This window comes from Barbus barbus (genome assembly GCF_936440315.1).
Source record: "Barbus barbus genome assembly, chromosome: 28".
Lineage (NCBI taxonomy): Eukaryota > Metazoa > Chordata > Actinopteri > Cypriniformes > Cyprinidae > Barbus > Barbus barbus.
Window position 1 is genome coordinate 12474883 of NC_136756.1, and position 250968 is coordinate 12725850.

Below are 250968 nucleotides of genomic sequence, written 5' to 3' on the forward strand. Positions count from 1 at the left end.
TAGTTTAGCTAAAAATGGTTCATCAACCCTAAACCTTCTGACTGTGTCGTGAAGTAAAAAGTTTGCAGTGGTTTACAATGTTGGCTTGTGAACTGATAAAGTAATCCGCAATATATGAGATCTGTTTTCTTTGGATTATGTCTATGGAGAGAAAGCAAATCAGCCATCAAGTGAGGAATGCAAATCGTGGCAGTGAAAAGTCAGCTATTTTTAAATGCCTCTAAATTTAGACCCACAGCTCTCCCTAAAAACAAATGACATCATTGTAGCACCTGTGCGTCATTGGATTGAATATATTATAATGGTAGTTTGGCTGGATTACATTACTTACTTCATCATGATAATGACGAACATCATTGGATTGATCATATTACAGAAATAGGAGAGCTGTTCTTCTGATTGGTGATTTAATTTTTCTTGACAACACAATGTTGCACTGAATACTCATGGATGTAACCATCTCAACACTTGATGTAACACTGGATTGATGAGCAGTGGGATCTTTCACCATCATGAATATTGTCCCCATCTTGACATGGACATACCAAAGCTCCTATGATAATGAGAAAGAGAGAGAGGCATCAGCCACAAAAATGTCCAGTGCAATGTACTCATTGTCCTAAATCTGCTGTAGATTAATGGAAAGCAACTAGCAAATTAAGAGAATAAAGTTATAATGAATTCTTGGCTTTCAAATTTGGTCTTTATTAAGAAATTCAAACAATAAATACCATTTTTGTGGATATTTTATGTGTCGTAACAGATTACATTACTGTATTGCCTCAGTTCAAGTGACACGTGAACCACTCATATTTTAAACATGAATGAACATCAGAATGCATTTTATTTAAACCGCGGAAAGATGTCAATACACATCACAGTTATGGACTTTTGCATTTCCATCTGTTTCTGTTCTCCTGCCTTAGTTTGATTGACCTAGCTTCGTGTCTTTCCTCTTCATTGCCTTATTCAGTTCACCTGTGTTCATTTAAGTAAGTCATTAGTTCCTCTCTTGCGTTTGTATAAATTCTCCTAGTTTCGTTCTCTCATTTGCTGGTTATTAACGTGGATATGCTTTTGCTTTGCTGTTTTGGATCTTCTCTGTTGTTTCCCTGTGGATTTTTTTTAAAGGTTGGGTATTTAACTATTCTTCTTCGTCGTGTGCTTCACTTGGCTTAAGCAACCCATGACAACACACAGTTTTTCAAGTTTAAGTCCACTGAAGTTAATCTACTCTCCTGTCTGATTTGTTTTTTGGACAAAATGGCAGATTCGGAATTATGATTGGTCAGATCGCCTGTTAGTCAAACTCTTTGTGAAGGGTCAATCGACAGAGTATTTATAACGAACAGAACTACAATTCTTTAAACAAGATCAGTTTAAATGATTAGCAAAATTGTATAGGTTATGAAGATTTTAGAGAATACCGTTCAAAAGCCGTTAAGACATATTTTTACTCTGTTTTTCTAGTCAACAAAAAGTTCTGAAAACTGTAACTGATTTTAACATTGATAATAACAAGAAATGTTTCTTAAGCAGCAAATCATCATATTAGAATGATTTCTGAAGAATCAAGTGACATTGATGACTGGAGTAATGATAATGATAATGGTAATGATGCTTAAAATACAGCCTTGCTTCACAGGAATAAATGACATTTAAAATATATTAAAAGGAAAACTAAGCTATTTTAAATTGTAAACTCAGCCTTTGTGAGCATAAAACACCCCTACATTTTGAATGGTAGTGTATATTGAGCCCATTTGCTAGTATGTTTTTAAAATGGACCACTTTTTTAATATATTTAAACAGTACAGTAATTCTCACAATGAAAATGAAATGCATTTTGGAGTTTAATAGCCTCTTAACAGTACATGATCAGGATATTCTCAGAAAATTTTGGTTTTGTGTTTCTAGGTTTTGAGGAAATAAAGTAATAGAACAATGGTGAATAAATTAACAGAGTTTTCGATTTTGTGTGAACTGTCCCTTTAAATACAGTTTTTCTTCCACAAGATTAGCAATATAATCATAATTATGACAGGATATTTTTAGAAATTATGACTTCAACTTGTTACCATGAGGATCACCATGAGAATTGTGCTCAGCTCCTGAGGTAGTGAGGCTGCCCAGAGAAAAAGTTTAATTGGCAATGTTCATTCAGACAGTAGAAAGAGTGCATGAGTGCGAGAGAAGAGAGATGGAGAAAACTAATGCTCATTCAGTCGGTCCAGCGGACTCATTAAACATAGAGTAAAGGGCAGTGAGACAGCATGGTGTAGGACAGATACATCTGCACAGACTAGCACTCTGTTAACACCATACAGTACCTTCTGGCTAAATGGATTATTGCATGTTGCGAGAAGTTGCATTTCTGGTAGAAGAATGATGCTGGATTTGCTGAACATTTGAGTTTAATGATGATTGTATGTGAACAAGACTCTATGCTATTCGAATATGATCTTTTTAAATATTACACTGTATTTATCTCTAAATATTCACACTATTGTCTATCTGTATTTCCACCATGTTAGAGATTTGTATTGAATCAAAGCAAGTGATGTTACACTCTTATAAAATATCTAATTAGTGTTGGAGGCACTATTTCTGTTAAAGAAGTGTATAAACTATCCAATCGGTTGCATACTAAGCATTCTAACACAGAAAATAACAGATCGGCAAGTTTAACTTTGGTGTTGCCTGACAAAGTCCTGATTTTTTTTCTTTAAAATAGTTTTTAAAGCCTTTAAGGTCTAGGAGTTTCACTCTGAATATTTTAAGATCAATAAAACATTAAGAGTTGGATAAGGCAGTTGGATGTAGCTTGAGGAATTACAGACTGAAATCATCAGTAGAAGTCTATATGATGTTTTGATCATCCACTATGGGAAAACTGTAAGTCTGATCTGCTGGAAAAGATCAAGTAACCTGAGTGAGAACAGACTGAAGCTCCGTGCTGAGTTTGGTGGATGTAGCTCGAAAGTTTTAGACAAAGCTGATGTAATAACTGAACACTAATCCAATGTGAATGTCTGGAACAAGGCAGGTTTTTTATATTTTTGAGATTTCTTGCCGTTTTTGGATAGGGTCGTCAAATAGAGACAGGACATGCATGAAGAGAAGGAGACATGTTTAAGAAAAAAACTCAAGTTAGGACTCTGTTGCTTAAAGAACTGCACAGTATGTCGGAGCTCTACCCACAAGGTCATGACTCTGACAGGAAGCAGTGTTTGCCTGTTTTTACTCACTAGTCATTTTATCAAAACCAGCATATATGGCAAGAATAGTCTTATCATAATGGCAAGAATAGTCTTCCTTTAACCCGAGGTTAATTGGCCCGCTCAAGATCACAATGGGGACAGGGGTTCTCTTGGCTTCACAGGTCAGCAGTTTCTGACATTCTGCATGAATGTTATCGCTTGAATTCTCATGACGTTGCCAGCATCTCTGCTGCCACTGCAATTTCCTTTATCTATAACAACACCATAATCCATCTGGACTGACCAAAACCACAATACTGTATCTTCTTTTTGAGCACAGTGCAAAGTGTGTGTGTGTGTATGTGTGTGTGTCTGTGCGTGTCTGTGCGTGCGTTTTTGTGACAAATGAGGACATAAATGTGTATAATGACACAGGTATGACATAGGTATTACAAGGTGAAGGTGACTTTTCAGGACATTGCCCCATGTCCCCACTTTTCAAAACGCTTATAAATCATACAGAGTGAGGTTTTTTGGGGGAAAGTAGAAATGCACAGTATCCTGTGAGGGCTAAGTTTAGGTGTAGGGCGATAGCACATACAGTTTGTACAGTATAAAAACCATTACGCCTATGGGCTGTCCCCACTTTTCACAAAAACAAGTGTGTGTGTGTGTGTGTGCATGCGTTTTTACACTATAAACAGTAACAAGTTGAATGTAAGGTAAAGCAGGAGTAAAAACTGACCTCAAGGAAAATGTCATTAATATGTTAATGGTAATGTACATTGTGACAAAAATGTTCTTTTTAAACTTATTTAGTTATAATAACTAAATCAACTTTTTATTTAATTAAAAAATAAAAAATATATATGTTTATTAAACATCATGTAAATATAAAGACACTAGTGCAGATATAGGAATGGTAATTTTAAGGTAAAATGTGTTATTAATATGTAAATACTATTGATATCACACAATATTTTGTGAGTACTATTTATGTTGTGTTCATTTTGACCCAGAAAAAAAAAAAATATTTTTCCAAAAAATCTTAGTTAATGTTATTGCATTGTACTTAAATATATAAATTTATTGATTTCGCTTACAAAGGGTATACATTTTTTATTTTTATTTTGTTTTGATACTTGTTACATTTGTGGCATACTCGTTCTACAAAATAAATAAATAAATAAATAAATTCTTCTAAATTTCTTGTTATGCTACTGTCACGAATCCGGTTCATGGTCTTCCGTCCGACTGCCACAAGAGGTCGCCTCTCCATCATATTGACTCTCACACCACACATCACACTGGACTGCATTTCCCATCATCCATTGCACTGATGACGCACACACACACACAGCTGATTGCACTGATTGCAGGGACACAGCTGAATGCATTGATCACACAGTCATTTCACGATCACACGCTCACACCTGAGAATTATCACACACCCTACTTAAACCATGGACTTCTTTTCACAGATCGCCGAGTATTGTCTAGCGTTTAGCACTCTCCTAGTGTTAGCGACGTACCAAGCCTTTCCGTGTTTGTTTTGTGTTCAGTCTCCTGTATTGTTCTGCGTTTATCACTCTCCGAGTGTTAGCTGCTGTACGGAGCCATTCCTGGTTTCTGTTACTTATTTTAGTTTAAGTCTAGTCTTTTCGTGTTGCCTTGTTGTCTGGTTCCTGATCTTCTGCCCTGTATCTTGGATTAACCCTTTGCCTTCCATTTGGACTCTGTTTGCCCCTGCCTGGACCATTGCTCGTGTACCTGGATTACCTCTCTTGTCAAGCCCTCTGGATATTGTTCACCGATCGAAGACCACGCTTGTTTACTTGAGTACTCATCTGTCTTGCCCTCAATATACCTGTTTGCCATTTGTTCGACCCTGTCTGTGTTTTTGACCATGTCTATTGATAAAAGCTTGCACATGGATCCGCACGCTTCACGTCTCGTTCGCCATGTTACAGCTACCAAATATATTATCAAATATGGATTCAATCTGTTTTATCAACTTGCTTTCTTTCAATTAAAACGGACTGTAAGCCTCATTGCTCTGAGGTTTTGCATCTCAGTTTAAGAGTGAACATTGCCAAAATTATCCACAAATGTTTTTTTGTTACTTAATTATTCAAAATTACATTTATGTATTTAGCAGACGCTTTTATCCAAAGCGACTGAACATTGCATTCAAGTTACATTTTATCAGCTCTTGCTTTCCCTGGGAAGCGAACCCATGACCTTGGTGTTGCTAGCGCCATGCTCTACTATTTGAGCTACAGGAAAGTTACCACTTCAACAATTGGAAGAAACTTTTTACACCGTGGAGGCCTTTCCTCAAATTCAGATACTGAAAAATCAGATACTGAAAAACTATTATTGATTCAGTCAATAAGCAATGAACACAAATCAGAGATTTCTGGGATGCCTATAAATATTAAACATTTTAAAAATGTTAGATCAAATGATCATAGAATCAACATTTGGACTTTACACATACTGACCTCAGAACATGACAATTTTGCTTTTCAAGTTTTTCTGTTTTGTAGAACAGAACATGTAGTGTTTTAAGGGAAAAATTGGTCAGATTCAAGCAGAATATATTCTCTACTTGCATATCATATTTTCAAGTATACACTACTTCTGGACAAAAAATAGTGAGAAGTAATCATTATAGCAGTGTTCATAGGGATTAACTCAACTTCAGGCATTAATGGCATATCAAGCTCAACAGTAACATTCCATCTGCATATAAATGTGTCACTTTAGTGCCGAAATGCATGTTTAACAAAAAATGGGTGCGTACTTAGGGCATTATGTACTTACTTTCTTGATAGTTGCACATTTTAATATTGTTTTTTTTTACCCTGAAGTGCACTGTCTGCAGGAAAAGCCTCCCTGGAGCTTAAGTGCCTTGTGTAACTCCCAATTGTGTTCAGCAACAGTTTTGTTGGCAGGCCAAATTCTTTACAGTCTAATAACACCTGCACTGTGACTCCTACTTTCTTACACTCACACTTTCATTTGTCTTATTTGTCTGTTTACTTTGCCGTGTGTGTGTGTGTGTGTGTGTGTGTGTGTGTGTGTGTGTGTGTGTGTGTGTGTGTGTGTGAGAGGGAGGGAGGGAGAGATAGTGAGAGAGAGATTAATTGGTGTAGAAGCCCCACAGTCTCTGCTGCACTTTGGCAAATTGTAATTACAAAGTTCTGGTTTTCGCAGTCTATAAAGCTGTTTCCAGTTGTCCTAGACTTGGAAAATGCTGAAGGTGTTATATAGCTGCCATCTTATGTAACATCAGAATATGACACTGGCATGTTAGACTATGACCGAGATTACTGGGTTGTGACATTTTGGCATTAGTCATGCATTTCAGCTCAAAACATTGCTGAAAATATGCTGCTGGTGATTGGATAGATAACTGGATGTATGACAGAAAAACATTTATTTTTTCTCTAGCCAGAATTTATTTCAAATATATGCTAGAAGTTGAAAATGGCACAGCTTAAGGAAATGTTTTTTTTTTTTCAAACTGAAAATATATTACATAATATATATTATAAAATGTACTTTATGGGGAAAGAAAATGCATTTTGTTCAAATGAGTTTTGGGTAAATGGAATATATACACGTACAAGACAATATAAATGTATTAAGATCTATATTATTGGACAAAAGTATTGGGACACCCGACCATTACACCAACAGGAACTTTAATGAAATCGCTTTCTAAATATATAGACATTAATATGTAGTTGGTTCCCCCAGCTATAACAGAGCTTCTGGGAAGGTTTTCCACCAGATTTTGTAATGTTTGTGAGGTCAAGCACTGATGTTGGAAAAGAATGCCTGGCTTACGATCTTTGTTCCAGTTCATCCTAAATGTGTTCAGTGGGGTTGAGATTAGGGCTCTGTGCAGTCCAGGCAAGTTCTTCCACACCAAACTCATCTAAGCATGTCTTTAGCCTCCTGAGACATTATATTTTAGTTAATTTCTCTGAGACTCTACATGCCACAGTTTTAAGTCTGGATTTCATATACAGAGCACATTCAGGGCTTTTTGGAGATACCAAATGTTTGTAAGTTTCCCAATGACCACTCTCTGTCCTTGGCCTACAAAAATGGCTGACATTAATTTAGTGATCAAATGTAACACTCTTGGGAATATGATAATATTTTGTAATTATCATTTAAATCTAATTCTTAAACTGTTTGTCATAAATAAACCTCTCAGGAAAATGTTATGGGGTTTCAAATCAAAATATGACTTTCTGTTATGAAACAGGACATTGATTTCATACATGTCCACTGTAGAGGACACCAGGACTAAAAGCATATTTACTATGCATTTTGGGTCACAAAACAAATGAAATAAATTATATGTCAATATTCCTATGAAAATTAGATATTATGAAAATCTTGACAATTATTACTCCCATTATTACAATTCTTTTTTCATTACGTTGCCCCAAGAACACATTAATATGCAAATTAGATAGTGTATAGATACATTTTATATAACGGGAAACCCTTCACTCTTAAAAATAAAGGTGCTTCACGATGCCATAGAAGAACCTTTTTGTCTAAATGGTTCCATAAAGAACCTTTAACATCTGAAGAACCTTTCTGTTTCACAAAAGGTTCTTTGTGGCGAAAGAAGGTTCTTTTTGAGATTATAAAAAGGTAAGATAGAGATGGTTCTCTAAAGAACCTTTGACTGAATACTACTTTGTGGAACCAAAAATCGTGTTCTTATGGTTGTTTTACGCATAAACTGCGTAAAGCAAAATGGTATATCAAATCATTCTATTACATCTTCAAAATTGTTATTTATTAATTTTTTTTTTCTTATGCTCTAAAAAATACTAAATTCACAACTTTTCTTTTCCGGGTCTCAGGGGGATAGGGACCTTGCTTTGTGTACTGTGGCACAGTCATTCTGGAACAGAAATGGGCCTTCGCCAAACTGTTCTTACAAAGTTGGAAGCACAGCGTTGTCCAAAATGTCTTGGTATGCTGAAAGACTTCTCTTCACTGAAAGAAAGGGGCCTAGCTCAACCCCTGAAAAACAGCTCCTCCACCAAACTTTACGATTGCCACAATTCAGTTAGGCAAGTAACGTTCTCCTGGCATCTGCCAAACCCAGACTGCCAAACAGAGGTGTGATTTATCACTCCACAGAAGAGGTTTCCACTGCTCCAGAGTCCACTGTTTATTTTGTCACCATACTTACTCGTGTAACTACTCATATAACCGTATTTAAATAGGGAAAACATGGAAGTGTTTGGTAGCTTCTAAATTCATTCCTGTTTGGATCCTAAGGAATGAATGGTTCTAAGCTAAACGCTAGCATAGTGGCGCAGCGAGCTACAGCGATTGAGAGCATGCACTGAGACAGGAGAGGTACGTATCAACTCGTCTAATTTGAGGGAAGAACATAGTGGAATATGGAAAAACGGTGGCGTTTTCCTTTAAATCGCTGGGGTATATTTGTAGCAATAGTCAAAAATATTGTATGGGTCAAAATTATCGATTTTTCTTTTATGCCAAAAATCAGTAGGATATTAAATAAATATCATGTTCCATGAAGACATTTAGTAAATTTCTTACCATAAATATATCAACTTAATTTTTGATTAGTAATATGCATTGCTAAGAACTTCATTTGGACAACTTTAAAGACGATTTTCTCAATATTTAGATTTTTTTTTTTGCGCCCTCAGCTTCCAGATTTTCAAATAGTTAATATAGTAAAATATTGTCCAATCCTAACAAACCATACATCAATGGAAAGTAACAGTTTGAAAAACTGACACTTAAGACTGGTTTTGTGGTCCAGGGTCACATATTTTACAGTGTAGGCTAATTCTCTCACAGATGCTTTTTTTCATTGCTCTTTTTGTCTTTGCTATAGCTCACAGTAAAAGTCAAAGGAGGGAACAGCAAAATGTTTTACAAAATAGATGGCTCTTTAGCTATTTTGGCTGTTTCTGCTTAATGCTATGTCTTGTGTCACTCTGAGCAGTGTCATCATGCAAGATGGATAGCGTGTCTATGCGTCTAACCCACTGAGACTGCTGTTCCACCTGCAAACAAGAACTGACTGTAATGTTCTTCTGGTTCCTTGGCAGAGAGTTCAAGTGACGTCACGGGGGGCTGACAGTGCATGTGATGTCCCAGAGGACAGAGAGTGCATGTAACATCATAGAGTGTGTATGAGGCTGACTGCATATCCTCAGCCACATGTCTTAGCGCCCAGACATGCTATTAGTGGAAGCAGTGCAAATTGATTCACTGACTCGTTACTGCACACAGAATTCTCCTGAAGACACCTCTGTTCTTTTTAGTCTTTGGTCAATATACAGCAGCACCTAACAAATATTTACTTTATAGGCTGTGTTTGCAACTGCACCATACTGCTTGTAGTATTGCTGCAAGATATATGTATACTATGTGAAAGCTTTTTTTTTTTTTTTTTTTTTGAGAAGCTTAGAATTACTGTATGTCACATGCTCACCAATGGATCCTCTGCAGTGAATGGGTGCCGTCAGAATGAGAATCCACATGCTGTGTGGGGTTGGCATAATTTTGCTTTAAATCATCACTTCTGGACAAAATACTGAAATTCATTTGTCTAAATCAGGAAAGAAATATGTACAGATCAAGCACCATTTACAAGGGAAAACGCAACAGTCAACTGTTCTGAACAAACATGTCAGTGGATTTTGATGTGAGTGGACAACATGGGATGGGCATTACTGGAGGAAACGTTATTATGGATTATGAACTCGCATTTTGTCCTGAAGTGATGGTTTAAAGTTAAAGCGGCTTAATCATGGATTTGTTTTCAGCTGTGATGTTTTGTTTTTTTTCAGCCGTTTGGACTCCCATTCTGACGGTACCCATTCACTACAGAGCGACCATTGGTGAGCAATTGATGTAATGCTAAATTTCTCCACATCTGTTCAATGAAGACACAAATTCATCTACATCTTAGATGGCCTAAGGGTGAGTAATAAATGATCAGCAAATTTTCATTCGAGTGGAAACCGCTTGCTGAATTAAGTTACGAAATTAAGACGTGACAAACATGGTAAAAATAAGTTTGAAATGTTTATTGTGGCATTAATTATGTCATAATGCTACTCTTATAGTACACTCTGTGCAGTATTCCAAAATATTAATTTCGAAAATAGAACAAAATACACATCCAGCAGACACTTTTAACCAAAGTGACTTACATTGAAGATAATCATCTTTTCAGTTGGCATTTCCTGGGACTCGAACCCATGACCTTAGCGTTGCTACCATGTGCTACTATTCAATCTACAGGATCACTAAGGGTGTTTTTACCATAATGCAGAAGGCGAGAAAACCACCTCTTTAACATTAAAGGTCGTTTTATTGCCACTTTATGGTCTGAACGTGGAGCTGCTCTATTTGCATCCTAATCTGCCAGCGGAGGTTTATATGCTTCTTTCTTAATCTGCCAAGATAATAAATGACTTCAAATGGATAAAGCCACAGACATTTCATCCAATCTGTCTGGGTGCTCATATCACACACTGACACACACACACACACGAGCGCACGCACGCGCGCGCGCGAACACTGAGAGGAGAGGAGAGAGATTTGGGCATTCCCTCACATTCCACTTGACAGATCTGCGCGGTGAAGCTGCTGCTCCTGTAGTGAGTGGAAGAAAGACATTTCTCCTCAGTGCTTGAGGAGGATTCATCACAAGAACACAATGCAGGTGAGGAATCGATCATATCACCTTTATTCCTGCTGTCTTTTATTTATTTTTATTGAAAAATAAGCGATGTGGCATCAAGCGCAATATCATACACGATAGAATTAATTAACACTAATAAATTAGAAAAATATATTCTAAATCTTCTCGCATTTATAATGTTTTTTTTTTCACTTTTATGGTTTATGGTACGATCATTCGTTGTATACGAGACTGAGCTGGTAGTTATATAATTCATTCGAACTGTAGCTCGCGCGTCCTCCTCAGAGCGCGTGAGGTCGCGGTGTCAATCATCGCGTCCGTTTAAGTTGTGTCGTGTATAATGTGTATTATTATGTAGGCTACAGTATGTCATTATTATATCGGGCTGTGAGGATGAATGACTCTCCACCGCACTTGTAGACCTCTACAGAATAGAGATGCTTCTCGCGTGCCCGCTTCAAAGCCGCTGAGTGCCCCTGCAGTTTAGTCCAATACTCACGGGTGAAAAATCTCTTCAAATGGAACGACATGCTCTTTTAGTGAAGATGGGAAAACACGGGGAGTTGGAGGAATGAAAAGTTGTGCAGAAACAGACAACCAGGTCGATTGAGGTCGCGTAAATTTAGAGAGCATTGCGCGCGAGCCTCTGTAGATAAGAGGCTTATTCCCAGATTTTTTTTATTTTCCTTTTTTTATTTTATTCTTGAATTCATGTCCTCTTGGTTTAGGGAATCTAAGCAGGCCTAATGTTTTGAACGTTCTACGAAATTGAAATCCAGTTTGTTTATCTAATGATTTGGGTCTGCAGATTTTGCTTTGGACCTCAAGGATTATCTAATATGATGAACGTGTGGCTTCATGCTGTTGACTCATGTTTGTGATTGTGAGCCAGAGGGTTTCAAGCTGATGAGTTTTGAACCTTGTGGTGATGGCTTCTAGCTGTGAGAATGCTTCTCACTCTCCGCATTAAAGGTTTGACATTTAAAAGGTACAATTATTTGTTTGTCAGCTTTGAAATAATTGTGTGGATTAAATTCTGTTGTACCCTGGGGAGCAGTCCGGTGTGCTTCCTGAGAGCTTTGATCTAACATGTAAAAACTAGATATGTCATTGTTCTCTGATGATAATGAGTTTCCTTGATGTTTTGAGACAACTGATTTGTTTCTGAAGGGTGCAGAAATGACAAAATATGAATGCATTAATTGTGAGTCATGTAATTTTCAATCATTTTTTAAATAATGGCATTACTCGTATATTATTTGTCTGTTTTGTCAGATTTCTTCAATGCTTCACTGTCTTGAGAGTTCACCCAAAAATGAAAATTATGTGAGCATTTAACCTCAGATCGTTCCAAACCAGTATAAGTTTTTCTTCTTTGCAGTGCCCTTTCTAGACATTTAGGTGGTGAAGTTCTTCAAAATCTAGGTTGTAAATTTCTCCTTGGTAGAAATCGTGGTCCGACATTGACTTGTCCCAATGTTGGTACACACTCAGATGATGCCACTCTAGGCAACCACCTACCTAGAAACAACCCTCACTGCAAAAAAAAAAAAAAAAAAAAGTATCGTTTTGTTTCTAGTCAAAATGTCAAAAAATTCTTAAGGGGGTGGTTGACTGTTTTTTTTTTTCTAGTCTTGATTGTGTTGTGTTCTCTGTCCCTTCTGATAAACGCCCGGATTATTTCTTGGTTTTAATTAGCCCCTCCCTCAGAATTATGCGATGGACTGTGATTGGTTAGCTGGTCCAGTGTGTTGTGATTCGCTAAACCGCCTCTAGTGCATGTCTGAACGTCCCACCCCTCAGCTCAGCGGCATGTGCTCCGGTTGTATTGTAAACAAGGATGTCATCTATATTGCTTATCATTGTGAGCCCGTTTAAGACAGAGGATATTAGTGAAGAGTATCGCGCAAAACCTGTGCAAACACAGCTCTTAATGGTATGTTTGTTTGTTGTTGGTTCATACTTTTAGATACGCTGTTATTTATAAGTGCTACTGCTTCTGTTAGCTTTTAATATACACTTTTATCCTGATTAAAGCTTTAATACTGCACAGCAACCGAGATGGTCCTCACTGCAGAACACAAGATCCAGGGGGCGAGGTTGGATCTAGATCCAACTCCTCCCACCTTACATGTACCTAAACCCACCCATCCCCACCCCTGAAACCTACCATCTCCACCCCCTGATCCATAAACCCACCCCTAAACCTACCATCTCCACCCCCTAGATGTGGATCCAACCCCGCCCCTTTTGTTCTGCAGTGAGGGGCTACTGTAGCAACCGCACACGCGTCTATGTATAATGCTTCTCATTGCTATGTGAAAATAAGTGTATAACTGAAAAGTTTGTTGGAGCTGATCAGAGAGAGAGAGAGAGAGAGAGATGCAGAGCAGGGGATGCAAGGAACATGATTAAGAACCGCTGCTTTAGAACACTGATTTTGAAACTTGTGAAACCATTAAAATCGTTAGAAGACAGAATCGCGATTCATATATGGATAGATTTTTACATGCACCCCTAGTTTTCTGTTCCTCTGCAGCATGGCCTCGTCCCCTTTGTTGCATGTTCCCGGGGGTGGGGTTTATCTGGGTTCGTGACGTAACAAACCTGGGAAGTAACTCGTTGGAGTCCCTACGAGCCGTTTTTGTAGGCATTAAACTACCAGAATTTTAAAAGAGGATATCTCCGTTTGCATTGAACTTTCAGCACTGCAACTTTGCAGATATTGTTTATGCTCAAACAGCAACATTACACACTAACTAACGTTAAAAAAGTGTAATTGCAATCAACCACCCCTTTAAATTAAGATTCATTTACTAGATAAGCAAAATTACATAATATATTTAATCTTGTTTCTAGGAAAAAACCTAAATTAAGTGCTTTTTGCTTAAAATGAGTAAAATTATCTGCCAGTGGGGTAAGCAAAATACTCGTTTTAAGAATATTTTACTTATTTTAAGCAAAATGCATAGAGGAGGAGGGGGGGGGGGGGGTCTTGTTTTGAAGAATGTTCATGATGCTGTTTTACAACATAATCATATAATGCGCAAAAAGATTGAAATTGCCAAATGCACTACCACCCCTGGAACAGAGAAAATGGCTTCAGTTTTTATAAAATTTTGATTGATTTTATATAAACAATTGTTTTCTCTGAATTAGAACAGTTGTCAAAAACCCATCCATCGCAGGAATTTTTAAACTGGGGTGACTGGAATGATTGAAAACCCCTGGTCTAAGAGACCTAATTTTGGTCATAACTCTCTTTGCCTCAACAGTGTAGCTCTCTAATCTTATTTGCGGTTGCATACGTTCAGACCTGCTGGCTTAACGACAGTTTGACATAATGACAAAAACTACTGTGACACCAATTATGAAAATTAGCATTTTTATGTGAACTGTCATTTGCTTAAAAATGACATTGGGCTTTTGTAAGGGAGGGATTCTTCAGATTGTTTTTTGTCTCTTATCATGGCTGTTTCCATATTAATATTAATAATCAAAACCTCTTAAATTTGTGTCCATAGAATTCATCAAAGTGTATGTCAGAGCCATGTTGCCCTCAGTTACTGGCACATAGAAACCAAACACCATTCTTCAGCCATTCACACCAAATCAATTGGTATAGATTAGGTTCTTTCATTAAGGGTAATTCAATGTCCCCTCATACACACAACCACACAGTGGCCTGGTCTCAATAGGGTCCAGGTGAGTGAGAAGCTGAATAATAAATAAATAATTTGGGGTGTAATCCATACTACTGCTAAAGTGAAAGGGGAAGGAAATGCCTGGAAAGGGGGAACAGAATAACAGTGCTGCTGTGAACCGGAGCTGGCGCTACCGGCACTGGCAGGGTTCATTTATCCTCTGAGCATGATTGAAAGTGTTCGGTGTGAGGTCAGTGCTTTTCCCTCTGTTTACAAGTGAGCACATGTGGTCATAAGGTAGCAACAGCGAAAAAGATTGCTTCAGTGCTGTTGGAAGATCATGAAGCTGTAGAGCCACGTTGTAGTCCTTTGATTAAACTGAAAGAACTTTCTTTTGGCCTGCTTCACCCGTAACTGAATTGGCTGGCTGCAGTGTGATGTTTGGCCTCGCTTCTCTGAGTTTTAATCAGTCTGTGGTTCTGAATTTTAAGTCAGTGTAAGCCTAGAACCTGGAACCGTGATACATGCTGCCCTGAATTAAACAAGAAACATAAATTGGAAGAATGTAGACGGAATACTAAACGCAGTATCAGCGAGTGCAGTATAGGCTGGAGGGCCTCATGAATTAATGCTGATGTGTTCAGTGTATGAGCAAGTGAGATACAGTAAAGATGCAACACACAGTTAATTGATATTAATGATTATATAATATGCTAATTTCACAGCCAGAACATGAATATGGCAAATAAACGCAATAGATGCTCAATAATTGAACCAATTAATATTACAACTACATTATAAAATGCTTTCCTAGCCCAGATGGTGGCACAGACATGGCACAAGGCCTGGAGATGTATGACTGAAGCTTCATTAGCCATGTGTCGCTAATTATGATAAATATGCTACTGTACTTTGATCAAACAAACAAAATCTCCTTCGTCTGTAGTCTTTTAATGCAGAAAGACCGACCTGCCGGCTGTTAGAAGTAGATGAGAAATGGTTCGTGTTCTCCATTGACTCTAACCTGTCCCTGTAGACCCATTATCAGCAGACCTGCGCATACAGCTGGGCTGAAACGGCATGCCAAAATGATTATTGAAACAGGTATTTTTAGTGTGCCATTCAATAAACTGTGTTCCTCAGAGGGGCACCGTTTGCTTTGCATCAAACATGCATAGAGTTCAAAGCGATATACACATTTTGTATCATGCATGTGTATGTAGATTCTTCATGCATGTATGTGTGCTCTGGCATATTTGTGATCAAAAATGAATGATGTTAGGAGTACACTAATATAAAAATTCAGTGTTATCTATCGATCTAACGATCTATCTATATATCTATGTATATGTATGCATGTATGTACGTGTGTGTGTGTATATATATATATATAAGGGCTGTGCAATTAATCGAAATTAAGTTTCGATTTCGGCCTCCAACGATTATGAAAATACAGTAATTGAGATTTATTATTGCGCCCCGTTCCGCCCCTATTCAGCTGTGCACTTTGCAAAATGGGACGTGCTTGATTCATTTATTTATATGTAGTTGATTTATTTATGTTTTTAAAACATTTTATGTTTTTAAAAGCGTGAAAGAGAGCTTGCGAAGATGTGTATGTGCTCAGAGACGGAACACAACACGGACATATAAAGGCATTTTTAGTGCCTAAACAGTCAAATACACACAAATGTGTCAAAGCGGCGCTTAGTGATTATTCACGTAAACCCTCGTCGGTTGTTTAATAAATGAACGTAAAGGTTTGAGAATGAAAATACGTGTGCAACGTAAATTGGATCCGTGCGGCTCTTAAAGTGACAGCGGGCTATATTCCTGCAGCCGACACTGTGCTTTATATTAATTAAACAACAAAAGACAAATTCAAAATCACTCAATGATCTTGAAAGGACTTATGTAGCTTTAATAAGAAACAAAGGAAGTTTAATTATTACAGTGAAGACTATGCTGTTTTATTTTACATTAGGTTATTAAATTTCTCTAGTAGGCTGTTAACAGAATAGCTACTTTAGACTTGCATTTAAAAAAAACTTAAAGCACAGTTTGTTTCATTTGTATCTTTTTTATTTTATTCTATTGTATTCTTTTGCTTTTTATTACTGGCAGTTTAATTATTTTCAATAATTTTGAGGACCTTTTTTAACTAATATAGCTTACCTACTCTTGTATTCTGCTGTGGTATTGAGAATTGTCACATTTCGCTGGTCTCTAAAATGTAGATGTCATAGTAACCTTATTTACAGAACATATATAAGCCTATTTCATATATCAAAGTGGTGTGTGTGTGTGTGTGTGTGTGTGTGTGTGTGTGTATATCTTTAAATATTTATATATTAGGGCTGCCAATCGATTAAAATATTTAATCGTGATTAATCGCATGATTGTCATGTTAACTCGTGATTAATCGTAACTTAATCACACATTTTCAAAGTTTTTAATACTCTAATTAAATGGGCAAGGACAAATGTGGATGCTTTATGCAAATGTATGGTTATTATTGAAATCATAGTCAACATGGGGCATGCAGACTAGACATGTTTCAAAAGTCATAGATCTTTTTCAAAATACTTGTTCATGTCTATTAGACACATGAAAAAAGAATACCAGGTTCCCATTACTTCTCTTTCTTTGCAGTGAGCAATTTACTTTCACAAACCTGTTTACATTTTTGCAAAATGTACATATTATTTATTATTACATTTGTTTGCCTCTCTGTGCCCACATACTGATTCAGCTAAATTCTCAATAAAACTGTTTTCATTGATATATTTTACTGTTTCTGTTGTCAGACAACGTAATGAATATGAAATAGTGATTGAAACGCGACCCATTAAGACTACATTAAAGCTTTCCCTTCCAAGATGTTAATCTGCACAAAAATCCTGATAATTGTGCCGTCGTCTGATGAAATCAAATACACATAAGATAAAGACAATAGCTGTGCTGTGATTTCAGCTATACTTGCATGTAAAATTAGAGAAGCAACATAATATCTGTGTTTAACTGAAAGCGGTGTTCCTCTCCGCCGCTCGCTGAACAGAGCAGACACACAGAGAGATAGAGCTGTGTGCGTGCGCTGGGAAAGTAAGACCTCGCGCGGCAGTACCAGAGAGTCTCAGAAACGAAATAAGGTTTCGGCGCTTTTTTGAAGGGAAAAAGGTCCAAATATTAACATTAAAACACTAAAAATAAAAGTTAAGAATCCTGAGGCAAAAGGCTTCCTGCAGTTTTCCATCAAAAATAAAAGTTTGAACATCTGAAAATGAAGATATTAAAGGGATAGTTCACCCAAAAATGAAATATTTATGTTTATCTGCTTACCCCCAGGGCATCCAAGATGTAGGTGATTTTTTTTTTTTTTTTTTTTTTTTTGTTTGTTTCTTCAGTAGAACACAAAAATATTTAACTCAAACCGTTGCAGTCTGTCAATCATATAATGGCAGTCAATGGGGCAGTAAAATTTTAACCATGTCCTTACTACCTTCCTGGAACATGTCAGTTGCATTGGTGTCTATGCAGTGTCAGAAAGCTCTCAGATTTCATCAAAAATATCTTAATTTGTGTTCTGATGATGAACGAAGGTCTTACAGGTTTGGAACGAAATGAGGGTGAGTAATTAAAGGGTTAGTTCACCCAAAAAATGAAAATTAATCCATGTTTTAGACCGCAAAACATAACGTCTGTCACAAATTAGAAGCACAAAACGAGGATTTTTAAAGAAAAATGTTGGAGGATTTTGATATAAGCCAAGAAAAGACTGGTTTTCCTTTGGTAAAGTAAAGAAACTTTGGTTCCATTTGCTCCTTTAAACATTGGTTTTCGCGAGATTCACACGCGCATGCGCTATGCCTACGTCTGGCTGCATCTGCCTGGAAAGGCAGTCTCTTGTGAACACGCATATGAAAGTTAGCGGATGTTACACAAAGCTGTTTATATTATTGTAAATATGGATTTTTTTTCACAAAGATGCATGGATTCACTACAGGAGGCCTTTATTCACCCCCCGGAGCTGTGAGGCATGTTTTTTTTTTTTTTTTATGGATGGATGCGCTTTATTTGACTACTTTTGGACTGTTAAACAAAAACAACCGCCCATGCAATTATAAAGCTTGGAAAAGCAAGGAAAATTAAAATTATTAATTCCAACTGGATTCGTCTGAAAGAAGAAAGCCATATACACCTAGGATGCCTTGAGGGTGAGTAAAACATGGACTAATTTTCATTTTTGGACGAACTAACCGTTTAAGTGAGTCTTATGATGGCAAATGTAAAGTAAATGTAATGTAAAACTACAAAAAAAAAGTATAAAGAATATAATATCCAACAATAGCCAATGTAATAAATAAATAATCTACTACCAGCCCTTAAATCCATTTAGTACTGATATGTCGTGGCTCTCTAAAGACATTGAAGTGAAAATGCTGGAGGACTGTATGCATGCACAAATCGCTTGGAGCCATTTGTGCATACAAACAAGGTACACTGCCCAGAACAATTGCTTTCACTGCCCCCCACTGTTCCCTGCAGAGACACACACTCATTCTCACACACACACACACACACTGTAATAAATAGATGTGCTCCCCTAGAAGACCTGCCACCCTACCCAGACATGCATATGGAGCTGCCATCCACCCACTCACAGATGCACCAGCGCCATAAAGCACAGAGAAGCATGCGCTCTCTTTTCCTCACTTCACCACCACAGAGACACGCAGCCACAAATAGCATCTCAGCACCTTAACGCACCGAAGCCACACAACGCCCCTCCTGCTGACTATCAAGGGTTACTGTAGACACGATAGTCCACTACAAGAGCAGAGGAACGCCAAGACGGATCCTCTCTGAAAAGGTCATTACTCCCTTTGTGTGAATCACAGACGAGGCATTTCTCCGGAGGCAGGGGCACGCCGAGGCATCCGAATGTTTGAATTTCATGAAAGGGGAGAGGAAGCTTTGAAATCAATCCCTTTTCTTGTCCCTTTGACCCCATCTGTGCGCCTCTAAATCTTCACCTTGGGAACAGCACAGCCTGTTTTCTCTGTTTTCCGTCCAACTTTTCAATCAGCCTCTCATTTAGGCCGACAAAACAATGCCAGACATCTCACAATCCAATCAATCAGCGATCAGTTAGGATCAGGTCTTCTGAGATTCCAAGTCCACCATCAGGATTTAGAGGCTTTCTGTGTCGATTAATTTAGTCTAATCCTGAAGGACGGCGACGGAGTGAAATAGACTTGTGCTATATAACAGAGTGAATGTTTCATAAGGGGATTTTACAGGTTGCTAAAGCCATTTGGAATCCAAAACGCCACCATTGTTTTTCCTAGGAAACTGATTCTACCTATAAGTGCTTTTCCCTTGAACATTTTGCTATTAAATGTTTAATCTCAGAAAGGAGATTTTTTTTGCTTTATTTTTTATATACATTATAGGGGTTGGGCGGTCCTGAGCTGGGATGATTGATGGAGCAGCATGCTTGTGGTAGATCAGAGGGATTAAATAAGAGACTGGATGTAACAAGGCAACACTCACATTCTGCGTTTGATATTTAGACAAACACCGTGTCGCTCTCATGTGATAACAGATCCTGGGTACAGAGAGAACAGAGAGAGGAACCGGGGAAATTAAGTACAGAAAAGAGACAGGGAGGTTGTTTTTAGGAAAATAAATACAGAAACTAGTGGAGAGGAGCGAGGAGGGGAAGATGGAGAGATATGGTATCTGACATCAGACGTGGGAGGACAGGAAGCGAGTATGGGAAACGAGAGATTGACAGCAAAAGATATTGAGTGGGAAAGGCAGATGGAGTTGGAGCAGGTATCAGGAGGAATAAAGGAGAGGGAAATAGATCGCGGAAGATGGAGAGATTATGCATTACTTTCTGATTTATTTTGTAAGTGCGAGTTCGTCTTTGCGGAAAGATGAGCGTAGTGTATCATTTACAGTACAGAGACTGACGGCAGGGATTGAGGAGCAGCAGGTGTGTGAGCTGATTGCAGGATCTTTCTCTCTGTCTCAGGGGAGAATGTGCACAGGGTGGTCTCAGCTAAAAATAAACTCCTACATGTCTGTGGGACTCCTTCTGGAGCTCGAGGGCCCATCATTGAAAGCTGCAACAAGTCAGGACTAGATGCCAATCAGAGCGAATAGTGATTTAGCTAATTTGAGGAAAAACTTGGCTGATACTCATACCAGCTCATGCCGATTAACACCAATCCTCAATATCTGGAAATTAATTTCTTAGACAACCAATAAACAACTTTTAGGAACTGAAGAAATATTATAGGGTTGCAAATAGATTCACTAAATATCAATAATTTGCGATTTGATGTTCGAATACATAATTTTTGGGCTTCAATAATATTAAAATTCTTAAATTATAGTCAATATTGCTGATATTTAGTCCAACAGCACTGAGACTTTTATTTATTTATTTTTTAATAGTTGAGATTTTTTAGTGAATCTTTTGTTACAATGTTATGCCAATAGGTGGCAACATGTGACAATTTTAGGGTGGGTTGCACCAACAAGGATTAAATTAAGCAAAATTTAGAGCTAATCAAGGATTTGTTGATCTGGGTTTTATTTTAAATCGAGTTGTAGCACCACTTAATTTTAAACTGAGATTAACAAATCGGGGATTAAAATTCTAACCTGTGATTTAAAACCTCCATCTACGATTAATTTTCTCCATGATGGATTCGTCATGTAATTAATAAGCAACAATGTTAGTATAATTTATCCTCCATCTCTGACATAAATTGCTTTTGTTGAGAAAGGAACTATAAACTTGTAAACGGTCCGCCGTTTCTATAAAACGCTGTAGAGAGACCGTTGATTAAACGTCTGATCAAGCAAGCAATAAAACTTTGAGGCAGTGCATACGGATTTCATAATCTTGGAAATATATATTTATTGTATCAATTAATGGAGTACAGTTCATGGCAAAACAACCGAGATAAGAGAAAATAACTGGCATGATTCATGGAATAACTACCTCCGGTCATGACAGCGGTGCCTCGTCCGTTTGATCGCCGTCCAGCACGTGTGGAGCGGCCGTGAGAAACGAGAGGCATGGTCGCGATCCTGTCTTCTTTTCTTTGTCATATGCCGAGATGCACCGAGATAAGTGACTGATTCACATCATGGACTCAGCAGACGCAAGTGTACTACAGACTGCCACGACCCTCACAATCTTCGGGCTCATTGCGCTTTCATTTTAATTTTTATTTATAATAAACGCCTCTATGAGACCTGACGACACACCCACTGTTTCTGTCTTTGTTTAATCAGCCACATACTTTAACTATAAGTGCACTTTATTGTATTTAAACCTCCTCATCTGTAAATTTAAAGTTAATCCTTAATTGAGATTTAAATCTGAGTTTAAAGTTATGGAGCAACAGGAATAAAATTAATCTATTTTAAATATAAAATAAATCCAGGATCAAACTGATGGTTTAAATGTAAACCATTTTTTTTTAAACAAGGTTTAAAGTTTGGTGCAACAGAATGATTAGATAAACCTTGATTTAATCTTAATCTTTGTTGGTGCAACCCACCCTTAATGTGTAAATCAGTAAATTGATTCAAAAATACTGAATCATTCAAAAAATGAAACAAATGTATTATGAGTGAGTAATTTAATCATTCACTCAACCAATTCAATGCTGAATCTTTCAGAAACAAAACCAGAATTGGTTTCACTTTATTTTGATGGTCCCTTTAACACATTCTGTTGATGTTACTAAGTAAAATTGCACCTATTTCTAGTAGAGCATTAGTAGACCAAGTGCATGTCAGTTTATTCTAACCCTAATCCTACCAAAGTTACTTAGTCAGTAGAGTGTGTTGGGAGACCATCACAATAAAGAGTTAGATATAAAGCAGACAGTCTACTACTCTAATGAGAGTTTATTGACATGTACTTGCAACATTAATTAGCATAAACAGAATGTTCAAAACGGACCATCAAAATAAAATGTAACCCAAGAGTTTTATGAATGAGTAATTGAATCATTCACTCAAGTGATTTGTTCAAAAACTTGGAATCATTTGGATAGCAATACCCATTCTGATTGCTTGGATACATGCTGTGAATGTTTGAAACTATTTCTGTTTTTGGGATATTAACAAGCAATATTATGTCTAAAATGTAAGCTACACAATATTAACTTCTATCTTAATATTTTACTTAAAATAAAACCACACTGGCATGTTGGTCAGAATATAAGCTTGTTATCTTGCTAGTGTAATATTGTGTACGTATAGGCAGCGGCCATTTAAAACCTCATATTGATGATTAAGAACCAGTCCGTATGTGGTTTTATCCCTTAATCATTTATATCCTTAAAAGCTTTTATATAACAGTTGGAGTTAGGGCTGCACGATTAAATCGAATGCGATTTCCATGCTCATTTTGTCAGTAAAGCCGGTTCTGTAATCAGCAGTAAATCTCCATGTTCTTTCAGACGGAGCAGCATTTACTACACAGAGCCGTAGTTCACTGACAGCTTACGCAAAAACAAAAGGCAAAAAATTATATTATTGCGCAATTATGAAATCGAAGAAATCGTTCATGATAATGATAACTGTTTGCATAGCTTCTCAGTGAAATACGGTTCTGTGTAGTAAATGCTGCTCTATCTGAAAGCATGTTATTATGTGGTATTTTCACATGTTTTTACTCCAAACTCACTTCATAACGTCAGTTGAGTGTTTGAAATAAATCCTTCTGTGAGATGATGTGGCTGCTTAAACAATAAGGCACGCAACATATTTCATAGTATTCTAAGCAGTGATAAAGGCATTGCAATATAAATATACTTTATTATAATGAAAATTATAATAATAAGAACTCAGATAAACCATATATTGCCGTAGCCGTGTGTTTATTAGTCACGTTCAATCAGTGAAAACAGTTAAATCTTCTGTTTATTCAGCAATGGCATTTCCTGGGTTTCTTCTGCGGGGCGTATTTGAAGTTTTGGGCTTATTTGAGATTGCCCTCTGGCCTTCGGATGGAGATTTACCGCTGATCACAGAAAGATACGCATTGATGCGTACTTCACTGAAAGATACGCATGACAATCACAGCTTCTGTCTAATCGCAATTGCGATTTCATTTCGCTTTATCGTGCAGCCCTAGTTGGAGTAATCATTTGTTGTTGTTTATTTAGTTGTGCGTGTTTTTGTGGTGGGTGGTGAATATCTCATGCGTGATCTGAAGAAGCACTTACTGTATATCACAGAGCCCTTGACTTGTACTGAATAATTGATTCATCTAGCAGCATCCCTACCTCACTTTCTCTCTCTCTCTCTCTCTCTCTCTCTCTCTCTCTCTCTCTCTCTCTCTCTCTCTCTCTCTTTCTCAGTGTTTAAGGTGGAAGTCATAACAGCTCTTTGAAGACCGAAGCCTTTAGGCTTGTCTTGAGTCAAAGGGGCTGTGGTGCGTTAAGGCAGAACATAAAAGCCGACCTTATATTACGAGATACAGCACTATGACTGGTAAAGCCTGGCGGAGTAGAGCTATCTCTTTATCATCTCCCTACTTCGCTATTCTTTGCCCTCTGTCCATCTTTACCTTTTTGTATTACAAATACCAAAAAAAATGTCATGTGGATACATAAGGGCTGGTGTTTCCTCCCAAGGACATGTTTGATGGAAGGAGATGATCATGACCTTTAATTCCACATGCTAAAGCGTCAGGTTCGTCACGCATGATTACATTTGATGTTACATTTTACAGTAATGGCATCTGAAGGCCTACAGTGACCACCCAATTATTCATCCAGCCATAATATAGTATTGCTAAGGTAAGGGTCTATTCACATGAAACATGTTTTTGCATCCCACTGTGCTGCTATTCCATTTTTTCCCATGTGTATAGTACATAGACTAGAAAGATGTGTTTGACCGTTAAGCTCTCATCTTTTGCAGTGTCTTGCGCATGACACCGCGTCCTAAAAATACAGTGGTTCAGTAAAAAGTTCACCTTTTAAAAAGACCTTTGTTCCCTTTAAAAAATATCTCTAGACTTTGAGTTTCTTTTTTTCAGTGCCCTATGTCTCATATATTTGTGTTCCACTGCCCTGCTTTTATTGGTTTTCTATGTAAACTTGTGTTTGACTGTTGAACTTGCATCTTGTGTATTTTGCAGTGCTCTCAGCTTTCTAAAAATGCAGCCCTCCAGTTAAAAGAAGTTCAAAGCACTAAATTATGGTTTTGTTTGTGTATGAAACTTACTCCCAATATCGTGATAACCATAGCAATGTTCTCATTCATTTACTGACTATTTTTGGCCAAAGTAGTGTTATAACAACCAAAGATTTATGTTTGTCTGTTTTTACCAACTCACCATTTACAGAAACAGAGTGCTCTACTGAAGTGTTGCCATGTCTTATAAGCATCTTTGGGCTTGGCTCATTAAATAATCCAGTTTCTGAAGTTAATATGCAGCAGGTGCGAGTCACACGTATTTCAAATATAAAGCATTTTGGTTTATTATGGGCTTGTTCTTGTGCATTGTTTTTTTTCTAGAAAGATCTGGCAACAGAAATAAGTCATGGCTCATACCTCTTTCCCTATGATTTTCTTGCACCGTGCATACAAAAGAAAGAGGACATCATAAACTAGTTGTCCAGTTTGAATCTGTACACACTGCACATAATTTTCAAACCGAATTCCGGAAATGTTGGGACGTTTTTTTTTTATTTTGAATAAAATGAAAACTAAAAGAATTTCAAATCACATGAGCCATTATATACACAATAGAACATAGATAACATAACAAATGTTTAAACTGAGAAATTTTAAAATTGCATGCACAAAATTATCTCTTTTCAAATTTGATACCTGCTACAGGTCTCAAAATAGTTGGAATGGGGGCATGTTTACCATGTGTAGCATCTCCTCTTCTTTTCAAAACAGTTTGAAGACATCTGGGCATCGAGGTTATGAGTTTTTGGTGTTGGAATTTGGTCCCATTCTTGCCTGATATAGGTTTCCAGCTGCTGAACAGTTCGTGGTCATGTTTGACGTATTTTTTGTTTAATGATGCACCAAATGTTCTCTATAGGTGAAATATCTGGACTGCAGGCAGGCCAATTCAGCACCCGGACTCTTCTACTACAAAGTCATAGCTGTTGTAATAGCTGCAGTATGTGGTTTTGCATTGTCCTGCTGAAATACACGTCGTCTGGAGGGGAGCATATGTTGCTCTAAAACCTTTTATATACCTTTCAGCATTCATAGTGCCTTCCAAAACATGCAAGCTGCCCATACCGTATGCACTTATGCACCCCCATACCATCAGAAATGCTGGATTTTGAACTGAACGCTGATAACACGCTGGAAGGTCTCCCTCCTCTTTTGCCCAGAGGAAACGGCATCCGTGATTTCCAACAAGACTGTCAAATTTGGACTCGTCTGAAAATAGAACACTTTTCCACTTTGAAACAGTCCATTTTAAATGAGCCTTGGCCCACAGGACACAACGGCGCTTCTGGACCATGTTCACAGATGGCTTCCTTTTTGTATGAAAGCTTTAGTTGGCATCTGCAGATGGCTCGGCGGATTATGTTTACCGACAGTGGTTTCTGGAAGTAATCCTGGGCCCATTTAGTAATGTCAATGACAGAATCATGCCGATGAGTGATGCAGTGTTGTCTGAGGGCCCGAAGACCACAGGCATCCAACAAAGGTCTTCAGCCTTGTCCCTTAAGCACAGAGATTTCTCCAGTTTTCTGAATCTTTTGATGTTATGCACTGTAGATGATGAGATTTGCAAAGAGATTTGACATTGAGGAACATTGTTTTTAAAGTATTCTCTTTTTACACACTCTTTCACAGATTGGATAGCCTCTGCCCATCTTTACTTCTGAGAGACTCTGCCTCTCTAAAGCCCAATTCAGATGGTAATTGTTTCTCATATGGACATCTGTAAAAATAAATTTACATATCACCTCAGTGATAAAAATGGATGGCGATTTTATTCACAGTGGAGGAGCGAGTTCTGTGAACCTGCGAACCCGGGAACGCGCTGCTCACATGGCCAGTCGCATGATTGTCGCATGAAATTCATTTTATTTACAAATGTATTATTGTGTAAAATGTATTTTAAAATGCTTATTATATAAAGGTATTCTTATTATTCCAAGCATAATCTGATTTATTATTTGATAATTGAAATCTCCTGTTTAAAAATAGGAAAATAGACCCGCTATAGTTGTATATAATTATATGTGATGTATATCTGTTTATAATAGGCCTACACATTTTAAAATTGTATTGCATAGGCTACCTGCTGCTGCCATAATAAAGACCCATTTCGAATTTGTAGGTGCTTTTCTTCTCTTTCTGCTCTCACTCTCTGTGGTGGAGAAGTCTTAAAGTATTGTTCTTTTAAATACTTTCCAGCATTTCAGAAATAAATATTTATGCACCGACGTACAGTGTTCGGGAGTTCTCAAAAAGGGTTTAAACACTGAATTTTGAATCGATTTCTTCTCGTAAACTCAGAGATGTGGATTCGGACGGCAATTAAATTACCACACAACTTTGGTGTTTGTCAAAAAACAGTAGGTAATTCAGCCGGGGATTTTTACGGGGGTGGTGAGAGAAAAACACAGACGTCTTGGATTCGGACGGCCATTCGGACATTAAAATCACCAACTACCCCCTGTATATGGTGAAAGTTACTTGCGTCCACATGAGAAACAATTACTGTCCGAATAGGGCTTAAGACATCCCTTTTATATCTAATCATGTTACAGACCTGATGCCAATTAACTTAATTAGTTGCTAGATGTTCTCCCAGCTGAATCTTTTCAAAAGTTCTTGCTTTTTCAGCCCTTTGTTTCCCCGTGCCAACTTTTTTTGAGACCTGTAGCAGGCATCAAATTTGAAATGAGCTCATTTAGTGGATAAGTGTAAAATTTCTCAGTTTAAACATTTGTTCTCCATGTTCTATTACGACTAAAATATTGGCTCATGTGATTTGAAAGTCTTTTAGTTTTCATTTTATTCAAATTGAAAAAACGTCCCATCATTTCCGGAATTTGGGTTGTAAATGTGGTTCCGTGGTAACAACGACCTGTCTGATTGAAGGAGATCTTTTCAGAATTATGGGTAATGTAGTTTTTCCACTAGTTCATTGGATATTAAATGTGATGAAAAAAAGAACTCATGGTAGCTCAGTCAATTTCTCAGTTTGTATCGTAGGTCAATCAGTTTCTCTTTGTAGAAAATGAATGAATGTAGATATTAATTTTTGCTTTTGTAACATTACTATTTCCTTCTATACAACAACATTGGACCAAGGAACACTGGTGATGAAGATGTTATAATTGATTATATCATCAGAGAAAGGAAAAGGAAACCTCTCACATGCTCTTAGACTTAACTGTCGTTCTGCTCATGGAAGCAGACTCAAAGGCAGAGAGCGTTATGCATGTTTGATGGTGTTTTAATGGAGCACATGGTCTTATCCAGCGGGTCCTCCTTCCCAGCACATGTGTGGCTCCACTCTCATTAATTATGTAGATTTACCCAGCATTTAATCTATATGTGGTCAATACTAAGCACTGGTTACAACAGGAGGTTAAAGAGCAGTGTCTTAGGTTTTTGTTCAGAATAGCATACTACTGTACTACTTTTACTATTTTTGCAGTGTGCACAGTATGCTAATGTTTTGTGTGCTTACAATACCCTAAAGAGCTTATACATAAGCAAAAATGTGCAGTGAACAACCGTATTTGTCATTCGCTCGACTGCACCTTCCATTTTCAATGTAACAGAATCAGAATTATCAACCATGCATTCATAATCCACTCACATGCAATGTTTTTAAAAATAGTAGGCTATACTGTATATACTGCACAATATTCAGTACCCTATTCTAAACTTAGTTTGTGGTGGATTGCATCTTTTACATTTACTAAAATAATTTGCCTCCAAGGTATTCCCTGGGAATCAAACCCTGACCTTGGTGTTGCTAGAGCCATGCTTTACTGTTTGAGTTACAGAAACACTGTTTTTAAATGTGTCTGTGTATTTGTGTGTGGGATTCTGAAGTTGTTCAGTTCATGTTTTTTAATGGTGACCCTGTACCTGATCTAATGCAGGAATCTTCCCTTTCCTCTGAATAAAAGCGTCTCCCTCGGGCTTTAATTATACAGTCCTGCCTCTGTCTGCTTCCCTGGCATTAAATGCTAAACAAGGACATGCTTTGTGTATTTGTAAATATGTTGAATGAAGGGGTGACTGGAATGTGTGTGAAGTTGAGTAAAAGTGTAAAGGATGAATATATATTTTTTTTGTTTTCTAAAGAAAATGAAATGAGGTGTGCAACTTGCAGCCATGTTGGTAGGTTGTTGTGGGTGGTTCCCAGCACATTGCTATTATTGTTTCTGAACAAATTAGAGCTCTTGAATTAATTTTTTAAGAGAATGTTTTTGTTCACACCCATGCACTGACTCGTGTTTTTGGTTCATTGTAGTGAGAGCAAATAGCATTCTAGTGCAAAAGAGCATTTCATTGAACAAATATGCTGCCAAATATGCAAAATGACTAAATATGCCACCATAACTCAAGTTGCTGTTGACATCTTGTTCAAGAACGGATTATGTTGATATGTAGCTGAATTGAGTTCCCAAATAACCTTTTTAATAATTAGTGTGAAGAATGTTTTATAATCTAAAGAATATTTTTGACTATAAAGAACCTTTTGTCCAATGGAAAGTTTTCCATGGATGTTAAAGGTTCTTTACTGAACCATATAGATGCCAATAAAAGTGGTGCTTATGGTGCTTAAAAGATTAGTTCACTTCCAGATTAAAAAATTCCTGATAATTTACTCAGACACCTATCATCCAAGAAGTTCATGTCTAAAAGTAATTAAGGTTTTTGAGGAAAACATTCCAGGATTTTTCTCCATGTAGTGGACTGAATAACACCTAACAGGTCCAAATTGTAGTTTCAGTGCAGCTTCAAAGGGCTCTTCATGATCCCATCTGAGGAACAAGGGTCTTATCTTGTGAAACGATTGGTTATTTAAAAAAAAAATAAAAATTCTATACTTTTTAACCACAAATTCTCATCTTGCACTAGCTCTGCAATGCGCATTCAGAACTTCACGCATTACGTAATGACGTTGGAAAAGTAATGCGTGATTAGTTCATTTTCTGTGTTCTTCAGTTCAAAAAGTTAAGGTAGGGCAAAAAACTCCATCTCATTTTCTCCTCCAACTTCAAAATCGTCTGACATTGTTGTTTTACTTTTTAAAAAAGGCGCTTGACTTTCTTTGCACCTTTCCAATGTGATTACGTAACGCGTGAAGTCGGGCTAGTGCAAGACGCAACCTAGTCTCATGGCATTTACGTACCTGGGTGCACTTTTTAGAGAGACCCGAAATACGTACCAATAACTACATATTACTGCAGTTTCAGTTTCCTAAAGAAACAAACACTAGAGGCAGTAAAACCCCGACACCTTTTACTCCTTTTCACACAAATTTACAGAGTTTTGATTAATAAAGCGTATTTTTCACACAATTACTTTAAGAATATCATATTACGACTTCAAAACCATATTAATATGATGGGAGAATTGAAAACTGATGCTTTTGAATGTTAGCATCACACATATCCAGCCTCGTATCTATGGGTTTTCATAGACGAAATGCTTGTTTTTGTAGAGGAGAGGAGATCCGGTTCGAATCCTGTGTAACTACGGTTCAACAAAACAGTTCAAATCGGCATAAAAGGAAGTTGAAATGGCACGGTTGCATCAACAAATACGTTTTTATACCAGTTTTGCATTTGTTAACACTATCGGGTAGGTTTAGGGTTGGGTTTGGTGTAGGGCATATTTCCAACACGATAGAGCATTAACTTTTAGGGACAGACCCCGGATATTTGAATTCTGAACCACCGCAGTACGTACCTGTAGCAACATAATAAAAACACAGCAATAGGTACCTATATCAACATAATAAAAACGTGCCAGGGTTCACGTATTTAACCTGTGTTTGAGCGCCACTCAATGGACATTTCTCTTTGAAACTGAGGCGAAACGTGCAGTAAGGTACGTAAAACGGTGTCGCACAGAAAGTGCACAGAGGTACGTATTTTTATGAGACCAGGTTGGCAAAAGTATATAGAATTTCTTTTCAACTGAAGAAAGACATGAACATCTTAGATGACTGGGGGTGAGTAGATCATCAGGAAATCTTTATTCTGCAGTAAACTAATCCTTTAAAAACTGCTTTATCTGGAGCTGGTTAGCCTTAATTTTACCCCATTAATCAAAACAATAAATGATGATATTCAACGCTGGATGAATTTATCATTGTCCATTATGGGCAGAATATCAATAATCAAAATGACTATACTCCCTAAACGAAACTATTTATTCTCAATGATCCCAACACAACCCTCCCTCACCTGGTTTAAATCTTTAGACTCAATTATTATCAAATCTTACTGGAAAAATAAGACTCCAAGAATTAAACTAGCTACTTTACAGAAACCAAAAACACAAGGAGGATTGGAAGCACCACATTTCTACCACTACTCTCTGGCTAATCAGCTTCAATATACAAATGGATTCACCCAAACTCATCAGAAAACATATGGCTAGATATTGAACAAACAATTTGTAAGGATATTCTAATTTCAGATTTACCATTCTATAGTCAGACAATCAAAAAACGCTCCTGTTTTAAAGCACCAACTATAGCAGCAGCTCTGACAGCCTGGTGGAAATTTCAACAAATCACAAACACTCCTCTTGTACCATCTAAATACACCTCCATTTGGAATAATCCAGATTATACAGTTAATATAAAAACACTTAATTTACACACATGGTCAGAAAAGAGCATAACACAACTCCAACACATCTTTCATAGAAATAATCTGGCCTCATTTTCATATTTGGTCCAGGAATACGGCATCGAGAGTAATAGTTTTTTTAAATATGTACAAATCAAATCATCTATCCAATCAAAAATCAACATTCGAACCATTAATCTAGAACTTTCACCTTTAATCTCAGAGTTAATTAATATATCGTCCTCAAAAAAACTACTCTTCAAAATATACAGAATGATATTAAAATCAGACAACACATTAAGTTTACCACATGCTAAATGGGAATCAGACCTATCTATTGCTCCGGATGCCGTTTTCTGGACAAAAAATGCCAACTTGCAATTTATACACTATAAGGTACTTCATATAATTCACTTAACCGGACAGAAATTGTTTAAAATGGGATTCACTTCAGAAACATGTACACATTGCACACAAAATGATACTTATGTTCACGCCCTTTGGTATTGTACCCCAATTATACATTTTTGGTAAAAAGTCACTGAATCACTATCCGTCACTATGGGATGTCACATCCCAAATTCTCCATCAGTTTGTTTACTAGGCGATATATACATAATCAATTTAGACAATACAAACTTATATCTGTTATCAATCTACTGTATTATGATGCTATTTCTGTTGTATGCTTTCTTCCCCAACCCTAGACACAATTACAGACACATGCGTGCACACACACACACACACACGTATACTCACAGACATATGAATGCAAATATGGGGGGGGGGGGGGGGGGGGGGGGGGGGGGGTTGATCAGAACGGACTTGTCATGTTGGTCATCAGTATATATGTTTATTTGTCTGTTTCTCTGCATTTTGGCACATGTAAATATTGTCACCTTCTTTACTTAGTGTTCTGTTTTTTGTTTTTTTCTTCTCTTATATGTTTGATCTATGGGGTTCTCTATTTGGTACATGTAAACATTGTCACATTCTTTAATTGCATAATAAAAATAATTAAAAAATAAAAATAAAAACTGCTTCATCTCAGTCTTTCAAATGTACTATGAGATTGTGCTCTGAGTAATGCTATGTGTGTTGCTATGTGGTCACTTGGTTACCAGGATGTTGTTAGGTTGCCGCTTATTTGGCAAGTCAAAAATGCCTGTATATTCTGATCCCTACACTGTAAAAAGATTGCTGTAAATTTTACAGTAACTTACTGGCAGCTGGATGCCAGTAAGTTACTGTAGAAATGGTTACAGTATTATTACTGTAATTGCATTTACAGTATAATAATGGCTTTACTGTATTTTCAATTACAGTATTAAGCGTATTTTCATTTTCAGTATAATTACTGTATTTTCATTTACAGTATCAGTGCTGTAGTGTTTATTTTCATGTAATTAAAAAAAAATTACCTGTAAAAAATAATCAAATTGTGGTACAGCACTGTAATCCATGATTTTTACCACCCCAACCCCATAAAAATCACAATAACTCATGAGCATTAGTTCTAATAATATTATTTTTAATTGTTGAAAATTTATTTTTAAAAGTGCAAATTACAAGTGTTGATCTTTACGATGAACTAGCTGAAAAAAAAGTCCCCTGGGCACTTTGTATCATGGCAAAACACACATACTGAAAAGCAAAAACAAGAAAGTACACTAACAGTCAAAAGTTTTTGAACAGTTCGATTTTTAATGTTTTTAAAGAATTCTCTTCTGCTCACCAAGCCTGCATCTATTTGATCCAAAATACAGCAAAAGCAGTAATACTGTGAAATATTTTTACAATTGAAAATAACTGCTATTTGAATATATTTTAAAATTTTATTTATTCCTGTGATCAAAACGAAATTTTCAACATCATTACTCCAGTCTTCAGTGTCACATGATCCTTCAGAAATCATTCTAATATACTGATAAACATTTATTATTATTATTATTATTATAAAAATATTATTATTATTATTATTATTATTATAAATATTTAAAACACCTGAGTACAGGTTTTTTCAGGATTCTTTGATGCATAGAAAGATCCAAAGATCAACATTTATCTGAAAAAAAAGAAAAGATTTTATAACATTATACACAATAACATTATTTAACAAGGATGGTTTAAATTGATCAAAAGTGAAGATAAAGACATTTATAATGACACAAAAGATTTCTATTTCAGATAAATACTGTTCTTCTGACCTTTCTATTTATCAAGGAAACCTGATAAAAATTAAAATTAGACTCAACTGTTTTCAGCGTAATAATAATAATAATAGGTTTTTTTTTTTTGAGCAGCAAATCAGAATATAACAATGATTTCTAAAGGATCAGGGGACACTGTGAAGACTGGAGTAATTTATAAATTCAGCTTTGATGACAGGAATAAATTACATTTTTAAAATATATTCGAATAGAAAAATAGGGTTGGGGTATTTTAAATAAAAAATATTTCAAAATTGTACTGTTTTTGCTGTACTTTGGATCAAATAAATGCAGGCTTGGTGAGCAGAAGTGGCTTCTTTAAAAACATTGAAAATCTTTTGACTGGTAGTGTTAATAAAATGAAATAATACAAACTTGGTGCTGTATGCACTTTAATGTTAATTAAAACATTATATACTACATCTGAACGCACCTACAAGGGAATGTACATAATTAGTTGATAATCCATCACATTCAAATTATTAAAGCACCATTTTAGAGGAAAGTGCTAGAATGCTGAATTAATGGGTTTGATTCCAGGGGCGGTTCTAGGGTGAGTGGATATCCGGGGCTTAGCCCAGAAACATTAATTTATGTATCAGAATACACGGGTTACAAGTCAAATAAAACAGGCTATGCTGAAAATTTACACTGGCTAAGTGGCTTCATTTTTTTAAAGCGACAAGTATAATTAATTATAATTTGCACTTACAAACTGCATAAATAATATTAGAAAATTAATGTTTTAAATATAAACAAAAAAATTGAACACAAAAATGTAATAATAGAAATAAAAATAGAATGATACTTTTAAAAATGAGACTGAAACCAGTACCAGTAGGTGGCAGCAAGCCACTGTCTTAATGACTGAGCCATTGAATCATTTATTCAATAAATTCATTAAAAACTTCTGATTCATTCAGGAATGAAGAAACTGTTTTTATGAATGGATCAGTGAATCACTGATTCAAGGCATTCAAAAAAGGTAAATTCATTCAGTAATGAAACACTGTTGTGTGCAGAGACGCACAACATGGCTTTGTTTAGAACATTTTTGCAAAATAGAGCAAAAAGACAATATTTTCTTCACAATTTAAATCACTTAATATTAACTTCTTGTTTATTGAATTTTGTTGCCCTGACACTCATAGACCATGCTAGTGTGTGTGTGTGTATCTCCCAACATGAAAAAGGACACAATGAATAATGTTAGTTTGCTGTTAACAAGTTAAAACATCTTAAAATATCTCAGTTTTGCATAAAACAGAAATAATATACTAACCTTTTTGTCCAGTTAACAGTACAACGTTTCTCTTTTGTCCTTTTACCGCTGCTTCCACCAAACAGTACAGGTGCATCTCAATAAATTAGAATGTCATGGAAAAGTTAACTTATTATAGTAATTCAACTCAAATTGTGAAACTCATGTATTAAATTCAATGCACACAGACTGAAGTAGTTTAAGTCTTTGGTTCTTTTAATTGTGATGATTTAGGCTCACATTTAACAAAACCCCACCAATTCAACAAATTAGAATACTTCATAAGGCCAATAAAAAAAACAATTTTTAGTGAATTGTTGGCCTTCTGGAAAGTATGTTCATTTACTGTTATGTACTCAATACTTGGTAGGGGCTCCTTTTGCTTTAATTACTGCCTCAATTAAGCGTGGCATGGAGGTGATCAGTTTGTGGCACTGCTGAGGTGGTATGGAAGCTCAGGTGTTACGGTCTCTGGTAGAATAAACTTCACGGAGAATAGGGAATCCAAAATAAAGTCTTTTAATATTATAATCCACACAAATAGAAGGGAATAACTCAGGGTAGTCGCAACACACATAGCATCAAACAATAACTGGCACAGAACTGGGGAGAACTCAGGACTTAAGAACACAGGGGCTAATGGGATAATTAATAAACAACATGCAGGTGATAATGATGAACTTAACGAGACAGGCAATAACTAGGTCAAAACAGAAACTCAACATACAGACATGTGACACTAGGTTGCTTTGATAGCGGCCTTCAGGTCATCTGCATTGTTGGGTCTGGTGTCTCTCATCTTCCTCTTGACAATACCCCATAGATTCTCTATGGGGTTCAGGTCAGGCGAGTTTGCTGGCCAATCAAGCACAGTAACACCATGGTCATTGAACCAGCTTTTGGTACCTTTGGCAGTGTGGGCAGGTGCCAAGTCCTACTGGAAAATTAAATCAGCATCTCCATAAAGCTTGTCAGCAGAAGGAAGCATGAAGTGCTCTAAAATTTCCTGGTAGATGGCTGCTTTGACTGTGGACTTCAGAAAAAACAGTGGACCAACACCAGCAGATGGCATGGCAGCCCAAATCATCACTGACTGTGGAAACTTCACACTGGACTTCAAGCAACATGGATTCTGTGCCTCTCCACTCTTCCTTCAGACTCTGGGACCTTGATTTCCAAATGAAATGCAAAATTTACTTTTATCTGAAAAGAGGACTTTGGACCACTGAGCAACAGTCCAGTTCTTTTTCTCTTTAGCCCAGGTAAGACACTTCTGACGTTGTCTCTGGTTCAGAAGTGGCTTGGTAGCCCTTTTCCTGAAGACGTCTGAGCGTGGTGACTCTTGATGCACTGACTCCAGCTTCAGTCCACTCCTTGTGAAGCTCTCACAAGTGTTTGAATCAGCTTTGCTTGACCGTATTCTCAAGCTTGCAGTCATCCCTGTTGCTTGTGCACCTTTTCCTACCCAAATTCTTCCTTCCAGTCAACTTTGCATTTAATATGCTTTGATACAGCACTCTGTAAACAGCCACACCTTTCAGTAATGACCCTCTGTGACTTACCCTCTTTGTGGAGGGCAATACTGTAAGGTCTAATCATCAATATTAAAACAAAAACTATTGAAATGTTTTACTTTACATGCAATAAATTTAAAATTTATGAAAGTTTCACTTTTTGAAATAACTTACAAGAAAAAATGAACTTTTTCACGACATTCTAATTTACTGAGATGCACCTGTAAATAAGAAATATCCCTTGCCATTGGTCAGTTTTTTCACAGGCAGGTTCACTACTGTAAATTTACAGTAGTTTATTGTAAAATATACATATTTTCCCACAATCCTTTTCAGTTTACAGTAAAATGCTGTATATACATTTTACAGTATCTTACTGTACATATTACAGTAAAATACTAAAAATCGGTTACAGTGTAAATGACTTCATGGGATTTTTCTCATTTTGGTTCCCCCTTTTAAGAAAGAACAAAGACAAGTATATTAAAATGCATTAAATGGCTGTTACATTTATCTTGAAGAGAGGATGAATGTTCTCAAATATAGGCACAATAGAGGAGTAAAGCACATTGTGAACTTCACACATTGCCTTTTGTTTACTTTAGTCTGCATTAAATTAGCTTTTGATGAATTTGTGAATTTATTTTTTCCTCCGCTTGTGTCATCGAGTCTTTTCACTCACTGTTGCTCTTTCTTTCTCATTCCTCTCTCTTTTTCTCCCCCTGCTCTTTCTCTCTTTCACTCTCTTACTTTCTCTCCCTCCCCGATGAAATGCACAGAAATAGCTATGCAAATTTTCCCCCTTCCAAAATGGTTTCATATCATCTCTATATCTTCCAATAACCCTCCATTCTCTCCATCATTTCCTCCTTCATCTGTTTTCTTCACTCCTCCGCTCTGTCTTCCCTTGTCTTTATTGTATTTCTGTGCTCATTATGCTAATTGGCATCAGTGTATCTAAGAACAAAATCCAGTGGTGGATTTTTTCCCCCTTATTTTACTCTATATCTGTTATGCTGCTCCTCTCTCTCTCTTTCTCTCACACTATCTCTCTTTTTCTATTTATATCTCAGCGTGGTGGGAGTGTTTGGTCAGAACGTTTACATTACTCTCTTTGCTTCCCTCTTTTCTCTGTATTTTTCATCCCTTGCTTCGGTCCCTTATGGAAAACAAATGTGGATCCTCCTACTGCTGCTTTCATCTTGTCCTCTCGTTTGCACTGGGGCGTATTCTGCATTGTCCGTTTCCAGTGGTCGACGGCACCCTCATATGCTGCTAGATCAATAATTGGTGTGGAATTAAAGCGTGTGTGTGTGTGTGTGTGCGTACCCATACGCATGCCTGTGCTTGACAGCATGTGTGAACTGAATAGTGTGTGTGTGTGTGTGTGTGTGTGGAGATGAAGAGCGAGGCAGACAGTGCTGGGTCAATTAGAGGGATCGAGAGAGATTATCATTGGCAAGTAGTATTACGATTATCCCATGACTGAGGCATCATGGGAAGGTTTGGGAAAAAATGAACTGAGTGGATGGAGCTACTAAAAGCTCTGAATGGCCCACACATTTTCTTTATGCGTTCGCCTCTCTTGATAATTTGTCTCCTGTCAAATTCAAATGAGCTTTATTGGCATGACTATGTGGTTGTAAAATGTTGCCAAACCGTAATAACAATCATTACTAGGCGCTGACCGGATGGCTTTTTGAATAATTCAGAAATACATTCACAGTGATTTTAATACACACTACAGTGGGTGTGGCATCAGGCCTCGGAGAGGCTTTTATTAAACAACATAAAATAAAGTGTCCAAAAGGGGTTAAAGTGTCCAAAAATAAATATGGGGTCTGGTGTCCTCGTCGTGCTGCGGGGTTTGTTAAGGAGGGCAGTGTTCTGAAAGGAAGGGTCCAGGTAAGGGGCGGAGTCCGGCAGTCGCACGTGCTCCCCATAGTGGGTCTGGGGCGCGAGGGGCGGCAGCTTCATTTAGCGGTTTCGTCCAAGTAGGGATAACTGCAGGCTTGAGCAATGGGCGTGGCGAAAGGTTAGGGCGTGCCAAAAGGTAGGGGCGTGGAGAAAGGTCTTAATGATTGGTCGACAAAGCTGTCTGTCAGGGTGTGGGGGTAGGGTTAGGGGTAGATTTTGTTGTACTGATTCACCTTTCGGAACGCCTCCTTTCAGCACGCGCATTGCTCCAGGCTGCAGCTACCCCTGTCTCGTTTCATCCTCCTTTGTCCCGCGGCCCTTCCGGGGGTTATACGGCCCGGCATCCTGGCCTGTCAGCCGTCTCGCGGGTGCAGAACTCGGTCTCTCCTCGACGCTCCCTTCCTGGACCCACGAGGACACCAGCGTGCATGCACGGGGAAGAGACCGGTCTCTCGAGGAGAGGCGCGCTAGGCATTTAAACAGCGGCAGTGATGAGGCTCTATTCTGATCAGGTGCGCCTCATCACACGCTGCCAGCCCTGGCTGTTTCAGCGCCCCTCCTCTCTCACACACCCACTCCCGTCAGGAGCCTGGTGAAGGGCGGCGAATAAGGGACGGGGTGGTGCTGATAATAAGGGGGAGGCAGCCAACTCGTCACAATATATATAAGGTTTGGTCAGTAAGATTTTTTTAAAGAAAGGAATAGTTTTATTCAGCAAGGATGCGTTAAATCAGAGGTCTTCAACCCTGCTCTTGGGGACCCACTCTCCTGGAAAGTTTATTTCCAACTGGCTTCAGCACACCTGCCTGCAATTTTCAAGCAGTCTAGAGGAGCTTGATAGGTGTGTTTGATTATGGTTGTAGCTAAACTCTTCAGGATAGTGGGTCCCCAGGAACAGGGTTGAAGACCTCTGCGTTAAATTAATCAAAAGTGATAAGCTTATAATGTAATAAAAGATTTTATTTCTAATTTTTCTATAATGTTATTTTAAAATAACTTTTTATTCATTTTTATTAAAGAAAATGTTAAACAGGGCAACTGTTTTAAACAATGATAAAATGAAATGTTTCTTGAGCAGCAAATCAGCGTATTGTAATAATTTCTGAATAATCATGTGACACTGAAGCCTGGAGTAATGATGCTGAAAATTCAGCTTGTATACCATCACAGGAATAAATAACATTTTAAAATATATTTATATATAATATAAGAGTTAAATTGTAATATTATTCTCCAAAATGACTGTTTTTACTGTTTTGATCAAATAAATGCATCCATGGTGTGCATGAGAACTTGTTTCAAACATTTAAAAATCTTACTGACCCCAAACTTATGAATGTATGTATGATCAAACACTGAAAATACTGATATTGAGGAATTTTGGTTAGTAATGTAAACGTATGGAATTTTGGTTAACTGCAGTTGTTAAGCCCTTTCTGAAAAAGCGCAATCTTGATAACACCATGTTGAGCAACTATAGACCCATATCAAATCTTCCTTTCATAGGTAAGATTATTGAAAATGTAGTTTTTAATCAGCTGAACAACTACTTAAACTCAAATGGATACCTGGACAATTTTCAATCTGGTTTCCGAGCACATCACCGCACAGAGACAGCACTCATTAAGATAATAAATGATATTCGCGTCAATTCTGATTCTGGCAAAATATCAGTGCTGGTACTACTAGATCTTAGTGCTGCGTTTGACACTGTCGATCATAACATACTTCTAGAGAGACTGGAAAACTGGGTCGGGCTTTCTGGGATGGCACTCAAATGGTTCAGGTCATACTTAGAAGGGAGAGGTTATTATGTAGGAGAGCATAAGTCTAAGTGGACGGCCATGACGTGGAGTCCCACAAGGCTCAATTCTTGCACCGCTCTTGTTTAGCCTGTGTATGCTCCCACTAAGTCAGATAATGAGGAAGAACCAAATTGCCTATCACAGCTATGCTGATGAAACCCAGATTTACCTAGCCTTATCTCCAAATGACTACGGCCCCATTGACACATTGACTAGAACCAGAAAATCTGAGCATATCACACCAGTCCTCAGGTCCTTACACTGGCTTCCAGTTACATTTAGGATTGATTTTAAAGTACTTTTACTTGTTTATAAGTCACTCAATGGCCCAGGACCTAAATATATTGCTGATATGCTCACTGAATATAAACCGAACAGACCACTCAGGTCATTAGGATCGAGTTAGTTAGAAATACCAAGGGTTCACACAAAACAAGGGGAGTCTGCTTTTAGCTATTATGCAGCCCGCAGTTGGAACCAGCTTCCAGAAGAGAACAGATGTGCTAAAACATTAGCCACATTTAAATCAAGACTCAAAACTCATCTGTTTAACTGTGCACTTGTTGAATGAGCACTGTGCTATATGTCCGAACTGACTGCAATGAATTTTAAGTATAATCATTTTCTTAAAATTTATTTTAAATCAATTTCTATATCATTTTAAAATTCCTTGTTTTTATTATTTTTATTTCCATGTTTTTATTGATTTTTAATGTCTATTTCACTTTCTTTTATGTAAAGCACTTTGAATTACCACTGTGTATGAAATGTGCTATATAAATAAACTTGCCTTGCCTATATCAACAAGCTCTTGTGCACAAAATTGCAAAAGAAAGAACATATTTAAGAAAATCGACACGTTTGCATGCTGTCTGTTAGATTGGCTTTCTTACCAGATGGGAAAGGTCTGAATCGTTTTATGTATTAATTCAGCAGAACAAATATGATGCAAATGTGTCTCTTTATTCTAATTCAAAGTCGTTCTAATATAATAATTTGCCATTCTTATCAGAAACCCAGCCATTAATCCTGACGACACTTTTAATTCAGCCTTCTTAGACTTTATGTGATGAGAGCAGTGGCTCTTCCGTTTTTAATTTAGCCGATTACGCTCACTGTCAGGATTGAACGCCCCCCCTTTTCCAGCGTCTCACCGCAGCGGCTGACTGATGTGTCATTTTCTTTGACAGTCTCTCTCTCACCTGGTATTTAGCTCCGCTTCTAGCGATTGTGTTTCGACCCGGCTCATGCTGCTCAGCATTTACAGCGTGGCCTAAACCAACCTCTCCCTCAGAGCCAAATCAATGTCTGTGTTTATCTCTATAAAAGCCCTCTCAGGATGATGACGGGCTTCTTTGTGAGTTTATGAAGAGCGAGGCGGCTCTCCAAACTCTACCTGCCATACTTTTGTGTATGCATGTAAAGGAGGCTTTTGTCCTATAGTTTCCTACTCTCTCGCTCTCTGCCGATCTTTTATTGATGGGGTTTTTATAGAGTTAGAGTCTGAATAATTGAGTGCCAAAAGACGAACGAGTGCTCTACAGTGCAGGAACGAGGTGAAGTACAGTACGTGTCGGGGGATTCCTTTAGTAAACTAGACCTGTCCTGGTTTTTAAAGCGTGATGGTGACAGCTGTTCACCATGAAGTAGTCACTGGAGGCAGAGGTTAAATTGTACTGGAATAATCTGGAACCGCTTCCACCACCAAATTACCACATACCATTCTGTATGTGTTTGCTCCAGTCCAGGTTTTGTTGGTTCCAATGCAGGTTATTCTGCAATGAGCTGAAATAACTCACAGGGGCTTTGAAATGCCACCTTTTCCCATTCAGTTGTTCAAATGGTCATATGACTCCTCACTTGCTCTTTCTTCACCTAGCAAAAGTCTTCTGGGAATAAAACAGTGTGTTCATTTTTATGTAGCCCAATTACAGGCTCTTCCAGTCACTATTCTGCCATAAGAAATATTCTTTAATGGTGACTGCAAGTGGTGCACATTGCTGTTTAATTCAGTTTACTTTGCTATTATGTGAAGTGTGAACATACTCAAAAGTTTGGGGTTTGTAAGACTATTTAATGATTTTGTAAGTCCCCTATGCTCCCAAAGGCTGCATTTATTTGATCAAACAATAAAAACAGTAATATTGTGAAACATTCTTGAAATTTAGAGTGATCGTTTTCTAGTGTAATATATATATATAATTTATTCCTGTGATGGCAAATCTGAATTTTCAGCATTATTACTCCAGTCTTCAGTTTCAGAAATCATATATGATGATTTGCTGCTAATTTATTAATTTTTAGTGTTATAGATTTCCAGTGTATTCACTTGCAGTTATTTTACCTATACAAAATACACTGACTGTTATTTCTTATGTATTTTAATGTATTTTTGCAATTATAAACAAGAGGTTTACAACATACTGCAGCTTCTAGTTATTTAGCGGCTAATAAATCGGATGCCTTGCACATTCACTGAAAATAGCTTACTGCTGCAGCACAATATGATAATGGTAATGTGATAATGTGTATGAATTGGTTCAGAGCCAGAGTCGTCGCTAGTGAGGGCCTGAAATCTTTTCTACCAAGGTAGCTTGAGAGAACATTACCTTTAAGTCTTGACTGATAAGGAGACGTCCCACAGGGCTACTTCCCCTTGCTGCCTGATCACAGTTACAGTACTCTAACATGGCCTGAGATGTAGATAAGATTCTCTGACATGAATCAGACTACAGACGGATGCTGGTTGATTTTACAGTATTTAAATACTTTTTTTTGTTTTACAGTAATTTGTTTTTGAAATGTCTTTTTGCAGTTCTCAAACAGCGTAATTTCTTTTAAAGGGATAGTGAAACTGAAAACTGCCCCAAGATTTACTCATCTTCAAGCCATCCTATAGGTGTATATGACTTTCTCCTTTCAGATGAATACAATCAAAGTTATATTGAAAAATGTCCCGGCTCTTCCAAGCTTTATAATGGCAGTGAATGGGGGATGAGATTTTGAAGCAAAATAAAGTGCATCCATCCATTATAAAAAGTACTCCACACAGCTCGGGGGATTAATAAAGGCCTTCTGAAATGAATCAATGCATTTGTGTAAGAATAATATACAGTGGTGTGAAAAAGTGTTGGCCCCCTTCCTGATTTTTTATTTTTTTGCATGTTTGTCACACTTTAATGTTTCAGATCATCAAACAAATTTAAATGTTAATCAAAGATAACACAAGTAAACACAACACTTTGTCATTAAATCAGGAAGGGGGCCAACACTTTTTCACATAACTGTATTTATAAACCATAATCCCTAGGCTCTGCTAACTGACGTATGCACATTCACGAGAGAGTGGCATTCCAGCGAATGACGTAGGCGTAGCAAAACACGAATTAGAAGTACAAAACGAGGATTTGTAAAGAAAGATGTTGGAGGATTTTGGTGGTTTTCTGGTTTTCCTTTCCTGTAAACAAAACTTTTTTTCTCGCGAGACTAACTTATTCTCACTGGAACGCCACTTTCCCGTGAATGTGCATATGTCAGTTAGCGGAAGCTAAGGATTACGGTTTATAAATATGGATATTATTCTTACACAAATGCATTGATTTACTTCAGAAGGTCTTTATTAACACCCTGGAGCCTGGAGTACTTTTTATGATGAATTTATGCACTTCAAAATCTTGACCACTCCTTAAAGCCATTATAAAGCTTGGAAGAGCTAGGACATTTTTTAATATAACTTCAGTTGCATTCATCTGAAAGAAGAAAGTCATATTCAACTATGGCTTCAGGGTGAGTAAATCATGGGGTAAGGTTTTCCCAATCATGAAGATTCTTTCCCTAAAATTATGCGCCATTCTTCCAAAACTGTACTGTAAAACCAATACTGCGTATTCAAGTATCTGGGTAGCCAAGTATGACAAAAAAAAATTCTGCAATGCATTTGTTCCTCTCAGCTTTGCACAAACCATCAATAAGAGTGAGCAGCGCCCAGAGTGTGCAAACTCAAAGCAATCGCTCTTAATAACAAAATAAAACATCTTCACACATCACACGCAGCGTGAGAGAAAACAACGCTAGTTTTTTCAAGACGTAAAGCAGTTCTTCAACAGTGGAAATGTCAGCAAGTGTTAAGATTACGCAATTAATAGTTAAGATCTCTTGCAACAGTAACATTCTCTCTGTATTGTTGTGTGCGATTCATTTTGGATTGTCCAAACCTAGATAAACAAGCAACAACAGATAATGGTCGGCTTGATGTGCATTTGTTAACCTTATCGTTCAGTAGAAACTATTTTGCTAGTGAGTATGTATTGGTGCTGTCACAAGATATTTCTTCTGTCAGTGGGAAATGTAATCATGGTGTCCACATGACCATGTGAACCAATAATATGCTTTATGAAATTGCTGTTCAAAGCAATGCTATGGCTTCAGAAACAATTGGTTTTCATTACTTGTTGAGATGCTGAAATGATTCTTGGTTGGAGTTGGTATTAATTGAAAAATGGAGCAATGGAGGAAGGCTGTCCAAGAAGGAAACATAAATTGAACTCCATACTTTCTGCCAAAGTTAGTGTATTTATTGTTACTAAAAAAAAATCATATGGAATTAACTGTCCAACTTTATGATGGTTGTGGCTAGTACCAAGTTACCATTTTTATTGTAATAATAATAACTGTTTTTGGCAGAGGTATTTAATGGTTGCTATGATACAGTTTTGTCATTGTTAGAGAAAATGTAGCTCAAAGCACCATTTTATTCCAGTTTGAAATGTTACAGACTCAACTCTCAGATGTTAAAAATGTTGGAAATTTGCCTCTATATCTCATTTTGAATTTATAATAAGAACCCCTAGTTCTTATGATGTGACGGGATTCTAAGAAAGAGTGATATAATCTCTAATGACGGATCATTTTATGACATAATTTCTGATTATGTCATAATCTGCCAGTGCTCTGTTATGATGTCATGTGGCTGGTGGCAGGGCACATTATATTTTTCATATAGTTTTTGTATTTTGGCAGCAGGCTAAGGTTAAGATTCAGAGGTTGATATGAAACCTTTCCATGTTTTCCATATGTGCAACATGCCGCATGATAATTTATCATTTTGTGTGACGTGATAATGATAATTTATCATTTTGTGTGACGTATGGTGCGTTTTTCCCGAAATAAATAACCTGAGGTCTACAAAAGCTAATTTTAGATTCATAGACTGATGTAAACATCATTTATTCACATCTCCTTTGCAACAACATGACAACCTCCCGAAGATAAATGTACAGAGCCGATCCTCCATATAAGCAGAATACGCAAGCTGCGTAGGGCCCCCCTACACTAGGGGGCCCCCTTGCGCTCAAATATGTTTTAATTTTAGTTTGTTTTTGAATTTGGCCAGCGGTTATGAAAACATGAATGATCATTTATTTTAATTTGGTGCGCGGTCATGCTCTCTACATAAAAATCAGCCAAATCATGTAACGTGAATGTCGTACAGTCTCTTGCTCTTACTAAAAAAAACAAGTTGAAAGCGTACCGAGACGCGGAAGAGATACTGTTTCTCGAGCACTTTCCGTGAGCGCGATTCGAGACACAAACAAATGCGTTTCATCCATTCTTTCATCCCAACATCCCCCAACCATAACCCTAACTAAAACAGTTTGGTTACCAGCATTCTTCAAAATATCAACTTTTATGTTAAGCAGAAGAAAGAACCTGTATGCAAGTAATGACAGAATTTTCATTTTGGGGTGAACTATACCTTTAATCATTCCAGTTGGTGATATCATCATAATATTTGCATTTTGAATACCGATTGGTTAGCTTTCTTCATCCGTTTGCACACTGAATATTTACATTTGCATTTTTTGCATCTGTTTAGCCATCTTTTCCACACAAAGTTGTTTATAATCTTGGCTATACTTCAATGCTATTATTTTGCTGCCTTGTAAGCAGTTTTTTTTTTCTTTAGAAGATGAAAATCTACAGGTAGTTCTGTCTATTTGTTTTGTTGGCAGTCGTAACCAGATAAAAGCGGGAACCCAAAAGAGAATAAGTCGGTTCATGTTTGAGTGATATTGTGTACAGAATTTGAACCAGTAATGCCTGTTTACATATGCAATATTCACACCCCTGAGGACAATTACGTGTCTTCTCTGAAGTACTTGCACTTAGTCAAAGATCACGTTGTAATATTAGAACGATACATTCTGCCATTTGCCATTCTCATGTTGAAGAGAATTTGATTTAACACAAGCACAAACCTAGCAAGATTGTATTAGCTGAGTGAGAAGAAATAACCTCTTTGCCATTGTCTGTTTCTCTCTCCCAGGAGGATGGCAAGGTGGTGGATGGCAGTCTGCTGGGTGAAGCTAATGGGGTGGAGCCTGGCAGAGGCCGACAGAAGGAGAGCGGCAAATGGCAGAGGCCTCGATTCACACAGAAAGCCCTCATGAGGTGCTGCCTGGTCAAATGGATCATCGCCAGCACCGGACCCAAAGAGGAAGGTGAGACGGAAAGGGCGGAAGGAAATGAGGTTTTAGGAAGGCCTGCTGATGAGGAATGTCTGCGTATTTGATGGCCCGGTTCCCTCAGAGCAGCCTGGGACTGAATGTCTTGCTCATAATGAAGATTGTCTGTAATGGACTCTCCTGCTCATTTGGGCTCTTAACGGTTGGAATTGTGATTATGGTGTCATTTTTATGCGACTGCTGTTTTATCTCGTGATTAGTTAATGTTTGGTTTATATTCAGGCTAATGCTGAAATGGCTTGAAAGTGTCTTTTATCACCTGTTGAGCTGTTTGAATGAGTCTTGGCTTGAGGAATATGACACACTGGACACATGCTGTCCAAAAAGGGAACATAAATTGCAATCAGATGTTTAGAATCAGAATCAGAATCAGAATGAGCTTTATTGGCCAAGTATGTTTACACATACAAGGAATTTGTTTTAGTGACAGAAGCTCCACAGTGCAACAGAAAGACAGCAACAGGACAGGACACAGATAATAAAAGAATAATATACAAATATCCAAATAGGAAATGTACAAAACAGCAAAAACACAATATATAATATAGACAACTAAGTATGTACAGGTCAAGTATGTGCAAATTAGAAATGAGAAAATAAAAATAAAATAAGTGAGTGTGGTGAATGGATAATGTATTATAGTTGTGTGTTCCACGTTTATTGTTGAGTGTTCATGAGATGGATTGCCTGAGGGAAGAAACTGTTCCTGTGTCTGGTCGTTCTGGTGCTCAGAACTCTGTAGCGTCGACCAGACAGTAACAGTTCGAAGAGGGAGTGTGCTGGATGTGAGGGGTCCAGAGTGATTTTACCAGCCCTTTTGCTCACTCTGGATAAGTACAGTTCTTGGAGAGTGGGGAGGGTTGTACCAATGATTCGCTCAGCAGTCCAGACTACCCTCTGTAGTCTTCTGAGGTCAGATTTGGCTGAGCTGAACCAGACAGTTATTGAAGTGCAGAGGATGGACTCAATGATGGCGGAGTAGAACTGTTTCAGCAGCTCCTGTGGCAGATTGAACTTCCTCAGCTGGCGAAGAAAGTACAACCTCTGCTGGGCCTTTCTGACAATGGAGTCTATGTGAATATCCCACTTCAGGTCCTGGGAGATGGTGGTGCCCAGGAATGACTCCACTGCAGTCACAGTGCTGTTCATGATGGTGAGTGGGGGAGAGCAGGGGGGTTTCTGCTGAACTCCATGATCATCTCCACAGTTTTGAGCGTATTAAGCTCCAGGTTGTTAAGACTGCACCAGACAGCCAGCTCCTTAACCTCCTGTCTGTAAGCAGACTCGTCACCGTCCTGGATGAGGCCGATCAGTGTGGTGCCATCTGCAAACTTCAGGAGCTTGACAGAGGGGTCTTTAAAGGTGCAGTCGTTGGTGTAGAGGGAGAAAAGCAGTGGGGAGAGTACGCAGCTCTGAGGAGCTCCAGTGCTGATGGTGCGGGTGCTGGATGTGAATTTACCAAGATTTACTAACTGCTGTCTGTCTGTCAGGAAGCTGTTGATCCACTGACAGACAGAGGTGGGGACGGAGAGCTAGGTTAGTTTATTCTGAAGGGTTTCTGTGATGATGGTGTTAAAAGTGGAGCTGAAGTCCACAAACAGGATCCTCACATAAGTCCGTGGTCTGTCCAGATGCTTCAGGATGAAGTGCAGTCCCATGTTGACTGCATAATCCACAGACCTGTCTTCTCTTGAAGGCTGGACCAGTACTGAAGGCCAAAACCAGTCTTTCAAATGATTTCATGGCTACAGACGTTAGAGCCACAGGTCTGTAGTCATTAAGTCCAGTAATTTTGTGTTTCTTTGGAACGGGGATGATGGTGGTGCGTTTGAAGCATGAGGGGACTTCACACAGCTCCAGTGATCTGTTGATGATCTGTGTGAAGATGGGGGCCAGCTGGTCAGCACAGGATTTCAGACAGGCTGGTAACACACCGTCTGGGCCTGGTGCTTTCCTTCTTTTGTTCTTTCTGAAGACCTGGCACACATCTTCTTTGCTGATTTGAATTGTAGGTGTGGGGGAGAGGAGGGTTGCTGGAGGTGTTAATGGTTGTGTGGAGAGGTGTTCAGGGCGGATGTGGGGTGTTTTTTCAAAACGACAATAAAAAGTCGTCTGCCAGGTGTTGATTCTCCACAGTGCTGGGGGATGGTGTCTTGTAACTGATTATGTCCTTCATGCCTTTCCACACTGATGCAGGATCACTGGATCACAATTTTTTCCTTAGCTTGTCAGAATAATTCCTCTTTGCCACTCTGATCTCCTTTTCCAGTGTGTATTTCTGTAAGCATCTTCTTTGGCCTGACGGAGCTGTCTGAGTTTTGCAGTGAACCATGGTTTGTCATTGTTGTAGATTAGATGAGTCCTCTTAGGAATGCACATATCCTCACAGAAACTGATATAAGATGTTATAGTCTCTGTGAGCTCGTCCAGATCGATCATAGCGGCTTCAAAAACAGACCAATCAGTGAGAGAGAAACAGGCTTGTAAGTCCCGCTCTGTTTCATTAGTCCATCTTTTAACAGATCTTAACACAGGCTTTGCAGATTTAAGTTTCTGCCTGTAGCTCGGAATAAGATGAACCAAACAGTGAACAGAGAGTCCTAAAGCTGCTCGTGGAACCGAGTGATATGCATCCTTTATTGTTGTGTAACAGTGATCCAATATATTACTGTCTCTAGTGGGACATGTGATGTGCTGTCTGTATTTTGGCAGTTCGCGGGAGAGATTTGCTTTATTAAAGTCCCCGAGAATGATTAAAACAGAGTCTGGGTGTTGTTCTGTGTCTGTGATCAGATCAGCGAGTTTCTGTAAAGCTGTGCTCACGTGTGCTTGCGGTGGAATGTAGACACTCACGAGAATGAACGAGCAGAACTCCCGCGGCGAATAGAACGGCTTGCAGTTAATGAAGAGCATTTCTAGATTTCTTCTTTAACACAGTTACATCTGTACACCACCTCTCATTGATGTAAAAGCACGCCCCACCGCCGCACGATTTCCCCGTTGATTCTGCGTCGTGATCTGCTCTGATCAGCGTGAAATTAGGCAGATGAATCGCGCTGTCTGGTATGTCGCCATTTAGCCAGGTTTCCGTGAAACACAGGGCAGCAGAGATAGAAAAATCCTTGTTTGTCCACGAGAGCAGAAGGAGTTTGTCCGTTTTGTTGGGTAGTGAGCGGAGATTCGCCAAATGGATGCTAGGCAACGCCGTTTGAAATCCACACTGTCTGAGCTTCACAAGCGCGCCGGCTCGCTTCCCCCGCCTACGCCTCCTGTAGCGTTTGACCAGAGCTACGGCTCCGCCAACTACAATGTGCAGCAAAACGTCCAAAAAATCAAAATCCAGTAAAGGATTTTGTGGTGTGTTCTGCCGAATGTTCAGCAGGTCATCCCTGGTAAAACTGATCTTATTTGAAAAACAAAAAACAGGAAAAGCAAACAAAAACAGTACAAACACTGGAGAGCAACGCACAATAGCTGCATTTAGTAGAGGAAATACAAGTGAAATGCTGGATTTTAACGGGTATTAAAGTGATGGCGTATTTTAACAAACATCTGCACTATGCACTTCCTTTTTCTTACTAGATGATGTGAAGCGTTATCACAGTTTTGAACTTTTGTACACACTTTTGAACTTTTGTGTTGCAGTGAAGGATGAGTGTTTGAAAATACTTGTTTGACTGTTAAAAAATCCCAGTGACCAACAAAATCGAACTGTCAGACACAATGTTAACACGAATATGGCATCAGACAAAGTACGTTTGCAATTGCTGTCCTCATGGCTTTGCAAAAAAAGTTTTTTCTTCTGTAACTTTTGTTCTGAGTGGTTCGCCATTATCCTTGATACTTATCCAGTTTGCATTGGTGTGCTTTTGTAGCTAAAACATTATAAGTAAAGTTAGCATGCAAAAGTGCAACAACGTTTATGCAAACAACTCATTTCGAAATCCTAACCGGCCAGTTGGTAAATGGCAGGAAGAAGCATCTGATGGCATTGCTTCACTCGCAAAGAACCAGAAATTTCATCCATTAAGACCCAAATTGAAAGAGAAATGTACATGGCTAAGATATAAGACCGTCAACTGAGAAAAGTGGGACGAAAGAAACTGAAAGTGGTTTTACAACTATTTCACTAAAAGTCAAATGATAGCTTTCAGTGATGAACAAACCAGAATTTCTCTATTATTCATTAGAAATTGCCCCCTCCAGTGAGCTAATAACTCGAGGACTGCTGCAACTGTGAACTCAAGATCCATATCAATCTGATCTGTGAACAAATAATTCATGGCTGCTTTCCCAAAAGCTTTGTGAGCCAAAAATGATCATAGAAACCAATGTCACCAGTGATCTCTGAGGTCTCTTGATGCTTACAATGCTTTTGGGAAATGCAGTCCAGACCGGTTGTGTTACCGAATCAAATGAAAGATTTTACTCAAAAGAAAGATTTGTTCACGAATCATTATTTGTCTCATGAACTCTTATGAATATGCTGAGGAGTGCTGGGTCTGATGTAAAGATTTTTTATTTGTAAAGTATGTTCCCCTCACAAAGCTTCAGAAGGCTTATGAGTTAAATTAACCACTTTAATGAAACTTCAATGGTGCTTTTTGATTTGGTCACAAACAGAGAATATATACAAAAACATGCAATATACATACTCTACCTTCTAAATCACAGCAGATCCATTAGTAAATGTGTCCCCGAGCAGCTTGTAACAACAGATGCTCGGTCTTGACCTCGAGAGGGTGACATTGATCAAACAGACCTCAGCAGAAGTTTCTGTTGATCGTGGCACAGGGAACAGATTCAGTTTAATTTGGTTTTGATTGATCTATGTTGCCACTCTCCACGTAAGCTAGCCCTCTGTGGGTCATTAATGAGATTGTATCAAAATAGAGGTTAAAGTCAAGCTTCTAGAAAGTACTGCTTGTCCAAACTTAGTTTTTATTAGCACTGTCAACATTGAATGAAGAACAGTTGTCTTTAGTTGCTACAGTAATGCTGCCAGTTCAGGTTAGGATGTGCTACATTTCATGATGGCTACAATAATCTAGAGCTGATTTTTATGAGTGACAGTAGGTTTTGTATGTATACAGTTTATATATATTGTATATTTAAATATAATGTATAACTGTGATCTGTTTAATGTGAGCATATCATGTCTAACATGTAATGACTTTAATGCACCTCTTTTATGTTGTGTGTTTTTAATTTCTGTATTAACATTTATTTTGATGTTTTTCAGACATCAACGTGTCCTGATATCTTAATGAAAAAAGAAAAAGGCTGGAAAAAAGTACCATAGTTTGGCGTAATAATTGATTATTTCTTAGACTTAATAAATATTTCTGCAAAAACAGTCATGTATAAGATATTGTAAATATAGTAAAAACCTCATGTGTTCCAGGTGTAAGGAAAATTAATTTCTTCCTGAGTCATTAAATATAAAACATGAAATGATATAAATGCAAGGGTGTCTTATTTATTTATTTATTTATTTATTTATTTATCTTTTATTTTATTATAATTCAGGGTGGCATCTGATAGAGTCAAAATGTTACTATGATCTTGAGAATGCTCAGCTGGTGCCGTCTAGTGGTTATATGGAGAAACAAATTGGTCTAATGCATTAGCTCATGTGAAACAAATACATTTAGTCATGTTGCATGCACGATATTAGAAGACACAATGCTTTTATGAATGTTTATACATTTTTAATGAATTTCTTTTCAACCAAGTAGCTTTGATGTGTACATAATAAGCATTTGTCATTATGCTATAATGATTTAATTGTTTGTTCACTCTGAAGATTGCTGAAAGAGCTCAGAGAATTACCTATAAGAGCGTTGAAAGAGACACTGACACAGTTTGTGGCACCATTAAAAGAAAGTGGCACTCTAGGCAGGATCAGGAAATCAGAGATTGGCTTGCAAATGGGGAAATCAGAGAGGGCTATAGGAAGAGTGAAAGAAGAGACGAAGGATAAGAAGTGTCTCAGATTTAGGCTAGTGGCCCTATATATTTACAGTGACCCTAAAAGCTATTTTGATGCTTAAACCACAACTTAAACCACAAAATATGTGAATGTCAATTCATCAGATCATTAAACAGAAAATATTAAAGCAAGATTGAAGTTTGTTAGGCTTTAAACCTATTTTAAATCTTTATATTGTCTATATTATGTAATGAATGATAAGCATTTATACCATTTTAAGTGTTCAAATCATAGCCAGGGTTTAAAATTTAGTGAGGTCTGAGGTGGGTTAAGAATTGTGCTTTAATAACCCCTACAAATACAACTCATTAAATATCTACACTAAACACTTTAAAAGAGACAGACTTGTAGATGTTTGTGAAAGATGTTTTCTCTGTTTCGGAGGGATGAAGAATATTAAATTATACCATATTTATTGCATCAAAATTTGATAATATTTTACTGTAGGTTGGGGTGGATAATTTTATCAGTTGTTTACTAATCATGCAACAATACATATTACTGTTATAGGCTACTGTTTTCATTAATAATCATTGCTATATAGATGATAACTTTGTGTTATAGCATAGAATTCTTCATGGCTAGTGTTTGTGTTGGCTATTTCATTTTATTCTGTAACCTACTTGTTCTAGATCTGTGTACTAGTGTTATACTGTTTCTGACAGTGTTGATACCGTTTCTGACAGATAATATCATGATATTTTTTTTGCGTTTACCGAATATGCTGTCCTGTCAGCAATAACCTGATTAGTGTCAGTTTAAGTGCCGACGATGCAGTGTTGCCAAATCTTTGCTAAAAATAAACCAAAATTATTTCAAATCTTTGCAAATAAGAAAAGGCAAATATATTACTGGCCTAAAACTGCAACTTTAAACTGCACCCATGCCCACATTCACAACTCTCTGAAGCCTCCTTTACTCCGCCAGCGTCTTGCAGTGATCATCTTCATACCACGGATGCTAAACATTCTTGCAAACTGTCTAAACTGAATTATACATGGAAACACTCATATGAGGAGTTTTAAACAGCAAATTTGTAATTCAGAGAACAAAATTTATTTTTGAACATGAAAAATAGGATCCGGACCACTGCGACCTCATAGCTGGCTACAGGCCTGGTTCAAATACATTTTAGGGCCACATAGATAGAGGCCTTATGGGATAAAAACGGTCCTTTCTGTATCGTCCTTATTAAAGGAATAGTTCCCCTAAAAATGAAAATTTGCTGAAAATTTACTCACTCGTAGGGCATCCGGGTAGAGTTTATTTCTTCATCGGAACTGATTTGGAGAAATTTAGCATTACATCACTTGCTCACCAATGGATCCTCTGCAGTTGAATGGGTGCCATATGACTCCATTCCATCAGTTAACATCCTGTGAAGTGAAAAGCTGCATGTTTGTAAGAAACAAATCCATAATTTAGACTCAAGGATTCATCTGAATCAGGAGAGAAATATGCACAGCTTAAGCATCGCTTGCAAGTGGAAACAGTCCAAAACAGTTCTGAACAACTATGTTGGTTGATTCTGATGTGAGAGGACAACAGGAGATGGATGTGTGTTGGGCAGAAGCGACAGTTTAAAATTAAAACGCCTTATTGATGGATTTGTTTCCTACAAACACGCAGCTTTTCACTTCACAAGATGGACTGGATTCGTGTGAATTACTTGTGGATTATTGTGATGTTTTTATCAGCTGTACTCTCATTCTGACGGCACCCATTCACTGCTGACTCCATTGGTGAGCAAGTGATGTAATTCTAAATTTCTACATTTTTGGGTGAACTATACCTTTAATGAAGTGATTATTTGATGTTTTGTGAGTGTACGGCATAATGTTTGTGCATCCTGTGAAATTTGAGCATTCTACTTGTCATTCTCTTTTCCTCTGTCTCTCTCTCTCTCTCTCACTTTCTCTCAGATCAGTGCTACTTCCTGTTCGTAGCTTTAATTCCTAGGCAGTCAGGATATGTTCAGATATATAGAGCAGAGCTCTGGCAGGACTTTGAGGACCTCACTAGCTGTTTGGTTTGGATTACTGTCCACGTCTGGATTGGGAGGTGTAATGTTATCCAGATAACAAATCAGCAGTGTGTTCTACATTGGGTCATGTTGAGACTTTTCTGCACTGAGCAGCAAAACCCTCCAGCGCTGGATCTGAGGAAGTCGGTATGGTTTTGTCGATTCTTTGAGAAAGAAATTGATAAAGTCTAATTTGACAATCACAGCAGCCTAAAACTCCTCATCTGAATATTCATATGAATATTATTTTTACTGACTAAGACTTGTGATCTGGAAACTCTTTCCTAACTGAGGAGGAAGTTTGAGGACAAAGCAAGAGTCAGAGTGTTTTGGAAGTAAAGTTGATGAATGCTGATGAATGTTTAATGGACTTTTTCACGGTAGTTTAATACTGACTGTTCAGTCAGCAGTTGAAACATTCAAGAGACATTACTGAAGACATGGATGCTGTGAAGGACTGTAAGAATGAGTGCCAGATGGAGTTGGCCAGTATGCTGAGCTGCTTTTTCGGCTTGCTCACCGGCTCTTTTGCCCAAGGTACTTTGCTCTTTTGCTCTGCCTCTTTCCATTCTTTTAAAATGATTGTACTCCTCATTCTCTTATACTGAACTGTATGAAGTTTCTGCACAAGGGAAGTTTTGCTGTTTGGGAGACATAACAACAAATTTCAAATAGTTCAGAACTGAGGCAGTGTTGAATCTGTATTTTTGAAAAAAAAATCAATAAAATTGTTGGTTCCACTTTATTTTAAGGTGTCCTTGTTACAGTGTAATTATACATTTAAGTACTGAGTAATATTAATTAACTACATGTACTTACTATATGATTAGGGTAAGGATCAGGGCTTGGCATAAGGTTACTTGCATGTAATTATACATAATTTATTATTATTATTATAGTAAGCACATGCAACGTGTAATAAGGTCACCTTAAAATAAAGTGTTACCAAGATGTCTAAACATTCTTAAAATAGATACATTTACTTGAGAAGCATAATTTGTTTTGTATCCTCTAAGCAATTTTTTTTTTTTTTTTTTTTTTTTTTTGTAGTTTTATAGTTGTAAAATAATTATAAATGCATAAAGATGCATAGTTTTATTGTTTTATTTTGGAGTTTTTGTACAGTTTAGGTTTTTTTTGCGTGTAGCTGCGTGAGATGAAATGAACACATTATTTATGGACAGGCAGGTCGATAATTGCCTTCTGTGATGTTTTATCTGCTGATGTTGCAATTGTGCTGATCCGTTCTTCTACAGGACACTGATTCAGTGTAAAACTGAATGACAGTTATGCTGTTGCAGTATTACACTGTCATTGTGACTATGTTTGTGTGTGTGTAACAGGAGCTCTTTAACTTTCACCTTGAACCAAAACGTTGTTCTGTGTCACTGCTGGTCAGAGGACAGATGCTCACTTTGTCATGTCTTTTGCTTTGGCACTACTGAAACTTATTCACCCTCAGCCTGTTCCTTTTCATTCTTCTGTAAAAAGATATATTTGGCAGCATATTGGATGGAGACCATGACTGTCAAGCTCCAAAACCCCATGTAATACCAGATACATGTAAAATGGTTAAATGTTAAAAAAAAGCCCTCTGAGCTTTATCCTTTTGTTTGTCTCTCTTATTAATTCTCCACCAAACTCAGATTTTTCTCTGTTGTGTCTCTCCTCTGAGATTCGCCCTCAGCTTTCCAAACTCCCAGGAGCAGCCAATTAACTCAAATCGGTGTGCACCTCTTGGTCTATTAGCTAAACATGATTGTCTTAAAATGTTCTTCACTGAGTGTGCTAATTTACACCACAGAGACAGAGAGGCCGAGTCTATTTCAATTCCATTTGCACGTTCATATCGAGATGTGAACTCTGGGGTCAGGAGGGAATCAATCACTTCCAGGCCCTGACAGAATCTAGCCATTTCTACTCTGAGTTTGGGTTGAAAATCTGCAGAACACTGTGGAATGGTTTCAGACAAGGTAAAATGTGTGAAAATGGAACTGAATGCTATTGGTTCTAATTATTATACTTATTCTTAACCTTCATAAAATATATTTTGCAAATCTTCCACATTGGTGTCCTTGAGCTCTGCATATGGTCTTGAGCATGAGCATGAAAGTCTCAGGATTATTTGATTGGAAATCAAGTAAAAAAACAATAATAATAATAAAATAAAATAGCTTTTGAAAGGATTTTGAAGGCTTTTAATGTTTACATAAAAATCAGTTCAGAATGTAATTCTCCAAAATGGAAAGATAATAGTTTTGGACAATCTCAGACAGAATCTGTTTGGTGTTAAACATTACACTATCAAATAGAGTTGCAATATATCTACAAATGTCTGTTTGAAATAGTCTCTTGACTGGTTGCAGGTCAGCACTTTTTTATTTTTTATTTTTTATTCTGTGTGACAGGAAAAGGAGTTGCGGCGTCAGAAGGGGCAGTTCAGTTTAAGCAACAGTATATGGTCATAAGTCTTGCTAATCAAGCATTTATATGTCCCTTAAATAGTCAGATCGACTCAATCTGTTGTCTCATGTTTCAGTGGCCTTCAGCCAGGTCAACCAACCAGGACACAATATTATGTGACTGTCCTGCAAGTATCACAGGAGTCATTGATGCACTAGTGCCTCACAGTGGACAGAGCAGTTCATTACACTAAACTCTACTGACGCCAAGGCTTTGAAAGTTTGGGGTCAGTAAGATTAGAGAAGAGATTTCTTTAAGAAATAAGACCTTTAGAATAGTAATGTAAAGACATTTAGAATGTTGAAATTATTCCTATTTCATGCTGTTCTTTTGAACTTTCTAGTCATCAACAATCCTAAAAAAAATGCATCACAGTTTCCACAACAAAATGTCAATTCCATTGAAATTAAAAACTGAAAAATTAATTTTCATGAAGAGCAAATCAGCATATTAGAATGAATTCTGAAGGATCATGTGACACTAAAGACTGAAGTAGGGTTATTGTTGTTAACTAGAAGTAAAAGTACTTAAATTTCATTTTTGTTTGAAATATCTGAAATAAAATAAATATTAAATGAAATTTTTAAACAAAAAAAATGAAAAATGTTGCCTTAGTAGATTAAGTTGACCCACTAAACTTACTGGGAATAAATAAAAACTGGAAAAAACTACTGAACTGAACAAGCTGAAATGAAAATACACTCACCTAAAGGATTATTAGGAACACCTGTTCAATTTCTCATTAATGCAATTATCTAATCAACCAATCACATGGCAGTTGCTTCAATGCATTTAGGGGTGTGGTCCTGGTCAAGACAATCTCCTGAACTCCAAACTGAATGTCAGAATGGGAAAGAAAGGTGATTTAAGCAATTTTGAGCGTGGCATGGTTGTTGGTGCCAGACGGGCCGGTCTGAGTATTTCACAATCTGCTCAGTTACTGGGATTTTCACGCACAACCATTTCTAGGGTTTACAAAGAATGGTGTGAAAAGGGAAAAACATCCAGTATGTGGCAGTCCTGTGGGCGAAAATGCCTTGTTGATGCTAGAGGTCAGAGGAGAATGGGCCGACTGATTCAAGCTGATAGAAGAGCAACTTTGACTGAAATAACCACTCGTTACAACCGAGGTATGCAGCAAAGCATTTGTGAAGCCACAACACGCACAACCTTGAGGCGGATGGGCTACAACAGCAGAAGACCCCACCAGGTACCACTCATCTCCACTACAAATAGGAAAAAGAGGCTACAATTTGCACAAGCTCACCAAAATTGGACGGTTGAAGACTGGAAAAATGTTGCCTGGTCTGATGAGTCTCGATTTCTGTTGAGACATTCAGATGGTAGAGTCAGAATTTGGCGTAAACAGAATGAGAACATGGATCCATCATGCCTTGTTACCACTGTGCAGGCTGGTGGTGGTGGTGTAATTGTGTGGGGGATGTTTTCTTGGCACACTTTAGGCCCCTTAGTGCCAATTGGGCATCGTTTAAATGCCACGGCCTACCTGAGCATTGTTTCTGACCATGTCCATCCCTTTATGACCACCATGTACCCATCCTCTGATGGCTACTTCCAGCAGGATAATGCACCAGGTCACAAAGCTCGAATCACATCACAGTCACCAGATCTCAACCCAATAGAGCATCTTTGGGATGTGCTGGAACGGGAGCTTCGTGCCCTGGATGTGCATCCCACAAATCTCCATCAACTGCAAGATGCTATCCTATCAATATGGGCCAACATTTCTAAAGAATGCTTTCAGCACCTTGTTGAATCAATGCCACGTAGAATTAAGGCAGTTCTGAAGGCGAAAGGGGGTCAAACACAGTATTAGTATGGTGTTCCTAATAATCCTTTAGGTGAGTGTAATAAACCTAAATAGAAATTAAAAGCAATGAACCAAATAAATAATAATATTAGTAAAATTCTAATAATAATGAAAAAACACATACAAGCTAATTCAAAATATTAATAAAAACTATAATGGTACATAAATAATACTAAAATAACACTGCACTCAGGTAATTGCTGCTAAAAATCAGCTTTGCAATTAAATTGATAAATAACATTTTAAAATATATTCAAATAGAAAATTAATTTGAATTGTAATTATATTTCATGGTATTCGTGATTTTGCTGTATTTTTTATTTAATAAAGGCAGCCTTGGTGAACATAAGAGACTTCTTTAAAAAAACAAAAAACATGGGTGCTACTGAATTTGATATATTTAATAATATTTAAAATATACAACACTAGAAAATTCTACATTGAATTTGTAATAAATATAACTTGAATATATAACTTGATGAAATTGAAACAATAATTGACAGGCCTCAGCAGTATCACTGTCCTAAATTGTACATCTACTATACTTTGTGCATTGGCTCTAAAAAAACAGCCTATGCGCTTTTTTTCTTTAGATGCTTTGGTCTGTGCTCAACGCAGAGGTCATGAAATACACCTGTTTTATTCATATGCTCATATTAATATTTCCACCTCTGTGAGGTGGTCTCGGTGTGAGAGGAAAAAAACTTTCAAACATAGGCCACAGGAGAGAGAGTGTGTGCTGTGTTTTAAGTGAAAGGTCATCGTAGCACTGGATCTTTGAAGTGTCTTTCTCTCTCACATGTATCTGTATCTGGATGTCTGACCCATAGTCACCAAACAGATTGCTCAATGTGCTTTGTGACACACAATCATACACACACAGAGGATGTCATCTGCATTCTTGGAGAAAAGCTGGTTCATGCTCATTGTTGTTGACGTTTCTAACGAATCTGGTGTGGTTTCTGTAGCAGTCTATAATGGGGAGTGTGATGGCTACGCTCTCTTTAGAAGCGCGTCGGCGTTTCTCGAGACCCAGCTTCCTGGCTGATTGTCGTCACACTACGACTCGCTATCATCGCTCAGGTAACATTCATCAGAAGAAAACTGTCTTTGAGCTATCTGTGCTTTGCCACTTTAATTTGGCATGCTCAGTTTTCCATAAGTTGGACACAGTTACTGTTACATTAAAATGATTAGAAAACGTTAAAAGATTCAATGTATGTTTATAATTTCAAGTTGACTATATTACATAGAACAAATATAGGGATGAAATGCAATTTAGCTGAAACAAAGTCAAGCAGTATCCTGCAGCATAACATGCTGTACTTAAAAAATATATATTTTACTGTATTGTATTTAATTATTTTAAATATAGCACCTATACACTTTTTTGATGTGGGGAAAAAAAATTAAAAGAGCAGCATAGTTTTCTCAGGTCTTTGGAAAATACACTTATGGGTTATAACTAGGCTGTCAATTTAATACTTTAATTTAGTATTTAATTTAATTATTTAGATAATACATATAGCATTACATAATTAATTGAATATGGTCAGTAGTCTAATATTGTATGTCTGTCTACACATTTTATTTTGATTGGATGAGCCAAAAATAGCAGTAAAATAGCAGTAAAATGTAAAATGACTTTAAACACACATATGGGAAGGCACGTTATAAATTGGATCCTATATGGCAGTTTATTCTGATATTTATTAATGATACATTTGGCTGTTTGTTGAACATTGATATCTTTTGCCATAGTGCTGTTGCTACATTTTATAAAAGCAATAAGCCATATGAATCTGTGGGTCCCGCTTAATATTAGCTGTCTTTAAGTACTATGTAGTTATGTCATATATAATTAATTATTCGGTACAAACTATTTTTGTATTTATGTTGTATTGCAAATCACTTTTACTGCTATTGAGGTGGTACACGTTTAAGGTTAGGGACAAGTTTGGTGGTTTGTTAGGTTTAAAGGTGGGTTAAGTTATAGGGTCAGCAGTGTGATTATAGATGTTACTACAGCATGTAATTACAGGAGAGTATTTCTTAAATATAAGTACACAATAAGTGCATTTTATTAAATGATTAAATGGAAGTACATAGGTAAAGACACTTTATATTAAGTTTGCCAGTCTGTGCATTACAGTGATTATATCATCATCTCATAAATGTCTGTAAACTGAGTCCCCGCTTGATCAAGAGTGTCATATACTGACAGTCTCTCAGTATCAGAGGGGATCAGGCTTTGGTAGACAGAGCTCATCCTCACACTGGTGTTTTCTTGTTCTGCTGACGGTGACTGGTGCTCATCCTAAACACAAAAGAACCGATCAATTCTACAGAATCTTGCTCATATGAGTATCTTTGAAGATAAAGTTATTTCTCTGCTGTATTTGCCTTTATGTTTTCTGGTCCGCTGTCTGGATTAAAAGTGTCGCCCAACTCCAGTGTGACTTTACCTATTCAAAAGAGCAGTTACTATTTTCTGTGTTAAAACGGAAATTAATCATTGTAATTATTATAATAATATTTTACTTGTTTTACGGTTTTGCCTGCATCTCTTGAAGAATCCATGAAAACAATGAACCAAAAACACCATCACAATAATAGCACAGATGCTATATAGCATATAATTGATCCATTCTGAAAATAAATGATAAAACTGATTAGCATTGCCGCTCATGGTTTTAACCTCATACCCCTGTTAGACACACAACATATAGTATGGTCCAAATAAATTTATTTATGCCTCTAAACAAACAGTTGGGATATTTATAAATGCAAAAAAGAAAATGAACAAGAAGTAATTCTGATTCTGCACTATTTCTAGATTTTTTTTTTATATTTGCATTGAAACTCAAAATTCTCTTTGGATTATATCAAATCATCAGGTTTCACAAATTTGTGGAGTTCATGCAGCTCTGATTTGTCAATAAAGTACAAATAAAGTTTAAGAAATTTTGAAATTCTACTTTTTAAGTTTAGACCGTTTGCCGATAACATTAAAGTGTGTTAAAGTGTTCTCAGACTTTTGTACTCCACTGTATGTTTTCTCAGTGCATCAACATCTTCACTCTACACAAGTGTTATTTCTAAACCTGTAGCTCTGAAAATATTGCAGAATGACTATGAAGTATTTTGAGCTGAGAATGTTTAAATATGAACATACGTGTTACAAATGAAATGGGTGCAGATGAAGTTTGGTTCCATGAGAGGTAAAATGCTGGTGCATCTGTGGCCCAAACCACTTGTGGAAAGGCAGCAGATATGCAAATAAAAAATGAGGATAAACAAAAATTAAATGCAGAACTTTTCAATAATCAAGCAAGCATGTTTTGAGAACAACAAACTGATAGTTAACACTAAAAAGGAATAATTCACCCATTTTTGTTTTCATCATTTATTAATCTTCATGTTGTTCCAAACATTTATGACTTTTTTCTTTTATTGCACTTTCTGTGCAATAAAAACTGTGCAATAATTTGGAACAAAATGAGGGTGAGTAAATGACAGAATTAGCATTTTGGAATGTTCATTAAAGAGATGTCCTTTGGGTTACATGCTCTAGATATTTTGCAATATATACAATTATAACAGAAGTCTGCAATACAAGTCTATCAGCATATTCAAACCAATGATAAAGACAAGCGTGCATGTAGCATTTAATACTTTAGGACTACAGCTTCATTGGCAGATATTTCAATAAATAAATAAAATCAATCAATCAATTATTGAGCAAGAATAGTGGCTACTCACTTCTTGCAGTGGGAAATCTGAGTAATGCTGACAAAAAGCTCCTTACTATTATGAGCTTCAGAATTTATTTTCACTTTTGGCCAAAAAGAGACCCCGCCCCCCTCATGACGAGCACTCCATCTCACTGAATTCAGACAAGAATCAGACCTACAGAGATAGATACAAAACGAGATAGTTTTGTCCTAGGACTATGACTATTTTGGATGCCAGCCAGTCTCAGTAAGATAAAAATATGACTGTGTAAAATTACTGCACCAGTACTACCAGTCAATGTATTTTATTACAAACAAAAAACATGACAAACATTGATCCTTCCCAAAAGGTTTGCGCAGTAATATGTCTTGTCCAACAGAGGGCCCTGTAGGACATTTACAGTCATCTGAACTACAGTTGGCTTTTGTCGACAGTAAATCAGGAAAACAAAGTGTTCAGTTATCTATGCTGCTGTTCATCTTTTTCTTTGGGGCCTAAAAGGAAAGAAGACTAACACCAAAATAACTTAAAAATCAAGTGAAAAAATATTTAAATGAAATGTAGTTCTAACTAATAATTTAACTATAACTCAGGTTTTCATTGATGTCTGCTACTAATGAGATTGAAGTGAAGAGATTTGTAAATCATCATTGGCTACTTTCCCTTGCGGGGTACCTCAAGGGTCCATTCTGGGGCCATTACTTTTTAATCTGTACATGCTTCCACTTGGTAATATAATTGGGAAATATAAAATTTCTTTTCATTTCTATGCTGATGATTTTCAGCTGTACGTTCCATTAAAATCTAGACATTCTCTGCAGCCTCTCATGGATTGTCTTAAGGACTTTAAATGCTGGATGGTAAATATTTTCCTCCAGCTAAACAATGAAAAAAACTGAGCTGATTATTTTTGGCCCCTCCAAAACCAGAAACTCTAACGCCTGTTATTTAGATAATCTTACTCCATATGTTAACTCATATGCAAACAAATAGGCGTTATCTTTGAATCTGAATTGAAAAGCAAATTAGCTCAGTTGTTAAAAACAGCTACTGTCAATTGAGAATCATTTCTAGACTTAAATCGACACTTTCCTTTCAAGACATGGAAAAAGTAATTCATGCATTTATCACATCACTGATGAACTACTGTAATTCTTTATGATCATATCACACCAATTTGAGCTACTCTTCTTTGGCTTTCTGTCTCTTTTAGAATTCAATTCAAAATGATTGTTTTTACTGATTGTTTATAAAGCACTTAATGGACAAGCCCTGTTTTACATCTCTGATCTTATTACTTTGAATTCAGCTCCTAAGTCCCTCAGATCTGATAATAAAGCTCTTTTATATGTCCCACCGTCACGACTTAAATTTAAAGGTGCAGAGCCTTTGCAGTTGCTGCTCCATGGTTATGGAATCAATTGCCAGCTGACATTGTGTGCTCCTTCTATTTCTGTTTTTAAATCTAGACTTAAGACACATCTTTACTGTATAGCCTTTCCTGATTATTAACTTATGGATTAGTACATTTACTTACTTGCTTACATTTAGTATTTATACAAATATTCCCAGCACAGAAAATGTACAGTACAAAGAAAAAAGTCTTCAGATGCTGTTTGGGCCTATTATTGATTTGGTTATTTGATGTGTAAGCTAACTCTGTTATGTATAAACGTCACTGGAAAATGGATGAATCTTTGGCTAATCAGAAGTAATTAGTCATTTCCTCCAATCAACGGAACCCCATTCCAGATTCCCGAAATTTGTTTGTTGTTGTTGTAAAAGTTATGTTTTCAGTACGTTCCAGGGTGTTTTCATCATTAAAAAGTCGATCCATCACACCTCATTAAAAGAGAGGGAGAGACAGAGAGAGCACTTCTGTCGGGTCTGAGGACTCAAAGAGCAGGGCCGTGTTTGGCCTCAAGAGTGCTTATGTATTAGATAGAGGACCGGCTGCCTTATATCAGGTTTCATTTCTGTTCGTGCAGAGTTACTGAACATGTAGAGGGGAAGTGCCGTGTTTGTATACATTGAGGGATCACTTAGCCAGACTATTCCTCCATAGTATACTGCTGTTTTGTTTGCTGTGAATGAATACTGCAGCACTGATGGACACATACAAATTTTGCTGTTTGTAATCGGAGTGCATTGGATCAATATTCGGAAGAACATCTGGTTTTAACACGTGAAATGAAGAGAAAAGGATTCGTTAAAATGACATTTTAAAAGAAAATCTATGCTCTTTTCCAAGCATCTATGCCAAGCTTTCAGATTGTACCATTGTTTTTTGTACCATGTCCACGTTCAGGTTCAGTGAGTTATGTTAGGCCATAGTGTCTTGTCAGCAAAAGCTTCATGTTTGAGCTTCTATTAAGAAACGTTCATCTTCTAATGGCATTACTGGAACCTGCCCCGTCCTCCTAAAAGCTCAACATTAATTCCTATGCACAACAAGCACTGACACTAGCCATAAATACAGCAGCTTAGTCAGAGCATGCATTATAATCGTGAAATTGAGTCATTGCAGCCATTATAATAGTGGACAAATATGTACATAAATTTATGTTTTTGATTTTTATGTGCTTGACCTCTTGTCAGAAAATCAGAATGCAATTTCTGTCTTTATTTGCAACCAATCCAAAGATCAAAATGGGTCAAATAAAAATCAATAGGTTTCTACTGGACCATTTGTCTTCAGTTTATTGTTTCCTAATTATGATAGAAATGTTGTTCTACTGGATAAAATGAAATTCTAATCTATTTATCTGTATTTTCTAATCTATTTATCTGTATTTTATAATCTATTTATCTTTTCTTGTACTGCTTTTTATTGTATTGTGATCATTGTTTCCAAATTGTGATAGAAATTAGAATTTTTGTGTGATTTCTGTCATAATCTAATCATAAAAAATCAAAGACCAAAAATGGATCAAATGAGAATGCACTGTTTCATTCATTCAGGTTATTGTTATAACTTTCTATCACAATTTGGAACTTATACAAAAATAACAATGGATCAAAGAAGAATCAACCTGGATTTCTCTTCTAGTGAAATTCCTTTTGCCAAATTCTTTAATTAATTTAGTTAGTTAAAATTAGGACATTAAAGAGCATTGGAAATCAATTTACATTCTTTTAGGATTTTTATGACTTTTGTATCTTCTGGAGGGTGTCTTTCATCTTGAAGTGTATTATTCTTTATAATTTGAGTATGACGTTTCAAAAATTTACATTTCAAATATCTACATTGTAGCATCACATTTCATTTTTTCTGTTCCTGTTTTCATCTCTGACATTTATCATCTTTTTATGGCTCGTTTAACTAGAAAAAAGAGGAGGAGGGGAGGTGTGAGCGAAGATGAGTGGATGCTGGCAGTAGAAACAGCGTTTGATCTCACCTTGTGTTTGGTTGGCTTAAAGCTACCATTAAGATTTTATTGATTCCTTTATCTAACTGAGCTATTATAGCTCTCTCCTTTCCACTCTCGCTAAACTGTAAACAGGAAAACCTGTAAGCTAATGTTATCTCCTCTGGTTGTCCCAGTCCACGCAGAGGCCTTGCCTTACTTCACTCGCGAGGAAGAAGAGAAATAAAGTGCTTCAGATGGAACAGATATGTGGGTGGATGGAGGCTGGGAAATCGGTAGGGGAGGGCGTCCCTGGAATCTGATCCCCTTAGTATCTCTCCCTCTCTCCTGCCTTCTGCCCTGTTTGGAAATGTGACTTTTCCCCAAGTCCCCAGGCAGAAAGGAAGGAAGGAAAAGATAGAGAGGGATTGTGGTCAGGGAAAAAGGACCAGTTCTCACAAGAGTCTGACTTTTTCAGTCAGGGGTAGTGAGGCTTGGAAAGTGAGCGATGGATAAAAGAAGGGATGGAGTGGTCATAGATGAGCAGAGAGGAAGAGACATGGAAGGAGGGGTGGGATGGACAGAGAGGTGAAGATAAATTGCCCACTGCAGATTATTACGGGACAAGAGAGGGCAAGAGAAGCAAGGGAGAGAGGGTGGGAGGGAGGGAGGAAGATCGTGAACTGGACAGTACAAGTTGAAAGAAGAGACAAAAGCACTTGATGCTGACTCTGACGAAACAGACGCGCTTGACTGACGGCAGAACCCCAGAGAAGGAGGAGACGCAAAACCGCATTCTTCAGGACCACTCCCAAGACGTATCGCCGAACTTAATAAGCTGTTTTAAAGGTTTGACGGGAGCCAACAATTGAGAACTTCAAAGGGATCTGCACCCACTTCCAGACGGATCCACCCGATCTACAAAGGATTGACGTATTTTTGCCACTGCCACAGGAAGTACCTTGTAGCTTCTCCGCAGATTTGCACCAACCTGGAGGCCTCCGACCGCTTTGGAGCAGGATTCGAGATGCCACCTCAGTGGTTTTCGCAGTGACCGAGGCAGTGCCAGATGTTGATCCTGCATATAACTGGGTAACTGAGTATTACTTCTACGTGGACTAATGATTCCAGTTTGAGGCACTACGGTGCCCATTAGTCTCAAATTTCTGTCAACATTAACAAAACTCAGATTTACAAGCCACTTAGGGTTTGAAATGAAATATGATCATTTTAACTGCAAAATCTTCGCAGTGTGTCGGTTGCTTCCAAGTCGCGATTCCACATTGTGCTCCACTGAATTAATTTCCCTTCTCTTGTGCCTCCTGTCTCACCGAAACGTGCACCTTTTGGATCAACAATCTTGAATATCGCAGCGCCGCCACAGCACTTCTTCACAGCAGAGTTTAAAATATTCATGTCTGTTGTTGACACTTGCAAATAACATTTGCGGCCCAGGATGGCTTTTACACATCTGGACTGTGTACAAGAACTGCAATCCAGCTCTTTATTTATGCGATGGGGCTTTCAAGAAGAATGACCTAACATGGAAACACTGACTTCTCTTCTCATCTCCAAAATAAGTGTAACTAGACCGGACTCTTTTTCCCATGCACACTGCTAGCTTGACGTTCTGCCAAAAATATCCCCTGATTTTCCTTTTAAATATTCTTCTAAAGGAGCTAATGAAATGAATCTTTCTTTTTGAGACACCCTGCGTCTGGCGCCATGCTATATCGGCCAGTTGGCTTTGTCCTGTGTTAGTACACACACTAGCAGATTAATACTTCCAGTAGTTCTAGAAGTTCTTGTGCCAAGAGCCGTAAATCACTGCAGTCATGGGTATTCAGGGAATGGAGCTGTTCGCCATCGGAGTGGTCATCATTCTGTTCGTGGCTGTTCTCAAACAGTTCGGCATTCTGGAGCCCATGTCGCTGGAAGGTAAGGAGCATTCTAGAACTGAGGTCCTCCCCTTTGTTGTCATGGCGATATGCTTGACCAATGGGGCCTGTGGGGCAGGGGTTGCGTCAGGTACATCCTGAAGATAGAGATAACAAATCTGATGATTCTTCTCTAGTAATGTTGTGATGTTTGTGTTCACGTGAAGGAAACTGATTGCGCTTTTACAATACTTTTGAATGCAGTAATAGACTGTTCCTGTTGAGTTTTAAATGCTTGTGAGTTTTGAAGGTCATTGGTGGGAGAAAGTATGAAGCGTTTTATCGCAATGTTTGCTGTACTGTACTGACGTAAATGCAACACATACATCTACATCTCACACCAGGTGTTACCGTGGGACTGCAGCACCGGGATAGTATGGGACAAAACTGTCCTTAGAAATGTCAAATCTGGCAACCTCCTTTTGGGGATGATCTTTAAAAAATAAATCATAAATAGAGTAAATAATTTTTTTTTTTTGAATTCTAAAAAGTTTATTTTAGGAGGAGGAGTAATTATAATTAGTTTATATATTATTTGACAATTGTAAATTCTAATTAGCTTATTGTTTTTTTTTTATAAAACAATTGAAGGCTATTGCATGTCCTTGTTTAAATGAGCAGTTTACATAATTGAAATAAATTTAACATGCTATGTTCCATCTGGCATGAAATTAAGTTTACATGCTATATTCCATTTAAAAGTATTAGCTACAGCATTTTTTCATTATTATGCATGCTTTTATCACCTTATTAGGAGATTAAATACAAAATCTGAACTAAATGTTACACTTAAAAAAAAGGTGATTTAAAATCACGTAAAAACTGTGAAATGGTGCTCAGTTAAATACATTTGTTAAAACTGACCCAAAATCTTGATGCTGATTTTTTTTTTAAAGTGCATTGGACTTACTGTATAACTACATAAATAGCTGATTATATCTGTGTGGGTGTGTCTGTTATTAATGATAAATGTTATAGGACATTTTTTATTGTTTAGGCTTATAATGTGCTAGTATGTGATTTGTTTTGAACAAACAGCGCATCCAGATTTTTTTCTTACTTAAAGACAAGTAACTTATCGAGAATGTTATATTGGTGTCAGAAATAGTGCATTCTCTCTCTCTTTCACTCACACACACACACACACACACACTTTCTCTTTTTTAATCAAAACCCAGTCTAACATTACCCTTCATTCATTATGTATGCTGTATTGAACAGGCTTTCTTTACGGCTACCTAAAAATGGGTCCGCTGGTCTCTGTACTGGGTCCTGAAGGGCACTGTCCATTTCCCTCTCACCCCTCGCTTCATCACAAGATCATATCCCCCAATCATTTCTGAAAGTACAGATCAGAGTCAGCACCTTCATATTGACGCACTTCCTCTGGAGTCACAAAGCTTGAGACTGGAGATATTTTTATTTTCTCCACTGTTCTCCACACTTCGTCTGTCGTCTGGTGGACGTGCCCTGTGTCGGGTCACATCTTTGTTGTCTCAAATTACTTACTATCAAGGCATTAAGAGTCACGTGACAATTGACCTGCAACAATGTGGAATACATGGCATCTGTGTGCTGTTTTGTACATTCATATTCTTGCTTGATTAATATGGTTGTATTTTTGTTCGGTTTTCCATAAATGGACTCAATATTAGTGTCTCTTCTGTTTGACTTTCAGGAACAGAGGTGATTGGTCATTGTTATTAATGAGAATCAATCTAAAACTATCAGTCATATTCTTCATTAAAAGTATTACAAATGAAAATAATGGCATTATGGAAATGTGCTTTGAGCTGCACTTTTGATTAAAATCATGAACAATTCAGTCTTATCAGTATCCTGATAAAAATAAAACTTCATAGAGTCGTGCTTATTTTTGCAATAATTATTTTAATCACTTTGAGTGGCCTAAGCTGGTCTTCATTTTTTTTTGCAGTGTAGAGAAAAGCTATTTCTTACTTATTATTATTATTATTATTATTATTATTATTATTATTATTATTTTTGTCTTGTTTTCTAGTATCTTAAATCAAGAATACTGAATCAAGTCGTTTTACCTGACAAGTAAAATTACTTAAGATATTTTTTCAAAATATCTTTTGAAGTTTTTCAAAATTTTGTTCATTTTTGCTTAAAACAAGCAAAACATATCTGCCAATGGGGTAAGAAAAATCATCTTAATTCAAAGGCTATTTTTCTTGCCCCATTGGCAGATAGTTTTGCTTGTTTTAAGCAAAAACTTACCTTTTTTTCAGAAAAAAAAGTCTTCACTTTTAAAATAAATGTATCTTGATTCAAGAATTTTTAGATATTTATACTACAAAACGAGACAAAAATACTAAGTTAGAAATTTTTTGCAGTGTAAACCATATTTGGCTGGACTGGTTTGTGTATGTTTATGATGCTTTGACCAGAAATCAGGGTAGGTAAAACCACCTAAACCACCTAAGACCAGCAGTTTTAAGGTTGGTTTATGCCATATTTTTAGCAAGGGTATAGGTGCTAACAGTATAGGCATAACACATCAGCTTTTATAACAGACGGTTATGCAAATAAACACTTGATCGTCCGGAACGTGTCTGAGTGCCTCCTGTAATCTATACGTAAATCTTCTTCCAATATTGGCCCGTGAGCCGGACCACCCAACGGATCAGCAAGGGACTATTTTTAGCTCAGTGGCATCACTTACTACATCTCTGTCTATTCTTGAGAGCTGTGTTTCAGGAGGGTTTCAAAAGTTTATTTTGGGCATCTGCTTGTGTGAATCTAATACGTAATCAGAGACACTGAAGTATTACTTTTGAAAGGAAGCGTGCGTAATGATCGATATGTGCCGGCTCTTTTGCATGAGAGGAATTTGATCTGTCAACTATTATTTTGTTCAGCTTGCATGTTTCTGCTCATAGTATAATGCAAATTGTCTACTGTGGTGCACCGCAGACGTGAAGCATCAGTCACCAGAGGGCAATGTTTCTGTGAGCTCCTTTCGAGGAACCAAGGGGTGAAGTTTTGGCTGGTTAGCATGGTTAGACATTCTGGTTCTAAAAATAAGTGGCATTTAGGGATCACAAATTGCAGCATTGTCTCTTGCTTCATCAGAAAAGGAATATATATTTTTCAAAAGTTTTTTTTTTTCTTTTTTTTTTTTGCAAATTAATAGGCTACTTCTAAGTAAACTTGCAATTAATTGATCAAAAATAACAGTAAAGACATTTATGATGTTATGTCTGATTTCTATTTCAAATAAATGCTCCCTTTGAACTTTAAAGAATCATAAAGAAAAATGAATTAAAGGAAAAATACTGATTCCACAAAAAATATTAAGCAGCACAAATGTTTTAAGTGATAATAATAAAAATGTTACTTTAGCAGCACATCAGCATATTAGAATGATTTCTGAAAGATCATGTGACCCAGAAGACTGGAGTAATGATCCTGAAAATTCAGCTTTGCATCTCAGAAATAAATTATATTTTAAAATATATTAAAAAAGAAAACGGCTATTTTAAATTGGAATAATTTCACAATATTACTATTTTTACTGTATTTTTGATCAAATAAATGCAGCCTTGGTGAACATAAGAGACTTCTTTCAAAAGTATATATAAAAAAATCCTGCAGACTCCAAGCTTTTGAACAGTAGTGTATAGCAATTCATTATTATTATAGTTATAAAATGCATTATTTTGTTAAATTGAATTTAATTTTGAAATCATTTTAATTTGTGAATGGAAAATTTGCAATCTGAGGGTGCAAAAAAATCTAAATACTGAGAAAGTCGGCTTTAAAGTTGTCCAAATTAAGTTCTTAGCAATGCATATTACTAATGCATATTTTACAGTAGCATATTTACTAAATATCTTCATGGAACATGATCTTTACATAATATCCTAATGATTTTTGGCATTAAAGAAAAATAGATACTTTTGACCCACACAATGTATTTTTGGCTATTGCTAGAAATATAACCCAGCGACTTAAGACTGGTTTTGTGGTCCAGGGTCACATTTTTACTGTTTATGAAAACTGTAAACATCAGTTGTAGTTTTGTTAGCATTGTTAGTATCAATCCCCTTTGAAAACTCTTGAGTTCTTCAGTGCTAATGGTTTTGGCTGTGCCAATGCTGCCAGTAGGAGGATAAATGAAGAACAGTCACTAGATCACGGTCATATCACAAAGGCTGAAATACAGAGAGAACAATTAGTCGTGGGAAACTGGTTCACAAGACAATGGAAGCAGGATTTAGGACACCTTGTGATTGTGCATCTGTTCCAACAACACCAATGTCCATTCCAGACCAATCAAAGGCATAAAATCGTTTTACTTTCGTCAGGGAAGCTTCAGATGTACTGCATTCCTGAGGACAAGGATTTATGTACCACAAAATGTGATGATTTTCTGTTTTGTCTCATTTAAAGCAGAAACAATGTGTCTGTTTTTTTGTCATCATGTCAAAGTTGAAGATTCATGTCGGGGTTGTGTCTAAATCTAATTGGGACAACCTTGTCTCCTGAGTGGGAGTTTTCTCAATTCCCTTTGAAAATTGTGTCAGAGTGAACTTTTAAATAGATGTGAGAAGAATAGAGGCATAGAAATAATGAGAGAGGAGAGTTACCAGCGTATATCTGGACTCCAAAGTCATTTTGGACACAAGGATAAGACAAGATGACACCAACATAAGATGCTTTTTGTTTTTGGTTTTATTGACTTTTCCGAAAACTGTGACAGATGTTTCTCGAAACAGGACATCTGCCCATCTTTCTACCTCAATTACGTTATCAGCTTTCTAGGATACTTGTGTTTCATTTATGAAGCTTGTGGAATTAACAGTCTAAAAGTGGACTGAGCTGGAAGAACAAGACGTGTTGAGAGAGAGTGTCAGGATGAGTGTGAGATGGGATACAGAGGGGTTACAGACCGTGGGCATCGTCTGCCTGGTCATCATGTTTCTCAAACTCATGCATCTGCTTGGACTCATAGACATAACTGAGACAGGTGAGAGAAAGAGAGAGAAACTAGCAAACATCATTTCAGGGGTTACTTAAAACTGTTGTTTATAGATGTTATACTTGTCTTATATTTACAGAGCTGAACACTGTACAAGCATCCATTTCAGTCAAAATATCTTCCTTAAAATAAAATGCATTTATTTGAGAGGCAGAGTTGCATATAATATTCATGCTGGATTTTTCCCAATATTTTTTTCTTGTTATAAGCATAAAACTCACTTATGTTTGTTAGATTGAAGTTTAAAAGTTAAATGTTTCAATTAAATTTAATTTTAATTTAATTTATTATTGATACTTTACATATACTGTCTTATTGTCATATACAGTTTTTGCTTCAATTGGTGTTTGGTGACGAGTTTTTGGCTCAAGGTCTGCATTTAAAGTCACACCAGAGGTGTTCAGCTGGGATCAGGACTTGGCTTTCTGCAGACCAGTCAAGTTCTTCCACACTGACTCAATCAATCATGTATTTTTGAACCGTGCCTTATACACAGACGCACGGTCATGTTAGAATAGAAAAAGGTCCTGTCCAAACTGTTGCTATAAAATTAGAAGCACACAATTCAATAGAATATCATTATATGCTTAAACATTAAGATTTGTACTCATAGAAATGACTAAAGTAGTCAAACATGTTCATTAGAAGGAGGTGACCCAATACTTTTGCCAATATAGTGTGTGTGTATATATATATATATATATATATATATATATAATATAGTTTTAATAATTTTAGTACTTCTACTAAAATTTAGTTTATCTCTGTTAGTTACCAAAGTAGTTTTTCATCAAATATTTATATTTTATTTCAGCTTTATTTCAATTAACATGATTAACTGAAATAGTAAATAGTTTTAGTTAACAATAACAACACCGATTATTTGATATAGTTTCTCTTCCTCCATCATTTGCCACCTTTTTCTTTTTTTAGTGATTGTTCTATTTTTTGTGGCTTTTATGACTTGACCGTTTGTCTCTTTTTTTCTCTTTTTGCTCTCTCTGACCCTTTCTGTCCTTCTCGTTCCTCCCTATCTCACTTTTTACCTGTTTTTGTAAAGACGGTGAGTGTAAGCGCCTGTCTAGTTTAGTCTCTTTTCTTTGTTATTCGGTCTATCTCCTTTTCTTTTTGTGGGATGCTTTCTTCATTATGTGATTGACTATGCCATAGCTCACATCCAAACACTAGCAGAGTTTAGAAGAAATACTGAATTCCACCAATTATAATTGCTGAAGTCTAACAGTAAGGAAACCCGAAAATTAGTCATTCACATTGACACCAACAGTCAGTCACATTGAAAAAGAAAGAGTCACCCTGTCTATCAAACCTCCATTTCTTTCTCTTCCCTCTTCCTGCACGTCTTTGACTTTTATGCTAACTCTTTTGCTTCTACTCCCCTTTTTCTTCCTCTTTCTCTCCTCGCAACCGTTGTCTCCCTCTTTGAAATGCTCTCTCACCCCATCCCGTCCTGCATCCCATCAACTCACCCCCTTCCCGACCCCTTCCCCCACTATCTCTCTGCTTTCCCCCTCTTCCCCTCTCTTTTTTTGCTTTTTCTCTCCATAGACAGCAGTGACAGTGACCTCGAGCTGTCCACGGTGCGACATCAACCCGAGGGTCTGGAGCAGCTGCAGGCTCAGACCAAATTCACCAAGAAGGAGCTGCAGTCCCTTTATAGGGGCTTCAAAAACGTGAGTATCTGTTGAACAGAGGGGACAAATAAGGATTAAGCTTGAGTTAATGATTGCGGTCAGTTGTTTTCTTTTTTGTGATGGGTCAACTATCAAGACTGTATGAATGATATGAAAACAGTTTTATGCTGAGCATTAAATCTGAAATTGAACTTCAAACAGAACTGCGAAAAGACATTAGTTTTTACATTCAACTCACCAACACAGTTTCCAGAGTATTCTGGATGGCTGCTAGATGGTTTCTTACTGATATCAAAAGAGCCCAAGTCTCTATGATATTCTGGTCCCTAGAAATGATTCACTCAACATAAGTCTTTTTATTGTCCACCAGTAAAAAAAGCTCAACCCAACTGCAAACAGTAGTAGTATTTTAATTATTATTATTTTTTTTAAATGATACAGTTCATCTGAAGAGCTTTGGGGTTGAAAATGTTGTTCTTTCTGTTTGTATCAGCAGATGTGTACTATATAGGACAGAAAATTAGCACATTGCACTTATTTAAAGCCTTCACGGGCTGCCGATGTGGCACAGGGAGAATTAGTCCATTATCGGTTTAATTAAATGTTTAATTAGATGTGCCTCTCTTTCCATTTAAGGAGTGCCCAAGTGGTTTGGTTGATGAGGAAACTTTCAAGACCATCTACTCTCAGTTCTTTCCCCAAGGGGGTAAATACATGTTTTTCACTATAAATCAGTAAATGTGTTTATTGGTTTTGCATGAATTGTTATTTGGGACTAATTGGACTAATTAGTCTGTTTTTCTTACCGGTCTATTTGTTGTTATTTCCTCAGATGCCACTACATATGCCCACTTCTTGTTTAATGCGTTTGATCTGGATAGAAATGGCTCAATTCGTTTTGAGGTGAGAATATCCTTAATCACAGCTTCTTCTTTTTTTTGATCACCCATTGCCTTCATTGTGTACTCTCTGCTCTCTATGACAGGACTTTGTGATTGGTCTGTCTGTGTTGTTGAGAGGAACTGTCACTGAAAAGCTCAACTGGGCTTTCAACCTTTACGACATCAACAAGGATGGATACATCACTAAAGAGGTTCTTGTTAAACCTTTATGTTGTAATGCTCCAGAGGCTCCTTCACTGACACTTTTGTAAAGCAGACTTAAATAGTAATAAGTTTGTGTGTGTAGGAGATGCTGTTAATCATGACTTAGTAATACGTTTGTGTGTGTAGGAGATGCTGTTAATCATGAAGTCAATCTACGACATGATGGGCAGGTACACCTACCCCAGTGTGCGAGATGAAGCTCCATCTGAACATGTGGACAAGTTCTTCCAGGTATCAGTAACAATCACATTTATATGAAGACACAAACCCAATCTTACCAGAGCATTAAGATCTTCTACAATTACTACATTTTCTTATAGAAAATGGACAGAAATCGAGATGGTGTGGTCACTATTGAGGAGTTTATTGAGACCTGTCAGAAAGTAAGTTGAAATTAGTATTCACACAACTTTTGGTGTAAACGGTTTAAAAAACATTTATACATAAATTATTGCTTTCAATTGAATGTAAAAATGTATGAATTGTTCGTAAAAACATTCTTTAACATATTCAATTCAATGTGAAAATTGCGTAAATAGTTAATAAAACCAAGGTTGTGTTTAATGTGAAGGTTTACGTGAATTACTTGTAAAACATGATCACATTCAGTTGATTGCAAAGTTTTACTTGCATTATATAACAATTTTTAAGTAAATTGTTGCGTTTAATTCAATAAAAATTATATGTTAATAGTTTGTATAACCATTGTTACATAAAATATCTCTTACAATGCAAACATTTACGTGAATTGTTCTTAAAATCACAGTTCTGTAAATAATTACATTCAGTTTTATGCGAAAATGTACATAAATAATTTGTGAAACCATTTTCATGAGCATTATCACTTTCAATTCAATGTCTAAAATGAATAAATACTAATAAAACTGCTTATGTAAATGATCACTACATAAAATTACATTAAAGTAAATTACTTGTACAAATTACTTGTACTTGTAATCTCTTCTTATTTTTCCGTAATTTGTATAAATATGTGAAATCACACTCTGTTCAATGCAAAAATAGATGTAAATAGTTTGCATAAAGCTATGAATTACAATAATTTAAAAAGTGAAAATTACATAAATAGTTCATAAAACCATTTTTTACGTAAATTATTGCAATTCTGTTATTTAAATCACATTCAGTGAAAAATGTATGTAAAACATTAAAAAACACATAAATGCATTCAGTTCAATGTGAAAATATCACTGACGTCATACCATATTAGAAGTGAACATGACCGCGAATGAGATTTGATAACTATGCGAATGAGAATGAGATTTGATAACTAGAAGCAAAGTGGGTAGGACTTTATTTTACATTCCTGTTACTCATGTACATACTATGTACTTAGTAATTACAATCACTAGGTAATAGCTATAGGTACTAACCCTGAACTTACCCCTAAACCTAACCCTACACCATGCACTTACCTTATATTACCAGTACTTTCTCAGGTAGGTACACTGTAAGTACATGTAAATACACGTACTGTAAAATAAAGTGCAACCGCAAAGTGTCTTTTTAAGGTTGATGCCAACCATTTCAAATGGTCATTATTGATTCTTCTTCTGCTTTCCAGGACGAAAACATCATGAACTCCATGCAGCTCTTTGAAAATGTGATATAGGATAGGATGGGAGTGGAGTGGAGCGATCTAAAGCTAAAACAGCCCTTAGTGTCCCAATCCAGTTCTCTCCACATGTCTATATACCAAACTAGCACAGCAGTCACTCTCTGTCTTGTCCTGTAGCACTACTCCCATGCCTGCTGCACTCTGTAGAATTGTATAGACCAACACATAGCCAACAGTATGGCATCACAGTTTGTACTCCACAGCAGGACTACTTTCAAAAAGAAAAGCCTGGACGGCCGGGATTCTTCCAGTTGCTAAATACCGGCAACCATGTGGTGGAACTTTCTGATCCGGATGAACAAATGAAGTAGCAAAGCCACGTTTTGTATCACTGGTTGATGGATTCCAATGGGCTCTCTGACGTCCATATAAAAACCATCAACGCTCTGGACTGCTTTCTTCTGCCTTACGAAAGAGGGACATTACAAGACTCTATCTCAACCTTCCAGATACCATAGTTTGAAGGAGAGTACAGTAACTATGGATTTCAAGGGACCCAAAGGAGCATCTAGCACCAATGACGATTTGAAGCACACCAGAAACTACACGTAATACTCACCAAAAGAACAAAATTAATGTGATGAAAACCGACCTGAAGCATGCCTGTCCAAATATGTGAGATATTCGTGATTTTCTTGCATGGAGACTGACAAAGTTGTACATTTTCTTCCTTGTAAGCCAGTAGGTCCCACAGAAGACTGTAAGCAAACTAAAGCAACTGTATGCGTGAAGTTACATAGTGTACCAGTGTTTATAAGTTCTGCTCAAACCTGTATTGCACATATCAGTTGGGCCAGGATGACTTGTTTGGTCACATTTGACTCTTGCACAGCAATGGGGTATATTAAAAGTTATATTTACAGTGTAGGCATTTTAGAAGTATAGAAGTATGTGTATTATTTTCAAGAATGTATTTATTTGTCAGGCGGAGTCTAATGGAATGCAGGGTTCGGGCATGAACGGACATGTCCTGGTTATTAAAATTGTGGTTTACAAGTTGTATTATGCTCATTTAAAAAAAAAAAAAAAATTTGGATTTTGATATATATATATTTGAAACAGACTGAGATATATACTGTACGAGAGGCTTGTTTAGCTTTATTTTTTGCTTTTGCCCACATGGTTTGTAAAGGTTGCATATTATTTGATTAAGTACAGTACATAATGGGCAATCTTGGGATTCTCCTTGTTATATGACCGTTGTATTATCAGGAATATGGACAGCTTTTGCTCTTACGGAGCAATTCCCTTTTATTTGGGGATGGTGGGAAACTATTTCTCATCTATAAAGGAACAAATACTATGATGAAGGTGAAGTTAAAGATTCAAAGTTACTTAAAAGTCTGTTTTCAGTTCACTTTCAGTAGCAACACCTAAATTACCTAATAGCTCTTATGTATTCTTTGTTTATTTGGTTGGAGCAGATAAAGTTTAATGTAGATCCAATGAATAAAAGATGCACTACTCTTGATCAAAACCAGTGTGTTTCTGATGCTTTTAATCAGTGTTGGGGGTAACGCATTACAAGTAATGTAATCAGAATACTTTTTTAAGTAGCTAACTGGTGAAGTAATGCATTACTTTTCAGTGGTTCTCATCAGCGGTTCTCAACCAGAAGACTGGAGCACAGTAATATTTTTTTTTTAAATGTAAAACTAAAATTAGAACGAAACTAAAAAATATAAAAATAAAATCAAATTTAAAATATGATCAAAAACTAAAATCGTATATCAGTTATATTAAAATAACACTGCTTAAACGTACTTAAAATAACAAATTGTTAGTGTTACTGCTATTACTGAAATTATAATATTAAATGAATAATAAATATTTAAAAAAAGAAAACAAGATTTTCGAATATTTCGCTTTTGAGAGCCATTGATCGACAGTAAGTGCTTTCCTTGAAACAGGCCACTCTTAAAGGAACTTCTGAGTGTGTGTGTGTGTGTGTGTGTGTGTGTGTGTGTGTGTGTGTGTGTGTGTGTGTGTGTGTGTGTTAGGTGCCAGTTATTACAAGACCAAATCCCATGTATTAAAATAATACAAACTGCACCCAAGCAAACAAAAGTGGAAAAGATTTGCACCTTAACACAGTGAGCTGAAACTAAATATCTGTGGGTGTATGTGAATGTGTTTACATAGAATATCATGTCCTTACAGAAATGCTTTTCCCCATTTGCTATGTTTATGAAAGTCTGTGTGTGATCTGATTCATGCTGGAGGCATGTCTCCGTTTTGTTTGCTTTGGGTGTCTAACTAGGGAATATAATCTTTTCTAATCTCTGTACTTTTCACTTTACTATCATGTATCGTTTCTATTGGTTGTGGTTCATTTTCACCTTTCCCATAATATCTTCTATCTCTGATTTCTATCTTATCACAGCTTCAATGTGATTCCTTGAAATGTCAGGTAAAAGAACAAAGTATTAAACCATGTAAAATCTGAGTGAGGTCCATAGACCCACTAACCTACATCCATCAGTTAGCACCATAGATTAGCTACTGATTCAGGACATGAGCTCTTCAATAAGCAGGAAGAAGAAAAGGTTTAAATTTTAAGGTAGAAATTTAGACAATGTAGAAATACTGTGTATTTAATATAAAATGTACAGTAAATGTACAGAAAACGATTGTTTAAATGAGCAAATACGAAGTGTAGTTTTAAGAGGTTTTTTTTAAAAGCCTATGGCTGAATCACAGCCATGCTGATATATAACCATATTGCATTACTCGTGTGAAGATCTGGCCGAGGTAAGGCTGCTTTTGGTGGGTTCATGTGTGCTAAACAGCTGCTGATGCCCTGGAACTCACATCTCTGAAAAAGTCAAAGCAAATTTTCATATAGAGGCTATCTTTATTAACAAATTTCATATTTGAAGCCTAAACAGTAAACTCTCGCCTCAAAAAAAAAAAACCTTTTAAAACTACATTCCATGACACAAAGACAGTAGCCTATTATTTATAAAACTAGAAATACCACAAGCGGAGTGATACAAACAGTGAAGCGGCTGGAGTTCTGTTATCACTAGAATACGGCACTCCTCTCTGCCAATCAGATTTGAGGAACAGAAAGAACTGTTACATAAACTGAAATAACTAAATTAAATATTTTTTTTAACTAATAGCTTATTTACTACAAATATATTTATACCATGTACAGGCCCAGGTGGGTTAAAAAAACTAAAAAACTAAAAATTGTGTAGGCCTACTAAACATAACCCACCCTTTCTTCTGCTAAACACTTATTTTTAGGCTCACCAGTCGACACACAGACATTATTGTTAAATCCTACTCCAATTATTCAAGCATTCCAGTCATTAAACCTGAGAAAAGATCATACAAACTCATTCCTTGTTCTTATTCCCTGCTTATTAGGAAAATGCCATATACATAAGAAGTTGACTTTTTGCATAAGGATAAATTTATTTATAACCCATTCACACCACTAGGGGGAAGTAAGTTAGTTAAACAATATAACAAAAGCGGCTGCACGTTTCTTTATTCAGTGCTGCTTCTGTAAGCCTGTGTTCACATGTTCAGTGATCTGTCTTCTAGTCAGTGCTGCTCTGCTCACTCTTAAACCCTTCACTGAAAGCTTAGCAAAACCCCTAATATTTCCACAACAAACACTGCTTCTGTGTCTTCAATGGAAAATAACGGTCACTCAGCGACCTCCCTGTATGTATAATTTGCTTTGTAATGACGTTTGGTAATAATGACATAAAAAAACAAGGCTATAGGCTGTTATTTTTATTGCATCCTGTTGGAAATGTAGCCTATAAAAGTTCAACCCAGTATGGTAATGCACTAGTCAAAAACTGTACAAAAATATCACATGCCTAAATTAAAACTTGCTTTTTAAAGCTTAAAGTTCTCACTGTTTTGTAATGTGGAAAGTGCAGCTAAGATCATTGGTTTCATTGGCATTATGTAGCGGTTAATGAATGTAGGTCAATTAAGTAACGACGCAGTACAGCCTGAAGACCAGATGGGGGCGCTGAGAATGGCCTTCAGTGACACTAAGGGCGCCTAAAAAGATTTTTATGTAAAATATTATGTATTGTAAAATTATTTTAAAGGTGTGTTTATTTAATTTAAATATATTTTCATATATTTGCCGTCTCTTTCCTCAACCTCTAACATTTTGGTTGTTATTTGTATAATTGCACATTGTTTGTTGTAAATATGTCTGTTCAATGGTTTCAAAAAGATTAAAAACAGACTAGCGGCGCCATTTTTAGTGGTAAAGCAGCACATCGGAGGAAATGGGAGTCCTGTGAGGCCATAGAAGAGGCTGCGCTGAGCGAGCTTATGGAATCACAGGGTAGACACGACACCGGCAAAAAAGAGGACTGGGATGTTGCGTCATCGCCTGTGAACAATTCTATTGGCCGAGAGTCACTATAAGGCGGGGTTTCTGAGCGTTCCGACGTCAGAGTTTGTTTTGAGCATGCGTTGAAATACCACAGTGCCCCGTGTGTTGATATGTAACAGGGGAAATCGCTCTGTTCGTCTCCTGCTCATCATATAAGTGTCCTGCCGAAGGTGTTTGGTCAGAGAAAGCCTCCGTTTCTTTATTTACCCTCAGTAGTGGTGAAGTAGGACACTCAGCGCTGTTACAAGGTAACTTACCACAACAGAACACAAGGGGAAATTACAGAAAACAAATCTTCCTGGAAAGGTGAGAAATAACGACTCAATGTGTTTTATCACACAGCTGTTGTATTGTAATTATAAATATACATTTTCTTAATATCAAAGAGGTGTAATTATTATAACAATGATTAAAAATGTCCTAGTCGCATCCCATCACCTCAGGATTCCTGTTCCAGAGATGCGATACTGGCTTGTACTTGAGCTGCTTCTATCTACAATAAAGACGGTTCTTTTATATGATCATTTACAGTTTTCGTGTTTGGTTTATGTGCATATAAAACATGATATTGAAATATGGATGGCGTTCAGCACTATTGATCTGTCTGTTGGGCCATAGATAGCCATGGACATCTTTTCTTTCTTTTTTTTTAAAGACCACGTGCTTTCAGTCTCTGCTTTGAGATGTATTTTCTCGTCTTATAATAGCTAGCAGATTAAATAAAGGTATACTTGTTTTGATTATCTTTGAGAGATATGTCAAGGTTAGTAATAATGTGATAGAAGAGGAGGTGACAAAGGGTGAAGCACGTGAGGAAGGAAGATGTGGTTCAATAACTGACGTCATCATGACTCATATGATGCAAACTGGACATTTATTGTTTGTGCCTCATTAAATATGGTGAGTGCTTTTGGTAATTGGTGCATGGTTTTCGTTAGTGATTCGCAATTGTAAATGGTGTTTAAGGAAATGGGTAGTAGGTGATGTGGGCTAGTCCAGTTTCTAGGTTAATTCCAGTCTTCAGTGTCACATGTTTCTTCAGAAATCATTCTAATATGCTGATTTGCCATTTATTATTATCAGTGTTGAGAACAGCTGTGCTGCTTAATGTTTCTGTGTGTGTGGAATGAATAGAAACTTCAAAAGAAAAGCATTTATTTGAAAAATAAATCTTTGCTAACTTTATAAAATGTCTTTACTGTCACTTTTGATCAAGCTATCATGTTCTTGCAAATAAAATCAGTAGTTATTATTAAAGCAGTAGTCTATATGTTTATAATATTGCTCAGCCTGTTCAGAAAGATGTTGATTCTAGAGCAAAATTTTCCACAAGCTATCTTGATAACATGGGGCCTGTCTGCTGAGGGTCTCATTGGAAAAATTAGTACATTATTGTAAACATTTTTACATTGATATGCAAAATTGTTCAGTATTTAATATAAAAACTTGCTACCTGACATACAAATTTAAATTTTCCTCCGCGATCTCTATGAAATTAATTTACCCAGCAATCATTAATGACTGGAAATGTCATGGAAATCGTTTGAACAAACATTAAGAGAATGCTGCAGCATGAATGGCAAACCATGCCCTCTCCAACCTTCCAGTTATGCATAGATAGAATAAAGGGCATCTATGTTTTTTGTGTTCTTTGATATTTGCTTAGGAGTCATTCACAGTGTAAGTGCCGCTTTGGGTATTTGTGTAAATGATGCCTGAAATGTCCATTCATGTGGTATCGTATGAACTATGACTTTTAGGATTTGTCTGGTCTGTGACATCTCCACCTAGATGCCAATAATGACAGTATTTCACCAGTGTATTTATTGATAAATAGTCAGTTTGATCCCATTTGCTAAAGATAATGAATGTCTCTGAGAACAGAATTGATTCTTCTCTTTTTGAGCCATTCCTTTAATATTATATAAACTGAAAGGCATAAACAGTTTAGATAAACAGATGTAGCTCAGAGGAACACAGACTGGATTGTGGCAGCTGGATTTTATAGCACAGGCTGTCAAACAGCAGAAGACTTTTTTGAGTGGAATGCTTTGCTTAAACAAATCTGTTGTGCTTGGTTTGGACTTGCTTAAATATTGTACAGAGAAGTTAAAGGCAGTGGATCCTAATAGTTGTATTTCTCATCTGTGATGCATTAATAAATGTTTTAATTAGCTTTTGTGCCTAGAGGGCTGAATTTTTTTTGTTTTCCTCTTGCTTTTGTGTTCGTTTGAATCCGCATTTGTCAGCACAAGTTGCTCTTCACAATCCAGTCATGTCCAGAAGTGGATTGTTTAAGAAATTGCCAATTAACTGTATTGATTTCTCAGAGCTTAACTAAGTAAAGTGAGGACCATGTAATTAAATGGTGAAGCTGAGAGAGCGTGTTAACAAACCAGCAACCTTATCTAACACACCACTGCAAAACAAGAGGGTGTTGAAGTTTTTCTTCCTTGTTTTTTTTTTTTTATTCTTTCTTTTTCTCAGTCATCTGATTTAGTCCCTTGAAGTGAAAAAAAAAGTCATCACTCTCACTCATACTAACGCTATTTCAGTATTTTTCAAACCAATTCTGGTTCTCTGTTCTCTTTTTCTGTCTCTTTCTGTTTTTCTTGAGGAAACATTTGCGTTGTAAGGCTTTTCTTATCCTTTACAGAATGAACGTGCAGGCTGAATCTTTGTAGTTGGGTTTTTTTTTTTGTAGTTGAAATTTTTTTTTTTCTAGTTTGGCAGCAGTAAATTCGTAGAGCAGTTAAAAAAAAACTCATTAAAAAATATTATGCTGATATTAAACTTTAAATTGTGGTTGAATAAGCCCTATTTGAAACCATTGTGAAATAGGCCAGAGATTTAAATTAAGTGACTTTTGCACAATAATTGCTGCTGCTGCTTCTACTTATTTTTTATTATTATTTTTTTTTGTCATCTCTTTTGTATTTAATTCACCCCAAAAATTTAAATTCTGCCTTTATTTAACCTTATGTTATTCCAAACCTGTATGGCTTATTTACTTCTGTGGAATATAAAAAAAATATATTTTGAAAAATGTTGGTAACCAAACAGTTTTGGTAACTTGTATGGACATTTCTCAAAATATCTTTTGTTTTCCTACAAAAGAAAAAGTTACACTGGGTTGGAACATTGTGAAGGTGAGTAAATGATGACAGATTTTTCGTATTTTGTTAGCTTTTCCTTTTAAGAGTTTCTGTAGTTGTAGTTTCTAAAGTTGTATTTAATAACAACCTATGAATTGCACCTATTTGCCTCTGAGGTTGATCCTTTCAATAAATCATCATTATAGTGCTTACATAATTCAGATCCTATTGGTTTGTGGTAATGCAAATTGTGAGGACATCACACCTTCCAAACCTTTCTCTTATGTCACTCACTGGTTTCTCATCTGAGAAACCTCACCCTTTCAGTTTTTCCTGTCCCATAAGGCAATTTGTTAGATTTAACTCCATCATGTAACAGGGGATTTAAAGTTTACATAATTATATGAGTCAGGGCTCTGTATAACTGCCAAATCAAGGTTGTGACAAAGATTGCTTGAAACAATATGATCTTTAGCAAAGGGCAGAACTGTGTGACCATTAATGACATTTGAGGCAAAACATGTTTGAGCTTTCAGCGAACACTGTGTTGACACTAGATGCGAATGAGAGAATCCATTATAATCAGGGATTTCTGGATGCTGTGGCAAATCCCCGACAGTAAACTGATGCCCTTTTTATTTCTGACATACTCCAAGTTCTCACGCTACTTCTGACATGAAGGACAAATAAGTTTGTGACAGTTGCAATTATACTTTTGTTATTATGCACATACTTGACATATGACACCTCACAAACATGCACAGATCACACGTATCATTTGTGACACCCCTTAGAATTAAAGTGTACTTTGAAGTAAGTTGTATGGGAATCTGTTCAGGGTGTGACCCTTAACAGGATTGTTCCCGCATTCTTTCTTGCTTATGGGTAATTGTTAGTTTAGAGTGACAAACTTGTCCCTTGACTAGTTTCAGATATGAAGTAGACCACATAAAAGATATCATAACCTAGTATTTACCAAAGGAATGACAAAGGTTTGGCCATTTTTGTTCTCATTTTATACAATTATTTGCTACTACTATCATTGAAAATTCATCTTCTATGAGAAATGATCACTGGTGGTTTTTCATCACATCAATTGATAATGATTAAGTCGTGATGGTAAATACTTGCCATCGGCTTTTATAAGCAAAAATTGCACTGCATTGATAACTTTTGCATTTTGTATGACAAACTCAAGATTTTTTGAGAATAACCCTCATGTTGGCCTACGGTAATGTTAAAACAGCATTTAGGCAGAGGGTGATTTGAGGGTATTTGAACTGATATATTGGAATTAAATGTTTTTACAGTATTTTGCTCCAATGTGCGATGCCCTTTTTAGTGACTTGCTTTGAACTTCATGTGTGGTTGACCTTAAAAAAAAACTACATAGCAGACAACCCAGGTCCCATGATCTTGACCGCATGTCTTTTCAAATTTGGCTGACGATGTCCTTGATGGTGCCTTTTTTGTCACAAGATAGTGGCTTTTGTAAGTGTCTCTTTTGTCAGATGGATCTATAACCTGCTCTATTCAGTCTATTTGAGTTGGTATCATTAGGTTTAAAGAGTTTACCATTCAAATTGATTAGATTTTAAGCTCTCTCCTCCACAGTTAAAGTTACACTCAAAGACGTGGCTCACATGAGGCTGTAGTTTGAATGTGTCCCAGCCCCCTTAGATGTAAGGCTACTGTAACGGCCAAAGCTATGTATTTGTGTAAATATGTAGACATTTACACTGGTGCATCTTTTGTTTTCAAATAAAAATGATCCTCGTCATACTGGCGTTTCAAGCCGGCTTTCCACTATCTCTGACAAGCAAAAATAAATAAATAAAACCAAAGTTTCTTTTAGATAATGTAATCTCGTTCAAATTGATTTCATAAAATTGGTATCGAAAAAAGTATCGTCCAGGAACCAGTATCGAAGTCAAGGTATCTGTATCGATATCGAAAATTTTTGAACTATACCCAGCCCTAATTCCTTTAAATTAATTTAGAGAAGTTCAGACCTAAAACACTGCTATTTTGACTTTAATCAGCCTGTTCTTACTGAACACCATTTAATTGTGCTACATCTCTTGAGATCTTTTATTTGATACACACCTCTATAATTCTCTGTTGCTGTGCATCAGAGTAGATTCAAGCCCTCACTGTTCTGCTGACAGAAGCTGTTCAGATCCCCCTGTTGAGTCAAATGCCCCTTTCTTTCCCGTGGGGTCCCTTTGTGTTTAATTGATGTGCATCCAAGAGACCCAGTGGATATATTCATTTCTTCAAGAATTTGTCATTCTTTGATATTCACTGTACAGAAACTCAATAGTTTGACCTGCACTCCCCTGCGGAGATGTGCTGTGATGCATAAATCTCCTCTCACAGGGCCCGGGGCCGCTGTTGTGGGGTGTCAGGCTCCTACAGTGCTGTGCTATTGTCACTAATCTAACCTCACCACTGAGAGGGCTAATTAAACGGCATATCTGAGTGAATTAGCAGGTAAGGAAGAATGTGTTGTCATGGGTGTGGAAAGGTCGACTCTTTCTGGGGGGAAAACCAAGCATGTAGTTTAAGTGAAAAGCAAGAATGAGAATATTTTATTTTTTTTTTTTACTTTTTAATGGCAAAGACCAACAAATATGAAGTCATTTATGTAATAATTTATACAGATTCATTTATACGGTTTGAACAATTTCAGTGTTTAACAAGTATGATGACTGAGGGCAAATGAATGACGCCTTTTTTAATGGCAAAGAACAACAAATATAAATGTTTTTATAAGTGTTATTCACTGTTTATATACTTTTACCTTTTACAGAATTTATTAACACTTCGAATTGGCTTTTATTTTATGTTATATGAGTTCATTTGCAAAAACCGATAGCTATATATATTTAACGCATATTTTATGTTCATTTTAATTTAGTTTGAGCTTTAGTAATTTTGTCATGCACGTTTGTCATTATTTGTTTTGTAATCGTACTTCACCTGATTTCAATTTGTTTCGCAACATTTTAAATTTTTGTTTTTTCAATTTTCATCTAATATTTATATTGCATTCTATTTAATTTGTATTAACAGTATTAACTAACTAAACAATTTAATGTTTTTAGCCAGAATTATTTCTACAGCAATTTTCCCAATAAATATTAAAAACCAAAACTAATATCAAAAATAAATTCACAGGTAATATATAATAGCTGACAATAGTGCCAGATAACCAGTGAGCGAGTTAAGGACAACGGTAGCTATAATAACTTTGAAAGACGCAAAGTGTATATTGACTATTTATATGTACCTTGCACATCATAGTTCTTACTCTTAAAATATGTTTTGTAAGATTTTTATTTTCTCTGTAAAATTGTCTGTGGACCCCTTAGCACCCTCTTGTGGATACTTAGGGGCTTCATGGACCCTAATTTCAAAACCTTTGACTCAGGGAAGTGTAAGTCACATTATTCAGCATTATCTTAGCAAGACTTAAGAAGTTGTTTGAGAATGTATAAATGCTGAGTTTGTGAATGTGTATGAAATCTGATGAGTTTATTTGTCACGAGTGACGAGTTCCTCTAAAGCTAATGACCGAGAACTAGCGAGTCAATAAAGTCTCGGAATTTATTGTCAGACCAGCTCTGGTTTCAGTTCCATGAACATTGGATGTTTGGCCTTTTGATCATGGAAAAAAAAAACGATTATACCGTTCAAAAGTGTGGTGTCAATTATAATTTTTTTTTTAAAATAAATTTTATAAAAAAAAAAAAAAAAAGACATTCAATTGCCAGTAAAGACAGTCTTTGTTTAGAATTTGTTTTAAAAGATTTGCATTTCAAATAAATGCTGCTTTAAACATTCTATTCAGCAAAGAATCCTGAGGACTGCTGAAAATTGAGTTTTGAATAAATTACATTTTAAAAATATTAAAATAGATATTACAATTTTTAAATATTTTACATTTTAAAATTGAAATAGAAAAGGTATTTTAAATTTTACTGTATCGGTATTTAGTATCTGGACACTTAAGTCGCACGTACTATGAATGACTTGTCTTTGGGACTGGGTTTGACGCATCTGAATTCCCAAATGAGACGAGTGAAAGTTTTAACGTTCACATTATGCTAAATATGTACGCAATGAATTGTCACATTCTGTCAGTCTCTCTCAGTGGCCTTCATCACGTCTGACTAGCAGATGTTTCATCACAAAGCTGCAGCAGAAATGAGCTCAATGTGTTTTGTCTATAAATGTGCTTTTGAAGAGGTTGGATTTTGGTTTAAACTTTTAAACATCAGCAAGCTGTAATTATGAGATAATGGGTCATTAAAGGTGACCAAAATGAAGTATGTGCTTCACACGCTAGTATTCATACATTCTGTCTGGACTTCTGTCTGGAGTATTTTCTTTCCAAAAAGAAGTCTGTCATTTCTTCATGATCTTTAAAGCACCTCAAGTTCTTCCTTAAATCTCCTCATCTGGTGTGCTAAAGCTGTTTTGAGTTTGTTGGTTTCGTCTTGCTCCAGTAATATTTGTTTCCCAGTGAGATGATGATCTCCAGGTTTAAGGTTTCTGTTTTAAAGTCCAGCATTGATATTATATACACAGCTCAGCCCAGATAGTCAAATATTTTTGTGGCCCTGAAGTTTTCCACCTCATGCTCTTGCCAGATCTGTGTGGATGCCTTTTTTGTGAAGTTTGAGTTGTTGGATTTGTTGTTTAGCTGCCTGTCATGTAATCAAATGGATCTGCTTCTGTTTGAAATCAGAACTAAACCTGCTCAGACAAACATGTGTGAGAGCAGTATCTGTGGATGGATCCGTCCTGCTGTGTTTTGGACCATCCGCTGATGATCACATTACGAGGACACGTATTATACCTGATGGGATGGGTCATGACTAACAGCACTAAAGCTAAATGTTGATAAACTGACAGCTCACTTTGTTTGTCTACGTGCCTACAGACAGACAGACACACACGCACTGTTGTACACATGTAGACAACACACAGCCAGATATCTCTGATCAGTGGAATTATTTTAATAAAATGTGCTCAAGTTCATATATTCAGAGTTTATTCATTTAAAGGGGACCTATTATGCTCAAGATGTAAAATAAGTCTCTGATGTGTATGTGAAGTTTTAGCTCAAAATACCTGACAGATAATTTTTTATAGCTTGTTAAAATTGCCACTGTTAAGGTATGAGCCAAACGCTCTGTATTTGAGTATGTTGCTTTAATGCAAATGAGCTGGGGCTCCTGGAGAAGAAGGCGGAGCTTCAAGAGCTCGAGGTCCAGCATTAGCAGTGCTAGCCTTTGCAAATAAACATTCCACGATTAGTACAAGCCTGTTATCTTTACAGAAAACGTACTCCGTTTTCAAAGTCAGTCATCTGATTGTACTGTGCATAATAAATTTGTGTTTATGAATTACACAGACGGGGAGCACGGCAGGATGAAAATAACAACATAGCTGGTCTCATGGTGCATGGCATGCTATCACAAACTTTATAAGACCCACTCGTGATTATGAGCTCAACAAACTCAAGCTATCGACTCTCATTGCTTTCATATGCAACTTTTAACTACCACATTCCTATTCACCATCATTCATTCATGAAGACAGCACCAGTGAAAACAGACAGCGACGATGGTAGCTTTAGCATCATTAGTCTTACAGAATGCCAAGAAGCTCCTTCAGAAGGGTAATTTGAAAACAAATGCGTGAAACTTACTTTGTCTGGAGCTGACGTTTGCGCACGAAGCGTTGGTATTGATCCCTACACGTATTGGGGACTTTACCGATTTTATTTATTTATTTTTTTTCCCAGGAGATTTCCTTAGACAATGAACTTAACTACAGTGTCCTCAGCGGCTCAGAAGGAGGGAGTCTATGGAGACTCCTATGTTTGTTAGTGCATCCCAAAGCACAACACTTGAAAAGCCTCTTTGGTGCTGACATTGTATATCTCCAGCAGCTACAGTAATCGGTAACATTAATGGCGGAAGCGGTCGCAGCTTCTCACTCAGGGCTGTGTCTATATGCTTATAGGGCAGCGTCACTAATGGGCGGGACTTTCTCCGCTCGGTGACGTGAACAGAGGGAGAATCTGAAACGGCTTGTTCTGAGAGACTGTTTATGATTTTATTAGTTTATAAATAAATGAGTGGGTGGATTTTTAACATTATAGGCTGGATGTTTTCACACACTGCAGCCACACAACTGTGTTCAAACACCTTATAAAAGTGATTTTTGCATAATAGGTCCCCTTTAAATGAATGTCTCAACATTTGTCTGCCAGATAATTTGGTGCAGCCTTCAGACAAGATCCCATTTAGTTTTAGTCATATATTTAGTCACTTTCAGTTTCAGAAAGATGCCCAAGCTTCTACTTCACAACAACTGTGTGCTATTTAGCAGAGGACATGATTTTACCCATAACTCCATGTGGCAAAGAGTAGATTCGCATGAGGAGGTCCATGAGGTGTCGTTTGAGATCATGTGCAGTAACACATTTACTGTTATTCAGCAAAGTTTGCTTACAAACTCCAATCAGTTTAGGAATATTTTGTGAGACAAAAAAAAAAATCCCACACAGATTTTGCAACTTAAAGTTGGTTGCTTTGGCTGTGAGCACACAGAAAACAGTCCTCAATACTAATTGAGTTCTCGTGAAAAGGGAAGATGTGGTAGTTATGAATCACTGATTCTGTCTGTGAAAGTTTTTAGAATACTGATTTGATTTCATAGTCTATAGGAATTAGTCAAATTATGGGAAATACCCACAACCCTGTGGCAAAATTCAAGTCCCGTTTAAACGAGCACACAGAACAAGTACAAATTATTGTCCGTAGTAATCAACTGCATGCTAAAGATGTTGTTGGTAGAGCTTAACTTGTTTTAAACCGAAAATATTTGTTTAAGCTTTGTGAAGTGTTAGGCATGCATTTGCTTATAGGCAAGCACATTCAAAATATCAACATGCTAATTAAACAACTTACTTTGATTAATCAAATAGAAATAAAATGGCTTGTGATTTGTATTTTGACTGCTAATTAATTCCTGTATCCTCTTTCTTTTTGTCAACCCTCATCTCTCTTCCACCCTCTCTCTATCCTTCTCTTCTCCCAATTTAACCCCTCCCACACAGATGCTTCCGGTCGTCCTGATTGGTGGGAGTGATGTGTGAACTAGGTACTCATTACTTTACTGTCCCCAGCTGCTCTAGGACACCTGCTTTCCAAATAAAAATCAATAGAATGTCACAGATATCTAGTATCAACTCTATTTGCTTAGTAAAATGTAAATAAGACTTTTGATTTAAAGTCTGTGTAAAGGCAATTCAAAGAATCATTTCTAAACACATTATAAATGTTAGAAATGTATTGCTGAAAACACGTTACAAAGACTGTGAAATATCTAGTACTGAATTGTGGAGTTGGACCATTAAACATTTTTTCCCTAACTGGAGCGCATTAGCATCAGTGGTTTGCCTGCTTAATCGCAAGTTACTGTCTTTACCGTTATTTACTACAGCCTACTGTTTGCTTTCGCCATGTAAATGCATATTACCTGGTTGGTTCAGATTGTAGCGGTATTTAACAGTTGAGATGGGCGGCAGCTTTCCTGTGAGTGGGCGTGGTTTCAGCGTTTGAGAGCAGACAATACGGCTTATTTTGATAACTTATTTTATTTACTTGGCTTTTTTTTTATCATTCAAATTTGGCTGGGTGGTTAATAACACATTTTTCTGTGGTGTGAGAAACTCGGAACACATTTAATATTGCTTTACACAGACTTTAAGACGACAGCAACTCTTTAATTCTCTTTATCTAAAATAATAGTAATTGTGAGATCACAATTGTTCATTATTTTAAAGATTTAATGTTTTGCCATTTAAGTATTTAGACAGGAAGTGAAGTGGGAGAGAGCCAGAGAGGGGGGCAGGATCGGGATAGGTCCGCGAGGAGGGATTCGAACTCGGGACACCCGAAGCCGAACAGCGCTATATGTTGGCATGCTGCCCACAAGGCTATTGGTGCAGATTGATCACATTATTAAAAAAAGGCTGTTCCAAGAAAATGTCTTCATATATTGGACATAATACAACCCGAGTTCCGGAAATGTTGGGACGTTTTTTAAAATTTGAATAAAATGAAAACTAAAAGATTTTCAAATCACATGAGCAAATATTTTATTCACAATAGAACATAGAGAACATAACAAATGTTTAAATGGAGAAATTTTACAATTTTATCCACTAAATGAACTGGTGCAGCCGTTAGTGGTGCGCTGACACGTCTAATCGCTGTCATTAATAGGGAGGGTGCTGGCCCAAGGCCACAAGAAAAGTAAACAGGACTTGACTGTTACCAAAATCAACCATGTCAGCTGATAAAGCGTACTGACCTTCACCAGTCACTCGGTGTCTTTCTTTCGCTTCTGTTTTCCATCTCACCCATCCTATCTTCTTCATCCATCTCCCCACTGCTTTCTCTGTCCTCCAACTTTCTTTTTTCATCTCCTTAAACTATTATTCTTTACCTCACCACATTTTTTTAAAATCCTCTTTTGCTTGTGTCCATAAATGTAGATGTTTGATCACACATCATTGTTATACAAGTGGTCAGTTGAGTCCAAAACCACACTGTAAAGTGTGGGATGTGAGTTTATAAACCATTCTTCATTTGATTAATGGTGTCGGATCTAGATTTGTTTTAATATTCCATTTCATTGCATAACTTATTATTTTAATTTATTCTGCCTTTTCCTCCATAAAATTAGTGTGAAGCACTCAAAAATTGAAGGGATGATTTTTAGGTTTTATTGGTTTATGACTATATGGATTATCTTTTTATTTTGTGGAATGATTGCAGGAAGTCATCAGATGAGCACTTTCATTTCATTATTCATTCGTGAATAACATTGCTCTGTTTTCTGACCCCAGATGACTTGGCTGGCCAATCAGTTGAGCATGAGAGTGTGCTGAAAGCCAGAGCAGCAGTGTTTCTACCAGAGCGTGAGAGGGAGTGGAGGAGAGGATCAGAGCCAGAGGGAGAGGAGGAGGAAGAGGCAGAGAAGCAAAGGGGAGGAATGGGTGTTGGTAAAAACACCAACTCCAAATCCATGGACTCCGCCGCAGAGCCTGGCAAATATGAGGAGGAGAACAAACACAGTGCACACTTCTATCCCATCCCAGTGAGTGTGTGTTTGTCTGCGTGGAATGATGCAAATCATAGGGTCAGAAACAATGCCTTCTAGCCTGTTATTACAGTGACTCTACAGGACACTGGTCACGTATACTTTAAGCAAGACAATGTGGTGTGCAAATTGCAACCTTAAATATGTGCCATTTAAAAGCTGGATTTTTAGAATTTTCTATTTCGTGTATCAGTAAGCTACAAGGAATGACAAACAACTTATTCATAATCATGGTATACATAAGGTTTCTTTTGAAGATACACACACGAGTCATAAATATAATGGTGACACTTCACAGTAAGGTTGTAAATACACTACTTTTCAAATGTTTAGGGTTTATTGCAGCAAGGATGCATTAAATTGATCAAAAGTGACAGAAAAGACATTTATGATGTTACAAAATATTTCTGCTTCAAATAAATGCCTTTTTTTTTAAATCAAAGAATGAAAAAAAATTCACAGTTTCCACAAAAATATTAAGCAGCACAACTGTTTTCTGGAGTAATGGCTGCTGAAAATTCAGATTTACCATCACAGGAAAATTTCATTTGAAAAATAATTCTAATAGAAAACAATTATTTTAATTTGCAACTCTATGCAATTTTACTGTTTTTACTGTATTTTTGATCAAATAAATGCAGGCTTGTTGAGCCTCAGAACTATCCATTTTATCATAATAAATTTTTAATACTGCAACATTTCAAGTTTTAGTATTAAATTACATTAATCTATTACGAACAGGTCTGAATTAACAGCGAAGAATAATCTCTTTTATAAATTAACATTATAAACATTACCATTAATAAATGCTTAAAAATAATTGTACACAATTTTAACAAATATCATATTGTAAAACACTACTAATTTAATTATACTGTTTGTAACGTGAGCACCTCATGTTCGCATTCTCACCACTGCAGGAAAGGTTTTTCTAGAAGTGAAACAAACCGAACAACCTATAGCAGCTGCAGCTTTTTGACAGTGTTTTTGTTGCGAAGCATGCATATTGAAGTGAAGTGACATAAGGCCAAGTATGGTGACTTGGCCTTATTTTCGTGCTCTGCATTTAACCCATCCAACGTGCGCACACACACAGCAGTGAACACACACACACACGGAGCAGTGGGCAGCCATTTATGGTGCGGCGCTCGGGGAGCAGTTGGGGGATCGGTGCCTTGCTCAAGGGCACCTCAGTCGTGGTATTGAGGGTGGAGAGAGCACTGTACATTCACTCCCCCCACCTACAATCCCTGCCGGCCCGAGACGCGAACCCGCAACCTTTGGATTACGAGTCCGACTCTCTAACCATTAGGCCACGACTTCCCATTTAAACAAAGCATGTCAAGAGATTAGAGACATGCTGTAAGAAATTATCTTTTTAAAGTGTTTTTTTCACAGAAGTGTCCATTTATCTGTCAGTTCATTATGGTCTGCTCTCTGAAACTATCTGTTCACTCATTTAAAAAGAAGTGTCAAGACTCCAGTTTCCCTTAGTCATGCCAAAGACTCCCTTAAATGCAATTACATAACAAACCGTGTCTTGTAACATTTGTGTGTATTATATCATTCTTTTAAATTGATGATGAATTATTAGGTGATGCGTGTTCTTTTGCTGAGTCATTTCTGTGTATAATAATTGTTTGATGTTGTTTGAAAGACCGTTTTGGAGCCATCTAAATCTTCTGTCTAGCATGATGTAATTATAAACCACAAAATCTTCACTACTTTAGAGCTAAACCTCATGTAATCCTTGTTTTGGTGAACTCTTCCCTACATGAGTGTGGTCACTTACTGTATCTGCATAAACCTGTCTCTGAAATTTAAGCAAGTGCCCTGGTGAACTTTAGTGGACTGATATGTTTTGACAGTGAGGGGATGTAATATCATGAGATGCAAGGTAAAACTATGCACTTGTCACTGAAACCATGGCATTTGAATATGGCAAAGAGAACCAAAGCAAAGCTTCTGGAACCTTAACCCTTCCTGTGCCAAGCTCACCTATATGATATCGGATTCCTTGCCAAGATGCCCACATCCACTTTTATCCTCTGTCATGACAATGGAAGAGTTTGCAAGTAGTGTCCTCTGTTTTCTTTATTTTGTTACTTGGTAAATATGTAATGTTTGCACATTTCTGTGTATTTGACAGGTGGTTAATGGTGTCGTGCAGACCCCCGGAGATCAGGACGCAGAGGACACTCAACTCATGGCCATTTACGCAAAAGAGAGCCAGACTGAGGACAAAGTGAGTTTTTCGTAATGATTTTGGGACTATTAGAAATTACACACTTCACCTTTAAATCAAGGGGCTGCTTGTACCAGTCATGCTTATCCGTGTTAAGCCCTGTTCTGTAATGGCTCAGTCATTATGACTTGGCACTTTTCCCCCACAGAGGAAACGGGATTTGGGAGGTCACACAACAACCAGAGGAATTTCCTCAGTGTTCGCCTCTAATACAGCAATGCTGATGCAACACATTGGGATCCTTTTTTAGTTTGTTTCTCTCTCTGGTTCTGTGTTCCCACTTATATATTTGTTAGAAATGAGAACTATTCAACTGGTAGTTGAGTTGTCGTAACAAATAACTGTTGCATCTCAGAATAAAACTTTGAAAGACATAGACAAGACTTTTATGGCTGTACTGTATCCTTGTTTTAATTAGTCAAATTGTTAAAACAAGTATGTATTTTTCATTACAGCATATTTAAGATGTAACCGAATAACTCTTAAAGTAATGTCTTCTATCAATTTGGAGTTTAGCTGTTTGAGTTTATTTCAGGATAATTGCATATAGAGGAACTGATTTCCTGCTGACGCAGTTTGAATTGCCAGCAGTTTTGCTGTGCGTGTGCTGATACGGTTTATAATGTACAGCTTTCACTCAGCTTCTCTGTAATAGAAATTGGTTACCATAGGAACAGCCCAGAGCCTGAATCACATGTGTCTTGTGTTTCCTCTCCCCTTAAGTGCTCCATATCAGAGACTGTGGACAGTACAGACAGCATAGACGCCAGGAGAATGGACATGATATACACCATAGAGGACACACCACCTTGGTACCTGTGTGTGTTCCTAGGTTTACAGGTATAAACGCATGCACAGCCACATGTGGACATACTGACTTGAACATTCAAGTGTAGAGTGGTGTGCCCCAGACATATTAGAGGTATTCATATACCAACTATGACTCAACTAAGGGTTTATAGCAGTGACTACATCTAAAATGTGCAGCAGTGACCCTCGAGTTTGAAGCACTGACCCTCATCTTTACAGCAGTGACCTTTGATTTTGAACTAGTGAATGAGTTTGAAGCAGTGGCCTCCAACTTTGCAGCAATGAATCCTAGACTTCAAACCACTGACCCTCAACTTTTAGTAGTGAAACTAACTATGACGCAGTGACACATTTGACTTTGAAAGGGTAACACTCAACTTTTACTGCTGTAAACTTTTACTTGAAAGCAGTAACACTCAACTTTACAGCAGTGACACTTATCTTTACAGCATTGAACATCGAGTATGAAGCAGTGGCCCTTAACTTTACAGCAGTGAAACCTTGACTTGGAGGCAGTAACACTCAACTTTGCAGTAATGAATCCTAGACTTCAAACCACTGACCCTCAACTTTTAGCAGTGAAACTAACTATGAAGCAGTGACACATTTGACTTTGAAACGGTAGCGCTCAACTGTTACTGCTGTAAACTTTGACTTGAAAGCAGACAGTAACACTCAACTTTACAGCAGTGACCCTCCATTTTACAGTAGTGACACTCATCTTTACAGCATTGTCCATCGAGTATGAAGCAGTGGCCCTTAACTTTACACCAGTGAAATCTTGACTTGGAAGTAGTAACACTCATCTTTACAGTAGTGACCCTCGACTTTACAGTAATGAATCCTAGACATAGAAATTTAGACTTCACAGCAATGAAGCTAAGCTTTGAAGCAGTGACCCTCAACTTACACTGCTGTAAACTTTGACTTGGAAGCAGTAATACTCACCTTTACAGCAATGACCCTCAACTTTACAGTTGTGACGCTTATCTTTACAGCATTGACCATCAAGTTTGAAGCAGTGGCCCTTAACTTTACAGCAGTGAAACCTTGACTTGGAGGCAGGTCGCTCAACTTTAGAGAATTAACATTCAGTCTTAAAGCAGTGACCCTCAACTTCACAGCAGTGATTCCTGGATTTTAAAGCAATGAGCCTCAATTTTATTGCAGTGACTTTGGACTTTATAGCAGAGGCCCTAGACTTTGAAGCAGTCACCCTCAACTTTCAGCAGTGAAACTAGACACTAAAGAAGTGACACTCAACTTGAAGCACTGACCCTAGAATTTACAGCAGTGACCCTTGACATTGAAGCAGACTAGAGATTTGATGTTCTCCTTTACAGAGATAACGGAGATAAAATACTGATATTTGTTTTCCTTCCACACCATTCTTCCTCAGCACTATCTTACCTGCTTCAGTGGAACTATCGCTGTACCCTTCCTGCTTTCTGAGGCCATGTGTGTGGGATTTGACCAATGGGCAACCAGTCAACTGATTGGCACCATTTTCTTTTGTGTGGGCATCACCACCCTGCTGCAGACCACCTTTGGCTGCCGGTAAGTGTGTTTTTTTAAAGCAAGGTCTAGAATGTGTTCCAGACACATTGTGCCATGGTGACAATGCAAGATACAGGTTCGCATCCAGTCTATGTGGTGAATCCCATGCAATGCTCCACTCTCATTTGAGTTTAATTAACTTACAAGTAGGCTCAACAGTTTACTTATACATTATATAACTTTTTTTTCCCAGAATCCGTTATTCTGATCAAACATATAAAAACATTGAGAATATAGCAGAAACCCATCTGTTGTGTTCACTTTTATTGTGCACACAGTATATTGTGTTGTGTGGGTGGGTGGGTGGTTTTATTGATTACTTTCAGGATGTTAGATTAAGGCGTAGTTTGCAAGTGCACTTAAGTTCAGAAAGTACTGCTTCTACTTCACTCTCCTTTTTTTCACTTCCAGAAAATATGGTAGAGAAGAGGATAATCTCTAGAACATTCTGACCACAGTAAAGACAGCTGTTGAGAATCTCCGCTTTCTCACTGGCTTGTCTATGTAATTGACATCGTAATTGAAATTATGTAGTGATTGTGAGATATTTACAGCAAAACTGTGTATAAAACATGAATATCTGTTCACAGTGTGAGAAAGTTATTAGCACATGATATATAGAACATGTTGAACACTGCATCTCTCATGTTCATGGGTTGGGTAAGCTAGTCAGAACAAGGGCATGAACGTCAGGACCTCACAGAGGTAAACTTAAAGTTTGCAGTTATTGGAAAGCTGTAATTAAAGCAAAAGGTAAGCGTTTTTAAGGAAGAAAAACGTTTGCGTCAGTCATTGGTAGGCTGTATTAGCATGTCTGGGCATGTACTTGAGGTTAGTTTGAATATTACACAAGTATGATGCTGGGAGGTTGTAAATTGTAAATCTAGATATTTTTCACTTTTTGGTGTTGTTCAATATACATCTACGTATTATGTTTTTGCACAAAAATGGCTTAAAGGAACATCTGTTTGTCTTCCCCTTTTTTACCCCATTGTTGTTTCATTAATGTTTTTTTATTATTATTTTATTTATGTATTTAATGTTTTTGTTATTTTTATTTATTTAAAAAATAACAAATTTAATCTTTATTTCTTTTCTTTTCCCTGTCTATCTCCTTCGTCTTGCTGAAAGTGATTTAAAACATTTCTCTCAGTTCTGTGAAGAGGAAGGGCTTTCCCAAGTTTTTCTCCACTGGTTACAAGACACAGGCACTTGTATTCAAGGTGCTTTTAGCCTCATTCTCTCCTCCAATTACAATTTCTTTTATTATTTATTTTTTTGAAGGCCACTTTCCTGACCATTAGCCTTGATTTCTTTGAAAACATTTCTCTGTTTTAATGACACTCAACCCTCTTAGACACACAAGGCTGACCACATTTTATTATGAAAGAGAAGAAAATAACTGGAAAGTGGAAGAGAACTTGACAGCTTTCTTGTGGTGTAAGAGCTGCTTTTGTTGGAGCAAAATCTAACTATCAGTTGTTTGTATAACAAGGAAGTCTGGAGAAAATGGGTCAGTTCAGTTTTAGCTGTGGTCATCTGTGGATCTTTGTGTTTGTGATTTCATGTTCTTTAATCACTCAGTAATGAAGGCCTTCAGCTCTTTATAGTGCTCCAATTCAGACAATGCACTGTGTCCGGGACACTCTGTAAGATTTAAATCAATGGTGGAGACCTAAATCTGAAAAACCTTAAACTACAAATCAGTCATTTTATTTTCCAGTATCGCCTGGTACTGATAAATAAATTGAAAAAATATCTATGATATTAGTAAGTATTTTAGTATTTATTATAGTATGTTGTTTTAAAAAAAAAAATCTGAAACTATTTAAAAATATGTATTTTTTTTTTTTATTCAACAATGATGCATTAAATTGAATAAAAATGACACGAGCAAATATATTTGTTACAAAAATAAAATCAAATAAATGCTGTTCTTTTGAACTTCCTATTCATCAAAGAATTCTAAAATAATGTATCATGGTTCCACAAAAATATTTAAAGCACAAATGTTATCAACGTCAATGAAGAAATGTTTCTTAAGCAGTAAATCAGCATGTTAGAATGATTTCTGATGGATCATGTGACACTGAACCTGGAGCAGTGATGCTGAAAATTCAGCATCAATTTATTTATTTATGTTTTTACATATAATTTGCAAACCATTAACCTCAGTTGTCTCACCTCTGCTTTGAATAAGGATCAAGTGCATTTGATTAAAACAAACGCGTACATGCTGGTCTCTTATAAAATACCTAGTACGTCAATGTCTTCTCTACAGTCCTTGGGTCTGTTTATGCCCATACAAACATAAAGCATCATCAATCACAGCAACGCAGGAAACTGTTATTTCCTCCGTAAGTTTCCACTGTTAATGTTTTGCCTCTGCACTGCGCTTTAATGTAATTAATGTGGTAACATAGTTTTATATGACGCAAAACCCCCAAAAGAGAAGCAAGTGGCAGTGATGTCTTATGTGGCGTAGATTGCGGGAGGCTGAGTACCTGTGGAGGTCTGATCCTTCAGGCTGCTCATGTCATAAAGACGTTTAGCCTTTGCCTGTTCTGTGTCTGGCACACAATGTTCTTTTGTGGCCACATGTATAAGAGGGCTGTCTAATGTCTGTGATGCCCCCCGTTTTGACGTCACTTGCTCGTGACACATGCTGTCTCCAGGCAAACCTGAGTGAGTGCACGAAGAAAGAGGAAATGAGAAGAAGATAGAGTGTTGCTGTTAGACCTTTGTGCTGAGTCACTGTATATGAGCTTTCCTTAATGCGTGTTTGTGTGCATATTTGATGATCACCAAAAACTATATTACTATATCAGTTATACTAATGGAAAACAGAAATGAATGACCTGATACCTGTTACATCTACCTGAACAATTTTTCCACTGAACAGAGGATAAAGAACTGATGTTTTGACCTTTATCTGAACAAGGCAAACTTTTTAAATATAATCTGTGCTCTTCTGTTGTATTTTGATGTAACTGTGTTCATTGTCATTGCTGGGTCATGATGACCCTCCTCCCCTCTTTGTTGCTCTGCAAATTAGCATCAAGTGTTCTTAAGCAAAAATAATCCATTTCAAAATCAATGGTTAATTATTATTATTATTTTTCATTATTCATGTAGCACCAGTCTTTACTCACAGACTTAAGGGTAGTGTGTGTGGAGACATCTAGTGGTTAGAGCAGAAGTGCCCAAACTTTTTAAGATGAAGGGCTGAAATTAGTTGATTGAGGGGTTTAGGCCAAATATGAATGTTTGCATTATATCCAACTATATCACTGTATAATAAAATATATGAAATAACAGAAAAATAATAATAAAACAAATTGTAGTGACATTTATTTTATTTATCTAATTCACTTTATTTACATTTCAATGCAAAAATAAAACACAAAAATTTTTAAAACAAAAATATAAATTAAAAATAAACATACTTAAATAGTTTTTTTTTTTTTTATCTAATTCACTTTTTTTACATTTCAATGCAAACATTAAACTAAAAAATGCTAAAACAAAAATGTAACTTAGAAAAACATACTTCAATAGTATTTTATTTATTTATTTATTTGTTTACTTGTTTATCTATATATCCATCCTTTTATAATATCATTCTGTGGCATGGCGGGCCAAATCAAAGGTCAGGTGAAAGTCTTAAAATAATTTACATTTAGTTATATTAACATGCTCTTTATTAAAAATAACTAAAAATAACATGCACAACAATAAACTGTTATCATTTTAGATTTTATGCACTTTTGCTACACAACAGAAATGCCAGAGGTCCATATTAGCTTAGACCGAAGGGCGATTTAACAAGGAGGTTTTGGGGTCAAAAAGGTTGGGAACGACTGCATTAAACCACATGTAAAATGGTTGGTGCTACAGTACATGGCAGTCAGGTGGTCTCTTCTTGTCAAAGTGTTCATGGACAAAAATATTCTGCAACGAGGACCTGGTCTTGAATTGTTTAGTCGAAGGTCTGATTACCTGAGACTAAATAGATGTCAGTGTTCATGTCAGTTTGATTTACAGACAAATTCATAAACAAAACGATTTGATCACTGACTCATAATGTGGTTTAGAGCTCCCCTTGGTGACGGTTACCTGTCTTTTCTCCTCAGCCACACACAAATGTTTCTAAGGAACAAGAGTGTTGTGGGTGTGTTAGTACAAACTGTTCTTGTGAATGATTGTTTTTGTGTTTTTTGCCTCCAGGCTTCCATTGTTCCAGGCTAGTGCTTTTGCTTTTCTCGCCCCTGCAAGGGCCATCCTTTCACTGGATAAGTGGAAATGTAACACAACAGGTACATGTCGCACACACAAACGCGCATATGCTCGTGTACCCTCTCAGTCACGCTTAAAACCACTAACCCGATTGTCCTGTTTCTCTGCAGCTTTTCCTTTATTAAATTCCACAGAGCTGCCGCACACAGAAGACATCTGGCACCCCAGGATACGAGAGGTGTGTTAAAACAAAGAATGAAAGAGATGAGATCAGACAAATTTAATGAGGAACATTAATGTAAAATTGATAAAGGAAGTGATGTGTGAAACTAATGAAATAAAATGAGGTGAGAAGTCAAGGCAGATTGGTTATAACAGGTTTGGCCCATGGAACTGTGTGACCTTAAATTAAATCACAGAAAGGGTTCTGCATTGTCATAAAAAACCTCTATAGAACCACTAACATTGCAAACGTTAATAAAAAGAGGTAGTTAAATCATCTTTATATTAAAATTTAACGTTGCAATGTATTAAATACATAAATACTTTTTTTGTATAATTCTTATAGTTAAAATCTTAAAATGTGACTGATAATATGAGCTCATTTAAATGTTGATTTAAAATGGTTTTACATGAGTTTTTCAAATAACAATGTGTATAAATATTTAGTGCACTAAAATCAATGAAAAAACAAATTGGTCAGATTTATGTATGTATGTTTAATACTGTAAAAATAAGGGAAAACCAGATACAGCAGAAAGAAAGAAATGTGTAATTATACTATACAGTATATAGTATATGGTGAGTTATATGTAACTATACAATACTGAACATGTAACCTTGTTTAAAAATTGAACAACTGTAATGTACTAATTGAAACAATAACTATAGATTGCACACACTCACTGTGTGTGACTTGAAAATTCGGTTACCTGGACTTTTAGTGGAGGAACCAAAACCTCTAAAATTATCTTAATTTGTGTTTTGAAGATTAGCCAAAGTCTAAAGTGGGTTTGGAACAACAGTAGAGTGAATAAATGATAAATTTTCATTTTTCAACTATCCCTTTATCTGTCTTTTTAAGAGACTTGCCTAAACTGATTTGATATTGATTTTGGTGTGGCAGACGAAGACAAAGCAACTTGAGCCAAATTTGATTAAATGGAGCATTACGCTGTCTGGAGGCCTTTGTCAATGACACTTTTCAACCTTTGATCACTTTTAACCTTTAATAGCTTTTTTTTTTTTTTTTGCAGATCCCTACTTATTTGTCTTTTTTTTTTTTTTTTATTCTATTTTTGTGATCAGATTTAAGCACAACGTCTTTCTCCCTCTCTCTCGGTCTCTGTAGATCCAGGGTGCTATAATAGTCTCGTCTCTAATAGAGGTGATGATAGGGGCCTTGGGTTTGCCAGGTCTCCTGTTGAAGTACATCAGCCCGCTCACCATTACCCCTACTGTCACTCTCATTGGGCTCTCGGGCTTCCAGGCGGCTGGAGAGAGGGCAGGCAAACACTGGGGCATCGCCATGCTGTGAGTACAGTTCTCTCACACGCGCGCGCGTTTGTGTATATAACCGATCTGTAGCTCTGTGGACCCAAAATGTAATCTCTCTCCCCTTTTTTAAACAGAACAATATTCCTGGTGCTGCTGTTCTCTCAGTATGCACGTAACATCCAGTTGCCGCTCCCCATCTACAAATCCAAAAAAGGTTGGACGTCTTACCGCCTGCAGTTGTTCAAGATGTTCCCAGTGAGTTTCCAAATTAATCCAAGACAAGCACGTGTGTTCATTTCATTCAGGAATTGAGGGAAAATGCATAAAATTTATATAATAAGCGAGTACATCATGAATACATTTTCCAAATGGTGTTTTTGGCTTATCATGAATCACTAAGTATTTATATTCGGACTATTTTAGACTTGTTCTGGTAGGAACCGTGGCGGAGTAGCCCAGTACCTGCTTTCCAGTACCAATGTTTTTCTGCAGGATGCATGCAGTTCTGTTTATTAACCTCTAGAGTGCCAAAAGTTACGGACTGCAGCTTTAAGTATAGAAAATGTAGTATAAAATATAGTATACAAGCATATATGCTGTTCCATTCAAACATATTTACTTGCTTGCTTATGTTGTTGTTGCCAAACTCCCTGGTGCTCCCTGGGCACCAAAGCAATATGGCTGCTCACTGCTTCAGGATTTTTTAACAACACATTTGGTGCCTTGCTCAAGGGTCTAACCTCAGTCGTGGTATTAAAGGTGGAAGAGAGCGCTGGTTATTCACTCCCCCCACCAACAATCCCTGCCGGACCTGAGACTCGAGCCCATGACTTTTGGGTTACAAGTTCCTACTCTCTATCCATTAGGCCATGACTACCCCTACTACACAACTACTTTTGTTGCCATTGTTGTGATAGGAAATATGATAGCAATTATAAAGATAAAAAAACAGAACCTCATAGCAGCTAAAATCAAAATATGATAATTTCTGGTTTTGTTTGTTTTTTTTACATTCAAGTGACCATCTGTGATTTAATTTCAAATTGCAAATGTTGCTTTTTAAATCTATCAGCAAGTAAAGTTGTTGGACATGTGGTGTTCCGTATCTTAATAATCAGTGTGTTGCGTTTTTCATTTCCAAAATGATCCACATTCTCGTTTAATTATCATGATCATTAGCAGTCTGGTGTCTCTCGCTCCCAGCAGCATGAGCTGGCATTTTCAGAGTCTTGGCACAGTTTGTAATCTGCTGTTAGCTCTGATGACAGCCATAATTACCATGCTGTTTCAGAGACGAGGTCCTTTTGGCCTGTGTTTTTAAATGGAAGCACAGTAGACAATGACATGGCAATGAAAGTGAGTGTGGGAGGCAGATAGAGGCAAGCCAAAATACACAGATTGATCCTTGATGAAACCGTGAGGGAGTTTCAGCTTGCAGTGTTGTCTGCTTGTTTGAAGGCTAGTGAAGGAGGTTGGATAACATGTCTGGCTTTGCGTTCAGCGGTCTGGGTTACTAATCAGAATTTAGCATGAGAAGAGTTTCTTTTTAGTAACTGGGTTTATCTCTCTTTCTGTCTCTCTGCAGATCATCATGGCGATCCTTGTGTCATGGTTTCTGTGTTTCATCTTCACGGTAACTGACGTGTTTCCTCCTGAGAAGGAAAAATATGGGTTCTACGCCCGAACAGACGCCCGACAGGGCATCCTAGCAGCCGCTCCCTGGTTTAAGATACCCTACCCCTGTGAGTCTTGGTTTTGAGTGTTACGTGTGTGTGTGTGTGTGTGTGTGTGTGTGTGTGTGTGTGTGTGTGTGTGTTTGTTTTTTTCCAAAACTTAGTGAAATGTACATGTTGCTGTACCTCTTTAGACCAACCTTTGTGAAAAACAAGTACACTTTTAGCATACTTTTTAAAAGAGTACTTATTATGAATATACCTTTAAGTGTGAACTGAATGTAATATTTTTAGGAGACTTCTTTGTTAATTGCAATTAAATGAAAAGTATTAAAGTTTACATTTCTATTAAATGTAATAAGCTTAACTTTTGTTTTTGACCCAACAAAGTATTCAGTAAACCTTCATGTGGTAGGAATTTTTGTATGCTAAACCTGATGAGATTACCCATAATGCTTTGTGTGAACGGTATGTGTTTTAGTCCAGTGGGGGTTGCCCACGGTGACAGCAGCAGGGGTGATTGGGATGATGAGTGCTGTGGTTGCCAGTATCATAGAGTCTATTGGAGACTATTACGCCTGTGCCCGTCTCTCCTGTGCCCCGCCTCCACCTGTACATGCTATTAACAGGTACAACACAAGGACACAATTGCACATATCAAAACCGATAAGACATCTAGCATGTTTGGTATCCTTATTTGCTAACTGGAATCTCTTTTTTTTTCCAGAGGGATCTTCATGGAGGGGCTTTCCTGTGTTCTCGATGGCATCTTTGGGACAGGAAATGGCTCAACATCATCTAGCCCAAATATTGGAGTTCTGGGCATCACAAAAGTATGATATTTTCCTACCATATTGACTCATAAACTGGTTTTACAGTGCTTGGCTTCAAGGAGCTGGCTGTTAAAAGCACATACAGAGAGCGGTCCATGTGGCACATAGCAGCATGTATTAGACTGGCCTTCAATGACTGCAGTGGATCATTAGCAACCAAAAGACCTTCAATATTGAAAAGGGCAGCTTTTGAGTTTCCAGTGAGAGTCATTAAAATAAGCTCTGACTGACTGTGCACTCCCACAGGGCTGTTCCCACAGGAACTATTTATTTATTAGACATGCATCTGCTACTCATGAGGCTACTACTTTGATTTTAATACTTCATGAATTACAGTTCCAAAGTTATAATTTGTACATTTGCTGCAGCATTGTTGGGAATAAAACTAAATATCAGCTTATTCATGGACATACACTTCAAAAGTTTGGGGTCAGTAAGAGTTTTCCTTCTTTGTATTACATTAATACTTTTATTCTGCAAGGATGCATTGAGTTAAAGTGACAGTGAAGACATTTATAATGTTAGAAAGTTCAAAAGAACAACATTTACTTTAAATATATTTATATACAGTTTTTAATATATTTTTGGTCAAAGATTCATGAAAATTATGACTGTTTCCACTAAAATATTAGGCAGTACAACTGTTTTCAACATTGATAATAATAAGTGTTTCTTAGCCCTAAATTAGAATGTTTTCTGAAGGATCATGTGACACTGAAGACTGAATTAATGGCTGATTCAAATTCAGCTTTGCATTACAGGAATACATTGCATTTTAACATATATTACAATAGAAAAGAGTTGTTTTAAATGGTAATAATGTCACAGTATTATTATTTTTACTATATTTTTTATCAAATAAATGCAGCTTTGCTGAGCATAAGAGACTTCGGTCACACTTTATATTAGGTGGCCTTAACTACTATGTACTTACTTTTTGATGTAAGTACAATGTACTTATTTTGTTCATATTGTATTGCAAAACACTTTTGCTATTATTGAGGTGGGATATGGGTAAGGTTAGGGACAGGTTTGGAGGTATGGGTAGGTTTAAGGGTGGGTTAAGGTGTAAGGGATGGGTCAACAGTGTAATTATAAATGTAATTACAGAAATTAATTACAGATGTAACTACATATAGGTATTTTTAAAAATATAAGTACAGTGTAAATACATGTATGTGCACAATAAGTACATTGTATCAAATTATTAATTTAAATGTAAGTAAGTAGTAGTTAAGGCCACCTAATATAAAGTGGGACCGAGACTTCTTTCAAAAACATTTAAAAATCTGACCCCACACTTATGAATCATAGTGTATACATGTATCTCAGTTATTACTGTATGCTGCAGTGTGATCTAGTAGATCAGTGACCGTAAACTGCACAGAAAATTTGAGACTTGATTTTATTGAGAATCTTTAACCATGGCATAATCCATTGCTTTCAATTCCTAACCATAATACTACATAAAAAGTAGTACAAGAGAATCACAGCAGTAGCATTTTATAAACAGCACTGATGCAGTAGTGTTCTCTGATTGGTCGGTTTCTTCTCTCTGTGTAGGTGGGAAGCAGGCGGGTAATCCAGTATGGTGCGGCACTGATGCTACTACTAGGAATGGTGGGTAAATTCAGCGCTCTCTTCGCATCATTGCCGGACCCAGTTCTGGGGGCACTGTTCTGCACTCTATTTGGCATGATCACCGCTGTTGGCCTTTCCAACCTGCAATTTGTGGATCTCAACTCGTCCCGCAATCTGTTTGTCCTTGGCTTCTCCATCTTCTTTGGTCTAGTCCTGCCCAGCTACCTCAAAGAAAACCCTCTAGTCACTGGTAGATACACAAACACGTGTTTATAAACTTACCACATGGGGAATAATGGTTGTTTTGTGAGGGACCAGTGTGGAACCATATTATTTTCTTCTTTTGTAGGTATAGTGCAGATAGATCAGGTGCTGAACGTTCTGCTTACGACTGCCATGTTTGTAGGAGGTTCAGTGGCGTTTGTTCTGGATAATACTATTCCTGGTAGGTGCAAATCTCATAATACACTCATAAAACACTCTTTGTCTGATTTATCAGGAGAAAACCGCTATTTAATTTCAATCCAATTAAATCTTTGCGAAAATCCACGTCACTAGGTAGCTCTCATCCATCAAAATAAACTAGTTCATGTGTAATTTGAAATTTCAAAGAATTTCTTGTTTTTTTTTAAATAACAAAATTGTGGTAAATGTAGTAATAACATCGGAATGACACAGGCATATTTTTTTTTTTGATAGTTTTCAATCATGATTTTGATAACATTAAGAATCTTTAGCACTATATAAATTAGGGCAATTTGGCAAAAAATTATTCAATATTAACATGACTATGCTACTACTGTACTACTACTAACAACATTTTAAATAAAACTTCTATGTTGGCAGAAAACCGCAGTAGGCCCTTAACTTCTCTTCTGTTGACTACAGCTGATTTATTAGTGCTTCTCATTTCAAGTGTGGGAAGATGGGTGGCATGTGTTGCGTTTTCAAATGCATGTGTAAAGCGAAATCGCATTAATAGTGAACCAGGCCTCTCCGAGAAACTGAAAACCCCAGCTCATAAGCTGCTCATGTGTAAATAAAAGAAATTAAATCAAAGCTTTTGCAATTTGATAATCGCACTAAGCCATATTGCAGTTTTGGTTTTATTAATAATTAATATTTATAATATAATTATAATTAATTAATTTTTAATAAATATTTTAATTGTGAAATTCTATTTTAAAATATTTATAAAACATTCTAAACTTTTAGTTCTGTCTGTTGATTATGTTTAACATTGGTGCATTCCCTGCTTCCCCCTAATTAACTCTTTCTATTACATTCCAGGCACCCCGGAGGAAAGGGGCATCCGTAAGATGAATCGTGGAAACAGTGCATCTAAACGAGACAGAATGGAGACTTACGACCTTCCGTTTGGTATGGACTTCCTGCGGCGTCATCGCATTTTCCAGTACCTCCCAATCAGTCCCACTTTCGCTGGCTACCAATGGAGCATCCTCACCCACGGCTGCCATAACAGAAGAAAGGACGACATGCCAACAAAGCCAGAACTGGGAGAAAGTGGGGTATAGTGTTTAGCACCAGTATGTTTTCAGATGGTAGTCACAACGCTTCATTCCACCCAGACAGCAAAATCCACAGTCCGGTCCTTTAACATAAAGCCAGCCATAAACTCTTTCCATCCTACAATCCTTTAAAAACTCTGTATCCTTTTTGATCGAGTTTGTCATCAACACTAAAGTTGGTTTCTAGCTGTTACTAAAGCTTCTCAAAACTTTGACAGTGCATCAGCTTTGAAGCTTATCTGAAGGTGTCTCCATGACAACAGCGAGTGGATGCAATGCAGGTTGTACTCGTTCATCTCTCTCTGTGTGGGAGAAAGTGAAAACAGAGACTGATAGATGGAAAAATCACTTTCCGGATTTCCAATATCAGTGCTCCTTTTTTTGGCCTGCACTGCTCCGTCTGCATCAGTGTGTAGATCATTTGATGTGTTTGAATTTAAATGACGTACTAATGAGTGCCTACGTGCACATGGCGCCCACTATCACACACCTTCACATTCACAACAAACACAAACATGCTCAATCTCGCTTTATGCATGGCGCAGTTCCGGATCCCGTTAAAGCAAGAGAATCGTTTTACTTAATAAAAAGTTTTACTTAGTGATGCAAGGTTATTGTGCTTTGTTTGAATTGCACTGCTTGAATTAACGCACAAAATGTAGTTTGCTTGTTCCTAATTTAACTTCCAGTGTCCGAGTCTTGCTTCCAAATCCGTAAGTACTTAAATTGAAATGAAAAATTTAAGTCCCAATGCCTTAAATGTAAGGAAAATGATTCAGCCGTACAAATTTATGTTTTAGTCATCTCATTTATGTTGTTAGCTGCTATTTTGCTTAGTGTTAGTTCACTCAAAAATGAAAGCATCCTCAAAGCATCCTAGGTGTATATGACTTTCTTCTTTCCGACGAATCCAATCCGAGTTATATTAAAACATTTCCCTTGCTCTTCCAAGTGTTTGAATGGGAGTTTTTGTTCAACAATTCAAAAGTAGTCAAATAAAGCGTGCGTATCCATAATAAAACGTGCCTCACATGGCTCTGGGGGGAGAATAAAGGCCTCCTGTAGCGAATCCAAGTGTTTTTGTAAGAAAAATATCCATATTTAAAATGTTATAAATACTTTTTTCTCTCACTTCTGCTGACTGTCGTTTGCTGAAGCCATTCTGGGCGTTGCGTGCAAGCCTCTGAGATATGCTAGTCTCGCGAGTTTGTTTACAGGGGCGAAGGAAGCAAAGTTTCCTTACATTACCAAAGGAAAACCTCTTGGCTATATCAAAAAACATTTTTCTTTACAAATCCTCGTTTTGTTCTTCTAATTCGTGACCGGCTTTTTGTTTTGCTCTTTCTCCGCGTTCATCACTAATCAGAGTTAGCAGAAGTGAAAGAAAGGTGTTGATATCGTTTTAAATATGGATATTTTTCGTACAAAAACACATCCGCTACAGGAGGCCTATATTCACCCCCCCCTACCCCCCCTTGTGAGGCATGTTTTATTATGGATGTGCTCTGTTGAAAAAACACCTGCCTACTCCCATTCAAACACTTGGAAGAGCAAGGAAAGTTGCAAGGAGGATTTGTCTGAAAGAAGAAAGTCACATACACCTAGGATGCTTTGAGGGTGAGTAAAACATGGGCTAATTTAAATTTTTGGGTGAACTGACTCTTTAATAGCTCATATTGAAAGAAGCATTTCTTATTAAATGCCACCTTGAAATTGTAGCCTGTTTTGGAGGCGGATAGCTATGCAGTAGGTAAAATGATACAAAAAACGAATGTATATCAGTGCATGGTTTGCAAAAGAAGGAAGACTGGAAGGGAAAACCTTGAGAATGGTTGCACTCAGGCAGTCCCATCGAAAGATGTGGGGAAATGTTTTTCTTTTGGTCCTATTCTGTTGAGCCCTCCTTTGGGTGTCTTTTGTGCGATATAGGTGGCATTTCCTCACTGCTGTTCAAGTGAATGTGGTTTGTAATGTAGATTCCCACAAGCACTTGTTTTTGGACACCGAGAGGATGGACGTCATTTAGTGGGCATTTATTGACAGGTTCTCCAACTGTACAAATCCTATTATACTGCATTATCACAATCAGTTACTAATCATTAGGGTTTAGTTGGAACTATAAGTTCACATTTCTCATTTTTTTGTTTACAGAAGTACTATAATATTTACAGTAACAACATGTACAACACAAAGCGTTTTTAAATGTACACTATCAGTTTGTGTTGCAACATTGAAAGCAATTTTTGACCATTGGAGACTCTGATGTCAAGGAATGGAGACTTCATTGGCCTTCCTGATTTAATAATGCGCAGTTGTGCTTTCACCTCTGTAATAGTCTCACTTACAGCTCCATCTGATGGTTGTATCTTTATTTGAAGTGTCCACTTCAGATTCAGAATTTCGTTTGTTGACTTGTAATTTATTTATTTATATGTACTACGTCTACTATCTTTGTGCAAATCCTTTGCTGCCTGTAAGCAGGAAATGGGAGATGCAGTTCTGCAGGTTTGATTTGATGTGCTGTCAGCATGGTGCAAAGAGAAATTGCAGAGGTTTTTTTTATTACCAGTCATAGCTGGTGCTTCCTCTGCGAGTCATTCCAACTAACATGTTTGAGATGTTTCTCTTTCTAGCTGACCTGTAATATAGCCTGATGTCGGTTTCTTTGATTTGTTTTTTAACAGAAAACCCTAATTATGCAAGGACCATTTCACTCGGTAACACAATGTTACAACTGTTACTTTGTTTTCAGCCTTATTTACACATTTTTACAACGTTCTGTGCATTATAGCAGGAAAGAACACATCGCACGTGTTTGAGAATGTCGACTTGACAGTATTTGGGACCAGATCTGAGTGCTGTGTGTATAAAAGGCAATACTAATTTACTTACTGTTTAGTGAACACTTGGAGCAGAGTGCTGCAGTAATTGAGTAGAATAAGATCTACGTTGTAAAGAATCTATTACTATAGCACTTTTTGTTCCTAAAATAATCTTCTTATAAAACATTCAGCACTCTGAAGTGTGGTATATAATGATTGTCTGTGAATCCAAAGTAAATGCATCTGCGAAAGTGAAGTTTGCCTCTGAATCCCATCCCATTCACACCGAAAGTGCTTGCAGTGGTGTCAGTCCTCATCTCCTAATATTTTATCCTTAAATAGTTTATTGTAATGTTATATGAAACAGAATATGACATCTTATGAAGACCTTTCACATCCTGTGGTGTTTATTCGTCTTGTTGATCGTTTTAGTCGTTTATATGGCAGTGACATATATAAAATATATAGCAAATAGTGATTTCAAAAGGATTTTTGGCCACTAATTTATTTATTATTAGCACTATTATTAGCACAAATATGGTTTTTAATATGAGATCATTTTGGAAACACAGTATGGGCTGAGATGTAAAGGTTGTGATGGGTCTTAATAACATGGTGGCATGTGATTCAAAGAAAAACAATCCTTCAGTTATTTTGAAGGGGGTATATCTGAAGAATATACTTAGTTTCTCTGAATTGTTTTTATTGTTTTAATGTTTTTTGTACATTTTGTTTTTACAGACAAAGTTGAAAAAAATGCTTATCTTAAATCATCATGCTGCAAAGCGCACCAATTTGTTACATTTTTATTTAAGAGTGAAACAAATTCTCTTTATGTTGTTGTCTTTTTTCTTTTTTAATCTGTAGTTTGATTGAATATATTTGTTAACGTGTATGCTTTCATATTGTATTTTTCTAACATTACTTCCTGTTCATGTTAAAAGTAGTGCAAATTTAGAAAGAGCAATGCATTGAGACTATTATAAATATATGAATATATATAGAGTGCAGAATGTGCTATATTCTTGGACCAGCCATTGCAGCTCCTGTTAGTACAAACAGCAGAAATTGTTTTATTCCATGTTCCTAAAGACATTTAATAAGATGTTTCTGAGCAAATCATAACGTCTCTTGTCTCTTTGTATGTGTGTTTGTGTGTGCATCAACGTTCCCTGCAACAAAACCGTATTGTTGTTATTATTAAACATTTTATAAATAATTATTAGAATGATGATCATTCAGACAAATTACTGTTTTCAGGACAGTTAGGTGAATGAGGAAAAAAAAAAAAAAAAACTTTCACATTTCAAATGTATGCGGCATGAAAGGCTCTTTTTTTCAGAATTATGGTCTAGTTGCGATGTTAAGTGACTTTAAAATGTTGCTCTCTTTTTTGTCTTCTCTGGTAAACTCATTAGATATATCAGGTTACACATGCCAGTTCTTCACCTCTAATTTCACCCATCAACTGTGTGTGTGTTGACCGTAACAGTCTGAGTTAACATGATTAAGCACACACAACTCAGACCAGACTCAATTAATACATGCAGTCATGGGGGGCTCAGAGAGAAGAAAGTGAAGAGATGCTGTCAACAACAGCAGGTCTTTTCTTTGTGGTCCCATGTTCTGAATAGTGGGTCCTACATTATTAATAGAGGATGTGCTGTTTATTTAGCTAATAATATGATGGGTGATAGACCTACAAGAAGTGTCGGTAAAGATGTCTACAGGTCAAATCAAATAAATTACAAGTCAAATCTCAAATGTTTTTTTTTTTAAATGTTTAGAAATGAACAAAGTATAATGTACTTTTTACTTCGCACTAGTAGTTCTTTTTAATCCCGAGCTCCCTAACCTCTTTAACTGCTTTTATTGAATGAACCCTTTGTGCTCCTGACAGATGGGTAGATCATAGCTGGTAGCAGATTACAAGACATTAAAACAATATCAGTCTTTACCAGATCAGATTTGCTCATTTTCTGACCCGTGACGACCCATGATGATCTAATCTTCACCCTCAGTGTCACTTACCCAAATTTGCCACAGAAAGAGCAAATGTGTTCTTACTCCTTGAACTCATTGAAGTAACAATACTTCTTATTTTTTACAATTTTATGACGTGAATCAGTCTTATTCAAAATCTGTTAGACCTACTTGTCCACTAGACGGTTACACTTTAGAAAAAAGTTTTCATTTGTTAACATCAGTTAACTACATTAGTTACATGAACTAACAATTAACACCTTTTACAGCATCTATTAATATATAATATTATTTAACCTTAACGTTTACCAATACATTTTTAAGATCATGAGTTATGTTATCATTGTGAACATAATCATGATCATTTTTAGTAGGTTAACACATTTTAAGAAAGCTTATAAATGCTATGTGGATGTATTGCTCATATGTTCATGTTAATGCATTAATCAATGTTAACAAATGAGACAATCATTTTAATAATAGGCCTACATTAATAACAATTTAAATGTTTTTAAAGAGGTCTTAACCATATAAATCATCTTAGTATGACAATATTATGTTTACTAAATATGTATTAAGTAGGGCTGGGCAAAAAAAAAAAAAAATAGAATTTTCGAATAATCGTTTTTGTTTGTTTTTTTGACGTTGATTTGATATAGATTCTCAAAAGCCATGAATCAATCTTTTTGGTACCAGAAAAATTAAGAAAAACATTTTGTAGTGTCCTAATATTGTTTAAATAAATAAGACCTTATAAAAAAAAAAATAATAATAATATATATATATATATATACAGGTCTGTGGCTCTTTATTTTTTTTTTTATTAATTTTGTATGTTTAAACTGATATTTACTGTTTGTTTTTTAGAAACATCACTAGCATTTATTAAAACCATATTCACTGAATTTAATTAAAAGAATCGAATCTGAATCGATACCCAACCTAGTATTAAGGCTTTTAATACATTGCCATCATCTTTCAGTGAGACAAACTGAATTTAAACACCTCTGGTCATGTGACTTTTTAATTTTTATTTCTTACAACAGCCATGTAAATGTGCTCACATATAATCCAAACAATCTGTACGTTACGTTTATTTATAGTTTACATCTTTGTAAAATAACTCTTTTTAGAGTTGTTTGTGCCTTTTTGTACATTTTAATCGCAAATGTTGCCGATGTGGATTAAACGGGAGAAACTGGGCTTTAATTCAGCGGGTTGGGGATTCCCTGCTGAACGCAAATGTTGTCCAGCTCGAACAAAGGGGCGTCCGCGCGCGCGCTGATTGGCTGCTGCGTTATCTGAGGTCTGTAACAGCAGATGGGGTATTCCTCCTCCTCAAACTGCGATTGTTCCCGTTGCGAGCACAGCTCGGTTAGAGTTGGAGCGAGTAAAGCATTGGATCGGTTCGTCGTATCGCTGATGGTAAATTTGTTCAGTTTAATGTCGTCTGGAGACAAAAGCACAGATAAGATTCGAAAGCCTTCAGAATCTGATCTGATCTGATCATCGGGCATCTGGAGAGCAGAGATTCACGAGAGAGGGGTGGGTGTTTGTGTGCATGTTTTCTAACATGTTGTTTAGTCACTCACGACTTGTTCAGACTTGGATGCTTATGCTGGCATGTGTTTGCAACTTTGTATCATAACGTGTAATATGATCAGTTGTGTATTGAAATTCATCAAGAATGTCTACTGGAAATGTAATGTAATATTCAGGCTTCAGATTACAATAGCATCTGTGGACTCTTGTCAAGAGAATAATATGCCACAGTGTTTAACATGTAGAGTTGTTTACGTCCCCTGTGAGATATCTGTGTTAGCAATGGGCTCAAATGACTCGTTTGGCATTATATTTGTCTAGATTACATAACCAGTCTGGGTTATCCAGAAAATGTCAATTATGTTACTGTTTATGCACATGATGTTGTATGACTTACTTTCTTCTGTGGAACACAAAAGGAGAAGTTCGTGCTTTTTTTATGCGCAGTGGAAGCATATTAATATACTTCTGTTCATCACAGACACATTAAATTGATCAAAAGTGACAGTATAGACATGCCACAAAAGTTTCCACACTTCTTTTAAGCAGCACAAGTATTTTCACCATTAACGGAGCAATAAATCAGCATATTAGAATGATTTCTGAAGGATCGTGTGACACTAAAGAGTAAAGGCTGTGGAAAATTGGACTTTTAAATATATTAAATAGAAAATAGGCTATTTTAAATTGTAATATTATTTCACAATTTTTGGTCTTTACAGTATTTTTACTTGATTAGCATAAAATAGATATTTCCAAAACATAAAAAAATATTATAGACCCTTCCAGTAGGGCTAAATAATGTGATATGGCCTCAGGTAATAACAGCTGATATTTAGATGACCAGCACCATTGTGAGTGTGATAGTTATTTTGTATATTTCTCTGTTGCCAATGAAAATACTTCTAAAAGAGGCCAAAGCATCAAACTTTGTGAGTCACCAAGGACAAGCAGAGTGATACAAATTACAGAGTGATACTGCTGTTGGACTAAATATCAGCAGTCCTGGAGCACTGCTGGACCAATCAGATTTCAGGCGGTGCCTGTGAGACGTTTGAGTGTGAGTGAATCAGGGAAACATCTTTAGAGGGTTTAAACACGAGGAAAATCATTTGTTTTGATAAATGTGGATTCGTTCAGTGTTCCAAATAAGTTACTCATTTCCAGACTAGCCTTAGTCTCTCAGTTGCAAGTTAGAATCTCAGTCAGATGTGGGCGTCACATTTTCCATGCAGCAGATTTTGAATTAGCTATGTTTTGTCGTCTTTGTCATACTTCATAACTCATGAGGGTTTCACAGCAGCAGCCATCAGTAAACACTCCAACAACTGCAGCAGTGCAAGCTGCTAAACACATGAGCGAAGGGAAGGAAGAGGGAGCAGAAGTGTGACTTTCAGCATTGTTGGACGAAGCTTGTTGTCGGTTCGCAAGTGTTTTCCAGGTTGCCGTGGCAATTTAACAATAGCCGAGCAATGGTGTTTGTGAGGAGATGCTGGTTGGGGGAGGTGAGGGAATGGATGAAGGCCAGGAAACATCAAGCGGAGATCTTGGCCTGGATCTTAAAGACCAAGGGTATGCGTGGTTGCTTTGGAGTTGGACAGCAAGGGGGAACTTCCAAGCCATGGGAAGGAAGAAAACGGATGGAAAGGTGGTTCTGGTTGTTTTCAGGTCACTTAAAGAGTAACATGCAAAAACGAAGATGTCCACCAACAGAGTTTGGTTAGTTTTGAATGCTGAAACAGGATAAACCACCACTTCCATCATGTCTGTCCCACTTCCACAGTCTTCCCAGCACCGAAACACATATGCAACTCAAGTGCCAAGCCACCAGACTTGTCTGTGTTCGACAAACATGTAATTATTCATAATTAGGCACTTTTATAGATGCAAAGTTGATCTTTAAGAGAACCAGCAGTTTGGATAGACACATGAGTCCAAAAGACTGTGTAAAAATAGCTCTCATGCTCTTTTTCATTCATTTTTCATGGACTCCCCTGACACATTTAATGCTAGAGTGCACAGTTGCGTAAGCGTGGAAAAGTACATGGCTGTTGAAACGTGGTGCTCAAGTAGTTTGATGGCTGTTCCAGTAAAAAGCATGAAACAAATGGCTTTTGCATTTCAGAGACTGAAGTGGGGTCATGTTACATCGAACACTGGTGGTTTTTTCTTTATCTATATTTTCCTAACCGACATCTAACTGAAGAGCTTGAATAAAGGAGGGATTAAAAGTAAAAGGAAAAGTTCAGATAAGATTGTGAAATGTTTTTTTTCTCTCAACTTCCCTTTTTCCATTTCTTGGATTGACTTCTTGGCCAGTATGTGTAGTACTCTACACTATTTTGGTGTTTGTAAGAATACAAAAATACAATAAAAACAGCAATATTGTGGAATATTATAGCAAGTAAAACATTCAAATAAAGGTTTAATAAAATTTATAAAAATGTATTTTATATATTTTAAATGTAACCAGTACTCTAGGCTTCAGTGTCACATGATCCTTCAGAAATCATTATAATGTTGAAAATAGTTGTGCTACTTAATTTTTTTATGCAAACCTTGATGCATTTTTATCAAGATTCTTTGATTTAGTAGAAAGTTTTAAAAAATGGCATTTATTTGAAATAGAAATCTTTTGTAACATTATAAATGTCTACTGTCACTTTTGATCAATTTAATAAATCATTGCTGAATAAAAGTATTAATTTATAAAAAAAAATCCAACTGATCCAACATATACATTCTTTAATATTCAAAAACAAAAAAAAATTATTTTAAATGCTTCAACTAAATATAGGTACTTTATCACAACATAATGAAGTATTAAAACTGGGTATTTCCTAAAGTTACAACAGTGTTATTAAATTAATAGTGTTTTTAAATATCAGCTTTGAGGAAATAAGCATGCACAATATTGTCCGGTTCAGATTTGGCACCGATATATCACGCATCTATAATCTAATCCACGCCTGTCATCTTATGCCTATTATCTGCTGGCAAGGACTTTTGGATGTGTATCAGAGACTAATAGCTCTTCTGTAGTTCTGGCAGGACTATATTTGGGATATGAAATATTAATGTCAGAATAAGCTTCTCTGGGTCGATTGGTATTGAATATTTCATCATCTCCTGATTGAGCGCAGCGAGTGGTGTTTATGAAAGATGTGGGAGGGGCCACACACACACACATACACACAAGCTCTAACAGCTACACATCCTTAACTGTACGCTCTGGGTCAGGAGATGGTGGTGTTGATAAGAAAACAAGCCCATACAAGAAAGAGACCCTATTGTTTGCTCGTGGGATAATGATCTTGTGAAAGGATAATCGTGTTGGAGTTTTGTCAGGGACTGAATGAGGCCATTACCACTTCCATTTGGGGTCTCAGTAGGACACCTGTGCTCTCTTTGTGTGTTTTGTGTGTTTGTTGGACTCTTGAGTTACATGTGTACACTAAGTAGTTCTCCTGAAGTGATTCATGAAGTTCATATATCTTTTGTTGGTGTAATGGCAGTGTGCGTAAAGGCATGGGCGAACTTGAGAGAGACTGACACAGGGAGATAAAGGGAAGAGGAGGAGGCAGTGAAACCACCATTGGGGAAGTCTGAAGCTTGTCAGTTTCCGCTGTGCAAATCAGAGGAAGAGTTTAGGAGAGCGAAGCTGTGTGTCACATGGGTTCAGCACTGGTTTAGCGTTTAAAGACCACCAGTCGATCGGCTGCAAAAGAGCCGCTTGGAAAAGAAAGAAGGTAATGTGCGTTCAGTTAAATCTTCTTATATCAAGTTCAGGAAATCCTATGAGATAGCTTTTGAAAATGTCAGGAGTGTATTGTGACATTTAAAATATGCTGGTTTATAGTATTTCAGATGAAGAGTAAATGCAGGAAGGTTGTTTTAAGTAGCTTGTATATCATTTTATCATGTAATACAGAGGACACATGACTGTTGGGTTGGTTGTTTTTCTGTGTTTAAAGGAATAGTTGATTCACAAATGAACATTCTCTCATTATTCACTCAGCCTCATGTTGTTCCAAACTTCTTTGTCATTCAATTTCTTTCTTCTGTGATTCACACACACACAAAAAAGATATTTTAAAGAATGGTAGTAATCAAACTGTTTCTTATCCCATTGACTTCCATTGCATTTTTTGTTTACATAATGGAGGTCAGTGGGTTTTATTGCCAGCATTCTTCAAAATATCTTCTTTAATGTTCTGCAGAACATGTATGAAACGATATAAGGGTGAGTTTAGATTTAGATTTTTGTGTGATCTGTTCCTTTAACATGCTTGTACAAAGTTGTGAAACCACATACTAGGCAGATGGCCACTGCTATTTCCTCAGTTTCAGTTCCTTTAACATTAGCTTGAACATGTATCTTTAAAAAAGCTTGTTTTATTAAAGTTAGATATGATTTGACACATTTATTTTAGTTTTGTTGGCATGACAGTTGTATAAATGTTTTAAAGAAGACACAATATTACAGCAACAGTCCGAGATGTTGAGTAGTTGTAACAGTGGGGTAACAGTACCCCTGTTGTCCTGCACCTGTCCCTGTCTCCGGAAGCTTCTGTAAAGCCTTTCCAGCTGGTGAGGAAGGAAGCCTTAAGTAGAGCAGTTTGTATTGTGCCAGGGGAACCTCCAAACAGGAGTATATGTGTCAGCCATTGAGCTTTAGAGTCGGTCATAAGTGTACTCTTTCATCTTTCAAATTGACGTTGCATATTTTGCATTGAAAAATATACAACTTATCCTTTGAATAACTCCCACTACGATGAAGGATTTAGACTGAATATCATTCATATTTTTAGATCAGTGTATGAGCATATGGATGAATGGCATGATATTAAAAGTTTCTTCCGTCTTTGGTTTCTCTAGTTTCATCTGTAATGAAACACAAGGGACAGTAGTACTGTATAATTCTACAGCACTGATTGTATTTCAATCAATGGCATTCCTAAAAACATAAGTATATTGATTATCGTTATGACTGAGCATCTTTTAACAGTTTAAATGTTAAGTGTGATCAAGTTTAAAGACTCTTTTGGGAGGTGGGAAGTTCTTTATTTAGAAAAGTAAGTATTTTTTGTTTTCCCAAATGAGAAACACATCAAAATTAAATGCAAATATCTGCTAAAAGTGAATTTTAGGAGTATATTAGCATACACTACTGTTAAAAATGTTGGGGTGGGTAAGATTTTGTAATGTGTTTGAAAACTCACCAAGGCTGCATTTATTTGATCAAAAATACAGTAAAAACAATAATATTGTGAAATGTTATTACCATTTGAAATAACTGTTTTCTATTTTAATATGTCATTTATTCCTGTGATGCAAAGCTGAATTTTCAGCATCATTACTTTTGTCTTCAATGTCACACGATCCTTCTGAAATCATTCTAATATACTGATTTGCTCAAGAAACATTTCTTATTATTATCAGTGTTGAAAACAGTTGTGCTGCTTAATATATCTATTTTATAATTTTTTTCAGATAGAGAAAGTTCAAAATAGCAGCATCAATTTGAAAGACTGTGCCATTGCTAAATTAAAGTATTAATTTCTTTAAAAAACATCTTACTGATAACAAAGTTTGAATTTTGAACTCAAAGGTAAAACAAAAGGGCCCAAAACTTGAGCTGTGATTTCATGGGGTCTTTAAATGTGTTGATGAACTGTTTTTGTCTGTTTCAATCCTCTCTTTCATTCCAGTATGTGCTCCATGTCTATTCTGGTCACATCCTCGTGAATTTACTTTCAGCTGTGACTTGCAGATGTTGGCATCACATGGGTTTGTGTGATATAGAACAGAGCATCAGTCTCGTCAAGAGATGTTAAAAATACATGAGTTAGTCAGTGTGAGATATGAATACTTTACTTTGTTTGTTTTAAAGGTTTGTTTGGTTCCTTACATTCCTCATGCGCTGACCTAGATACAGAAGAGTTAATTATTTGATGTTAAAACAAGAAGCAGAAACATTCTCTCTCTCTTTCTCTGTTCTCCTCCCTGTTCCTCTGTCTCCGTCTCTCCAGAGTCCTTCCATGCAATCGTGGCTGGGATAAAATGGATGACAGGAACGACGGTGTGCGGGTTGGAGAGAACAAATTCATCAGCAAGTGAGTATAAATCTCACACCGAACTCATGAGTGTTAAAATCGTCCTATGATTGGAATGTTAAAAAATCTGAACAATAGAAATGTTTGCTATTTATTGTCCTGTTACTGCTGACAGTTCTGTAATAATCTGTTCACAATGTGATACTGTACAGTCAGATTGTCATTACAGCAAAATGATAACTCTAGTATTTTTTATTAAATAAATGCAGCATCAGTGAGCATAAGAAACTTGTGTCAAAAAAATATAAAAAAATGAGCCCAAACTTTTGAACGGTAGTGAATAAGGTCAATTTTAGAATAACATGTTAAGAATGTTATGTTCTTCTGTGGGTAATAGTAACAATAATAATAATAATATCAACTTATATGTACATAAATATATATATTCTTTTGTTCTTTATTTTTTATTTTAAAAGAGACAATGCATATTAATGAATTATTTAATTATTCATAAGAACTCAAGTCCATTATGTAAATGTGCCAGTTGTGATTCTTCTCATTAATTTATTTACACACACACACACACACACACACACACACACAAATAAATTAATGAGCCAATAAATGACAACTTTTAAAATGCATTTTTTTAAATAAAATTTTAAGAATTTTCTTTACTTTTTTCATAGATTCAATTAATTGTTGAACAAACTTTGTTCTTTCTCAGGAGGAGCATTCTCTCTCATTTAAAGACCTACAATCTCTACTACGAAGGAAAGACCCTGCAGTTACGCAACAGAGAGGTAAGAGAGTTTTTCAGTCATTGTGTGGCAGGTGGGGAAGCGTTTGACCCCGTCTGTGCTTTCTCAATGATTCACTATTGTCTGGGGAGTAATTACTGTCTGTGACTGGAGGGGGTGTGTGGGGGGGTGTTCATGCAGGGCTCCTTTTGTGTCTGTGAATGCAGCTTGCTCAGGTGCTCTGGCTGTGCCAAATTACTGACAGATTTAGATATGCTACATTTATCATTTTTCTAAAAGTAATACTCTGGTCCATTATGAATCATCACTTGTTTTTGTTAGGTAACAAACTCAAGGATAAGTATATATGTTGGATGTATTGTGCCTACAGGAAGAGGAGGAGCTGATCATAGAAGGACTTCTCAATATCTCATGGGGTTTGCGTCGACCAATCAGGCTTCAGATGCAGGATGACCACGAGCGAATCAGACCTCCTCCCTCCTCTACCTCCTGGCACTCAGGGTGTAACCTTGACAACCAGAGGTCAGACAATGAAGCAAACACACAAATATATTTAAATGAGCTCATTAACTTCCTATACATGCAGTACTGAGGAACTACTGACAAAATCAGTTTATGTTGCTTCTCAAGTGAATATACCTTGTTTTTAGATTGTTTTTACTGACTGATTAATATGTAAATATATACACTACCGTTCAAAACTTTGAGGTTGGTAAGATTTGTTAAGATAATGTTATCGAAGACGTCTTTTATGCTCATCAAGGCTGCATTTAAAAAAAAAAGTAAAAAGAGTAGGCCTAATATTGTGAAATATTATTACAATATACAATAACTGTTTTCTCTTTGAATATATTTTAACATATAATTATTTATCTGATGCAAAGCTGAATTTTCAGCAGCCATTACTTCAGTCTTCAGTGTCACATGATCCTCCAGAAATCATTCTAATATAAATATTTAGTCTAAATATGATCAATGTTTGAAACAGTTGTGCTGCCTCATATTTCGATGCAGTTTGTTTTTAACATTCTTTGATGAATAAAAAGTTTCTAATTTATTTGAAATGGAAATCTTTTGTAACATGAATGTCTTTACTGTCACTTTTTTGATCAATTAAATGTGTTTTTGGTGAACAAAATTATTAATTTTTTAGAAAACATCTGACTAAGACTGATACAGAATTTTCAACCATTAAATGTCACTTTATTAAACAAAACAGTGTTTGATTAGTACTTATTTAGCTTATCAACCATAGCATACAGACATTATCATCATAACAGAAAGCAAGATGTCTTTCATAAGCCCAGTTCTTTAAACTCAAGTAACCTTGACAACCTTTGTTTCCTGAGTTTGTTGCCATAGCAACTCTATCCTTGTGATGACCATGCTTTTGGCATTCCATCAGCTGAAATGTTTTCAACGTGTGTGATATAAATAATTCACACATTTCTAATGTTTTATGGTTTTGATCTCTTCTCGTCAATTTTTGCCTCGTGGTTCCAAAAGGGGACTTCAAAAGAACTATTTATATCTGAGCGCTCCAATGCACCTACTGAGAGTCAGTACACAGAATACAAGAGCTGAGAAACTCAGCACTTACATGCCAGAATATTATTGATTATGTTAGCTTAATAAGCAGTTCCCAGAATCATTTGATTTCACATCCAGTATGTGTTCATATGCATGGCTGAAATTCATTTTTGATTATTTTGGCATCATTTGGACAAATAATAAGATTAATTTGATTGATTCTAGGATTTCAGTATTGAATATAAACTGATGTTGCTCAGAAAAAAATATTTCTAACTTACAGCATGATTTTTTAATTTAACATTTCAGAAAATGACATCTGTTGGCATTTAGGTTTTTGAAGGATGTATTAAATTGATCAAAAGTGACAGAAAAGACATTTATAATGTTACAACAGATTTCTATTTCAAATAAGTGTCAGTTTTTCAACTTTCTCTTAATCAAAAAATCCTGAAAAAATCTAGCGTTTCCTCAAAAATATTAAGCAGCAACTGTTTTGTCATTGTTAATAAAAAGAAATGTTTCTTGAGTATTGAGTACGAAATCTGCATATTAGAATGATATCTGAAGGATCATGTAATATTATTACAATATTGCATTTTTTATCAAATAAATGAAGCCTTGGTGAACAAAATTAAAATAAAATAAATGTGTACAGTATATAAGGTACATGTTTGTGCTGTAGATTGTGAATTTCAGGTTGTGGAAGAATTCGTATGTTCCTTGAGTACGAAATCTGAAGGATCATGTAATATTATTACAATATTGTTTTTTATCAAATAAATGCAGCCTTTGTGAGCTAAATTAAATTAAAAATAAAATAGGTGTATAATATATAACACATTTTTGTGTTGTGGATGGTCAATTTTCTGTTTTAATTTTTTTATTAGAATTCTTATGTTCCTCTCTAATTGTTTTCCAGTCAGGAGGGTCAGAAACAGACTCCTCAAACTCCACCTCAGATGGAAGTGACGCCCCCAGAGGACCACTCGAGCAACGGCACAACACAAGATCATGAAGAAGAAGAAGGTATGACTTCAAAAAGACACATTATGTGAAATTGTGACTTGTTCTTCCTCCTCATCTTCTGCTTTCTCCTGGCAGAGGATTGTGACGTCTCCGCTCAGCTTCTTAGAACCAAAAGTGATGCTGGTGTACTGAGACGGAGCAGGAGACGGTCTCCCAGCGACCAGCGGCGAATCAGAAGGCACAGATTTTCCATCAACGGTCACTTCTACAACCACAAGGTAACTTGAGAAGAAACATTTATGTGTGATTGTTTGAGCATCAGTCATGTGATCTCTTGTTCCTCTTTCTCTTTGATTCAGACGGCTGTGTTCACTCCTGCATATGGTTCTGTAACTAACGTCCGGATCAACAGCTGCATGACCACGCCACAGGTGCTGCGGGTGTTACTGAATAAGTTTAAGATCGAGAACAGCCCAGATGACTTCGCCCTCTACCTCGTTCATGCCAGCGGAGGTCAGCTGCTGTCTGATTTTATTTTACAATTAATAAACGACTTGACTGTGCAACACTGAATCGCCATCTAGTGGACACAGAACAACATGACAATTATACTATACTAGAGGCTAGAATAGCTATTATACTGCTACCAGAGGTTTGGAAGAATTAAGATTTTGAAAGAAGTGTGTTATGCCCACCCACCAACGGTGCATTTTTTGATGAAGTAAAAAAAATTGTGAATGTAATATTTATAAATATTAATTCAATTTAAAATAACTTCTTTCTATTTAAATATATTTTGAAAATCTAATTTATTTCTGTGATGGAAGAGCTGAATTTTCAGTAGGCATTACTCAAGTCTTTAGTGTCACATGATTCAGAAATCATTCTAATATATTTCTTATTATAATCATATTTTAATCAGTTTTTCTTGTGGAAACCATGATACACTATACACTATGATTCAAAAGTTTAAGTTAGAAAGATTAAAAACGAGAAGAAATTAATACTTTTAGGAGGATGCATTAATAATGTTTAAAAAAATGTCTATTTCAAATAAATGCTGTTCTTTTGAACTTCTTGTCAAAGAATCGTGAAAAATATATATCACAGTTTTTTAACACAGGAATGAATTACATAAAAAAGAAAACTTATTTTAAATTGTATTCATATTTTACAATATTGCTGTTTTGCTCTATTTTTTTATCAAATAAATGTACTTTAGTGAGCATGAAAGACTTTCAAAAACATTAAAAATGTAATTATTCCAAACATTTGATAAGTAGTGTGACTGCTGATACTTATTATTGAACTTGATATTTGAGCTACAAATATGAATGATACCTCAAATCTTATGATGGATATAAATTTTATAGGAAATTGCCAAAGAGTTGCTCTGTGGTTGTTAAGATTTTCGTGTATCTCTTTGGCAATTGTCCACAACACACTAGTATCGTGGTGGTGACCAGTTTGGCACCTTACATACCTTATATATTTGTATAATGTAATGAAAATATTGGAATCTAGTTGTATATGTACAAAATGTGTTGTTTCAGAGCGTGTTCAGCTGAAGCGTACGGATTATCCGTTAGTAGTGAGAATACTTCAGGGACCATGCGAGCACGTCTGCAAGATCTTTCTCATGGAGCAGGATCTGGGAGAGGAGATTCCCTATGAAGTGAGTGTGTGTGTGTGTGTGTGAAGCAGGGTCGATCTGCTTAGAAATTTAACATTATAAGGTTGGTAACACAAGAAATTCACATGTCTGACTGCAGTTGCTCTCTGCTGCTCTAGGTGGCGCAGTACATCAAATTTGAGATGCCTGTCCTGCAGAGTTTTATTACCAAACTGAAGGAAGAGGAGGACAGGGAGGTGCAGAAGCTGACAAGCAGGTATGATCCATCTTACATGAGCAGATGGGAGAAATGATCTGCTGGTGTAAAGGCAGTGCAAAGACTCCAAGTCAGCTACAATGACACAATACTGTACTTTAGAAATTGAAGGCATATTTTGATTTAGTTACAATAACTTAATATACAATATCCAGATCTTTTCTTTTTTATATATATATATAAGTTACATACTAATAAAATATTAATGTCTGTATATCAGGGATTCTTAACCGTAGCCTATTCAAAGCATTTTTTTTTTTGCTGTATTTATGACAAGGCTGCATGTTTTAAATATTAAATTAATTCACCAACAATTTATTTTAGTTTTTAATCAATTTAAATATTTATTACATAATAAAGATGAAATGCATGTCAGCTTACATCTTGATTTTATTTATTTCTTTAATGTTATTTTAGGGTAGAGTTGATTTAATTTCAGATAATCGATAACTAATAAAAGGAAATAAAAATAAAGAAAAACAACACACAACAAAACTAATTAAAACAGAAAATGTCAAAAAAAAAAATCTAAATATTAAGAAAAACTATATATGTGACCCTGGACCACAAAACCAGTCATAAGGGTAAATTTTTCGAAATTGAGATTTATACACCACCTGAAAGCTGAATAAATAAGCTTTCCATTGATGTATGGGTTGTTATGATAGGACAATATTTGGCAGAGATACAACTATTTGAAAATCTGGAATCTGAGCGTGCAAAAAAATCAAAATATTGAGAAAATCGTCTTTAAAGCTGTCCAAATTAAGTTCTTAGCAATGCATATTACTAATAAAAAAAAAATAGTTTTGATATATTCAAAATATCCTCATGGAACATGATGTTTACTTAATGTCCTAATGATTTTTGGCATAAAATAAAAATCAATCATTTTGACCCCTACAGTGTATTTTTGGCTATATACCCCAGCGACTTAAGACTGGTTTTGTGCTCCATGTACAGAAAATCTGTGATTAGAAATGTGTCATTGCTGCTCATTTCGGCTCATGGGTGCTCAGATCTGCTGCCAGGTCTTTTGAGGGTAAATGCCATGTGACTGCTGACTCAAGCGCCACAGAAAATGATGTCATGACAATGCTAATTGGCTGATGGCACCACAAGAAGACACACAGTCACAAGCCCTTCACTAGAGACTATCCTAAGCTGTGACGTCAAAGGAAGCAGACAGGGAAAAATATCAGTTTCACTTTTAAGAGACCTCCAAATCAATGATGCATTAAAAGGGAGTCAAAATCATTTTCAGTTCATTTCTGTGTTTTAATAATCCATGCATCTCTTTCTGAACAGATACAAGTATCTGCGGTGTATCATTGAGAAGCAGCTCCAGTGTTTACCAGAGGGCTCCACCTGTATGTGACGAACACATTCCCCTCTTCATATCAATCAGTGGACTTCCAGACTAAATTCCATCAGTCCCGTCTGTCCTAAATGATTGTCAACCACTAATATGCATTGATATTTGCTGACCAGTGAAGATGGATGGTACATCTTGTTATATAAACATTCTTTGTATATTTTTCTCTGGTGCTGTAGGGAATCACATGCAGGTACAATAATATAAAAGCACATTCCACTAAACCAGGGAATTTCATCAGCCAGTGATCACTGGAAAGAGCAATTATAATGACAAGCACAAAGTAACAAAGATGAAAGCTTACAACTTTAGTATTATTTGTTTGGTTTAACCCATTAAAAAGGGCGGTGACTGACTGGTGACTTTACATGTTGGATGTATTCAGAATATATGCGGTCTGAGCCAACCTGTTGTACCGTTACAGTCTGATTATAATTCCAGTAGATCAACGTCTCTTTTATACAGTGATTAAAATGGTGAGAAGCGAAGTAAAAGACTGTGAATTTAAAGGATGATTGGAAACGGAGTGAAGCAGCACAAGGGATTGGAGCATCTGAATATCTGAATGTTGTTTGGGATGTTTGAGTGAGTGAGTTAGTATGACTAGTATGCATATTTGGGCACCTGAAGAGGACGGACAGCATGGCTGTAGTTGAGAAAGAGCTTCATATTTTTCTTTTACATTTAGACTCTCATTCACACCTATGACTGGCCTCTGTTGTCGTCATATTTCTGATATTTCACCTGGCATGTGTTTATATGATACTGATTGTAAAACTGAGAATATGGTGATAATTATATTTAAATAAAATATTATCATCAGAAAGTTAAAAAATGTTTTATTTACACTTATCAAATGTGTCTGTTACTAGTATGAATATGAGCATGTGTATCAGTATTAAGATAATGTGGAAGATTATAGAGGATAATTATTATTATTTGCAGTGTGCATGTAACTATTAAAACGCGTAACAAAAAGAGTATCATATCATTTTTTTATAATACTACTGTTTGGGGTCAGTGAGATTTATATATTTTTGAAAGCAATTATTACTTTTATTCAGCAAGGATGTATTAAATTAATCAAAAGTGGTGCATTTATAATGTTAAAAGATTTCTAATTCAAAGAAATGCTGTTCTTTTGACCTTTCGATTCATCAAAGGATGTTATGACAATCCACTGAGTATACACTAAGAATACAGTATGAACTACATCCAGTGTGCCCTGCAAGTAATGTACTACAAATCTAGTAAAAGACACATTTAGTTTGTATTACATCTAGAGTGAACATTGAACTAGGCCTATATAGCTAGATATATGTTTATAACATAACTTAATAGGTTATGCACACTAAGTATGTAGTATCAGTTTATGCAGAGGACTCTAAAAGTGTATAAGATCACTAATTAAAATATTTTGCATTCTCACAGTTCTGGATACAGTGGAGCCTTTTCAGTTATTAGCTATATCTAGCAGTTTTTTTATTTTATTTTTTTAACCTTTTGACTATCTTATCATTTTACCTTAGCATTAAATTTCAGAAAACTAACGCTGCTGTGTGGGTATTTCTAAACTTGACATCTTTTCCTAATTTTTCTATAATTTTTTCCTGTTTTGGAAACTCAGAAACAACACTTTTATTTTGGATTGCATTCACCTCTTCAGAAGTTTACCCAACTAAATAAGAACTTTTGCTTCTGAGAACTCCGGAAACGTGAAAAGTGTCCATTGTTTTTCGTTTACTGGCCAAGATTTTTATTTTCGCGCACAACCTACCAGCAAAGAAAATCACTGTATGAATGTCAGAACTATCAGTCTTCCACATGATTTGACTGCAGGTCGTCTCGTGGGTTACCTAAGCAGCATCTCTGAGCTCATGGAGAGATACAATCACCACATGACCGACCCCACAGTATGACCCTGGGCCTGAAGACGTTTGTCAAATCCATAGACCGTCTTAATCCTGTTGATGGATTAGAGCGATGTTCTGATCCTATGCTGGTGAGACGAGCCGACGTAGGTTCATTCACTCAACCAATCAGAGAATGAGCAGCAGTCAGTTAATGCCACTGTGTACGTGCACTTGTGTGAGTTCTGTCTCAAACTCTCATCCATTCAAGCGCAGCAGACGAGAGAGGAGGACAACACTTGGACAGTCATCCTGAACCTTCCAAAATAAATTTCATCCTCACACCAAGTCAATGTAAGTCAATGCATCCTCTTTTGGAGGAACAAAACTTTATTTTAACCAATTACTAATATTATTAGTAGTTCATTAATATTATTATTTTATTAATATCTCTAATACTGGACAATGTGTGATATTCTGTATAATGTTGCATTACTGTTTATTTCTGTTTTCTAAGGCTGTTGATGAAGAATTAATACTTGTATGAATATGAAGATAATGGCAGAAAATGGCATCTTTTCACTCAAATTCCAGTGCTGTTTACATTATTTTAGGGTCATCTTTCTGTGGTAAAGTTTACCTCATAATTGAATGACTTTAAGAATGAGCCTCACCTTTGTGTTGCATTTGAGTGAATGGTGCAGGGGTGAGAATATTCTTGAGACACCATTCTCAAGATGCCAGACTGGCGGCCTGGTTTCTGAAAAGATCATGTACTGCTCAATTCTATATCATAATATACATAGACATCTATGTATGGTACACTCTCAAGTTCAATACAGAACTTAGTTTATATATAAAATATAAATAAATTCTAAACACATGCATACAAATTTAAAATGTGTGTGTGTGTGTGTGTGTGTGTGTACTACCAGTGAAAATTTTGGAATTAACTTTTATGTTTTTGAAATAAATCTTTTTTTGCTCATCGAGGCTGCATTTATTTGATCAAAAATACATAACCTTAATATTGTGAAATATTATAATTTATTTTAAAGCTGGGGAAAAAAAAAGTTTTATATTTGAATTTATTTTAAAATGTAATTTATTCCTGTTATGCAAAGCTGAATTTTCAGTCTTCAGTGTCACATGATACTTCAGAAAGAATTATTTAATATATTGATTTGGTGCTCAAGAAACATTTCAATAAATTACATTTCAAAATATTTTAATATAGAAAACAATTCAGTAACACTTTAAAATAAGATTTTATTTGCTAACTATATTTAATTAACTAACATTTACAATGAGAAATAAATTGTTACAATATTTGTTAATCTTTGTTAACATTAATAAAAATACAACTGTTCATTGTTAGTCCATGTTAGCTCAGGTCTATTAAATAAGGTTAAGTCACAACTATTTTTTTAGTAATGTATTAGTAAATGTCGGAATCAACATTAACTAAGATTAGTAAATGCTTTAGAAGTATTTATCATTGTTAGTTTATTATGTAGTCAACTAATATTAACAAACGGAACCTTATTGTAAAGTGTTACCAATAGTTCTAGACACAGACGGATGGACAGACAGACAGACAGACAGACAGACAGACAGATAGACAGATAGATAGACAGATAGATAGACAGATAGATAGACAGACAGACAGACAGACAGATCGATCTCACACTGAAAACATCTAGTCACTGCATGGGCACTTTTGTTTTTTATGGCCTCTGAATAAAGACTTTTTAATTTGTTTTTCTTTCTCAAAGGACATTGTGTGCAGTCTTTAACACTTGTTTACTATGAAAAAAGAATGTTAACATATAAACAGATCTTAAAAGACCTGTTTTAAATACATCTTCAATAATTTTTCCCTTGTTTTAAAAACAGAATTGCCTCTCAAATGTATTAACCTTGTGCTTAAAATTAGCCAATAACCAACAGGGTTTAAAAAAAAGTGTTTTCTTTTTTTTCTTGCATGAATACATGATAAATAGGCTACTTTTTTCAGATAAGACCCTATTGACATTTTAGAAAATAAGACCGCTCTAATTTCTCTTTCTTGACATTATTGGCTTTCTCTATATCCTTCCTCCTGAGGCTGTGTCCACTAATCAGACAGATCTCATTGGGACCGACGAGTCAAAGACTGATTGTTTTTTTTTTAACTATGTTTAGCTCTTTGCTTACAGATGTAAGCAAATGTTTAGCTCACAGAGTTTGCATGCACAGCCTTTCTTACCAGACATGGATTCAGTCAACCTCTGACCTTGTGTTTTCACAGCATCTTCCGGCATGTTCTCCCAATATAAAATCTTCTGGTTGATGAACTGCCTGTTACTCCTGACGGTGATGTTTCCTGCGGTCCAGTCACGTCGGGGTGGGGGCTTTGGGCGTGGAGGAGGCCGAGGTGGAGGATGGGGCGGCAGCAGCTCCGGTCGTGCGGGCTGGGGAGGAGGTGGCGGCGGACATTACCGTGCCCCACCAGCCCACACCGGAGGCTCCTCGGGACACAGCACTGGGAAGGTAGCAGGGGCAGCCGCCGCTGGAGCTCTAGGGGGAATGCTGGTTGGACACGGCTTGAGCTCCTTGGCCCGACCTGGATATGGGTACGGGCACGGGTATGGAGGCTATGGAGGCTACGGTGCAGGATATGGCCACGGCCATGGGTACGGCCAAGGTCACGGACACGGGCATGGAGGTGAGCATTCAGGAGATCATGTTCACAATGATACCGATATGGATTATTACACAGATGCTGCCAGTTGTGGACCCATTTATAGCTGTGTGACAGTTTTTGGACTCGTGATGTCATTCTTTCTTGGGTACTTTCTGTCATAAGGGCCATTTATGGATCACCTGGCACGGGTCAATCTTGGGCACCTTCATGCGTCTGTCTCTTCTTTCAATACAAAAATAATCTAACAAAATAAAAATATGGAACATGGACTAAATGCTATTAAACAGTACTCCGTGCATGATCTCTGTCCAAGTTGTGTGTTAAACTGGCAGCAGAAAAACAAGGTTGCATTTGCTTGATTGGCAACTCTTTCCAATGTTTTTTTTGTCTCTAGAGAGTTATGATGAGCACATGCCTGAGTCAGAAGCCTGTACATTTTTTTTCCAGATTGCTGATTTTTATAAATGAATAATGTAGTTTTTTCATGATTTAGTTTATATGAATAATGGAATTTTGTATTATTTAAAATATATGATGAATGACAGGTAGTTTATTATCTAAAGAGATTTGCAGAGCATCATGTATATATATTTTTCCTTGATAATTATGCAAACGTGCATTGATTGTTCTCTACTGAGCCGTTTCAACCTTCTCAATGATTTAATCTGTTTGTTCCTGTAAATGTGCCATTTACGTCAGTGAACATTCAAAATAAAACAAGGCTTATGGTAAAATCACATTAAACCATAATAAGCTTGACGAAGTGTGTCGAGTCGAGAGCAAATCTTGTTAAAGAGCTCGGGCGCTCTCTACCTCACTTCCCCGAGCTCTTTAACAAGCAGCTGATTGTCTTAGACCAATAAGATTCCATTGCTTTCGCTTATACACCGTTCTAGATTTGTTTATCAGTATGTTTGTTTACTTTTGTACTGCTAATTTAAAATAAATTAACTTCATAAAATTCTTGACGTTTGTCATTTTTCATTCCATGTGAGTGAAAATATGGGTAAATGTGATTTGATTTAGTCAGGAATGGGAGAAATTGTGATTTTGGACTGCATTTTCAGATGTGGACATGAGGAGGAATTTTCTTCCCCAATATATTATAGTAGCTCCATCTTTTTTCATCTTAAACAATGAATAACACATCTTTGAAGCGATAGTTCACCCAAAAAAGAAAAAGTGAGTAATTAATGGCAGAATTATGTCATTTCAAAGCTGTAAGACCTTCGTTCATCTTTTAAACACAAATAAATTTATTTTTGATGAAATCCGAGAGCTTTCTGACCCTCCATAGACCGCAACGCAACTGACACATTCAAGGCCCGATGTAATGATGTAACGATTCGCTCAAATCACGATTCGATTCACAATTTTTTTTTAACAAAATCAGATTTAAGACCAATTATAAATTAAATGTGTCATTTTATTATTGCTTGGACAAAATGCTGCACATTTCTTTGTGAAATGTATAACACTATAATAATATACTAATATAGCACGTGCATATTTTTGCTCTTTTGTTGGTTTTGATTGCTTCTGTTGTCCTCATTTGTAAGTCGCTTTGGATAAAAAAAAATGTCTGCTAAATAACTAAATTTAAATATAATGTAAATGTAAACAACAAAACTAAATTGAAATTTTAAAACAAGTCCCAAATCAAATAAATAAGTAACACAAAAGACATCTCTTCATATAAACAAAATAACGCTTTGACTGTGCTCTTAGAGTCAACCACTGCATTTTAATCATGATCCAAACAAAGATGCTGCATACATGCAACATGAGCAATTTTTTATCTAAATTAGATTGTATAATTTTAAAATTTGAAGCAAAAACAGAACGGTTTGACTTCAGTTTTGTTCAACTATACATAAAAAACATATGCATGCAACAGAAACAGCAGATGAGTTGAATAAGACGCAGATTCGTCACTCTCTGCCAGCAGGTGGCTCTTTAAGCGTTTCCTTGGTTTGCGCTGTAAATAAAGCAGCGCTGCACTAACAAACTTTTATATGCATTATACAGAGGCAAGATGAAAAGAAAAAATACCATCTAAACTTTTCTAAAGACAGTAAGTTCCCTTCAGACATACATTCATATAAACTCCTACCACTAATTGAATCGCGATTTGTTTAGCATCATGTGACGATTTGAATCAAGTCACATATTTGAATCGATTTTCAACCGGCTCACGGTTAATCATTACATCCCTACCAGAAAGCTCTCGGACTTTATCAAAAATATCTTAATTTGTGTTCAGAAACGAACTGACGGTCTTACGGGTTTGAAACGAGGGTGAGTAATTAATGACAGAATCTTAATTTTTGGGTGAACTATCCCTTTAACTTATTTTTTATATGTAGAATGTTATTAATAAAAGCAAGTGAAACAAGATCATACACTGAAGTGACCTCTTTGAGACCTTTGATTTCTGTAGGTGTTTAATTAGGAGCAGCAGGATTGTTCACATTAGCCTGTAGATGAAAGGGGAAGGACAGTTGAAGGAGAGTGGAGATTCCAGTACTACTGCAGTGCTCATGAATAAATATGAGTAGATATGAATATGTATTAGAACATTAAATCAGCAGGCAATGACGAGATTTGGCAATATATGAGTGTGTGTTTGCACCTTGAGTCAAACGGAGCGGGACATCGATGACGAGAAGAAAGAAGATGCTGAAAGTCAAATAGGAAAGAAAAACAAACATTTGGCATGCTCACAGTTCTCCTTCCCAACCGAGGTGAGACAAAAATGTTATTCAAACGACCATGAACAAATGTCTTTTACATCTTTTTTTTTCATTTATACAGTGTTGCATAAAAAGCAGCAGGACATACAGAAGCTCTTGCTGCCATTCGTAGTCTCCATCTTTCCCTTTTAAACACATTCATATTCTCTCACACTCACAAAAACAGTCTTTGCCTAAATCTTGTTCACTCGCCAGTGTGTGTTGTTCAGCATTTGCCAGGGTTGTGCTGTGCTATTGGGTTTGTTAGTAGTTTAAATTTGTATTGTGTTTGTGTTCTGTTCATTTATTGACTAGGTTGTTGGTGATATGTTGTTGATTTGAGCATCTGTGTCCATGTTTGTGTGTGTTTTCACAGTCATAAAGATTTCTGCATATACTGCATTGGTCTTAATACGTCTATGTTTATATACTATCTGTTTTAGAATGTGTTAATGTGCGCATTTGTCAGTCTTAAACAGTTCTGTCTGCACCTGAGCGTTTGCGAACCACTTGCTCCCCATTGACCTGGTCCACGGCGAGGGTCTCCACTTCCGCCTGTTGACGGGCCGCACCTCCACCTGCTGAGGGCGAGCGGTGGATCCGATGCGCCACTCCTATATGCGCGTTAGCACGGGGATGGGGTCCCTCCCGCGCTGGACTATTCCTGGGACTTGGGGGTGCTGGGTTGTGGGAGGGGCTTGATGGTACAGGGGGTGTGGCCGAAGAAGCGATGGGCGGAATTACAGAGGGGCGTTCCCGCAGCATCGGCTGAGACTCTACAGGGGCTGCGGGCTCTCTGGCTTGCAGGAACGGAGTGGGATCTGGCATTGCATCTACCGAATCCCTCAGTACCACTCTGCGGCCATCTGTGGCGCCCAACCGATACAGCTCTGTGTATTCAGAGTGCAGCGGCTGCGAAAGACTTTTGCGCATGCGTCTGCGAGGGGTCTCGGGTTGCCGGACGTCTTTGTCGTTTCCCGATGCCGCAGGAGCGGGGGGAGGGGAGGGTTTGAAAGAGCCGACGGGGCTGACAGAGGGGCTTATACCCGCAGCTCCCCCGACAAGAAGGCGCTTTTTGGTAGCGTGGAGCTGGGAGGTGAGGTAGGCAATGGTGCTGGCTCTCTGTTCCAGCTCTCCAGACAGGACAGCCAACTTATGGCTCTTCAACTTCAGCTCATCCAGGTACTTCTTCTCTCGCTCACGGATGGTGTTCTCCAACACCGAGATCATGGCGTTCTTCTGCTCAAGATCCCGCAGGAGCTCCGTGTTCTCCTGCTCTTTAGCCTTCAGCTGAGCCTCCAGCTCCTCACAGCGCTGGTGCAGCTCTCTGCAACGAGCCTCACCATCATCTGAGAGAGAACAAGACGTTAGGTACAAATATTTCAAAGGATGCTACACACAAATATACATTTTATTCCAGGACTCCAGTCCTGGAGGGCCAGTGTCATGCTGAGTTTAGTCTCACGTAGTCAGACCTTCAGACCGATGGCAGAAAGTCTGGGAACTTTGGCCACTTGTAATGGCCAAGGACCACCCAAAAGGACATATGACTGACAGGTAAGGCAACCAATCACGTTTCGTTTTGTGCCGAATCATATTTAGGGGTGTGGAAGTGTCACAATAGCAGACCAGTGTGTAAAACTCTTGGACAAATTTCAGAGAGTCCATGCCGTGAAATTTATATATTTCATACTTTTAAACATCCAGCGTTTAGTTGATCCTGATAAGTGCTGTGTTTCCATTACCATTACTTACTTTTTACTTTTAGTCATTTAGCAGACGCTTTCATCTAAAAGTTAACACTCTGTAAATACTCTATACACACCCATTTAAGAAAATACAGAAATTAAATAAAATTGACAAATGCATACAACAACATTTCAATAGTAAACATATAAAGGAAAAAAATAAATAAAATAAAAATAAAAAGCGATACTTATATCCTAGGCCGGTGGAGTCGCACGGTAGAGTCGATGGTCTTTACACTAAGAGGGCTTCACACGAGGGCTGCCGTGGTATAATAACCTTTTTTATACCCATCTAACAAATCATTACTAGAATTCAGCTGAACCCACTTTCCTATTAATCACTAAAAATGGCCAAGCAAGTGCACACACTGACAAGATACGCGATACAGTATGAGACCAAACGCGATTTTTAAATAGATCAATTAGGCTCTATTTGTTAATGCATCAGGTACTATTACCAATAAACATTTGTTAGAGCATTTATTAATCTAGGTTTATCAACAGCTATTCATCTAGGTATTGTTTAATAAATAAAAAATCAACTAATTGTGACCCTGGCTGTTAAAACCCAGCTAAAGTCATTTTTTGGTGATTTACTGTTTTCCACATAATATCATACTTCATAAGGTAAAGAACATTCTGTGAAAATGTAACATTGGTATCTTTAAGAAGCATCGTCCTTCGGATGAGATGTTAAGCAGAGGTCCTGACTCTCTGTGGTCATTAAAAATCCAAGGATGTCCTTCGAAAAAGATTAGGGTGTTACCCCGGCATCCTGGCCAAATTTGCTCATTGGCCTCTGACCATCATGGCCTCCTAATCATCCCCATACACTGATTGGCTTCATCACTCTGTCTCCTCTCCACCAGTAAGCTGGTGTGTGGTGGGTGTTCTGGCGCACTATGGCTGCCGTCGCATTATCCAGGTGGATGCTGCACACTGGTGAATTTGAAACAATTTTGCAATATATATCTCACAAAAAAAAGTGTGCGTATGAGGTGTTTTTTTAGGCAATTCGAAAAAGGCCTGCAATGACAAAACTGCAATGGAAACCATTTTTTTCCCCCGCATTTACAGATCACCTGCAATACGTAAAAAAATCCCATGGACATTCTTTAAATGTACTATAACCTCCAAGAAACAGCTCATACGTGGCCGCTCTCAAGTATAAGGGGCTTTCCTTGTCATTAATACTTGTATAGTTAACCCCTTATTTACACTACACACGTCTGCAGACACATTACAATTCCAACACTGCCACTCTAGTCAATGCTTGCATTTCTACCAGCTGTGCCATGGCACATAGGCATCCCGGAAGCAGCTATATGCGCTGCTGTGCTAAAGATACATGCATACATGTCCTTCGATTAAAATTAATAGTTAGTGCGGTGGCTGTGATATACGTAAACCTAACAGCATCCGTCGCCATGACTTATCGCGAGAGGAAAAAATAAGTTTTAGTCAAATAACATTAGATATAGATATAATATAAATAATAGATTTTATCAACATTTATAAAAAAGTTTTGCACAAATGTAATGGAAACACACCTAATGTCACAGTTTTAAGTCAACATGACAGCTTCCTTCTTCCATGAGGGGGTCTGGTGGCATGACATCTTTGTTTCTAGGAGGGATGTTGTTTCCAATTTTGTGTGCCATATGCATCAGACATTCGGCCAACAATCTGTGGACGTGACATCTGAGGCGGAGACTATACTGAGTTTAGCTCGAACTCAAACCAAACACACCCAAATAAACTTATAAAGTGTTCAGAATTACTTGAAAGTTGCAGATGGGTGTGATTAAATTGGGATTGGACTAATGTCTGCAGGACACTGGCCCTCCAGGACTGGAGTTGAAGAATCTTTCACTCTTATCGTCATTTGTTGTCAGCAATTTAAGATTCATAGTCTCCAGTGCTATTTGTGTGCCACATGAGTTAATGCCTATGCAAAGTGTTTTTTAATTGATCACTTGTGAGTAATGATGATTATGCTTCCTTAGAAGGCACAAGGCAGCTGTCTATCTAGGAAGAGAAGCATTTCACTAGGTTTTGGAATAAAGCTATTGATAAGTCCAATGTCTGAAATAATATGTTTACTTAAAGACATTCTGCAAACTGACTAAAACATTAGCCTGCAGAGGGCAGCAGTGAACTGTGAATACACATCAATAAACCAATTACCCCTGCATAACTAATGGATATGAAACATCAAACCTTTTCCTATACAGGAACAATAAGATCTGATGTTAAGCTTTTGACAAACAGCATTTGTTGTATTATGGGAACAGCTCGTTTAGCTTAGCTCTGCATTATTGATTAGCTTAGATATTATTGATCTTCATAAATTTAGCTGGATAAACATATTGTGATTGCATGGATAAAATCACCACATCATTAAAAAAAATGTACATGGGTTATGTTGGTCTTATAAATGTCTAAGATTGTTAAAGACATGCATTTAGCAGCCAAATAGAGTGGGGCTGAGACGGGCACCTCAGAGAGAGACTCCACAGACTCATAAGGAGGGGGAGTGAAGGGCAGACACACAGAGACAGAGATCCTATCTCCTGTTACACTGCTAATGGATGTGAAGGTTGGGGGAATAGCAATGTCCCTCTTTATTGACCTTCAGCTTTGCAACAGCCTAAACAATGGCAGGCAAGGGAAGATTTGTCTCTCTCTCTCTCTCTCTCAATTTCTTGCTTTCTCTCGGTTTTAATTTATCATGAATCACTGGCATGACAAAATACAAAAAGTAAATATTTGCAACTGCCAAAGCAAAAAAATAAAAAGAAAGAAAGAACAGTATAGAGAATCAGAAATTTCTCAAATGATTTAGCAAATAAAAATAAAAAATCAGAAAATTGCATACAATTAATCAGAAAAATGCTGCAAATTTAAAGCTGCAGTCCATAAATTTTGCCTCTTTGTCGCCATCTCTGTTGGAAAACCTGGAATTATAGCTTTTTGCGGAATTATCTTCCGTGAGTGGTGAAGGCACGGCACGGCTTAAGCGCGGATGAATCTAATGTTTTGAAGAGTATGTGTGGCAGTCAGTCACCACACCGGATATTTGTGGATATTTACTGTACTTCGCAATCACAGATTCTAGCCTACGTCTTGGAATATATGACACAAATAAGAATTTTCACCATATAGTCTGCCACGTTTGTTCTGACCAACTGAGGAAAACATTACAATAAATCTCGCTACCAATGGTGATTAAATATAACGATCGTTCAGCTCATATCACATTAAACCGTGCAAATTATTATTATTGTTATACTTTATTCTCAAATTATTAATGTTAACAACATCAGCATTGCGTGACTATGAGTATAGTGTGTATTAGCATGTAGATTTCAATTTCTGTACAGTCTAATCTAATTGTCATGCCATTCGAATTTCATATTAAGAAATTCTTTTAACCCAAAAAGCAAACTATGCTCCCTTCGAACTGGTTTTCTTTAAAATACAAATGTTGTGTAATCCCAGGCTATCTGTAATCAGAAGCATATTTAAAACTGGAATATAACTGAATTTCATTCACGTGTTTCATAAACACATAACCCTTTCTGGATTACAATCCGCCACGAAAATGATACATTTAATTATTTTAGCTGCTGTGAGAAAAGGCTACAAACGATCTGGCACCTGCAGCATCCTCGCATGCGATAGCCTTGTAGCCAGGACAACTTCTTTATGTTTACAGACGTGACGTAATGACGCAGCAGCATGCTCGAATTTCCGCAAAAACCTACCCGTACCACTCAAATGAGAAAATATTATTATAAGCTAACCGTTGTGAATCGAGCTAAAGTAAGGCGATAGTTTTGAACACTGGCTGGTTATGTACTTGCTCAAATATTGATTTCGGGTCATTTTTAACCAAAAAAAGTTACAGACTGCAGCTTTAAATTAGTGCAAACAAATAAAGTGAAACAACTTAGACAAACTGGCATATAAAAGTAGCATTAACAACAAAACCAAACAAACAAATAAATAACTAAAATAAAATAAAATGTCCTTTAATGTCAGATTCACATATTGAAGTTATCCGGCACACTTCAGATAATGAGGGTCTCAGTTCTGTGTGATCTCTCTAATAGTTATTAAAATAAACATGCAGAATGAGCTCATTAATCTCTATTATTATGTGATGGATGGATTAAGAATGATGCTTGATCTTTGAAATGAGAGGAACATGTGATTCTCATAAGTCTCTCATGTCATTTGTGAATGTCATTCCACATAAAACCAAGTGTTTTGATGTATGGAGGTGGTGCTGGTCTGGAATATCATGGCTATTGTTAGGAACATGAGCGTGGGGGTGTAGTCAGCAGGTTGCAGATGATGCATTAGCCGTTTGCATTAGTGCTGTATTAGCGTAGTCATTCATAATCTCATTTCCTGTGCTAGACACGAATCTGGCTCACATCAGCCACAGGCGCAAACACAGCAGCCTGTCCCACCATACAGACACTAAACAAATGTGAAACTAATTCATTATACACAGCTCTCTGGAATAACTTGATTCTGACTCGTCAGCTGCAGAAATACAATCTGCAGATTAATCATATTAATATAAAAATACTGTAATATTGTTACAGTGTTTGTCATGGTGTTCTTTCTGTTATTTTATTATTTTATTTTATTAAATTTTTTTGTTTGCCATTTTTGTGAGATAATAATATTTAATAATAATTTCAACTCCAAAATCAATATTTCATGTATTTATTTGTTGTACTTGTAATAAAGAGGATAATGTACAGTCTTTATCATGTAAAACACTCTCAAAGTCTCAACGCCTTCAGTGTTTTGCCTGGAAACTGCATGTCTTTGGGAACTGTGTTGAGCATTCAGATGCCTAAATGATTTATCAGTGCACTGTGTGTTTGTGTGAAGACTGAAAGGCCAACATATATTAAACAGAGTGAAACTGAAAGGCAGAGAGAGGAAAATGGCAGTCCCAGAGGGTCTATGTGTGTGTGTGTGTGTGTGTGTGTGTGTGTGCGCACTTGCTAGGTGGGTCGCTGGTTGCCAGGCTACAAGGCACGACCATTCTCTTTCTTTGCGGGAAACAAAAAAGTCTTATTTACAACCTGCTACAAAGAGGGAGTAATACAGTGGCAGATAAATAAAGAGACTGCCAGACAAAACAAGAAACTAAAAATAAACATGAACAGCATTTCTGGATGTTTCCATTTGGCCTTCCTCCTGCTGTCTGCATGTCCATCTGTCTGTGCGTCTACCAGGCTGTTAAGAGATTTCTTTTAACAGGTGAACGTGTGGATGATAAGCACTTTGACAGCATCACCTGACACACACACGCACACTCACACAGCCCCCTTGCATAAGTATTTTGTTCTGAATGTGAATGCAGCCACATGTAAAGCGTGCGTGAGAAATCTTACCGCCTGGATCAAAACTCCGCATTGTCAGCTCATATGTCAGGTCTGTGAAACAAAAGAGAGGACAGAAGGAGTGGACAGGACGACAAAGGGAGGGGTGTGAGAGAGAGAGAGATCAAATGTTAGGTTGGCAGCACCGAGCATCACACTACCTTAAATGACAACAGTTGAAGATCACATGACACAAGACATCACCTGAAACAGGAGGAGATCAAGAGAGAGCAAAAACAGAGAAACAGTAACAAAAGAGAGAGTCAACCAAGGATAAAAGAGCATGTGGGAGTCAGTGGGACAATACAAACAACATGAAACTTCAAATTCTGTAGTTTACGGAGTTTTGTTTTGTGCTTCAATATACAACAAAAGTATTTCATGCTGTTTTTAGTTATTTTGTTTTGCCTTTACTTTGCATTTTTGCTTGGCTGTTTTGTAGTTTTGTTTTTACTTTACTGTTTTGCTTTGATATTTTTGTTTGTTTTCTTTTGTGGTTTTGCTTTGGTGATTTGTTTTGTTTTACTTTGCTGTTTGGCTGTGATGTTTTGTTTTGTGCTTTGATTTGTGCAATAATGAATCACGCACACAATAATAGCATTACAATTTCATGTTTACGAAAAAAAAAAAAATTAAGCATTAAGGCCTTTTCACACTGAACGCAAATTCTGTTCTCAGATACCAATGATAAGAACTCAGCATCCTCTTCTCTCTTAGAATACTCTTCTTCGGTGGCTCTTGCCTTTTTGTGCAACAGCAGCTGCTCCGGGCATGTGATCTTAGCTCAAATCTAATTGGATGGCCTGTTACATCGTGGAGCGACGGGGGAAAAAAACAACGCCGTGAATGATCGCACCTAATGTGAATAGTCCCACAGGGATCTATTGTTTCGATTCAAAAGCGTCATCGAGCCAAATGTTTTAAAATTATTAAGCATACAAAGAGTGCATGTCTGCCTATTATAGAATCAAAATCAACTATAGATCACAATGGGAAGTTATTGCAAGCACTCGATAAAGGTTTAAAGTGGGTTTTAAGCAAAAACATTAATAATTACATAAATTTTCATATTTGGCTTCATGCTAATTGTACTTCTATTTATATTTTAAGATGTTTTCTTGAAAGCAGAACCAAACTTTATTTATCTTAATTTAATGCTGAATATTGGCGCCACCTAGCATGCAGGCGTGAATTAGCAAAGGCAATCAATGTGTTCATTTTTGATCTAGACATTTAATATGATGCCACCACAAGTGACCTCAAGATGTCAACATCATTGAACTGATAGACGTCATGCCCAGGATTTGGCGCCCACTTCACGAGGGCACTTGTGTGGGTGAGTTCAAATCCGGCTCGAGTCACATCCCAATCCCATCCTCCCCTATCCGTCCTCTCATTTCCAGTCAATTTTTAATCATCCTCTGAATTAAAGTGGCAAAAATACAAAAATAAAATAAAAACAACACTAGATTAACTAAACAAAATAATAGTAAATGCACTATAAACTGGCAATAATTTTTCTTCATTGCTCAGCAAAAATATTTTACATAAGTAATTATAATAGGAATTTGAGCCATTAAATAAATGCAACACTTCATTTTTAATGAGTATAGTGCTTCATTTACTGTAGACATTTTACAAATAAATAATTGAATAATGTATGCGTTTATGGATTCTTGCTTAGTGCAGTTTTGCTGTAAGTGGAAGTCACTATATGATGCTCAGTGTATTGGCATGTGTGTGTGTGTACCTGTGCAATGCTGTTGTAGGCGGCGGATCTCAGCATGTAGGCCTTTCAATGTGTTTGCATGGTCTTGTTGCAGGAACAGCAGGTTTTTTTGTGCGCTGTGCAGTTGATTCTCCAAGGTCACACTCACCGAGGCCATGTTGATGATGGTACGCGGTCACACTCACATGAACTCACATAAACTCACTCACTCACACCTGCACACACACTAGCCCAGGAGACCTGTAAACACAAGAAAAGAAAATACTGGTCAGATATATAGAATATTCAATCATATTAGTCAATTACATATTAGTCAATTACACACTTAGCTCCAAGGTTATTGGAGGACGTTTTACAAGAAATTACTATTTCAGTCTTTCTACTTCTAAAGTTATCGGTTAATTTAATGTGTTACTTGCTGTTTCTTTATTGTAATTATTTGTGACATTTACTAGCAATTTCTTAATGAAAATTGTTTCTGCATCAAATATGTTTTTAGTGCAGCTAGCCGATTATAAAATTCTATACTATTTTTAAAATTAAGTATTAAAATAATTTAAATAATAATTTTAATAATTTTAAATAAATAACAATAACATTCTTATTTTATATACTAAAAAATACTAAAAAATAAAACACCACAAACTATTTTTTGAGATAAAATATGAGATTTTCTAAAGCAGTGTTACTACATTATTACTGATTATGATGGAAAATGTAATGAGTATATATAACTGTTATGAATAATACTGATAAGAAAAAGATCTAATAACCACAAACTAATACAGTCTACAGTAAATTCCATCATCAAGCACAACAGAAGTCAAATATTATTCTTGCATGAAACACACAATATTTGACACACAAAAAGCACCTCAAATTTCTTCTTATCTAAAAAAGAATTTGACTGCAGTCACATTTTTGCAGACAAAAGTGTATTATTTCAAGATATCTTAGGACATCTAATTCAGATCTGACAGGTACTGTAATAGGGACATTTTCTGAGTGTCATTCCATTAAAAAATATGACTTACAGCATCTTTAATTAAACGTCTTCTAAGACAGCAACATCAGGATATCTGCTACTCTGCAATTCACAGAGTACATCACAAAATACATCTTTAAAGTAATTCAACATAACACCAAAATCACTCTTCCTACAGGCACGTGACAATTCACCAGCGAAATATAGATGTGACTGTTTGTGTAATCAGGACAAGCTTCTATAAAACTGTACATGTGAAGTCAGTGCTGGACAAAACTGCACTCACACGAGATGTTTACTATGGAGTCACAGCCACATAGTGAGGTCAGGAGACTGTCATACAGTACTTACAAAAACAAAAACACATTACTGCAATTAAATAGTTTACTTCGGATATCACTATCCCTTCCCAGAATCATCGTCCCTCTGTCTGAGAAGACTATATTTATCTAATGACAGGATAATGGTTTGACATTACGTAATGCGTTTCAGATGAGGCAGAGAAGCGAGGGAGAGTCTGTAGATACTGTTTGTGGGAGTATTGATTTAAGGGGGTGAACGCTGGGCTGGTTTCCACTGCTCAAGGATCATCCCCCATCCCAAAGCGCTCTTAAAGAGGTCATATCATACATTTCATAATTTTATTTTTTTTCCCTTGATGTTTTCTGATCCACTTAAAATTTAAGTAGGGTTGGGTGATATATTGAATATTCATGGTATATCGCAATGATCGTGCAGGTGAATGAAATTAAGCAATGTTGTAATTATCAATGATATAGTATGCTTTTTTAAGCCATTAATTTTCTGTGATTATCTTTGATCCTTTCTTGTCACACAAGTATGGAAGTGTTGAAATATATTGTAATAGCATCATTTAGAGTAAAAACAGTATTTGATTGATTAAGTTTGATTAATTTCAATGAACTGGTTCAAATGATTGATTTCAAGTTCTGCCTCAGTCTATTTGTGTCATCACTCTAACGTGTTCACATGAATCTTTATATTGCATTTTTCATATATTAAAATGTATAATTAGCAATATAAAATATGCAGTATGCACACAACTGTTCAAAAGTGTTGGGGGGTCAGATTATTAAAAAAAACATTTTAAGAAATTAATATTAGACTTTTACAGTATTACAAAACATTTATCTACAAATAAATGCTGTTATTTTTTAACTTTATTACGTCAAAATCCTGAAAAATGTATCACGGTTTCCACAAAAACATTAAGCAGCACAACTGTTTTCAACACTGACAATACAACATGAGCTCAGTGAGCATAAGAGTTTTTATTCAATAGATCAATCTTATAGCGATACTAGGGCTGCACGATAAATCGCATGTGATTGTCATGCACATCTCGTCAGTAAAGCCGGTTCTGTGATTAGTAGTAAATCTCCATCACATGCTTTCAGATGGAGCGGCATTTAATACACAGAGCCGTAGTTCGCAGACAAGCTACGCAATATCGCGTTCATAATCGAATGCGATTCATCTGCTATTATGAACGCGATATTGTGTAGTGTGTATTAAATGCTGCTCCATCTGAAAGCATGTGATGGAGATTTACTACTAATCACAGAACCGGCTTTACTGACGAGATGCGAATGACAGTCAAATGCGATTTATCGTGCAGCCCTATACCGATCCCAGACTTTTGAATGGTAGCATACATTACATAAATACTGGTTTTTATTACTTTATTTATATAATGGTGCATATATATGGAAGACTAGACTAAATGTCCATTATCCTTGCACTCATTTAGCAAAAAACTGTGCTGAAGTATATCAAAAACATGCCTTGATTATTTTTAATCATGTTTGCTGTTATGACTAAGGCTTTCATGCAAATCCTCTGGTCATGCAGTTTTGATGAGTAACTTAGTTTAAATACAGGATATTTTAAGATGGGCAGTTTTGAGTTCTGAAAGTTGATCTCTTGTCTCTAATTTCAAAAATCAAGGAAAATTCAATTGTTGTCAAATGTCCCTTTTATAAGCACTTTGGCCCAGCCTAATATATCATATTCCAGCTACAAATATACTCACTTGTGGGATAATGTATTAATCTAACACCAAGTTTATTTTTTTTTCTGCTTCTACTAGAAGATAAAAGAAAGTGTCCCCATCATGACTTCTTAAGAAAGGCTTTGATTTAGTAAACGGGTCCTCGTAAAGCCCCGTGTAGTTTAAATTATTAACAGAGAACTTAGGCAAACTCTCTCCTCTGGGTGCACTTCCTCCTATCATGATAATGCAACACAATAAAACTGACAAATCCAGCCATTCAGAAAGACAGGAAAAAGGAGAAACACAAGACATAAGAGAACGTCTTGCGGGTGTGTTGAAGGTCTGCATTGCTATTCATACTTCACATTCATTCTGCTATATGATGAAAAATTAGCTACCTGCTCTCATGCAGAAAAACGTGATGCTACAAAATGTGAAAAATGTTACTGCGGGAGCAGTGAAATAAACAGTAGTGGTGTAGAAGTGCTGCAACTATCAAATAATAATGTCTTGAATTGTGAAAGTTTGAATTTTAGGTTAAAAAATTACATTTAAAATCTAGGGATTATGGTCAGTGTAAGCATTAGAAAAAAATGCATTCCTATTGGTTGCGTTAAAAATCGATAAATCATTATATAGACTTTTAGACTTTATAGGAGAAAATCAATCACTTTTAGCAACTCTCTGTGGACATTTCATCTGGACACTGCTGTGATTTATGGCAACTTATTTCAGGCTTGCAAAAACATGCATGGTCACGTTTTTTTCACAAGTTCAAGTTGAAAACGAGAAAAAGGAGCAGCCAAAAATGGTAGTGTGGTTGATCAGAAGACAGGAGCAGATGCCTTAAACACACTCTCGCTCTGACAGACTAACCCCAGCCCTCCACAAGACAGACACAACAATAGAATGGGAAAAGCAGCACACTATATTCGCTCTAAAGTCTAAAAGGGAAAACAAAAACACTGTGGGTTTCTGAAAACAAAACATATATTTGAACACAGACGGTGTGGCTAAAAAGAGGGTAAGAGATGTTTGAGGAAGACTATGAGTCGGTGGAACTCATGAAAAGCCTATGAGCATGAATGAGTAATGCCAGGCTGTGCTCACTCTGGGTGCGGCACAGAGAAGACAGTCAGTAGACTCTGCCCCGCTCTTTTAATAAGTCACTTGTTGTCGGCCATCCTCATGTGTCCTCTCTCTTTTTCTTGCCATCTCCATTTCTCCTCATTCATACAGCGTATCACGCAATAAAGATGCAAATGTGAAGATTTACAGAAACAAAGAAACAATAAATTTGTTATTTATCACTATTACTATTTTGGGCCAGATTTACTAAACCGGGCAAATTAGCGTTAGAGAGCAATTCCATAAAAGCGCAGATGGGAGGGGAAAATTCTGCGGGTGATTTACTGACACTGCGCACATTAAAGAACACAGACACAACATCTCATTTCCATAATGACCAGCGCAATCTACCAAGAGCAGCACAAATTAGCACCGGCTTTAAGACATGCTTTTTTGGGTGTTAAATAATGACACAAATACCGATGAATTGACGAGCGCAAATCTTAGTAAACTGTGTTGCGTGATTCATTTGAGTACTCTCCTCCCAGAAATTTACAGATGGAAAGGGAAACTCCTACAAATGCATACTCAATATGAATTGCAAATATAACTGTGTCCATGCCTTTTCAGCGCTAATTTCCCACTGCATGTCTTTAGTAAATCCTAACATTATTTTTTACACCAAATGAGGGTTTGCACTGGCGCAAGCTAGTATATAAAGGAAATAAAACTGTCACATAGGTGTAATTTCAAACAATGATTCCCCATTTGTTCTGTTTATGATAAAATATATTCATATTAAAAAAAGAAAAAGAAATACACCTACAACAGATATATATCTTTGAACTTAATCCGACTACTAATTCTACTTCCTTAAATGCAAATTACGATTCCCATTTGCTACCTCAACGCACATCCTGACAGAAACACAGTAAAACTCCATATGGCTTATACAGTACACACATCCCGAATCATTTTTTCAACCATGTTGTAGGTGGACACCAACACAATCCACTTGTAACATCAGTTGGGTGTCATTAATAGCGTATCTGATCTCACTTTCACAGCACAACGCACACACACTTTTCACACAGTAAGAATGACTTTGCCTCGGTCAAACCTGCTGTGCTTAAAAAGATTTTAAAAAGTGTTTGGTTATGCTCAAGACGGCAGCTACATAACAAAGGACACTGACAGATGACCTCCATTACTTAATGACCGAAAGGAGGAGACTACGAGGCTCTGTGGAGCAGGCAAAAACTATGAATAATGAAAAGTGTGGAATATAAGGAGTTTGTATGCCTACTATGAGCAATACCCATATTAAGGTACAACTGCGAGTGATGATGTCATCTATAGTAAATCACGAGCACTTCCTGAAACAAGAGAGCTTCCCAGCAGCCACCATGACATCATAACAACATCATACTGTATAATGAGGTTTTAACATTTGGTTTTGCGTCAATAAAAACAGCACTTGAGCTGCATGAACTCCACAAGATTGTGTAAAACCTGATAATCATGTTCCCCAGCATGTGAGATAATCTGTACATTGAGACACATGATCACAAATTTATTTATTTGATTAGTGGCCAAGAATTAGTGCAGCACCTGACATATTTGTTATTTATTTTACATTAGATGTCTTCGTTTACTTTGTTTTTTCACATTCTGCTTATTTTCAGCTTTAAATTAGACTTTGAATTCCAGATGTAGAAGGACTTTTATTGAACCCAGGCTCATTAGAAAAATGTGCCTTTGCCGACATTTCTGTGAAATGATATTACATTACTTCTTCCATGTTTTGCAAGACTTTAGAAAGTGAAATGTCCAGTGAGTGGCACTAAAACAGTGTTATCTGAACAGATCAACGTGTATCTGGCAATGTTTTATTACGTTGATTGTTGTGTGTATTGCACCAGCTCGGATATGAAATGTCCGGTAAGTTGCACAAAAAGGTTGATGTCTATCCACCTTATTTTTCCTGTAAGAGAAGGAAAAACGATGCATTAAGAGTCGGGGGATGAAAACTTTTTGAATTTGAAAATTTGGGTAAAATTGACTTATTTTGTCTTCTGGGAAACATGTAACTATTTTCTGTAGCCTCAGAAGGGCAGTACTAATTGAAAATACATAGTATAATCTCTTATTTTGGTAAAATAATTAACATTTTGCAAATTCTGAAGGGGGATGTAAACGTTTGACCTCAACTGTACACACCAGTTTACAGTGCAAACAGTTTTACTGTTTACTGCACGTTGTTACTCTTCTAGTTGTTTCCCTACCGTGGGTAATGAACCAGAAGTCTTGCCCATAGACTTACTTCCACACTGAAGAATAAGGTGGATGGTGTTTGAAAATTTGTAGATATCTTAGCACGCAGCCATCCTATTTGTCATTTACTGCACACTATCTAGTCTGTAAGTTCACACAATATTTCAAAGGATAACCCTAGTAATAACCAAATCATAACACAATTATTTATAGGTTGATGAGGCATCAAGTGAGCATTGGAAACAAAGTGCACCCCATCACCATCTGTATCCCGCATCCATCTGCTTACCGTAAATTAACCGTTAAATCATAGGTGCTGGGAGCATTGACCATCCTTCAGAAGTGATATTCCATGGCATATGTGAAGACTCACTCCCTCACCCCTCCTTTAGGAGCCATTTATGGACTGGTAGACATTTTAGAGTGCTGATGCTGACATTTGCTCTGATATGACTGATGCTGGTCCCTACAGTCAGAGGGTGAGGCCTCCCCCGCCCCGCTCCACATGAGACAAAAGAATCCCCCTGACATTAGTACTCAACTCTGTTGTTCTTTCCCCCATACTATCTCTCACACTCTCCCTTAACAGCTCTCTTTCTTGCCCTCCAAATTCTCTCTCCTTCTCTTGCATTAATAATCAATGAGCTGCAGCTTTAGAGGAGACTCTAAACACGGTTATATCCTAGTCCTGATAGTCACGTCACACACACACACACACACACACACACATCCAATATGCAGTGCTTCAGTATATAGTCACATCCACTACACACTCCTGCATGATGTAAGCCAGTATGATGACATATTATGCAGGGCACAAAAACAGCATCAGGTTAATAGCAACTGATTATCGATTATAATTAGAAACGTCACTGCTTTTCGGTTCTATATTGGTTCTATAACCACTTATTAAATAAATGAACAATACAAAAAAGACAATACAAAAATCATGATTAATAAAATGTGGGACTTTCATGGCAGCATTTGATTGGCCAGTGCACATCAACACATGCACGTGAGAATGGCTGGGGATGAGCAGGATCATAAACAGCACCTGCATTGCGGACAGCGCAACAATCAACAAACCACCAATCTAAACCTTTATATAATTAAGTTACACCAGAAGACATTTACAAGCTCAGAGACACAAGAGGATGTGTTGCGTTTTTACTGTGAACAATCCAGAAACAACAGCACGTGTCCAAAACAATACTGCATATGATCTTCTAGATAAAATGAACATATTTTCAAATAACTGATTTGAAACTTATAAATCTTAACACATCAATAAAACAAAAATCACTAAAATAATCGATTATGACTTAAAAGCAGTTGATTTTCTAAATATTGTATAAGCATGATAAATAAACAGAAATGATCTAAAACTCATTTCGCACAGATCTCGTGACATCCAAAACAATCAGCCAGAATGTGTCAATGTCAAAAATGTTTTCAATGACATCTACATGGCACCCATCTTCACAATCGTCTCTAGTTACTGTCATAATAATCAGCCACCTGCTAATGATCGCATCCGTCCGAAAATACGCAACAAGGAGTAAACAATAACAACCTACATCAATGCAAGTGCTAAACTGCGTACTTAAAATATACGAGGCAGTATTGTTTTCTAACCCATACAGTGCAGTAGGCTTTCTTTGGAAACATCGCTTGTTTGTTTCAGTCAGCGGCTCGAGCAGGAGCATGAGCAGGTGCAGCCGAGATGCGACCCGCCCCTGAGCGCGCTTCACACCGGGAGCGAAGCGCAAAGAAGCGGCCGACACCTACCGGATGGACGGGCTGAGATTAGTGTGTGTCTGATGGTAGAGATGGGGTCGCTTCTGCTGTTTGCGGGCTGTTGAGAGGAGAGATTTGCTGGGTTTCGTCTCCTCGCTAGAGCAGAGAGAGAGAGAGAGAGGGCTGTGTCTGGCATCTCCCGGAGATACAACACTAAATAAAGCGGTGCATGCCGGGATACTGAGGAAAACGCGCGCGCGCACTTCTGAAGGGCCTCTGGCGCAGGTGAAACGCAAGTCACTCTGTTTTCGTCTTAATGTTAGTGCCAAGTTATCTGTTTGATAGTTGCAGTGATATATGGCAATTTAAAGTCGATTGCGAGTTAATTATTTCAACCGAAATGTAACGTTAGACTATTTGACGCAAAGCGTCATCACTATAGAAACATGATGACGTTAGCGTGCGCTTGTCTGCTAGAAGTCATTATGACTATAGAAATTAAAGTTAAAATAGTCCTTAATATATCAACTGTATCACATATGAATCTTATTTCTGTTCTAGCCTATTCATCAGACAAACCCAACTCTAGTTCAGTTTCCAGGCAGCCCTTTTAGTTATTGAGCAAATCAAAGAAAAAAGAAAAAGACAGGAAGACTTCTTCTTCTTCTTCTTCTTCTTCATTTTGCTTTATGAGCTAACAATATTTTTAACAAGAGGGTTGACAGTCGGTGTGATGCTTTTTTATTTATTCTAATTTCTTTTTGAACTGATAAAATTAATTGCAGTCTTGGAACAAAAGCATCTACCAAATGTAATTATATTTATATCTTTATAGCTAATGTTTTCAGTTAGAAATGAAAAAAATTGTCACACAGTTGACAGAGTGAAAAGAGACACCAGATCAACTGTTAGACTTTTAGTCATTTTCAGAAGACATAGCAACACAAAATAGTTGGCAAATTAAACAGTTTATAATATCTGTCATAAGTCAAAACATTAGTTATGCTTAGGCCTATATCATTAGTAACATATTACTAGTTAATTTATGGAAATGCATTATAATTATATATAATTATTAATATTTGGAAAAAATATGTATATATTGTATATATACATATATATACACCATTCAATGTTTATTAATGTTACATTTCCTTTTTTCCCAGTGACTGTTTCCATCACATTCAATAACAACAGTCAATAAACTTAAACTTCAGCACTCATTTTAATCCTCATATAATAAATGTCTTACTTTCATATAATATTAGTCTTTCACATATAAAACTAACACATTTTAGGCACTTTTTCAGTAGTGTTTAGAATCTCTGCACATATAGCCTTAAGAGATGTTGTATTTCTGGACACCATAACTGTTCAATATGCCAAGTTAATGCTAGCTATTTTTTCACTATACACAATAGAAATCTTGTTTTGGTTAGTGTCTGATCATGAGAACATGAGGGGTTTCTGCTTGCCAAGATATAATCTCCTGGATTAGTCAAATTATAACAGCCTTCAAGTGCAGACTGGAACTCCACCAAGAGGAACATTCCACAACAAAACCAATTTGTTTGAGTGAAGCCTCTGCGTTTTCGGAAAACACAAAACAGACGTGTCCTTCATAGTCAGATTTCTCCTGCTGCCCACTTTAAATACAATTTCAGCTCATTTAAGGCTGTTGTACAAATTATTTTGAGAGTTCACAGGAACATCAAATCAATGCTCGGTACTAATCCAGCGGGGAATTATATTCACTAGTGTCCTAACCTTTGAAACAAGCATCAGTTCATGACTAAATATAGTATTTTAAGCATTCTAGAGTAGAGAACGTCCACAAGAGAGCAGTGTTTTACCATTTCACTCAAACATCTTGACTTTGACCTGCTGTGAAGGCAAGTGAATACACTCCCTCTCTAGATGCCACTGACAAGTTGGTATTTCAGTAACTTTTCTCATGGCTTTTTAGGCTCCCATATGCAGACAGGCATGACAGTGTGAGTCATAAAGACACGCTGTCTTTTTCCAAAGGACAATTAAAGGAATAGTTCACCAAATAAAAAATGTTGATGAGTTTGCTTCTTCATCAGAACAGATTTGGAGAAATTTAGTCTTGCATCATTTGCTCACCTGTATAGATCCTCTGCAGTGAATGGGTGCCGTCAGAATGAGAGTCCATCATTATGGATTTACTTTGAAACCGTTGCTTCTGGTCAAAATTCAAGTTCATAATGTGAAAAATCTGTCCACCCCTGTTGTCATCTCATCAAAATCAACCATCGTATTTGTTTAGAACTGTTTTGGTTTGTAAATGTTGCTAGATCTGTGTATATTTCTCTCCTGATTCAGATAAAACAACTTTTTCACACGAGAAATCACTACTATGGATGGCGCCAGCAATGGATTTGTTTATTACAAACATACAATGATAAGCTAATGTTAATTGATAGACGGGAGTCATGTGAATAATTTGAGAATTACTGTAATGTTTTTATCAGCTGTTTGGACTCTCATTCTAACGGCACCCATTCACTGCAGAGGATCCATTGGTGAGCAAGTGATGTAATGCAAATATTTTTCCACATATGTTCAGATGAAGATACAAACTCATCTACATCTTGGATGGTGTGAGAGGAGTACATTTTCAGCAAATTTTTATTTTTGGGTGAACTATTCCTTTAAGGATGGAAAGCAAGCTGCGGCTTTTACAAAAGCTTTTTTATAACAAACACAGATTTGAATATATATGCTGCATTTAAGTATGATGCCAACCATCCATCTAAAACTTGAACCACTTTATAGAACAAAAAAGTAGCTCAATCTTATCTAAAGTTGTGTTTGTTCATCACTCGGTCTAACTGGTAGAAGGTCAACTGTTTAGACTTTGTATCATATGCTTTAAATTACATTTTCTGCACTTATAATATATTTAACCGACAGCAGTTGACAAGCTTCAGTCCATGTGCGGTGTCACTCAGTCACATATTACACCAGATGACATGTCTGTACCTAGCGGCTGTGGCCATGCTAATGCTCTTATAGAAACAAATCACCCATGTTCAGTTTCCACTTTACAGTTTATCTTTTGAAAACGAATAGTGGCTATTCCCTGAGCCCAAACCCTCAAAACCCTTTACTGAACACCCGAGGCCAAGAACAGAAGTGCCTCTGTACTTCTTTCTCCACACAAACAGACCTCTCTTCCTGAAATTACATTTGGCATGGTGAATTCCGTAGTGGCCCAGCTACTGTGTAAAGTGATATGAACCAAACAAAAAATAAAATCAATTTTCAGAGCCATTCAAGAAGAAGAGAGCGAGACTTGAGGACAGTCTCAAATAAAGGCAGCAGGTCTGTGGGATTAATGGAATTGTTGTCTTATACTCCTGAGATGTTATTGTTTGGAAATGGACTTTAATCTTTACCCAGCTTTTATTCAGTCTCTTGAGCTGGATTCAATTCTTCTCATGTCTTTATTTTTAGGGTGTCTGCACTGTAAAATTGATAAGTTGACTTAATCACTCCAAAAAGTGATAAGTTGACTTAACTTAAAAAAAATTGAGGAAACTCGTTGCCTTAAAATGATCAAGTAAATACTAATTAAAAAAATTAAGTTAAGTGAATTGTCAGGTTCACTTAACTTATTTTTTTAAATTATTATTTACTTAAAAATTTTTAAGGCAACGGGTTTCCTCAATTTTTTTAAGTTAAGTCAGCTTATCACTTTTTACAGTGTGGCTAACAGCCCAGGATTCGGAAAGGAGAGCGGAATGAGTGAGAGAAAAAGAAAGACAGATGAAGGGGTGGTTGAGGGCACAACCATCTCTTTTCCCGTCAGTGCTGAAAGCAAACTTATCCATTGAAACACATACCTTGTTCAGGATTTGTTTTAATTTGTGTCTTTTGAGTTATTTATGTTTCATAACAGGTAGCTATAAAAGTTCAGAGAGAGGAAGGAGGACTCACTCCCCAAATAAAACATGAAGACCACAGAAAACGTCCATCATGAGGAAATCAGTCTAGCGTTTCAATACACACTGAATTATATGAGAGCAACCGTGAGCGATGTGGGTCACGTTTAAATACCAGCATGTTCTTAAAACACACACACACACACACACACACCCCATCAGGCAGAATGGCACTAGTTGGATATGCGTGCCTGTAAATGCGTTTAGTCCTCTCAGCTCCCTAAAGTGATTTCCAGACTTTTTGGCACTGTTTGACAAAAAAATCTCAGTCCAACTACCATCAGCTATTCCAACCACGCAAAAAATGCACCATTCAGACAACTCCAGCTAATCCAGTGAAACAGACTTGTAATAGACTGGTGAAAATTTTCTTCCACTAGAAAAAAAAAATAGATAAAAGCTATGACACTCAAATGGCAGTCCTCGAATTTGAATAGGTTAATATCACTCATCCCTGCCGTCTGTCTTTGCATGTTCCAGACAGACTGTCTGTGCATTAGTGGTGGTGATTTTTCAGTGACTCTTACTGCAGGTTGCATAGATAAGCCTGTATGTGGAAACACGTGATCCTCTGTGTTGGAATATGTGTCCGATTTTGGACAGGTTTCTGATGGTCTAATGATAAACAGAGAGAGCTTTGGTGATAATTAAGCAAACATTCAATTACTACAGTGCTATTTTCTTGCAAGGAATTAAATCAAAAGTTGAAAAAGTTGTTCAACACCAACTGTCCACCACCTGCAACTTTTAGATGCCATTTTTATTTTTTAGCTTAACTGTCACGGAATCGAACACACATCATAGACAGCGAATGTCACATCTATGCTACTTTCAAAAGTTACAGTTGAACCACTGATGTCACATTGACTATTTTAACAATGTCCTTACTACCTTTCTGGGCCTTGAATGTGTCAGTTGCATTGCTGTCTATGCAGTCTGCACTTGAAGGCTGTTATAATTTGGAGGAGCATCTCGCTGAAGCTTACAAGATCCACGGGGTGTGGTTGGATCCAGACCCAACTCCTCCCACCTTACATATACCTGAACCTACCCATCTCCACCCCTAAACCTACCAATCTCCACCCCCTAGATGTGGATCCAACCACGCCCCCTGGATCTTGTGGACTGCATGAGCCCTATTTGGATATATGCTGCCACAAACAGTGTAAATCTGTGGGGCTATGGTATAAATAAATTCAACTGTATAACAGTTTCACTGCAATTCATGTTATAATGTTTGAATTAAAGAACAATAAACATAATACATATTACCGTTGCACTTATCTGTACATAGTCAATGCAGTTTTTTGTAAGCTGTTGTTGACATCCTATCTAAAGTGATTTAGCCAAAAAAAAAAAAAAACAACAATAACGTTACCACTTTAATATGTCTCACAATATCCGTGCGTGCAAAGGTTCTGCTCGATCCTCTTGTTCAATATTCTCGGGGTCTGAATTTACATAATATGTCTATGTGAATTGATATGGCTTGCTGTTTTGGCAAGGGGCGGGGGAGTACTGAAACACCGTCTAAGCTGTTCGCCAATCATAACACATTTCATTTTTCGGAAGGCGGGCCTTCATCAAACCCGGAACTAATCGAGCCATTTGTGCCAGGCTGGGGAGAGAGGTATTGTAATAATGTAAATTATATGAAAAATAATGCGATTTTCAAACCACCAAGCATGAGAGCATGCTCTAGTACACCCCCAAAACAAAATCAAGACTTTGTAAAAGAGCATCATAGGACCCCTTTAATTTGTGTTCTGAAGATGAATGAAGGTCTTACAGGTTTGCAACAACATGAGGGAAAGTAATTAATGACAGAATTTTCATTTTGGGTGAACTATGTCTTTAACTGAACAATAAGCAACATTTTAGAGCAACATTTTAGGAGCAGTTGGGAATGGTTTGGGTTGCTTGTTTTTTCTATTCTCAAACAAACATGCGAGCTCAACAGAAATCAGCCATTTCCTTTAACAGACAGGAAGTGTCATGAATGTGATTTATTGCTCACTCACCAGGTACATTCTGAACTGAGAAATCAAACATTACGAGTGTCACTGTGAGGAAACACAGCACTCTGTGAAACAGTGCCTCTATGCACACCTTACCTGTAAAAAACTACAAGCCCACCAGTGTTTAACAGTGTGTGCCAGGCCAGAAATGAGGTCAGGTGTGGTTTCGATTTACTAGGAGCAGGTAGTGAGAGGAATGAGCATGAACTGTGTGAACAGATCCTGTTTGGCTGATCTGGATTGGGTGGTGTTCAGGTCTTGGGTTCAGTGCTGTTAAAAAGCTCAGAAACTCAATCCCACGGATGTAGCTGGGACGATGGCAAACGAACCAACTCTTTATTGCCCTCATTCTGACATGCTGCCAAAACCAACCATTTTCAGGTAGTAATAGTCTTACAGTTATTATACTGGAGTTGGCAAGGCAGATCTTGCCCCAAAAACGTAAAGCTAATTTAATTTTCCAAAAGTTTTCCCCCCCTTTATTTAAAAAGGGAAGTCATAATCGCTCTGAGATCGAATTGAAAGTGTCATTTATTTGATTAGTTCAAAGTGAGCAAGCCTGCCAATGCATTCACAGCCACTGAATAAAATAACTGATTTCAGCAAACCGTGCTCCACAATGGAGTTTTTCAGCCCTCATTACTGCAGAACCTGAAGTACAGTTTGAAATTGACCTCCTCAGTTTTTCAAATGCACCATAAAATAACTGACTGCTTAATATTGTTTGCTTGCCAAGAGTGAAATTACTCGCAGAGAGCCAAAATGGAGCATTTGTTTTTGAAATGATGGAAATAATGGTAATAGGCAAACACCATAAAATAAAACATATTTTTAATAATACAGATTTATAATAAATCTATATTATATATAAATGTATAACAAAATTGAATAGAAATTATCATAATGATATCAATAATTTAAATATAAGTGTGATCAACACTTGCAAACCCCTTGTTTAATCTATCTATCTATCTATCTATCTATCTATCTATCTATCTATCTATCTATCTATCTATCTATCTATCTATCTATCTATCTATCTATCTATCTATCTATCTATCTATCTATCTATCTCTGTGTGTTTGTGTGTGTGTGTGTGTGTGTGTATTTCATTACTTATTATTATTTATTATTACTGTATATATTAGTTTTAAATGTAATTCAAATATGATTTTATTTAAATATTTCATTAAAAATATATACAATTATTTGTGTGTATATATATATATACACACACATTACAAAGCTAATATAATGCAAATACTAAACACACACACACATATATATATATATATATATATATATATATATATATATATATATATATATATATATATATATATATATATATATACAGTGGGGAAAAAAGTATTTGAACCCCTACTGGTTTTGTACGTTTGCCCACTGATATAGAAATGATCAGTCTATAATGTTTGATGGTGGGGATGGTGTTCTTGGGGTCATAGGCAGCATTTCCCCTCCTCCAAACACGGCAAGTTGAGTTGATGCCAAATAGCTCAGTTTTGATCTCATCTGACTACAACACTGTGTATTTTTTCAAGTTGTATGTGTGTGTATATCCATATAATAGTTAATAGATAGCCTATAATACATGTAGATAATATTAAAGTGTCACTCACACAAACTCTGCACCATTATTTCATTTTCTTTCCTTAAAAAGTAGCACAATACATCAAGTCATTAATTTCTTGATTTAATTTATGTATGGTGCAAATTTTTTTTTAACTCTAATATTTTATTTTAATGCTGTAATTTTTGTTTATAGTAAAAGGTGTGTGTACCCCTGCTTAGGAATCACTACTTTTTGTGATGCGGTGTGCACTTGAAATCCACATGCACTAACATGATTGCATCTGTGATCACTTCATTAGACCTACAGTATATGGTATATGGTCTCAGACACTGTTTCACCAAAGCAACTTGCATAAAAATGCACATATTACATTCTGTTGCCAGACATATCCTTTTGCTTGTCTCATAATGTGTAGGTACACGTTTTACTCATAAAACACAATCAGTGGCAAAAATTCAGGGAAATAAACAGACATTGCAGAGCTCAACTCAAGGGGTTAATCCTCACCATTGAGCTAAACCTTTTCCCCACCAGCGCTCTCCAAAGAGACATCCGTCTATTTCATTAATACCCCTCATCATGTTCAGACCAGATGTTAAAGCCAAACCAGTCTCTCTCTCTCACTCTCTCTCTCTCTGTTGCATGCTGGGAGTCGGACGAGAGTGGTGGTGGTGAGAGCTGTTGTGCAGTGAGAGTTTCTATATATTTTTTTCTTTCTTCCTTTTTTTCTTTTTTCTCTTCCCCAAGTTGTATGATTTGGAAAGTGTACATTTGAAAAAGCATAGTCTTTGGGTTGTGTGGTAGGATGGTGCCGAGACGCCATCATTATCACTTCATAATGGTTTCAGGTGTGTTACTGAAGACAATGCCACAGTGGAAGATGTGCTTGTTGCAGTTGGGGATCAGATAGGTCATGAAAACATTTTATCAGCATCACGTATGAATAAAGCTGTTATGGTATTTTTGAAAGAACAGAATTTAGTCAATCGTTTAATAGAGAATGGTCTAGTTATTAATGGAGCTTTCTCCCCTTTATGCACCGTCCACAAAAGTCATGATTTCAAATGTCCCGCCATTTATATCTGATGAAGTTTTACAGCGCGAATTGGCACGATTTGGGAAGATTGTTAGCCCTTTCAAAACTATCTGGCTTGGCTGCAAACATTCTTCGTTGAGACACATTGTGTCTTTTAGGAGGCAAGTTTTTATCATGTTGGAGTCCAATGATAATACATTGGATATAAACGTTCGTGTGAAACATGAGGGAGGATCGTATATGGTGTATGCGACCACCGGCAGTGTACGATGCTTTGAATGTGGAGACATCGGACACAAGCATCTTGCGTGTCTGCACAAGAGAACAGGTGCAGAGAGCGTGGCAGGCTCAAGGGTTTATGCTTCAGGTAACATCGAAGATCTGGCTGAAGCCGTTCGAGATGACGTTGTTCCAAATGTTGAGGTGAGTGCTGTTAATGATGATGCTGTGGTATCTGTTGAAAATATTGAGTCTGTTCCTTCAGTTTCTAATGATGTTTGTGCTGATGGAAATGTTGCAGTAAATTTGGAACCTGGTGTTAGTGCAAACACTATAGTGTCTGATGTTAAAACTGATGATGCAGTTCCTAGTACTAGCGCTGATAAAAAGTCAGAAGGTGTAAAAGATGCAAGTCAAGGAAAATTGTGCTATGATGTTATTAATGAGGAAATGGACGAGGTGCTGTCTGATGATCTTGAGTTGCTGGAAGACTCTCAGTGTGATGATGGTAATTCACAAGGAACTGTACTCAGTTCAGTTCAAGCTGATTTTTCAGGTGGCTTTAACAAAGACTCGTTGTATAGCTTAGAAGAAATCAACAGCTTTCTGGATGAAACTTACGCTAAACAGGTTAACATAAAATATTTTTTTCCTGATGTAGATAAATTTGTTGAGTCTGTTACTTTTTATCAGAGAAACGTTGGAATTGATCAGCTTAGTGAGAAGAAACGCTTTAGGTTGAGCATCTTACCACTATAAGGAAATGTAGAGAAATGGATAAAAAAAGAAGAAAGCCAAAAAGTGTGTATTGTAATACGTTTAATGTAACAATATACAATGTATCACAAGGTGTCTTTTCTTTGCTTTTTTCTCTCACTTTGTTTCCAAATCTTAACTTTTTCTGTGTGTATGGCAACTTTAAGAATAGGTTTTCTAAACATTAATGGTGGGAGGGATAGCTCTAAACGTGCTCTTGTTAATGAAATTGTTGAACATAAGAAGTTTAATATTGTTTTCCTACAAGAAACGCATAGTGCTGTTGTAAATTAAACTGAGGATACTTAGTCATGGTACAAATCTAACCAGAGGGGCCATTTTATTTTCCTCATCCTTAGAGGTAATTATTGTAAAGGTAGAGGAACCGGTACAAGGTCGTCTAATTTTAGTAGAAGCTAAAATCCAAGGTATGCTTTTTTCCTGATAAAAATTTATTCTCCGATGGTGGGACATGAACGTCTTAATTTCTTTAATATTCTGAGTGGTGTTCTTAAAAAATGTTCTAGTGAAGGATATGTTGTTATTGGGGGGGACTGGAACTGTACTGTGAATTTTACTGAAGATCGAAACACTGAAGAACCTCATATACAGTCTTCAGGCTCATTGTCTAAACTGTTAAAAGATTTTAAACTCTTGGATGTGTGGAGAATTAAACACCCTACTGATAGACAGTATACGTGGGTTAAGGCTTTTGATAATAGAGTTAGTGCTGCATGGTTGGACAGATTTTATGTGTCAAAATGTTTTAGTACACATGTTTTGCCATCGAGTAACAAACTGTTGTATTTGTCCTATAGGATTTTCAGGTCATCATTTGATTTCTATGACAACTGTTATGTCTAAATTACCTAAGAAGTCTTCATATTGGCATTTCAATGTTAAGTTGCTGCAGGATGCTGTTTTTTGTGATAATTTCCATTTTTTTGGGAACACTGGAGGAAAAAAGTTTTGAAAATTTAAAGCAGTTGTGGGACAAAGGAAAAATTCAAATAAAAATGTTTTGTCAACAGTATACAGCTAATTCTAGTAATAGAGTAAAGAATGTGATTGAGACTCTTAAAAAACAAATTAATTTAATAGAATCTCAGTTGATGGATATATGACTCTACTTTATACAGTAATTTACAAAAAAAGAAAAGAAAATTGATTTTGGTTTTAAACGAGAGGGTGAAAGGTGCTCTGGTGAGGTCTCGTTTTCTGTCTCTGGCAGAGATGGATGCTTCAACTTCTTTTTTCTTTAATTTGGAAAGTAGAGTGGCTCAACAGAGACAAATGCCATGTCTTAAGCTTCCTGATGGGAGGGTGACCTCCCCTAGATTTTTACTCTAATCTTTATGCTGCAGAGAAGTGTGACAATGACTGTATGTTACAACTTTTTCAAGGTCTTCCTCAGCTGGATTGTGACTCTAAAATTGCTTTGGATGCAAATATAACATTTAAGGAAGTTACTGCTGCTGTTGGAAATCTCAAAATAGGACAGTCCCCTAGAATGGATGGACTGGCAGCAGATTTCTATAAGAATTTCTGGAGTTGTTTAGGCAAGGACCTTTTTGATGTTTTTTGTGAATGTATAAAGGATGGTGTTTTGCCTACTTCGTGTTAATATGCTGTTTTATCACTGTTGCCAAAGAAAGGGGATCTAGCTCTTTTAAAGAACTGGCGTCCTGTTGCACTTCTTACAACTGAATACAAAATATTCTCGAAATGCTTGTCAAATAGACTAAATAGACTGATTGTACACAAGGATCAGTCGTATTGTGTTCCAAAGAGGCCTATTATGGACAATTTATTTTTAGTACGAGATGTTTTGGACATATGTAAAGTTTTTAATATGAATGTTGGTTTGGTCTCTTTGGACCAAGAGAAAGCCTTTGACTGTGTTGACCATGATGATCTGTTTAATGTGTTAAAGGTCTTTGGTTTTGGTGACAAATTTGTAAAGTTGATACAATTATTATATACTGATGCTGCTTGTGTGGTTAAGGTGGGGGGTGGTTTGAGCCGACCTTTTCCTATACTAAGAGGAATTAGGCAAGGTTGTCCATTATCTGGTCAGCTGTACAGTTTAGCAACTGAACCACTGCTTTTCAAACTTCGAGAGAAACTGTCTAGTTTTGATGTGTCTGGGTATTCTTCTGTCTCAAAAATATGTCTTTCTGCTTACGCTGATGATATTACAGTTTTTGTTGATCATAATGAGGATATTAAGAGGCTGTTTGAAGTTCTTAATTGTTATGAGAAAGCTTCATCAGCTAAAGTAAACTGGAATAAAAGTGAAGCATTCTGGGGCAGTGTGAAAATCTGGACAACATTGGATTCGCTCTGTCCGTTTGCAGACAGTTCAGAGACTTTTGTACCACAATAATGCATCCTGGATGGAAACCGCCTTTGCTCTTCTTATGAGTACAGGAGGTATGGGATTGGACAAGCATCTGTTCCTAATGCAGCTCCAAGATGACGATCAGGTGGATCTTACATCATTTTATAAGTCAACACTGGACGCATGGAAAGTGTTTATCTCGCGCTCATCAGATGAACCTGCTGGTTTGTGGCTATTTGAGGAACCAGTCTTTTTCAACTCTTTGTTACAATCAAGCTTGATGTCTGCTCAAAGTCTGCACTCAGATTTAATTGCTGCTGGATGCATAAAGCTGGAACATGTCTTGAGCATTAAGATAGAAGATTTGAGTGAAAGGACTGGGGTGAAATCATTGCGACTGCTAAAGAAAGCTATTTCTGAGATTAATCAGTCTTTGGATGCGGACTATAAAACTTTCTTAAATGATCCAACAAAAATTGATCAGTGGAGGAAGGGAGTTCCTTATATGTTTCCTTCATTAAAGGCAACAATTGCTATGGGGGAGTGGGAAGATGATGAAAACTGTCTTTTGTCATTAAAAACCCCTCAGTTGGATGAATTTGAAGAAGTAAAGAGGAAAACCATTTATATTTCCTGTGTGAAGGCATCTAATGGTAATTTTTTTAAGGAGTTCCAGCAACAAAATGGACTGAGTTCTTAGGAACTAATTCTTCCCCTAGAGGCTGTTGGCGGTCCCTATATAAACGACCAATTGACAACGAACAGGCGACCTCCAATGGAGGATTGTACATGTTTTTCATTTATTTGTACATTGTTCTCGGTTAAACAATCTTTTTATCCCAATGGTTTGCAGGAATTGAGGAAGTTTTCTCTTTTGAAATATTTATTTATGGTCCAAAATATTCAGCTAGTAGGAAAAATATATTGACTCTATTGAATTTTTTTGTCTGGGACAGCAAAGTTGCAATTTGGAAATCTAGGAAAAACAAATTGTCAGGGCAAGGTTCTTTGAATGTATTGAATGTGTTTATGGGACTGGTGGCAGCTCGTCTTAGGATAGAGCATGCTTATTATAAATTGGTAAAGTGTGTAGAAGTGTTTAAAGATGTTTGGGGGATAAATGATGTTCTATGTACAGCTAATGAAGATGGTGATTTGTTGATTGCTTTTTTTTATTAAAAAAATTAAAAAAGATGGAACTTATTTATTTATTTTTTTAATGTTTAATTATTTGGTTTGTGTTTTTTGAAAGGTTATTTCTATGATTGAAAACAGTGTTTTAATAAAGGTGCCTTTCAAATTCAATTCTCTCTCTCTCTCTCTCTCTCTCTCTCTTTCTCTCTCTCTCTCTCTCTCTCTCTCTGCTGTGGTGAGGTATGTAAAGTATTTGCTAGGTTCCTCTGAGGGCTCTGCAGCTGGAACACACATGGAGGAAGCAAGATAGATAGAGAGATAGCACATAAATGCTGCAGAGATGGAGCTCAGGAAAGATGTGTGAAAACTGGACTTCATGTCTTCACTGTAAAAAGTAAAAAAAAAAAAGTAAAGTCGTGACGTATTGTCAAGTATGGTGACCCATACTCGAAATTGGTGCTCTGCGTTTAACCCATCCAAGTGCACACACACAGCAGTGAGTAGTGAACAAATGCACAAACACACACACACACACACACACACACACACACACTGTGAACACACACCCGGAGCAGTGGGCAGCCATGCTGCAGCGCCCGGGGAGCAGTTGGGGGTTCGGTGCCTTGCTCAAGGGCACCTCAGTCGTGGTATTGAGGGTGGAGAGAGCGCTGGACATTCACTCCCCCCACCTACAATTCCTGCCGGCCGGGGGCTCGAACTCGCAACCTTTCGATTACGAGTCCGACTCTCTAACCATTAGGCCACGACTAGGCCACGACTTAATGAGTGATGGCAAACATACAAAATCAAACAGAGTCTGTCTCAGATTATACTGTTCTGGCTCATGATTGACAGGATAATAGCGATATAATATATGTCCAGTTTTACATATTTCTGCACCATTTTGCAGTATACAGTAAGTATTGTGGAATATTGAACACTACATGCACTCGACAGTTGCAGCTTTCCTTATTTGGCTGAATGTTTGGGTCCTGACAGAAATTGTGCAACTAAAACAAAACGTTTTTGGAGAAGACAGCTTTATACCCTACATTGTGTATTTATGCTTCAAATGTCTGTATGTAAAATATCATTTTGGCACACTGGTGTAACCTGCAATCAGGTTAGGTAACATGCTAAAACTTTTTGCAACACAAAGCAAAAAGACAACAAACACTAAAGTATGCTTCAAGTTAAGTATATTTTATATAGTGAGCATACTAATATTAATGTACTAGGAGTATACATGTAAGTCCACTATTTGAATACTTATTGGGACGAAACTGGCCCACTTTTAGTTTATAAGAGTATACTTTTAAGTCTACTTTAAGTATAATAGTAGTAGAGTATTTTTGTACTGTAAACTCTACTACAATTGAACTTATAGGTATACTGTTAGCACTTTTAATTTATGACAGTACACGTTGAAGTATAGTCTTAATAAACCACCAGTTTAATAGATTTAATTCTGATTACTTGTAAATCTTTTTTAAGTGAAATTACATGGATAGTTCACCCAAAAACTAAAAATCAGTCATCATTTACTCATCCTCAGGTTGTTCCAAATGGGCACCCATTGACTTCTATAGCATTTTTTTTTTTTTCTCGATTATGTGAATTCGTACAATTCATCAGGGTGGCCCGCAATTCAAAGAGTCTTTCAGCACAAATAAAGGCAAAGATAAGAATATCTTACAGCACTGTTGGAACACTAAAGCACGTCGACTCCCATGAGCAGCCCACATGTGTCTGGGAGATACTGGATTAAGCTCAGACAGATCGACGCTGTCGCTGTTCAAGCCATCCTGTCATCATGGTGGCTTAAATTTAGAAAGCTTTCTGTCTGCTTGCTTTTGGTTTTGTTCCAGTGCACAGATTTAGCAAAAGACTCCATGTTGTCTTTTCCTGTTACACATGTTTCAGGATGAGGTAGAGTAATACTCCAGCATTCCTTGTATTCAGATATCAAATGTTACATTGGATTACATGGATGGGATATTTCAGCACATATATGTTTCTTTAATCTAGCCCAAACAGACAGGCCATTGACTGTTTCTGTTTTAAAAAGAGCAAGAAGAGAGTGAGAGTGGAGAAGAGAGACATAAGTCAAATTTAGAGTCGTAGCAGAGGGCATTTTGCAAACCTTGACATTCTTCTGCTGATCTGCGTGTTCTGTTAAACTCATGTCAGAGGAGGCGTGGGAGCTTCTAATACATCTAAAAAATGGCATTGCTTGACATGCATAGCGTGATGTTAAAGGAATAGTTCAACAAAAAATGAACATTTGCTAATAATGTATTCACCCTTAGGCCATCCAAGATGTTGATGAGTTTGTTTACTCATCGGAATAGATTTGGGGCCCGTTTCAGAAAGGAGGTTAAGTGAAAACTCTGAGTATGTTAACCCTGAAATGAGGGAAACTCTGGGTTTTCCGTTTCAAAATGGGAGGTTTGTCAAACCCGAGAAAGCAGGGTAAGTCAAGCCCGTTTCTGAAAGAGAGGTAACTTACTCCGTGAACCTAACCTGGTCAGGAGCAGGTTTTCTTTGTTAAACCCAGAGTTTATTACGTCTCCTCCCCCTTTTTAAAGTGTAAGTGATGTTTAAATACCCCTTTCATTCATTCACGCTGCAAAAATGCTTTTCTCACTGAGTATTTTTGTCTTATTTCAAGTACAAAAATCTGAAAATTCTTAAGTTAAAATGCATTTTCTATAGCTAATGATATAAGATATTTAGTCTTGTTTCCTGGGGGAAACAAGTGCATTTAAGTGCATTTTACGTAAAACATGTAAAACTGTCCGCCATAGGGTAAGAAAAATAATCTTAAAATCTTATTGCAAACGGAAACAAGAATATTTTTAATTTCTCACCCCGCTGGCAGATAATTTGTACAATAAGAAAAATGCACTTAATTGTATTTATTTATTTATTGCCATATTCAGATGTATATTTATTTGAGCAGTACCATTTTAAATGGTAGTTTTCTTTAAAATATCGGGGATGCAGAGCACATTAGTAAGGCCACTGTATGCAGAGCGATAAGGAAAGTGTACCTCGCTCTCATGCTCTTTCTGGGAATCATTTCCTGGGCACAAATCTGTCAAAGAGGAGTTTCACTGGACTGTATATCAGTGGTGTAGAAATCAGTTTAAATGAGGCTAATCTGATAAAGGACGTACATTTGATAACATCTTGCTGCAACCTCTGAGAGTAACCCAATAATTAGAATTTGCTTCAGAATTTCCAGTGTGGTTGGATGACACACATATTCCCAACATCGCACCTTCTGAAAATAAATCAGATTACTGCATGGAATGGAAGGATGTCAGATGACGAGATATATGCCGTAACCACCACCACAGCTGTTAAATAAACACAAATTATTCACAATTTATTTGGTCATCTTTATTCCCTACAAATACAAAAGCAACAGTTATTATTTTTCCTTTTGGATTTTTTAAATTCTTCCAATACTTGACCATCTCTTCTTCATTTGTCAGTGGTGCTGGTGCAGGTTCTCTCATTCTGACGGCACCCATTCATTGCTGCAGATCCATTGGTGAGCAAGTGATGTAATGCTAAATTTCTCCAAATCTGTTTCAAAGAAGAAACAAACTCACCTACATTTTGGATGGCCTGAGGGTGAGTACATTTTTAGCAAATTTTCATTTTAGAGCAAACTATTCCTTTAAAGTCTGTTCTATACTAAACTTTTAGATTTGTTTTTTTAAAAGGTATGAATTATCAAAATTCTATGTGCTGATTTGTTAGAAGCCTGTAATGCATTTGTTGTTATACTGTATATCACAATTGCTACTTAAAATCTTGCGTTGTTACTTAAATTCTTATATTAAACTTTACCTCAATTACTTATTTGTGGTTATAACTTTTAAGAGTATGATGATGTATAACACTGTGATCATGTTGCATCCACTTAAGTTACAATGGATTATATTTCTCATAGTTATAATGTATCATAAGTCTCTTATCTTGCCATTTTTCTTATGCTACTTTACTTAAAGCAATCAAAGACCACTTTTATAGCAATAATAATAATAATAATAACATTTTTTTTTCTCAAACAGCCATAAGATCAGATATCAGATCAGATGAATGTGTAAAATGACACATTTGCTTTGAACTATTTTTATTGTAATATCAGTTTGATTATTTTAATGGTACACTTTAGACAGCTGTTGATAAGTAACTCTGCAACTATATGTCAACTAGCAGTCATTGGAGTATTAGTAGTATGTCTGCTAAATATATGCTAACACTTTATTTTGATGGTTCCCCAACAGACAAACTGACTATAAGTAACTAGAGCAACATTCTCTAATACTCTAATGATAGTTAGTTGACGTGACAGTTAGTTGACATAGTTGAAAATAGACTGATTATAGTCAAGGGGACCATCAAAATAAAATGTAACCTAACATATAAACATTGCATTTTTTCAGTTGAAATTATTAACTAGCTCACATCAAAATTAATGTTAGCCTCACAGGGAACACTCAAATAACACTCCACACCTAACCACTTACAAGATGTAGTAAGTACTGTGCAGATCTATAAACAATGTCAAGATTTATAGTCCATAATAAATGTAAAAGTAGATTTAATTTGGTGTTCATATGTGTGTTATAAATAATCATAATCTTAAAAGATATAACCACAAAAAGCATTATAATGTATTATTGTTGTTATGATTATTTACAAGATGATATAACATATAAGGCTTTTTAGAATGCATTATGCATTCATTATAATGTCTTAAGAATACCCTTATTATGTATTATAAATATGTGCTTCATAGAAAGTGTTACCAATAATCCTAAGAGACAGATTATCTCAGATCTGCACTCTCACAAAGACATACAAAGTATGTACACACAGTACATACTTTGTACAGTATGTACAAGCCCTGCTCATACAGTACCTACCTGCACAGTAATAGTATATGAAAGCCCTGGAATCTGACCAAGTTCCCACTGTGTGGTTTGCAGCTGCTTGCCCCAAACCTTCTCTGAAAGATGGAGGCTGTTAAAAAAACACACCATTAAACTCCACAGTGAGCAGAGCGAATGTATAGAGAGAGCCAAATGGCTCACGGGGGCTTCGTTACACGGGCCTACTGAAGCAGCCCAACTGTTTATTTGCAGCTTTCAGAGCTCTGGATATCTGATCTGAGATCAGACTGATAGGGGGTCAGGAGTTTGAACAGCTAATCGGGGTCAGAGGATCCTGTTCCTCCCTCTGTGATTTGAAGATCTCAATTCTATGCAGATGGCAAATGCTTAAAAAAGGCAAATAAAACCTGAAAAACAGAAAAGCTAACAAAGCAGGAGACAAAATAAATGGACAATACAAAACAATATATGCATGCTACTGAATGTAAGAAAACAAGCTGCTGCATCAGTAGACATATATTCCCACACATGGGATAACAGTAAACAGGACAGGACAGGACAGCCACCCAAACAAACAGATCCACTGCCACATATGTATACAGCTGCTGCTCAGAAGAGCCATTAGAACCACATGTTTTACTATATATGTGACTGGGTCTTCTTTCACAAATGGCTTAATGCTAGAGCACTATGCTATGTGTTTATGGTCGTTTGACTACATAACGTAACATGTAGTGACTTATACAGTATGTGCATCTGGTCTGGCAAAGCCCACATTTTAGCAATGTGTTAGGTTACTTAGCTAATGACCTGAACAAGCTATGTGCGCCTAAGCCAGTATGGCTCAAGCTTATCTAGTTAGTGATACACACTATGTGTGTAGTTAAGAAATAAAGTATAATGTTGCAAGCTGATGGTGAAAAAAACCCCCAGCAACCACCTGCTAGGGATACATTAAGCATAGCTTATGGGCCCCATTTGTAAAATAAATTATAGATTTATTTCTTAGTACGTGACGCATGTACTCAGTCTTGCATAACACTTGCAAGAAATGGACCATGCAACATGTTATATGTTAAAGAATAATGAAACCATACAATAATCTTACGATGCTGAATTTCAGAGAATTTCTGATGCAAGACTTGCTTACAACAAAGCAAAGAACCAAACTGTTAAGCAGCAAGCTCATTGGCTGCCGAAACAGCAACAGCCAATCAGCTCGTGTTATGTTGTGATAAATACCATTGTTTGAAGATTGCATTAAAAACAACAAAATCAGTCTGTGCCATCTAGAGTTTCATGACTGAACGAGATATTTGTGCTGCTTAATATTTTTGTGGAAACCACGGTACATTTTTTAGGATTCCTTGAAGAATCGAAAGTTCAAAAGAACAATATTATTTGCAATAGAAATCTTTCGTAACATTATAAAAGTTTGATCAATTTAATGTGCCCTTGCTGAATTAATTAAAAAATAAAATCTTACTGACCCAAACTTTTGAACAGTAATGTGAATATATAAATAAACTGTTCCTAAAAAAACATAAAATTATTCTTTAGGTAGATAATTTAGTAGTAATTTAAACCATGTTCTTTATAGTTCTGTTTAACACTAAAAAGTGCAGTGCCATTTAGAATCTGGAGCTATTTAGAACCTGTAATTTGAATTCTATTGTGAGTGTAGTGTTATGTGGTCTACAGAATCATCATTACGCTCTATTCTGTCAGTGAAAAGCAGTCACCTCATTGCCGTTTAGAAACTAATTTCACCATACAGCCATTTCTTTAAACAGCTGTCACAACTGTCATGGGCTCTGTTGAAATAAAACAGACATGACAAAAACTACATACTTAGGTTGAATCAGACCAACTGAGAGACATTTGAAATAACACAAAACTTATTTGGAGACTGGTAAAACTTCATGTGTTATTGTTGATAATAGGTCATGTGTCAGTTGGTGTATTTGGCTTTAAAATAGCTTCTGGCAGCTCTAGGTTAGCAGGTTTGAGTACGTTGGCTGCAAAAGACATTGTACGTTTAAGACCTTGGAAAATAATTGTGATCAAATGCATAGAATACGGTTTTGACATGAAATGAGTTTATATCCAAGCAATATCACACAAGCAGAAGTGCTGTTGTTCTGAATTTCACAGCTGTGATTCATTCAGCGACATATTGATTTTGTTCAACAGTTCAATAAATGAAGATAATAGTCATTTATTTTAGACACATTATACAAGTAAAAGCGAAATGAACTGCTGTGTCTCAAAGAAATATGTAGTGGGGTGTTGTTCCTCAAAAAATGATTTTGGGCAAACCAGTTGAGTGAATGATTCAATGACTCTTCAGTAAAGACTGAAGACTGTTGTGTTTCTCAGTGAATCAGTGTGCTGAATGAATGCATATCAGTCTCATTGCTCGACAAGTCGAATTCTACAATTGAAACTAATCATTGTATAAAGTATTACCAAGTATGATTTGGAGCAAAAAAAGTATCAACCTGCACTGATTAGTTCTACCTTTCACTATTAATCATTAGAAAATTCCATACATTGTTGGAAAGACATTCAGTATTTGGGAGCAGTAAGGGTATATTTATAGAAACTGGAGATCCATTCATTTCTTTTGTTAATATGAGAATTATTGGTTCCATACTTTCCATCTCCAGTCAAGAAGATTGGCTGTATAATCTGGGAAAGCCCTTATATAGCAGCCAACTATGTCCACAAACTGACAGTCTCACACAGTGCTTCTCTTGCTTTCTCTGTATAACAGGAACTCCAGTTCCAGCCTTCTGGAATGTCCTGTCTATCTCCTCTATTTTTCCTTGTCTTCCTTTCTGGATCGGAGCCATGTGTGGGAGGAAGAGGTGCATGCTGGGAGAGTCATGTGCCATATTTAAACATTGAAGGGGCTGTTTATACGTTCCACAAATGAGCCTTGTCTGATCCTCAAAGGCTTCTGGGTCTTCTGCTGCCCCCCACTCAGGCAACTCATCTTTTAACACCAGTGTCCAAGGAAAACAGGAGTGCAGCAGCCAAGCAAAGCCAGGCAGACTGCACCTCAGAGCTATTTTCCACATCCACTGTGTGGCCAGACCAAATACTGTACAGAGGGATTGAGTCCCGTCATCCAAAGGAATGATTTGTGGACTAAGGCAGGCCAAGCGGACTAGAGTCAGACTGGAGAAAAGAACCAATCAGCATGTTGTTATTGCTCTTTCTAGATCAGTTTGCTCTCTCAGCAAGGGGTTGTGCTATTGGGCATGGTGAAACACCTGGAAGCATCTGCTTAAACAGTGGTTCTCAATTGGTGGGTTGTAACCCAAAACAATGCAGACTGTGAAATGCAAATAACCATATAATGAAAATAAACTGTGATATCTTTGGTAACACTTTATTCCGATAGTTTTGATATTTTAAACATTCTAATAACTATAAGTAACTTAGCAACTACACGTCAGCTAACTATCATCAATTTGCAACTACAACTCTATTAGAAGACGGTTAAGTTGTAGTTAGTAGAAAAAGTTGCCATGTACTTACTTGCACAGTTAAATAGAATGTGTGTTAGTAAATAAAGTGTTAGCAGATATTAAACAGACAGTCTCTAATAACTGCTAGTTGATGTACTGTAAATGTAAAGTTAAGTAGTTAGTAAAATGCCTAATGTGGACTATCAAAATGTGCTACCTTCAAGGCTATTTAGCTTAGTCCTATGCATTTCATGGTAGTATTAATAAATTTCAATGTTTGATTTTTAGGAGATTTCTATGAGAGACAGACAGTCTCATTGTCAAATGCTTTTACTACTACTACTACTACTACTAATATACAGGATTAACCAATTTAAAAAAAATAAGTTTAAATAAAGAAATGTACAGTAAAAGACAAAAAGTCACATTGTAATTGATATAAAATCAAATTATGAGATACAAAATCACAATTGTAATATACACTATAATATAAATAAATTATGATAAATAAATAATATATCTGCAATTGTAAAATCAAGTCCAAATTGTGACTTGGAATTGCAACTTGCATACAAAAACACAAGTCTCAATTACAAGAATTAAAGTCATACTTGTGAGAAGTTTGCAACTATGAGAAACACAGCGGCAACTAATGATATAAAGTCACAAATTTGAGATGTAAAGTGCAGTTGTAATATGTAACTGTGAAAAGGCACAACTCCGAGGCAGAAACAGGCTTCCAAAGACAGTTGTTTACTCTTTTACATTAAAAAGTTTTGGCACTGTGTCGGGTTGCCACTTAAAATCTGGATTCAAAAGCAAAGCCAGTTGACAACCACTGTAAGACATCCAGCCTCTCAGAGTTGAAAATCATATTCTGATGTATGTATAATAGCCCAAAGCTTCAACATTTCAAGGTCAGGTTCCAAAAGCTTGCTTACATTACACACATCTGCAGCTAATTTTGTGAAGTGCACATTTGTTGACAGACATCAACAACAGTTGACTCTGGTCCTTCATCAGCAGTTATAGCACCAGTTAAAACCTGATTGAGATATGAACCAATAATCATCTGACTGCCATTTTACCAACCTAACCGCTAGCTTAGAGCCCTTCAGCAGCCACTCACTCAAACCCTCACGGCCTCTGAGACACTCCATTAACCCCAGATATTCATCTCTTACGCTCCCTGATGATTGTCTGTCTGTTAAATGGATGTTGACTGAGCCATACTAAGGCCTGTTCGTCTATTCAGCGTAGCATAACCTACCACACATCCCAGCTTATCCACTCAGAGTTCAACACCCACTATCCCCTTTCAAAGAGAATCAGACCAGACCACAAGCTGCCCCCCACCCAGACCCAGCTGCCTCAGAGGAGTAACCAAATACCCTGCAGGCTCTCTGGATTAATGCCTCCAGTGGGACAGTGTCTACAGAACTGCTCCCATAGAGTAATGCAACTGCTCATGGGAGATTTTACAATTTAATTAATAGAGCACAACCATGCAAATGGTTAAATGGTTAATTGAATGAGTGGAGACAAAAATGTCAATGGCAAAGAAGATGGTACTTGACTTCAGGAAGCTACAGTGAACATTCACACTGAGCACAACTATTCATCTCAATTTTTTTTAAGATCACTATGAACCCCTTCACATCAAACAAGCCTATATTTAATATTAAGTCAGTCTGTACTGCCCAATGTGTTGAATGTGATATTAAAAGCAAGAAAGTTAATCTAGAAATTTGTTCATTTTATATTAATTTTACTGTGAATATTCTTTCAAATTAATATATATGGACTTAACTGTGTGTAGATACACAAACACACACACACACCATTAGGTCCGTATGTATTTGGGCACTGACACAATTTTCATAATTTTAGCTCTGTATGCCACCAGAATAGAATTAAAATTAACAAATCAATTAGCAAATCAACTCCAGACCTTTTACCTGCATAATTGATGTAGAAATAACAAAGGAATAGCCCACATCTGTCCATGAAATGGCTTTTGAGTCAACTGTCCTATTACTTATGGTCCCTTGAAAAAAAAAAAAGGGGGGGGGGGGGTGTTCTGGGAGGTACATATTACAGAGCTGTAACCTTTCCTCCAATTGTGATGAGAATATCCTCAAATTAAAGCTCTGAATGTGCACTTTAAAACCATATACATACACGCGCATATATATATATATATATATATATATATATATATATATATATATATATATATATATATATATATATATTAGTGCTGTCAATCGATGAAAAAAAATTAACTAATTAATCACACATTTTTCTAAAATTAATCGCAGTTAATCCCACCTAACATTAAAGTTTTTAAATATACTTTTATATTGCAATAATTTCACATTCAATCTTTCAAATGTACAATGTACAAACACCATAAAGACAGTATATTTTTTTTGTGTGTATTTTATATGTATTTAATGGCATCCTTTTTATGATTGAAGGCCAGCATCACTGATATCAATACTACTGATGTCTCTATAAAATTGTTTATCCCCCTGAATATTTAACCATTGACTGTAGCCATTCAGCATTACAGTATAAAAAAGAGACAGAGGTAGCAGTTGTGAATGGGGTGGCCAACCTTAGCCCCACCCCGCCCCTGCGTTAAATAATCGCCTGCATTAACGTGCTAATTTTGACACCGCTAAAATATATGTGTGTGTGTGTGTGTGTGTGTGTGACCCTGGACCACAAAACCAGTCAGAAGGGACAATTTTTCAAAATTGAGATTTATACATCTGAAAGCTTTCCGCTGATGTATGGTTTGTTAGGATTGGACAATACTGGGCTGAGATACAACTATTTGAAAATCTGGAATCTGAGAGTGCAAAAAAATCTACATATTGAGAAAATCGCCTTTAAAGTTGTCCAAATGAATTTCTTAGCTATGCAAATTACTTATCAAAAATTAAGTTTTGATATATTTACAGTTGCAAATTCACAAAATGTCTTCATCGAACATGATCTTTACTTAATATCCTAATGATTTTTGGCATTAAAGAAAAATCAATAATTATGACCAATACAATGTATTTTTCACTATTGCTACAAATATACCTCAGCGACTTAAGACTGGCTTTGTGGTCCAGGGTCACACACACATATATATATATATATATATATATATATATATATTTGACACATGGAAGTTGTGGCCTAATGGTTAGAGAGTCGGACTCGTAATCCAAAGGTTACGGGTTCGAGTCTCGGGCCGGCAGGGATTGTAGGTGGGGGGAGTGAATGTCCAGCGCTTTCTCCACCCTCAATACCACGACTGAGGTGCCCTTGAGCAAGGCACCGAACCCCCAACTGCTCCCCGGGCGCCACAGCATAAATGGCTGCCCACTGCTCTGGGTGTGTGTTCACGGTGTGTGTGTGTTCACTGCTGTGTGTGTGCACGTTGGATGGGTTAAATGCAGAGCACGAATTCCGAGTATGGGTCATCATTCTTGGCAGTATGTCACTTCACTACATACATACACACAAACACACACACATGCATTAAACAAATATATTGCAAGTCTACAAAATCAGTTTAGAGATGATGCTGATAGCTGTTGGATTTAACCTGGAATATTCTTCTTTTAATAGAATTTTCATTACACCATATTATGTAGTAGTATGTATTAAAACTCTTCATTCAATTAGAAATGGCATAGCAGTCAAGAACTCATCACCTACAAACCATACGATCTGCTAATCGTCATGAACAGTTTATTATCACTTATAAGCACACAAGCTAAAATTTCATCAGGAAGTTAGGTTCATTTCCTCTTAATTTGATGGAGGCCACAAACCTACAGGTCTGCATGGAAACGGTTTCATAAAAAGAGGCTTGTTTTAGCTTTCCCTTTTTTGACTGACAGCTTGCCACAAACCCTTGCTTCTCACATTTATCAAACTCCTACCGTAGCTCTCCGAACAACTTCCCTCAAACAAGCTCTGAGCAGCTGGGACAAAACTCATGAAGCGGGATATAGCCAGTAGAAAATAAACACTGTAAATTTTTCCTGCCTGTTTGTGTGTGTGCACGCCTCTGTTGGAGGGAGCATTCAAACTGAACAATCAGAGCTTTGTGATAAGACTTTTTTTCTTTCTGCGGTATGTGAAATAGAGGATAAATTGTTCCCACTTTCCAGTGTGAGAGAGTTTTAAGAAAAAAAAAATGGAGGGTGTGTGGGTGCACAGTCCAAAAACTTTACACCAATCCATGATTTTCATAAATCATCTGAGAAAATAAAATAAGCAAAGCTGAACAAGATGGTGAATATTTTGCAGGCTTATGCCACAGGATAATTGGCCCTAAACTCAATACCTGCCAGAAAACCTGAAGCCAGGAGGCAAATTCAATCACAGCTTCACTGCCTGCCTGGATGGATGGATGGATAGATGGATGGATGGATAGATGGACGGATGGACAGACAGACAGACTGAGTTGCTGTGATTTATGGTACTACAACTACTGCTTGTAGGTTACACACTGCTGAAAAACCTATAAGTTACAGCCAAATAAAAAGTGGAACATGTAAAATTATGACTGTGGAAAGAGTTTTATGATTAGTCCATGCATGCTCTGACATATTGTCTCTCTCATTCACACTGTGGCATGCACACAAATCTCTCTCACTCTCCAAATATTTTCTAATGCCACTGAAGAATTCTGTAGGGAGTATTTGAGCCTGTGCAGTGATGGTGCACAGTGTGCCTGCTACTGTTGATCCAACACCTGATACTCAAAACCCAACTGAGTGGGAGTCTACAAAGCAAATAGAGCTTTCGTCCAATCTCTCTCTCTCTCTCTGACTCTTTCCCTCTCTTTTAAGGCTCCGCTGTCAGTCTCATTGTATATACACTGTCTGTTCTGTGACACATTTGTTGTAATTTCATCTAACAGTGAGAACAGAATAGTTGTATTAGTGTAGCAGGACTGATGGTGGGCCAAACCAATCTTTAAAACTGGAAAATAGATAAATGGTGTTGTATAACAATGTCATTTTTACAATCAAACATAGTTTTAGTTCGAACTAGCATGTCATTATCTATTAGCATTGGTTACAGTGTGAGATCTTATAAATCTCTGTACTAAAATATATTTTTAAGCCAGCTTAAGTGATGGGAAATGAATGGACCTTATGAACATAAGGTTTTCCAGTTGTGAGGTTTCATAACACCAGAGTTAAATTTCTTCCATTTGCTCCTTATTTACTTATTTAGGATTTGTGCATGTTATTAGAATTGTTTCAATTTTATAATATTGATCTGCCTGAGTAATTTGATTCCAGGCATCAGCTGCCCATTGTGGAGTCAGAAATATACTATTAAATAATTAATGCTGTTTTAAAGAACAGAAAATAAGAAAATTTTCTACTTCTGTACATTTTACTGTAAGTACTGTTCTTTTTTATTTTTTATTTTACTGCCCTTGCAATGCTATGTCACAGCAGTTCGTACGTATTTTACGAGGTGGCTAATTTAGTACAATTCGTCTAAACCCCAGTGACAGGTAGGCTTAGGGGCGGGGTTAGGTGTAGGTCATTCGTTCAAATTAATATGAATTGCCAACGCGTAAAATACGTACGATTAAGCAAAAATCGTATGAATTTGTAGTGAGGTCATACAAATTCGAACGAATTAGCCACCTCGTAAAATATGTACGAATTGCCATGAGATCGTGCTGGCCCTTGTACTTTACTGCCCGTATGTTTTTTAATTGTACCTGCAGATAATATTACAGTTTTTCTCGATTGCTAAAACACTATAACCAGGCTTTTGAACTAAAATGTCAAAACCATAACGCCATTTTAAATAAAGCGCACCCATTTCCCAAAACTATAAACACTATTCCCCTGCTTTGACACATGAGTCAGATTTGGTGAACTGTTACTGTAAAACTCTACACACAAATTCCTAAATTTCTCAGTGCTTACACCATGTGGTCATTTAGAAAGCACTAGCATTCAATATTGTTCACTCAAGTCTGCAGAGTTTAAGCTCAATTAGCACACAATTACCCAAGTGGAAACACTAGGAGTCAAAGTGTATCACACACCAATCAGAACATTCGATAGATACACTATATTGCCAAAAGTATTGGGTCACCCCCTTCTAATGAACACGTTTGACTACTTTAGTCATTTCTATGAGTACAAATCTTAATGTTTAAGCATATAATGATATTCTAGGGAATTGTGTGCTTCTAATTTTATAGCAACAGTTTGGACAGGACCCTTTTCTATTCTAACATGACAGTGCCTCTGTGTATAAGGCACGGTTCAAAAATACATGATTGATTGAGTCAGTGTGGAAGAACTTGACTGGTCTGCAGAAAGCCAAGTCCTGATCCCAGCTGAACACCTCTGGTGTGACTTTAAATACAGATCTTGAGCCAAAAACTCATCACCAGCTCATCACCAGGAATCCAGCATGGCCTCTGAAGATTCTTCGGAACGCAGAGATGAACAATAACCCCCCGAGGCGAAGGATCAAGAAACACCGCGGGAAACGCGCTGGGATTCGAGATAGACTCAGGAAAAGAGCTCACAGTCCTCCCCTTCCGAGCATTCTGCTCGCAAATGTCCAATCCTTGGAGAATAAGATGGACGATCTTAGAGCCAGGATTAGTTTCCAACGGGACATAAGGGACTGTAACATCCTTTGTTTGTCAGAAACGTGGCTTTCGTCCATGGTCCCGGACACTGCTGTAATGCCAAGTGATAACTTCTCTGTTTTTCGGACTGACAGAACAGCAGATGGATTTTTTTTTTTCTACTTTTCTTTTTCTTAATATTTGTCTATACAATTGCACTGTCCTTGGAGCGGACCTGACTTACATTTCACTGCTGGTTATACTCTGTATAATTGTGTATGTGACGAATAAAAATCTTGAATCTTGAATCAGGGCCGTTTTGCCAACATACACTCTTAAAAATAAAGGTGTTTCACAATTTTTTGTCTAAATGGTTCCATAAAGAACCTTTAATAGCTGAAGAACCTTTCTGTTTCACAAAACGGTCTTTGTGGCGAAAGAAGGTTCTTCAGATTATAAAAAGGGAGAAAGAGATGGTTCTTTAAGGAACCTTTGACTGAATGTTTTTTTGTGGAAGCAAAAATTGTTATTCTATGTCATCGCTGTAAATAACATTTTAAGCACCTTTATTAAGAGTGTATCTTCAATTTTGGTTGCATTTGGGTGCAACAGCAACATCACTAGGGTTGGGCATCGTTTTGATTTGAACGATTCTGATTCCGATTCCGATTCTTCCTTTCGATTTCGGTTCTTTTCGATTCTCAATTCCGATTCTTTGTGGGCTGGAGTCAAAACATGTCACAGGCTCATTTGATTTCACAGAGGATAATTTTATTTTGATTCAATATGAGTTTTAGTTTTAGGAGCTGCAGCCCATGTAGGAGAAAATTACCACATATGCGGTAACTTTTCTGTGGCACTCTTCCACTTTCTCCGCTGGCATTTTCCCCTGCTTTGCTGCCAATGGAGTTTCACAACGAGTCTCCACCGGTTTAGCATTAGCAGCAGTAATATTAGGACTGCTACTAGCGTGGGCAATTTGAAATTTGAGGGAAAAAAAAATATTTCAGTAACGTTGTTGTTCACCAAATTTGGTCAAGCGCTTTATTGTTGTCACTTATCTGATTGTTGTGACGAGGTAACGTTACTAACGTTGGTTAGCGCAGGGTTGCCCAAGGAGGACGAGACAGTGGACCTGCGCAGCACGTCAAACACGCTACACTCCTTAATTTGTACATCATGTAGGTGTTTCGTCATATTCGTAGTGCATCCTCCCGTGCAAGATATCATTTTGTCACATGTGTTGCACTGTGCCGACCCAGGCTTTTTTAGTGTGAAATAAAGCCACACTTTTGAGCGCCGCTTACCGTGCTCCATAGCTGCAACTGAACAAGCGCGCGGCAAGCACTTCCGGAAATACGGTGGCCACAATGGAAACCAAAACTTGCGCGTTTGGAACCGATGATCGGAATCGAAAACAAATTTTAGAAACAATTCCAATGGCATCGTTATTTTTTTAACGGTTCCAAGTTGGAACCGGTTCTCGATGCCCAACCCTAAACATCACTAATCAATAAAAGGGATATTTGACATTAAAGCACTATGATTTGAGAAGCAAATGTCAGCAAATTTAAAGTTTCATGACAAAACATGAGATTAATCATTTAGAATTATTTAATTTAGTGTCAGACTTGAGGGTGAATTCAGGTAAACTGACATTGATTGTCATCTCAATGTCAAAAGTGGCCTATTCACCTGAATTATCTGCAATTCGTGTCAGCTCCTTTCATTCAGCTGTTTTTTTTCTTCTTTTAGAGGGTAGAGAGTAGCAGCTGTGTATGGGAAGAGACTGCTGATTGTACTGGAGCTCGAGGTCGAGAGGTCCACTTTTTTTTTAAACATCACTTCTACAGCTTGCCAGAGGCACACATTTAACCAGAACGGCTCTGTTTGTGTAGTCTTTATGTGTGTATGTGAAGGACTGTTTGGACAGGTGACTGAGACCTGCTTCTGGCCATAGTTTTGCTGAGTCAGAGGACCTCTGGTCAAATTAACATGACCACAACCTTTTTATATCACCTCAAGTTAGGTGTTTATAGCTGTGACTTCATCTGATAGAGAGCGAATGAAAGCAGAGCAGAGCAGAGGTGAGGAATGTGTGAGCCTTTGACACGATTCACATAAAACCTGAGTGAGATGAACTTTAAATCAGACGAATTTGATACTTCTCCTATTTATTATATGTTATGTGATGCTTTACAGATGTTTCGACATTTAGGAACACACTAATATTAAAATTAGTTCTCTACATACAAATCAATATTAATAGTAATTTTAAAAAATATATATTTATTCAAATCTATTTTGGCAAAATAAATGTATAAATAAATACATTATCTAAAAAAATCAATTATTTTAGATAATCCAAGTGAATTTAGACTTCACAACATTGCAATGTATAACAAAAATGCATATTCATCTTGATATTTGCAAAAGATTATTTTTTAAGTCTACAAGTACATTTTGGGCTGTGCTACATTACATTCATTTAAAAACAGTACAGCTTCATACAATGGTGGCCAATACGAAACAATAATCTCTGTTTTGGAAATAAAAGTCCTTTAATTAAAAGCACTCGCTGTAAACATTTTAATACAGTAACTTTACTGGAGTTTGTTTTATGAGCTTCCCACGATAAAAAAATCCTTGAACTCCGCTTCGGAAAACTGTCAGAGCTAGACAGAGAAGGAGAGCATGGCCTAAAGTTTAATGAGAACAAGTAAAATTATCCGAGGGCAGGTTATCAGAAAAGATCTTCATTGTAAACACTGGCCACGAGGAGTGCAAATGAGTACATTTACAGCTGCTGTGCTTTATGAGTCTACTGCAGCTTTGGAACAGAGTCAAATCTAAGCACACTGGTTACTGTTATTCAAAGCTAATGGTCTGCGGGCCGCCTCCCACTGTGAGCGAGTCCTTGTGAGGGGTAGACTACGCAAGTGAAAAATAAGAGCCAATGTAATATGTCAGCATTAAAGCATGTTTAAACAATATGATAAAGCTTGTTAAATGAGTTTACGCTCAGAATCATAACATATGACACAGACCCCCAAACCACTGTCAGTTACACTGCTGGCATCAATCTTTACACAAATATAAGGGCTTCATTTACTTCCATACTACAGCACCTTTGTTATTTATGCAGATGGGTGATATATTTACACAGTTTGTATACATTAACTGACAGGGGACAATAAACATACCCTGTGAAAAAGAAGTGTGCTTAATGGTGTACTTGTGCACTTGTAGTGTACTTCAAATCTTAAAAGTATATTTAAAAAATTTGCATCTGCAGATAAAATAATAGTAATTAAATAAAAGGCCATTACGCAAAGAGAGATGTAGTTATGCTTCTTAACACAAAAAGTGTTAAATTTAAAATCATTGTTTAATAATCTTTTGTCATGCTTTATGCTTATTGTGTATGCTCTTTTCTATGCTTATTGTGATGTGTTGGCTAGCATATTAAAGCACATGTACTGTGAAGTGCTTGATTATAATAAATTGCAAATCATTATAAATGTTCAATTACATATACATCTAATAAATTAATATTAGACATAGAAGTTGCAATAGAAATGACGTTAAAGGAACACAAAATAGGCTCATTTTACAACTCCCCTAGAGTTGAGTTTTACCGTTTTTGAATCCATTCAGCTGATATCCGGGTGTGGTGGTAGCACATTTAGCTTAGCTTAGCATAGATCATTGAATCGGATTAGACCATTAGCATCTCGCTCATCTCGCTCAAAAATGACCAAAGAGTTTCGATAATTTTCCTATTTAAAACTTGACTCTTCTGTAGTTACATCAGCGAAGTTGTGGCCTAATGGTTAGAGAGTCGGACTTGTAATCCAAAGGTTGCGAGTTTGAGTGTCAGGTCCGGCAGGAATTGTAGGTGGGGGAGTGAACGTACAGCACTCTTTCCACCCTCAATACCATGATTTTTGATTTTCTAGGCTGATATGGCAAGGAACTATACTATCATTCCGGTGTAATAATCAAGGAACTTTGCTGCCGTACGCAGCGAGCCCCATAGACATATATAGACGCCCTATTTGACCACTCCAGGCACGTAGATGCGGCCGCCATCTTGGAACGATATTTTTGATGTCATTCACCATATTGTAGAGCCGTTGAGCCGTTCTGTGTATGATTGTGGCATCTTTCGAATATTCAGTAATTACTATGGTGAATGACGTCAAGTTTGCCGCTGCAATATGGCGGACGGCTTACCTATAGCAGCCCATAGAAACAGTCGCTAATGAGGCATCTACGTATATATATTTCTATGGTGAGCCCTACTTGGTACCATGGGTGTAGGAGGCGCAATGATATTACGCAGCGCCTGAAAGTAGTCCCCGGCTATATCATAACTAGTTACCTAGCTGGGGACTACTTTCAGGCGCTGTGTAATATCATTGCGCCTGCTGCACCCATGGTACGGCAGCAAAGTTCCTTGATTATTATGCTGGAATGAGAGTATAGTTCCTAGCCATATCGGCCTAGATAATCGCAACTTGTCATTTTTCGTCGGTCTTAGTACACTATGTAACTACAGAAGAGTCAAGCTTTAACTAGGAAAAATAAAAACTCTTTGGTCATTTTTGAGCGAGATGCTAATGGTATAATCTGATTCAATGATCTATGCTAAGCTAAGCTAGAAGTGCTACCGCCAGACCCGGAGATCGGCTGAATGGATTCAAAAACAAGACATTCTGCACTACAGTAATATTTCATTAGTAATTATGAAATTCCATATAAATATAATATACTTTTTTATGATATAAGCAAGATAAAAAAAATTAAAAGACTCCTTGAAATCAAAATAAGAGTATATAGGTGGTTTATAGTCCCCTTTAAGACTAATTATGTGCTAAACCATAGTGTACTGTTGTAAATACATTTATACAAAATTATTTTTATAAATTAACTGTTGCAGAATCCAATATATTGACGTGTTTAAAAAAAATTGCATTTGCTTCATCTTGAATTTATGGCAGATGCTCCAAGTCAGTTACTGAAAATACTTTGAAATTCTGAATGTTGGAGTATCTGAGTATCTCTCTCACTTTCTCTTTAACAGTGCTAAAGCCAGTTTGGCTGTTCCTCTGTGTTTGTACAGGTGTTGTAGTAATGTGGTCTCTCGGTGCATGGTGAGTGTGTATTTGACAGAAGGCATGAGAATGAATGCATACCAACCCACTTCTTTAGCCTGGCAAGAAGGTCAATTGGACCAACACACACACACACACACACACACACACTCAATTATATTAGTCATAACTGCCCATGGCTGAATGTCAGACGTCAAAAACTGAACACTTCTCCTCCTTGATTTTCAAAAGTCTTTTGGAAAAACAATAAATATTCACTGTGAGGAGAATATTGGTGGGTGAACATTTTTTTAAAATAATTTATTATACATATTCAATCATTGCTTACTATATCATTATGCTTACATTTTATGCCATAACATTTTACATTTTCAGTTTTAAATTGGATTGTTAATCCTTTTGATTTTCACTGTATATCTTTTTTTTTTTGTTGCAAATATTGCAAAAGGAAAGTAAGTTATGACTTTTTTCCCATCCTCTTGACTGGTGGATACAGGATTGAGGAAATGATTCTGAGTCTTTCTGTCTGAATGGCTCAGGCACAGAAGCAAGAAAATTTACAGTCCCTGCCTGTCGGTTTCACTATTTGTATAGTATTGAGAGACATTTATACACCCAGCAGTTGGCATTAGCGCTGTGTGAGTATGCGCTCGGCACTTTAAGAGAGTGATGTGTGAATTCAGCCAGTTCTGTACCCAACCAAACAACCCTTTTCCAAGTCTTGTATGGCAAGACTTCAAAGAAAAGAGATTATTGCTTCCTTTGCCACATTATGATGGAAATATTTGTCAAACAGTGATTTTAATCTGGGTTTCAGGCACAGTTGGCAGTACAGCGAGGCAGCTTTCAGTCCAGCACATCATACAGAGTTTTATAGCTGAGAATTACTTTCAGAGTGGGGCATATGAATGATGGAGACTGTCAGGAGACCAGAAAGAGTGGAGAGAAAGAGAGAGCGAGAAAAATCAACCCCCAGAGAACTACTGTAGCAAAATTGCATTTTCATCCATTCATTCTAAATAGGGGTTAAACTACATAAAGCAGCTGTTTAATGCAAGAAAGGAACAGAACAGCCTTAGCAGGAATATATTAGTATTCCATTTGAAGCATGTTAAAGTCACGCAATATCATCACAGTATTATTGAATGGATGGGATCAAAGTATTTGACCTAAAAGAGGGTGTTTCACACTGGAGCCAGACTACATTGTGAGTTTGCTAAAAACAATGCCAAAATAGCTATTTGGCTATAATAGTTAATGTTATACAGTAGCCTATCTATGTGACATCAAAAATTAATTCAAAGTAAAAACAACTTATTATATTTTCATGAAAGATAATAATGACTTTCATATTCGGAATAACATGCACCAATATATCATTCATAAAAAGAATATTCATTATTAAAAGAAACTGGGTCTCTTATACTCACCAATGCTGCATTTATTTGATTAAAAATACAGCAAAAACTGAAATATTCAATTGAAATAATATTTCATTTCAAATGTAATTTATTCATGTGATGCAAACCTGAATTTTCAGTAGCTAGTACTCCAGTCTTCAGTGTCACATGATCCTTCAAAAATCTTTCTGCTGATTTGGTGCTCAAGAAACATTGCTCATTGAAAACAGTAGTGCTGCACTGTAAAAAATAACTGTAATTTTAACTGTAAAATTTTGTAATTGAAAAAACTGTTAATAGGTTAACAGTATGTTCCCGTACTATATACAGGGAAAAACTGTAAAAGATCTAACCACACAGTTCATGTAATTTTACAGTAAAATGCTATTAATTGTACAGTTTTTAGAAGTAAAAATAACAAATTGATGTATAATATACAGTCAAAAACTGTAAACTGGTATTCCCAGAATTCCTGCGTGACACTCCACATTTGAAAATATTTTGTTTAAATAATCATGTTTTTTAATAGTTTTTGTTATCAGTTTACGTGCATTTGGGCTTTATGCTACATCTTCTGTTGTTTAATGAAAGTTTATTGCATTATTTAAGTATCATGTGTGTTACCATGATGGTGTTTTGTGTTTGCATGAATGACTCTGTGCACCTTCTATATATTAGTATATACTTCTGCTTGTGGCGAAGCTACTTGTGATGAGCTTTGATTCTTCATGTGGCTTTCTCTTTTACCACTGGCATTATTATGGTGGTTGTCAGTATGTTAAAGGTACAAAACAGATTTTAATTATAGTGTGTTGTTGAATTTAGTGGTTTACATTCAAATTTCCTTGTTGTAAATTACAGTTTTATACTGTAAATTTTACAGTTTTGCTCTGTAAATGTGTTTACAGTATTTCTGTATTTTTTTTACAAAATTATTCTGGCAACCACAGCTGCCAAAATTATTTTGTAAAAGCTACAGATTTTTTTTTTTTACAGTGTGTAGTGCGTTTTTTTTTTTGTTTTTCAGGATTCTTTGATGAATAGAAAGTTTAAAAGAACAACATTCATTTGAATGGAAATCTTTTGTAACATTATAAATGTCTTTACTGACACTTTTGATCAATTTAATGCATGCTTGCTAAATAAAATTGTTTCTTTAAAAAAATTTACTAATGCCAACATTTTGAATTGTATAGCATCCATATTTTTTTTACCCTTCTTTCAAGTATTCTGTATCATTCTGACAATATAAAGGAGCAGAAAAGTGGCCCTTTCTCTTCCTTTCCTTCAACAACCACTTCTGCCAAATGTACAAAATAAAACCCCACTCAACCTGTCTCTGACACAGATCAAGGAATTGAAAGATGAAGGCACAAGATGAAAGGAACGAGTAGATTTTCATCATGCATCACACCAAGAAAATGCAGATCAAAGTGTAAAGTGAGAAAGCCTGAAGTGTACAGACACATACGAACTGAGAGAAGGCTGAATTTCTGCTGTGCATCTGTTTATCAGTGCAGAGATATTGTAGACTGGACCTCTCTTACACACACACGTACTTGGCTTGGCTCAGCTACATTTTAAGATGAACCAGGGAATTAGATTCAGCTGTGTGTGTGCAGGAGTCCACACATACGACCTCACTGTCATAAGCTTTACAAAGGAAACACACCTTTGAAACACACTCTTAGAATAAGATCTGAATTATAGAAATCTCTCTTTAAGCATTTTTAGACCAATTCCTTTGTTTCCTAAGGCTAGTCATAGAAATGCATCCAATATACAATTGATTAAATAATATTACTTTTTCCATGTTTGAAAACATACATATTCATTGATTATTTACCATAACACTGTTCTCTCTTGGTAACTACCCTAGTACACTACACCAAGTACACTAAACCTAAAGTTAAAAAAATATATATTAATGGTCGAATTGTTACTTGTGGTGGAAGTAATGCCACAGCAGAGGGACAAAAACGAATAAAATATTAACACAACAAATGATGAGCGGGTGTTTATCCCACTCTTTATTTAATCATAATTTTAAACATAATAAATTACATTTTATGATGGAATTTTATCATTTAACATTGAAACTCTCGGACAAGATTAATGCAATAAAATCCATATAACAAAGGCATTTAAAAGTAGCAAAAATAATATTCCAAGATGGTTTCAACTGGCAAACAAACAAACAATGAATGAATGAAATTATATCAAATTAAATGAATGTGTTGTGTACATGATTATGGAAGTTTTTTTTATTTATTTTTTTTTTGCCACAGAATAAAAAAATAAATAAAATAAAAAAGGTTAATTGTAACTTGTTACTTTTTATTTCAAAATTTTACCGCTGCAATATGGCGGACGGCTTACCTATAGCAGCCCATAGAAACAGTCGCTAATGAGGCATCTACGTATATATATCTATGGCGAGCCCTACTTGGTACCATGGGTGTAGGAGGTGACTTTTTTCTCACAATTCTACCTTTTTTAACCAGAATTCTAGCAATTCAGTTTTTCTCCCAAAATGGCATCAAAATAAAAATGGTAATTGTGACTTTTTATTTTAGAACTCTATCTTTTTTTCCTTACAATTCTGAGTTAAAAAGCAAATTAAATGTTGCATTTATTTACTTTTATTATTTTTTAGCCAGTGGCAGACACAAGCTTTCATGCGTGATCAATACACTGTGTCACAGATATTTGATATAATGCTCAGAAAGCCCCAAACCTGCATGTTCTTTTCCAATCTAAAACAAGTTTCCTCATTCTAGAAGCAGATCCTGAGTTGCTGTACTCTTTCTTTATTCAGGATGTGGGGTATCCTGTCTGAATGCTGGAATGTTGGGCGCCTAACATCAAACCAGAGGAAGTGGGGAGGAGGTGCAGAGGGCAAGAAGAGAAGGAAGAGGTTGAATCAGTGGTAACTGATGGTAAAAAGAAGGAAAGAACACCGGTTTTCCATCAAAACAGAATGTGAGAGGTAATTGTGCTTGCCGATGGAAACAGACAAACGGCACACATGCGCCCAGAGATGTGAGCTGAAATAAAACTTTACCTCATGAACGTCAAAACAGAACCACTGCTTTACAGGAAGCATTTCTGGAGCAAATTCTGCACCTGCTCTTAATTTACATTGGTTATGAAATGTTTTTTGTGTGTGTGTGCTGGCAGGCACTAAAAGAACATTTAGACAGACATCAAGGACAGAAATTATCTTCAAAAGCTCCATAGTGCAACTTTTTAAACTCTGTAACAAATTACTGCTTCAGATTATTTCCCATGAATCACCTGCAAGAATTTTAAATGCTGTTACTCATCAAAGAAGCACAGATTGTTTTATTATAATTTTTTTTATATATTCCACATTTTTTAAGATGCTGTGTCAAGTTAAGTTATTTCACTTTGAAAACATTTCCCAAGACCTTTGTCAGTCTGTCAGTCGATAGGGATTTTTCAGTGATTCTTTCTTTAAGTTATATCATTATTCCAATAGAAAAAGAGTCTATTTGAGTCACTGAATCAGTTAACCGATTCATTCAAAAATGTGTGATGCTCATTAACACAAATGACAAAGTTTTTTTGCTTTGGCTTCATGTGTATCTACTGTATGTAAATTGGCAGAGCAAAAATGTTTATTAATTAAAGTGTCTGATAATATTGCATTGTAAAAAAAATTATCCAGTACAAAAATTCTTAAATCAAGATACACAACTTTAGAAGTAAAATGGCTTAAGATATTAACGCCCCCACATCTTGACGTCAAGATGTGGAGATATTTGCATAATACAGCCCAAATGTTCACGCAAACAAAGAAACTGCGTTGTTTCAGTAACCGCAGTAGTGTTGATGCAGCCATGTCAGGGAGACGCTGTGTGTTTCTAGGTGAAAGCAAAGGCACTTTATTTGGCCTTCCGAAAGTAAATGCATTTAGAAATCATTAAGATTACTTACAACAGAACAGCACAACCCAGATGTTATCACAACTCATTTTATGGACGACTGTTTCGTGAACCTAGGAGAGGAGGTCATTCTGATTTTGCTATGACAATCTGGCGCTTCTGAATCACCGACTGTGTGTTTTGTTATTAGTTTAAGTATTTGCTATTGACTGTTTAAATGCGGAATTTTGTGCGTCGTGTGTGTGTGAGAGAGAGAGAGAGAGAAACGGTCACACAATCGCGGCTTGTGTGCAAACACATATGAGCTTCATCACTGTATCTGTCATGCGACTCTTTTCCTCTCTCACGCTTGAACTGATGGTAAAACTAAGAACATTATTTCCTATAATTTTGAATTTTGATTATGGAAAGGGGCTTTACATTTCCGACGCGGCTTGTGGTGTTCGGCCAATCCCAATGCACTGTGCCAGTTAGCCAATCAGAGCAGACTGCACTTGTCGGAAGGAGGGACTTTGTAGAAATCTAAGCGTTTGAGAGAGGCGGGGCATAGAGGACCTACAATAATGTACAGTATTTGAAAAATAATGTGTTTTTTGAACAATAAAGCATGTCAGCATATTCTGTTACACCAAATACACAAAATAATGATCTTTAAAAAATCCCTTTAACCTAAGCCTTGTCTGTGAAACAAGGCTTAAATCTTGTTTTTTGAAAAATCTATTGAGATTAAGTGAGGTTTAAACGTAAAATGAGAGCAAATATCTGTCATTGAGCTTTGAAAAATAAATTTAATTCAAGATTATTTTTCTTACCACATTCGGAGATATTTGTTCTTGTTTTGAGCAAAAACTCACTTAATTTTGATACATTTTTCAGAAAACAAGACTTATTAGGCTATTTAGTGCTATATTGTCTCGCAAATAAGGGTAATTTATTGCAGTGAAAATGTAAGCTAAATTTCAGATGATAATACATTCTTCTATACTGAAAATGAATAAAGCAATTTCAGCAACCTGTGATAATGCTTAATTGCGTTTATATTAGTGGTGTCAAAATTAGGGCATTAATGCAGGCGATTAATTTTTTCATTTTAACCCGTTAAAAATATTTAAAGCAATTAACGCAGGGGCGGAGCTAGGGTTTGCCACCCCACTCACAACTGCTGTTTCTGTCACTGACAAGAAGTGCATTTATTCAATCGCAGAATGTCTTTATGAACACATCAAACGGGAGACATTTCAGACGCACGCTCCACTTCACTTCAGTGGCAGGCACGAGTCAAAAGAGTGCGGCAAAAGGTGCAGGCGCAGCTGTAGCCTGTGTCATTTCATATCAAAGCGCGAAATAAACTACATGCATGCAATGTCGTGATCAGCTTGTTACCAAAAAGGCGATTAAAGCTGCCTTAAAACTGTGCGTGCATGTAATATATTTTATATGAGTTACATTTAAAGAACATGGATGTCTCTGAAATGGTTTTCAAAACTGTCCTGGAACAGCCCAGTACTGTCTTCCTCATCTAACACCCTTGATTCAACTCGTCAGCTCATTAATAGAGACTTTATGACCTGAAGTGTGTCAGAAATGGTAAAAAGAGTTGAGAGAAAATATGATGCTCTTAAAGAAATAACAGATAATCTCTTTTATAGAGAAATCAGTATTGGTATCAGTGATGCTGGCCTTCAGTCATAAAAAAAGAATGCCATTAAACAAATATTAAAAATTATGCTATCTTTAAGTTGTTTGTACATTAATTTGAAGATTGAATGTGAAATTATTGCAATATAAAAGTATATTTACAAACTTTAATGTTAGGTGGGATTAATCGCGATTAATTTCATAAAAATGTGCGATTAATTAGTTAATTGTTTTTAATCGATTGACAGCACTAGTTTATATATAACAATTTTCACTTGACCCTTATAATTTGAAACTGCTCCCAGTCAGAGTTGCCAAGTCCGCTTATAATACGCGACTTTGGGCTTTTTTTTTTTTGATACATGGAAAAATCCTAGGTTGCAGGTTGTGGTTTTTTGGTCTTATTTTAAAAACTGTGGTTGCTTTCTAGGAAAATCTGACAAGCAACTTTGCTTCTTTACATTTATATTCACTGTATTCTCCAATGCACTGATTGACACTCTGTCTGCTCACAGTTAATAGCCAGTGCAAAACCGTAAGTGCTGTAGCTTAATTTGTCAAACATTCTGCCTCATCGTCCTCCTCACTGGAGAAAAATAACGTTCAACATGAAGGCACGTGACACTGTTATCCAGATGTAATAGAGGACTGGGATGACTTTATGACTTTTATAAGGTGTTTTTTTTTTTCATTTTAAAATGTTTTTGCAATGTATCAACTATCACAGGATATAATAATAATAATAAACAATAAGGCCTAATACTAACAGTATATACATTTGGTTCGAATAATATTTTATTAGGCTGTAAATATGCTATGTTAGAGCTCCCCCTTGAAGCTCTTGTGTTTTTCTCCTTTTCCATCTCTCTAATCCTATTCAGCTCACAGGTGTTTAGAGATGAGTTTTCTTCCCACTTTTTTTGCAGTTTATTGATTTTTGTAAAATAACTTTTTTCTTTTCAAATAAAAGTTTGGTTTTCAGTTTAATATGTTGAAGGCTCATTTATTGATAATAAATAATATTGATGATAATATATATTCAAATAATATAAAAGTATATATATTTGTAAAATTATAAATAAATTATATTAAATAATTATATATTTATATAATATAAGTATATAATTGGGCTTGTTTTTGGAGCTGCGGTTGCTTATTTGTCTCATGAGAGTTGGCAACAGTGCTCCCAGTCACTTGCCACAGGGCCTTGCCTTTTCACATTTGTTCAGTTGTCTTCTTTGGCTAGTCTCCTGTGTCTATTTAAACCATACTGGGCAAGGCCCATCACTCACACACACATATATATGCACAGGGTTGGGCTGAGTCTCAGACATTTTCACATTTTGACTCTGAAAATATGCAGAGCTGGCAGCAGACAGACACTGGGCCCCTGACATGTGAGTCATGGCCCATTCACAAACACGCACACTCACACAGATGTACAGAGGTTCGGGAGAGAGGGACACATGCATTCTCATATTAAACTCAAGATACAGATAGCATACTCTCTCATAAAGCAAATAATTCTACTACATCAAAGTGCTTGTTCAAAATGTAAAACCAACTTTGTTGTGAGTTAGAAAAGATAACATTTTTCAGATTAAATGTATGCAACTGTTCAAAAGTCTTATGCTCATCCAGGCTGCATTTATTTGATCAATAATTAAATTTAAAATTTATTTGAAACAATAAAAACGATAAAGACAAGGCTGAAATTCATTACTTTAGTCTGTGTCACAAGATTCTTCAGAAATCATTCTAATATTTGCTGCTCAAGAAAGATTTCTTATTATTATAATTGTTGATAATGTTGTGATGCTTAACATTTTTGTGGAACATTATTTTTGGATGAATAGAAAGTTCAAAAGAACAGCATTTATTTGAACCAGAAATCTTTTGTAACTAACATTTGAACATTTTACTGCCCAATTTTTGACCAATTTAATGCATCCTTGCTGAATAAAAGGTTTAACAGTTGCAAACTGCTTTGGGGTCAAATTACTGACCCCAAACTTTTGAATGGCATTACTTACTTGATTCTTGCATTATTGTGTGGTAAAATATTTTGTGTTTTGATGCTAAACTGTGCTATAACTGACTGTTTTTTCAATCAACTGATGACCTACATATGTTTCATGTCCCTCTTTCTTCTGACATGATAAAATAATTTAAACTCAAACTGATTTTTTAGTTTTTTGTTAAAGTGAAAGTAGCTATTGAATAAGAGAGACAATATACAATCAGCCACTCACTGATGATTACTGGTATTGTATGATAAACATGTATGATACTAAACAAGTCGTTCATTTGTGCAATGCATAATATAGAAATTGTTAATTACTGATTAAACTTAAAGTGTTACTGTTGATACACCAAATATCCTTGTTTTCTGAAAACCTACTTTGCCCAATTTCCATAGAACTGTCCTGGCAACAGTACTGTACGTGGCATAAATGTTGATAATATTATGTAACATTTCTAGAAATGTAACCTAAATATAACCTCAATAACATATGGCAGGTAAAAATACAGCTCTCTTTGCAAAGTCAGATCAGATTTATAGCTTATAATGTGCACTAGACTAAAGCAGGTGGACATACACACATACTGTACATTACCTGACATCACCCAAGCTTCTGAGAAACAGAAAACAGACGTTCAAATGGGCAACAGCACATTAGCTTTATTTAAAGTGGAGTCAATTGTTGGGAAATACTTAATAGCGAGTGTTTGTTTAGATCAAATATGGTGCTGTTAAAGTCTTGAAATAGTTTGAATACCACATTCATTTAATTTGTTGAATTGGGTAAATGTTCCTGCAGATGTCTGTGATTCATCTACAGCTGTTAGAGTTGATAATATGGTAGTTAGACTGCTTCATTATGCTCTAATACAGTTTAACCCCTCTAATCAGGTTTAGGATGTGTGTGTGTGTGTGTGTGTGTGTGTGTGTGTGTGTAGGTCAGTAGGGGAGGCCCAGTAACTGCTGTGAGGGATACCAGCCATTACAGAGAGACAGAAGGAATACTGAGCCAACATGTGCCAAACATATGAGGGAACAGACTCACGCACACACAAACACACTCAAACCACTTTATGAGAGAGAGGACCAACTTTATATTAACCCTCTGGAGCCGGCTGTATCACCGGCGATACCAACTCGTTTTTTTTAAGATCAGTGCAAAAGACACTAAAAAAGACCAGAACATACAAACAAACAGCTCCTTAAAGGACTCCAAACAAGCAGGAGGGAATTTATCAGTTAATTATGAAAACAAAATGAGGCAGGCCAGGAACATTAAAAATTATGTTGTTGTTTTAAATTAGCTAATAATTTATTACCTTCAAATTCAGTTTTCCTTTTGTTATTATAACATGGAATACATAAATCATTAACTATAATAGGAGTGTGCACTTTTATGATTTTCATTTTTTGTAATTTGGGTTATAAGAAAAGTTATGGGTTATGATGATTCATTCAGGGATGAAACAAGTGACTCATTATGAGTGAATCATCAAATTATTCAGTCGACCAATTTGTTCAAAAATGCTGATTCATTCAGGAATGAATGAAAGTGAGTCTTTGAGAGAATCATCAAATGATTCAGTCAATCGATTTGTTCTGAAATAGCGATTCATTCAGGAATGGAACACCGCTACTGTGTGCTCGGAATCATTCAGTCAACCTATTAGTTAAAAACACTGATTCATTCAGGAATGGAACACCGCTACTGTGTGCTCGGAATCATTCAGTCAACCTATTAGTTAAAAACACTGATTCATTTAGGAATGGAACACCGCTACTGTGTGCTCGGAATCATTCAGTCAACCTATTAGTTAAAAACACTGATTCATTCAGGAATGGAACACCGCTACTGTGTGCTCGGAATCATTCAGTCAACCTATTAGTTAAAAACGCTGATTCATTTAGGAATGGAACACCGCTACTGTGTGCTCGGAATCATTCAGTCAACCTATTAGTTAAAAACACTGATTCATTCAGGAATGGAACACCGCTACTGTGTGCTCGGAATCATTCAGTCAACCTATTAGTTAAAAACGCTGATTCATTCAGGAATGGAACACCGCTACTGTGTGCTCGGAATCATTCAGTCAACCTATTAGTTAAAAACGCTGATTCATTCAGGAATGGAACACCGCTACTGTGTGCTCGGAATCATTCAGTCAACCTATTAGTTAAAAACGCTGATTCATTCAGGAATGGAACACCGCTACTGTGTGCTCGGAATCATTCAGTCAACCTATTAGTTAAAAACGCTGATTCATTCAGGAATGGAACACCGCTACTGTGTGCTCGGAATCATTCAGTCAACCTATTAGTTAAAAACGCTGATTAATTCATTAATGGAACACCACTACTGTGTTCTCGGAATCATTCAGTCAACCTATTAGTTAAAAACGCTGATTCATTTAGGAATGGAATAAGTGACTCTTTATGGGTGAAACATCAAATTATTCAGTCAGTCGTTTTGTTCAGAAATAATGATTCATTCAGGAACAAAACAATGCCATTGTGTGCTTGGAATGTGTGCTGTGTTCATTCTGCTTTGACTTGATTTGGTATTTTCATTGGTGTAACAAAAATACACAAAATAACAGGCAATACTGCCAAAAAAAACTTCTTTTTTTACCTTGAGATTGAATTTTCTCTTTGTACTCATACAGTACAAACATAGCCATTACAAAAAAAACAAAAAACCTACAAAGCTTTCATAGTTTTTGTATATTGAGGTTATATCTTAAGTCTTGTGCAATGTAGAAAATTGCGAAATTTTGTAAAGCTATTGCATGTCGCAGCATATGTGTGTGTGTCAAGCGTGTGAAAACAGGGCTCTGGAACACCCAGAGAGCTGAGAGGACTGATTACAGCTAATTACTTGGATAAAACACACCAGCTGGAGCCACAACTCTCGCTCTCTCTGCTAGACTGGCTGGTAGCTGCTGTTCAGTTCAGCTATCAGCACTCTCTCAGTGGTTCTCTACGGCTCCAGTGCTTTCTTCAGGCCCGTGGTCTTAGCATGAGCATGATTGAAGGGTGTTGAGCCGGCCGTTAATGGGGACTCCTATAAAGCCACACACTCCGGCCAAAAGTGTCAACCATAACAGCAAGCCATATGAATCAGTAGTTTTTTGAATGGCTCTCTAAATCTATTTTCACACTAAATATATGCCACAAATCTTTAACTGAGGCCCTTGCCAAAAACAGTCATCAATGACTAAATGGACACAGGTCTCTTGCCAAAAATTAGAGCTTGGAGGCAGAACAAAGAAGAGAAGAGATGTTGGAATACTGCACAGCAAGACATGATGACAGCACAAACTAAGAACCTATTAGCATGTGTGTTTTGTATTTATATTTCAATACTATATACAATAAGATTGTTTATTTGGGGGCTTTGCCTTTATTAGACAGGACAACATTGAAGCGACAGGAAAAAAACAGGGATAAGAGTCTTACTGCAAATGTAAACAGTGGAAAGTCGACAGGACTGTCTCAAATCCTTCTTGCAGTGCTAGAGAATGAAAGCGTACAACAATACATAAGTCAGTCAGGCTGGACTCATATGCCACTTAAACTGCTCATTCCCCTAAAGCTTGGCAGGTAGCTCATGCATGACATTCCCTGCCTCTCTCCTTCACTCACACACTCGCTCTTTTCTTTCCACCGCTCTCTCCGCTGGCCAATTATGTGTGGGCTTGGAATTGAGTCCCCCTTTCTTTCTCTTTCTTTCTCTTTCTTTCACTTGCTCCATTTTTCAAGCTTTTCTGGTGGGATGCTCGATGGATTTTTGCCACCTCAGTCCTTTCCCTCCTCTGTCTTACATTTCATCTCTATTTTTCACCTTTTCTTTGATCTTGTTCTCACGAGGCTAACGTTTCCATCTCTTCTCTGTTTTGTTTGGTGTTTTTTCTAGCTAATCTAACCTTTACAAATTGCTTTCAGTGGTATAACCCAATGAACAATAAGTAGAACTAGGTATTGATTTGATTAGATTGTGATTTGTGAGTCAGTTTCTAAATTAATTGGGCATACATTCATTCATTTTGCTTACATATGAAAGATATGAATTATCTTACATGAATTAACTGCTGTAAAATAAAAAGGTAAGAGAACCTAACACAGTATATTATAAAAATGATTGAATGATTCATTACAAGGACCTGTTAATTTGGTCAGGAATGGGAATGCACCAGTTGAGCTATACTGTATGTTTGTGATTCACACAAAATGAAGATAAAATAATCATATTTGAAAAAGTATATTTTTACTCAGTCCTATAAGTCTGGACGACTTGGTCAAGTTAAATAATACTTTTTTTTATCTTTTAATCAGTTAATTCAGTTATTACCACATCAAGCACATGTTAGGTTACCTGACAAAACATTTTCCAGGGTTCAGCTCTCTCTAGGGAAGCGTGCTCTTTCTCAGGTCAAGGTCCATCAGCGTGCTGTTTATTATTCTGACCTCTGTCAATGTGCCAGCAGGCATCGGGGGGAAACCACAAGGGGCTCAGGAGGCCGCTAATGCACACATACACAGAAAAAAAGGGAAAGCTCTGAGGGTCTGGGTTCCTTGTATATTTGTGTAGTTTGATTCTGGGCTGAGGGAAGGTGTAAAAACAAACTTCACTTCCTCCCATTGTGTACAGGGTGTCAAATACCCTTTTAACCCCAGAAAGGCCTGAGGAGCTTAATCTTTCTCTCTTTAATCTAAGTATGGAATATACTGGTTTTTCTTTATTTTTCTGTTCTGTGTATGTTTAGATGGGTATATTTGAGCTGAACACCGTGAGTACCGATGATATAAAGTGTATGTGGCATTTAGAAAGAAAGAGAGGCACAAATAAAAGATGGATTTAACTTTTCCAGGCATGTGGCGGAAAACATAAAAACCAGTTGAGGGAGTCAATTAACTTTTTCTCCAAGGGAGGAAAGAAAAGGCACCATAACAATAAGCAGCCAGTGCGCCTCAGGCAGAGACTGTTCTGTTCTACACAACTGACTGGATCGAAGGAACAGGAAGTGCAATTTAATTAGTTGTGATTGGAAAGAAACTAAATACTTTTTACATATAAACAAGCCCAAACAAAAGACAGGAGACATCTGGAAGCATCAAGGCCTGGAATGATGCATTCCACACTGGTTCACTAAATATTTTAACCGTCAAATGTTGCTGTTACCTCTTGAACTCATAAATGTAGAATAGTAAGTGAAACAATGGTGATTACCAATATGCAAATGGTTATGATTCCACTAGCTTTACAGTGCAAGTTTAAAACACCTCAAATACCCATCATGCATTGGGTAACACATTATTATGTATTCATGAGGTCTTTTGGGGTCAGTAAGATTTTTTTTCAAAGTGGTTAATAATACACGTATTCAGCAAGGAAGCATTAAATTGATCAAAAATGACAGTTGAGTTATTTTGAAAGAATCAAAGAATCCTGAAAAAAAATCTAATTTCCACAAAACTACTAAGTAGCACAAATATAATCACGTGTTTTAATACATTGCCGGTTTTTGAAGGTTTAACCACAAATAGGTGAGTATTGAAACACTATATTGCCAAAAGTATTGGGTCACCTCCTTCTAAAGAACACATTTGACTACTTTAGTCATTTCTATGAGTACAAATCTTAATGTTTAAGCATATAATGATATTCTATGGAATTGTGTGCTTCTAATTTTATAGCAACAGTTTGGACAGGACCCTTTTCTATTTTAACATGACAGTGCCTCTGTGTATAAGGCACGGTTCAAAAAGACATGATTGATTGAGTCAGTGTGGAAGAACTTGACTGGTCTGCAGAAAGCCAAGTCCTGATCCCAGCTGAACACCTCTGGTGTGACTTTAAATGCAGACCTTGAGCCAAAAACTCGTCACCAAACACCAATGACTTGTACATAAGGGTACTGTCATTTTAGACACGTCCAAAACTGTTGCAACAGAGATGGAAATACAATTTTTAAATACATGAATTATGTTTCCATCTTTGTTGCCACAGTTTTGTTAGTGCCTTTTTCTGTTCTAGAGAAGGGGGTGTCCCAACACTTATAGTCCTTATAGTGTCTATACAAGTCATTGGTGTTTGGTGATGAGTTTTTGGCTCAAGGTCTGCATATAAATCACACCAGAGGTGTTCAGCTGGGATCAGGACTTGGCTTTCTGCAGACCAGTCAAGTTCTTCCACACTGACTCAATCAATCATGTCTTTTTGAACCGTGCCTTATACACAGAGGCACTGTCATGTTAGAATAGAAAAGGGTTCCTGTCCAAACTGTTGCTATAAAATTAGAAGCACACAATTCCCTAGAATATCATTATATGCTTAAACATTAAGATTTGTACTTTTGTACTAAAGTAGTCAAACATGTTCATTAGAAGACCCAATACTTTTGGCAATATAGTCTAGATTAATAACTAGATTAATAATAAATGGTTGCATCAAATTATGAAAAGATATATAAAGATAAATAATTATACTGTGCATGAAAATTTTAATTAACTTTAAGATATTAAGAATATCTTTATAATACATTACATTATATTCAAGCTTCATAGTGATCCTTTTTTAAAGCTGGAGGCACAGTTTTCTTTATGTATACTGTATTTTGTTATTCATAGTAAACATATAGACTGAGTGGAAATTCAGTATGCTCCTGCCTTTTCTTTGGGCTTGTTTAAATGTACGAACCATAAGCTAAATACAGCTGTTCACAGGTCTAGTTGAACTCAGGATCGTGGAGTATGTGCATGTATATGTGTGCTGAGCTCGGCGTCCCACAGAGGAATTGGCAGGAATGCTTTTATGTCCTTGCTCCGCTCCTGGAACACAGACATTCGTGGGAACACAAAGCACACCATCAATTTATTAATAGACATCTGTTTCTTATCACATGAGCCTAATTAGAGAGAAAGACTCCAACCAGCCCTCTCCATCCCATCTCCGTCTACAGCCTCAGCATTCAATCTACAGCTCCTGACTCAAACACTCTTCTGGTCTGTTTATATGAAAGCATTCGTGTCGTGATGAATGAGGTTTCATTCAGTAGATAATGAATATTAAGTATTTAAATGTTACAGCACTTACAGCAGCAGTGTCTAGACTTTGGCCCTTACAGAGACTCAAAATGCTCCTCCACCACAGGCCATGGACAAATTTTCACATTAGCGTTGCCTGAGCAATATTTACGCTCTTGTGTCAAGAACTGAAGCTTTAGTGCTGGGTTAAAGAGCATGTGGGCTGGTTACAACAGTGCTGTGTTTACATGGTACAGAGAGAATAGTGTATCGAGCCGCTTTGTAAAATCCTCTCTTTAATGATGTCTTTCACTCAGACTTATATTTTAATAACTCCCTTTTAGTGTTTGCAACCAAACAGGCAAGTACAAACACAGGAATGTTGTTGGTACAATCCAGTGCAGCTCCAAAGGCCATGGTTCTGTCCTGTCATCGCTGGTACCTGAGCAAGATATTCCAGTTTTATTTATGACTGCTCCTTCACCTGATTCTTCATTCATAGGTATTCTGTTAAGTTTGGGTATTTATATTTAACTGCCTATAGAAGTAGCCTAAGTTGATTTACTTAAAAATGTGTAACATTTTACTTTAAGTTTTCATTTGTTAACATAGCTAATGCATTAACTAACATGAACTAACAATAAGCATCTATTAACTTTTGTTAATGTTAGTTAATAAAAATGTTCATGATCATGTTAGTTCACAGTTCATTAATTAATGCAGATATCATTTTTGGTCTTAAAATTTATTAATAAATGTCAGGATTAGCAATAACTAAGATTAATAAACTTAGTTTATTAAAATTAAGAAACCTTACTCTAAAGTGTTACCAAATGTTGAAAAAAAGTTTAAAACATAATTTCCAGCACAGGATACAATTAAAAACAATATATAACTTGACAGTGATTTTTTATTTTATTTTATTAAAAGTATGGTTCAGAAAAAAAAAAATGACAAAAATGGTAAAATTCCCACCTATTGCATATCCGCTGTATGATTTTTGATGCATGTACTTTATTACAATATGTCCACTGTTGTGCATTGTTAGTATACAAATGTAATAAACTATAGTGAGAGAGTTAACCCAGTGTCAAACGTGCCCTTGTGAAAAAGAAGTACACTTTAGCATAATTTAAGCAAAAAGAGTAATAACATACTTTACAATAATATACAGTATTAAAGATATAACTGAATATAATGTTAATTGCATGTTATTTACAATTAAATAAAAATTTATTAGTTAAATCAATGTAGTTAATTTTTAGTTAAAGTTAATTTATAGTACATGCAATTAGTTGAAATTAGTGCTTTTTGGCCCAATTAAGTAGGACTTAAGTAGCCTACATATTTATATGTAATTTCATAATTACATCTAGTGTAAGTGTATTACAGAATTGACAAGCATTTATGGTAAACTAAAATATACTTTGTCATTTCTGTTGAAACGTGCATGTCATGTATTTAAATGTATTTTCAGTTACACATAAACTTTAAATGCAATATCAAGTAACACACTACAGTTCACATTATAATCATGTACCGTACCTGTGTTTAGTAGGTTAACACGTAATAAGTGTACTTATTAAGAAGTACACAAATGAATGTACTTCTATAAAGCACAGCAAAATATTAATTTGCGTACTGTACTTTAAAACTTTTGATTTTTAATTTGACATTATTACAAAGTGCACTAATTACTAGAGTACTCACGAGTGTTTAGAAACACAATCAATACAATCAAGCACACTTTTTCTCACAAGGGTATAGTTGAAGAAACACCCATATTCATTTGGCAGTGACTTTGAATGGGAAGCACTAGCTTCATTACAAGCTAATACTTAACATAAAAACAAACCTGACACTCATTCTACTCCACATCCATGCTAACAAGCATACATATGCAAACTCGTTCTCTAACTAATCACCTGCGCCTTTCTCTGAAGTACTGGCCCTCGCTCAACCTCAATTAGCATTCAAACAGCTGCATTTATGCAAAGCATAAATCAGTTTGAGGGCTCATTCATACCTTCTTGCCCTCACATGAACTCTATCACATATCGGTAGGTATCCAAAGCCATGTGTATACATGCTAATGTTCTTGACCCAGGTGACCTGTGAAGTGATTTTGTCAGTCTTTTTTTCTCAGCACAAAGCACACCTAGAGACATGTCCACACTGGCTCTATCTCTCCACGGGACAGCTGCTCTCTACAGTGGCAATCTTACAGTTCAGCACTGCAGCTGCCAACATCACAACAAAGATACAGACCACACTGTAAATGCCACTGAGATGTAAAAGCATACAGCATCACATGAAACTCACCTCACAAGACGCATTCAATGATTTATGAAAATGATAATATCTTGGCTCTGTTTTTCTGTGATGACAAAGCTGAATTTTCAGCAGCCATTACTCCAGTCTTCAGTTTCACACACTGTAAAAAAATTACCATGAATTTAATGGTAAAAGACTGTAAAAATGCTAGAGTAAAAACTTGTTAAATGGTTAATGATAAGTGCCCCTACTATATACGGTGAAAAACTGTATTGGACATTACATACATAAATTGACATTACCAGAATTCCCTGCGTTACATTTCAAATTTGATGTTATTTTGTTGTTGTTGAAAAAGCTATGTTTCTTCTTAGTTGTGTACATTAGGGTTGTATGTTACAGCTAATGTTGTTAAATTAATGTTTATCACATTATTTCAGTTTCATGTGTGTTACCATGATGGGGTTTAGAGTTTGTGTGAATGACACTGTGCACCTTCTATATATGTTGATAATTAAAAGCTGCTTGTGATAGGCTTTGGTTCGCATGTGACGTTCTCATCACCACCTGCTTTTGGTGGTTATCAATGTATTACAAAACAGATTTCAGTACTTCAATAGCACTTCAATTAACATTAAATCAGTTAATGAAATTACGGTATTTAATTGTAAATTTAAGTTAAAACCGTAAAACCTAAAACGTTGCTACCGTATTTTTACTGTAAAATTCTAGCAACCACAGCTGCTGTTTTTATTCAGAAATCATTCTAATATGCTGATTTGCTGCTCAACAAACAATGTTGAAAATAGTTGTGCTGCTTAATATTATTGGGGAAACTATGAAATACTGATATATACACAAAATGTAAAAAAACACAATGCAGTTTACCTGTCAATTTTTATTTATTTTATTTTATTTTATTTGGGGGGGGGGGGGGTAGCTATGAGTGAATGACTGTTGTCAAGTTGTTGGTTTACATAATCAAAATTGTCTAATTACTGCTGTCATGTCCCCACCAATGTCAACATCAAACCTATGCCCTTGCACTTTTGGTCAGTTTGATGGCCTAGTATATATATCCACTAAAACACCAATTAGTTAAAAGTTAGTTCTGAGAAAATCAGGGCCTTTTCTTTCTTCCTATTTGTTATATAGAGAATATGTGTATGGTATTCCCTCTCATGAACAGTCAAGGTTAAGGTGAGATATAGTTTATTTTCCCCCACCCATGACTTACCGATAAGGTCTGGGGTTTGTAAACACTCTCTCCATACACACATAAGTTCTCTTTCCTTTAACTCTTTCACAAACACTTGCTCTCTCACTCACCTTCTGTCTTTGACTTTTGTCTCACACAGACACAAATATACTGTAGTCCAAATCACTCTTTTTCACAATGCAAAAACTTTTGTAAAAAGTTTGTAATTTCATTGTTAGTGAATTGCAGCTCTGCATACTAAGATGGAATAGTAGAAAGCGTTTTAATATTGATAAAACTGCACTACATGGCTAATTGTCTGTCTCACATTCCACACAAACAATTTGCAATAATGTAGTGTAAAAGCTTTACTCCTATTTCCTCATAATGGTAGATTGGGTGATTGAGGTTAACCAAGGGCCAGAATTAAAACTTGTTAAATTGTGTGGAACTATGTATCGTTTGGAAAATTTAAGTCACTGACATTCTTCATTCTTTCAACTTTCTAGTCTAAAATAATGATTTGTGAATTACTGAAATGCATTGTTTGAAATGCTCCCTCTATATACATTTGTTTTCTTTTTTCTTTTCTTTTTTTAAATATCACAGATTCTGCAAAGATTATATAAAGATATGAACAAAATTGACAAAAGATTATTGTATTTATTAAAAATGTTCCACACAATTTCAAGGTGTCCCTGTTACAGTGTAATTATACATTTAAAAACTGAGTAATATTAACAAAGTTCATGTACTTACTATAAGCTTACAGTTAGGATTAAGGTTTGGTTTAGGGTTAGTTACAATTACTCATAATTTTCAGATTTTCCTATAGTAAGAACATGTAACATGTAACAAAGACACTGTAAAATAGGCTAAAACGGTAAACAGTTGTGAATAAAAAGGTTATCAGTGCATTATGTGTCCACTTCTAGCGTTTCTCAAGCTTCAGTATTTGAGAACAGGCAGCTGGAATGTGTGTTATGGTGGCAGCTGGCAGTAAATATGGACATGCATGTGGATCTCATGAGCTGAAACTCAACACAACACACAATCACAGTCCCTGTCAAAGCTTCAGTGACAAGACTTCACTTCTGTGTGTGCTTTCAAGCATACATGCTGAATATGTCAGGATGATTACCTACACCCCCTTCAACTGCTAAAACCCACCCCATGTCAAAGCCGTATTGGGTGGTCATTGGTGGAGTGTGATCCATGCTTTGCTATGCTGCATATTCCAAGTGTGACTTCAGCATGTTACCGTTACACACACACACATATAGAGTCCAAACCTGGTTGCTCCTGTCAGCACTCAGCAGTTCTGAGGTTTCCATTCCCGGAGATCCATGAGGTGGAGACAGAAAGAAACAGAGAGAGAGGAAATGTGAAAGAAGAAGAAAAGGAGAAAAAAGTTTGTGTAGGGAAGTAAAAATCAAGGACATGCAGAGCGAGTACTATGAAATGTCTAAGTAAAAAGTACACTGTTGTAAATAAAACAAAGACTATTGGAATACATTTTACAAGAAAACACTGTTTCAGTCTTTCTACTTAAACGTTTCACATTTGCTTCATTGTCTTGCTGTTTCTTTGTTATTAGAAACATTGAAAATTGTTTCCACACCAAATGCTTTCTTTCAGTGTATAGGTGACTTGCAATATGATGCAAATGTTGTGAAATGTACACCTGTGGGTATCAGAGTAGAACTTAAAGCTGTGACATTTTGGACTATAAAATATTTTCTTTTATCCCAGTATACTATGCAGAAACAATTATAAGCAGAGGTTTATTCACCCTGAAAGTGTAAACACCGTCACAGTTTTGTGCTATCAAAACACTGCCTGACACAACAGCTTTGACTCAATCAAAAAAATTGCACTCTTCGGCTTTAAATCAACACACCTGCATGAAAACTGTAAATGATCTCATAATTAGGTTGCTGAAAATATCATAAGAAGGAGATGGAAAAAAGAGATTCCCTCTTCCCAAGTCACTGAGTGTTCATTTCATATGAGGTTTGCTGACCATGCAGGATACAGAGGCAGTGAACCTGACACACACACACACAAACACGCAACCTGTACACACACTCAGACCACACATGAAGCCTCACCCCACACCTACCGTCCATCTCTACTTACAGAACACTATGGCTCTAAAAAGCATTAGGACTTTTTATCCATGCTTTAAATGTTTGAATTCCAATGCATAACAAACTACCCAAGTGTCCCATCCTTCAATAAGGAAGAACTGCTGTACAATAGTGTTCAAAATAAATACAAAAATATTTTTGACAGTCTCTGGTCTTCTTTGAAAGAAGTATCTTATGTTCACCAAGACTGCATTTATGTGATCGAAAATACAGTAATAGCAGTAAAATATTATTACAAGGAATTTAAAGTAATTATGTAATATATTTTAAAATGCAAACTATTCCTGTAATGGCAAAGCTGAACTTTCAGCTTTTTTGTGGAAACTGTGATTTCCCCTTCAGTAACTCGAGCTGCGTCCGAAGACCCTTAGGGAACGCCTTCAGCGTGACCGCGCTCTGAATCATCTGTACAATCAGTCCAATGGAAGGGCGAGGCGTCACGGGCGGGTGACGTAACGACCAGGAAGCTATAAAGGCACGTGCGGCAGAGCCGGCTTCAGCTTTCTGTCATTCAGCAAGCGCTCTGTGTGTCTGTCAGTCCGATATTTGTTTTGTGAGTCTTATTTGGTGTTGTTTGTCAAAAAAAAAAAAAAGCACTATGTCCAAGGCCACAAGTAAATCAAAGCATAAGGGCGATCTCGGATCACGCTTCAAGCTGTGTGTTCCTCCCTGCTCTCACTGCAATCACGAGCGGGGATACACACAGTTTGTGCGTGGTCTGCCTGGGCGCGAAACATGCGGAGTCAGCTCTCCAGGGAGCCGACTGCTCACACTGTGAGCGGCTTCCGCTACGCACGCTTCGCTCCCGATGAGCTCTCTTCAAGAAGGGAGCCGTTGCGAGTGTTCCTCACGGTGCTGGCCCTGCGGCTGCCGAGGCAGAGCGGCGGCTGCACTCGTGGGGCTCGCACATGGATCATCAGACCCAGCGCCCGCTCTCTGTGTTCGAAAGCCCCGCCCCGCGGTTTCTACCCCCAGAGAGAGGGCTCGACGCTCCACTTGTCTTCCTCCGAGGAGCTGGACATGAAAGACGTTGATGAGCTTTGTAAATCTGCAGTGTTTGCACAAGCATATTATGAACGAATGACGACATCATTATATTCGCGCTGTCAGTTCTAAGATAAAGGGCTGATTGTTCTTTTCCCCGCCGTAAGATCTCGCGGTTCCGGTGCGCCATGCGCATGGCGGCGAGTGAGATCGCGGGGATTGCAACATGGATCTGACGGATGGGTTGGAGACGGGTTCGCCCTATCTCCACCTGCATTCCCCAGATCTAGCACTCTCGCTTGGGGCTGGAAGCCCGCGGTGCGGTCCTTCCCCCTTTTAGTGAGAGCTCGCTGTTGCAGCGCGCGTTGCCGAGGCGACCGCGTGCATTACGTCATTCTTATTATGAATCCTTTTCATGTCAGACCGTGTTTACTCGTCTGGTTGTCTTTCTGCATTTAATTTCTGAGGAATTAAATTATGTATTTCATCTAACTAGGAGAAGTTAGCTGTGTATATATGTATACACGTGTATATAGGAGCCTCTTGGGACTTTTCTCGAGTGAGAGCACGATGCTTTACCTTTCTTCCTCTGAGGAGGTTGAGGTGATCCAACCGTGGTCCAGCTCCTCATTTAGGGAGCATCACCTCTCGTACTCCCGATAATATTGGAGTCAGAGTCGCACTCCCGGGCCAAAGACTTCTAGCAGAAGGCGGATCTGCGGATCGTCATTCTCGCTGCTAAGCGTGTCTCATTGGGTCCTGCCTGAGCAGGCTCTGGTTCTATCAGTCTAGTCTTCCTATAAATGATGTGGGTCTGAGGACCGTCTTCTCAATAGGAGACTTCAGCTGAGGCAGTCCTGATGCTATGGTCCAGGACTCATGAGGGCAGGAAGTTCGGCGTACACCGCGGTACACGGTGCCCGTCTTTCCTCAGTGCCCTCGGGAGATCGGTCTGCCAACTCTGCCAGTGTTCCAGGGCGCAGCGGTCTCCAGCGAGCGCTTCTCTCAGTTACTTCCGTCCGGAAGCGTAGTGGAACTGAGAAGCTCGCCACCCCTTTGGGGGTCTCTAGAGCAGCTAGTTCGGCCATCTCCTGCCGGTGTGCTGTTCCAGGACACCGAGCTAGCCGCTCTGGGTACACCAGAAGCCAGTCTCAAGAGACTGGTTCCCTTAGTAGACTATTTGGCTATTGCTAAATGTGTCTCCATGGGTCCTGCATACCGTAGAGAGAGGCTACAGAATCCAGTTTGGTTCTCCTCCGCCTCAATTCAACGGGGTGAATCCCACTCAGGTGGGCCCTGAGCAGGCTCTGGTAAGGGAACGAGAAGTAGAGTACTCTCTTGAGGAAGGAGGCCATCGAGGTGGTCCCTCCTCACGAAAGAGAGTCCGGGTTCTACAGCCGGTACCTCATAGTTCCCAAGAAGGATGGAGGATTGCGTACCATTTTAGATCTGCATCAGTTGAACCGCTCAGTCAGCAGACTGAAGTTCAAGATGCTCAAAACTTTAACAGGTATCTCAGATCAAGTCCGAGGACTGGTTTGTCACGTTAGATCTAAAAGACGCATACTTCCACGTCTCCATCCTTCCCACTCTCAGGAAGTCCCTGCGGTTTGCTTTTGGGGGCAACGCTTACCAATATCGGGTTCTTCCCGTTGGCCTTGCACTCTCACCCCACACTTTTACATCAACGATTGGTTGATTCTAGCTCAATTGGAGCAGCTGGCGATTCGACATCGAGGCGTTGTTCTCGCGCACTTGAAAGAGTCGAGACTGAACGTCAAGAAAAGTGTGCTTTCTCCAGTACAGAGAACCACTTATCTAGGCGTAGTGTGGGATCCGACCATGATGCAGGCATGCATTCCCCTGCTCGGATTGTGTCGATCCTCACGTCAGTCAAGAGAGTGAAAGAAGGCCAGTCACTCACTGTCAAGCAGTTTCAGAGACTGCTGGGTCAGAGGGCAGCTGCGTCCAATGTGATACTTTTTGGCCTGCTGTACATGAGACCCCTACAGTGGTGGCTCAAGACCAAGGGATTTTCCCCGAGGGGAATCCACTTCGCATGATCAGGGTCTCTCGACGGTGTGTGCGAGCCCTAGACATGTGGAGGAAACCTTGGTTTTTAAATCAGGGCCCGGTGCTGGGAGCTCCGTGTCACAAGTTATCGTTAGCGATTGACGCGTCTCTCACCGTTTGGGGAGCGGTCATGAGTGGCCACCCTGCCCGCAGTCTGTGGAGTGGCCGCCATCTAAAGCTGCAGAGGTGGAAATATGCCTGCAGTGTCTTGCCTTTATTCTGCACCATAAATGCCATTATTATCAAACCATTATTACTGAAGTGTTTAATATAAATGATTTATCTGCTCATCATTTTTACATTCACGTGCTCTCGTAATCTTTAATCAAAACATTAACTTCCCTTCTTCTGTGCAACCACGTCTCTTCTCAGATGATGTTTACACCGGTGCAAAGGTAGAACAATCAGACTTCCCTTCCAGCAACCTGTCACTCACATGAGAATGCAGTAATTAACAAACAGCAACAATTTAACAATCCAAAATCAAGTCCTGCCCGACATTTTTTCACTGTTTTCGAAAAGCTGTTTTATTTGAATATGCAAGGCAAGGCAAGTTTATTTATATAGCACGTTTCATACACAGTGGTAATTGAAAGTGCTTTACATAAAAGAAATTGAAATAGACATTAAAAATCAATAAAAACATGGGAATAAAAATAATAAAAACAAGGAATTTTAAAATGATAGAAATTGATTTAAAATAAATTTAAAGAGAATGATTATACATAAAATTCATTGCAGTCAGTTCGGACATATTGCACAGTGCTCATTCAACAAATGCACAGTTAAACAGATGAGTTTTGAGTCTTGATTTAAATGTGGCTAATGTTTTAGCACATCTGATCTCTTCTGGAAGCTGGTTCCAACTGCGGGCCGCATAATAGCTAAAAGCAGACTCCCCTTGTTTTGTGTGAACCCTTGGTATTTCTAACTGACTCGATCCTAATGATCTGAGTGGTCTGTTCGGTTTATATTCAGTGAGCATATCAGCAATATATTTAGGTCCTGGGCCATTAAGTGACTTATAAACAAGTAAAAGTACTTTAAAATCAATCCTAAATGTAACTGGAAGCCAGTGTAAGGACCTGAGGACTGGTGTGATATGCTCAGATTTTCTGGTTCTAGTCAGAATCCTGGCAGCAGCGTTCTGGATGAGCTGCAGCTGTCTAATGGTCTTCTTGGGAAGGCCGGTGAGGAGACCATTACAGTAATCCACCCTGCTGGTGATAAAGGCATGAACAAGTTTCTCCAAGTCTTGACTGGAAACAAAACATCTAATTCTTGCAATGCGTCACAATAGAGAAAAAAGATGATCACAATTTCCGTTTCATGCTGATTTTAATGACAGCTGAGGTTCCAGACTCAGAGATGCTCATATCAGTTGAAGTCGGACATTGAGCAAGCACACACACACACACACACACACACACGCGCACACACACACACAGTATCCAGTACATTCAGCCAGCTGGCAATGTACTCTTTTCCACTCTAAAACATGCCATATGTCTGGACTGTTGTCCATCCACACCAGTAGCACATTATAGCAGAACAATTCATGACCATGCAAAGCATATCCAGAATGAGTTACGAACCCAGCAAGAGGTTCCCACCCACCACTGACCATGACATTTCTTGGCCACCTTTGGCTTTTCTGTTCACCGGGGACCTATTTTTGTTTTCAGAATCTATGACTCTCTAACCCGCCATGACATTTGTAACTTTTTCATGTTCTTTAAAGTTCTCCCTTTGAAAAAGAGGAACACCTCCTGAATGTGCTGCCAATGAAAAGGTGCATGTTTTAGAAGAATGGGAGGCAGCTTACTGTGACAAGAGCATGCAATGTATTGTTTTTAACATGTTGCATGAATACAATACTGGGAAGTACGGGAAATTCTCCCATTTCTAAGCAATTAAATAATCATTATTGATGTACTGAGTCCTAAATTTTATTTGTGTGTTACAGTTTAATTTTCCAAGAAATTTAGCTTTGGTTGAACTTACATTTTATATGTATCTCCGGTTTCACAGACAAGGCTTAAGCCTAGCCCTAGACTAAAATATAAGTCTGAGCTGTTTCAGCTGAAATAAACTTGCACTGATTGATCATAAAATATATCAGTGCCTTTGTTTTGTCTCAAGATGCACCCCAGTAATGTTTTTTTTTTTTTTTCTAAGCATGTTTATAAAAAAATACTTAAATGTCCTAATTGAACTATGGCCTAATCCTGGCTTGGTCTAAGCCCTCTCTGTGAAATTGGGCCTATATATTTTTTGTTTTATGCATATTTTTATTTTAAGTTTGGTAGGGTAACCTGGACATGTCCTGGCCAGGATTTCTAAATTGCATAAAACGTCTGGGTTTTGGCCTTGTTTTCCTATTGACATGCTCTCTACAGTCCTCATACATTATGTGTATTTTCATTGCTTTGACTGTTCTGAAGTTCCCACCTTATTGCAAGCTACAATTGGGATATTACAAACAATAACAGCATCCTATTGGTCTAACTACATTTTGGGCATTACCCTCAGGAAGTATGAAAACAACAGGAAGACAAAGCCAAAACGTGGATATTTAAAAAGACAAAAGAGGACTTCCTTGAAGGTCACCTTGAAGTTCGGGGTCAAACAATGAATGGCAGACCCTCTACAACTCCTAGATGTTGAAGGGTTATCAAGAAAAATCAAAACCTTTTTCTCCCCTTTTGAAGGAACACGAGTACTACAGAGCAACTAATAAAGCCTGAGGTGCATCTGGGACATGACCGAGAGTGTGAAGGTGTTGAAAATGTCTCTTGTGCCAAATCCTTCCACCCTTACAATGAACAAGAGCTATTAGAGAGACAGATAAGACATAAAGGGATCATTTGCTGGTCCTGCCAGCCAAAATATACTAGCTAACTGTCCACGTATTCAAAGCATACAACAATACTCGCTTGATTTATGAATTCCCGGTATTTCTGAGTTCTTGTTCCAACTTTTAACATGTTTTGTTTGATAAAAGGTTAACACAATTCATATAATCTCCCCTTATAGTTAAAGGCAGAGACAATGGCAATGGCTCTCTGACAAGCCTCAGGGTTTAAGGCAAAAATTAGCATCACAATAGCTATGGCTTTCCAGGGACAGAATGAGATTTTCCAACCACAAAATAAACACCCAGTGCAGAAAAACGCATAAAAAGACGCTAAAAATATAAATAAGAAGGAAACGTTCAAATAAATCTGTTAGTGAGCCTCAAATGCCACGTCCTGAGGGCAGGGAGAAGTGAATAAGCACTACAGTGCCAATATTGTTCAACAGTCAGAGTGTGTGGTCATAAATAAAACTGAAAATGTGTGTCAAGAATGAGAGCCCTTTAAAACTGCATGAGACATTTTGATTTGTGATGCTTAATATTTTAGTTTCCTCCTACACTTTATATATATTACCATTATTTATGATGTCTGATTTTACATGTAAGAAAGATAATTTGCTTGCATGTTTCATTCTGTTTTTTGCTTGCATTATCTGAGAAACTTTAAAGTCAACATGAATTGCCATTGCAACCAATTTATCTTTCATGTGACATAAATCTGAGTGAAACAGACTATTGAACAAGAAAAAAAATGAGAGGACAATCATCCATTGATTGGATAAAAAAAAGTGTTACATGCCAGAATGGAGGCGAACAGCTCTTTGCTACAAAAGCTATTTGGTTATTACAGCTTTATCTAATAGCCTGTGCAGCTGTTTCAGAGGAAGAGTAATTTATTTAAATTATGATGAAAGATTACAAAGATAAACAGCTTTTTCTTTGGAATATCATGCAACAATTCCCAATAAGACCATTGAATGTGCATTAAGAGAGTCAATAAGGCCTAAATCTTGTTGGTTTAATCAAAGCTTTATTATTCATCACGTTTTCTATAAAAGGACTTTTATACTTTAACACCCAGCATTCAATCTGTTCGTGTTGTACAGTACAGTTCACTAGCTCAGTTTACAATACAGCTTTGTGCAACAGCAACAGACAAGATCTCCAGATCTGAGTTTGTTTCCCTCAGTTTTTCACTGCTTTTCCTCTGTATATCCCTCTCAGTCAGCATAGCCAAACAATTTGGCAGTTATTATAGGCGTCTCTCAGTCATGTTTGCAGTAATCAGAGCGATAAGACCCCAGCTTTCAGCTGACTGGGAGAAATTGAGTTTGAGACCCTTAACGAGACCCTGAATTCATTACCGTGCCGTCTCAGTGTTTGGTTTTATCTTTCACTCAGTCCTCAGCTGTCTTGTAGGAGAATGCCACCACACTTGTTTCCTGTAGTGATGGAGGCACTGGGTTTTATTTAGCCTCTCTAAAGCAGCGGGAGCAACGTATGTAAGGCGCAGCTGGGATTTAAACACCAGCACCTGAGAATACCTCACGAGAGTGGGAATGCAGTCCTGTAACTCGAGCAAAAGAAATAAATTGCAGCTGGATGAAACCTAAAGTGTTTATTTTGACAGTTTGTAAACTCTCAAAGTGGTGAGGGTTCATATTTTGGTCTGACATGGAAATACACTGCTCTTGATACTCAATGGAAAGTCAGAGCTGCTCAAACTAGACAAGGCTGGGGCAGGTTTGAGTGTCGGTGCTCTGCGGGATATTCACAGAGGTGCCCCTCAGCTCTTTTTTTTGACATGTCAGGAAAAGTTCATCCTAAAGTTTGGACAGGCCACATTAAACAGGCTATCGTCGGTGCACCACATCAAAGAGCCGTCATTCACCTCTCTGAAAACCTTTTCCACCCTCTCGCCGGCTTTCAGCGCTGCCCCAAAGGTTCATTCCCCCATCAGCACTTCAAAGAACAGCCGTTTCAAAGTGCAACTTTTCACCAACTCCATGATGAAAAAAGTCATAAACGCAGATAACGCTGATGTATGAATTAAGCCTGTTTTGAGTTCCTGCAGGTTAGTTTTTTTGAATCACATGATCTTAAGTTTGGTGATAGAAGAGAAGAGAAGAGAGACGAGATGAGCTGATGTATTTTGGTCATGGTGGCGTCTGCAGACACATTATTAGCGTTATGAATAGAGCGCTATTTGTGTTTGTGAAACTGAGACCTCAGCAGTAATGACTGCCTGAATGTGTGTGTCTTTGTGAGAGCAACTAATAATACTAATGTTTACTGTTGTAGTCTCACAAAAAGAAACAATTTTTACATAAAAGGAAGGGGATGGATGGATGGATGGAAATAAACAAATAAAAATAAACAATTTTTACATAAAAGGAAGGGGATGGATGGATGGATGGAAATAAACAAATAAGCAACTAACAAAAAAGATAAATGAATAAATATGTGATAAATAAATAAATAAAAACTGTCAAAAAGGTAAAAATTAAATGAATGAAAATAAGCAAGCAACTGATAAAAAGTTAAGTAAATAAATATGACCATAAAAAATAAATATATAAATAAGCATCCAACAAGAAATAAACAATTATTTTATAAACAAATCAATACTTCATAAATAATAAATAATTGTGTTAGCTGTGATCGGTTTGTTTTTTCTCATGGGTAAATGAGGGTCATTGTTAGATTAATTTACCAAATTTGATAAGAATAACAATAATTATTGTAAATATTTAAATATATTCACAGCCACATTTTAACAGTAAAAAAATCTAATCTGCATATTGTGGAAGGTGATGATTTCTTCTTCCTTGTTACTGTAAGTGCAAACTATTTGTTTTGTACATTAAGCAATTTTAGACATGTTCACACTTAATATTTTACTCACACACAGCATAAATGGGAATATAGCTGGCTTTGTTTTAGCAAAAGAGTCTTCTTCATATTTGGGGGGCCTTCACAAAAACCCCATAATATCTGAAGGCGTATATTAAAGAAAATTTTCAGTCTTGAAACAGTTGAGTTCAGTGTATATGGATTCAAAACAAATGTAACCTTTTCTGTAATGATATCTGATGTTGAGATTATATATCAGAGCTAATTTCACAGACTCAAAAACATTTAATCAGCCCGTGTTTGCGGGAAACACGCATCAGATTATGAGATCAGCTCGCAGACCCTAATAAACAGTAAACTGGATTATCAAAGTGCATTCGAAAACAGGATTAGTCTGGCAACCGGATTTAGAAATCTCAAAATCATGATGGCTTGTGTGAGCATGTTCAAAGTTTCAGGTAGTATAATGTTTTAACACCAAATGACAGACTTTCCAATGTCTGTGATCGAAGAGAAAAATATTCACATAAAATGAACAATTTGTTGACAACTTGAATGAGTCACAGAGTGCGTTATCGATCTACAGTGTGAGTGTATGACACATATGAGAGAGCGTCTGGTAAGAGGTAAGGTATGGCGACAGCAAAGACGCACATTAAAGTCATTAGTCATTAATAAACCTGTTCTGTTAAGGCACCTTCCCCACCCAAACGACTGTATGTCTCCGTCTTTAAAACCATTAACGCAGACCGTACTGCCAACACACACACATTCACACCCAAATATGTGAACGCACACCCTCATACACAAACACACACACTGCATACCTGCGCTGACTTGTCGTACACCTACATGTCCATTATGGCAGAGATTAAGTGGAAGCAACAATAGCTTCCAGGATCGTTTCAGTCAGTTTTCCAAAACACATTCTTCAAAATGTCAACAACAATGCTCTCTCATAACCTCTGAAAACAGGCAGGAAATTCAGCAAATACAACCAGCTGCTAAAAGAACGGAAAGTACTTTTGATAAATATTGTATGTTTATGATGGACACTCACATGAGACTACGCTGTAAAAAAATGATTTTGGTTGTAAATAAAACAGACTATTGGAGAATGTTTTGTGAAAAAATATTATCTCAGTCAATGGGATACTTTTCGATTCTTTGTAATTAATGGTGACATTTACTAGCAATTTCTCAGTGAAAACTGGTTCTTTTTTCATTAGTCAAATTGGTGCCCTTTTATATGACATTTTACACTTAGAATTAATCAAAAAAATTATTTCTTGCAGATCATGTCTTGTTAATTCACAGGTCTTTAAACTCTGAAATTTTCCAGATTGTTGCTAAATAAACTTGATTTGGTTTTATAAGTAACTGGCATATGTATTTAGCTTCATAATTTATTTAAATAAATCAATTTAGTTGAAATTTGTCATTTAGGCTATTTAATGTAAATGAGTGAAAATTTGTTTTCATATGCTTTAAAAAATCAATAATAAAATCACATCTAGAGGACAAATATTGCTCCTTAATAATAATAATAATAATAATAATAATAATAATAATAATAAAAAGCATTTGACATATAATAAGCATAAATATTTTATATTTAATTTTCATCAAGTAGATAGGAAGTGCCTTGGCATGACTGGAAATGCTTTAGCTACTTTGCTAAAACAGCAGCCAAATGACTTTGCCATATGAGGGACTTGGATGTAAATTGTGGAATATCATCTTGGACAGTAAGGTCAAAAAGGCTGAGAATCAATGAAGTACAGTAGGCCACTTTCATTGTAGACATGACATAATGCTGACCACAAAGAGTCAACACTAAAAGAAACTCCAAAATTGGACTGAAAAACAGTGGAATGCAGTGCAGACCAGATCACAGAATAGTACAATCCCTAAGAATACAGCCAGTGCGACATTTAAATGATCGCTGCAGGTAACAATTTGAGTGGAGCTATTTTTGCTATATCGTAAGTTATAGTAATCCAAGCATCTAGAGATTTGCGGTATCGTATCTTGTAAATATAGAAGTATGACATATGTCTCTGCCTAATGTCTGCCCCAAATAGTACTTGGCCTCACGTCGACACCCCGACCTTAAACTAACGCTCTGCCGTTCCACACACATGAGCCACAGTTCAATCTTCCCTGACAAGAGATTTTCTTAGGCGAGCGGCCCAGTCCCTACCCATCCACCAAACACATAGTGCACACTAACATACAGCCTGTGCGCTGTTTTTCTTTGAGGGATTGAAAAGATTAGTTTAATTTCAGATTGCTTTATTTGGACTTAGTCGGCTAAATGTCCATTTTTCCAAACTTTGACTTATTGACTGCAGAGTGAGGATTTATGAGCGCTCACAACTGTTTCTGTACATATAGGTTGCACAGACGGTGGCCAGGGGAAATGTTGGCTTACTTTGAATTATGATCTGCCTCAGACAGAATGTGATTTGTTTAAAACATAATACACTGAAAAAAAAACAAGTTGGTCATGGTGAATGAGATCGTCTATTGGGTTAAAGCACCACTGGGCAATTAAAACCAACCATTCAGCTTTTGTATTTGATCAGGAGCATGAAGAAAAGTGCAGATACTTGCAATCGACCATGAACTGTATTGTAATATTATGCAATTGTATTCTACAGTAGTCAAATCAATAAATCACAAGGGTTGTGACATGCACATACTCAAAGATAACTGTATGTGCTTCCCCTATAAATAAAACTTGAGATGCACACCTCAGCCTGGGGTTACTGAGAATATGTGGTGTATCCAATCAGATAAACACCATCTGAAAGCTATTCACTGTAAAAAGAAAAAAAGCATATCTGTCTCTCATTCTGTTGTGATATTTATCAGTTATCAAGTGGTGATATAGTGTTGTGTAAATCAAAGAAACTGCTCATCCAGAAAGACCCGAGGAAGATCTTGAATAAATCCGTCAGCAAACAACAACACATGGATCTATTTCCTAACAATTTCATATTTTAAACAACCGCAACTGAGAATGTAAAGTATTTCACTTGTATTTTAATTTCTGAGCCTCTTTCCAATTTTGGAGTTCTCTAACACGCTTCACCATGTCTGAGCTTGTGTGGTGGTAATTTCATCTGATCCGCCTCGTGAAATTAACCCAACAGTCAACACACACATACACACCTAGGCTGGAAATACACAGAGCGAGGAAACGCATTAATGTTGGTTGCTTAAAACATTGCATGCACAGGAAGGAAACAAACTATCGACCCGCTTTGTGATTTCATGCACCTCCATGAAAGGTTCAATAAAACACCTCCATCATGGTTAAGGAGGCCACAAAACTCTGGAGCGCACCAGAGCCGGACCACCTCAGGAGATAAATGCTACCACTTAGGGTTTGGAGCGCTTTGGATAAAACCAGCGGATCTCATGCCACCGTCCACAAAAATGCCTGCTCTGGATCCAGATGACAGAGTAGAGCATGCCTAAAGGAGAAAAGCAGACGGTCTCAGGCTTCAAGAGAAAACATCTCCAGTGCAGACAAAGTTGATCCTACATTTAAAGAACAGCAGAGGCCGTCTTTAAGGAGGGCCTCACAAATACCCACCCAGCTGCGTGGCTTTCATAAATACTGAAATCCTGTGCAAATGTGTTGTCTTAGGCAAAGAAACTCTGTTATCACACATCAGAATGTGAAAACAACACACTGAGGTGACTGAAGGTAAAGGCACGAGATCTCCAACAAATCACGGTTGTTGGGGCTGTTTTTATGTATATGGTAAGACTTAATTATTTAAGGATTGCTAGGTTGAAGAGGCTTGAAATCAACCTTTCATATTGGAAATAAGATTTGTTTCCCTTCTAGACATCAATGAGATTAAATGGAAAGCAAATGGAGATTCCTCTGGATCTCTGAGAAGGCTCCTGCTTCTTCTGAGAAAAAGACCCCAATAACCATTGTGAAAAAGAAGTGCACTTAATTGCTCTGGCTGTCAACTTGTAGTGTACTTTAGGTCTTAAAGAGAGTAGAGTTTTATGATTGAATTTAGCGCTTTTTAACACGCTTAAGTACACTTAAAAACTGCCCTTTGTAATGATGTCAAATTAATGTCAAGATATACTTTAGAACATTTTCAGTTACTAAATAAATCATGCTTTAAAGTACACTTATTATAATAACACTCTGCATAATAACACTTTAACTGCACTGTTATGATATTACATTTAAAGTAATATATTTTAAAAGTACTAAATTGCAACTTCATCATTATAAATGTGTTATTACAAATATATAAAGACAGGACATTTTTGTTTACCATAAATGCTTGTTAGAACATTTGGCAGAACACTTTAACCACATTTCAAAGACAATAAAAGTAATATCTATAATACAATTGTTACGCAATGCTGAATTAGGAAGGCAGGAAGACGAGGGATTCTGAATAATCAGGTTCTTTAATGGAGTAAACGTATTCAACAACAGGAATAACAGCGTAAACAACTTTAAGACACGACGAAGAAGACTACTGAACTCAATGCTTATAAAGAACACAAACTAATGAGGAAACAAGATGATTAATACAAGACAGGTGAATGGAATAAATGATGATTAACTAATGACAGGAAACCGACCAAATAAGGACAAACAGGAACTAAACAGAAACCAAACTGTGACAACAATATTTAATATAAAAAAACTATAATGCAGTTTTGTTTAAATGCTAATAACACGCAGTTCAGTTTCCAAAAATCGTATATTTATATATATATATATATATATATATATATATATATATATATATATATATATATATATATATATATATATATATATATATATATATATATATATATATATATATATATATATATATATATATATATATATATAAATAAATAAATTAATTAAAAAAAAGTTCTTTGGAAGTATTATTTCTACAGTAAGTACAACAAAAGGTGTACAAAATGCAGAGATCTCAATATATGCTTAAACATTTCTCATCAAATTCTGCCAAGAACAAATGATCTGAGCTATGCTATCTATATTAATTTAATAACCCTATACGCTGTACATGAACAGTTATTTTTATTTGCCTTAAGGAAAAACATCTGGCGCAAACCATTTAAAACATAACAGAGGGCTCAATTAAGTTTCCTGAGTTACGAAAGAGAAACCTTTGAGCAATAAAACGTTCATCTGGTTGGAAAGGATAAATCAATGTCTGTGTAACTAATGTCTCTGCTAAATAGAAAATTAACAGGTTAACCATCCTATATAATGTCTGACAGTCAGTAAACAAAGCAGACACTCAGATGAATCCATATGCAAGTTCCTTGGGCAAAACACAGACCTCAATTAAACACAATACAGCCTCTGACATGCATAATGAAAATGATCTGCATGTGGTTTAACAATTGTTTGAGACGGGGTGCAATCCAGGGGGCTTTGTATTTGAGAAACTGTTGGTGAAGACCCTGAAGTACATATGCAGGGCAGAGATAATTATAATGTTCTCTTGATAATTAATGGTTAACATAGACTGCTGACACTGCGGAGAGTAAATCTGTCAACTCTCTTAATAAACACACAAGGCGCTGTGTAAGTTCCGATTGATGTCACAACAGCGGAAAGCAACTTTGGATGAGAGATACAGATGTGTCATAAATATTGAAGATAAGTTTAATGACGCATGTGTCTGTTTGAGAACAGATGACACTTTCACACCAGTCTGGTTTCTCTTTTACCACCTCACTCGCGCACACAGTCTTTTATTGATCTGTTTGAGAGTGTTTACTTAATCATCTGCCAGATTAAGTATCAAATATTACATTTTTGGTCAAGATTACATTCAAAGATAGAATGAAAATGGAAAGCATTGAGGTAAATATTAGACCAATTCAAGGAAAATTCTAAATGATTCAGGGAAATATTCATCTTGTTTGGTAATTCATTCACTTGTGGTTTTTTTAACGGTTTCTCCAGTGAAAACAAGTCTTGTTGGGCGAGAGCGTGAAAGAGAGATGGATTAGAGAGATGACTTTGAAAACCCAAGTCTCAGTCCTTTATCAGCCAAAAAGAACCATACAGTATATGCTGTGGTGTGCTGCCAAAACTAGCATGCTAAATTCATTAACACAAAGTCTTAGAGAGGAGACGCTCGCGGCTAGTTGCATTTAAACAGTCAAATTTAATTCTGCTGAACAAAAAACTTGGGAAGCGGTACAAAATCTCCTCCCCTCATAGCATTTCAACTCTCTTTTCTCTTTCTTTCTGCTCTTTTTTTTTTTTTTTTTTGAGGGAGAATAAATTGCTATGAAAATGAATCTTGAAAATGGAGTGACTGGCAGAGAACAGAGGGTAAAAGAATAGGAAAATGAATTAAAAAGTACTCTCCAGCTCAAACGGAGCAGAAGTTCAAAGGCAGAGAGGCCGTACGCGTCGCTATATATGCTGGCAAACTTTATTGCTAGCACATGTCGTGCTTCTATTATGCTCTTCCTCAATCGGTTACCCAGAGGCCTGTACATATGTAATTGCCTAAAAATATTATCACAGAAGTGCAGAATGATCTGAACTGGTCAAACAGGAGAAGAGTCCTCAAATATCTGTCTTCTTCGTCTGTTTGAACATTCCATTCATCCACAGAGAAATATTCTGGCTTTCAGAAAAACACATTCAGGAACTCATTTTCAGTGTCAATGCAGTTTTGCAATACATTTAAATGTCTGTAATTTTTGAAAAATGTCCGCACATGCTTAGATTTATTGATTCTCATTTTTTCCAAACAAATAAAGTATTACCACTTTTCAAAATCCAATCAGTTTATATTAATATATGGCCTTTGCAGCTCATTCTCACAACAACTATTCATGAAAGCTTAGGCTTCATCTCAAAGCGGTTTGTTATTCACTGGTTTGGACACAGTCTGTTGCAATGGGACAATCACATGAACATTAAGTGCTGTTTTACACACAAACTATAATCACCTTGAAACACACACAAAACATAAAAATTGGGCCTGCGTATTACAATCTTGCTTCTCATTGTCCAAATGGACAGTGCCAATTGCAAACTGTGCATGTTGGAAATTGGGCATGTTAAGTACATTTTCTGGTGGTTATTTAATAATAACCCACAATTTAGGAAACTAATACTGCAAATTTTGATGTTCCACTGAAACAGAAAGAGAACTGAGCATATCTACTGTACATGAATGAATTAGTAAAGCATCACAGGGATTACAATAAACATTAACCAGTTTTACTTTACTGTAAACATTACTTTCCAGTGAAACAAGTGCTTTTCTTTAAGCAAAAATGTGAAAGATTGTTTTTTTAATATTAGGCCTATTAATATTATTTGAAAGGTTTAAATGTAAAGGAATAGTTCACAAAAATAAAAATTTGCTGAAAATTTACTTCTTCTCAGGCCATCCAAAAATATAGATGAGTTTGTTTCTTCATTGGAAGATATTTGGAGAAATTTAGCATTACATCTCACCAGTCTATTCTCTGTAGTGAATGGGTGCCATCAAAAACAGCTGATAAAAACATATAACACAATAATCCACAAGTGATCCACGTGACATGAAACATTTGTTTTAAAGAATCAATTCAATCATTACGGCATTTTAAATGTAAACCATTGGTTCAAGCCATAATCAATAATTCAGTGAAAAAGTCCATCCACTATTGTCCTCTCACATCAAAATCCACCAACAGAATGGTTTACAACTGTTTTTGGATGGTTGCAAACCGTGCTTGATTTGTGCTTATTTCTCTCCTGATTCAGACAAGACAACTTTTTCACTGGAGAAATCGATATTATGGACACATATTTTAGCTGGAAGCAACAGTTTGAAGATAAAAACATCAGATTTGTTTATTACAAACAGTATTTTGGTGTTAATTGATTTGCTGGAGTGGTGTGGATTACTTGTGGATTATTGTGATGTTTTGTCATCTGTTTGGGCTCTCATTCTGACGGCACCCATTCACTGCAGAAAATTAATTGGTGAGCAAGTGATGAAATGCTACATTTCTCCAAATATGTTCAATGAAGAAACTTGGAGTGCCTGAAGAGTCTTGGAGTGCCCGAGGGTGACTACATTTTCAGCAAATTTTCATTTTTGGATGAACCACTCCTTTAAAAGAAGTGGCCATTGTAGTAAGAAAGTGAAATAAGCAAGTCTTCAATAACATTTGTAGGATCTCTGTAAATTGCATTCAAGATTGCCCAACTTTTGTTAGTTTTTTTTTCACCTCCTAATCTAGTGACCAACTTCACATGAGAGTGAGAACAGAACAGTGTGAGACTGACTGTGCTGACTTACTGAAGCATTAATGTCTCGTCTGACTCACCCGACACAAACAAAACACCACCGAACCGCTCCATGCTAAAATTAGGAGCGAGATCTCTCAGCAAGCACACATTGTTTATGAAGTTGTCTGAAAGTCCTCTACGTTCTGTCCTTGAGTAAGCAGCACACACCCGATACAGTTACACAGCCTTTAATTAACAACGGCCTCACTGAAACTGCAGCTCCACACTTTTGATCAGAAACACATGCTGTTTAAATGATAAGATGGAGAGTGTGTGGATGTAAATGTATTTGGAGAAATGGAGTCTGTATGTGTGTGTCCTTAAGTGTTCATTTCCTTCTTGGTGAATGTGTGTGTTAACAGAATAGATCCTATTGCAGGTTTGTGCAAGTTTGCATCCGCCTGCAGCATGAAGCTAAGCACCATCTAAGCAGTCAGTTTGTGTTTGCTTGTGTGTTGCTGGTGTTAAGCAATAGCACGTCTGCACATTTACAGGTTTATTTTTTATTTTTTTCTAGCTTCTCTCTGTCTCCATCTTTTCCTTGGCCTGCGGGTGAAGACTGATATAAACACTTCCCGCACCCTCCACCCAATCACTACACCTGAAGGGAAAAGAGCGAATCATGGATTAGCCTTTCTAGTTAAAGAACAAGCTTAACCACAGCAAACAGATAGCCAGCTCACCTCTCAGATAACATCTAGTAACCCCAAACAACTTTCTCTATTATGAAATATCTAGCTTAAAAAACACTAAAAACACTGTTTGACAAAGAATAGAGTACTAGACATCAATAATCTAATCACGTTTTAAGCTTGGTTTAAGATTTAGGGAGGAATCGGATGATTCATCAAATATGGGTAACTTAACTTTTACAGTTTAAAACTTTTACTTATCTCTCTATAAAATGTTGGCCCATTTGTAGTCACTGAATTATTTTGCTTCTTATTTAACATCAAGTTTGCTGCCTCAAATGGTCAACTCTCACTTCAAACTGAGTCGTGAATACCAAATTAGTAATACTTGAGATTGGAAGAAAAACATTTTTATGATCTGGTCTGCAGGATTTGTTGAAGCCAGTTCATCATAAAATATAAACACACCTAACAAATGCATTTAAGGGCTAGAAATAGCATTTTAGCCTACCATAATGCTACAGTAAATGATCATAAAACATTTACAGGAGTTCAACTATTTCTATTTTTCTAATAAATAAATAAAGTTTGGAGTCAGTAAGAATTTGTAATACTTTTATACAGCATTATATTGATTAAAAGATTTCCATTTCAAATAAATACTGAATTTGAATTTTATTGATCAAAAAATTGTGGGAAAAAATACATCACCTTTTCCACAAAAATTCTAAGCAGCACAATTTTTTTAAACATTGTTAATAAATGCTTCTTCAGCATCAAATCAGCATATTAGAATGATTTCTGGAGTAACGATGCTAAAAATACAGCTTTGCCATCATAGGAATAAGTTACATTTTAAAATATAATAAAATAGAAATGGTTATTTTAAATTGTAAAAATACTTTACAATATTACTGATTTTACTGTATTTTTGATCAAAGAAACACGCCCTCATGAGCAAATGAGACGTCTTACAAAAACATTTTTAAAAATCTTACTGACCTCAAACTCTTTAACAGGCCAGAACATGTTTTATTTGTGAAAAACGATGTGGTTGTTCTGAACAATTATTCATATTTATTCATTAGTTTCCCACAACTGTGAGTTAGTGTAAATATATTAACAGTGCCTTTCAACAGCATAATAAATACCTGTGTAAATGCACTGTATGCTGTTTGGATCTGGCTTCTAGTAACCACTCTAGCAAATTGAACCATATATAATTGATTTTAAATGCCATGAGGGGGTCAGGGTGTCCAGCGTAGCAAGGACTGTGGGGGTGTCCTGTACTCCAATGCCTGAATGGTAATGGAGATGAACCCAAAGAAAGTGTTCAGTGAATATGAACAGCCTGGTGTAACATTCATCCTCTGTCAGATGGGAGAATATGTGGGGAATGTGCTTTTGCTTCATGTTAGAACATGGCAAAATTACCCTAAGAAACTCAACCAGAGGAAAAACCTTTCCAAAAATGAACCTACAGATCACTGTCACACAAAATCCACTGACAGGGGAATTTACGATATGTTCACACACCTTATCTAAAAGCAAACACACTAAAAAGTTAAACACCACAAATTCTACACATTTTACAGCTCCTCCCATCATTTGTTTTAGAAAAAAGAACAAAGAATCAGAACATGAGATGGCGTGTTTCAAGCTGCAAGATGACAATGCCTCAATAACATCCTGTTATTAATACACTGCTCACATTGTAGTATCACCTCATTGCAGGTTAAGGGTTGAAATGGAAGTGAACGAACAAGCTTCTGCTTTTTCTCTCTGCACATAAACAGTCCCATCTCTCAAATGTTCTGTTTACTTCCCTGCTGTCCTCTTCTTCCTCTTTCACTCTCTCAGAGGAATGTGCTTCACCTGACCTTAACCTCACCCCAACTCCACACACACAGTGGGAATTCCTCCCACGGTTGGAGATAAAGCAGAGTCCATTCTAAACATGGGTGGCCTGCACTTGTCACTCTGCTCCTTCAGGCCATTACATTAATTTAGAGAGAAAAGAGGCTCTAAATGAAGGAGAAACACGTCCATCTGCACTGAAACCAGACACACAAGTATATTCACACAAAGATCTGCCACAGACCAGCAAACAACATGAACATCAACTTTTTTCCATCACAATTTTTTAAAAGTGTATTCATAGCAATGTATATATTTTTAATTAACTTATTAAATTAAATTACATTTGTGACAATGCAAAATGTTTATGTGCACCTTTCAGCATTATAATAAAATATACTTCCCAGACATAAGTGTGCCTTTTACGACAGGGCATGAGATCAAGAAATGTGAAAGTGAAGTGACATACGGCCAAGTATGGTGACCCATACTCGGAATGCATGCTCTGCATTTATCCCATCCAAAGTGCACACACACAGCAGCGGTGAACACACACAGCAGTGAACGCACACAGCAGTGAACGCACACAGCAGTGAACACACACAGCAGTGAACACACACACACACACACACACCGTGAACACACACCCGGAGCAGTGGGCAGCCATTTATGTTGCGGCACCCGGGGAGCAGTTGGGGGTTCGGTGCCTTGCTCAAGGGCACCTCAGTTGTGGTATCGAGGGTGGAGAGAGCGCTGTACATTCACTCCCCCCACCTACAATCCCTGCCGGCCCGAGACTCGAACCCGCAACCTTTGGATTACAAGCCCGACTCTCTAACCATTAGGCCACGACTTCCCCTAGATCAAGAAATGTCAACGACTTTTTTTTTCTGAGAAAAAAAGTCAGAATTGATACAGAGTTTGTATCTCTCAATTCTGACTTTATGACTTGCAATTCTAAGGGGAAAAAAGTCAGAATTGCAAGTTTGTATCTCGTAATTCTGATTTAATAACTTAATAAAAATTGTAAGTTTGTGTCATGTAATTCTGAGAAAAAAAGTCAGAATTGTGAGAAAGTGTTGCAATTATCTTTTTTAATTTTTTTATTCAGTGGCAGAAACAGGCTTCCATAACTGACTGCCAAAGCACTTCTTCAACAAATTTTTCATTCAACATATTATATTTTTCTTCTTTGCCCTTCACTTCAATTGTTCTGCTGTGTAACAAAATATTTTTCAAAGAATTAATAAAACAAACTGCTAATACTTAAACTGTTGTTTGTGTTGTTTTCCTGCCAAAATGATATCACTTCCTGAAGGATGAAGGTTATTCAGGCAATGTCATTGTAAGTTAAAGGGAAAGTTCAAGTCAGGAAGTGATACTAAGGATGCAGGACAGATTATAAATTAATTACTCATTTAAAAAATATATATTCAAATCTAACTGTTAGAAAGGAAAAAATGTATATGTCTTAATAAGTTTACTAACAGGGACATGACACAACTGGCAACATCCACCCAAACCAATTTAAAAAATGTTATGTTGATCATATTGAAGATTAAAAATGTGAGTTTAACATTTTATCCAATATACTAAAAGTATTATTTATGATAAAGGCATGAAAGCGACCCCTCCTCGTGTCAGCTGTCAACATGCAAACAGTGTGTCTGCGTGTAAGATATTTGAATGTGGAACAACAGCACGTTTTGAACACAACAGATAAGACTCCTCACACGGCCCTGTCATTATTGTTTTATGATAGGTGTGTGTGAGGGAGGGAGTATGTGTATTGATGTGAGAGAAAAGGGATTTGAAGAGGGAAACTCAAACAAGCCAGGCTGCCCTTATCTCCCTCTCGCTAGGCCTGTACACCAAAGGCTTTGCTCTCTCTCTACGCCTATACTCCAACAGTTTATTTGTTCCTTTCCCCACACCATCCTCCCATGTTTAAACGTCACTCAGGCCACTGACGCACTTCCCACCTTATCAATAACACCAACCTGTTCCTTTCTTTCTCCCTTAAAGTTGTTAAAAAATATACTTAGTTTACTTTATAAAAATCCTAGAATGGATCTTAAGGAGAAATGTGTGTTTTATGTAGTGACATGCTATTATTATTTAGTTCATTTAATTATATAAATGTCCAGCTCAAATCTGTATGACAGCTTACAGAATAAAGCATAATAGATCACAAGCGGATGTGAGCAGGAGTACTGAAGGAGGGAGCATCAAATGAATTTTCCAGTAACCAGTCTGAGTGCAAACACGTACACATGCAAACAAAGTGGAGTGTGAGACACAACGCTAGCATGCTGCGTGAATGCCACAGGAAGTAGTAATTGGTGGAGAAGAGGACAACAGGTGAGCAAGTTGATTACAGATCTGTGTAGATGACTTAGTAGCATGCAATCCTTGCTCTCATGTGCGCGCACACACACACACACACACACACACACAGCTGTGTCACCTAAGGCTGTGTGTTTACTCACCATCAATCTCAGCTTTAGTATAAATGTTAGTTCTTAAAAGTGGGAGATTTTCAATAATAAATTAAAATCTAAGGCAGGACAGAGATAATTGTAATGCTAAATAATTGCAACCCCCAGTAGTATGCTAATGCACAATGCATAATTAAAAAATAATGTTTTGAGTTAAGTACAAATGTTTTCCTTGTGTAATTTTAGTATTATGGTTGTAACTGTATTTATAATCAATTAAATACAATAAATCATACATCATTGTAAACATTTAAAATCTGTAATATCGCCATCGGATCTCTCCAACAGATTCTGACAGCTGTTTTAAAAATATTATATTATATTTTGCACATTTTTCGTTTTTATTATATTATATTTTATAGACTGTTTTACATTATATTATGTTATTAATAGTTTTATATTTCATAAGTTGTTTTACATATGTTTATATTACGTTTTAAGTTAAATTGAGTAAATTAATGTTTAATGACTGCCATGTCTAAGATGTTTGTTATATTATTTAAAATTTTATATTAAGCCATTTTGCTTAAAGTTTTTTATTATATTATTTATTAATATTTTATTTAATTCAAAACTGTTTTACATATTTTACATTGCATTTATATATTATACTATTAATAATTTTATATTGTTTTACATATTCTTATTACATTTTATTATGTAAGGTAAATTAAGTAAATGAATGAGTAATAACTGCTATGTCAAAGATGCTCGAGTAAATGAGCAAAAACCAAAAAAAATCTCTGCTTTCCATGCAGAAATTACCAAAAGATTTGTTCCTTTGTGGACTGGGAAAATAGACAAAGGAGAAAAACTGATCAAGAAATGGGGAACGAGTTAAGGCGAGAGAGAGTGTTTTGATGTGAGAGGAACGGTGGAGACCCGTATCGCAGCAGAGGGTTTCCAGACATTGAAACCAGATGCAGCTGTGCAGTCATGAGCCTGAATGTGTATGCACTCAAAGGGGTCGCCCGAGATATATTTAGAAACTCCAAACGCCATCCATCAATCCGACAGCTTCAGATTAAGCACTTGATGTAACCTTACATTGGGGCCTGCTCCAACTTTCCCCTCTATCTCTTCCTCTCTTTCTGTCTATCTCTGTCTGTTTCGTTCTCTGTACCACACGCAGTCACAGAGAGCTGAGAAAACTCCCCGTCTGGGACAGTCTCTGAACCGCACTGTCAGCACACTGTCTGCTTCAAGCAGACTTTATGAGAAAAACAAACACATAAAAGATCAGCTATGTCCAGCACACACTGTGTCCATGAGTAACATGATGTGATGAAACTAATATGCTGATTTGGTGCTCAAGAAACATTTATTATTTCTAATTTAGCTGCTTCATATTTTTGAGGAAATTGTGATACATGTATTTTTTTTTTTTTTTTTTTTTATGAATGTTTCTTTGAATAGAAAGTTCAAAAGAACAGCATTTATTTGAAACAGAATTTTTGGTAACACTGTAAAAGTCTTTACTGTCACTTTTGATCAGTTTAATGCATCATTGCTGAATAAATAAATTAATTAGTGCAATGTATTTATTTAACTTTGATAGATATGCTGTCTGGACCAAGTATTTTGTATTTTGGCACATTTTACACTCCAGGGGCATGCTGCATAGACTAGGATGGCTCATAACTTTTTTTAAGGTCAACGAAATACAGGTTACACTGATTATCCCTTAGCTACTGGGAAAAAACAACATATTATTTTACTTATATACTGTATTTAACTGAAGTCACATGCATTTTTGTAACTGGTGGCCTATAAACAAGGGTGGCTCATCTTTGTTTACCCTCCTTACGAGGCAACATAACATACAGTGTGTAGCAGACAGAAAAAAATGATGCAATCTTAATTATGCTTAATCAATTATAATCAACTATGATCAATTAAACTGTCAAAAATATAATTTATGACAAAAACAGTCACTTAAAAGAACATTTATGACCATTATAACTGATGTTGATTGGTTGCAGTGCAATAGAATGGGAGCGTTGTTGCCTCACAGTGTTGTGTGAGTGAGTGTGTGTGTGTGTGTGTGTGTGTGTGTGTGTGTGTGTGTGTGTGTGTGTGTGTGTGTGTGTGTGTGTGTGTGTGTGTGTGTGTTAGAAATAGTCTTTTTCTTTGAGTGAGCAACCCTGGCCTCATTAAGACTTGTTTATGTAGGGAACTATTCCAGAAAACTGAGGTTTATTTGTGTGTATATGATTGACTGAAGGTAAAGCTCAGGTGAGCGTTTTTTCCTCTGAAAATATAAACCAAACATGAAGTTTAGAAAGATGCATTATACATGCACAAACTCTCTCACTCAAAAACCATTGAAACCCACACACACACCTGGATGTGGATCGTCCTCTTCACAGCTGGTTTGGCATTGTGCATGTGTGTGAACGAATGAGGTTGCCAGGTTTCACTGCAGTATTATCAGTGCCAACAGGTGTGAAGACTGGAGAAGTTATTGCTTTCTACAACGACACGTGTGTGTGTGTGTGTGTGTATGCTCAAAGTCCCGGTCCTCTTCCCAACAAACTCATGTCTAATACAGTAAACACTGTTTTTTTTTTTTTTTCTGCGCACACTACACTTTGAGTGTCTGTCTGGTTTTGAGAGGGAGGGAGGGAGTAAACCCACACAATGTCTGAAAGGGTCGTCACCTAAAACTATTTACAAACACATCATTTCAGACAGGGAATATGACTCACTACAGTGAGTCAGTACAACGTACGACAAATGCATGAGTTTGCGTGTGTGAAGGAAGTGGGAGAGAGAGTGAGAGGTCCTTCTCATACAGTGGACTCTTTGTATACTGGACGAAAACAAAGTGAGAGAAGATCATCTGTGCAAACACACAATATATAGTGCATAAAACAGTCCACACCATCTGTATCTTTCATAATTCACAGTTAAATAGTTATATATCTTATTATAATATCCCTTTTTTTGATCAAATTATATAAGGAAAAACATATTTATGCATCAAAGCATCCAAGTTTATTCATATTTATGATGGTGATTTTTCATCCTTAAATTTGTCTTGACATCATAAACAGAAAAGTGCCTAGATATCAGATTTGTTATAATGATCTCAAGACACTATAATAAGCAAATTTAAATTTTCGCTAATAACTTCAGAACTGCATTAGCGACAGAGAATTAATTTTCTGTTCAAGTTTTACTGGTCATGATTTTTTAAAATTTTCCACCATTTTGATTAGTCGGAAAAACATCCTTTTCAGCTGTCCTAAACAATTTTGTTTGTATAATCTAGACTCCCTTCTGAGGAAAAACTTTTTCAAAGAAGTTTGATTCATAAAACTGTTCATCATGAAAGTCTTCGTGAATGTTTTTGACATTTTGAAGACACACATAAAACTTTAAGTTTACTTAAGAATGTTGAAATTCACCAGCATTTATGTACTGTTGTGCCATATTTGGAAATTGAGGTTAATTTCTGCCTCTTTCCAATGTGCTCTTTCCCTGAAAATTGCCATTTCTGGCTACATTTCTATATGTAGGTATGTGTGTGAATGACAGAAAGAGTTCTGGGTTTCTGGCGAGTGTATTCCAACACTCAACACTTATGTGCCATTAAGGCACCTTTATTTGGCAAAATCCCATTCAAACAATAAATGCTTTGCTGCGATTCCTGGCAATTTGCCGAGGTAAAGTCAGAAAACTGCTGAACCATCAAAGCCTCAATCAGTTTCTGGACGTGTTTCTTGATTGTGTGCATGTATGCACGTGTTTCTGTGTTTGAACCAGTCATGTATCTTTCACTGAATAACTTTTCTTCAGGTTCAAACAAACAGCACGTCTGTAAACGACTGCCAAATTCTCCCCTTGCTTTTATCTGGTTTTACTGCCAACACTGTTATCGTCTTTCTTTGTTTTTCTGTCAGACATATATGTGTGTGTAAGTGTTTTTGGAAGTTTGGGAGTGATGCCTTGAAGAGTGGAAGTGCCCACCCTTACTCCACCCAGGCCTGAAATACAACTACACACCAGCCAGAGCTTTGAGACATGCTCCTTCACACTCACACATCTCACACGCAAGATGGCTCAGACTAGGCTTCTGCAAACTTTCTGACCAAGTGAATATTTTCATTAGGATGCTGAGACATTAGAGTTGCCCACTGTCTCACAAAATACAGAATCAGAAACACAGATATCTTTTAGCCTACATTATTTGTGTGACAGCCCCATTTACTGTTGCTATGTTACATTTGATGCTATACACATGGATCAAGGAAGACCAAGGGAAAGCAGCTAACATTAATCTGTGACGTTTGGTTGAACTGTTTTTGATTAGCAAAATGGAGCAAGACAAATACAATCCGTGCATATTCAGTCACATGCATTTCAATGTTGCACATTTTTCACAGGATTTACTGCTGTTTGTAAAAATACAAAGCACTAACCCAGTAAAATACCTTAAATCCAAAGCATTTAAAAGTTTAATGGAATGTTAATTTTAAAATGTTTATGAACACATTTCAAGTGTTATATTCTGCCTGTCCATGCCAAATATGCAAATGAACAATCATATGAACAATCAAAGTGCCTCTCAAAAGCATTTTAGCCATTAATTCTGTTTAGTATTGACTGTTTTTATACACAAACAGTAGTCTACGGAGCATTTCATATTTTAATTTACGTTATGGTCAATTATCACTAATAATCAATTATCAAATGGCATATGGCAAGTGTCCTCTGCTGAAGTGGCAGTTTATTCGGGACACTCCCTGTTTCATGAGGTGTGTCCCTGTTTCAGCTGTTAGGCTGACTGAAAATGAAGTGTCCTCAATGTCTTTCTTAGCAGCTCATGGTTCTCAACAGAATTGCATTACATTACAGAGAATGAAAGCTGTATCTCTGCCAAAAACCTGGTCACCGTAATTTTCAAAAGTGTGACACTAATCCCACAGTAACCCAATACACTTTCTCAAGAGCTGAGGCCAATTAAGCCCACAAATGTTCTTCAGAAATCACTGAGGTTCATTCCACTCTTTATTTCAGCAACAGAAATCGATACTAAATAATTTTGAAATGTGTAAATTGATTTACACAAATGCTCGCGGTTTGCTCTACAATTTATTTTTTTTCTCTACAATTTTTTTCGCTAAACTAAACTTTTTGCTGAAATGTAGGTCAGAACTGTCAAATGCAGTTCTCCTCCTGCTGGCCGGCGCTGGTAACACAGCATCTCCTCGGCGGCTCTGGGTTGGCTCCAGGCTCATAAAGGCTGGCGGTCAGTGCGCGCACCGCTGCAGCCAGAGACACTTCTGCGCTTCCAGAAGGACAAGAGACGCACAGAAGACACCGGCACCAATAAGCTGGGGACTATTGTGAGACTTTACAGGTTTTTGCTATCCTTCTCGCAATTTTTAAACCGTTTGCGAGGAAGTCATCGCGTCTGTTGTGGATTTTACTTTTTTCTGAGATCATGAACTAAAGTGTTATGCGTTGAACTCCGGCGGGATTTCTAAATTTAAAGGTATCAATCTCTTTAAGGCATATTTTCTTCCTCCATATAGTCTAAATGTATAATAGAGTGCATTAAGTGTGATTTTTGTTTGTCTTTTAAGCAAATAAGTACAACTAAGTATGTATTGTTCTTATTGTATTGTATTATTTGGGAACATATTCGGCGGTGTTTCGAAACCTAATGAGCTGCCTACCTAGGCGGTATTTTGGGCATCATGTGCGTTTGAACGTTCTAGTTGAGATTACTGTTGCCTAAACTTGTTTTGCCTAGATAGGCAGTACACTAAGTTTTAAAGTTAAAGTTTTAAGTTATAGGTAGACCGGGGCTAGTTGTCAGGGGGCTGTATCTCAGTAAACGTATGGTTTTGTGTGTGTTTCTCATATAAATGTAAGCTCGGGGCAAGTTGTCACGTAGTATATTGGCATATACAAATATAATTTATATAATAGTATTTGTGGCGGCAACAACAATAGTTTGAAAGACAGTTAGCATTTACATTTTTGCTGTTTTATGTATTTATTTTTTCATGTCTATATAGCAACTGACTCTGAAAAAGAAACCTACCCTAAGAAATCTAAGTGGAATCAGAACTGATAGTGAATTCATAGTGAACTTGAGTTGTCAAAATTGACAACTAGCCCGATTCGCCCATATAAATGCATTTTAATACTTTTGTTTTAGGCATCTATTGGGCCACCAGGACTCCAGCTGCGTCTCCGATATGGGACTTTAGGTTTATATCTCTCATATCATCTTTCCTGGAGTGAATTCGGCTGGTTTAAAACATTTACGCTCTTCCAGAAATGGTGGGGCATTTACATTTGCAAGCTATGGATGAGAGTTTAAAAGGAAAGAACCGGGAGGGACTGCTTGATAGTCCAGATTCAGGACTCCCTCCAAGCCCCAGTCCGCCCTTCTACTCTCTGTCACCGGGGATCCTCGAGTCGCGCTCTGGCAGCTGCTCAACCCCAAATGAGCTGCAAGGATACTGCAGAAAGGAGAGCCGGGAAGGCAAACTGGTATGCATTAATCTAATGAAGCCTTAGAGCTTAAATGAGACCCAAGAAGGCCATGTTCCTCGATCAACATCCTGTGCTGGCAGTGAAACAGTCTTCATATCAACTAATCAGTGAACTGATTTTAGGGGTAGGGTTAGGGTACTGCTTGTTGTCCAGGAAAAGGATGTTGATGCAGGAACATGCTCTACTTGGGTAAATCATGCGCAGTATTTAGACCCATGCATGAGGACTATGAATGAAAGCAATCCATTTTAAAAGGGGATAAAACAATGAAATCGATAAACACATTATGTTTGCATTATGCAATATGTATTACGTTTGCATTTTTGAGTAAGGATATTTTGCACACACTTGTGACATTTGAATTGTGTTCATGTGTGGCTTTGGAGATATGAGCTGTGTCATCCAAAGGTTTTAGATCCAGTTGTTGTCTTCAATCAGTTTTGTCCTTTGACAGACGAACTTGCACCTTAAATGCACTCATTTAAGTCACTATGTAACAGAAGTAGTGGCAGATATTTTTTGATATTAACTTGTTTGGTTGTTGATTAGATGGAGGCAAATCTGAAATGTGAGTTTGAGGTTGATCGCAAAAAAGCAATGGGTTTAAGTGGACTACAATACAATTAGAAGATCAATATTGTGCGTTAGCCATTTCATACTGATTTTAAATAATGTCATATCAGTTGCAATACGACTCTGTTGTTATGGAAGCTGGGATTTTTCAAATTGGCTTCAGTCATATTCACTATGGATACAGATTGACTTCAGTTACCCATTCATACTGGCAGCATTCAAACTGGTTCTGTATAAACGGGACCATTCGAAAGTCACATGTGAGCAACCAGTGCTTAAATGAAGTAGTTCATTTCAAAACAACATGCTAGTATAGAAGTACATATCGTCATAAACACAAACAGACACTGTTGACAGTGTGGAGGCCAGGGACAAATAATGAGAAGTAATAGGACAGAATCCTGAAATAGAAAGGGGTTCAGGTGCTCGTGCCTCTGGAGACTCACTCTAATGAAGCAGGGATGACAAGGAGCGACCAGAGAGACAGAGTTTCTGTAAACAAGTTGACCTTGTGTTTGGTGAATGTGGTAACTGTAACCGATCTCTCTCTATCCCTCATAGCTTCCTCATAGCAACCCTTTTACAGCACATACACACGTGCAAACAAACAGGCAGTGCTGAGACACACAAACACACACATATATATCATACTGGTACAGTATTACTAGAAGGCGTGTGTTCTTGTTACAGTATAGCACCGCACAATTGCCTCAGCATAACCCAGATTCTTATTTCTGCCTCTGTAAGGTTGCATAGCACGCTAAACTAACAGTGTCCACATCTGACATGACCATCCATTCAAATCTGTATTGAAATCCTGTCAGTGTCTCAATACTTCAGAGTAACCACAATGCTAGAAGATTCAGATTAGCATAGAAAGAAACCTTTTCCAACACTTCTATGGATCTTCTAGAGAAAAAAATAAAGTTTTCCTTGAGAAATCACAGCTCAGCTCTAACAAAACAACAGCTTCTTTTATTAAAGAGATTCCGGTTTCCTCTGCTCGACTCTTAACGTGATTGAGCTGCATTTGTCTCTGTCGTGCAGGATAAATGTTTTGCCCAAGCACGCCGCTAAGAGCAAGTATGTAAAGGCATTTTAAATGATCACTCAGACACTCCTCTTCAAGAAACATGCATGCACTTGTCAGGACACTGCTGCAATAAAGCGTCTCACTCGATAAAATAGAAAAGAGCAGAATGACTATTTGTGCAATATGAATTTTTTATGGTTTTAAGCAGTATGTCTTTAACACTTTGGAAAGCTCTCGTGCCAACGTCAACAAAACATCCCTCTGTCGCAGTTCTTCAGAATATGCTGTTTCCAAAATTCTATTACTTAAATGTATACAAATGTGGTGGAGCCTGCAGGCAACATGCAGTATATGAGGACCAAATGCTCTCTCAGAGTAGAAAAGAAAATGTAGCCACACAAAGCCATCATTGTTTGCTGCACTTTGTATTTTCCATTCACGGCAACCTTGCTTTGCAAAGGTTTGTCTATCCCGGCATGTACAGTATACTATATGCAGTATGCATGTTTGCAGAGGATATGTCTGCCTTTTTCCTCTCATTTTGTGGCTGCAGGTCTATTTCGAGAGTTGTTTGTAGAACGTTAAAAAAAAAATCTCCAATCTATTTTAGTGTGGCACGCCTAACAGCAGAGCTGTTGCAGTCAGTTGCATAAGAAACTGATGACCTCTGTTTGCTGAAATTAAAATGAAGGTTGCAGTGGCACCTCTGAAACAAATGAGAACGAGAAATGCTTTATGAGAATGCATTAGGGATGCATGATAATAAGAAACTTTTCAGCAACTTGTATTTACACGTTTAGATTACCTTTGTTGTCTATCTACAGCTCACTTGAAAATTATTCTTTAAAAACGCTAATAATTTGATAACACGGTCTATATATCGCTTTCAGATTGTATATTACAATGCTGTGATGCCTTTGCTTTTAAAAACTTATTTTAGTTTTTAGTGCTTTAGACAAAACTAACTACAGACTAAAAATATATGAAACCAAACAAGGCAAAGATCAATCAGACACCTCCAGTGTGAAGAGGCAGCAGTGAATAAAAACATTCACTCATGAAGTTCAGGGCACTAGATGGCAGTACAGAGCCCCAAACAACCAATAAACAACCACCCTGTGTCTGTGTCCAGCCTGAACCCCTCAAACTGCATAAGGATAGGTACCAAAACCTAAGATATTTTGCCTATCAAACTGACATGGTTTTTACATTTAACATTGCAGTGATATCTAATATAATGTATTAAGTATAATACCTGACCTAGTCAGTCGATATAGTGATGCCACTGTAATGTCAAACTCTCTCCAACCTTCAGCCTTTGATTAAGATACTGTTAGGCTGAGCCTGTTGAAGTGCTCTGTTCCTACTGAGATCTGTCTCTAATGTGACTGGGAGTCTACGGGGCTTGTGTGTGGAGTGGCGGCACAGTGAACACAGTATCCGTCCTGGATCTCTCTTGTACTCATATGGACACAGATGCACTTGCACATCCCTTTCTCACTGGCCCGCATCCATGAGACAACAGCATGATGCCAGAAACCTCTCATAAACAGCATATATGTTAGTAACGGGAGAGTTTTAATTTTCCTAATTATGGACTCACTTTCTTGGCTTAAACAGAGCCAGACCAACCTCTGTCAACTTGAAAAACAGATTTTAAAATGCAGTGCATCACAATATCATGAATAGATTGTGACTGAATGAGACTTTTATCCAACATTGAGAAATTAATTTTCTGAACTATAAATGTCCACTTTAAAAACTGACTGATGCACTATTATGAGAATAAGAATATAATGAAATAGGCTATGATTGTATTTGCAATCATAGACTCTGACCTTCTCATGTGGACCATCACAATTCTTCTGATTCCTCAAAAATGGTTCATTCAGAACTAAATTTCTTAAATGAACTGAAGCAAAAAATGCAGATTAGAATGTGAGACTATAAAAGTTAACGTTTTCTTGATTTACTGGATGTGCCAGTTAAAAATGTTCCGCTCGAGCTGAGGAAGAGCCCACGTTTCCCGTGTCAGGTCAGATGACATTTGGGCTGATGATATGCTGCGGGGGAATTGGGTTTTATGAGGTGTCAGAGACAGAGAGTGAGAAGCAGAGCATGTACGTGCCGGACGCTGAGGAAGGTGCTGAGCGCTCACGTGGTGTGTGTGTTTGATGACTGGAGCAGGTGGAGGCACAGGACATTCCAGCTCCACACACACTGCTGCATTGTTGCCGTTTGTCTGAGCACCAAATATATATCAGCACACAGACAAACACATGCACACAGACTGCACTACTCCAAAACAACAAAAACTACAAGTATTAAAAACATTTTCACTAATTAAAAATAAAACTGAAATAAAATCCAATGTAAAAAAACAAACAAAAGAAATAGATATGTTGCCTTGAAAACTTAATGAAATAAGTACTAGTTACTAAAACTGAAATAAAAAAAATCTACAAAACTAAAATGACAAAACCACACAACAAAATGACTAAAAGTAAACTGAAAATAGCAAAAGAAATGAATTAATAATACTAAAATAACACTACTTGAAAGTTTTTCAGACCCCATAAAAGCCTGCTTATAAAATAATAAAATGTTCCATCTAAAATTTAAATGGTTGATTACAAAAACTGTCTGAAAAGACCTAAACTATAAGGTACATTAGTGTTGACTGTTCAAACAGTTCATATTCAAACAGACACCAAAACTAGGCATTTATAGAACAAGTATTCTGGGATTGTTGCACGTTAGATATTGCTAAAACTTTGCTTTGCTAAATGCTAAACAGTGCTCTGATTAAGAGGACAAAGCGGTCTTCTATATATCAGGGGTTTATTTTATGATAATGAAAGCTACCAAATGAAAATTGGAGATTAAATTATGTGAGAGGAAAAGACCATAAAATGAAAAGAGGCACGTAAAACTAGCTCTTATATTCAAGTAATCAGTTGCTATGGCCGGTGGTCAATTATCATCATGCATGCATGAATTGAGAAGTACTTCAATGTAAAATGTATGAATATTTTGCCAAGGCTGAACATCAGTTATTATGGGTTGTAATGGCTAATTCCTGTTTCTTAATGTCTTCCTGTGTAGCTGCCATACTTGCTCCTGAACTCTCAAGGTCCAGATGCGAAGTCACGCATGTACCCTGTGGTCTATGGAGAGAGCATCGAGGTTAACCCCAAACCAGAAAAAGAGATCAAGTGAGTGTTAAATATTTTTGTGGTTGCAGGGCCATCCAAACTAAAGCTGGATACAAAAGTCTGAGACCAAACCAGTTTGTTTTGCACTTTTTCATTACAATTTATACTATTACTTAAGCATTTTGACTGAAAAGTTAAAAATGAAAAACATTGCAATGGCACAAAGACTTGTCTTTAGATTGTATTCTTCACTTAGATTGTATATGTTCAGTGTCACAAATTTACTTATTTGACTTGTGACCTAGAAATAGTGCAGAATCAGAAACATTTCATTATTTTGTATCATAAGATTTCTTTAAACTTTTACAAAACCTGATTTCCAAGTTGGTCTCAGACATTGAGCAAACATTCCCATATTTTCCTGAATCTTAGATGAATAATGTTAGTTGATGAATGCTTGTTTTGACCGCCGTCAGGTTCAACTCTGCGGTGAAATACGCTTCAGACAGACACTTCCGTGACCAGGTGTTCTGCGCCCAGGTCCCGACCGCCACATCCTTCAGCGAGACGGTGGTGGCCGTTCAGAACTGCACGTGGCGCAGCTACAAGTCAGAAGTTCACTTCGAGCCACGGCACAGGCCGCTACATTTCCAAAGCTCGACCATCGTGTACCCCAAGCACACCCGGAATACATACCGCACCACGCTGAACTACAACGGCAACAGAAGCGCAGCCGGGCGCCGGCGGTTCGTGTCCACAGTCAGGCTGGAGTCCACCGAAGATGCCAGTCCATGCATCATTTACACAGAAGACCTCTGAGAGACACATGAGAGACGTGTTATCCTTCCCAAAATTCAAAAACTCCCTTTGGTTAGAGAGCTACAGTGAGTACATGGGCTAAAACCCTGATTCAACGACGGATGCTCAGTGAGGGTCATTTTGTTCTTTTGCTTCCAGTGACGTTGGTACTTGATGGTGGAGATGAGCTGGAGCTCAGTGCGTGTTTGCGGTCTTTACATGTGTTTTACGTGTCAGTGATGTATTTATGTACATCTGGAGATTTTTTTCTTTTAATTGTAATATCCAGTCGTACCAGTGAGGTGGCGGGAAAAGCATTTGGGGCAAAACAGTTTCTGCTGTTTGCGGATTCAGAGGCCTGCAGATTTACACAGAACTCAAAAGAATGTCAGTTTAAAAATTCCAGAAATTAAATCACAATCTTTTTATTAGTCATTATGTGTCTGGTACTAAAATTTAGCTTGGTTTAATTTTTTATTTGAATACTTTGGCTTTGATAAGATTGTAATCCAAAAATAAAACCGTAGGACTTTTATGCAATTTTCCATTTTAATTATACTATAAAATTCTGCCAATATTCCCCCCAAAAATGTAAAAACATGCCGTGTCCATGTGGGCCTACTTCATCGTCTTAGTATTGCTGATTCTTACAACAAATGCTCAAACAGGAAAGAGTTCGTAATTAAAACAAAATGCATAAGCACATTATATGTGGACGAGAGCACAAAGTCATTAGACCTTAGTCAGGTTAGATGCCGTATTGAATTTAACACGGATGTCAAAGATTAAACACGTGCTAACCATGATTAAAGTCTACTGGCATTAATCTGTAGACTAATCAGAACTGGCTGAGGAAATATAAACTGTATTTAAGTTGCACTTATGGAAAATTGTTTTTTTTTTTTCTTTTTGGCTGTAAATGTGTTGGTATGACTAAGGGAAAATCAACGGGTAGGAGCACTTGAAAGGTTGGACCAAAGATTCTGTAAAATTCAGAGAAAGGGAAATACAACCTTAAATATTTCCTCCCTTTCTGTTTATACCTCAGAGAAAGGAACGTGGAATAATTTCTTGCACAAGAGTTTCAGAAGCCGCCCGACGTGCTAATAATTCAGTGATAAGAAATAAGAGCTGCACTCACAGAATGACAGGAAACAGAAGGTTGCATTTGAAATGACTGGACTGAGCATGTGTTAGATAAGAGAATTCGGCATATTCTGATCTCAAATGCTGGATTTGAACAGAGACGAGGTTCTTTGACCTCCTGAAGACTGTACGGTTATACTTACGATTGCACGGTTAGATAATGTCAACGGTAATGAGTCATTTCTGACTTTGTTGGAGCCAGCTTGTCTCAGCCAAAATCTAGAGCTCCTGTCTCCTCCAGCCAGTGCATTTCCTCTTTCATGTATAACAAACTCTTTTGTGGAGCAGAGCTGTTGTTGTTTAGGGAGGCGATGAGATGTAACGGAGCAGTGCGCTGAGAGAGAGAGATTTTGACTGAGCAGTAAAGCATTATGGAGGTGTAAGTACGTCATGTCTGTCTTATGTCTGGAGTCTATACGCTTTCGATTCTGTAAAGCTGAAGTGGGTTTTGTAAATTTAGATCTCTTACCTAATTCATTTTCTTTTTTTAATTTCTGATTTTATATAATAGAGATCTTCTGGTGACTGAAAATAGAAAAACAATGTATGTTTCCGTCTGGTATGTGGGTGTTTAAATTTTGAGAGGAAAAGCCTAGCAGTACAAATCAAAAGAGTTTAACTAGTGTAATACAGGAAACTAGTGCATGTATATTCCATGACATGATGAAAAAATCATCAGGGGTTAATAAGAGATGAATTTACAGGAAGGCATGACCGATAAATAACTTCCTGTTCACTCAAGATGGACATTTGATAAGTTGATAGAGGAATTTTAGCAATGAGTTGAAAGCAGATCTGAGGGGAGATGTTTTATTTTTTTCCTCATGTATGAAATTTTATGATTACATTTGTTTGGTGAACAAATGCTTTCCACTAACAGATGAATTTTGTTTGGGTTCCTAACACGGTGATTTCTGTAAAATACTTTCCTGTTGTATATGTGGCATACGGCACTCATAATTCTGTTTATATTTTTGTATAATTCCCAACTTAATGGTCTTCTTTTGGACAACAGATGAGAAAATAATTTAATGTATATCCAAACTGATTAAATAAAAGCCCCAAACCCTACAACGGCTGTATGTTTGCCTTCTTTTGATAAACTCTGGCTGTTTAATGATCTGTGAGGTAAGAATGAGTCTCTGTTTTCCATGTACATTATCACTTACACCGCACTTTCCAGCTTAAGATGAAAAACCCTTCCACCATTCTCCTATAAAACTGCCAGCCGTGAGAGAGGCATTGAGTCTTTTTGGAGCATATATCATTTTAATCCATGCATTCAAGCTTGCTTTAGGCTGGATCTCATTTACAGGAGAAAAGGATTACATGAAATAAGTCATTAAGTACATTATCATAAGGTAAGTGTACGTTACATATTTCACTGAACAAGTTTAATACAGTAAGTGCAACGTTTATTTTGCATATTCAAAAATCAGTTTCTGCTCCTGCCTCTCATGTATTTTTTTTCTCCTGCTTTAACAGATTAGATTGCCTACTCTTTCCCAACGCCTGACAGTTTTACTTTCAAAACAAAGTTCTCCAGTCTAATGATTTACAAACATTTGGCAAATCGTCTTGACTGAGTCATTCTAAAGGAACTGGTCCTGTACAAATTGGATAGCAGGGTTTTTGTTTACCTTTATTTAACCAGGAAGTCTCATTGAGATTTAAAATCTCTTTTACAAGAGAGACCTGGCCAAGGTAGCAGCCATACAGTAAGACAATTATAAAATACAAGTACACATTACAACAATATTTAAACATATCCTCTCAACAACAACAATCACAAGCTTCCAATACCACTCTCTTTATGATGCCTTTAAATTCACCTGCGTATAGCTAATGATGTCCAACCCACCATCTCATATAGAATGCAATGATGAGTATGGGATATTGCATTTGTAATAAAACGTAGTGAAGCATGGTATACCGAACCAATCAAGGCTTGTTAAGATAGAAGAGGGCGCATGCATGCATAATACATCACCATAATCAAGCACAGTTAGGAAAGTAGCTTCTACAAGTTTCTTTTTGGCATTTAAAGTAAAATTAGATTTATTTCTAAAATAAAAGCCAAGCTTCAGTTTGAGCTTCCTGATGAGATTAGCAATGTGTACATTGAATAAAATCTTATCATCAATCCAAATACCCAAGTACTTGTAAGAAGGTACTCTTTCAATAATTTTACCATCAGATGTAGAAATGCTAAGATTATCAAGTACTTGTGCCTGAGCTTTTGAAAAAACAATAAACTTTGTTTTCTGTTCATTTAAAATTAATTTTAAACTAACCAGAGCATCTTCCAGTGAAGCTTCCAATCTGAAGCTCTTTCACCGCCTGTGTTACAGATGGAGCAAGTGTATAAATAATAGTATCATCAGCATAAGTGTTTTTTTTGCTTGAATGCCCTTACCCAAATCATTTATATAAATAGAAAACAAAATAGGTCCCAAAACGGAACCCTGGGGGACCCCTTTAGATATAATCAAGAAAATCAGTTTTGAAATCCTCCACATGAACACACTGAGTACGATCTACCAAATAATTTGTAAACCATTTCAATGTCCCTGGTCCAAAACCAACACTGCTAAGTTTGTTTAGCAGTAATTCATGATTCACTGAATCAAATGCCTTGGATAGATCCACAAATAATGCTGCACAGTGCTGTTTTTATCCAGGGCACCAATAATATAATTTAACACGGCAGCAGTAATGGTACTATGGCCAGTTCTAAAACCAGATTGAAAATAATTTAAAATGTTATCAAATATTTTTTTTTTTAACTAAGTTTACTTGATTCAAGAATCTTGGCCAAAACTGAGATTTTGGAGCGTTGTTCATGTCTGAGGGATCACCACCTTTAAATAATGGGAGAACATAAGCAGCTTTCCAGATTTTAGGTAAAGAATTTGATAAACTTAGATTAAAAATATGAGTAACTGGCTCAGCAATAACATCCGCTGCCACCTTTAAAAGATAAGGGTCTAAGTTATCTGGGCCTACAGATGTTTTGTTATTAATGCCTTTCAACGCTTTACAAATTTGATTTACTGAAACAGGTTTAAAAACAAAAACATCCATATTTAAAGTCGCTGGTATAATCACAGAACATGGGACAGTTGTATTTGCATTTAAACTGCCAAATACAGAGCCAGCATGTATAAAGTGTTTATTTAATTGGTTGATCATAGTAACTTTGTTTATTTTATCGAAGTGAACCTGAATATATTCAGGAAGGCTAGAGGCTACATGAGCCTGTCACGGTGCACACAGCAGCGAGGAACAAGGAACAAATAATAGTTACGAGGAAGTAACTCAAATAATAACCTTTACTGGAGACAGGGCAGGACGAGGCAAACTCACAGACATCACCGGGTAACGAGTCGACCAGACGACATAACACAACACAGACAGGACTAATATACATGGGATAATCAGACAAACACGGCTAGAATTGAATTAACTAATGATCACATAGGACAACGACAGGAAACAAACCAAATATGGGCATGGAAACACAAGACACACAACAGAGGTCTGACAGAGCCCCTGACATGGATTTAATTAATTTCCAAAATTTTGAAGGATTATTTAAATTCTCTGTGACTGACTTTAAATAAAACTCTGATTTAGACTTCCTAATCATCAATGTGCACTTATTCCTTAGTGTTCTGAATGTAGACCAATCAGCAGGGGTGTTTGAAAATCTGGCTTGTGCCCATGATTTATTTCTTTAATTAATTAATTCTGAAAGACTATCTGAAACCCAGGGATTATCCCTACCACTGATCCTGAACTTCTTAATGGGAACATGTTTATTAGAGATGGACTGAAAAATTGATTGAAAATATTCCCATGCCAGTTCAACATCCTGTATTAGAGTTACTCTTCTAAGATCACTATGGTATAAATCATGCAAAAAAGCTTGCTCCTCAATTTTTGTAATATTTTTTAAAAATAAAACGAGGTTTTATTTTAGGGATTTTTGTATCCCGGACACAAACAATTACACAACGATCACTGATATCATTACAGAATATGCCAGTTGAAGTAAATTTATGAGCAGCATTTGTTATGATTAGATCCAGTAAGGTAGATTTATGTTGAACTTTAGGATTTAGCCTTGTTGGTGAATTAATAAGTTGTTAATAATAAGGCTTAAGGAGTCACACAATTCTTTGAATTTGCTTTACAGGATGGAGTGTGCTTAAATTAAGTGTCTCCACTTAAATTGTTTGCCCACTTTATTGCTATTAAACATAAAATGTTGAATGTTTTCGCTCTTCTGGGAACGGTAAGGCACATAAACATAAAACATAGTAAGCTTCTAAAACAGACATTTCGTATTAACACCTAGAAGAACAGTCAGCCAATCAAACTGTGATGTGTTAAGGTATAATGCTATTATCGTCGTCTCAGTGGCAAAATGTTTCACAATTTATATGAATACCTCAAATATTGTAATTTTACATATTAAAATGTTAAATAATATTTATATAAACACTAAATATTGTAATATTCTAATTAATGCAAATGTGTTACGTTTACATGTTATAGACAATGAAGATTTTTAACTTTTGTGACATCCGTGAATGTATTTTCTTGGACTGAAATATCAAGAGCAAAATATTTGTTAATATTTAAAATATATTTTCAACAATATGCAACAAAAGATATCATTTAAAATATTTTTAGTAAATATATCATTTTATCAAACATTTTTAAATTACATTTAATACTATATTGCAATATTATATGCTAATACTATATTTCTGTGTGATGTTTAATGGGCGATTTTTCTGCCTCAAACGGAAGAATGTTCAGAATAATGCTGCTTTTCATTCTTTCAACAGCATGAAAACAAGTTGTCTGTTAAATGTCTGATAAATTAAGAGCTGCAGCAAACAAAAAACTTCAGCCTGAGGTGATATGAAGGTCAGCAGCGCTCTCTAGTGCTCAAATATAATGCATCAGCTGCTGAGGCTGCGCAGTAAACATATTTATATGGCGGCTGCTGCTGCTGCTGCTAGTAATCCACCGATTGTAGGTTAAACGTGGACACAATTCCTACACCTTTTGACAAATTAATTTCCATAATCTTTCACTTAATACATGACTGGTTTAGTTCTTAAATCATTTTATAAAGATTACTGAATCTGACTCGAATTATGCCAAGCACACATTCTCTGAATTAATACATTTTGATAACTACTGTACTGATCAGTGAACAAATGCCTCTCAGTGGACAAATTGATATCCACTGATTTGTGGTTTCAGTTTTTAATGTAATAATGTATCCACCTTATTTATTTAGGTATTTGCCAATATAGGCAACAAATCACCCTCATGTTGTTCCAAACCGTTCATCTTCGGAACACAATTTAAGATATTTTTGATGAAATCCAAGAGCTTTCTGACATCTGCTCAGTTAATAGCTTTAAAGGGTTACTCCACCCCAAAATGAAAATTTTGTCATTAATCACTTACCCCCATGTCCTTCCAAACCTGTAAAAGCTTCGTTCAAGAACACAATTTAAGATATTTTGGATGAAAACCGGGAGGCTTGTGACTGTCCCATTGACTGCCAAGTAAATTACACTGTCAAGGCACAGAAACGTATAAAAACATGGTCAAAATAGTGCATCTGCCATCAGTGGTTCAATCTGAATTTTATGAAGCGAGGTGGCTGTATCAGAGAACGTTATGTAAATTGTCCAAGCATGAATGGCAGGCGATGCCCCTTATACTTGAGAGCGGCCACGTATTAAGTATTTCTTGGGGGGTAGCCTATAGTACATTGAAGACTGATCATATGATATTTAACGTACACCATGTGACCTGTAATTGCGAAAAAAAACTTTCCATTGCAGTTTTGCAAATTATTCCTTTTTCGCATTGCCTGAAAAACTACCTCATGGTGTGTGTGTGTGTGAGAGAGAGAGAGAGAGAGAGAGTACAGTAAAACAGGAAAAATTATAAGTGAAGGCTTATAATAAACTCTCTTAAAAGCGCTCTTTTATTTCCTTCTTGGACAACCAACCAATCACAGTCTTCAAAAGACAGTCAGCCCCGCCTCCTCACTAAGATACACGTTTTTGTCTTTTCCTCGCTCAGTTACTCGCCGATCACGCAACCACTAAAAACAGCGCTGAGAAGCGCATGAATTCAGCGAAGAACACAAATGACTAGTTTAATTAAATCCAGATAAAACGGCGCTGACAAACACTGTGTGCAACGATACAGTCAAGGCTTTTCAATCTACAAATCGCCATCGTTCATCATGGATTTACTGTAGTAACACTAACTGCATCGTGGTATTGTAGCAGAAATGTGGGTTATTTATATCAAATGTATTATATTAATGTGCATGTATTAAAGGAGGAATGTAATTAATGCAAATTAAATTGGAGGTTGTTGCAATTTTTACAGATCTTACTGATTTTGATAATGAACATAAATTTACATCTGCATCCTAACTCAAACTACTGTCAACGCAATGTCAAATGTGCATTTCTAAGAGACCAAAAATACTATTATTATTGCATGTATCAGGTGTCTGCAGGATTTTTAAGCTCACATTTTTTTAAGACCTGCACAAATAAAATGAATACCATATGAGCAGGGTAGAGCAATGTCTATAGTACCATATTAACCTGTAAAATGACTGTAAAAAGCATAATTTACAATTCAGATGCAAGTTTTCACAAAAAGTTTTATAAAATGATAAACTTTACATTTCAGCCTTTAAACCATTTTTAAGAAAATTGATAAGTAATAATATAGATTTTAACAATTAATATCAATAAATTATTAAATAAATTAAATAACATGAATTAGGGGTGTGCGAAATTGGCCAAAAATGATATCTTGATATTTTCAGGGATTTTATCGATAACGATAATTAGACGATATTTTGCTGAGTGTGTTATTGTGCTGGTATCTTAAAGATTACTGTGGACAGCTGACTCCTGATTTTTTTGATATTCTTCATATTCTGTGTGGTCAGTTCACAGCAGTGACAGAAATTAGTCTTTTCCAACAAGTTTTATGGGCATTTTTACCTTTTAAGCCATTTTTTTCTAAAAGTGTGCATCATCTGAGTCAAATTCTTGCATTTGGGCTGTTACCAAGCAAATTAAATCGGTATCAACAAAATGTATCTTTGCAATGCATCTGAAGTAACATTTAGATGTATTTACACACTGTTTAATGCAGCTCAGAGACACAGAAAATTAACCTGCAGTTACAAATGCATAAATGTTTTGATATTTGAAACATAAAACGTTGAAAACTGATATTTGAAATTATAAAAAAAAAATGAAGATACATTAAATGTGAAATTAAAACGACCAATAGGTGGCAGTAAGTCACTGTTAATAAGTGAGTCATTGCGATTGAACTGAATCATTTAAATGTTTGATTCATTCAGGAACGAATCACCGTCATGTTGCTCAGAGACAGTGTTTGGAATTATTTTTGTTGTAGAAATAGAGCAAAAGCAGGAAATATGGTGTCTAAAACGTAAGTCTCTTAATATTAACTTCTTGTTTGTTGAACTGTTGCATAAAATCAATCACATTTGTAATCATGCTGATTTTTGGATAAAAAAAGGGCACTGTTCATGTGAAATGATAGAAATATAGGCTATACATTTTCTGCCCCATATCTTAAATTATGTGATGATTCTAATTGTATTTTAA

General features: G+C 36.8%; 6 protein-coding genes across 12 annotated transcripts; 5 read left to right on the forward strand and 1 right to left on the reverse strand.

Annotated features, from left to right (window-relative positions):
• Nucleotides 1–10835: 10835 nt before the first annotated feature.
• Nucleotides 10836–78863, forward strand: kcnip3a (Kv channel interacting protein 3a, calsenilin). Of its 4 annotated transcripts, none has more exons than XM_079383345.1 (9): nt 10836–10953; nt 46462–46636; nt 74057–74687; nt 75285–75354; nt 75481–75551; nt 75634–75741; nt 75881–75985; nt 76075–76137; nt 77337–78863. In XM_079383345.1, exons 3-9 carry the CDS (start codon nt 74442–74444, stop codon nt 77382–77384), a joined length of 711 nt encoding a protein of 236 aa, XP_079239471.1. In that variant the 5' UTR covers nt 10836–10953; nt 46462–46636; nt 74057–74441; the 3' UTR covers nt 77385–78863. The 4 variants fall into 4 exon arrangements, with proteins under 4 accessions (XP_079239471.1, XP_079239470.1, XP_079239472.1 ...); XM_079383344.1 differs by having other exon boundaries at nt 74563–74687; XM_079383346.1 differs by lacking the exons at nt 10836–10953; nt 46462–46636 and adding an exon at nt 54584–55212.
• Nucleotides 78864–81811: 2948 nt separating this feature from the next.
• Nucleotides 81812–110614, forward strand: slc23a2 (solute carrier family 23 member 2). Its single transcript, XM_079382082.1, has 15 exons — nt 81812–82071; nt 93793–94043; nt 96196–96291; nt 97015–97131; nt 98501–98658; nt 102886–102974; nt 103065–103132; nt 104246–104427; nt 104526–104646; nt 105977–106133; nt 106546–106693; nt 106792–106897; nt 108461–108728; nt 108828–108923; nt 109769–110614. Exons 2-15 carry the CDS (start codon nt 93939–93941, stop codon nt 110011–110013), a joined length of 1956 nt encoding a protein of 651 aa, XP_079238208.1. The 5' UTR covers nt 81812–82071; nt 93793–93938; the 3' UTR covers nt 110014–110614.
• A 5485-nt stretch (nt 110615–116099) lies between these two features.
• Nucleotides 116100–129907, forward strand: LOC306848262 (ras association domain-containing protein 2-like). 2 transcript variants are annotated; one of them, XM_079382712.1, is made up of 10 exons: nt 116100–116357; nt 122387–122470; nt 123138–123213; nt 123542–123693; nt 125624–125730; nt 125806–125948; nt 126030–126183; nt 127224–127345; nt 127462–127559; nt 128868–129907. In XM_079382712.1, exons 2-10 carry the CDS (start codon nt 122418–122420, stop codon nt 128935–128937), a joined length of 975 nt encoding a protein of 324 aa, XP_079238838.1. In that variant the 5' UTR covers nt 116100–116357; nt 122387–122417; the 3' UTR covers nt 128938–129907. The 2 variants fall into 2 exon arrangements, with proteins under 2 accessions (XP_079238838.1, XP_079238837.1); XM_079382711.1 differs by lacking the exon at nt 116100–116357 and adding an exon at nt 119537–120103.
• A 1147-nt stretch (nt 129908–131054) lies between these two features.
• On the forward strand, nt 131055–134427 carry LOC306847895 (uncharacterized protein). The gene is made up of 2 exons (XM_079382124.1): nt 131055–131138; nt 133075–134427. Exon 2 carries the CDS (start codon nt 133086–133088, stop codon nt 133629–133631), a length of 546 nt encoding a protein of 181 aa, XP_079238250.1. The 5' UTR covers nt 131055–131138; nt 133075–133085; the 3' UTR covers nt 133632–134427.
• Nucleotides 134428–135882: 1455 nt separating this feature from the next.
• On the reverse strand, nt 135883–153387 carry LOC306848602 (coiled-coil domain-containing protein 92-like). 2 transcript variants are annotated; one of them, XR_013782260.1, is made up of 5 exons: nt 153217–153377; nt 145109–145327; nt 143371–143412; nt 136103–137551; nt 135900–135947 (listed from the first exon to the last, which is right to left on the reverse strand). XR_013782260.1 is itself a non-coding variant. In XM_079383245.1 (4 exons), exons 2-4 carry the CDS (start codon nt 145242–145244, stop codon nt 136674–136676), a joined length of 1056 nt encoding a protein of 351 aa, XP_079239371.1. In that variant the 5' UTR covers nt 145245–145327; nt 153217–153387; the 3' UTR covers nt 135883–136673. The 2 variants fall into 2 exon arrangements, 1 of the variants encoding a protein (XP_079239371.1); XM_079383245.1 differs by having other exon boundaries at nt 135883–137551; nt 153217–153387.
• An 81917-nt stretch (nt 153388–235304) lies between these two features.
• Nucleotides 235305–244330, forward strand: rflna (refilin A). 2 transcript variants are annotated; one of them, XM_079382186.1, is made up of 4 exons: nt 235305–235547; nt 236220–236557; nt 241272–241381; nt 241798–244330. In XM_079382186.1, the coding sequence occupies exons 2-4, from the start codon at nt 236342–236344 to the stop codon at nt 242138–242140; spliced, it is 669 nt and encodes a 222-aa protein (XP_079238312.1). In that variant the 5' UTR covers nt 235305–235547; nt 236220–236341; the 3' UTR covers nt 242141–244330. The 2 variants fall into 2 exon arrangements, with proteins under 2 accessions (XP_079238312.1, XP_079238313.1); XM_079382187.1 differs by having other exon boundaries at nt 235317–235398.
• The last annotated feature ends 6638 nt before the right edge of the window (nt 244331–250968 follow it).

Excerpts from the sequence above, each read along its gene's own strand:
- slc23a2 (XM_079382082.1), top strand. The coding sequence starts at position 93,939 with ATGGGTGTTGGTAAAAACACCAACTCCAAATCCATGGACTCCGCCGCA. Across the intron at positions 94,044-96,195 it reads CACACTTCTATCCCATCCCA|GTGGTTAATGGTGTCGTGCA; the intron begins GTGAGTGTGTGT and ends TGTATTTGACAG. Across the intron at positions 108,924-109,768 it reads TCTGGATAATACTATTCCTG|GCACCCCGGAGGAAAGGGGC; the intron begins GTAGGTGCAAAT and ends ATTACATTCCAG.
- LOC306848262 (XM_079382712.1), top strand. The coding sequence starts at position 122,418 with ATGGATGACAGGAACGACGGTGTGCGGGTTGGAGAGAACAAATTCATC. Across the intron at positions 126,184-127,223 it reads CCTCGTTCATGCCAGCGGAG|AGCGTGTTCAGCTGAAGCGT; the intron begins GTCAGCTGCTGT and ends GTGTTGTTTCAG. Across the intron at positions 127,560-128,867 it reads GTGCAGAAGCTGACAAGCAG|ATACAAGTATCTGCGGTGTA; the intron begins GTATGATCCATC and ends CTTTCTGAACAG.
- kcnip3a (XM_079383344.1), top strand. Across the intron at positions 75,742-75,880 it reads ATGGATACATCACTAAAGAG|GAGATGCTGTTAATCATGAA; the intron begins GTTCTTGTTAAA and ends TTGTGTGTGTAG. Across the intron at positions 76,138-77,336 it reads TTATTGAGACCTGTCAGAAA|GACGAAAACATCATGAACTC; the intron begins GTAAGTTGAAAT and ends TCTGCTTTCCAG.
- rflna (XM_079382186.1), top strand. The coding sequence starts at position 236,342 with ATGGTGGGGCATTTACATTTGCAAGCTATGGATGAGAGTTTAAAAGGA. Across the intron at positions 236,558-241,271 it reads AGAGCCGGGAAGGCAAACTG|CTGCCATACTTGCTCCTGAA; the intron begins GTATGCATTAAT and ends CTTCCTGTGTAG. Across the intron at positions 241,382-241,797 it reads AAACCAGAAAAAGAGATCAA|GTTCAACTCTGCGGTGAAAT; the intron begins GTGAGTGTTAAA and ends GACCGCCGTCAG.
- LOC306848602 (XM_079383245.1), bottom strand. The coding sequence starts at position 145,244 with ATGGCCTCGGTGAGTGTGACCTTGGAGAATCAACTGCACAGCGCACAA. Across the intron at positions 143,413-145,108 it reads CCTACAACAGCATTGCACAG|ACCTGACATATGAGCTGACA; the intron begins GTACACACACAC and ends TTTGTTTCACAG. Across the intron at positions 137,552-143,370 it reads GCGGAGTTTTGATCCAGGCG|ATGATGGTGAGGCTCGTTGC; the intron begins GTAAGATTTCTC and ends GTTCTCTCTCAG.
- LOC306847895 (XM_079382124.1), top strand. The coding sequence starts at position 133,086 with ATGTTCTCCCAATATAAAATCTTCTGGTTGATGAACTGCCTGTTACTC.